Here is a 243793-nt window from a genome sequence, read left to right as displayed (position 1 = left end):
TGTGTTCACTGTACCCCCCCAAAGATTGTGTTCACTGCACCCCACAAAGATTGTGTTCACTGCACCCCAAAAAGATTGTGTTCACTGTACCCCCCAAAGATTGTGTTCACTGCACCCCAAAAAGATTGTGTTCACTGTACCCCTAAAAGATTGTGTTCACTGCACCCCACAAAGATTCTGTTCACTGTACCCCACAAAGATTGTGTTCACTGCACCCCAAAAAGATTGTGTTCACTGTACCCCCCCAAAGATTGTGTTCACTGCACCCCACAAAGATTCTGTTCACTGCACCCCACAAAGGATTTTGTTCACTGCACCCCAAAAAGATTGTGTTCACTGCACCCCAAAAAGGATTTTGATCACTGCACCCCAAAAAGGATGTTGTTCACTGCACCCCAAAAATGATTTTGTTCACTCCACCCCAAAAAGATTGTGTTCACTGCACCCCACAAAGATTGTGTTCACTGCACCCCAAAAAGATTGTGTTCACTGTACCCCCCAAAGATTGTGTTCACTGCACCCCACAAAGATTCTGTTCACTGTACCCCACAAAGATTGTGTTCACTGCACCCCAAAAAGATTGTGTTCACTGCACCCCAAAAAGGATGTTGTTCACTGCACCCCAAAAAGGATGTTGTTCACTCCACCCCAAAAAGATTGTGTTCACTGCACCCCACAAAGATTGTGTTCACTGCACCCCAAAAAGATTGTGTTCACTGCACCCCAAAAATGATTTTGTTCACTGCACCCCAAAAAGGATTTTGTTCACTGCACCCCAAAAAGGATGTTGTTCACTCCACCCCAAAAAGATTGTGTTCACTGCACCCCAAAAAGATTGTGTTCACTGCACCCCACAAAGGATTTTGTTCACTGCACCCCAAAAAGATTGTGTTCACTGCACCCCAAAAAGGATGTTGTTCACTGCACCCCAAAAAGGATTTTGTTCACTGCACCCCAAAAAGATTGTGTTCACTGCACCCCACAAAGGATTTTGTTCACTGCACCCCACAAAGATTGTGTTCACTGCACACCAAAAAGGATTGTGTTCACTGCACCCCAAAAAGATTTTGTTCACTGCACCCCAAAAAGATTGTGTTCACTGCAGCCCAAAAAGATTGTGTTCACTGCAGCCCAAAAAGATTGTGTTCACTGCAGCCCAAAAAGATTGTGTTCACTGCAGCCCAAAAAGATTGTGTTCACTGCAGCCCAAAAAGATTGTGTTCACTGCAGCTCACACACAGAAAAATGGATGTGGATCACTGACACCTGCCTATCTCCAATCCCACACCACACAGCAATATCGATTGTAGTTTGTAGAACACAGTTTCCCTAAAATTCAGCAGACTCTGTCCCTAACAGGATTGAGAAGAGATCGTAGATCAGGATTGAGTGCAGATTCACCCCACCCCCCACACAGCAATATCGATTGTAGTTTGTAGAAGACACTGACCCTATAATTCAGCAGACTCTATCCCTAAAATGCCTACAACTCGCCCTGCCTAAACACTCCGACCTGTCCCTCAATTCTATCCGGACACAAATGGTTTTTTCCTGCCTATCTTTCCCTAATCAGCAGCCAGCACATTGATGTGTGCTCTGTCCCTTAGCTAAGCAGCAGAATGACGCTGCTGCGGCGGCTGCCTCGAACTTATAAAGACTTGGTCACATGCTTCAGACGGCCAATCACAGCTACTAAGACATTTGCAGGCATGGCTGGGATGGCTTAAGGCACACCAGTTAAACGATTGTTGATTGGCTGTTGAAAGCCCGCCATGAAAAGAGCGCCAAAGCATGCAAAACCCGGAAATAAAACGACCGAACACGGATTTTTACCCGAACATACAGTAAAGTGTCCGTGTCCGTGTTCGGGTAAAAAAAATCCAATTATTCGGTACGAACACGAATAATACAGTCCGTGTTCGCTCAACACTATTCGTATCGTTCTAAAAGATTGTGTTCACTGCACCCCACAAAGATTCTGTTCACTGTACCCCACAAAGATTGTGTTCACTGCACCCCAAAAAGATTGTGTTCACTGTACCCCCCCAAAGATTGTGTTCACTGCACCCCACAAAGATTCTGTTCACTGCACCCCACAAAGGATTTTGTTCACTGCACCCCAAAAAGATTGTGTTCACTGCACCCCAAAAAGGATTTTGATCACTGCACCCCAAAAAGGATGTTGTTCACTGCACCCCAAAAATGATTTTGTTCACTCCACCCCAAAAAGATTGTGTTCACTGCACCCCACAAAGATTGTGTTCACTGCACCCCAAAAAGATTGTGTTCACTGTACCCCCCAAAGATTGTGTTCACTGCACCCCACAAAGATTCTGTTCACTGTACCCCACAAAGATTGTGTTCACTGCACCCCAAAAAGATTGTGTTCACTGCACCCCAAAAAGGATGTTGTTCACTGCACCCCAAAAAGGATGTTGTTCACTCCACCCCAAAAAGATTGTGTTCACTGCACCCCACAAAGATTGTGTTCACTGCACCCCAAAAAGATTGTGTTCACTGCACCCCAAAAATGATTTTGTTCACTGCACCCCAAAAAGGATTTTGTTCACTGCACCCCAAAAAGGATGTTGTTCACTCCACCCCAAAAAGATTGTGTTCACTGCACCCCAAAAAGATTGTGTTCACTGCACCCCACAAAGGATTTTGTTCACTGCACCCCAAAAAGATTGTGTTCACTGCACCCCAAAAAGGATGTTGTTCACTGCACCCCAAAAAGGATTTTGTTCACTGCACCCCAAAAAGATTGTGTTCACTGCACCCCACAAAGGATTTTGTTCACTGCACCCCACAAAGATTGTGTTCACTGCACACCAAAAAGGATTGTGTTCACTGCACCCCAAAAAGATTTTGTTCACTGCAGCCCAAAAAGATTGTGTTCACTGCAGCCCAAAAAGATTGTGTTCACTGCAGCCCAAAAAGATTGTGTTCACTGCAGCCCAAAAAGATTGTGTTCACTGCAGCTCACACACAGAAAAATGGATGTGGATCACTGACACCTGCCTATCTCCAATCCCACACCACACAGCAATATCGATTGTAGTTTGTAGAACACAGTTTCCCTAAAATTCAGCAGACTCTGTCCCTAACAGGATTGAGAAGAGATCGTAGATCAGGATTGAGTGCAGATTCACCCCACCCCCCACACAGCAATATCGATTGTAGTTTGTAGAAGACACTGACCCTATAATTCAGCAGACTCTATCCCTAAAATGCCTACAACTCGCCCTGCCTAAACACTCCGACCTGTCCCTCAATTCTATCCGGACACAAATGGTTTTTTCCTGCCTATCTTTCCCTAATCAGCAGCCAGCACATTGATGTGTGCTCTGTCCCTTAGCTAAGCAGCAGAATGACGCTGCTGCGGCGGCTGCCTCGAACTTATAAAGACTTGGTCACATGCTTCAGACGGCCAATCACAGCTACTAAGACATTTGCAGGCATGGCTGGGATGGCTTAAGGCACACCAGTTAAACGATTGTTGATTGGCTGTTGAAAGCCCGCCATGAAAAGAGCGCCAAAGCATGCAAAACCCGGAAATAAAACGACCGAACACGGATTTTTACCCGAACATACAGTAAAGTGTCCGTGTCCGTGTTCGGGTAAAAAAAATCCAATTATTCGGTACGAACACGAATAATACAGTCCGTGTTCGCTCAACACTATTCGTATCGTTCTAAAAATGTGGAATTCGTTAGAAAAAAAAATAGTAAATAAAACGCAATTTCATAAAAATATAAAAACAATTTTTTCAGTTCTGCACATATCTAATTAGGGGTGGAGAGCTGCTGTTTGAGCTGAAAATGAGCGGAAAACGCTTGTAAACCGCTCAAGTGACTTGTTTTCAGGCGTTTCTATTGCAATCTACGGGGCCAAAAATGCTTGTAATCTGCCAAAAAAGGTCATGTACTTTTTTGAGTGACAGGCATTTTGCTTCAGATGACAGATCTCCTATGTGAACAGGGGCCATTGAAATTAATGAGCGTTTTAGAGCTACAAGCTTCAAGCAGAAAATCGCTCAGGTGTGAACGGAGCCTAAGAGACATAGCCATGCACTGGAACGATTGTGGCATAACACCAATTCCCAGCCAGCATTCACCCTATATAAATCTGCCTTATTAAAATACATTTCCTCCCTCCATGCTGCCAAACAAGCCTACTTTGTCACTCTCATTAATACTCATTCAGTCCTCGTTGTCTCTTCTCTACTTTTAACTCTTTACTTTCTCCATGGCCACCTCCACTCAGTAAGTTGCTCACTATTCATGAGATTGCCAATCACTTCAAAAACAAGATTGATGCAATTTGTGGGGACATATCCACTGCACAGACATCTAGCCCACTTAACATACCCTGTACAAAACCACCCTAAACACTTTTGTCTTTTAGCCTTGCTATTACCGAAGAAATCCCTAAACTTTTCTCAGAAGCCTGCCTTACCACCTGTCCATTGGAACCTGTTCCCGCACAACTACTTTGGTTACCCTCTTTTTCTATCCGATGTTCCCTAACCCACATCCTCAATCTCTCCCCCTCTACTAGCACCTTTCCTTTCCATTTAAAACACGCGCTGATCACCCCCATATTTAAAAAGCCCTCACTGGACCCCACCAGTCTGAACAACGTAAGACCCATCTCCTTGCTCCCGTTTACCTGTAAACCTTTAGAACGCTTAGTCTTCAACCTTCTGAGCTCTTACCTCACTGACGACAAACTACTTGTCACTGACGACAAACTCCTTGACCCCTTACAGTCTGGCTTTCGCCTACTACACTCCCCTGAAACTGCCCTACTAAAACTCATTAATGTTTTACTAACTGCTAAATCAATGGCTACTACTCCATACTCATACTACTAGATCTCTTTGCAGCCTTTGATACTGTTGACCATCCCCTGCCCCTGCTCTCTCCTGGTTCTCCTCTTACCTATCAAAGCACTCCTTCAGTGTTACCTATAACTTTGTCTCCTCCTATCCACTTCCTCTTTCTATAGGGGCCCCCCAAGGTTCTGTTCTTGGACCCCTCCTCTTCTCCATCTACACCTCCTCCCTTGGTCACTTGAAAAACTCCAGTGTCTTCCAGTATCATCTGTATGCTGATGAAACACAAACCTATCCCTCTAATTTTCACCTCAGTCCATCAGTCTCCTCCTGCATTACTAACTTACTAACTGACATATCAGCATGGATGCCACACCACTTCCTCAAACTCAATCTTTCTAAAACTAAGCTCATAAAATTCAATCCTGAATAAAATTCAAAACACTAACAATAACATACAAGGCCATTTACAAATCTGTCCCAAGCTACATCACCTATCTTGTCTCCATATATTATCCTAACTGTCCTCTCCACTCCTCCCAAGACCACCTGCTCTCTAGCTCCCTTGTATACTCCTCCCATGCTCAACTCCAGGACTTTTCCAGAGACTTCCCTATCCTCTGGAACTCCCTATCCCAATCTGTCTGGCTATTCCCCACTCTGTCCACTTTGAGGCAATCCCTAAAAACGCATATCTTCAGGGAAGCTTATCTTGCCTTCAGCTAATAATTTATTCTTCAATTTTTCTCCCATTAGTTCATCCTTTACAGTTATTACCCTTTGTTCCAGCAGCCCCTCCTTTTAGATTGTAAGCTTGCAGTAGCAGGGCCCTCCTAACCCTCTTGTATTGAATTGTATTGTCTCCCTTTATATTGTAAAGCGCTGCACAAACTGTTGGTGCTATATAAATCCTGTATAATAATAATTAAAATTACAGTTCAGTATAGTACATGAACACATAATCTGTTGAGAAAATATGTTACAGAAATAAATGCATTGGTACACAAAGTGGCATGTAACTTTTCCACTGAGGGGCCCACAATTTGGCTCCATTGTAAATAGCTAGGATTTCTGTGTTGTGAGTATGTTAGCATAGAGACAGACTTATTAATTACTATAACAAATAAAAAAAACAGGGACATTTAGTTCACATATATTGCAATACATGTTTAAGCTGACCGACAGCTTAACCACTTAAGCCCCGGAGGATTTGGCTGCTAAAGGACCAGGGGTTTTTTTGCGATTTTTTACTGCGTGACTTTAACGGACAATTGCGCGGTCGTGCGACGCTGTACCTAAACGAATTTGACGTCCTTTTTTTCCCACAAACAGAGCTTTCTTTTGGTGGTATTTGATCACCTGTGCGATTTTTTGATCACGCGCTATAAACAAAAAAAGAGCGTAAATTTTGCAAAAATAACAATATTTTTCACATTTTTTTATATGAAATTCCCCAAAAAAAAAAGTAAAAATCAAAATTTTTTAACATTTTTCGGCCAATTTGTTTTATGCTACCTATGTTTGGTAAAAAAAATCGCAAAAAGCGTATTTTGATTGGTTTGCGCAAAAGTTATCGCGTTTACTAACAAAGAGAAAGATTTTTGTCATTTTTGGTGTTTTTTTTTTTAACGCGTAATGGCGGCGATCTGCGATTTTTTTTTCGGTACTGCGACATTGCGGCGGACAGATCGGACCCTTGACTGACATTTTTGACACTTTTGGGGTTACCAGTGACATTACTGCAGTAATCAGTGCTATACATATGCACTGTTACTGCAAAAATGACACTGGCAGGGAAGGGGTTAACTTTATTGGACAGGGAGGGGTTAAGTGTGTCCTAGGGGCGTGCTTTCTACTGTGTAGGGACATTGCTATTGGTGTAAAAGCAAAGATCAACCGTTCTACATAGTAGAACGGTCAGATCTTTACTTTTACACAGGGAGAACTGACAGGCAGCTTGTTTACACAAGCTGCTCTGTCTTTCTCCCTTCACAGGAGCGATCGCAGTGTGACTGGCGGACATCGAGTCCGCCGGTCACACGCACTGACTTGCCTGTGAACGAGCCGCGGCGGGCGCGCGCCTCGGCGGGCGCGCGCCCGCTCGCTATAGGCTCGCAAGTCAGTGACAGGCGAGTGATGTACCGATACGTCACTCTGCCTGGCCGGGGCTGACCGCCGCAGTATATAGTCGTGCGGCGGTCGGCAACCGGTTAAACACGTATTGCAATATACAGTATGTGAACTAAATATCCCTGTTTTTCATTCAATAGTTTGCTGGAAAGGGTGTAGCAGTGTGCAGAGAGTCCATCCAGAATTTGTAATGTTAATATGAGGTCATATCCCATTAGCACCTGATAGTTTATATACATGCACAAGTTATTGGCATTTGAGCACAGGTATATCTTTTATCTAATTAATTAATATAAGACAGCAACCAATAAGAAATCAACTTTCAGCTGCTAAGTGTGAGCTTAATAAACAAAGCTACTAGAAGTTGCTAAACGTTAATGCTCTTTACATTGTTGTATTAAATACTAGTTACAATTTTTTTTGCACCATTTACATTGCTGTGTCATTATGTCACTTCTGTTGTGTTCTGTTCTTCTGGTGTAAGCTGATATTGGGCCCGATAATGAGATCTAAAATGTCAGTCCTCTCTCTGGAGCCTTTTTATTCATGCTAACCAATGATTTACTTAAAATATACCAGGCTAGGAAAATAATGCAGCTTTTCCCAGGAGTGGAAAAGGCTGCATACGTGGGTACTGCTCCTTCAGCATTTTCAGACACTGCAGCCCATATTTATTTTAACACAACCCAACCTAAAACTGGTTCTTAACGCCCAGCCAAACCCTCCCTATTTATTACTGTAATGCAGCCGGGCTGTATTAATACATTCTCTTCTTTATGTGTATTTTTCCATATTAAGTGATGAAGCATGGAGTAAAAACTCCAAGTTAGCAGCCCGCTGGAGGGTCAAATTGCTGTACTTAAGTACAAGCAGTGGCCCAGGTCCCTACTGGTCCAATACTCCCAGATACACACACCAAACAACAGCATTCTAGCTATCTGAGTAGCAATGTGCACGAGTGGGGTAGGGAGGTGTCAGACCACTGGAAACTTGAATTGCTGGTTACGTGTAGGAGCAGCAGTCCAAATCCCCAGTGTGCTGCTAGCACAAGGTTTTTTAAACTTTGCTGTAGTGTGACAAAATGCACAGAAAGAATAGCATATGTATTATGCTTAAGTTATGCTTTAATTGAGCTATCATTGAATCATTTGGCTTGATGCACCATTTTTTTTTTTTAACCCTGAGCGGGTCAGGAATGTGCTGTAAACATACCTTTATAATATTAATACATACAGCACGAAGTGAAAGGAGAAATGAACAAATATTGATATTTCCACCTAGCTTCACGTGGGCACAGCATAGCACATGACTCTATACACATTTTTATTCATAGAACTTCAACAATTGAAATCCTGGGGTCAGAATTTATTTATCGAAATACAGAGCTCATCATTTTTCCTCCCGCCACGTGCCTCTTCCCTGATTTCTCTGTCAAAATCAATCACACTACTTTTACCCCGTCCCCACATGCCAAGGTTCTGGATGTAATCCAGGACTCTGAACTCTCCTGTCAGCCCCACATTCAATCACTGTCCAAATCTTGCCTCCTCAACCTCTGCAACATCTTCACCAACCTCCGCAACATCTCCAGCATATGCACCTTTCTAACCAATGACACCACAAAGCTCCTAGTTCACTTCCTGGTCATCTCACGCCTCGACTACTACAACTCCCTCCTCATGGGATTACCTTTACATAGGCTATTCCCCCTTCAGTCCATCATTAATGCTGCTGCCAAGCTCATCCACCTTATCAACCGCTTAGTGTCTGCTACTCCTTTCTGTCAATCCCTCCACTGGCTTCCATTTAAACAACAAATTAAATTCAAAATACTAACAACAACTTACAAAGCCATCTACCAGTCGGCCTTCAGTTACACCACTAACCTAGTCTCAAAATAGCAACCAAATATTTCTCTACATTCCTCCCAAGACCTCCTGCTCTCTAGTTCCCTTGTCACCTCCCCCCTTGCCTCCAGGGCTTTTCCTGAGCCTCTCCCATCCTCTGGAACTCCCTACCCCAATCTGTTTGACTATCTCCTACTCTGTTTGCCTTTAAACGATCCCTGAAAACACTTCTCTTCAGAGAAGCCTATCCTGCCCACACCTAACAACTGTACTTTTATTTTCTCCATCAGATCATCCCCCACAGTTATTACCCTTTGTATCACTTGACCCCCCCCCCTCTCTAGATTGTAAATTCTAATGAGAAGGGCCCTCTGATTTCTCCTGTATTGTGCACAAATTGTTAATGCTATATAAATCATTTATGATAATAATAATAATTAGAATAATAATAATAATCATTTTGTTTTGTTGTGTTTTGTTGAATGTTGCCTAAAACATGTGTGTGATCCTCATAAAATATATAGTGAATAAATAAAATAAAAATGACAATAAATTAATAAAGGTGCTATCTCCTTGAAACAATTCATGCATAAAAACATGATATACAAGTGAAGTCATGTTATATATACAAGTGATATATTACCTACATAATCCAATGATGATCAAATATAACAAGGTCCAACACACTATGTCATATGAATCTAATAATGGAAAAAGTGCTCTCAGTGCAAAAATGTGCAAAAAATGCAATACACAAATTATCACATAAATATCATAATCCAAAAAAAATTCATGAGTCCTTGTAGGATAATAAAGTGATCAGTGCAAAAAAGTGCAATAACAGTCTCTGGTGGTGAAATACAAAGGTGAATCCACTTGTGCTCCCCCTTCTCAGGCTCGCACCCACCAGAGGTATTAACCCCTACAGGGGTCACAGACACCAACAGGTAACTGGAAAATGCTCCTGATGATGTCATTCTGATAAAACGCGTAGAGCGTCATCGTGTCACTTCTGGCCTAGTATTTCAGGTCCGTGGAACGCATCGCATTCCGGATACAGCATACAGATGGATGGATTTTCACATACTGCTTTTATTCATTGCTTTATTGTAATTGCATTTACTTTCTTTAATACATTGATAATATACGGAGTTACACTATGAGATGCCTCGTTTTATCCATATACCCTGTGATGGGAGCCCCCAGTGACCTAACATACTGTTGGAGAAGGATATATACCATTTTCCAGTTACCTGTTGGTGTCTGTGACCCCTGTAGGGATTTAATCCTCTGATTAATCCTGAGTGCAGACCTGAGAGGGGGGGAGTTCGAGTGGATTCACCTTTGTATTTCACCACCAGAGGCTGTTATTGCACTTTTTTGCACTGATCACTTTATTATCCTACAAGGATTTTTTTTTGGATTCTGATATTTATGTGATCATTTGTGTATTGCATTTTTTTACACATTTTTGCACTGAGAGTACTTTTTGCATTATTAGATTCATATGACATTGTGTGTCGGGGCTTGTTATATTTGATCACCATTGGATTATGTACAGTGCCTTGCGAAAGTATTCGGCCCCCTTGAACTTTGCGACCTTTTGCCACATTTCAGGCTTCAAACATAAAGATATAAAACTGTCATTTTTTGTGAAGAATCAACAACAAGTGTGACACAATCATGAAGTGGAACAAAATTTATTGGATATTTCAAACTTTGTTAACAAATAAAAAAACTGAAAAATTGGGCGTGCAAAATTATTCAGCCCCTTTACTTTCAGTGCAGCAAACTCTCTCCAGAAGTTCAGTGAGGATCTCTGAATGATCCAATGTTGACCTAAATGACTAATAATGATAAATAGAATCCACCTGTGTGTAATCAAGTCTCCGTATAAATGCACCTGCACTGTGATAGTCCGTTTAAAGCGCAGAGAGCATCATGAAGAACAAGGAACACACCAGGCATGTCCGAGATACTGTTGTGGAGAAGTTTAAAGCCGGATTTGGATACAAAAAGATTTCCCAAGCTTTAAACATCCCAAAGAGCACTTTGCAAGTGATAATATTGAAATGGAAGGAGTATCAGACCACTGCAAATCTACGAAGACCTGGCCGTCCCTCTAAACTTTCAGCTCATACAAGGAGAAGACTGATCAGAGATGCAGCCAAGAGGCCTATGATCACTCTGGATGAACTGCAGAGATCTACAGCTGAGGTGGGAGACTCTGTCCATAGGACAACAATCAGTCGTATACTGCACAAATCTGGCCTTTATGGAAGAGTGACAAGAAGAAAGCCATTTCTTAAAGATATCCATAAAAAGTGTTGTTTAAAGTTTGCCACAAGCCACCTGGGAGACACACCAAACATGTGGAAGAAGGTGCTCTGGTCAGATGAAACCAAAATCAAACTTTTTGGCAACAATGCAAAACGTTATGTTTGGCGTAAAAGCAACACAGCTCATTACCCTGAACACACCATCCCCACTGTCAAACATGGTGGTGGCAGCATCATGGTTTGGGCCTGCTTTTTTTCAGCAGGGACAGGGAAGATGGTTAAAATTGATGGGAAGATGGATGGAGTCAAATACAGGACCATTCTGGAAGAAAACCTGATGGAGTCTGCAAAAGACTTTAGACTGGGACGGAGATTTGTCTTTCAACAAGACAATGATCCAAAACATAAAGCAAAATCTACAATGGAATGGTTCACAAATAAACATATCCAGGTGTTAGAATGGCCAAGTCAAAGTCCCGACCAGAATCCAATTGAGAATCTGTGGAAAGAACTGAAAACTGCTGTTCACAAACGCTCTCCATCCAACCTCACTGAGCTCAAGCTGTTTTGCAAGGAGAAATGGGCAAAAATGTCAGTCTCTCGATGTGCAAAACTGATAGAGACATACCCCAAGCGACTTATAGCTGTAATCGCAGCAAAAGGTGGCGCTATACAAAGTATAAACTTAAGAGGGCTGAATAATTTTGCACGCCCAATTTTTCAGTTTTTTATTTGTTAACAAAGTTTGAAATATCCAATAAATTTCGTTCCACTTCATGATTGTGTCCCACTTGTTGTTGATTCTTCACAAAAAATGACAGTTTTATATCTTTATGTTTGAAGCCTGAAATGTGGCAAAAGGTTGCAAAGTTCAAGGGGGCCGAATACTTTTGCAAGGCACTTTATATAATATATCACTTACATTCTTATGTATGAATTGTTTCAAGGAGATAGCACCTTTATTAATTTATTTACATTTTTTATTCTATTTATTCACTATATGTTTTTATGAGGATCACACAAATGTTTTAGGCAGTGCCACCTATACCTCTGTCCTATATTTAGCTATTGTCAGATTGCCCACAACATCACAGTCCCCAGTCTTAAACACTGCTATTACTAAAGAAAATAAAATAAAAATTCCAGTATGTATGCCATACTTTGCAGATGCTATAATTTTCACACAAACCAATCAATATACACGTATTGGGTTTTTTTTCCCCAAAGATGTAGCAGAATACATTTTGGCCTACATTTATGAAGAAATTCAATTTTTTTTTATTTTTTATAGCAGAAAATAAAAAAATATTGTTTTATTTTTTTCAAAATGTTCAGTTTTTTTGGGTTAGATAATACAAAATAAAAAAAATTGTGGTGATCAAATATCACAAAAGAAATCTCTGGTTTCGTGAAAAAAGGTAAAGTAGCGCAGTGCTAAATAGCAAAAAATGGCCTGGTCATGAAGGGGGTAAAACCTTCATGAGCCCAAGTGTTTAGTTTGTGCATGATTGAGTATTCAATGTTTTTTCAAAATGTTCAGTTTTTTTGGGGCTAGATAATACAAAATAAAAAAAATTGTGGTGATCAAATATCACAAAAGAAATCTCTGTTTTCGTGAAAAAAGGTAAAGTAGCGCAGTGCTAAATAGCAAAAAATGGCCTGGTCATGAAGGGGGTAAAACCTTCCTGAGCCCAAATGGTTAATTTGTGCATGATTGAGTATTCAATGTGTACACAATAACAGTTTATTCAAAGACAATTCTTGGTCCTTTAGTAATCAACCCCAGATCAGAGACTTTTGGCATTGACACACCTTTGCCAAGATGCATTGTCAGGAGGGTGAAAGAAGTTTATTTTTATAGTAAGAACTCATTCAGATGGATGTACCAATTCTTACACCCATGCAAAGGGCTGTCTTCACCCACAAGGGATGCACATGTGTTCTGTGCAGCCACTTGCAGGCAACCTGTTCAAACCAATGACAGGCAGGTGACTGCATGGACCTGCACAAATCTCCAAGCCATGGGTGTCTGCATAACTTTTTCCAGGGGGGGGGGGGCATCATTTTAAGGTCACCCATGCCCCACCCCTTTTCAACAATTTAATGAAGGGGAGGGGCTTAATCATTATACTTATTTTGAGTATTTATTTTTAAAGAGCAAACAGCAGCATTTATTTTTAAAGCATTTCTTGACCTAAAAAAAAAAAAACTGACCCTGTTAAAGCATGTTATACAGCACAGTGCTTTGCTGTGTAATTTGTCCTCTTCTATCACCTAAAAGACCTGGCTGATCCTGCCTGGCTATGTCCTCTCCTCTGTAAACTGACCACGGTGTACTATGGCTGCTGTGCCCTGACACTGTGGTAAGTCATCCGCAGCCCTCCTGTCCTCCTCTATCCTCCATCCCTGCCTATCTGCTCCTGTGTCAGTGCCCCCCTCTCCTGCTACTGTAGTTTCATTTAAAGTTTCATATCCGGTCTACAGTCTGTTTAATAACCCTGTGTGCCCCTGTGTCTGTGTTTTAGAAAAATAAGCCATTCTTTACAAGTTTTCAGAGCGCCACTCGCCGCTCACATGACCCGCTATCCTCTTCTCCCCCTCCCCTCCCGACTGACATCAGTGAGGAATCCTCTGCCCTGCCCACTGCAAGCAGCTGTCAGACAGGGAGAGAAGAGAGCCTGACGGGTTACGTGAGCGGTAATCAGCCCTCTGAAAACTGATAAAGAACGGCATATTTTTTTAAAACACAGACACACAGGATTATTAAACAGAACAGACAGGATGATATAAAGTGGCTTAACAACCACTTGAAAGGGATAATTGAGATTCCAGGGGGGGCATTCACCCCCCCCTTGCCCCTACCTGCGGACACCCATGCTCCAAGCACACCCTAAGGTGTACATCTGTGTACAGTCAGGGATGTATTTAGAGATCCATGCAGGTCCATGCGGTCACTTGCTCATACTTAATTTCAACAGGCTGATGACACGAGGCTTCACGGAACACCTTTGCATCCCGCACAGTTGAAGCCGGCCTTATGCATGGGTGTATGAATTGTTATATCAGTGTGAATGAGGCATTAAGGAATGTTGTAGTTATCCCTTCAGCCCAAGCCTGCTTAGTGGTGTTTCCTATTATAGTATGGATGCAGGCAGCTGCCTCCATGGGAGGAAATAGAAGAAAGCGGGGCTACAAGTTCCATTATCATATGATGGCTGATATATACATAATGTGAAAGAAGTTGATAAGCTGTTACTTCCCAGCCAGTCTGCTTTTCTTCATGTTTGTAATATGTACAAAAAATATTTTCTATGTCATGTTTCTTTTTTAGGGCTCCATTGTAAAAACATGTTCTCTGTGAACTTCAATAGGAAACCAAGGCCAACTTCCAAGTGACAAGCCACTTTTCTGCTTATGAACACACAATAGATCTATACATTTATATATTTATTTGTAATATTGCAACATATTTACTCCCCCCAAACTATCCCACATATCATAAACAATGTCTTTGAAACCTTTAACATGAAAAGTGCACAAAGTATGGTTTGTAAGTAGGTTCAGTAGATGATGGAAGTGTGAAATGTCCTCTTTGGTTAGACAATGGCTCGAATGTTTCAGAAATGTCTCCCATCACAACATCTGGACATATAAACCATCAATGTCAATCTGTAACTATGATGAAACGAAAGCACAAACTGTGGTATTCTTCCAGTCCTCCAAACTCAACTGTGTCCCATCCGTGTTTTCTGAGTTTAAATAATTACTTCTCCGCTGTGTTTAGAGCAATGGCATCATGCTACAAAAAGGTGCATCTCTAAACAAGTCCACATGTATTTATTGTCATATATATGTGGGCAAGAAAAATGTAACTGAGCCTTTACTTTGGTATTAAATAACATTTTTTCTTTACAAAAAGTATTTAGAAATAAAGCTATGTATAGATGATGGGACTGAAAAGGTTAAGTCCCCTTGTCCTTTAAAATATGTTTCACCCCCACTCATAAATAAATAATGTCTTTCTTGGTCTCTCTTCCATGCCAAGATCAATATCTCTTAACATCTTACTTATTTTATTACTGCTTTTGGTTTTCTGGGCCTGATTGAAAGTTGTTCAGAGGAAATCTTTGGTTTTGCTTAAGTGTCCGTGACATTTAATCATGACTTTCCTTGCAGTTTAATTCCAACCAGTCAATCAGTTAATCCACTTCAATTGATTCTGTGCTCTCCGTTATCGGCTTGCACTCATTGGGCATCCTCTGATGTCGACTCAGCTGTGTAGCTTGTGTGAAGCTCCTCTCGCACCTCTCACACCTACAGAAGACAAGAGAGAAAAAATAAGACCATGGATCTTGGCTTTTGGGTGTCAGAAGTTTTCTCACCATGTCTAATAAGAACAGACACTCAAAAGTGGCTTCAGCTTTCACTATCCCTAAAGGTTTAATTGGTGGCTACTAGCAGTGTCTTAGTGACTATGATAGGGCATGGCCCATCTGATTCAGATCAGAAGAATCTGTCAATAGAAAGGGGGAAGGTGATTTCTCTAGAGAGGCCTGTCTTGTCCCTGCACTGATCACTGTCACATCAAATAGATAAAGAACAAAAAGAGATTTTTAGGAGAGAGCCATCAAAGAAGCAGTCTGTCTGTGGTTTTCTGCTCTGTAACCTCCAGAAAGAAATTGATGACAAATAGAATTTCACCTACTGCTAATTTAAAATCTGGAATTCAATATCTGAGGTCCTCAAGGGCAGAAAAGTTAAAAATAAAGTAAAAAAAAAGGAATAATATATAATGAAAAAGAACTTTGATGTGATTGTTCTTTAAGTATGTCTAATGATCAAATTATATACAGCATTTGCTGTGATGGACAATTCACTGAAAGACTATTTTCTATTTTACAAGCAAAAACAACAATTCCACAATGAGCTTGAACAAAGATAACAAGGAAAAGCCATCATTAATTAGCATTTGAAAAGGATTATTTGACCTCTAAACTTTTTTTAACCATTATTATTACCATTTTTATATTATTATTACTACTACATATACAGTATGTCACAAAAGTGAGTACACCCCTCACATTTTTGTAAATATTTTATTATATCTTTTCATGTGACAACACTGAAGAAATTACACTTTGCTACAATGTAAAGTAGTGAGTGTACAGCTTGTATAACAGTGTATAACATTTGGTGTCCCCCTCAAAATAACATAACACACAGCCATTAATGTCTAAATCGCAGGCAACAAAAGTGAGTACACCTCTAATTTAAAATGTTCAAATTGGGCCCAATTAGCCATTTTTCCTCCCCGTTGTCATGTGACTGGTTAGTGTGACAAGGTCTCAGGTGTGAATGGGAAGCAGGTGTTGGTTAATTTGGTGTTATCGCTCTCACTCTCTCATACTGGTCACTGGAAGTTCAACATGGCACCTCATGGCAAAGAACTCTCTGAGAATCTGAAAAAAAAAAGAATTGTTGCTCTACATAAAGATGGCCTAGGCTACAAGAAGGTTGCCAAGACCCTGAAACTGAGCTTCAGCACAGTGGCCAAGACCATACAGCAGTTTAACACGACAGGTTGCACTCAGAACAAGCCTCGCCATAGTTGACCAAAGAAGTTGAGTGCACGTGCTCAGCGTCCTATCCAGAGGTTGTCTTTGGGAAATAGATATATGAGTGCTGCCAGCATTGCTGCAGAGGCTGAAGGGGTGGGGTCAGCCTGTCAGTGCTCAGACCATACGCCACACACTGCATCAAATTGGTCTGCATGGCTGTCTTCCCAGAAGGAAGCCTCTTCTAAAGATGATGCACAAGAAAGCCCGCAAACAGTTTGCTGAAGAAAAGCAGACTAATGACATGGATTACAGGAACCATGTCCTACAGTCTGATGAGACCAAGAAAAACTTATTCGGTTTAGAGGGTGTCAAGCGTGTGTGGTGGCAACCAGGTGAGGAGTACAAAGACAAGTGTGTCTTGCCTACAGTCAAGCATGGTGGTGGGAGTGTCATGGTCTGGAGCTGCATGAAGGCTGCCGACACTGGGGAGCTACAAATCAGTGTGGGAACCATGAATGCCAACATGTACTGTGACATACTGAAGAAGAGCATGATCCCCTCCCTTCAGAGACTGAGCCACAGAGCAGTATTCCAACATAATAACAACCCCAAGCACACTAAACCCTATTGAGCATCTGTTGGGGATCCTCAAACAGAAGGTGGAGGATTGCAAGGTCTCTAACATCCACCAGCTCTGTGATGTTGTCATGGAGGAGGTAAGAGGACTCCAGTGGCAACCTGTGAAGCTTTGGTGAACTCCATGCCCAAGGGGGTTAGGGCAGTGCTGGAAAATAATGGTAGCTACACAAAATATTGAGACTTTGGGCCAAATTTGAACATTTACACTTAGGGGTGTACTCACTTTTGTTGCCAGTAGTTTAGACATTAATGGCTGTGTGTTGGATTATTTTCAGGGGACAGCAAATTTACACTGTTATGCAAGCTGTACACCCACTATTTTACATTGTAGTAAAGTGTCATTTCTTCAGTGTTGTTGCATGAAAAGATATATTAAATTTTTACAAAAATGTGAGGGGTGTACTCACTTTTGTGAGATACTGTAATTGCTTATTTTCAAGGCACCAACATCCTCTATAACACTGAAGAAAGTGAGAACAAAGTAGAATTATATGCAGGACATTTAACGTACACAAACGTACAAATGAGAACCCTTCCCTAAAAGTTTGGAATTGAAAAGGAAAAGGGATGGATAAAAAGGCAAGAGCACTAGATGTATTGAAAATTGACAATGCGGTGATGAGAAACATTAGTGTATAGCAGAGGGTAGTTACAATTCTAAAATGAAAAGACAGGTAAAGCTGCTAAATGCCTATTGGTATATGGAAGGGAGTTCAAGAGACTGGGAATGCTTATTGGTATGTGGAAGGGAGTTCAAGAGACTGGGATAAACACAAGTTTACCTCTGTAGATGTTAGTTGGAAAAGATGACTCTTGAAGAAGAAAGAAATTTGTGAATGGAATGTAAGCTCCAGTTGGGTGTATACATGAGATTGAAGACTGTGCACATTGCTAGCATATTGGGATATGTTTGGCAAAATAAAAATAGCAATGTTAATAACTCAATCCTAAATGACTGATGGGACCAGTTCTCTAGGCTGTTTACCAGCAGATGAGTAACACCCAATTAATTTCCTGCATCTGATATTGTACATGCATGGAGGGGAGAGAAAGAGAGAGCAAACTTTGTTTCAGATGGTAGTTAGGACACCTATGGCCTTAGTATTCCCTGCTGCCAATCATTTCTGATAAAAGGCAAAATGAAATATGAGTGCACTATTGTCAGAACAGGGTCGGAGCAAAATTAAAAAATAAAGGCAATTATTGGCATCTGAGAACAATTTCCCTGCTGTGTTCAAGTTACTGGGCTTCTTTTAACCACTTTACCACTGGAGCATTTTGCTGTCTTACGTCTGGGCCACTTTTTGCGATTCGGCGCTGTGCGACTTTAACTGACAATTGCGCGGTCGTGCGACGCCGTACCCAAACGAAATTTACGTCCTTTTTTTCACACAAACAGAGCTTTCTCTTGGTGGTATTTGATCACCTGTGCGATTTTTACTTTTTGCGCTATAAAAAAAAAGTGCGTTTATTTTGAAAAAATAACAATATTTTTAACATTTTTTATATGAAATTCCCCCCAAAAAAGATGTAAAAACCAATTTTTTTAAAAAATGTTGGCCAATTTGTTTTCTGCTACCCATGTTTGGTAAAAAAAAAAATCACAATAAGCGTATTTTGATTGGTTTGCGCAAAAGTTATTGCGTTTACTAACAAAGGGAAAGATTTCTGTCATTTTTTTTCTAACGCGTAATGGCGGCGATCTGCGATTTCTTTTGCGGGACTGCGACATTGAGGCGGACAGATCGGACCCTTGACTGACATTTTTGACACTTTTGGGGGTACCAGTGACATTACTGCAGTAATCAGTGCTATATATATGCACTGTTACTGTAAAAATGAAACTGGCAGGGAAGGGGTTAATTTTATTGGAGAGGGAGGGGTTAATGTATGCCTGGTGCTTACTGACGTGTGTGGAGGTGACTGAGTGACACAAGGACAGATCCAGGGTTCAGCTATACTGAACCCTGCAATCTGACCCTGCCTGTCACTTAGGAGATCCGCCCGCTTGTGTTTACACAAGCAGGCGGATCTCCACACTAGATCCCCGACGATCGGGGAAGAGCGACGGCGATTGCCGCCTCTCCTCCCCTGGCCCGACTCCCGCTGTGACTGAAAACAGCGGGAGCGAGCCTCTGGCGGCACGTGTGCGCCGCCGAGAAAGGGGAGTGTCTGACGACGTAGTACTACGTCGTCAGACGATAACGAGCCACTCTGCCGCAGTAATATCACTGTGGGCAGAGGTAAAGTGGTTAAAAAAGCCTGCGTAAAAGACAAGGGAAAAAAAAGTAAATTCTGCCAAAGCGTTCTAAGTCCCGCATAAACTTATCCAATCTGCTTCTCCGAATAACAAACAAAGAAACTTAAAAATAAAACAGCACATTTTATGTGGGACTTTGATGGTGCACGTTATGTATTTTGGAAATCAATTGTTTTATCTGAACGTTTCTAGAATCAGATTAGGCAGAATTATTTTCTGGATGTAACAGTATTATGTTAATCATAAACTACAGGTCATTCTGAATTTAGAGTTCAAACAAAAATACAGACATTTAGACGAAAGCTCCTTTCAAGAGTGTGGGTGAGCTTGAAGAAACTGTCAGGGATTGAGCTATAAATTCAGTTGGTTCCAGACCACAGCTATTATATCGTTCTGAGGAAATGTAAGTCATTTTTGTGTTCTTAAAATTGTCTCATGTTTCCAGCGCAGAAGGCTACTTTGTACTGTAGGTCAGTGCAACCTGGCCAATGCATGTCAATGGCAATAAATTGTTTACAAGATCCAGCAAGTATGTGAAAGTTATAACAACATTAAAAATTGTCGTGCATGCGATCAGTTTTACACTATATTGAAATGATTTTAAAGGGAATTGACAGAGATATGCAAACGCATATGTCGTGCATGCGATCAGTTTTACACTATATTCAAATGATTTTAAAGGGAATTGACAGATTGTCAATTCCCTTTAAAATCATTTGAATATAGTGTAAAACTGATCGCATGCACGACAATTTTTAATGTTGTTATAACTTTCACATACTTGCTGGATCCTGTAAACAATTTATTGCCATTGACATGCATTGGCCAGGTGAGAGATGATAGATATATACACATGAAAGATATATACACACACACAGGGGGAGCACTAAGAATCCGTTGCAGCCGTACATGGTAACTAATCAGCTTCTAATGTCAGCTTGTTCAATTAAGCTTTGACAATAAAACCTGGAAGCTGATTGGTTTCTTTACGGAGTTTCGTGAGATTTTGCACTCTCCAGTTTTAGTATATCTCCCCCAAAGTCTTCAAAATAAAGTCAAACTGAAGGTTGAGTAGTTTTTTGGACTGATAAAATGTTTGCATACATCACAGCAAGAATTCACTGTAACAATGGCATTATAAAAGACAAGCCATGGCCAATCACACAAAAAGCATGGCTAAACGCAAACACTAAAATGTAATATATTGCAGCTTTCCAGTCCTTAGGTGTGATGCTGCTTTTTTTTTTTTCTTTATTCAAAACTGACTTTCCTTTATTTTTACTTGGTGATTCTGGGAATAGCACACTTCCTTTCCCTGGCTACATTCACCCCTCCACTGTATCTTTGGAAGATGCCATGATTACCACCTAGCCTGGATTATGGGATTTGTAGTTGTTGGCACTTTTCCAAGTTGCCTACAAGTAGGACTATAAATGACTCTGCCAATGCCATTTTGCCAGCTTGTTCACTGCAGTCACTACTGGAAAACCTTTCCACCTTGCAGCGCAAAGCCTTCTGTAAACCTACTCCCCTTAACCTCCTCCCTACCTTAGGTTGACTGACAGGGGCCTGGGGAGAGAGAACTTCCTTTAACGTGTCCATTTTTTATTGTGACTGGATTTTTTTATTGCCTGAACATTGATTAAACTTATCAAATTTACCTAAAACAAAAGGATAAATATCTCTAATCCACAATCCATAAGTACCATGAAGAGTAAGTATTGTCTTTGTAAAATAAAGTACAGAACATTAAAGAGTGGAATAAAGCATACACAAATGTACTATAAAGAAAAAAAATGTTCTTATACATAGAGCAATGTCCAGTCAGTAACTTTTTTAATATTATAATATTGCTGTTGGTCACATGGAATGACCATTCTGTTGTATCACTTCTAGTGCTGTTTCTACTTATTAAGCACTACCTTCCACTGAGAGGTTAGCCCCTCCTTGCTGTCACCATACAGACCAAAAACTCCTACTGGATATTGATCCCTTACGTTTGTGGGGCTCCTTGTGAGCGTTATCGGGTGCCACCGTCTGGAGGTGAATGTTGGCGCATAGAGGCCCTGGTGTTTCTCAAACTTCCTCTTTTTTCCCCCGAGTTTGCTATACTCCTAAGGGGGTTTGTTTTTTCAAGAATACCTTTTGACAAACTGTTTGAAAACCTGGCTCACAAAAAGTCCTTTGGGCGCATTTTTATTCAGTGGCTATCTGGCGTGTATTAACAAACATCTTGATCTGTGATACATTGTGATACATATATGTTCAGCTCATAATTCGCTGAAAAAGGAATCATAAGTAGATTCCGAAACATGTTGGATGTTTTCATCGCATGAAGAGCTAGTGATTATACTCACATACACTGGTTCGCATGTCCTTGAATTGAACACAGTCTCTCAATTGTATTGTGTTTTTATGTAAATGTATTCTATGATTATTTTGGTTATTCTGTACATTCCTTTGTGCATTTTTTAAAATTAATAAATACTACTTTTTATTTACTTTTGTACTCTTCTATTTACTATACTAATTACAGCTCTACCCAATTTAAATTCCCCTGGGACATTTCTCTTTGTTTTTTCTGTATATACGTTGGGGAAGGGGTAGTTGCTGTTTCAAATACACCCGCAGTATCCAAACTCCATTTTCAGCTTCTACTTATTTAGGCCCAGTTCACACTAAGGGTTTTAGCGTGCAGGCCACTGTCAGTTTGCTATGCAGTTTGCCAGGCAGTGCGTTGCACTGTTTTAGCCCATTGCACTCTTATAATATTTTATGTTTTTTAATTTTTTTTTGGAAGTGTACAAAGTGTACACTGTATTTGAGGTCTCCACACAGCAGCATGGTGTGTTGCGCTACAGAAAAGTGCAGTGCTGCTGCATTTTACCATACTGCACATCACACCACTGTTGAAGTGTGAATGAGGCTCATAGAAAGCAATAGTTTCTATGAGCCTTTGCACTGACTGGCATTGATGCAGTGTGGAAAAAACATCAGTCACCACACATAGTGTGAACAACTCCTTAGCATTTTTTAAAACAATGCTTCTATCTTATGTCATGTGCACTGTTCTGACAGATAGTTATCATGTGACAATCATTTACCTATCCTATACTTTCACACAGACACCATATGGCCAAATGTATGAGGGCACCTTACCATATACACCTATATGAGATCCAGTCCAGTCCAAAGCCATGGGCATTGCTATGGGTTTGGCCCTCTCCTCTGTGACTAAAACAGCCTCCACTCCTCTGGGATGACTTTAACAAGAGTTTGGGGAGTTGCTGTGAAAATTTGTGCCTATTCAGTCAAAAGAGAATTTATGAGGACAGGTACCGATGTAGGATGAGAAGACCTGCCTTACCACTATTAATCAAAAGATGTTAAAAAGGATTCAGGTCAGGGTTCTATGCAGGTTGCTCGAGTTTCTAAACACTAAACATATGGAACCATATCTATATGGGCATAGCTTGCACAGAGAACCAATCATTCTGGAAAGAAGTTGACTTTTCCCAAGCTATTTCCACAATGTTGAATGTGAAAAATGATCTAAAATATATTTTTATACTGTAGCACAAAATAATGATGTCCTCACATCCTCACATGATTGTAATGTGGACAACAAACAAATGCACTATGGCATGTTATATGTATAAAAAGTTTTTAATTATGCCTACAAAGTCCATTCCTTCTTTTTTTCAGATTTTTCTTTGTATACTGTAGCATTAACGGCACCCTTCAGTAGAAACACATTTTGGAGGAGTCTCCACACAATTTTGACATATCTGCAAGTCTGCAAACTTTTGGCCATATAATGTACTGTACATAAAATCTCATCCAATGATAATCAGCTTTGTTTTTTCATTTAAGAAGAACTCTAATTTACATTTTTCCCAGGGGACAAAGTAAAATAGTACTTTGTGTCATTTTTCTAGATGCCTTATAAGCCTTGCTACTTGATTGTACAGGGTGCCCCCTGCCTCTCCCTTGGCATTCCAACAACATAGCTAGCAAGGATATAGGTACATTGGTAGCTGGCCCTTGTTTTGGCTCCAAGACAAGTGGTGGCAAGTGGAATGCAGGTTGAGGACGTTCTGAATTCCCCTTGTTGGTGCTTGTCTTGAGCAGGTGCTGAAAGCTGGAGACAAACATTGGTTATGAAGCAGCTGTCTCCTTGCTAGCTATGTTGTTGGAGCTGGTGGCCTCTCCAACCTCTTCACTATGCTTACAAAGCACATGGGACTAAATACTACATGTACTGGGGACAGAACACTGCATACAATTCAAGTAAGAGTTCTTCTTTAGGTTCTCCTTTACCAGTTTGCAGACATTTACTGCTTGTGAGCAACTGTTTGTGTCTTGTGACTTCTATTTAAATGGCTGCTATATTCCATGAAGTGGACAGGTTCGCTTTAAGGTTTTACTTTATTTGTGTTTATCTGTGTTCAAACCTGCACAAAATATATTGTATTTATAATGCATTAGAGCATTCTCTGGAATATATAGCTCTAGATTTTTGACTATATATATATATCCAGCTAGATTTCAGAAGCAGTTAAGTATACTGCATATAAATAAGTTGTATTTTCCTTGATTGTCTCTGGGAATATTCTTAGCAGCCAACTCTACTGTTAAAAACTGCACTGTGATCTTGACGAATGTAAAATGTCAGCATTAATGTATCAGACCTATCAGCTCAATGAAAATAACTCAGAAGTATTGATTGTCTAATGATTTTTGGTGTATTCATTAACGTCTATGGGCAGATCATCCCCTCTGAACGCCTGGAGTGCTGATGACACATTAGTGTATTGCTGATTGTTTATTAGAAAACTGATTAGTTAGTGGATTGGTGTACCAAAATATACTACCTTTTACTGCATGATAAACTTGGAATAGAGGCATTTACTACATTTACAACTTTCTTAGTGCTTAAATGCCATTACACAGTTCAGTATTCCCCTTCCCCTAACTCCTACTGCACATGCTAAATTATGAATAGGATTTACGATCTCTGTGACCCTCAAGATTGCACATATTTTTTCTTGTGTATCAATCTGTAAAGTGCTGCGTAATATGGGGCTATATTTGGTGCTATATAATTACTGAAAATAAATATGAGTGTAGTTTAGGAACAGGTTAAGGAACCTGTAAGCTCTTTTGCAGCACAGGGTGATTCCAGGAGGAAGTACATTACCTAATTGCTGGTATCAGCAATGCAAGAAGGATAGAACTGGAATATTGGGAAGGAGGTCATTTATGAATTTCCATCAATTATAAGAAGCAGTTAGTTTAATCAGAGCTTCAGAATCCATCCAGAACCATTCTAGGTTTGCTGACATCCTAGGCAGTATCTCTACACTTGTAATAACCCACACCCTGCTGATAAGCCCCATTCCTTCAAACTAAATCACGACTGTATTGTATTGTCCATCTAATTTTACAAATGCTAATTTGACTCTCAGAATGTCACAAAACATACCTGTCCCATGTCCCACACTCTCTTCCCTCTGTAAGCTGGACCTGAAAGTGGTCAGGTCTTTTCAACCCCTGAACGTCATCACTGAATAGAAGTAAACTCCCATGACTGCTTGTATCTCTTGCGAATTTTGGGGTGTGTGTGGTGAGAACAAACAATGCTGTAAATTGGGGTGCATGCTGCTATATGTATTATGGTGTATTTGCTGTATGTATAGAGATGCATGGTGTATATCAGTGATGACAACACTATTAGTCAGGACTGCCACTGTGTTGGTATGTCTCTATGTAGCCCTTTACAGGGAAGGTGAGGGTGACAACATTGCCTAATTTTCAGTAGAGGTGGTCTAGCTTTTTCGCCCCTTCACAGGAAGTAGAAAAGCCTGCACTGGTCTGGTGGGATGAATGGGTACGTTTTTGGGTTTTTGGGGGAGCCATAGGAAACAAAGAACAGACAACACTTAAAAAGCTTCCCAACAATATTTTTTTCTTTTATTTTGACCAGAGTTTTACTTTAAATCAAAGATATAATTGTTTTTTTTTTTTTGTCATGTTTGCTAAATGATTTTCAAAGTCTATAAACTTTTAACATATTTTTATTTGTTTCACTTTTTAAATGAATGCTTTGTTTTACAAGTACATTTTTAATACAGGGTGCTATCATGGCACAGATAGGACATTTTAAATATTATAAAAACAAATAGTATCTGTTTGATTTATATCTGTCTTTCTAAATGAAAGGTTGTATAGAACTGTACAAGGTAATACAAGGCAAGGAGGGAGAGAGGATGAATGACTCCTGTGAATCATTCAATGTTGTGTAATTTAAGCATAAGCTATTGAGTTCTATAAACAACACTTTTTTTCACCAGAGCTAATTATCCTGCTAGGCATACGAAAAAAAGCTACGAGCCTAACATGAACCTAATGAATGGACTAAAATTATATAGACTATTTTAATGTTCTTAAAAAAATATATATAAAATGGTTTAAAAAGTCTAAGTTCACCTTTTTAGGCAGGAATATTACTTTTCTGTTTCAATATTTTTTATATTTTGAAAGGACACAAATTGTAGGCGAAGAATGATATAAAAAAATAGGGTCCACAATGCAGGTGGAACATATCAAAACATTCGGGAACAAGTATAAAAAAGGGAATCAAAATTATACCACCAGTTATTTCTGACATAAAGTTTGCCCTATAAAGTATAAATTCAACCTAAAGAAAAAGGTTTTTGTAAAGCATATAGCAATCTCACTCAGAAACCCCCCCAAGGGGAAGCACTAGAACCAATACTTTGCCACCACTCACCAGCATGCCTGCATGGGCCGTGAGTATACATAATGCACTAAAAAAAGTGTAAGCCACACAACTAAATAAAAAATTAAATGCAAGTTCGACAAAGAAAAAAGGGGGAGGGGGGAAATTGTACAGAGATTGTACAATCTGAGTGCATAGTGTATGGGCAGCTTTATACAAGTACATAGGAGGTAGTCCTAGGCCCTGTTCACATCTCTCTGTAGCAGGAACTCACATTCCCACATGCGTTTTTTTGGGTGTTTTGGAGCATTTTTGCACGTCATGCAGAGGGAACCCGTTTTATTTGAATAGGCTGCCCTATGCACAACAACCGCTGCAAAGAAGCTCCAGAACCTTTTTGTAGAGCTGAGTGTGGTGCATTTTTTACCATGCTTTTTGGTATGTTTGCTGTGCATTTACTAAAACGTAAGGCAAAGCGTGCCTTTTCTGTGCAGTTTGCCTTGCATTCAGAAACAGATGGGAATGGAGCTTTATTGTTCTTGTGTAAACACACCAATCTCTGTACAATCTCCTGTAGATTTCCCAAAGTTATATAATAGGGGGACACATCATCTATCCAATCACTCTATATCCAATCAGGCAGGCCCTTGAACTACATAGTTGTTGGTAGATCTAAAGGAGATTGCACAATCAGATTGTATAGTGTATGGTGAGCTTTACAGAACCCATTACATACTGTACTTCTCCTGTTTTCAATACTACAGCTCTGATCCACATAGGTTGTTATCTGATCGCTCAGCTACTGCACACTCTGCCAAATGAACGATCTATGCAAGATAACGGTAAGGTAGGAAAAAAAAAGTAATCACTGGCTGTGTGTTTAGTGATAACAGTGATCACCGATTGCATTGGAAAAATGTGCACCTGCAAGGGAGGGCAGATGCAGGTTGTGAGCTAATGAGGTTCACTGGTGAACTCTTTCCTGTGTCTTAAAATGTTTTCATGTCCCAAGGTCCATACAGGAAGTAATGACTTTTTTTTTTTTTTTTTATACAAGCACTGACACTGAGGTGAAGGCTGTGTTTGATAAATAGAAAGCTTTTTATTTCTGCAAAAGAAGTACATTAATGCCATATTTGTACATAGAGAAGCTGGAATTTAGAACAAAAAAAAAGGGGAACTTTGCCTTTAAAATATATAGAAAAAATGTATGTAAACCCAACATTTCATATTCCTGATATGTGCTTGCTGTACCATGTACTTGTATGAAAAGGTATCCTGTTTTCTTAGTATTGCTTCATTTATGTTAAGTCCCTAGTATCCCTGTCAGTCCCTCTGCTTTCCTTCTAAAAATTGATCACACCAGGCATTAGACCATAGCGTGGTCAGTTTCTAGCTATTCTAGGAACTCAGTGTACTCTCCTCCAATGTTCAGACTTGTCCTGACACTGCCCCCACCCTTTTACTGGGAAGATCAGTGTGCTGCAATTTCTCCTCCCCCAGCTCTTATGCAGCTGAGAACAGAGGAAATGTGATCACTTATAACAAAGGGCATTTATAACGTTTTTTTTTATATCTATGCACAAATGTTTTGCCTTTCTTTTCTATTTTAAACTGAATGGGTTGTTTTACAAGGTGAGAGTTTACAATCACTTTACCTTATAGAAAAACAGCTCTGTATTTTTCCAAAAATATGATCAGTTGTGATCAACATTTGTTTTATAGATGATTCCTTTACAGCTGAGACTTAGTTGTATTCTTGTGTGAATGATCACTGACTTTGTAACACGTAGAAAAAAATTGTGCTTATTATGAAGATTACAGGAAATTGCTATAGTTTGGAATATTCACATAAAGCTGCAACAGAATATGAATATTTCAAGTACCTTTGATTTGTGTAGCCAGTTGCATTTACTTTTCTTGTTACAAGGCCTGTGATCAATACACGGAGAGCAGGGAAGACTATTGACTGTACTGTAAAATGACTTAGAAACTATTCTTATACAATTTGGCCATCAGATAATGCAACACCCAGCAGCAAAACAAATATGTCTGTTGCAAGATTGTGGTATGTTTTTCCATTAGGCAAACGTGCATACTTGTGCTTATGGAGGGAGAAGGAGGAGCACATAGGAAACATCTCCGATGCCAGCCTCTCCTGAAGGGAAACAATAGTGATAGGATAGGAACAGGTCAGGCAGTACCTTCACAAATATAAACAACCAGATCCAGTGACCTTTTCCAGAAGTCTGTAGGCACCATTATGTGCTCTTGTACACTATTTATGTGCCAACATTATTTACCTGAACCTTAAATCCACTTGCTAGAAAATCAGTTTTATTTTACAGAACACTTTGTCGAGCTTTTATATAACATGTTCCAGTCAAAAAAAGGCAGGCTGAGTTCTTTTCTGTTCTGTTCCAAAGAGTTTGAATTTTTGTTCAAAGCTACACTGAGTTTGATTTACTAAAACTGGAGAGTGCAAAATCTTGAGCAGTTCTTCATAGAAACCAATTAGCTGCCATAATTTTTGTCAAAGCTTACATCCCCTTTCACACATACAGTATAGATTGTTCATTTCATCAGTTCAGTCACATTTTTTCAAAGAAAAATACGGATGAAGTTTACAACCGTTTTTCATCCATTTTTACATCCTCCAGCCGGGGTGCTTATCCAGTTGAGTCCAGGAGACATTTTTTCCATGCAAAAATGGATTGTTTGTCCATTTACATCTGTTTTTTGTCCGATCAGTTTTTCTAAAGGAAGAAAAATAGGACTTTGATCCATTCCAAAAAACGGATGTTGACGGAAGCAAATGTAAATGGATGATCATCCATTTATATCCGTTTTTCCATAGAGATACATTGACCATCAAGAGGTGGATGGAAAACGGACAAACGGTCTACATGTGTGAAAGGGGCTTAACTGAACAAGGTGAAATTAGAAGCAAATTGGCTACCATGCAGAGCTTTACCAGATTTTACACTCTCTTTTAGTAAATCAACCCCCTGTCTCCTAAACTAAAATCTAAAAGAAAGTTGCCCCTGCAAAGGAGAACTTTGATTTATGTTTCAGGTGGGGCAAATGCATTCAAAACTAGAATATTAGTTACTCAGTCATGGGGAGTTCAATTAGTCCCTTCAGCAGCAGGAGGAGTCTCTTTCTCCGTAATATAAAATAATTTTTAAAGAATTCATCAAGGAATTTTTTTTTTAAAAGTTGCACAGGTTGATGGAGCTGGGAATTCTTTCATTGGATACAGAGTTTTATGAAACTGCTGTTTCATCCCACAGGCATCTACCTAATACTGAGCTTTAATATATAGACATGTGATTCTCAAATTTTGCACTAATCTTCAGCTCAGTTCAGCTACCGAACCTGTATACCCCTTATGGACCACAGCACCTTTTCTCATTTGGGCTGTGGGTCTATTGATTTGGCGATAATTTTCTGTAAAAATAGGCTTTTTTTTTTTTTTTTTACTTTGGCAATATATATATTTAAAAATTACTTTATTTTCTAGGTACTCTAAAGACAAATATACTTTCATCAATGGTAATTTTAAAACAGCCTGTCCTGCAAAAAACGAAATAAAAAAAAGTACAAATTAAATTCCGTGACCTATACTATTTATGGTATAATGACACACTATGTGAATTCAGATGCGACTTGGGTTGCACAATTGCATGTCAATGGAAATCACATGGATTTCAACAGTGCCCCTTTACATCAATGCAACACATCTGTGATGCGACTTTGGGGAAGTTACACGTGCTACTTTGGTGTTATGCAGCAAAATTTTGTGTCCCATAGACTTCCATGGAAACACACCAAAAATGCATTTACATGTGTGTTTGGTGTGTTTTTGCCCAGGTTTTGTGATGGTTATTAGGAGGGGGCACTTGCCAGCATCCTTACAACCAGTGGCTCTGACAGAAGAGATAAGTAATTTGTTGTTAGGAAGCTGGCACCCGCTCATCCCCCACCTTTCCCGGCCTGCCAGGCTGCATGTTTGGATAAGAGTCTGGTATGAATTTTTTTTGGGGGGGAACCCACGCCATTTTTTTTATTGGTGTTGGGTCCTTCTTAAAACCTATACCAGACCCAAGGGACCTGGTATGGATTTTGGGGGAGAATTCAACACCGTTTTTTTTTGGCATGGTGTTCCACCGTAAAATCCATACCAAACCCATAATGCCTGTTATGAATTGTGGGGGTGGGGACCCTATGCTGTTTTTAAAAATGTTTAATGACAGCTCCTTTTGTTTACATTCTGTTGTCAGATGGGAATTCCCAGCTGACGGTGGGGATGAGTCACTGGTTGTTAGGACACCGGTGGGTAGTGGATCCTTAACAAATAGCATCTGTCAATGGACCAGTCTACTTCCCCTACAAAAAAAAAAATAGGCATGAAAATGTTATCAAAAATGCATTAAAACGTATCAAACGGCACCGATGTCACACTACAAAATCGCACTCAAAATCTGAAATGTTTTTATTAAAAATTAAAAACTTTTATTATTTTGGATGCTCTGAAGTGTATGTAAATCCTACTATTGAACTTCTTTTGTTTGGTCCCCTTTTATCTTTTTAATATACCATTAAAATAGTTATTTTATATCTGTTTGACAAGTTAAAAAAAACACCTGTTGATCTTGTCAGAAGTCTTTTGAGCCAATAACTTCCTGTGCTCTCTGCCTGTGCTGACTGTTATTGAACACATTGTTCCCATGTATCACTAAGGACTACAAAACCACATCCTTCTTTTTTATTGAGAATATGAAATGGGCAGTGGTACAATCTGGTTTTTGTTGTTCTGATACAGAAGGGTGAGCATTGTCATTCTAGAACTGTATGTGTGTTACTGGCAGAACCACCTGGTGAAAATAAGGGACAAAATGGGTAAAACAGAAAATGTATGCAGCCACCACATCAAAAGAAAGGTAAGCTGCAATGTGTTATATTATTGTTGGTGAGTTTATATACTCTTTCACTGTGTAGATCAAAGGACACACTTTTGATTTGCACATAAAATAAATACATTGCACCAATATTTAAAGGATGACTTCACCTTTCATAACATGTTACACGTTGCACCCATTTTCAGGGTGTAACATGTAACACGTTATTGTAGAACCTGCCCCCGCACCCACTGATTGTGTCAGCAAGTGTTGGATATTTGCCTAATTTGCCACATCATTCATTTACAGTGTAAAGTACCGACGGCCTTTGTGGCTGTTGGGTTGTAGTTCCCAATGAGCTACCAGGGTGCTGTTGAGCGCTATAGTAGTTCATGGATTCTTCCGTCGGTGTTAAACTGCATTTCTGTATGAAGTATAGGCAGACAACTTACACTGACAGTCTATAGGAGACCCGCGATCTGATCACTGGTACAATGTTTTCCAGGCTCTTACAAACAAAGTAGTAAATGCGCATAAATGTGCATTTATTTTATTTATTTTTTTTAAATGAACTTATCCTTTAATTTATTTATTACAAAAAATGCAAACACATTACAGGAATCACTGTTTGCTGTTTAGCAAAGCAACATAGGACATGGTTGTCAAAATGCTGGCCAGTGATAGTGTGTAAGGTAGAGAGGGTGGTCATCCATGAACAAGGATTTCTTAAGGTACTTAGGTTTAGTGTTTGTGGGTGTATGAGGTTTGCTCAAGATCTTCAACTACTTAAAATGTTCCTATGCACTCAAAAAATATATTAATGTACCACTTGGCTGCGAAAAAAGATTTAAATGCTTCTAATTTGAATAGAAGGCATTTCACGGAGCTTGCACATCCTTTCTGATTTCCTATAGATCACTACCTGAGCCTGGAAAACCAGTACACCCTAGTATGCAAACAGCTTCAAGCTCCTGGGATCAGCCGATCTGTCCCAAGCTCTCTCTAAGTCTCAGTACTGGTCCACTACTGGGATGAACAGCCTTGCTCCTTGGATTCTTGAAAAAATACAACAAGCCAAAAATTACATTCAAACCAGAGATTTGCTTTATTAGGGCATTTTAACACGAGCTAACCTATAACAGCTTATAAGAATGCATCTTTTACTGCAAAGTCAATGAACACATAGCCTTTGCAGTTTACACTCTTTTTTTAATAAGCCTGAAAGTAGGGTTGACCTCTACCATATTTATGGTGGGTTGACTGTTTAAAAATGACAGGTCCTACTAAACACCTACTATGCTTTTTTTTTTTATTTTAGTAATAGATTTTAATATGTATCCTGGGGTGACAATGACAAATTAGTGCACAAGCCCACTAATAATTTTATATTTCAATAACATAAGAGGCCTTCCAAGTCATCTGTTAATGTATATGATTAATATGAAAAGTTGCTGTATTAATTTGTATTTCATATTTTGAACAAAGTGCATGAAAAATGATAAAACAGAAAAGAATCGTTGAGTCAACCTGGGTAACAGATATGTAAAACCTAAACATTAAAATAAATCTATTTTCCATTTTGACCTCAGAACCTCTTCAATTAATTACTAAAATCTATATACACAGCAGTCAGGGGAAATCAATTATGTATCTAGCAGGATTTTAGCATTGCTTTTTCCATTTCTCCCAACAACAAACACTAATGGGGGCTATTCATCACAGTCTCCTACCTGTAAATACAGTAAAAAGAAACTTGTAAATGGTAATAACCCTACTAGTCACAGAAAATAAGAGAATGAAACCACTAAAATCAACTGGCATTTGTTTTTATATCATGAATGGAAGGTCATTAAATAGTATCATGTTTACCTGACAAGCAAGTGGGGTAACTGATTTGGATTATTATATACTCAGTTCACTACTGCCTTGAGGACTGTGTTGGAGAATTGATCTTGTCTTATGCTAAGCTCTGTATTTAGTGGTAACATTTTACCAATCATATTAAATGCTTTCAAGCAAACCTTTCATTAGTAAAATGGGCAACCATTGTCACATTCTGAAAATGCTAGTTGCCTGGCTGTTATGCTGAGCCTCTTTCTTTCCAATATTCTGTCTCACTAACTCGCAATAACCATGCAACTTGGGAAAATTGAAAATCATTACCTGCATACTTTTTTTACAAGTCATTCAAAGTATTGAAGCAAGAGGATCAGCATAACAGTCAGGCTACTATTTGCAAAACGGACAATCAGCAAAGCATAGGATTGCCAGGCTTGAAGCCTTGCAACTATGGTTATGATTGTAACTATGGTGCCTCCCCTCCCGCCACTTCCCGGTCATCTTCCCCACTTACCGGAGCCGTGGCTAGCAGGGAAAACAATTCGGTCTGCTCTCCTCTCAGGCAGGAATTTGAGTGACGACAAGATGGCCCCCACTCGACTCTATGGCCTTAGAGGACCAGAGCAACGTTATACGTCGCTTCCTCCTAACAGCCTTAAAGGGCCCATTTTTTTCATCTTGAAAAAAAAAATGACTTTTTAAATTTTTTGATTTTTAATGTAGATGTGAGATCTGAGGTCTTCTTGACCCGAGATCTCACATTAAAGGGACAGTGTAAAAATAAAAAAATAAAATAATTAAATTGTCCCTGTTAGCTCGCACGCAGAAGCGAACACATACACAAGTCACGCCCACATATGTAAACGGTGTTCAAACCACACATGTGAGGTATCACCACGATCATTAGAGTGAGAGCAACAATTGTAGCCCTAGACATCCTCTATAACTCTAAACTGGTAACCTGTAGAAATTTTTCAAATGTCACCTATGGAGATTTTCAAGTACCAATGTTTGTCGCCATTCCACAAGCATGTGCAATTTTAAAGCATGACATGTTGGGTATCTATTTACTCAGTGTAACATTATTTTTCACATTATAGAAAAAAAAAATTGGGCTAACTTTACTGTTTTTTTATTTTTATTTAAAAAAAAGTGTATTTTCTCAAAAATAAATTGCATTTGTAAGAACGCTGCGCAAATACAGTGTGATAAAAAATATTGCAATGATCTCCATTTTATTCTCTAGGGTCTCTGCTTAAAAAAATATATAATGTTTGGGGATTCTAAGTAATTTTCAAGCAAAAAAAAAAATGATATTTATTTGTAAACAACAAGTGTCAGAAATAGGCCCAGACTTTAAGTGGTTAAATTACTGTATATCTGAGGTCATAACCTTTGATTTTAGAAGAGTGTTCTCGATTCGGATCGCTCAGACACTAAAGAAACTCCTTCCTTGGTGATTAAACAGTTATGTCTCTATAAGTCCATGGAGATGTCGCCTTGTAACATCATTAGGGCAGATAGCTAATCAGACCGTTCTTTTCAAATATCTATATTTAAAATGATTAAAGCTCATCAAAAGCAACTATTTCTACAATACATGAATTTCAATCCTTGTGAAGTGTCCACTAAATCTATATTACTGATAGCCTGTCAGTTCCCATCCCAGATAGGTTGGGAAGTTATAGATCTATCAGTAACTGTGTATTTGTATATTGACATCAATATTCTAAGCAGCAAATCTACTTACTTAAAAGGCTTTTCCCCTGTATGAGTTCGGATGTGGTTGTTTAATGTAGTAGCACCAGCAAACGCCCTGCCACAGTATCCACACTTGAAAGGTCGATCGCTGGAGTGGGTGACGACATGATTCCTTAATTCTGATGGTTGGGAAAAGGATTGGGAACAGTGCCCACACTGGTAAGGCCTAAAAGATAGAAATACACAGTAAGCCTGCATGTTCAATGTGCGACTTCAATCCCCTCCATGTAATCTATATAAAATGCAAGGATTTCACAAATAATTGCTGCTTGAGTCAATGTATCTTTTCTAATACTGATTTCTAATTGGGAGAGTCAACTGTTATTATGATCTGCTGAAATTTCAGCATTGTAACAAGGAAATCTGCAGCATCTTCATGCCTTTAGAAGTGGTCAAGCCTAAGACAATCTCACCAAAAATTAAAGTGGAAGTTCAATCAAACACTAACTATATCTATATCTACTCCCACTCTCATTGTAAGCCTATTTTGTCTACCCTGTAAAGGAATGATCTGTATACTTAATTATTCTAAGGGCGCTTCAGTCCGGTCACATGATCTCTCCAGCGGCTGGCTTCCTTGAAGAGGAGAGATCACCGACAACAGCTGCAGAGCATGGTAGATGAAATCAACAATACACTTACTATGGGGCATCCATTGCCTGCTGTCCCTACTCTGAACTAAAACCGGTGCTGGGATCAGATCATGTGATCCGACTAGAATGCCTTCAGCATATGTGAGATCTTTCCTTTCACAGGGAAGAAATGGGAAGGGAGTAGATTTAAATAAAGTTAATGTTTGAGTGAACTTCAACTTTAAATTTCCTTTTGTAGGGGAAGGAACATCTCAGTACAGACTTCTGAGGAAAACTATAAGCTAATCACAAAATCAGGACATTTCTGGGGATGTGCAACCAGGTTGCCACATTGAAAAGAACTCAAGTTAAAAATGACTTGTTAATTTAAAAAAACTGTGTTTGGAGATTGAAAAGGTAATTTTTTAGAACATTAAATTACAAAATGCTTTGTGTGCCATTTTATAACTGAAGCTCTATTTAAAATAAACTAATGAAAAATGCATTAATAACTGTAGACATTTGATAGAAAATGATTATATTGTAAAAAAATAAATTGTTCTTAATAAAACGTATGGTAGTCCGAAATCTTAAATCATGTCATTGGAGAGTATGAGTCAAAGGTCAAGTGTTTTTTGTGTTTTATCTAAATGTGTGTAGGTATAAGGCTCCATTTAAAAAGTTGAACGAAATGTAGCGCTCAACAATTAAATAAATCACAATAATATATATCACAATATTAAATTACAAAAAGTTGTGTTTAAATGTGCAACAAATAGTGCAAAATAAAGTCTCTGGTGCTCAAATCATCAAAGGGTTAAACAAATAACAGCAGTTGATGGAAACACAGACTTGATAGGAGTGTAAATCTCAAAGCCTCCACCTCCACACGTTCACCCAGTGCTAGTATAAGTACTGCTTACCAGAAGTACAGGACCCCTTGATTATAGGGGGTCACAAACGCATATTGATCCACACTTGATCCGACCATACACATCGCACTCTCTCACCATTGAGAGTGTGTAGCCAAACCGAGGGATAAATTCAGGTACAAGCCATAAGTAGGGAGAAACGACAAAAAGACTCTCATGGTGCAGCATTTTGTATCAAAGGAACATTTATTTCTTTAAAATGCACTTACTACAATCCAAATGGTTAAAAGCCTTGAAATTCAAAAGTTGCGGTTTCAGGGAGTAGGAAACGCCACTCCACGCCTGCGTTCCACCAAACCGGAATTTTGCGGTCTCACATTCCCGACGCACGTTTCGTCAGTCCGCGCTGACATCATCAGGGGATCATCAGCGCGGACTGACGAAACGTGCGTCGGAAACGTGAGACCGTAAACTTCCGGTTTGGTGGAAGGGGGGTCCTGTACTTCTGGTAAGCAGTACTTATACTAGCACTGGGTGAACGTGTGGAGGTGGAGGCTTTGAGATTTACACTCCTATCAAGTCTGTGTTTCCATCAACTGCTGTTATTCGTTTTACCCCGTTGATGATTTGAGCACAAGAGACTTTATTTTGCACTATTTGTTGCACATTTAAACACAACTTTTTGTAATTTAATATTGTGATATATATTATTGTGATTTATTTAATTGTTGAGCGCTACATTTCTTTCAATTTTTTATCTGTCATGTTATTACGTTGATGTTGCAGCTCACAGAGTGAAAGTAATTTCACCCCATTCACATATTCACGCAATTCAATTGATTTTTTGTGTTTATTTACCACATTCATTTGCGCAGTTTTGTTGGTGGCTCACACCAATTACTTTCCTATAAGGCTCCATTTGCCCCTGGCTGTTCCATGCATTGTTACATTATTGTGTATATTTCACGCATTAATATGCAAAATATGCTTGTTAATGCATGTTCCATTAAGGCAGTCAATTCATTTTGAATGGGATTCCAATGCATGGCAATATGTTGTAGAACAATAAACAGCCTTATTTTTGCTTTTTTCTTAACAGTGCACCCCAATGCACATCCCGTACTATACTTGTGCATTGGGAAGCCAGATCAAATTGGTGACACCCTAGCACGCTACACATAGGTCAATGCATTACTGTGCATTGTTATAACACACTGTACCACAATGCACAGGTGTGAAGCCAGCCTAACACTAGATCTGAATATAAGGAACATGTCAGATAGGAAATCCATCCAAAACAAATTTTCTCTTTTAGGTTCAGTAGGACAGGGCTCGATCATTAGTCACACGTACCATTGTCCAGGAAACTGGACAAGAGGTCTCTTTATACAGTGAAATACTATGCTCAACAGTTTATGCAACAAACCGTGGTTTTAAGTGAAGTTGTATAAGTTGTAACACAATTTTTGTCTTGTACATGTACATATGTGTACATATATTTAAACTCTAGAAACTGTTTTTTTTTTTCATTTTAGGGCTCTTAACGAGAGTCTCATTAGTAGCTGGCTTTTAGCAGGCTTCCGCCATACAGTCACCAGCAAGTTGGATAAAATAAATGATTGAAAAGGCAACAACGTTCTGCCCTGCTGAATACTTGCTACCTTAGGCTGCAGCCTGTATAGTCCAACAAATAAAGACCTAATTTCAATCAAGTTGTTTTTTTTTTTTTTTGTTTTTTTTTTTGTTTTATGTTTTTTAAGCATATTAGGTAATTTATCATTGTACTTTTTTATAAGGCAAAGGGCTCAATTCACAGAGAATAATATTCTAAATAAAAAAAAAATGTAAAATAAATTCACATGCTGGTGTTTGTGAAATAAGACTTAAGTATGTAACATTTTTCAAAGATTCCTAGTTCTTATTTACTCTTGCAGTTTTCTTGGTGGTTAAAATAAATAAATATTATGTACACACAGGGTTTTAAGTATTTTATTTAATAGCCCTTCTGCTAAGATTTGATTCCTTAAGGTTGATGATTTTAATCACCTAGTTGATTAAAAGCCTTTTACTAATGGCCAAGACTCACGTTATTTCTCATTTAGGATTCTGTAATGTCTGTCTTCTGTTCTTAATTCTATTAAGGTAATGTTCTCATTTTAATAAATAGAGCATGTTGCTAATATTGAGCAGATTGTTTATAATTGCATTTAGGTGCCCACAATGGAAAATAACTTAGCTGCACACTGAGATAAAGAGGTGGTGCTGGCAGCAGCACAGGGATTGAGGCCAAGAATTAACCTTCCATCTGGATGTGCTAAGGTTTTTTTTCTATATCACAAAACTTTCATTTCACAGATTTTTTAAAAAACTCAATTAACATATTTATAAAAACTTCAAACATCAGACTATCAGTTCTGTACAGCATATAGTACTCTTTGTTTTATTCACCACAGTTTGTACCATAGACGTATAACCTCATCAGCCGGATTTTATTAACCAAAAGTGGTGAATATGAATGTGTCAATATAGCAAACCTTCCTCTAACAGGTTCACTTTTTTTTACTATCAGTGACCTTAAGACATAATGACTATGGAAACTGATCTTCATTAAAAATACAGAAAGTGTTCATTAAAGTATACGTAAACCATTATCTTACCTAACTGAAATGAAAGGCAAAACATTTGTGTATGTGTGTATTTACTGTAACTATATACTGTATATATACTGTGTATATATATAGAAAATGTCTGTTCTTGAATGAAAATAAATTCCTCTTCTTATGAAGTGAGCCCATAATCTCTGTTCTCAGCTGCATACACAGCTTAGAGAGCTGGGGATGGAGAGAAACAGCAGTACACTAATCTTCCCAGTGAATGGTGGGGGGGGCTGATAAGTCATTGGAGTATAGACAGGCTGTGCTGGGATGGATATGCTCTAATGCCTATCATAGTCAGTTTAAAACAGGAAAGCAAGGGGACTGGCAGGAACACTAGGTACTTCACACAAAGGAAGCAATACAAAGAAAACATGATACTTAATAACACAAGTACGTGGCACAAATCAAGAAAATGAAATGTTGGGGTAGGACATCTTTAAATACTGTTTCTTCATAATGGTATGTGATAGACTTCACATTAAAGGAGTGCAAAGAGTAAAGTTAGCATATAAAGTGCTGGAACCCACAGGTAATACTAGATTTCAGTTCATTAACGTGCAACAGTATTTTCACATTATCTCTTTAACACAAATGTGTAACATATACAGTATAATATTATGTAATGTATATATGCTATATATATAAATATATATAGATATGCTATATATATATATATATATATATATATATATATATATAATATAGTATCTCACAAAAGTGAGTACACCCCTCACATTTTTGTAAATATTTTATTATATCTTTTCATGTGATAACACTGAAGAAATTACACTTTGCTACAATGTAAAGTAGTGAGTGTACAGCTTGTATAACAGTGTCAATTTGCTGTCCCCTCAAAATAACTCAACACACAGCCATTAATGTCTAAACCGCTGGCAACAAAAGTGAGTACACCCCTAAGTGGAAATGTGCAAATTGGGGCCAAAGTGTCAATATTTTGTGTGGCCACCATTGTTTTCCAGCACTGCCTTAACCCTCTTGGGCATGGAGTTCACCAGAGCTTCACAGGTTGCCACTGGAGTCCTCTTCCACTCCTCCATCACGACATCATGCAGCTGGTGGATGTTAGAGACCTTGCTCTCCTCCACCTTCCATTTGAAGATGCCCCACAGATGCTCAATAGGGTTTAGATCTGGAGATATGCTTGGTCAGCCCATCGCCTTTACCCTCAGCTTCTTTAGCAAGGTAGTGGTTGTCTTGGTGGTGTGTTTGGGGTCATTATCATGTTGGAATACTGCCCTGCGGCCCTGTCTCAAAAGGCAGGGGATCATGATCTGCTTCAGTATGTCACAGTACATGTTGGCATTCATGGTTCCCTCAATGAACTGTAGCTCCCCAGTCCCGGCAGCACTTATGCAGCCCCAGACCATGACACTCCCACCAACATTCTTGACTGTAGACAGGACACACTTGTCTTTGCACTCCTCACCTGGTTGCTGCCACACATGCTTGACACCATCTGAAACAAATACGTTTATCTTGGTCTCATCAACGGGACATTGTTCCAGTAATCCATGTCCTTAGTCTGCTTGCCTTCAGCAAACTGACTGTGGGCTTTCTTGTGCATCATCTTTAGAAAAGGTCTCCTTCTGGGATGACAGCCATGCAGACCAATTTGATGCAGTGTGCGGCGTATATGGTCTGAGCACTGGCAGGCTGACCCCCACCCCTTAAACCCCTGCAGCAATGCTGGCAGCACTCGTACGTCTATTTCCCAAAGACAACCTCTGGATATGACACTAAGCACGTGCACTCAACTTCTTTGGTCGACCATGGCGAGGCCTTTTCTGAGTGAAACCTGTCATGTTAAACCACTGTATGGTCTTGGCCACCGTGCTGCAGCTCAGTTTCATGGTCTTGGCAATCTTTTTATAGCCTAGGCCATCTTTATGTAGAGCAACAATTCATTTTTTCATATCCTCAGAGAGTTCTTTGCCATGAGGTGCCATGTTGAACTTCCAGTGACCAGTATGAGAGAGTGAGAATGATAACACCAAATTTAACACAACTGCTCCCCATTCACACCTGAGACCTTCTAACACTAACAAGTCACATGGCATTGGGGAGGGAAAATGGTTTATTGGGCCCAATTTGGACATTTAAATTTAGGGGTGTACTCACTTTTGTTGCCAGCAGTTTAGACATTAATGGCTGTGTTGAGTAATTTTGAGGGGACAGCAAATGTACACTTTTATACAAGCTGTGCACTCACTACTTTACATTGTAGCAAAGTCATTTCTTTGGTGATGTCAAATGAAAAGATATAATAAAATATTTACAAAAATGTGAGGGGTGTACTCACTTTTGTGAGATACTGTATCTATCTATCTATCTATCTATCTATCTATCTATCTATCTATCTATCTATCTATCTATCTATCTATCTATCTATCTATCTATCTATCTATCTATCTATCTATCTATCTATCTATCTATCTATCTATCTATCTATCTATCTATCTATCTATCTACCTACCTACCTATCTATCTATCTATCTATCTATCTATCTATCTATCTATCTATCTATCTATCTATCTATCTATCTATCTATCTATCTATCTATCTATCTATCTATCTATCTATCTATCTATCTATCTACCTACCTACCTACCTACCTACCTACCTATCTATCTATCTATCTATCTATCTATCTATCTATCTATCTATCTATCTATCTACCAACTACCTACCTACCTATCTATCTATCTATCTATCTATCTATCTATCTATCTATCTATCTATCTATCTATCTATCTACCTACCTACCTACCTACCTACCTATCTATCTATCTATCTATCTATCTATCTATCTATCTATCTATCTATCTATCTATCTATCTATCTATCTATCTATCTATCTATCTATCTATCTATCTATCTATCTATCTATCTATCTATCTACCTACCTACCTATCTATCTATCTATCTATCTATCTATCTATCTATCTATCTATCTATCTATCTATCTATCTATCTATCTATCTATCTATCTATCTATCTATCTATCTATCTACCTATCTATCTACCTACCTACCTACCTATCTATCTATCTATCTATCTATCTATCTATCTATCTATCTATCTATCTATCTATCTATCTATCTATCTATCTATCTATCTATCTATCTATCTATCTACCTACCTACCTACCTACCTACCTATCTATCTATCTATCTATCTATCTATCTATCTATCTATCTATCTATCTATCTATCTATCTATCTATCTATCTATCTATCTATCTATCTATCTATCTATCTATCTATCTATCTACCTACCTACCTATCTATCTATCTATCTATCTATCTATCTATCTATCTATCTATCTATCTATCTATCTATCTATCTATCTATCTATCTATCTATCTATCTATCTATCTATCTATCTATCTATCTATCTATCTATCTACCTACCTACCTACCTACCTATCTATCTATCTATCTATCTATCTATCTATCTATCTATCTATCTATCTATCTATCTATCTATCTATCTATCTATCTATCTATCTATCTATTTATCTATCTATCTATCTATCTATTTATCTATCTATCTATCTATCTATCTATCTATCTATCTATCTATCTATCTATCTATCTATCTATCTATCTATCTATCTATCTATCTATCTATCTATCTATAAAATAAAGTTTTCTTTTTTAATTAAATGTTAGTAAAAATGAACTTGCCACTTGAGCCTGCAGTCATTTGATTTTCTAAAAAATGGCAAAAAAACCAAACTCAATTGTTTATTCCTGGTAACCATGGCAGCAGTGGAGGGGTTTGGCACATTGTTCTGTACAATCAAAAAAATATCATCCTATACTTATGTGGATGGCGCACTGCTTTTCCTGCAGTTTATCTCTTTTTACAAGATTGGGACTGATCATTTGACTATAGCAGGCAGTCCCTCCCATCCAGATAGTAGAAAATTACATTTTCCAAATAATAGCAAGAAATACAACTCTGCAATTAAAATAAAAAAAGAAAAATTCATGAATATATCTGATTAGTCTAAATCATTTCTCAAACATGGAGTGACACCTTACAGCTGAGATCCAGGCAAACAAACTTGCTACATATGCAGTACTGTTTTAGCTGCCAAAGGGTGTGAAATAGCATTCAACCAATCTTGAATTCTGGACTGATAGTATTGCCAAGTTAGCAACCTGAGCTCTTTCAACTTTGTTTAGTAATACAGCTTGGTAATCAAGCTGCCGCAAGCCTTTAGAGTGAGTGTGCTGTTGTGAAGGGAATCATCAGGACAACTGTTAAGTTTTTTATTTTATTTTAGTGGCTTAGTAGTTATCAATTGCACCTTGCAGCCATGGGGTCCACAGTTTGAATTCTAACCAGCACACTACCTGCATGGTGTTTGCATGTTCTCCGTGTGCTTGTATAGGTTTCCTTCAGGTACTCCAGTTTATTCTCACACCGCAAAAGACATGCTGGTAGGTTAAATGCTTCCTGTCTGAACTGCCTATAGTTTGTGTATGCATCTGAGATATGGTCCTCATATTGTAAATTCCTCGAGGACAGAGATTTAAGTTAATGTACAACATGTAAAGTGTTGTGTAAATTGTCAGGGCTAAGACCTATAACTAAAATAAATAAATAATTAAAAAAGCTGAACTTCAGTCTCTGTCCATCCACTCCTGAGACTTACACAGTTCGACCCACAGCACAGCCCTGCCTATCAGGGGAGGGGACCTGACCTTTCTCTGCTGCAGTTTCACTTTCAGTTGCAGATCTAATCCCACCCCAAACTGTGACTGAACAGTCAGAAGCAGCACACTAAACCTTGTACACACCATTATTTTTATTTTTTTGTTCAACCAACCTCGGTCGGAGTCTCTGTACTAACAATCCAACAATAACAACAATCTCCCCCGCTGAGCTATTGTGTCCTGACAGGGGAGCGGCTCCCGCACCATAACACTCTGGTCAGCGCTCTCAGCCATTGGCTCAGGGCACAGAATGGGAGATGGTCAGCTGCTGGTTTTCAAGCATGTATGTCTGACAGAAGCCAAACAGCTTCTATCGGACCAGCTGCCGCACACACAGGCTAAATGTCAGATGGTTTTTATTGAACCGGCTGATGTCGCCCAACATTCAGCCCATGTGTACTAGGCTTAATAAGCTCACCTTTCTGCCAATCATGATCTTGCCACTGAAGCAAATCTTAACAATTAATTTTGCTTCTTTCTCAACCTCTCTGAACTATACAGGGGATGAACGAGGCTGATGCCAAGTCATATTTAGGTACTTACACTGATTGTATTTAATACTGAACTTTAGCGTTTAGTGAAGTTTAAATGATTTGTTTGGTTCAAGCTGGTCCAAGCAAGTGATTTACTTCCCTAAGAGATGCAGAGTCTCTCAGAGCTGTATAAACTGTATGTAGCCTCAGCTACATAGAATATAAAGCACTGTGTTCTGGCAGTGGGTTGGGAACTTCCTGTTCCACACCCAGAATAACATCAAGTCAGGCTGAGTGCTGCTCACCAATTCACAGGAAGCTTTGTATTTTCTGAATGAATACAAATCTTCCTCTTATTGGCTGAGGCGGAAAAGCAGACAGATGATGTCACGTGAATGACAAGGCTCAGCCTGATTTAATTTTGTTCCGGGGAAGGAACGGGCAGTTTCCATTCCACTGGCAGAACACAGCACTGTATGTTGTGTGTAGCTAAGGGTACTGTACATACAGTTCATACCCTGCCGTCAGCTGCTGTATCTCTTAGTTAAGTAAATAGTTTGTTTGGATCCGCTTGATCCAAACAAACTATTCAAACTTCCCTAAAAGTTAGAGATCAGTTTTAAAAATAGATTTTAGGTTGTATTAATAAATGCAAAGCTGCATTAGTTTGTGTCATTTATACCTGTCCAGAGTTTAGCCTAAAGGATAAAAAAAATAGGTATTTTATTTACACAAATGCATTTTGGCTGACATTAAAGGAAACATATTCATAGTTTCTATACACTTCCCATTCAAGCATATGTTTTCTTAACCACACTAAATCAGTCATAATGTAATATTTAACTGAAGGTAATTTTTAAATGTTTTTTCCTTATTGTTATTTATTTGATATTTTAAATCTTCATTTTTGTATTTTATACACAGTTTTGTAAATCAATTCCTCTCCTTCTAGTGTTTATATGTATATTTTTACCTTATAATTGTTGGGATAAACACCTTCTTATTAAAAAAATGTTGCTTTGCAGTCCGGACAGACCTTGCACTAAAGCAGAAGAGCTGGGTTCATTGCACTAAGCAGTAAGGAGAACATGCATATGTAATGCAGATATGTGTCTGCTGCCATATACATATGTAATTATAAACTATATACAAATATAAAGTTCTTTTTTTAACTATTTACAATTAATTTATTATTTAGGATGCTAAATATTAGTGTGATTACATTTTTCATATATATTAAAAAAAAGTTTTAAAAACTATAATTTCTCCCTAATGAATAACATATGCTAATTAACTAAATGCCAATATGTACTTGTTGGAAAACTTGGTTAAGGTGGACAGTAATGAATGTTCTAGTTAATGGAATGCCTTTTGGCTTAATTTGTGCTGCACATTGCCATCTAATGTATCTCAGCCCTTATTGCACAAGTCTTATAGATACTTTGCAAAGGAAACCAAGCGTATAATAAGAGGCATTATAAATTAACCTTTTTGACCTTGCTGTCGGCTATGGACACACATTTAATTATTCCAACTTTACGGGCAGCTCAACAATTTCTTCTACCTGAAGCTTTAGAAAAGTGCCACTTAAGGACACTTCCTATGGATAAAACATAAGCTTCCATACTGACAGTGAAGTCTACCATTCTATATTCTGTGATAAATAAAATTTCGAGTACAGCATTTATTGTGTGACATGATTGTGAAGCTTAATGTCCTGAACTACATCAGTTATACATGAATCACATCAAGTAGTCTTTTTTTTACATTATAAAATATCCCTGTATTGATTCTAAGGTTATATGACATCATTGCAAATTGTTGATGTTATGATTGTTTGAAGTTGTATTATCTGAATGTGAAATATATTATTATTATATTATTAATAATATACAGGATGTATATAGCTAGTTTGCAATTGATGACCAACATATCAGTAAAGTTATGGTAAGGTCAGCTGCATTAATGCATTATACAACAGCTCCAGGAAACAAATACGTGGAAATCTGGCCTAACTTTTTTTCATGGATTGGGTAATGGTTAAGATTTCTGTGTATGAGACCATTGTGATTTCCTAACTTCACATCAAAAAATGCTTTTAATACAGCGTGTCTCAAAATTCCCAGTTTTTCTCCATCTTAAAGGAAGTTTGAAAGTTGCAATATTATAGTGCAATGAAATGCTAAAAGTTGCAATATTAAAGTGTAAAGAAAAAAAAAGTGGTAAAAGCCTGAAAGATTACTAAATGCATCAGTGAAAAACTGGTAAAATTATTCCTGCCCCAATCCTCGTATTTAAAATAACAGATATAAACTAGCATTAAGCAAAATAGGGGAAAACACCGCAAATAGGGAAAAAAGTAAAGAAGAAGAAAGCAGCCAGCACTTAAAGTCAAAATACAAACTCCAAACAAATCATATAAAATAGTGCAGCTCTAGAGTTGATTGTCAAATATATAAATAAATATAAACTCAGCTCATAAATTACATTAATAATCACAAACATAAAACATTCATTGGAATATCAGTGCAAAATTGTAAAATCATGTCATAAAAAAAGATGAATCAGTGTCCATAAAAAGTGGATAAATAGAATAAAGTCCTCATCCGAATCCCATGTGATAGCAAGTGAAGGGAAGGTACGTATAAACCAATTTATTGGTAGTATAAATGATTGCACTTATGAAAAATCCAGATAAAATTAGCATAGTAAACAATTCAAAAGGCAAACAATGGTGAAGCCCAGAGTGACGCCGAAACCATTGTTTGCGTTTTGGATTATTTACTATGCTAATTTTATCTGGATTTTTTGTAAGTGCTTCTTTTATTCTTTTATACTAACAATAAATTGGTTTATAGGTACTGCACTATGGAAGTGTTCATTTGTCTTTATATATGAGATTGGTTGGAGCAGTGTGAGCAGAAAGTCACATATGGTTTGAGGGAGACCTTATTTCCTCACGCCCAGTCTGACCACCTATAACTTAGTGGTCATTTCTATCCGGTAAGCAGTTTGTATTAAACACTATGGGTGTGAAGCTGGATCTTCCTTATTTTGTTTTAACCATTACTACCTTCCCTTCACTTGATGCCACATGGGATTCGGATGAGGACTTTATTCCATTTTATCCACTTTTTATGGACACTCATTCATCTTTTTTTATAGCATGATTTTACAATTTTGCACTGATATTTCAATGAATGTTTTTTGTTTGTGATCATTAATGGAATCTATGAGCTGAGTTTTTTTTTTTATTTATATATTTGGCAATCAACTCTAGTGCTGCACTATTTTATATGATAATTTATCTAAAAGAATTTGGGAAAGAAAATGCATTTTTTATAGAGTTTATAACACTAGATTTGTGGAATTATGGCAAAAAACATTTGAGGAAATTGCTTACAGCAGCTTTTGTAAAGAGACAAAACTACTGAAAATGATACTTTCCAAAAAAAAAAAAGGCAATAAATTATAATTTTGCTTTTCTATAAATAAGCCCCTTGTTTTTTTAGTGAAATGGTGAAATCTTCTATTTTAGGCAAGACATTGGTTCTCAGTCTTGGGAGCCTGGAGGAGGTAGTTTTTGGGTTTGGAGATCCTAATAGTTTCATTAAAATGTTCCCCTACACTAAGCATTACCCTACCAATCTTGCCCTAATTGAACATATAACACGTAATCTGAAGAGCCAAACCATCCCTACACACAAAGAATATCTGTAATTAAAAAAAAAAAACTACTGTCAAGTATAGATATGTTAGGCAGGTATGTGTCGCAGCCTCCAAGTTTCTGCTACTACACCCTAAGTTATGTGTCATTCTGGTGAGCAAAGTTTCTACACTTCCTGGAAGCGTAACCTTTAACAGTTTTCATAACATTTTGTCCCTTTAACCCCAACTAACCCTAAAGTCCTAAATATCTAAGCCCAATGCATATTTAAAGTGGAAAAATGGCTATGTAGAAGAGACTTTGTACAAACTCGTTTCCCCTTTCTGTAGGATTTTGTTTGTAGTCTGTGTACACTGCTTGCAGCACATGCTCCATACATCACATCAGTAAGATGAAGAATGGAGCTGAGTGTCAGAATAATGTAACTCAAGTGCACACCCAGGAGATTGGCTGACCACCCAATGGCTAACTAGGAAAGATGTTGAATGTAAAAGAAACCGTAGCTATGATGGCAGCATTGGCAATACATAGTGCAGAAGGAAGGAAACTGAGATATAAGTCTGTCATAATGTGAAAGTATTGTGTGTATACTTGCACACCATGGCAAGAGCTGCTGATGCTCTACATGCTACAGTTTGACTTGTATATAACCTCTAAAATAAGTCACTAATTCCCCATCTTCAGCATGCAGCACTCCGACTTCAACACTAGAAGAAGCTGCATTAACAGTTTTAGGTTCATATATTTCATTCTATTTCACTTGAAGATGTTTATACATGGTCTACATGGTGTACTGTAAGTACCACAATGGTGGTAATATAGGGTTTAAAAACTAGAAATTGTGAGCTAGCTCTGGGAATATGCATAAGGCGAAAAAGTCAAAGTTGAACTCCAGCTAAATAGATTTTTCTTTCAGAATGAAATATGGAATGTTAGAACGTCTATCAGGTGGTTTCTATTTATTGATCAGGGGAAAAAAGCTTTTTTTGGAGTTCCACTTTAAGAAGTGAATATTTAGAAACAGTCTAAATACAATTACATTCCTGTTTGTTTAATGCAAATATCCCTCACTGGCTGCGATTTACCCATTTTTAGCCTGAACAATTTTTTTTTTATGCTTATTGTCAAGTCCTGAGTTTCTGCTGTGCAAGACTCTAAAACTCATGTTTAATATTACCAAATAAGTTGGCTCAGATCAGAACTAAAATATGCTGTCTTGAAAATATGTCATAATGAAGATTTTGATGTCCTGGTATTTAGCAAAGTAGATCCTATCCATATCGATTGTAACTCTACATGAAAATGCTGTCTTCGTAAACAGAGAATAAGCAACCATAAGTCAATTTTATTTATAGGATTTTACATCCCATTCCATGGAGAGGTTTTTTTTTTTTTGCACAGTCTGCAGTTTAAGTCTGGGGTCCCACTGCTCTTTTACTTTAATCTTTATTGAAGAAAAATACTTCTCAAATATTTTCTTCCATATTATGTTACTCTATGGGAAATCGTGTTCCCTCACATCTGAGTAATACATTCAGCACATACAATTAGCTCCTAACAGTGGTTGTTTTAATGTGTGCATAAATCTCTTATTGAAATACTGTCAAATCAATAAGCCTTTTTTGGTGTTATGGAACTAGAGTGCGCGGTAAAGAAACATTAGTCATCAGAAGAAATATGAAGTGCTATGTACATTCTGTACAATTATACTAGCCGTACTCTGTTTATCTGTGGCCATCCAGTGACTAGCAGCTTATTAGAGTAATCAAGACGTGATCTACTTTGTAAAACATCACAGAGTTGTGTTACTGCAAAACCGTAATACAAAACCATTTAACTAGATGCTCGGCAAAGATATTGAACTTCATACCACAGAGGACTAAGGCAGAATGAGGCATAGAAATAATCACATTTCATACTATATTTTCATTCCCTCTTAAAGCTCTCCTATAGTGCCACTGCCTTATTGTATTTCCTTGAAAGCCCATGTGTGGTGATCAGCCCATACAAGCCAAGGTAAAACTGGCCAGTAAGTCAAATGCCAATTCAGAAAATGCTTTTTGCTAGTGTTTTAAGATCAGGAATTGCAGATGGGGCCATAGCACATCAGAACATCCAGAGCTTGATAGTCAATGACCATATTCACAGTGTTGTCATGCTAGCTTGTTGGGACTTGGTTTCTGCTTTATTCTTTCTGAGAAGATATTGTAAAAGTAAAGTGGCATTGTGACTGAGCACAAAGCCCAGGTAAGTATGTACTGGCCCCATGGGTGCAGGGTGATGTTACCTCGCCAGAGTATGGGAAGTGTTTAAAGCTTATTGGGGGATTTAATTCTGAGAGCAACTTGTCCTTTCTTCAAAGGCTTGTGCAATCGAGATATAGGCAAGCATGATAAGATCTAGTTATATTCATGAAAAATAAGTACATAATCCTATGATAGGACTTATAGGGTACCTAATTAGGTGGGTTTGTCAGTGTAGTGAGCAAATTACTCTCTCATCAATTCCTCTGATTGTCTGATATTGTGTTCCAGAGCACAGTGATTAGCTTTTCTGTATGACACTCTACTCTCTCTTTGTATAAGCAGGCTGCTTGATAGCAAAGGAACTGATTTCCTTTTTATGCTGCTTCTTCCTTTCACACTCTAGCCCTGCTGTACATGGACATGCAAGATTCCAGATCAAATTTCAAAGTTTAACTTTACAGTCATATCACAAATAAGCAGAGGCACAGATATAAATGCAGTCTCCAATGACTAATTAACCCTTGTTGTTGGAGTGGGGGCAGTAAAAATAAACAGTTAAGCTGCAGCAAAAATGATCTCACCTGGTGTGTTCATCCTAACGTGACCTATTATAAAGCTAGTGGTATTCCCACAGCCCATTTGGCTGTCAAAAAAGCAGGCATTCAGGAGGCAGCAGTATCACCTCCTGAACCCCTGCCAGTTAACCCTTGCTGCCCTGTGAAAAAAAAAAGCTACGATATGCGTAGCCGTAAAAAAAAAAAAAAAGCCCTAAATTTTAGGCTGACCATGCATGAGTCATTTTTTTTTAGCTCAGCCAGTGAGTTGAACGAAAGAAAATTGATTTCCCCATCCACACATTCGATGTATATGGTGGAATCCTCCCCGCTGAGCTATTGAACACAGGGAAACTTATCCCGCTGTCAGAATACACTGATCAGCATCGCCAGCTATAGCCAGTGGTGCTGATAGAGGGACTGATAGATCAAATTGTGTACAACCAACCTGCCCATACATGGATGGAAATTAGACCGGTCCCTGCTGAGCTGATTGAATTTTGATCCCTGCATGGTCGGCATTAACTCATACACCACTCCTTGCTCCCTAAAGTTATGTAGAGTTGACCTTTTAGTGCATGCACAACTACTTTCAAAGACCAATTTAGGTTAAGATAAACTCAGATCTCCACCTACCCAGTTGGGTCTGTAATGCAAATGCTTGATATTTGGGCTGTGAAAAAATGTATTTTACTTTAAGTAAATCAGAATCACGTATGTAGCCACATTTGTATGTAGGTATGTATGTGCACATATACATATTCTGTGTGCCTTGTATAAATTAAAATAAAAAACAGGATCATTATTATTATACTAATCAAAAAGCCGATGGAAATTCAAGTTTCATTTCACCTTGTTAGAATTTACTTGCAGTGGTTATGTAAATATCTGCCTTATCTTAAAACAGCATATAAGACAAATTTTAGTGTTTAATTAATTGGATATCTTCCCTTCTTGCTGGCTCTCAAGATTGTCAGATAAATGAGCTTTGATGCATAAATAATGACTGTATTACATGCACTGTGCCACTGGCCAAAGTACCAGAAATTTTAATTCACTTGTTCAGCTAAATTTCATCTTCACTTCACAGCCATAAAATTCCATATTGACAAACGCTCAAACCAACTTTGACTCTAAGGTATCTGGTCAACATTTTTCTTCTGTATGGATATTAGTTTATTGAATAAATGGCATCTGTTTTCCTCCACATCACCACTAGAGCAGGTATATCTTTTTGACAGCTCCTCACGATTTATAGCTGTGCATGCTCTGAAGAAAAATAGTGCTAAGCAAAAAATTCCAATTCATTGCCTCTTAGTACTTAATTAAGTTCCAACACACTGTACACCGCAGGTGAACCCAGCAATGACTGTCACATCAGCTCTAAGATGCAAGGCGTTCTCTCTCTAAGAGACATAAAGGCATTTATAGAATCTTGGCCTGATGTTTTCTACCTATGATGATCATTAATCTAACCCTGCATGATGGCCATAAGAAAACACTGCATAAATCCTGAAATGGAGACACAGTCAACTTGCTTTTAAAATGTCATGTTTAGCTCAATGCAGCTTATGAAAGTAACCCTTGTGTGAACTAGAGATCTTTTAGAATTTGGGTCTCAAGCAAAGATAAAATGAGTTTTCCCATCTTCCTATGTAGAAAAATAAAAATTAAAGTGTTATGTATGTAATTGTTGGTAAAAATATTTTCTGTGAGGTTTCCTGTACAAATATTTTTAAAGAAAGATTAAATGTTGAAAAGATGATTCAACCTATAGTGAAGGTTCACACTATAGCGATGTAAGACATTGCATGTGATTTGCACCGCACTTCTCTGCCAATCACATGCAATGTCAGTGCGATGCAAATTCAGCCATATAGATTGTATGGCTGAATTTGCATCTCATTCGGACCAAAGTCATGCAGGACCCTTTTTTTGGACCAGAATCGGATCACATGGGTGTTCCCACCTATGTAATCAGATTTCTGTTCGAATTGACGGTTCGCACTGCGATATGCAAACTAATCTGGGGGTGTCGTTAACTTTGTATTGACACTCCCAGCAGTTGGCATATGCCAGGGTGAACTGCCTGCGAGTCAGGTGTGATGCGGGAACCCGCAGTGGATTCGCAGGGTTCCCGCATCGCACCAATGTGAACCAGCACTAAAAAAAAATGTTTTTAAAGGAGAGAAGCTAGTTTGATTACCCACTAGATTTTTATTATTCTGCTCACTATCAGAATAAGAATCTATCAAAGACATAACAATCATCAACTGTGATGGGAGACTTATTAGTCAACCAGTCAGATTCAAACCTGCACCCCATAAATGAGTGATAGATGGAAACTGATTGATTGCTATGAGTTGTCTGAGAAATCGTCCCTCAGACAGTTTTAAGGCTGTGTGTTTAGGATTATTATGTGCAAGATGGGAGGCATAAAGCTGAAATCCTGACCAAATGCTAAAAATGTAATTGTGTGTTCCAATCAAATGCTATCACCCTAAAAACTGTCTCAAGTGCTTTTTTTCTAAAGGTAGAACTAGTGCTTAGGTCAGGAGTAATGTTGATAGGAATCTATGATGGCTTTTGGCTCTATAAAACAGAAAGCCCAGCACTGCCTGCTTGGTCACTCTAAAATGAATTATGATATCCTTGCCTTTGTAAGAAGGACAGGGGGTGTTGGCTGACTCGTTCAAAGCTATTTAGCATAAAACCTGATGAAGCTTCTGTTCTTGCATAGATCTCTCCTTGCTGGCTGTAAGTGGTAAATAGAAATATTAACATGCACTATTTAACGTGTATCTGGTTTAAAACAAATTTATATATTTTTTTTTCGATTCAGAACATAATAAAGAAAAAGTAAAATAACACATTCTGTTAAAAAGGTGGTATGATTTTTCTTTCTTTCTTTTTTTTTTTTTACTTTTGCTGTATTTGAGTAAGAAAATCAGAAGATTCAATTTAAATTGGGTGTCTTCTTTAAAAATATTTTTAAATGGAGATTTTTTATCAGTTGATTTGACTAGGTTCAAATTCCAGCACCTTATACCACCCAACCCAAAATCACTGTAAAGAAAAATCTAAATATAAAATATCACTAATGTCTGCAACGTCATCATCAACATCAACATTAGCTTGCTCGTGTTATGCTAATAGGTAAAACTGTAACCTAGTTGCCAACTCACATAGCATATAAAATATATATAAAGCCAAAAACTTATTAGGTTGTTTTGACTATGGAGTTGGTAAAATCTCTATCAGTTTTTTGATATTCCTCACCAACTGCCTTAGAGGGGCTAATCCTTCACTTTGGAAAGTTTTTTTTTTTACCTGCTTCCAATTGTGACCCTGGGAGGGTTAAAGAAAATGTGCCACCAAAGAGACAAAGACAGTAAAACACAAAATGCACAGGGTATTTAGCTTTTAACTGCTCTATTTAAAAAAGTTTTGGCTTTACCTACACTTCAAGAATCATTTGTAAATTGCAAAATGCCCATGTGAAAAAACAATCTGTAAAAGGATTTTGTCAAGTAAACCCTGCAGCTAAATACAAAACTATATATAGTATTTTTAAAAATATTTATGACACTTTTATCTTCTGTCACTTTTATAAAAGAAGCTCCACATTCCCATATCAGCTGCTATTTGTCTACTTCCCTTTATTAATATGTAACTAATAACCTTCAGGTACACCCATACCGTCTTGTTTTACCTGTCTGGATTCTGGGTGCACACATGCATCTGTAGTAGAATCCGTTGGGTAAAAGTCTTAAAGCATTGTCCACATTTCCAAAGATGCCAGTCACTGAATTCTGAGTTGAGTTGGCTTGTTGAGGTTGGACTGGCAAGCACTCGATGGTTTTTAGCATTAATCTGGTTAAATCCTGTATCCAGAGGCCCAGATTTATACATGAGAGAATAGTTTCTGTTGCATGGAGTCTGTGGAAAAACAATGGACCTTTGCAATGTGGAAGAAGGCAACTTGCCATTTTTGTTGAAGGGTTGCAGCGCGTCTTGCCTGGTCATGGCTTCCATAACTGGTGAAGGGACATTCACTGCAAGACAAACATAGTGAGCAAATAAATATCTTAGTCATACACAAGATGTGAATCTCAACAAAATGATGGCAGTGTATTGTAAATACCAACAAATCTATTACTGTTATGTTACCAATGTTCATTTAATATTCATAAATGTGTCTACATTGTAAGCCAATTATTTTCTCTTTCTCTGCTTCATGTATAACCAAAATAGTCAAAAATTCAAAGTAGGTGGATTGTGATTTGTAGGTGGAAGAATATTCTTAGTAAGGACACTTTGATACATTATATTTTATGTGAGAGACATATTGAGCCTAAAAGGAATATGTTTGGGAATGCCCATGCTGCATTACAAAGTGATAAACATAAAGGGGTTACCAGTCCCAGATCACTTGATTACCATAAAAAGATAGTGGGGTAGACTGGTGCTATGGTTGGTGAAAAACGAAAGTCCTCAACAAATAGGTTGCACTACTGCTATGAATTTTAAAGCTGAGTTTTCAATTGTACATGAAATGTGCTTTAATAATAACATGTGTTACATTTGATTTTTTTTATTTAAAATATTAATACCATCAGAAGAGACAACATTTATTTTATATCGGTGATTGCTATACAGATGTACACATGTCCCCTTCTTGATGTACTCTTACTTTGGTTTAATATTGGTCCACCCAAAGTTCTATTTAAGTTGTGATTGGAGCCTGGTGGTCAAAATCAACCTGTATCTCTTCAGGAGTCCAGCAACAAGCTCTACCTTCTAAAATTCTAGCCTCTATTAATGTCTGCCTTGATATTTTTGTGAATGTTCCCTCCCAAGATGATATAGAGTTCCCATTCCTTCTGTTGCGTTCTCAGTTAATGAATAAACCAAAAGTACAACACAGAGAGTAGAAAAGCAATGCGCAATGACCAGACCAGTGTGGACCCAGGAACTCAACTGTAAAAATCTCACCAATGGCTCTCCAAAAGATATAAACCAGCATACTATATAGCTCACCAACATCTACATAAAATTAAAATATCAGGTTTGTGTATACTGACTCTTTAATTTGCTGTATTGTTAACATGTATTTTAATAACATAGCAGTTGGTATAAACAGAAAGGAGTATGAACTCATCTGAATGTAATTGTTACTTATCCCTTTTTTCTTCCAAGCTCTAATGTACCTGTAATATCCTTATACGCTTGTGACCTTGTTTTGCTATTTATGTAAGGAATGAACCTAAAATATCTGAGGTTAATTCTTCACTATTACATTGTTTTTGAATATGTTGATTCTTCAATCAGTTGATGTCTTCTAAATGTGTCTTGTGAGATTTTATTGAATCTGGATACAAATGTTGATTTGCACCCAGACATATACATCCTAATATTTAATTTGAGTTAAGTTCTTCATTAATGCTTCCCAACCACATATTACATCTCTCCCTTCATAATGCATATGGTAACAATCCTGTCTTCCTGTAAGTACAGGTAACATGTAGTTGGGTTTAATAGATGCAACTGTCCATACGTCTTACTAAGGGAATGCTCTCATGTAGCTCTGATAATCTCTGGAACCTCCATATAGTGACATTGACTGGTGTCTGCTATGGAAATTGAAGCTTTCTCCTGTATAGCAAAAACATGAGGTGGAGTACATATTCAGTAAGTGATGCTTCCTCACAGGCATAGTTACATAGTTACATAGTTACATAGTTAGTGAGGCTGAAAAAAGACAACAGTCCATCCAGTTCAACCTATGATGTGTGTGTGTGTGTTTGCTTTTAACCGTACATTGTATACCCCTGTATGTTGTGGTCTCTAAGGTGACCATCTAAAAGTTTTTTGAAACTATCAATGCTCCCTGCTGATACTACTGCTTGTGGAAGAGAATTCCACATCCTTACCGCTCTTACAGTGAAGAACCCCTTACGCATTTTAAGGTTAAACCGCCTTTCCTCTAGTTTTAGTGAGTGGCCACGCATCTTATTGTATTCCCTTACTCTGAATAGTTTGTTCCTTATGCCAGGGTCGCCAGTACAGTATTTGTACATTGATATCATATCCCCCCTCAATCTTCTCTTCTCCAGAGAGAATAGGTTCAGTGCTGGTAGCCTTTCCTCATAGCTGATGTCCTCCACTCCCCTAATTATTTTTGTTGCCCTTCTCTGGACTCTTTCCAATTCAAGCACATCCTTCCTGAGGATCGGTGCCCAGAACTGGACAGCATACTCCAGATGTGGCCGGACCAGAGTCTTGTAGAGTGGAAGAATAATCTCTTTATTTCTGGAGTGAATTCCCTTTTTTATACATCCCAGTATTCTGTTGGCTTTACTTACAGCGGCTTGGCATTGCATGCCACTGCCAAGCCTGTTGTCTACCAGTACCCCCAAGTCCTTTTCCATCCTAGACTCACCCAGAGGTTCCCCCCTAGTGAGTAGCTTGCTTTCCGGTTTTTGGCCCCCAAGTGCATTACTTTACATTTTTCAACATTAAACCTCATCTGCCATGTAGTTGCCCACCCCGTTATTTTGTTCAGGTCTGCTTGCAAGGTTTCCACATCCTGCATAGAAGATATTGGCATGCCTAGTTTAGTATCATCTGCAAATACCGAGATTGTACTAGATTTTGTACTGCATTTTGCAGACAGTCATTAATAGATGTGCAATGCCCAAAATAATAATCTATAGGAAGACAAGAAGAACCATGGGAAAGATCCTGGTTTTGATATGCATTTATTTTTTAACCCTTACATAATCTGATATAACACTGAAAAACCCACATGCAAAAAAAATAAATAAATAAATTGGAGTCCTAATACACCTGGATTGGGACACTTACCCACGGTTGTCAAAAATGAAAATATGGCTTAACACTTGATTGTCAATGGCATCTTACATGGCAAATAAGCAATTGGTACACTCTAAAGATAATCAAGGAAAAACATAATGATATCGGTAATGCCAGCTCCTTACAGTTTTCATCCTGAGCAATGCACTGCAATGGAATCCCAAAGAACGACGTGTAGCTGTCATTGTACCACACCAGCAGTTCTGTGCCACGGGGAATGTCAATACAAGCTCTGTAGAATATGCTGGATCTGGTAAGAGAACAGAAAATCAATCATTGTTAAACTATTTACTCCCGACAATCTCACTTATAACACTGAAATAAAATGACGTTCTGTGTGAAAAAACCAATGAAAAGTTTAAATAAAAATATCTTTTGATTGTCAAACTAGTTTGTAAGGGCAAGACAATAAAAATGGAATATTACAGATAGCTATACACTACAAATGTAAAGCAAAATCTGTTTCTCTCTCTTTGCAAATACAGCAGCTATTACAGCTCATTGTGATGCAAAAAAGTTCTGTTACTAGAACCATTGCATACTATTAAGGGGGAGGAGTGGCTAGTGCTGACCCGGGTTGGTAGCGGCTTTGTATGTAAGACATAATTGTTTTTTTACATGCTTTTATTGTTACATAGATTTACATTAAATGCTTCACTATCAAAGCATCTCTTTGGTTCCCGGTGAGCTTTATTCACTCCAGCTTACATCGATCGAGGAGGTTTTGTGAGGTGGATATCGGGAGAGATTTGTCTACTCGCAGTGGATATTTGTCCTAAAGACACAAACGTGCATGGTGCTGTAAGGGCAGCTTTTGCATCTGGTGAGTGTTTATCTGACGGGGAGGTGATAGCTGACCTCTGAACACTGCTTTAGGGAATGCTTCTTCACGCGGGGAGGTTTTCTGATCTTCTTATTCATTTTTTTTTTTTTGCACTGGACTTTTGTATTTGATTCTTTGGACTATTGATAAGACACTCAGCAACATTTATTGAACAATTGCACATATTGTTATATGGAGTAAAACTTTATTATTTCACTGATTATATTGGTGCTGCACACTTCTTTATAATCCAAAAATATGCATTGAGGTACTGTAGAAAACCCTCTGTTGTAGAGGAATTCTTACCTCACTGCCCCACCCTCCTCCTTATACTTACCTGAGCCCAATCTCGATCCAGCCTTGTGCACGAGAGCAGGGGCTCTTCTGGCTCTCTCCCTCCCCACTAGGCACATTGATAGTGGCGGAACCATTGGCTCCTGCTTCTGTCAATAAAATCCGGTGACAAGGGAGAGGGGGGGGCTGAGCCCTGCTGTCTGTGTCTATAGACTCAGGCAGCAGGACTCAGGAGCGAGCCTGCACGAGTGCCCTCATAGAAAGAGGCTGTGTATGGGGACACTCACCAAACAGGAAGAGCCAGAAGCTCTGGTGGGGGACCCCAAAAAAAGCCGATTGGGGCTGCTCTGTGCATCCATTGCACAAAGCAGATACTGTAAGTAGGACATGTTTATTTTTTCCAAATAAAAATAATGGAAGCTTTAAAAGCTTTTTAAGCTGAAGACTTTTTGTTCTTTATTTCCTCTCCAGATATCACCATGCCAACTCTTCCCCAGAGTTTCCCCTAACCATAAATCTTTCCTTATGCTCAGCCACCTTTACTAGCATTCAACAAAACTTTCTATTTAGGTGGTCTTCTCATTCCTTATGATCAACATTTTCAAGGACCTCTCCCAAGCTTTTGCTCTGAATTTTCTTCTGCTTTTGCATAGGACATGACAGGACCTGCATACCTGGTCTCACTGAACTTAAAGCATTTAACATAAAATTGAACGTACTACAACAACTCCTATACCCCTTACAGTTGCTTCCAATACATATTCTACATTTCTTTCTAAAACTGGTGCAATTACTCACAAATTAATTTTTTTGGGCCAACATTTCCACTAGATTAATAAACACTGTTCTTTGTAGATCTAAATATATTAGAGGGCTGGCTCTAACACATATCTGTTTTTACTAAACGGCAGTATATCTTTCAAGTGTTGGACTGATGTATGAACAAGGGCTCCAACCTTTTGGTGCCCACTGAACAAGCAATGTTCCTCTCTCTGCTCTTCCCTGGTGCAGTGCACTGAAATTGCACCCTAAGATTGGCCTCATCTGGGGTGTTGCACAAAGGACTTTCCTGGACAGACTCCTTTCTCCCCATCATTCCCCTTCATTTCCAATTCTTGGAATTCCACAGTTTCTACCTAGATTGTTAGATCAAGCCTGCAAAGCATTGTACAAGGACGGTACATTCAGAGTACTTTATTGCACATTTTTTTGCCCTACATATTCAGACGCCCACAAATATCATCTTTAGGTCATTGGTGCTAGAGGAAGTTGATACATTTCTGCTGGAATTCTCATACCAATCAATACATTTTCTGGTGCTACCCTATGGGTTTTTTACATCTTTCTCTTCCCCCTCTTCTCCTTTACCCCTTTCCCTTTGTCCCCCTCCACTCCATTCCTACCTTCACACCCTTCACACTCCCAATGTACAGGTTTAGGCTTCTTCTGCTACCCTTTTCTACCTCCTTTCCTCACTTTTCCCTTTTCCTGTGCCCTTTCCTTATCTTCCCTACCTCTTTTAAAACCTGCTACACTCATTTCTTTGGTCCCCATAGAGCGCCTTGGGTCAGGGGAGCACTGATCTCATGCCTTTGCAGTGTGTTTTCCCCGAATACTGTATGTATTTTGCACTCATGTATTGGTAATTTGTGTTACCTACATTGTGCTTTTGTCATGATGTGCAGTCATATCTGTGACACTGTGCATTGTCTTACAGTTTTTGATTTATGTATGCTTCTACCCTGTCTGATTAACTGCATTTTATTGTACACTGGTATATATGTGCTTTAATTCCCTACATGAAGTATTTATATAAAAAATAAAAATAAAAGCAAAGTTTTCCTATGAAACCCCTTTTAACCCCTTTTTTCCCCTAAACAGCCCTAAATAATTAATTCCCCCCCCCCTACTCTTCAAAGTAATTATTTTGCTGCATATTTTTTTCTTTATTTATGTTATTCTAGACAATATTTCTTGTGTTTTATTTAGTTTGTTTGCTATTTTGTGTTACATTAAATAATTATAATTGAATAAAAAACAATGTATAAATAATTTTACAATGCTTTGTATGAGAATTATTTTTGTGTAATTCTAAAGAAGAAAAATTATAGTTTAAAATGTATACTTTTTATTTACAGTAACACTATTTTTTCTTTAAACTAACACTGATCAGATAGAAAAAAGTGTGTTTTTTAATCGTATGCTTTTTTGTCTATAGATTGCATAAAAAAAAAAAAATATATATATATATATATTTTTTTTTTACACAATATTACGAAAAGAACGCTTTTCCTAAAATAATAATACATGTATTACTTTGTTGTCTTTAGTAGTGACAATGTTTTTGTTGAATAAACAACATTTTGGCTTGATCATATGCTTTGGAGGCAAGAGGGGAGATGTGGGCTCTAATAGACCCCAGATCTCTCTATAAAGAGGGCCATGTTGTTCATCCCTTGTCATAACATAAAGTGAAAGGGATAGTGTAAAAAAAATTAAATTAAAAACAAAATACATTTAAAAAAAAAAAGTAAAGCACCCCCGACCTTTTGCTTTTGTGCAAAGACAAACATGCACATAGATCCTGCAGCAATATGCAAACGATGATTGCTCTAATCATGAGTTATTACCACAAACATCAGAGTGGATGCAATAATTCTAGGGCCAGACATCCTGTGTACCTCTAAACTGGTAACCTACAAAGGCTGTTATAGCATTGCCTATGGATAATTTAACGTACCATTCCGCAGGTAAAGGCAATTTTGAAGCGAGATATGTTTGGTATTTCTTTACTCTGCATAATATTCTCTTTTATATTTTATCAAAAAATTAGGTATTATATTGTGTTTGGGTTCACTAAAATTAATTAAAATGTATTTTTTCCAAAAACTTTGCATTTAAAAAATTGCTACACAAATATCGTGACGTGAGCCAAAAAAATTGCAACACCCACCATTTTATTCTTCAGGGCCTCTGCTTAAAAAAATTATCATGTTTGGGGGTTTTAAGTAATTTTCTTGAAACAAAAATGCTCAGTCCTACATGTATCTGAGAAACGTTAGAATTGGCCTGACAAAAAAGTGCTTAAAATAACTTTGACTTAGCAAATACAGTTTCTGTTTAAAACTCAATTGAATCCTCCTAATGTATTATTGTATTGCACTCAGGCTGCTTTTAAAGTAATTTCTAGGCTTATTTTTCCCTTTTTAATGTCAATTAAGTAGTGCATCAAGAGTTAAAAACCTTGTGCTGTCAGCGCATAGGACAGTTGGATTGCAGCTCTCACACACATGCAGCCATCTGACTTTTCTGTGGTCTGGCATGCCTTGCTGAAAACTGCTCTAATCACCATCACTCTTGCTCCATGAGCTGCACTACTATGGAGAGCAGTGTTCAGGGGGTCATGCCAGTGATCTGGGCTGCTGCTTGTGTGCAAGAACAGCAGTTCCACTAACCTCACCTCGGCAGAGTGCTGGGACCTAACTTAAAGACTTAACTGCTTGTGAACTTTGAGGATCCACAGTGGTTTCAAAGTGGGTAAAACTTGAGAGGCAGTTGAGGGAATGTTTTAAAGTTTATTTACTGCTTAACAATATGAAAATATTGAAATGTCCAAGGCCCGGCCACATTTCTCCTTTAAAATGAAACTAAAGCCCTTCTTCGAAAAATTGCAAGAAGCAATTATTCACCTTCTATGTACACTATACAGTGCATGCGCAGGAGGTACATAATCTGGGGCCATCCAATGGCCAAAGAGAAACACTTAGGCAACTGAAAGAGAAGGTGAGGGAGAAGGTGTTGGAGAGTTGGATGAAGCAGCAATCTGAGCCCTAATGAAGGTCCCACTGACAGGTACTGTACTAAGTGTACCATAAGATGCAAGTGTACTAGTTGCAAATATAGGTAAAAGCCCACCCACCACAATGTGAATTTCTTTCTACTTCAACCCAAAAAAAAAACAACAATTATGGAAAAAAATATATATATTTTACTTTCTGTTATAAAACACATCCAATAAAAAAATTTAAAAAAATCTAATTTCTTTATTAATTTAGAACAATTTGTATTCTGCTATGTATTTTTGGTAAAAAGAAAATCCCAAAAAGTGTATATTGATTGGTTTATGCAAAAGTTATTGCATCTACAAACTATGGGATAGATTTATGCACTTTTTTTATTGTTTTTACTGGTAATGACGGCGATCAGTGATTTTTAGTGGGACTGTGACCTTGTGGTGGACATATCTTACACTAAGTGACACTTTTTGGGGACCAGTGACACAAATACAGTGTGTGATCTGTGCTAAAAAAAATGCATTGCTACTGTAAAAATGACACTGGCAGGGAAGGGATTAACATCAGGGACAATCAAAGGGTTAACTGTGTTCCCTGGGTCTGCTTTCTTACTGTGTGGGGGATGGACTGACTGGAGGAAAAGAGAAATCTGAGTTCCTGATTAGCAGGAACACAAGATCTCTCTTTGCCTCTGTGACAGAATGGCGGTCTGCCTTGTTTACATAGGCAGACCGTCGTTCTGTCTCTCCTACGAACGATCGGCGGGTCCCTCTGATTGGCTCCCACGCACACCCCAGAGCCGACGACGAGAATCACGTACAGGTAAGTGATTCTGTGCTTAAGGGCCGTCCTGCTGCAGTAAATGTATGTGGGGCGATCCTTAAGTAGTTAAAATCTAAGTTCACCTTTGTTCCCCCTTTTTTTTTTTTCCCCAAAACTCCAGCTCCCCTATGTACCAATATAGCATTAATGTACTTATTTTGAAAAAATAAAACAGATTTCCATTAATTCTATACCGGCTTACCTAAGTCTCTTAATAGCTGTTTAAACACGCTTTCGATTACTTTTGCCTTACTTCCTGGTCAGACTTTACGTCATGACACAGGAAGGGGTTGAGGGTAGATAATGAGGGTAGATAATGAAGGGTGTGTGCTAATGAGATCATCTGGTCAACTCCTTCCTGTGTCTGACGTAAAGTCTGACCAGGAAGTAAGGTACATAGTTAGTCAGGTTGAAAAAAGACACAAGTCCATCTGGTTCAACCAACAAAAAGAAAAAAAAAACAGTATTGAAAACCCAACCATACAATCCCATATACACAATCCTATACCCGCAGTTGATCCAGAGGAAGGCGAAAAAACCCAGCAAAGCATGATCCAATTTGCTACAGCAGGGGGAAAAAATTCCTTCCTGATAGGTAGAAGTAATCGAGCAGTGTGTTTAACCACTTTACCACTAGAGGATTTTGCTGTCTTACGTCTGGGCCACTTTTTGCGATTCTGCGCTGTGCGACTTTAACTGACAATTGCGCGGTTGTGCGACGCCATACCCAAACGAAATTTATGTCCTTTTTTTCCCACAAACAGAGCTTTCTTTTGGTGCTATTTGATCACCTGTGCGATTTTTACTTTTTGCGCTATAAACAAAAAAAAGGCGTAAATTTTGAAAAAACAACAATATTTTTCACATTTTTTTATATGAAATTCCCCCCAAAAAAATGTAAAAATCAAAATTTTTTTAAATTTTTGGCCAATTTGTTTTCTGCTACCTATGTTTGGTAAAAAAATTCACAATAAGCGTATTTTGATTGGTTTGCGCAAAAGTTATTTCGTTTACTAACAAAGGGAAAGATTTCTGTCATTTTTGGTGTTTTTTTAACGCGTAATGGCGGCGATCTGCGTTTTTTTGCGGGACTGCGACATTGCGGCGGACAGATCGGACCCTTGACTGACATTTTTGACACTTTTGGGGTTACCAGTGACATTACTGCAGTAATCAGTGCTATATATATGCACTGTTACTGTAAAAATGACACTGGCAGGGAAGGGGTTAATTTTATTGGAGATGGAGGGGTTAATGTTTGCCTGGTGCTTACTGACGTGTGTGGGGGGAGGTGACTGTGTGACACAAGGACAGATCCAGGGTTCAGCTATGCTGAACCCTGCAATCTGACCCTGCCTGTCACTTGGGAGATCCGCCTGCTTGTGTTTACACAAGCAGGCGGATCTCCACACTAGATCCCCCGACGATCGGGGAAGAGCAGCGGCGATTGCCGCTGCTCCTCCCCTGGCCCGACTCCCGCTGTGACTGAATACAGCGGGAGCGAGCCTCCGGCGGCGCGCGTGCGCCCCCGAGAAAGGGGAGTGTCTGACGACGTAGTACTACGTCGTCAGACGATAACGAGCCACTTTGCCGCAGTAGTACTACGGTACTCAGACGGCAAGTGGTTAAACAGCTATGAAGAGAGTGAGGTAAGCCTGTGTAGAATTAATGGAAAGCTGTTTTATTTTTGCAAAATAAGTACATTAATGCTGCATTTTTGGTACATAGGGTAGCTGGAATTTATAAAAAAATAAAAAAAAACAGTAAACAAAGGTGAACTTAGCCTTTAAATTCAAAATTATTTGTAATGTATATAACTGTAATAAGATTTCGTTTTTATCTTCAGCTTCAAAATGTTAAATAATCTCAGTGTATTCTATCTTGAAAAGTGATTTTGATGTTATTTCCTATTCTGGTATAGCTACAAGGCCTCTCAAGAAGTTGTTTCCTAATCCATCTTTTGAAAAAATACTACAGACTTGTATAGCAGAAAAACATCATATTTATCTGGAGAAAGTTTCCCAATCACAACTGAAAATATTAGCTTGAAGTTTTTGGCGAAAAATAGAACTACTTTATATAACTTAACCGTCTTTCCATAAAGAATTATCCGTAACAGGACAATTTGTCTGTAGTGTAACAGTGCGGACATATGGGAGTCCGATTCGACATTTTTCACCCGCGTGAGATATGCAGTTGTCAACATATTTTGTCACCACAAACTGCCTCTTGGCAACGGGATCATAAAGATCAATAGAAAAGTGCAGATTCTCAATATTTTACTTGCAGCTGCAAAACTTTCATTTATCTTGTTATTCTCTCTATTTACAGCCATTTTTTTTCTCACGAGGGCTCTGCTGGCTAAGCAGAACTACCGCTTTCTATGAATATCTGACAGAAACTCTCAGTTTGGACTGTTTTTGTTTTCCCTCCATAAACTTCCACCCGTCGACTGCCGCAATGAAAATTCTCTCACTGCAGATTAAAAAAAAAAAAAAATCAATAGTAAATTCTCAAAGCTAAGAAAAATCAAGTCGACTTTGTACTTCACCATTGCAAACATTTCATCTTTCACTTTGGCTCTCTCTAACATAAACAAAGCGGAGTAGCAAGCGAATGTACTAAAACCAAATGACACAGTTTGCTGCTGAAAGAGCAGAACTGTTTTCAAGCAATGGGTGGTCCCGGAGGGTTGGGGTAGGCTAAAAAATAGTGTAAGCATTCACCATTTCTTCCAAGCAGATAATGCGTCCAAAACTCGCACAACTCTCTGCATGGTGAAGTACATCAAAGGGATTTTTCTCATTTCGGATAATATTTCCTTTGCTGACATGTATTTAGTATTGTGGTTGGATGACTCATAAAGATAGCTTCATGGCGTCCTAACGCTGTTGAAGTAGAACACATGCCAACGGACATTATTGTCAGCCTCAAAATAAAAACAAAACGTTCAACCGAGGGTCAATCAATCACACAGCTCTTTGAAGAAAATTCCATTTAGATATTAGACATCATAACACAGGGAATTCAAACCAGCTGACTTTTTGTGAAAAGGACAACTTTGGACAATGTAAAAATAGGCCCATGCCTTAAGTGTTCCCTACCCAGAGAGCTACGCTCTTTGGTGACTGAAAAGAGTTTATTTAATTTTCATGGTTCATTGCATTGAAAGCTGAAACATCTGAAACTGTGCTATACAGAGTTGTTAACATCTCATCAGGATTTAAAAAGTGCTGTAAAAATGTCCGACCCATGTAAATGATTTCATTTTTAACGCTCATTTTTTTAAGGATCATTTTGCTATTTAAAAATGTCTTTCATTATACTTACTATAATATTGCCAACAGATTAATGTTATTATATTGGTCCTTGGAGACGTGCTTATAGTGTGTATATTAGGTTGTTTTTCAATATGGCCTTCTCATCTTCCCTCCAATCACCCAGATGTTTAAAAAGAAGGTATATACCAGGGGTCTCCAAACTATGGCCCTCCAGTTGTTCGGGAACTACAATTCCCATCATGCCTACTCTTGTCTGTGAATGTTAAGAGTTTTACAATGTCTCATGGGATGTGTAGTTCTCTAACAGCTGGAGGGCCATAGCTTGGAGATCCCTGATATATACTATGCATTTGCTTCTATTATCCAACTGGGTTATGGTAGAATTATACATAGCAATAGCATATGTATGTAGCTTGCTGTAACTGATTTTGCCTGATGGAAACATGTTTTTACTGGCCCAGTTATTGCTTTTTGTAATTAAGGATGAAGATCCAGGAGAATCTTGCAGGTATGCACTGCATAGCCTTTTGCCTAAAAGCTTATGAGGGCCAATAAAGCGGGTTTTGATTTGATAAGACACTTCACTGTTAAAGGGAGTGGTACAAATCTGCAAAATTATCCATAAATTTGAAGACATTGTAAGTAAAGCCAACAAACTGCATATGGAGAGATTATGGTCAGTTCGGAAACAGAACTTTAATTTTGATTGCTAGCTCTTTGAGCAATCAACTCCTTCGCTGCCTTTTTTGTTGTTAATATTACTGGGGGCTTTTTTCTCTTTCACTTTGTTTTGTAGTTTACTTGAGGCCAGCGGTCACTTTTAACTACTGTTCTGTCCATAGAAAACTCTTTCTCTGCTGCTCTCCAGTTAAGAAAAAAAAAAAAATAGCTTTTGTTTCAGAGGTTGGCATTTTGGGTTTTCATTTATTTTGTCATTGTTTTTTTTTTTTTTTTTTTTTTTTGGTGATAGGAACTTTTCTTTAGGATAAATTACTCCTTTTCCTTTTAACAAAAATGTTTTTTTTTTCAATTTTCTAGGGTTTTCATTTCTTTTTTGGGTTTTTATGTTTTCATTTTTTTTATATGGCATTTTTTAAGTTTAGGGTGCTCAAAGCAGAGCATTTACTTGTTACATTGTATGAAAGTGAAAAACAAAAAAGGAGCAAGAACAGTAAGCACCCAAACCAACTCACATTACACCATCCACATTCACTGCACCCTCTTTACCTATAGATAAAATAAAAGTCATGGCATATAGAACTTATTAGTAAGTTCTAGCCTATTATCCCTCAATAAAATTTTCCTGCTACTGGCCATTTTTACATTTCTGTAGCCTATGTAATATGTTATCTCTTGTAATTAAAGGGATGGTAAAGGAAGAAGGTTTTTTTTTTATCTTAATGCATTCTATGCTTTAGGATAAAAAAACCTTCTGTGTGCAGAAGCCCCCTTAAGCCCCCCTAATACTTACCTGAGCCTGTTTTTAACCAGTGATGTTGCTGGACTGTCTCAGTTGCCCGGGACTCCCCTCTTCATTGGCTAAAAAAGCAGCGCATGGCGATTGGCTCCCGCTGCTGTCAAAATCAGTCAGCCAATCAGGAGAGAGAGGGGGTAGGGGCGGGTTGCGGCTCCACGTTTGAATGGACACAGGGAGCTGTGGCTCAGCTTGGGTGCCCCCATAGCAAGCTGCTCACTATGGTGGCACTCAACAGAAGGGAGGGGCCAGAGCCCAGAAGAGGGACCCTAAAAGAGGAGGATCTGGGCTGCTCTGTGCAAAACAAACCGCACACAGCAGGCAAGTATAAGATGTTTGTTATTGAAGAAAAAAAAAAAACAACAGACTTTACAATCAATTTAAACCACTGTGTATGCTCTTTGTTTCTTGTAAATTTGGGCCTAGCCTTGCTATGTACAATTGTCTTGCTGTTGGTCAATTTTAAATTTCTTTGTATTCTGAAATCTCTTAATTCTTGTAGTAAAACTCCCTGCCTCTACTCTATTTCCTTAGTTATTTTGGTAAATGTTCCCTCATTGAAAATGACCTGTTGCCGGCCAATTTCACACTGCTGTATCATCTGAGGTCTCTTAATTCCTAATTATAGCTCGATAGAAACAGGCCAATGTGCAGGACAGTTTTGTATCAGGGAGAACAGGGACAGCCGCAGCCAGCCACTATCCTTTTTCTATTTGACAGTGAAATCAGATCTATTACTGTTGGATGAAAAATGTTGCTGCTGTTAGAACTACCAAAAAAGCTTTTTTTTTTTTTAAACTGAAATTACCCAGACTGAGATGCTGCCTCTGTATGTAGGCCAAACTACTTGAAAATGGAAAAAAAATCCACAGCCAAATATGAGCTGCTAGTGTACTCTGAGACTGTGAAAATCAAACTGTTCTGTAACACAACATACAGCTTTAAGACATTGCCAACCATGTTATTTAAAGTTATTGTGTATTGAATATTGCCCTTGAAACCACATAAAAAGACTCTTTCCCAACAGTATTATATATTTTTAGTTTTTGCATAGATGCATGTCCCTCATGACTTTTTGGCAGCAGTTTGCCTATTGTCCCTACAAATGGCCCAAATCTCAAGAATATGTTACCCCAACATTTCATAATCCTGATATGTTCCTGCTGTACTATGTAATTGTGTTAAAATGTATCCTGCTCCCTTTGTATTGCTTCATTTGGTTGAAATACCTGCTGTTTCTGAAAGTGCCCCAGCATTCCTATTTCAAACTGACTACACTAGGCATGAGAGCACATCCTTCATAATGTAGTCAGTTTTCTGGTTGTGCTGGGAAAGCTGCCTGCCTGTCCTTCAATGGCCAAGACTTGTGATGACATGCCCCCCTACACAGCCATTCAATGGGAAGATTAGTGTTCTGATGTTTCTCCATCCCTAGTTCTCTAAGCTCCTTATGGAGCTGAGAACAAAAATCAAAGATCAAAAAAAGAAAAAAGTTATTTATAATGTGTTGTACATATTGTACAGGGCGCCAGGTTTGGGCCCTAAATGGGAGGTATATATTTCCACTATTTGTGTTGTTGTCCATTTCAGGGGGATGATTTGAAGATATGTTGAGTACTCATCCATAAGGAGTTCTGGCTGGAGAGGAGAGGACTGATTTACAGTACTTCCTGGATTCCTAAGCCCTCATTAAGAACATGAAATTTCAGAGTTTTGAAGAGTTTTGGGTGGGAAGAACTTTCAAACCCTGATTACGGGAACTCTGTTCCTGAAGGGGTTAGGCCACATGGAAGGGGTTTCTTGAAAAGGTATAGGGAGCATTTGGAACCTGGTTGTGAGAGAGAAAGCTGGAGACACCTGAGTTAGCAGGGTGAACTAATGTTGGGATTGAGCCACGGTTGCTAAACTGTGGAAACCTCTTCTTTAGGGCCCCAAATCTGACTGAAACCCTCGAAACCCGAGTGTGAGACCAGTAGAGCGGCAGTGAGCCTTGCTTTCCATTTGAACTAGAGTTATGGACTATTTTTTGTCTTTTGTTGAAGTAAGCTATTTAGATTTCCTGGACTGTTTACCTGTTTTGGGTAGGCCAGTAAAGACTACTTACTTTTACAAGGGGCTTGCTGGTGACAATATACACAAATGTTTTGCCTTTCATTTTGTGTTGTTTTACATGTAAGGGTTGACACTTACTTTAACACCAACATATGCTCCCCATAGCATAAACTTCAGTGGAATTTTTTTTTTAAGCTTGGGTTTGCCAAATTTCAAATAATATTCACCCAAACCTGGATAGATTCACCCATCACTTTTTGCAATTATTCATTTCTATAGTGCAATTTGGGTGGGTGGTGCGCTTCAGAAGTGAAAATGTAACTTATAAGGGTGTGGCTTAAAACATGGCTTAAAATGGTGAATATATAAAATAAAGACGTGTTCCTGTGATAAAATTGTGTTGTCGTTAAATTATGCCGTGGTGATCAAACAAATAAAATGTAAATAAAACATTACAATATATCTTCTATACGAAAAAAGTGCTGAGTACTTCAATTTCATAAAAAATCAGTAAATAAATAATCCGTTAATAAAGTATAAATATATAGATGGAACTACAAAACCAATTAAAGGTGCTTTGTGCTTTCTGAAATAGATAAATAAAGTGCACTGTTCAAGGTGTCCATTCATAAAAATCCGAAAATCAGGTACAATTCCCTTCAATAACTTCAAAGATTAGAAAACGTGCTCTCATGCAAGAAGTAAGGGTGTTGTGACTTGCTGCCTCCACCAGGTGTCACATCTAGGTGTTCTATATTCTCACCTCAATAAGGTGTATATTGCGCCTGTATGTAAAGCTTAGCCTCCGGGTAACATGTAGGCTTTTGCTAATTCCAATCTCCTGTTTCGACCTCCGGGTGTTTTCCTGTCCTGTCCTTTCAGCTTTTGGGGTGTTAAGCTTTCTGACGTCCTTAAACTCCTTATCGTAACCTCGGGCTCAGTTAAAATAGAGGGCAATCATGGTGCAGTATATCAAATCAGGTTTATTGTTAAAAACATAGTTGCACTTACAATTTGTAGATCATTCATTCGCAAATAATATAAGAATGCAGCGTGGGGAGCGATATCGCTCCGATCTCCAACGTCACTTCCGGTAGTCTGGCGGCTCCTCCTACGCGTTACGTCACATCACGTGACTTCCTCAGGGAAGCGCTCCCCACGCTGCATTCTTATATTATTTGCGAATGAATGATCTACAAATTGTAAGTGCAACTATGTTTTTAACAATAAACCTGATTTGATATACTGCACCATGATTGCCCTCTATTTTAACTGAGCCCGAGGTTACGATAAGGAGTTTAAGGACGTCAGAAAGCTTAACACCCCAAAAGCTGAAAGGACAGGACAGGAAAACACCCGGAGGTCGAAACAGGAGATTGGAATTAGCAAAAGCCTACATGTTACCCGGAGGCTAAGCTTTACATACAGGCGCAATATACACCTTATTGAGGTGAGAATATAGAACACCTAGATGTGACACCTGGTGGAGGCAGCAAGTCACAACACCCTTACTTCTTGCATGAGAGCACGTTTTCTAATCTTTGAAGTTATTGAAGGGAATTGTACCTGATTTTCGGATTTTTATGAATGGACACCTTGAACAGTGCACTTTATTTATCTATTTCAGAAAGCACAAAGCACCTTTAATTGGTTTTGTAGTTCCATCTATATATTTATACTTTATTAACGGATTATTTATTTACTGATTTTTTATGAAATTGAAGTACTCAGCACTTTTTTCGTATAGAAGATATATTGTAATGTTTTATTTACATTTTATTTGTTTGATCACCACGGCATAATTTAACGACAACACAATTTTATCACAGGAACACGTCTTTATTTTATATATTCACCATTTTAAGCCATGTTTTAAGCCACACCCTTATAAGTTACATTTTCACTTCTGAAGCGCACCACCCACCCAAATTGCACTATTGTATTGACTGGTTCCTGGTACCAGTACTGTGGTGCAGCAGCAGGAAGGGAAACATATACGACCTCGGATAGCGCAGGAACCACCCATACATATAAGACTATTCATTTCTATAATTAAGGGTAATGGAGTTATTTTAGCTTGTTCTTTATAATTTGTAATTTGATCCATGTTTTTTTTAATGTCCCTTTAAAAAATTTTCTTTTCCTTTTTTTGCCGTTGTTTGTTCTTTCTGTGAAAAAATGTACAGTAATGAGGATAATAAAGGTCTGTTTTCTGGAAGAAACATGGCCACGTTAGTTGAATTGTACTTCCGTAACCCTCAGGAGCCCCACGTACCCTTTAAAATTAAAATAAAATTAAAAAAAACGTAATTTGACCTTCTACATTGATTTCATTGGATTTTGTCAAAATAGTGAAATTACACTAAACACTCACGATAAGCGAAATACAGAATTTTGACTTCCAAAACTTTTTGGGGAAAAGAAAACTCTCATATTCAATTTTGCTCATTCTTGCTTATAATATACACCTTTGATACACCACACCTACAGAAGTGCCACTTTAATTAGATTTAGTTAATCATTTTTCTGGCTTAGCTTTATTTCTTCATGGATCCCATCTCTTATTGGACAGGGGTTATGATAACAAACTGTCCAATATGTAGCCTAGAGGTGCAGAGTTGGCATAAGAAGCTACATTGCTGATGCAGAAAATAAAGTGTCACCTGCATAACTATGAGGTGTGCAAATCAGAAGAGTAATCAGAATATAAATACAAATCCTGTGGATTATAAAACAGCACACACACAGTATATGAATTTAAACTATGCATTTAGCTGGTTTGCCAAAAGGTCAATTGAATTTTCTTATAGAATATCATAATCAGAAGTACAGATAGAAATTGATGAACTTTTCACCAGACTTTTGTGGTACTACCGCCCCCACATGCCCAACAATTTATTGGTCTATACCATATTTTTACTTTTATGAAGCTATAAAACTTTCTAAATGGCACATTATGGTGTGGAATTACTAAATATTTTTGAGAGCCACAAAAGTTGTAAAAATCAATATGTGTTGTTCATGGTGGTCTGCTTTGTGTCTATCCTGGTATTCTGGAAGGTGGATTTACTGCATCATGGATGCATTATTTTTTGTACTTACCATGAATGCTCCACTCAGTACATAGTGTTGTTCTCAAGTGTACCCCATGAAAAAGAAGATTCTCAGATTACATACGCACTCGGGAAGAACAAATCTTTCCTCCTCTCCAAGTAAAAAGTATATTATCTAGTTTTTTAGTCTCCAGGAGCAGTCAACAAGTACAGAGCTAGAAACATATTAATAAGGCCTCCCCGGCGAGGGGGCTTGGGTAATAAGAAAAAAGAAAGATCGGGGGCAGAAAAGGAAGGAAAAAAGAAGAGAAAAAGTGAGGACATCAAGGGCACCAAAGCCAGAGCCCTAGGACCTCGGGACCTACACCAATGAGTAACTTGCTTGACTAAAAAACTACATAATATACTTTTTACTTGGAGAGGAGGAAAGATTTGTTCTTCCCGAGACTAAGACTCTTGTCTTAGTCTTGTCTCCATCTTTTGTGTGTAGGGAGGATCAACGCTGTAAAAATGACAATTCTTTCCAGGCTTCCATATCTATTTTGCACTCTCCCCCCAATTCCTTCCTACACTCTCAAACTCTTCCAGAATCATGTCTTGTGATTTGTCTGGACCAACAAAAACCACAAGTCTCAAAGCATACTATGTTTATACAAAAGAAACAAGGAGGCTTGGGTTTTCCAAGCTGCACAGATCACTTCATTGACCTCTCAATATACTGCACAATATGCCCCCAGGTCTGTTTCTATAAGCCCCCTAGTGAGCCATACACTGTAAACCTGGGACTCTAGTAATCTAATCTCGCAACACCTACCCCTTCTTCCTCTATTGGGTAATCCACTATGCCCTCTGGCCTAGAATTCCCCAGTGTATTTCATGACTTTCTCAGAAATTCCAATGGTCACTCTGTTTAAACCTGGGTGGAAAACAAGTCAGAGATAAGTATCAGGCCCCATCCTCCTAACTTTTTCGTTTTTTACAAATTAAGCACAGGCTAACCCCTATACCCTCCTATACATATCTAACATCCCGATTCTCAATATTTGAGCGTATTTGTCACCATAAATACAGCTCTTTCCTAGATTTATTTCCATTATCTTCTCACGGTTTAAAAATCTCTAAAGCTCCACCAGTCATGCCTACATTTCCAAGTGGGAACAGGACCTCAAAGGCACCCAAGAGAGGAAGGACTGAAAAAAATCTGGTCTACATTAGCTTCATGCTCTATCAATATACTCACAATAGAATCAGCCTTAAAGACCATGTCGAGATGGTATATGGCCCCTTTTTGTTTAGCACACCTCTACCCATCTTTATCCAGAACTTACTTTTGTCCCAGGGGGCGTGCTCCACACGTGGGGGATGTGCCCTATGCTTTCCAGGTTCTGGATGAAAGTATGTAAATTCTTTGAAACCCTGCTGACATGTCCCTTCCCTGGAGACCATTGGCATGTCCTACTACACTTAAACTAATTCAAATGTTAACTGGCGGCCAAAAAAACTATTGCAAGAGCTTGGAAAAAGAAGTTTATTCCCTTCACGGAAGTTTGTTGCCACATACAGTAGACACTTTCTTCATCAATGAAAAGCTTACCAGCATTTTCCTTGATACACAGGAAAAAATATTAACAACATGTGCCCCATGGATACAACATGCCCTCGCCTCCATGTCTGGAGCAAGTTACTCATTGGTGTAGGTCCCAAGGTCCTAGGGCTCTGGCTTTGGTGCCCTTGATGTTCTCACTTTTTCTCTTCTTTTTTCCTTCCCTTTCTGCCCCCGATCTTTCTTTTTTTCTTATTACCCAAGCCCCCTCACCGGGGAGGCCTTATTAATATGTTTCTTGCCTTTTCCTTTTGTAAGATGGACTTGACGACTGCATTATATCTATGAGTGTCTTTTAGCTTATCGCTGATGCTCAATTCACATTTCTCTATGCAACAATGACCTTTACTGCTTTGCTTATACTTATTACTCATATTTCCAGTTATCTCCTCCTTCCTTGATGTTTGCTAGATATCATCCTGGAATCTTTCTGATACATTGGATGTATTTATACTTGTAGGGATAATGCTTTATATTTTGGAAAAAAACTCAATAACAGCTTATTGAAAGTGAAAGCGCCCTATATTAAATGTTTGTTTCAATAAAAACTTTATACAAATCATAAAAATGGTATAAAATAGCAGCAATATAAATAAAATAACAAAAAATTTAATTTGTCAAAAAATACAACAGTTTTCCTGTAAATTAACATCAAGGCAGGGGAAATATAACATGACTTATACAATATACAATTGTACCACATATGGGCAGCACTTGACCATTCTTACATTTGGTGCAAACAAAGCAGAGATAACCCAACTGCTCTGAGTTATAGAGAAAATCTTCAGCAATTGTAGGATTTATTAGAGCAAAATTAAATTACAAATGTTACTTTCAAATCTTATTATGATTTTTCACCAGGTACAAAGGGCTGTATATATATATATATATATATATATATATATATATATATATATATATATATATATATGTATGTATATATATATATATATGAAAGGCCTCCAAAACTCAGTGGGGTTGATTTACTAAAACTAGAGAGCACAAAATCTGGTGCAGCTCTGCAAAGAAACCAATCAGCTTCCAGTTTTTTTTTTTTTTTTTGGTTAAAGCTTTTTTGAACAGGGTGAAGTAAGAAGTTGATTGGCTACCATGCACACCTGCAGTTGCACTCTTCAGTTCTAATAAATCAACCCCAGTGTTTCCTATGTAATTTGTGTGATAAATGTGGAAAGTATTTTAAGGAATTGGAAAACATTACCTGTACTGAACAACAGTGAGATTCTGCTCCCCACAGTGCCTGGCACATCGGACGTACCTCATCCAACTTGACTTACTAGGCTCTCCTCCATCAATGAAATGCTGTAATGTCCCATCTTGGTCATATATCTGCAAGGGAAGGGGGTTACAAGTTCAGTAGGAAGAAGAAGTCATCAATCGTACATTACTTTGTGGCTTATGTCTCATATATCTTTGGTAGGGATTTATTAAGCCTACATTTGTCACTAGTTTATGGAATCATGAGACCTGCTTGACATGAAAGAGAGAAACATACTGTGATGCACTATAAATTGAACCTGTCTTATCAACCTGATCCTTTACATTAAATATATTTACAGAAAGTACAAGACATCAGTAGGCTTCCTACACAATCATTTGGCTCACTAACTGTGTAATAAAGTGCCAGACAAGCATAAGCGGAAAGCTACAAAGTGTGTGGTGAATGTCTTACTATTGGTATATTGCTGACAAAATGAGTGTAGCAAATAGCTGCAACATGTCATTATAAAATAATAAGAACAATTTGGGCTGCCCCTGCTGATTACCCTCTGAAAATGCTACTCGCATGATCTTTTTTTTTAAGCATCCCTAACTCTGAATCAGTCTGTATATTAGACCTCTATCTAGTACTTCACTTGCTGCATACTTGTTCTAGGGCAGTGTCTGTTGTAATGCATTGATACAAAGGATTATCATGACTGTAAGAACACTTTTTTTTTCTTAAGGAAGTCAGCACTGGCCAAACCTGTCCCACCTGTTCTCATGAAACTCTTCTCCTTGTGTATTGAGACTTCAGGCCGATAAGGAAACAGATTTCATTACTATCCTGGATAAGACCCTATAGTAAGGAAGGACCCCGGAAATGTCACTGATGGATATGCATTGCATTTGAGATCGCTTTACATATTATACATATGGGATAAGAGGATCCAGGATCTGGCACTGGAAAGATTGGCATATTGGAGCATTATTTATTATTATTATTATTATTATACAGGATTTATAAAGCGCCAACAGTTTGCGCAGCGCTTAACAAAATGAGGGCAGACATTACAGTTACACTACAATTTGGAACAAAAGGAATCAGAGGGCCCTGCTCGTTAGAGCTTACAATCTAAAAGGGAGGGTCAATTGATACAAAAGGCAATAGCTGTGGGGGATGCGCTGATGGAGCAAGAGAAACAGCGTTATTAGTTAGTAGCCGGGTAGGCTTCTTTAAAGAGAAGGGTTTTCAGGGATCGTCTAAAGATGGATAGATTAGGAGACAGTCGGACAGATTGGGGTAGAGAGTTCCAAAGAATGGGAGAAGCTCTGGAGAAATCCTGGAGGCGAGCATGGGAAGAGGTGACAAGGGAGCTAGAGAGCAGGAGGTCTTGGGAGGACCGAAGAGAGCGGCTAGGTTGATATTTTGAGATCAGGTTAGTGATGTAGCTGGGGGCAGAGTTGTGGATGGCTTTGTAAACTGTTGTTAGCACTTTGAATTTTATTCGTTGGGTGAGTGGAAGCCAATGAAGGGATTGGCAGAGAGGGTTGGAGGACACTGAACGGTTGGTAAGGTGGATAAGCATCACCTATTTGAGGGCATACCTTGCCACCTACACACGGGTTACCCCTGCAGGGGTGCCGATTTCCGGTGAGTGCGGGAGAGATAGGAAAGGGGGAGCACTGTTTCCTCACCCGGCACTGAGATACCTGGATCACCGCAAGAATCACCCACTGAATTTTGCACTTCCAACTCTCATGAACTTTATGGACTCTTTCACTTTATTTTTTGTAGAGCTTGGATGCAGATAATAACTTTTTGGCCAGATTTTTTGTATTAATATGGCTTACGGGTCCTGATGATTGATCACTGCTAATTAGGACCTATCGCACTTTATAACTTTTTGCTGCTACTATTTCACCACTATTACCTATATTGTGGCCAGTATTCATTTCACTGGTCCAATATAGGACCTCTTTGCACTCTATCACTTTTTTGTGGCCATTTATTCAATTTTTTCACTTGAATCACTTATATCTCTATTCTCTATATTCCATATTCACCCATATTAGAATCACTTACACTTTCAAACCTTTTATCAGCCTTGGCTGATACACTTGGTTTTGTTTCAATTTAACTCTTTTTTGGTGAACAAAACATAGCCCATAGACCAGCACCTTCATCTTACCTGGTCACCTTTACACAGAGCACTTTATATACACGTTTCTTTGATATATATTTCTTTGACCATTTTATTCATCCACTATTTACACTGTTGCACTTTATATTTCTATTGTTGATGAGTTTTTATCTATAGTAACCATATATGTTTTTATCTTTGCGTATGAGTAAGGCTCCTTTCACACGGCCGCTCCGTGTGAAAGGTCCGCTGCGGGACTTTTTTTTTTTTTTTTCCCACGGAGCGGATGACATTTCTGTCATCCGCTCCGTGTGCTCGCATATCATCCCATCCGTTTGCGGATGATATGCGGACCTAATGTAAGTATATGGCACTGCGGATGTCAGCGGATGACACCGCTGACATCCGATTTTCCTTCCTTTCCGTTTTTTACAAGGATGGAAAAATGGGGTTCTGTTCCGTTCCAAAAAACGGAACAGAACTGAAAGGAGGAAAATCGGATGTCAGCGGATGGTATTCTGCTGACATCCGCAGTGCCATTCACTTACATTGATGTCCGCAAATCATCCGCAAAAAAATAGGATGATTTGCGGACACACGGAAAGCAGCGGAGCGGCCGTGTGAAAGGACCCTTACTGCAATTGATTGTCCACTTTATATTTATATTATTTATATTATCTATGAGGTTTTTTATGTATAGCAGCCCACATTTCTGCATATGAGTTACTGCAAACGATTGTGATATTCACACTTCACACATTATACACATCCATAGGCAGTGCCAGTTACCTCACCACCCTTCACATATTAGAATATTGACCTCACAGTCTATATTTCTGAGGTAGGCAGCAGCCGTTCCGCTCATTTCTCCATAGCGCGGATACTCCCACTTATATACATCTCATACTAGCACATTCTTAAAGACTTACCTTAGAATGAAGCCCTCCAGCAGTGTGCTATCACAGCTGACAGGACTTCCATCTTCACCTTGCCTCCCTTCTGGCTTCGCAGGCTTAGGCTGTTTGACTGGGCGAGCCGCGATGACGTCACCGCGTGCATGCACGCGATAGTCATGGCCATGGAACGGCTCTGTCAATGGACGGCATACCATCCATTGAGAATAGAGTATGCATGTGACGGAGACATCACCAACTGCTACTATATTAAATATCTCCTAAACGGTGCACATTTAGGAGAAATTTACTATACCTACAGGTGAGCCTTATTTTAGGCTTACCTGTGGGTACAAGTAAACAATGGGGTTTACTACCACTTAAAGACATTAATAAAACTACCCTCCAAATATACTTTTCCTTATACCCAAAGTATTTTAGAGGATGCTTGCTGGTACAATTTCTGTAACATTTGTCACCAGAAAAGTTGATCTGTAGATGCACTATGTTTTCACATAATAACTTTTTAATCACAGGATAATCAAATCACCATGCACGCATTACACAAGTACATTTTTACATGGCAGCATAACTTTGATATCATGAGGCCTTTTTGCACATGTATTTTATGAGACGAACATATTTTGGATTGATGTTTGATACTGTTTATGGAAAGCTTGTTCATACATAAGGTCTTTAATGCCTTTCCATTTATAAACATCTCCTCTTTGAGACCCAGCAGCTGACACTTTGGTAGCTGCTGGCTTTGAATTCTAGCAGTCCATTTGATGACTATATCATCTAGGATCAGATTAAGGGTAACTCGTGCCCTAAGCAAAGCCCAACAATGGTCCCCCCTTGTCCCCTCCATTGCCTAACTCACAGGACACTTAGGCCTCTGGCACATGGGAGTAAAAAACACCATGTTTCTTACTAATCTGGATGTAGATGCATTATTGTCTATGGAACCATACACACAGCTGCGTAAAGATCAGTAATACAGAGATGAGTAGAGAAGCGTAAAGCAAAAATAAAAAATTTTGCGTTTGCAGTAATTCACACTCATATGTGTGTGCGCAGCTAACCTGCATGAAAACCAGGGGTTAGCTGCGCTTTAGCAAAAGCTCAGCAGGATAATGTGAAGCTGCCGTAAACATCAGTAAATGTCCGTGTGCAACTGGTCTATGACTCAATAAGTGCTGAAAGTGAAATAAAAGTTTAAAAATGTATAAACCGTCTTCAGTTTTCTTCCAGGCCAGACCTCACAACTGTATTAAATATAAAAAAAAGTAATAATTCTGTTTATTTTTATATTGAGCATGGATAGTAATCAAGCAAGTGACTAAAACCTTTTATTTAGAAATGCTGAGGGAAATGACTTCTCTGATAAATGATAAAAGAATCATTTTCCATTTAGAAAGAGAAAGGTAGACAAACCTCAATAGAAGTCTAGAAGGCTGTAATGCACCTGCACAACAGATAGAGAAGGTTTATTGTGCAGGATGAAAATAAGCAATGGATACCAGGCAATTGGATCTCAGTAATCATAAATATGTGGAGGGGGAGTTTGGGATCGGTTAGCTCAGGGCAAAGGGGCAAAAAGGATAAGTTGCACTTTGGTTTAAAAAGCACTCATTCTTATTATCTTATTTAGCTTTTAAAGGTTAACCCAGCCCTGATGTCACCTATGATACAGAGATCACATGCAGGCTGAAGGCTTCACTTAAAAAATAAAATATTTCAGTCTGCAGATATACTCTGCTACCTTCAGGCTGCAGTGGTAGTGAAGTTTCTTCAGTTTTATATTGTAATTGTCCACTAATAAAAATAATGATAAATTGACTATATATATATATATATATATATATATATATATACACATATATATTTACATATATATTTACAGTGGGGATCGAAAGTTTGGGCACCCCAGGTAAAAATTTGTATTAATGTGCATAAAGAAGCAAAGGAAAGATGGAAAAATCTCCAAAAGGCATCAAATTACAGATTAGACATTCTTATAATATGTCAACAAAAGTTAGATTTTATTTCCATCATTGACACTTTCAAAATTACAGAAAACAAAAAAATGACGTATGCAAAAGTTTGGGCACCCTGCAGAGTTAATATCTTTTACTGCCCCCTTTGGCAAGTATCACAGCTTGTAAACGCTTTTTGTAGCCAGACAAGAGTCTTTCAATTCTTGTTTGAGGTATCTTTGCCCATTCTTCCTTACAAAAGTCTTCCAGTTCTTTGAGATTTTTGGGCTCTCTGTCACGCACTGCTCTTTTAAGGTCTATCCATAGATTTTCAATTAGGTTGAGGTCAGGAGATTGTGAAGGCCATGGCAAAACATTCAGTTTATGCCTCTTGATGTAATCCCCCGTGGATTTCGAGGTGTGTTTAGGATCATTATCCATTTGTAGAAGCCATCCTCTCTTTAACTTTTGTAAGGAAGAATGGGCAAAGATACCTCAAACAAGAATTGAAAGACTCTTGGCTGGCTACAAAAAACGTTTACAAGCTGTGATACTTGCCAAAGGGGGCAGTACAAGATATTAACTCTGCAGGGTGCCCAAACTTTTTCAGATGCCATTTTTTTGTTTTCTGTTATTTTTAAACTTTGCAAATGATGGAAATAAAATCTAACTTTTGTTGACATATTATAAGAATGTCTAATCTGTAATTTGATGCCTTTTGGAGATTTTTCCATCTTTCCTTGGCTTCTTTATGCACATTAATACAAATTTTTACCTGGTGTGCCCAACTTTCGATCCCCACTGTACATATATATATATATATATATATATATATATATATATATATATATATATATATACACTTTTTTTTTTTTTTCATTTTTGCACATTTTTCAAACTTTATTAAAAATACTGAGCAGGGTTTTCAATCAAACAGTGTAGCAAATAAAAAGGAATGAATCCTTAAAAAGAAAACAAAAAAAATATTTTGATATGCTAATTAGTGATAGAGTTATTGTCAAGTTAATTGATAGATGCTGGTGTTTATAAATTTGGCCTGTGCATCTATAAATCAGTGAAAGGTTAGCAAAACTGATATGCACTGTCTTTTGTCAATAGGTAGAGTTTTGTTTAAGGTATTTTTAGGCTTAACCTACATATATTCTAAAATGTATAAAATGTAATGTTTTTACTTACCAAGTAGGTTGTACGGGCAGGGTTACTAAAGATCTACCTGGCCTGGTAAACTTGTGCTTACAAACGGATCCAGATGTATTTTCAATGTTTTATTTCTCCTTTGATTGGAAGTTTAAAATTACTCTTTGTTACTTTAGTAATGCAGCAGTGGTAAGAGCAATATAAATGTGGAACCATTCAATAGCATACTACAGTCTAATGGGATTCTATGGGTTAATACATGTTGCACTTCATCAGTGCCCTTTGCATTTAGTAAATTACAGCATCACTGTCCAAAAATCATGGGTAGTCTTTCTTACTAATATTGCGAAATAAATAATATGCAATAAATATGATTCATAAATGACCTCTCCACTTTGATATTGGTACCCTCTGTTTAAATATGATAATTGAAATACATTTCCAAGCATATTTTAGAATCATGTTTTATTTTGTTAGTTTTTATGTAAATTGTAAACTTGCCAGGGTGAGGCTCTCCATCCCTATATATCTTTTCTTTGTTATGTAGATTTTGCTATGCAGCTGTTGGAACTGGTTTAAAAAGGTTTCCGTGGAACTGTATTATTTACCCCAAATTGGTTGTTGCTATTGTTATAATTATTGTAGTTGTTAAAAATATTAATATTTTTAGATCATTACTAATATTTTTAGGAACATCTCTTTTTTTTAATTAATAATGTGTAATGGACATTATTACATACACCTCAGTTATCTTACAGGGTTCTGTCTATCAGTCTGGTGGTTTGGGAGGATTTCCAGAGAAGAAAATTTGTGCAGATGTTTCAGTCATGTAGTAAACAATAATGTAGCATTTTACAGATAAACTAACATGTGACAGATAAACCTAAGGTCATGCTGAAATTTGATTCACTGCTATAATCGGACAGCGTAGATATGAAAAGATCAGGATACATTCTTAGCTGTCTATTACCCCATGATAAGCCATGAAAATCCCATGTATAAACATACTGTAGGCTTCCATAACATTTTTGCTGATCATATACAGCCCAAATAGGTGTCATAAAGCTCCTACATTTCAAGTTGGACATTTTTAGAAATTTGTTAATTTGGTACTTGGTGTTTTGTTTGCACAGTTGTGTGTTAGCCAGTAGTTTAGTGGCACCAGTCATCGTCAGTATCTTCATCATTGCAATTACAGGAAGAAATGTGTTTGTAGAGCTCCCAAGTCATATCTGATAAAGGAAATAAACACATTTTATTTATAATTGTATGTTTCTATATTTTTTGTTCTTTTCTACATCTGCCTATTTACAAGGCTAGTATAATCCTTTTGTTGTAACTCTAATAAACTACTGAAGATTTATATTTTACCAATTTAGGACAAGCAAACATTACCATAAATGGGTATACCAATTATATCTTGCATTGCATGGGGGCGGAGGGTTAAAGAGAATGCCTCTATGTGGTGAAACAATTTTTTCTAGCAGGAGACCTGCAGCTTTGGATTTTATCTGCATTGCTGCCTACTGATGAAATGGTTTATTGCAGTTTGACGAAACTGTCCGGAAAGTTTCCAGCCTTTGTTAATATAACAAAAGTAGTTTGTATGACATTGATGGAACCCAGCAGCCAAGGAGAGTAGACTGGAATGCACATGTGTGAACAATGTCAACTTCACTGTAGTAGTTAGTGGGGGCATTAGACGCCTTTGAGTGAGCATGTGTATTGCATGGCCATCACATTCAGAGTGAGTAGAGCAACAAATCCGCATCAAATGTTGCATTGAGCTTGAACATTCCTCTGCTGAACTATTCAAATGATTGAGAAGGCTTTCAGGCATGATGCAATGAGGGCAGCACAAATAAAGGCGTGGCACAAACTCTTCAAAGATGGTTGAGATCTGTTGAAAGTGGTCCAGGTTCTGGAAGGCCTGCAACAAGCAGAACACCTGAGAATGTTAAACTTATACGGACTGCAATCAACAAAGATCGGGGACTGACAGTGCGAGAACAAGAAGCTGATCTGGGGATTCCAGAAATGACTGTGACTGAGATTTTGGCGCAGGATCTTGCCATGAAATGTGTCTTAGCAACATTAGTTCCACAGCTTCTGCTACCTATGTCCTGTGTTCAATGTTTCTCGTATCTTGTATCTTCTTCAATAAATGTCTGTATTTTTCATTATACATGGCTGGATACTTTCTGGGCATACCTCGTATTACAATAACATCTAGATGCAGGGGCCCCAAAGTATGATCATGATGCTGCATCCGTCTTAGTGCTGAAGACCTGAAGAGAGGATCAGTGATGATGGGGAGCTTCTCCAACTAGCCTGGGATGCAGATTCTCTCCAGCAAAAACCTTGGTGTGACATTGGAACTCAGGATCAGCCTATCTCATCTGCACTTTGATCTATAGTATTTTCTAATCTTGCCTGAAACTGGACCTCTAACTACCATAAATGGTCATGGGATGCCTAACATGGCTAAAGCCTATGCTGGTTATCGAGCCCTGAGCTAAAAGCTATTGAATTCCAGACCAGGAGGGAAAGGGTTAACTAAAAAAACAAAAGCAGCCTATAAACTCTATTGCAATAAACAGGTTCACCTACTAATATACAGTAGCACAGACCTAGCTATCTAGCATTGTGCATATGAGATAATAACAATTGGACAGAAATACTCTCTCTGTCACAAGGATTCAGTTACACACCCAAGAAGCTATGGGCAGCTGCAATTAAAATATTAGAATATAGGAATACTTGCATAATAGTTCCTTCTGGCCTAGAGTTAGCAGCATGACCAGGACATGTGGCAGAGAAAATTTCTCTCTCTCCACTTCCTCCTTCTGGGGTTTTCAAGACAGACTAGCAGGGACAGGAAATGCTAATACATAATTATTCATGATTGATAATGTAATATTAGCATCTAGCAATGGAGGGCAGCAGATCCCCCACACTCTTTTACTGTATTTCACTCAGTGGATCATTTCTCTTTCTTTGGAAAATCATTTAAAATAGAACTGAATATAACATGGCTTTTTTATAAAATCATATTTCTAGACCTAAACAATGCTGTGAAATACTTTTCTTAAGGTAATAGGGCAATGGTAAGTTTTCACACGTCTAAAAAGCCAGCACTAGTCTCTGTTGGAAAGAAGGACCACTATTTAGGCAGTGTCACTGACTTGTTGACTATTCTTGAACCGGCAGAGATCACCAACCTATATCTCTGGTCATATAACGGATAGCCCTTGGTCTGAATGTGAGTTTCCAAGGCCCTTAGGCAGAAATCACAAAACCTATGCATTGGCCATACGACTGACAACTAGAGACTTCAAAGCTGCTTCACAACTAAAAACTTTTTAAATATTAGGAACAAAGTACACATTGATGTATTTATGAAATGAACATTCTAAAGGAGGCCATATTTTGCCATATTATATTTCTTCACTGCCTATGGTATAAAAGATGAACAAAAGGGTGTTGTTACTAGTGGCCCATCTATCCACAGACAGTTGGAAGGTAGGGGAATTGTGCTGTTGTTACATGTGTCCTTTGATTGTTTTCTTAATTACAGTAAGTTGCAATCAGGTTGCTTTACTAAAAGCAAATAGGCTGTTCACTTTGCAAGGGAAATTTAATTTTGCAGGGGAATTTTACCTTTATTTAGTGTATAGGGGTGAAGATTTGCAGACTTCCACCATCCAATAATGTGCAAGCAAAAATGCTGTTTTTTTTGTTTTTGTTTTTTTATTTATTTATTTTCCTTGCCCATGGTTGAATATTCTTTTAAAGTAAATTGTCGCCACAATCAGTAAACTAAGAAAAAATCCTCTTGCCTTTGTAATTCAACCTCATTATGTCACAAAGGAATGTAATAAACAGAGAGTCTTATTGCTGAATATTTCAACTCATTCTGCTTCTTGTAATGAAGATCTTCCCAGTAAAAACATTCTATTAAGAGCAAATCAAACACATTTGCCATACCAGTTATGTAACCCATATGTACTTTTTTTCAGTTTTCCTTTTGTCAATGTTTAAAAGCAGCCATGGAGGTTTAGACGTCTGCTGTGGTACTTCAGTTTTATTAATATTCAATGTAAGTCATGCATCTTTTGTGCTCTTATAGAAAGATTACATTGCATTCAAAAGTTCTATATATTAAACATGAAAATTAAGATTTCAGGGGTTGATTTACTAAAACTGATGCAGCTCTGCATAGAAACCAATCAGCTTCCAGGTGTTATTGTCAAAGCTTAAAGCCTAGTTCACACGGGCTGAATGTTGGATGGCATCGTCCGGTTTAATTGAAACCAGCTTAAATTTGGCTCGCGTGTATAACAGCCAGTCCAACAGAAGCCGGCCGATAGGGCATGACCGAAAAAGGTCTGCCAATTGGATCCTGAGCAGTGTTCTCATCTATTGACCAAAGTGTTCTGGCTGGGGGGCCACCCCCCTATCAGAACACACTAGCCCAGCAGGGGAGATTGCGGTACTAACATCAGATAGTTAATCCAGCTGTTCCTTCTGAGCTGTAAGGGGTTTTTTTTGTTCAGCCCTGCTTGGTTGAACAAAAAAAACTACCAGTGTGTACTGGGCTTTATTGACCAAGCTGAAGTTAGAAACTGCTTAGCTTCCACGCACAGCTGCACCTAACTGTGCACTTCCCAGTTTTAGTAAATTAACCCCACAGTTGCATCTGACAATTAAGTTGTGGATCTTCAGTTTGACAGTATAAATAAATCTCATTGTTCATTACATTTTAATGCACTTCTTTCAACATTTAAAGCGCTCAGTGACGTCGCAAGCAAACTCCTCTTGTATCTATAATTTTTGGTACCTGAAAAATCCAGCCTAATAGTCCCCCACCCCCTTCCCCTTTCCCTCTGGACCTACATGGGAAGCATAGGCCCAATATTTTCCCTTTGTCCCCATTTTTTTATATACAATTTGGATGTTGGTACCTCCTTCAAATTTTGTTAGACATCAGGCTTCCATACTGATAAAAAAAATAGTGTAGCATGTCCAGCCTTTCATGACTATAAATCACCACTATCTTCAGATAGGAGGATGAGCAGTCTATTGATGTCAGAGTCAAGCTCCGACTCTGTTGAAGAGTCACCAGTTTTCTACAAATGTGAACTAATGACTCAGTAGACAACTTCATCTTTTTTTTCAGCATCTTAGTCAATGAAGGGGCTGGTGAGTAAAGAACCTTCCATTCTTAATCCTTGCTCCTCTAGACAGAATGCCATATGTATGAATTTTTTGGGCTTGGAAATAGTATGGAATGAAAACCCCTGTATTTTTGCCATCTGTATTTCATAGAGATTTCCCTTCAAGTGGACCTTTCACAGCAAATGGAAGTAGCTGAACTGCCCTGTCATCAAATTACCAGCTCTGCTGAGAGCCAGAGTGTTACTGCCCCACCTCCTGGAAACTTGAAAATCTGGGCTTGAGGTATGTTTTTTTGGTTGGCGTGGCAATAAAGCAGATCTTCTATTTACATTTGAAGATCTGCTTTTGTTTCCTGCCCTGAGAGAAGAAATCTTATGAATTGAGTGAATTCCTCTCTTAAGCCTGGTACATGCACCCAGCAGACTGAATGAAAAAAAAACTGCCTTTGTACTCTGACAGTGGCATTCACCCCCCCCCCCCCCAAGAACATCCTGATCATCAGTGCTCACAGCCATTGGCTGCCAGCACTGAGCGGACGCTGATTCCAGTATGTCTCTTTGACAAAAGCCAGTCATTAGCCCGGTGTAACATTAAAAACCCCTATCTCGTGAAAATTCCCTACCCTCGAAACTTCCTGTTCACATACGTCATGGAACAGCTGAGCAGCTTACCACTGCGCATGCTCACAGCTCCAGAGGGTAGCGCCTACGTCATTGAACAGCTGAGCAGCTTACCAGTGCGCATGCTCACAGCTCCAAAGGTAGGGAATTTTCACGGGGTAGGGTTTTTTAACGTTACACCGCATCAGCTGTTGCTGCGGGTACATTAAATAATCTCCGCTGCAACATGAAATCATCTCCGTTCCTACCCCTGTGACTTCCCTGATCTCGGCTACTAAATGTAAAAGCGGTGGGTGTATGAAAATATAAATCACGGAGATCTCGGCTCCGTGATTTATATTTGCAAAGACCCGCCGCCGCTTTTACATTTAGTAGACAAGATGAGGGAAGTGACAGGGGTAGGAGCGGAGATGATTTAATGTTGCAGCGGAGATGATGTAATGTACCCACAGCAACAGCTGATGCGTTGTAACGTTAAAAAACTCTACCCCGTGAGAATTCCCTACTCTCCGGAGCTGTGAGCATGCGCACTGGTAAACTGCTCAGCTGTTCCATGACGTAGGTGCACCGGAAGTGACGAGGGTAGGAAATTTTCACGGGTAGGGTTTTTTCACGGAACACCGGCTTCTGTCAGACAAGCTGCTGTACACACTGATGTGTGTGTACAGTTTCTGTTCAATCAACAATACCAGCCGATATTCAGCCCATGTGTACCCAGCCTTAGACAGCTGCCATCAGAGCAAGTGTTCCCACTAAAATATTACCCTGTTATTCATGTTCTGGGAAAAAATGAAAAAGAAAAATATTATTTTTCCTAACTTTCAGTCCTGGTAACAATGGTCACCAACACAAATGGACAGGGTGAATCTCCTCAGGGGCACACAGCCATCATTTGATGCAAAACAGGGGTTCTAAACCTTCCTAAATGTATTCAAACTAAATAAAGTTTGTGATTTAGAAGGACATAACAGTTTTACTCCCACTTTGTGTAAATACTAGGTGGCTAATACCTTTTTTTTTTTAATCAAAACAGTGTCTGTAAGTAAAATGCTTTATTATCTAAGATTTGTCTGAACTGCTATAAAGAACAGCAAAGTCCAGTGAACAAAATAATGTAAATTCTCCAATCTTATCATCTGCATTCCTTCTGGTCTATCTCCTGCTTGTAGTGCTCATACACAAAGTATAATCCACTTACTGATTATAAAGAAGCCTCCTTTTTTTCTGTCACGTACTGAATCTTACTTATCTTTTAGCTTGTCACACACCATCAGTACAAAGTAGGTCAATCAGTCAACCTGGTGGTCTCCATTCGACAGGGGTAAATGTCCTGGGGATTAACTTTCTATTATCTGGCTTCAGCCTGTGATCAGAAATGGTTTCCTTAGCTTTCACTTTTTACTCTTGAAAAATGTGTATAAAAAAAAAAAAAAACGTTGTAATGGATCAGCCATCGAGCAGTTCTCTGGAGCCATATGAAGTTTGATTGGAGAGACTACTCCTCTTTCATGTTACGCTCTCTCAAGAATGCCCTGTGGGTAAGAACGTTTTATTCTTCCAAATAAAAGTGAAATATTTCTACTTCCAGCTGTTAGGTGGGATGTGACTGCCATTTTTCAAGATATTGGATAGGCGCCATCTTCCACACGGAGATGTACCCCTATCTGCACTGCATCAGCATATTGGAACCATAATTATGACTTCATCATTCAGGATCATGCAGAAAAATAGCAATGATAACTAGTCAAATGGCTCAGAGAGTGTTTGTATTGTTTACCCAGAAATATCAGCTTGAATTAGGTCATGGAAAGTGTCATCTGAATTATATAAGTATAACTCATAAAAGTTCAATACAAAGTTCCTGGCAAGTGTAAGTAAATGTCACTGATTGATGTCTGTAAGTTGGTGTTAGCGATGTCTTTAAAAAAGTGAATTCCCTGAGAGGCATTCAGTATTAAATAAAATTAAACAAAGCACAAAAGTGGTTTTAACAGACCATTAGCTCATAGCACATGCCAGCATCTCAGCATAAGATGGGTTTTCACCTGTGGAGAAAAGCATTTCCGCTATGAAATATCAAAACCTACAATCCTTCTGACACGGCTTTGGATAAATTAATCAGTCGGTGAAAAAGCCTGCAGGCTGCACATGCTTATCATATTATATTAGTTCACTATTAAATATTGGCTTGGTGACTCTTTTGGATCCCAGTTCTCTGGTTGCAAGGTTTTATTGAATAAAAGTCTAAGAGTCTATGCTACAGTCATATGAACTTTATAGGTATAGAGTATATTTTACATAGTAAACACAAACTGTTAAACTAAATGTTATATACAGTATATAACAATTCTGTAGGACCAAAGAATTATTCCCTAGGTTGGTCCAAGTCATAAATCATTTTAAAAAGCTTCTAAAAGGATAAATGTGCTGCATACCTTTGTTGACTTTCTCCAGTACTTTCTGAATCCCTGACATGGAGCAAGCATGCAACCAGTAAAGGAAAAATGTGCCATGCACATGCATGCTCTTTAAGAATTTCGCTGTCTTAAATTTTCATTTAAGATATATAGAGTATTTCACAAAAGTGAGTACACCCCTCACATTTTTGTAAATATTTTATTATATCTTTTCATGTGACAACACTGAAGAAATTACACCTTGCTACAATGTAAAGTAATGAATGTGCGGCTTGTATAACAGTGTAAATTTGCTGTTTCCTCAAAATAAATTGACACAGCCATTAATGTCTAAGCCGCTGGCAACAAAAGTGAGTACAACCCTAAGTGGAAATGTCCAAATTGGGCCCAAAGTGTCAATACTTTGTGTGGCCACCATTATTTTCCACTTCACAGGTTGCCACTGGAGTCCTCTTCCACTCCTCCATGATGACATCACGGAGCTGGTGGATATTAGAGACCTTGCGCTCCTCCACCTTTTGTTTGAGGATGCCCCACAGATGCTCAATCGGGTCTAAGTCTGGAGACATGCTTGGCCAGTCCATCACCTTTACCCTCATCTTCTTTAGCAAGGCAGTGGTCATCTTGGAGGTGTGTTTGGGGTCGTTATCATGTTGGAATACTGCCCTGTGGCCCATTCTCCAAAGGGAGGGGATCATGCTCTGCTTCAGTATGTCACAGTACATGTTGGCATTCATGGTTCCCTCAATAAACTGTAGCTCCCCAGTGCCGGAAGAACTCATGCAGCCCCAGACCATGACACTCCCACCATCATTCTTGACTGTAGGCAAGACACACTTGTCTTTGTACTCCTCACCTGGTTGCCGCAGCAGAAACACCATCTGAACCAAATAAGTTTATCTTGGTCTCATCAGACCACAGGACATGGTTCCAGTAATCCATGTCCTTAGTCTGCTTGTCTTCAGCAAACTGTTTGTGGGTTTTCTTGTGCATCATCTTTATAAGAGGCTTCCTTCTGGGATGACAGCCATGCAGACCAATTTTATGCAGTATGCGGTGTATGGTCTGAGCACTGACAGGCTGCTCCCCCACCCCTTCAACTTCAGTCTGCAGCAATACTGGCAGCACTCATATGTCTATTTCCCAAAGGTAACCTCTGGATATGATGCTGAGCATGTGCACTCAACTTCTTTGGTCGACCATAGGGAGGCCTGTTCTGAGAGGAACCTGTCCTGCTAAACTGTTGTATGGTCTTGGCCATCATTCTGCAGCTCAGTTTAAGGGTCTTGGCAATCTTCTTATAGCCTAGGCTGTCTTTATGTAGAGCAACAATTCTTTTTTTTAGATCCTCAGAGAGTTCTTTGCCATGAGGTGCCAAGTTGAACTTCCAGTAACCAGTATGAGAGAGTGAGATCGATAACAGCAAATTTAACACACCTGCTCCCCATTCACACCTGAGAACTTGTAATACCGGGGAGGGAAAATGTCTAATTGGGCCAAATTTGGACATTTTCACTTAGGGGTGTACTCACTTTTGTTGCCAGCGGTTTAGACATTAATGGCTGTGTGTTGAGTTATTTTGAGCAGACAGCAAATTTACACTGTTATACAAGCTGTACGCTCATTACTTTATATTGCAGTGAAGTATAATTTCTTTAGTGCTGTCACATGAAAAGATATAATAAAATATTTACAAAAAGGTGAGGGGTGTACTCAAATTTGTGAGATACTATATATATATATATATATATATATATATATATATATATATATAATGGCAATATGTAATGTAAGGTCTACATTTCAATGATCTTTTTCTCATTAAAATTACTTTGATCATATTTTCCATGTATAAGGATCCAAGAGAACCTTACAAGTGCAGTAACCAAATATCATATATCTCTATATTCCCTTGATTTACTAAAACTGGAGAGTGCAAAGCCTGGTGCAGCTGTGCATGGTAGCCAAGCAGCTGCTAACTTCAGTTTGTTCAATTAAGCTTTGACAAAAAAACCTGGAAGCGGATTGGTTTCTATTTAAAGCTGCACCAGATTGTGTACCCCTTAGAGTTAAGTGGATGGATGCACCCCTAGAAAGAAATCCTAAGGCCAAAGACTGTACAGTTACTTAAGATTAGCCAATTCTTAAAGTATAAAGAGAAGTTAAACTGGTTGATTTACTAAAGAAATTGACAGTCTTCATTTAGAAAATTGTGTGGATATTCAATTTTATGATTAAATAACATGAAAAGCATCTGCACATGATTGGGTATTCAGATTGAACAGGAATTTGATTTTACCAGATTGGTTAATTGAAGTAAACATTCACACAGTTTTTGAGCAAAGATGCTCAACTCCCTCAGTAACTCAGCCCAATTTTGTATGTAATCTCTACCAATAAACCTCTCCTATTTGTTCTTTTTCAATCTGTTAAACATGTAAATGTTTAGTTATTCTGTGCAAAAAAAATATATGTTGATCTGCCAGAAATCAGAGAGCTGTCAACTTCCTGTGCTCTCTGCCTCTTCTAACTGTTACATCTTTCCCGCTTCTCCCTATGAACCACAGAACACCTTCCCCCTATATTATGTGTGTGTGGGGGGTATTCAGTTGTCCTATCCTAGTGTCACCCTAGAACAGGGAGTGTGTTACAGACAAGAACACCAGGTAACAAAAAAGAAAACTCTTGCAGCCACCACATCTAAGGACTGGTAAGCTGCAATATATTACTTTACTGTTCTTAGGTTTGAACTCACACTGTGATGGCTGAACATTATACTGTGGAGATATTTTTTTTCTATGTTACCTATAGAAACATGTGCAACAATTCCTTTGTGTATTGAAGTAAAATGTAAGTCTAATGTGAGAGAAAAGTAGTGGTGTGTTCAGTGATGATTTTGATGACAACACACAGATGTCTACTATAGGGATGTTATCAGTAAAGAAGACACAGTGGTGTGTGGGCTCCAGCCATAATCAGTAATGATAAGATGAAACACTACATTAATTAAAGCCCAACTTTCAGATGGAGAAAAAACCCTTACATGTGTAGCCCCACACATTGCAAGGGTTAAATACTTAGTAGGACTTAACCCCTCCTCTAACAGTCGCTGGGACTCTTCCCTTCTACCTGATGCTCTGAGTTGTGGACGGTCAACCTGCATCATCATGTACAATGAGTGGCTATTATTCCCACATTGTACATGGAGGAGGCAAGCATGCAACCGCAATCTTAGGGGTTGATTAACTAAAATTGGAGAGTGCATATTCTGTTGCAGTTCTGTATAGAAACCAATCAGCTTCTAGGTTGTTTTGCCAATGCTTAATTGAACAAGCTGAAGATAGAAGCTCATTGGCTACCATGCACAGCTGCACCAGATTTTTCACTCTCAAGTATTAGTAAAACAAACCCTTAGGCCCCTTTTACACTTGTCCATTTTTTTGGCGGATTTGAACGGATGCCCCATGTATCTCTATGGGGCATCGGATGTCAGTGTAGACATGCCCGCTGACATCCGATCTGATCCATCAAATCTGGACGGATGGAAACCCTATTTTCCATCCGTCCAGTGGATCGGATTGGATGGGATCGGATGAGAACGGACAGACAGTCCGTTCTCATCCGATTCCCCCAGAGAGAACAGCGGGGACCTGACAGCTCTCTCTCCGCACACAGTGCGGAGAGACAGAGCTGCCATCCGCCTGCTCAGCGGGGGATTGGCGGATCGATCCCCCGCTGAGAAAAATGGAGTCCACCGACAGACTCTATAGTGTGAAAAGGGCATTAGAGAGAAAATGTATGGGGCATACTGAAGCAAGGAATAAGGTATGTATTACTCCCTAACCCTGTACCCCCAGACTTAACAAACAGTTCACTTTTGCAGTGAGAATGGGGCAAGGGGGGGGGGGTGCTGCAATTTTTTTCTTGTGCCTCAAGTTGAGCTATAAATAGAGTCTATATTGGTTTGGGGTCAATCTTCTTTTTGTATTTGTTTTAAAATGCAATTTTATATCTTTTATTTTACTAATTATGTAAATATTTATTTTACAAATACCTATTATGCCGAGTGCACCCATGCCATCGGTGTTACAGAGCACTATGGGCTCTCTTAAGAGCACAGCATTTGATGTTTCTTTCCTACATTTTCTCTTTCTTTCTCTCTCTAACTCCTTGTTTGAACAAATCAGACTAATATAAAAAATATATAAATAAAAATTCTGAATAAAGTAATAAAAGAAAACCACAAGTGCTTGGGTCATTACCATCAGGCGGCTATCTCCAGTTTATCACAACTAAACAAAGAACATTTAGAGTAATCTGTCCACAGAAGTATTATTTGTTAGCAGGGCTAGCTATGTTTAATGTAGAACTTCTCATGAGACTTACATAAACAAATCATTTTAAGTAACAAAGAAAATCTCTATCAGCTGATCTTTATGAAGTGTAATTTTTCCAAGCAGTAAAATTCCTGAAATAATATTCCCATACATTTATAAACCAACATTAGTGTTCCAATTTGTCTTTAACATAATGCCTATGACATGGTATTATATGTTTCCTTTTAAATGAAGCCTAAAAAGCTTTCTGAAAGACAATTTGGCTTTTAGTAAAGTTGTCCTTTAAATTTCCCCTGCCCTGTCCTATGGGGGGGCATTTACAGACCCAAATATTTGCCTTCAGTCTCTATACTAGGATCTTTTCCTCGATCTCACTCCTCTGGATCACCATCACGATAATGGACTAGCCATAGGAGAGAATAGGGTAAGTGGTGGGCATGCGCAGTAGAAACTGGATGTGGCACAGAGTTTTTTCTGCAGAGATTGGGGAGGGTCACACAATGAGAACCTCAGGAGCAGTGCTGAATGATCATGTGCTTTGGGCCCCAATCACACAGCAGTACTCCTAATTTACTACTGTCCTGACTATGTAGAAGGAGTATTGTATTCTCTGTTGAGGTTAACAGAGTAATTTACTGTTAATGACAAGGGATATAACTTTCGATGTTATATCTTCACAGTGACATCCCCATTTTATTTACTTGGCTCCAATTACTTTAAGTGTAGTGGTCTAACTTTTTAGCTTGCTTTTGTTTTATATAGTACATGGGTTTAATTGTGAAAGGTGGAGTAATCACTTGTGTTAGGGTGATATTATGTGGGCCCAGCACCTGTGGCAGCATAGAAATGTAGAAGCTCAGGTACCAGTTTCCAAACTATAGTCATAGTCCTTGTGACTGTTATCAGACTAAACACATGCATCAAAAATCGGCAGGGAATTTTCGTCCAATGACCGATCTGCCGATTTTCGGCTTGTTAGTATGATGCTTCCGACAACCAACTCCGACTTTTCGGCCGAAAAAAATCTGGTGTGCTGGCTATAAAATTTTTGTCCGCCGTCAAAACACGGCCGATTTTCGTGCAGTCAGTACAGATTTCGACAGGGAAAAATCTAATGAGCAAGTCTGGGCATGATCAGAGAAGAAAGAACACAAAGAAAGCAAACCAACACATGACATCACTTCTGAAGTAGAATTTTGTTGGCCGAGAAAATTTGTGTGCAGTCTAGGCACATTCCAACCAACAAAACACCACTCTGGACAAAAGACGGATGATCGGTCGGCCGATAATCGTTTCGTGTGTACGGGGCTTTAATGTGAATGGGGGAGCCCCATTAAGATGGCCGTTAAGGAACAAACATTCCCCTCTGGGTGATCTATGTACAATGCAAGGATTATAACAACCTTTGTTGCAGATTCCTACCTTTTGTTATTCTGAAGAAATCATTTTTTGTTCCTTTGTTCCCCGCTGCTAAGGGAGTTTAATGGGAGTGGTTTCATAATTATCTATCAGCTGTGCAGGTACAGAGCACTAATGAGGAAATCTGCTGGGCCTGCATCCCTTTGGACGTTTCCTATCGGGAGTATCTGACCAAAAATGAAATTTTTGTTCCAGGGGATGCCTGAAATCTGACTTGTATCTTAGGCAGACTTCAGGGAAAATTGGTGAGCCAATCACACAAGCAGGAAATGATGTTTCTGGGGTGTGGTCAGTGCATATTCTGTGTACAGAACAACTCCAGGTAGCCATATTGCATTGCATTTTCAGAAAATTACAGAGCTGCAGATTGAAAAGGAAAGGTAATTTTTAATAACATTCAATCACAATATGACTTGTGTCGCAATTGTATACGCTATATTATTTTTTCTTTGTTTTCTATTTTTTTTCCCCACGAAAGTGGAGTTACCCTTTACCTGTCCTAAGCCAGCTTCATATGTATCTGTGTTGGCTTTTGTTCCTTTTTTATTGTATTCAATAATGTTCCTTGTATTGCGTTGGCACACATTTTAATTATGCATTGTGCTGCAATGCAGTGTGGCCTTTTTAAGCATTAATTAGTGTTTTTTCATGTGTTTTTGAAATGTCAAATAAGGATTGATTTCCTGCAGTGACGTCCTTGTTGTGAACTTTGGAAAGATCTTCTTCCAGGGGCTAGCAAAATACATTAAAACACACTGTATGTGTGTTTTAATGCAGTGCCATAGACTTTTATGGGCCTTGCAGTAAAGAAAAATGCCCCCCCCCCCAAAAAATGTAAATGTTTTTTTTCCAAAATGTAGTGCAGCACAGAGCATAGATGTGAATACCATCATTGCTTAATGCGTTTCTTTGTTCTTTTGTGTTCCAACATGCATACTAAAACACAACGGTGTGAACCGAACTTAGCAGTTTGAATTTATTGCTCTCAGAACTTCTGCTACAGCCCATATGGTTGAAATTAACATCTAAGGCAGTCAATCTCTGTCTTAAAGTGGCCAACTCCTCCATCTATAACTGGTCTTGATAGTAAGGAGCACTGGAAGGGCAAACGCAGATCAAAAACGAAGGGATTTCCAGTCACTACTTACCAACCAGCCAGCAACCAGCCAAATTAACCTGTCTAACAGTATGCGTTAAAAACAGGGGTTTAGTTGCACACATTTGCAAATACATGCGTAAGCTGCAGGCCGCGCCAAGGCACCCTGATATCTGCAGTCCCTAACTCTACCTTTAAAGAGTCTTCACAATGGAAGCACATGCATTCTGATGAGATAGATGGAGGACAGGTGACTGGAGGGAGCCCACCCCTCCTTAAAGGCGCAGGGTCACACTGAACACCCAGCACATAACACAATGGCAGCCAAGGTGTCAGTGCGTTTGCCCTTCCAGTGCTCCTTACTATCAAGACCAGTTACAGATGGAGGAGGTGGCCACTTTTTGCAATATCGTATAACGTTTATATTGGTCAGGCAACGCACTGACACCTTGGCTGCCATTGTGCTATGTGCTGGGTGTTCAGTGTGACCCTGCGCCTTTAAGGAGGGGTGGGCTCCCTCCAGTCCCCTTTCCTCCATCTATCTCATCAGAATGCATGTGCTCCCATTGTGGAGACTCTTTAAAGGTAGAGTTAGGAACTGCAGATATCAGGGTGCCTTGGCGCGGCCTCCACTTTACGCATGTATTTGCAAATGTGTGCAACTAAACCCCTGTTTTTAACGCATACTGTTAGACAGGTTAATTTGGCTGGTTGCTGGCTGGTTGGTAAGTAGTGACTGGAAATCCCTTCGTTTTTACACCTTGCTATACTAGTACAGGGTTGGGCCCCTTTTGACCTTCAGAACTGCCTTAATTATTTGTGGCATGGACTCAACAAGGTGTTAGCAACATTCCTCAGAGATTTTGGTCCATATTGACATGATAGCATCACGCAGTTGCTGCAGATTTGTTGGCTGCACATCCATGATGTGAATATCTCATTCAACCACATCTCAAGTTTGCTCTGCCATTGGAGTACAGTGAACTCATTGTCATGTTTAAGAAACCAGTTTGAGATGATTTGAGTTTTGTGACATGGTGCATTATCCTGCTGGAAGGAGCCATCAAAAGATGGGCACACTGTAGTAGGGATGGACATGGTCAGCAACAATACTCAGGTAAGCCATGGTGTTTAAAAAATGCTCAATTGGTACTAAGGGGCCCAAAGGGTACCAAGAAAATATTCCCCACACCACTACACCACCAGCCTAAACCATTGGTACAAGGCAGGATGGATTCATGCTTCCATGTTGTTTACACCAAATTCTGACCCTACCATCTGAATGTCTCAGCTTAAATCAAGACTCATTAGACCAGGTAAAGTTTTTCCAATCTTCTATTGTCCAATTTTGGTGAGCCTGTGCGAATTGCAGCCTCAGTTTCCTGTTCTTAGCTCACAGGAATGGCACCCGGTGTGGTCTTCTGCTGCTTGGACGTTCAGAGATGGTATTCTGTGTACCTTGGTTGTAATGAGTGGTTATTTGAGTTACTGTTGCCTTTCTATCATCTTGAACCAGTCTGCCCATTCTCCTCTGACATCAGCAAGATATTTTCCTCCACACAACTGTTGCTCAATGGATATTTTCTCTTTTCAGACCATTCTCTGTAAACCCTAGAGATGGTTTTGCATGAAAACCCCAGTAATTTAGCAGTTTTTGAAATGCTCAGACCGGCCCGTCTGGCAACACAAACCATGCCACGTTCAAAGTCACTTAAATCCCTTTTCTTTCCTCTTCTGATGCTCAGTTTGAACTTCAGCAAGTCGTTTTCACCACCTCTAGATGCCTAAATGCATTGAGTTGCTGCCATGTGATTGGCTGATTCAATTTGTGTTACCAAGCAATTGAACAGGTGTACCTAATAGTAGTGGCCGATGAGTGTAAAGTGACTGTGTGCAGGAAACCTTAACAATCATGCCATATTATGATAGTATTGATATTTTTTATTATTATTTTTGCTAACTCAGCTCTTGTTTGCTTTTTTGTCTTTCAGCACTTTCTGGCCAAGGTGGTGGAAAGGTAGTAACATCTAAAATGCTAAACAAAAAGACTTATTTTCTATTGATTACAGAGCAATCAGATTGAAAATTTACTTTAAAAGTAAATTCCCTGCACTGCTGAAACCCTTTTTCCTGATAACTTACAGTATATCTACAGTACATCGCTGGTGCTTTGACTATATTGATTAATCTCCACCTGACTGGCTATGATTTAGGCATAATTTATGTTAAGATCCATTACACATATTGTTACCGTTGACACTACCATATGCCACAGAGAGTGGTGGCCCATAAAAATGTTGCCATAGAGCCCCATGGTCTGTAGTTACAACCCTTTTTGGTACTTTTTTTTCTGTAATCTTAAATCCAATTTGGCCCCACTGGTCATTCACCGTGCCCTTAGGGGCCATTTGGTGGCCTATGTATTTTAGAGTCATATAAACATCTTTAGACCAACCTTGAACAGTTTGTATCTAAAGTGAAGATCACTTTGTGGTAGGAATATTGGATGAGCCGTTTTCAACCAGGGAGCCCAGGCACCCTGAGTTGCCTTGAGGTTTATTCAGGGGTGCCTTAGCAAAATGCCTAAAATTTGAATTGCATACAAGCCAGCAGGTGGACCAAGCCTTCCTTTTAATTACATAGAGCCACGGTTTTCATTATGCACCATTACGACTTTCTAGACACTGGCATCCTAACAACCAATGACGTCATCAGTTGATAAGGATGATGCCTGTTGCCTCCACAGCATCCTTGTTTGACCCTCAGCAGTGGGGTTACATTAGCTGAGAGAATTCAAGGAGAAGAGAAACATATGAAAACTAGTCAGTTCCAGTGTGCAAAAGGTATTTGTGAAAGAATAAAATGGAATCCACGGAATCCAATGAAGAAAAGTTCTTTATTCACATAAGTCATACAAGGTACAGCAGGGTAGGACAGTACTGCTGTACCTTGTAACACTTATGTGAATAAAGAACTTTTCTTCATTGGATTCCGTGGTGGTGTGCGACCATCTTCTTCTTTTATGCTTCTCCTGGTGGCGAGCCGAGGTTCAGCACCCACTTTGAATCATGGATTTTGACTAGCCTGAGTGGTGTTATCTCTCTTCATTGCAAAAGGTATTTGCTTTGAAGGAATAAATCACCGCAAACTTTGGGTATCCTACGTGTGGATGCTGCTGCATTCTGTAAAACGATTAGAATAGTTTTTTTACTTTTTTCGAATTGGGTGCCTCGAGACTGTCCATAATTTTAAAGGGTGCCTTGACTGAAAAAAAAGGTTAAGAAACACTGTATTAGACTATAACTGGTCCTGGATTATTTATGTGTTCCTCTATGACTGTGGCTTGGACATTAGACCGTAACCTCCTTTAGAAGCAGACGTCGACATAGGTACTCTATAAAGTGATGTAAAATATGCAGAGCAGCAAATAATAAATATAACCCATGTGAATTGTGTAAGAAAATTACAGTTTGATAAATATGGGATCGTTAAACAAACATAGTCCATTGTGAAGTTTCTAGAAGTGATGGCAGAGTAACTATTTCCTGCCTCATGTCTGCAGGCTCTATAATCAGACAGCACAGAACGACTCGGACTAACTGCTCTTACATGCATGAATAAAAGTTGCAGAAAATGTTTATTTTATTGAAGTAATGGTCTCCTGTGGTTTTACTTCTTTCGACAATTGCTTACAGTTTTATATCTGCTATGGAGCACCACTCTCAAAATTATTATGTTTTTCTAAGTGCATGGCATTCTTTCCTTCACCCGTATTAAAAAGCGCTATTCTTAGACCTTCCATACTTTGGCAAAGGGACCTCTTGCGTACAGAGTTTTAGATGACATACAATTTCAATATTTAAAAGTATTAGTCAAAACATTCCTTATGATCAGAGAGTGTAATCAGCCATGAGAGTTACAAATGAGCTGATATGTTAAACTTATTTGCTTCTGAAGTACTAGATGAAACTAAAAGACCTCATACCAAATGATGAGAGCTAGAAGAATTCTTTATCAAAAGCAGCAATAAGTCTTATGCTGTCATAAGTAACTAAATATGACTGTGATAGTTGATGGATCTGGTCTTAGATAACGGTATTAGAGATTGCATTGTTATATAAAGTGTAAATTTGGTCTTTGCTTAACGTTTTAGTGATCCATGCAGGTGACACACAATTTGGTTTTCTTTTTCAACCCAGATATTTTCTTGTTTTTTTTTTTTTTTTAGCTGTTAGCATTTCTGACTTGCATCCTGGCCAGGACATTATCTGCATGGAGTTTGCATGTTCTCTCTGTGCTTGCATAGGTTTCCTGGGGGGTGTTCTGGTTTCCTACCACACTCCAAAGACACGCTTGTAGGATGATTGGCTTCTGTCAAAAATTGGCCCTAGTATGTGTATGAGAATATGTTTGTATGTATGTATCAGTGGCGGCCCGTCCATTGGGGTCGCAGGGGCCCCGCCCCCCCATCCATGCATCCGACCCCCTTATCTACATGCAGGGCGCTGGATGCATGGATTCCAATAGGGTCTTTTTTTTTTTAAGCACCTGATTAGAGCTAGAGGCTCTAATAGGCTTCAAAAAAGGGTGGGTTCGGGGCACAGAGCACCGCACCCTGAGCCCACCCAGTTGTATGGCAATAGTGAATGAATATTCATTATTATCACACTGATTCTCCTCCCAGCCAATCATGAAGCGGGTCGTGAGTCCCCTTTCCCGATTGGCTGAAAAGAGAAGCGATTTTACTGGCCATTGGCCAGAAAGAGGGAGGAGACGCACGGCCGGAGGAGACTCACGGACACTAAGGGAAGGAGGAGGTAAGGATGCTGGCTGGCTGGCAGCCATCCATCTGTCTGTCCCGGGGGGGGGGTTTGGATTTGACGGGCAGGGACTGATGTGAATGTACAGTATGCAAAAAGCTGCATAAATTGTATTCATTATATTAATACCTGTAAAAAATAAATAGATATTTTAATTTACCTACCCTTGTTCTTTATTATGTTCGCTTTCAGTTTGTTTTCTGCCTTTGTATTTTTGAATCAATTGCAAATTTATTTATTTTTTAACTTTAATCATTTTCATTTTCAAATTGTGCAGTGAAATATTGTTCCCCTTACTTTAGTGAAAATTAAATCATCATTTAACATAGACATAAAAGTTACAGTTGCCCAGTCTGGCTATATTTGACCCATCTGGATGACCATTAGGCGGCTCTATGTGAGAACAGGCAAACTAGTCTGCTTGCCCTGCTTATCTTTCCCTCCCTGCTCTTTTTGACCAGTGTTTGCACCTGCAATTTGTTTAGATTTTTTATCGGCAGTTGGATAATGCATCTATGTACTAAACACATTGTACAAATGAGGAAAGTCTGGACAGCCGCACTACAATGCAATCACCTTTATTCATAAAAAAGAGAGTCCATACAGCAAATGGAGGTAGAAAACAGCTTCACCTAATGCATTTCAAACCTAAAAACCTCTTCTTTAAAGCAGAACCTAACTGTATCTGAGCACCACAAACGAAAAACTCAATTTAATTTATTTTTAATATACAAAGCAAAATCTTCCATCCGTCCACATCTTCTTACTTTAATTTGTTAAAAAAATCACTCTGAAAAATACCCCCCTAGCATTTGTAGCTGCGGCCATCATGAGTAAGGACAGTTAATTCATAGCATTTACTTTCTGAGTAAGGTGAAAACACCGCTCCTCCAGATAAATAAAGAAAAATCTATAATGACTCTAACGACTCCTTGGATGTATGACATATTTTTGGCCTAGGCCAGAAACCAGGAAACAACTAAAGAAATATAAAAAAAAAAAGGTTTAAGACAAGTAAATATAATATACCATCCCTCCTATTTACTAAGGCTAGTGGCATAATGATTAAAAATAGCTAATGCTGACTGAGAAAGTTTAGTTGCTTTTACTGTCCATATACTGGGAAGTTGATCATATATACAGTCACAGCCCAGCCCACTCTGGTCAAAAGACTACCCTGTATTGCATATCACAGTTGCTTTTTGTACATTTACTGCAGATTGCCAAGGAGCCAAAAGACCAGTGTAGTGTACTGCAAAGGAACTCGAGGGACACCCAGTGTTATATTCGTCAATAAAATCATTTTCATCAAAATTTTTGTCAGTGCCCTTTTTACAGTGACGAAAACGAAACAAAAAGTACACCATGTTTTTATCCACTGACGAAAACTATCACGAAAATCAATTCCGTTTTCATTAATGAACGAAAACGAAATGAAACGAAAATGTGAGGGAGGGACTATAGTATTTCCTTGTGAACTTCCGGTTTCCACAGAGCTCCATGCTTAGCAGTTAGCACTGTGCAGTATCAGAGGCCTCCTCAAATGACTGTCTAGATCAGCCCTGTGCAGTACAGACCTCCCTAAAAGAGTCCCGACTAATGACCTTCCAGAGCAGAGCACTGGGTGTGTGTGCATTACAGGCCTCCCCTCAGACCACCGTCCAGAGCACTGTGTGCATTACAGGCCTCCTCTTACCACCGGCATCCAGAGCACTGTACAATACAGGCCTCCCCTCAGACCACCATGCAGCACTGTGCAGCATTACAGGTAGGGCTGCTGTTAGAAATGACGGGGCCCCGTACAGCCTACCTAACAGGGTAGGAGGCACAGTGAAAGGGGGACACACGGAAAGGGGTGTCAAAAGCAGGCAGAACAGGGAGGGGGATTTGTGTCAGAGAAGCAATTACAGGAATGATGCCTTGTGTCTGTGTCTCTCCCTGCAGCAGGTGAAAGCTGGTAGGAGGGGGAGAAACTGGCTTTCAGTTGCTGCAGAAAGCCGCACAGGGCTTCCTTCTGTAATTTCCCCTCTGCCCGACTGCACCAATTCCCGTGCTGTTGGGGCCCCCCTGTGTGCCCGGGCCCCCTAAAGGAGGACAGGTGGTCCCCCCCCTATCAGCGACCCTGATTAAAGGACTTTCAGACCACCATCCCAGAACACTGTGCATTACAGGCCTCCCCTCAGACCACCATCCAGAGTACTTTGCAGCATTAAAGGCCTCTCATATCACCATCAAGAGCACTGTGCATTACAGGCCTTCTGAGACCACTGTCCAGAACACTGTGCAGCATTTCAGCCCTCTCAAACCACCATCCAGAGCACTGTGTGCATTACAGGCCTCCTCAGACCATCATCCAAAGTACTGTGCAGCATTACCATCCAGAGACAAAAAGAGAGAGAAGACCAAGCGCCAATCTAAGTGTAGCAATGCAGTTGATTTATTGGCAATTTAAAAGAGTATTACTCACAAACGTGCGTTAAAAACAGGCATCTCAGATAGTCCAGGGCATCTGGGCGCTATTAATCCAGGGTGTCATTCCGGATCCCTTGTGGAGCTGACGCTGTGGGGGATGAGCGGCGATCTCCTGTTGTGAGGCAGGGGACGTGCAGATCCTTCGGCGGTGGTGTAGCAGCGTGGGTCCTTGGGTCGGAGGGCTATGACATCACTTCCTGGGGATGCTGGTGCGTAGAACGGCGACGCGTTGCGGAGCATGCGCTCCTTCTTCAGGCCGTACGGGGGCCATTTTGGATGTGGGTATTTATGCCCATAGATCATGGGCTAAGTTACAGAGGCTCAGCAGGGACAATTTTAGACAAAGCGGAGCGGCAGAAAGACATGGGGAAAACGAAAGACAGACAGTGATGCACAGCTGGGGATGGAATGATACTGCTTAAGGGAAGGAAGAAGGGGGGGGGGGGGCGGAATAAACAAAATATGGGAAACCAGGAGGGGGAGGGGGGGGGGAAAGGAAGGGGGAAAAAGGAGGGAAGGAATATCCTAGGGACAATATATTGGGAGTATATACTGAAGCATTTATAATATTTGGATTGCGGTAATAATTATGGTAATAATTATGATACTATAATTGTAAAAATTATAAAAAATTATTATAAAAAAATATTTTTTAAAAAATATATTTCAAAAATTATATTAAGAATATACTTTAAAATATATATATATATACATATATCTGAACAATTTAATAGAAAAGGTTTGTTAAAAAGTTTATTAAAAAGTTTATTAAAAATTATTGATTAATAGATCAAGGATTTGGAATAATGGATAGAAATGTAAAAGAAGGATCCTTGGATCAGAGGATTAGGTGTCTAACGGCCCATTTACTAATGGGTATGTGTATAATGTAGAGATCCAATGATGGATACAACAATATTAGTAGTAGTAAAAGTAAAAGTAAAAAATGCATATACATATATGCACATACGCATATAAACGTGCACGCACGTATACATACGTACGCACATGCAAATACATACACACGCACAAAAAAACGGTGGGTGTGTACGGTAAAGGCCAAATGACTATGTGGGCATATTAGGATGTTTGTAGTGATTACTTACTTTTGGAGTTATATAGGATGGGGAGGTATGTCGAGGAAGATGAGAAGGACCACTGGAGGATGAGATGGAAAACCTGGGCAAAAAATGATCAAGTTAATAACTGAGGTCAATAATATGTGAACGTTAAAAAGGAGATGGGAGATGGGCTACAGCAGCACATTAATTTCGATTTCTTCGTTCAGAGCCCCAGGAGAGAGCGTTCCAAGGGAATATATCCAAAAGGTCTCTCTCTGGCAAAGTCGCTTGAAACGCTCTGTCCTGGGCAGTGTGTCTGGGATGGACTCTATTACCCACACCTTGAGTCCTGACGAAGATTTATTATGGAATTCTGCGAAGTGCCTTGGGACGCTGTGTTTATCCTTGCCTTTTTCAACAAGGCGGCGGTGTTCACCAAATCGCTTTCTGAGTGGCCTGATGGTTCGTCCCACATAGAAGAGTCCACACGGACAGGTCAAACAGTATATGACATATTCGGATGAGCAGTTGTAGAAATGTTTGATAGGGTATGTTTTACCTTTGATGGTGAATTGTGTTTGTCCGTGTTGTACATGGGAACAGGTTAAGCACAGAATTTTCCGACACTGGAACATCCCTATGAGGGGGATGAGACAGAGGGTGTTGGTGGGGTGGGTAGGGGCGGATTTGAGTTTGCTTGGGGCAATCAGATTTTTAATGTTAGTGGATTTTCTGTAAGAAACTTTGGGTATGGAAGGAATGGCAGATTTTAAGTGTGGGTCCTCCAACAAGATGGACCAGTGTTTTTGAAGGATTTTTTCCATACTTCTGTATTTTGTATGAAACTGTGTGGTGAACCGTAGGGGTTGGGGCGGTGGACTCTGTGGGTGAGACGGAACATGGGGAACATTGGAGTTGTATTGTTGGAGGTAGTGTGAGTGGGCTTGTTTGACCAAAGGTGAGGGGTAATCTTTGTCCAAGAATTTTTGGGCCAAAAGAGCACTTTGCTCACAGTAGTCGTCTTGTTTGGTGCAATTCCGTTTTAGGCGGCAAAACTGGCTTTTAGGAATGTTTGAGATCCACCTGGGGTGATGGCAGCTCTGGTAGTGCAAGAAAGAATTTCCAGCAGTGGGTTTTGTGTAGTTCTTTGCTAGAATATTGTGGTCTTGATGATATAGGGTGAGGTCCAAGAATGCCAATTCGGCCGAATCGCATACTGAGGTGAAGGATAAGTTGAAGGGGTTTTGGTTGCAATGGTGTACGAATTGAGTGAAAGTGGATTGAGGACCATCCCATATGACTATGATGTCATCAATATAGCGGGCATAAAATATGATGTGTTGGGTGAAGGGGTTATTGTGCCAGATGTACTGGGCTTCCCAATACCCCATGGTGAGGTTGGCATAGCTGGGGGCAAAATTAGCCCCCATAGCTGTGCCGGTGACTTGGAGATAAAAATCTCCATTGAATTCAAAGTAGTTCCGGGTGAGGCAAAATTGGGTGGCATCCAGAATGAATTGGGCTTGTTGGGGATTGATCGTGGGGTCTGCAGATAGGAAATGTGTGACTGCCCTAAGACCAACCTGATGGGGAATGGAAGTGTATAGGGAATTGACATCCAGTGAGGCCCACATGTAGGTAGGCTCCCAGGAATAGTGACTGAGTAGATCGAGCAAATACACGCCATCTCTGATATATGAGGGGAGGTTTTGTGCTAGGGGTTGTAGAAATTGGTCGATGTATTGGGAAAATGGACTGGTAATGCTATCCATGGCGGCTACGATGGGGCGGCCTGGTGGATGGAACCATCCACCAGGCCGCCCCATCGTAGCCGCCATGGATAGCATTACCAGTCCATTTTCCCAATACATCGACCAATTTCTACAACCCCTAGCACAAAACCTCCCCTCATATATCAGAGATGGCGTGTATTTGCTCGATCTACTCAGTCACTATTCCTGGGAGCCTACCTACATGTGGGCCTCACTGGATGTCAATTCCCTATACACTTCCATTCCCCATCAGGTTGGTCTTAGGGCAGTCACACATTTCCTATCTGCAGACCCCACGATCAATCCCCAACAAGCCCAATTCATTCTGGATGCCACCCAATTTTGCCTCACCCGGAACTACTTTGAATTCAATGGAGATTTTTATCTCCAAGTCACAGGCACAGCTATGGGGGCTAATTTTGCCCCCAGCTATGCCAACCTCACCATGGGGTATTGGGAAGCCCAGTACATCTGGCACAATAACCCCTTCACCCAACACATCATATTTTATGCCCGCTATATTGATGACATCATAGTCATATGGGATGGTCCTCAATCCACTTTCACTCAATTCGTACACCATTGCAACCAAAACCCCTTCAACTTATCCTTCACCTCAGTATGCGATTCGGCCGAATTGGCATTCTTGGACCTCACCCTATATCATCAAGACCACAATATTCTAGCAAAGAACTACACAAAACCCACTGCTGGAAATTCTTTCTTGCACTACCAGAGCTGCCATCACCCCAGGTGGATCTCAAACATTCCTAAAAGCCAGTTTTGCCGCCTAAAACGGAATTGCACCAAACAAGACGACTACTGTGAGCAAAGTGCTCTTTTGGCCCAAAAATTCTTGGACAAAGATTACCCCTCACCTTTGGTCAAACAAGCCCACTCACACTACCTCCAACAATACAACTCCAATGTTCCCCATGTTCGGTCTCACCCACAGAGTCCACCGCCCCAACCCCTACGGTTCACCACACAGTTTCATACAAAATACAGAAGTATGGAAAAAATCCTTCAAAAACACTGGTCCATCTTGTTGGAGGACCCACACTTAAAATCTGCCATTCCTTCCATACCCAAAGTTTCTTACAGAAAATCCACTAACATTAAAAATCTGATTGCCCCAAGCAAACTCAAATCCGCCCCTACCCACCCCACCAACACCCTCTGTCTCATCCCCCTCATAGGGATGTTCCAGTGTCGGAAAATTCTGTGCTTAACCTGTTCCCATGTACAACACGGACAAACACAATTCACCATCAAAGGTAAAACATACCCTATCAAACATTTCTACAACTGCTCATCCGAATATGTCATATACTGTTTGACCTGTCCGTGTGGACTCTTCTATGTGGGACGAACCATCAGGCCACTCAGAAAGCGATTTGGTGAACACCGCCGCCTTGTTGAAAAAGGCAAGGATAAACACAGCGTCCCAAGGCACTTCGCAGAATTCCATAATAAATCTTCGTCAGGACTCAAGGTGTGGGTAATAGAGTCCATCCCAGACACACTGCCCAGGACAGAGCGTTTCAAGCGACTTTGCCAGAGAGAGACCTTTTGGATATATTCCCTTGGAACGCTCTCTCCTGGGGGTCTGAACGAAGAAATCGAAATTAATGTGCTGCTGTAGCCCATCTCCCATCTCCTTTTTAACGTTCACATATTATTGACCTCAGTTATTAACTTGATAATTTTTTGCCCAGGTTTTCCATCTCATCCTCCAGTGGTCCTTCTCATCTTCCTCGACATACCTCCCCATCCTATATAACTCCAAAAGTAAGTAATCACTACAAACATCCTAATATGCCCACATAGTCATTTGGCCTTTACCGTACACACCCACCGTTTTTTTGTGCGTGTGTATGTATTTGCATGTGCGTACGTATGTATACGTGCGTGCACGTTTATATGCGTATGTGCATATATGTATATGCATTTTTTACTTTTACTTTTACTACTACTAATATTGTTGTATCCATCATTGGATCTCTACATTATACACATACCCATTAGTAAATGGGCCGTTAGACACCTAATCCTCTGATCCAAGGATCCTTCTTTTACATTTCTATCCATTATTCCAAATCCTTGATCTATTAATCAATAATTTTTAATAAACTTTTTAATAAACTTTTTAACAAACCTTTTCTATTAAATTGTTCAGATATATGTATATATATATATATTTTAAAGTATATTCTTAATATAATTTTTGAAATATATTTTTTAAAAAATATTTTTTTATAATAATTTTTTATAATTTTTACAATTATAGTATCATAATTATTACCATAATTATTACCGCAATCCAAATATTATAAATGCTTCAGTATATACTCCCAATATATTGTCCCTAGGATATTCCTTCCCTCCTTTTTCCCCCTTCCTTTCCCCCCCCCTCCCCCTCCTGGTTTCCCATATTTTGTTTATTCCGCCCCCCCCCTTCTTCCTTCCCTTAAGCAGTATCATTCCATCCCCAGCTGTGCATCACTGTCTGTCTTTCGTTTTCCCCATGTCTTTCTGCCGCTCCGCTTTGTCTAAAATTGTCCCTGCTGAGCCTCTGTAACTTAGCCCATGATCTATGGGCATAAATACCCACATCCAAAATGGCCCCCGTACGGCCTGAAGAAGGAGCGCATGCTCCGCAACGCGTCGCCGTTCTACGCACCAGCATCCCCAGGAAGTGATGTCATAGCCCTCCGACCCAAGGACCCACGCTGCTACACCACCGCCGAAGGATCTGCACGTCCCCTGCCTCACAACAGGAGATCGCCGCTCATCCCCCACAGCGTCAGCTCCACAAGGGATCCGGAATGACACCCTGGATTAATAGCGCCCAGATGCCCTGGACTATCTGAGATGCCTGTTTTTAACGCACGTTTGTGAGTAATACTCTTTTAAATTGCCAATAAATCAACTGCATTGCTACACTTAGATTGGCGCTTGGTCTTCTCTCTCTTTTTGTCTTGGATTTATACAGGGTTGCTTCACCCTACAAAGCCTGCAGCCATCAAAGTGTCTAGCAATTCCACTGGACTCTATCATCTGCATTTTTGCCCATATCTAGATTATCGCAGCAGCTCGTGCAATCCGATTGCGCCAATCTCCCCCCCCCCTTTTTTTTTACCATCCAGAGAGGCTACATTTTTTTTATAAGTTTGGAAATTCTAGAGAAATGCTCAGATAATGCAGTACAATTTAGCTAAACCCGTTTGAATTTAGCCGACTAAAATTATTTTAGTAGACAAAATACGACTAAAACTAAAAAATTGCAGATGACTAAAATGGGACTAAAACTACAATGGCATTTTAGTCAAAAGACTAAAACTAAATTGAATATTGCTGCCAAAAGTACCACTGGGGACTCCTATGGTACATTATGCAGCCAAGTACATTTGCCCATATTGCCTCTGTTACTTGCCACATCTCAATACTCCATAAGTTATACATTTGAGCTTCTTAAGATATTCAGTCCAGCTATAGATACCACCTTTTTTTTTCCATACTCCCTACCCCCTGATCCCATACTCAAAGTATGAGCACCATTGGGACACTTAGGCAGCCATGCCTACAACAGTTTTTCACCATCAACTCCATTAAGCTACATTGATCCTAGCCCATATAACTGACCAAGTAATTTCTGTTTTTTAATAAAGTGAGATAAGGTAACATTGTAACCTCTGAGCCAACTCTCCATATTCATGGTATGTAAATATTCATTTGATTTATAATCTTTTTTCAAGGCTTAGAAAAATGAGTTCTCCAATGTTTCATCTGGAACACATGGGGACTACGAGATGAAGAGGTCTAACAAGAATAACATTTATCTACTCCAAACTATTGGTAATTCTATTAGCTGTTTTTCTAAAGCAAATTTAGGGAGTGCATGCACTTTAGGCAAATACCTGTACAAAGAAAATATGATTTTGATAACACATTTTTCAAACTGTGTGGTCTAAATGATAATTTATTATACGAATTAAGGGGGAATTAAGGGGAATAATTATTATTCCCAAAGGCAAAACATACAGTATGTTGTATGCAGAAACACATACAGTAAAGCCCTGTTTTGAAGCAATCTACCGAGTTAGCTGCCACCAGCTCCTGTAGAAGTCTATGCCACAGCTTCACAGTCCTTACAGTAAAGAACTGTTTCAGTGTGCAGTTGTTAACCTCCCTGGTGGTATGATTCTTTTGGATTTTAGGTGCTGAAAGCGGTACCATTATTTTGCATGTAATTCTTGTGAATGAGCAGCCCAAACCAACTGTATACATTTATTATATATATTATATATATATATATGTATGTATACATATATTATATATATATATATATGTGTGTATATACAGTGGGTACGGAAAGTATTCAGACCCCCTTAAATTTTTCACTCTTTGTTATATTGCAGCCATTTGCTAAAATCATTTAAGTTCATTCTTCTTCCTCATGAATGTACACATAGCACCCCATACTGACAGAAAAACACAGAATTGTTGACATTGTTGCAGATTTATCAAAAAAGAAAAACTGAAATATCACATGGTCCTAAGTATTCAGACCCTTTGCTGTGACACTCATATATTTAACTCAGGTGCTTTCCATTTCTTCTGATCATCCTTGAGATGGTTCTACACCTTCATTTGAGTCCAGCTGTGTTTGATTATACTGATTGGACTTGATTTGGACTTGATTAGGAAAGCCACACACCTGTCTATATAAGACCTTCCAGATCACAATGCATGTCAGAGCAAATGAGAATCATGAGGTCAAAGGAACTGCCTGAAGAGTTCAGAGACAGAATTGTGGCAAGGCACAGATCTGGCCAAGGTTACAAAAAGATTTCTGCTGCACTTAAGGTTCCTAAGAGCACAGTGGCCTCCATAATCCTTAAATGGAAGACGTTTGGGACGACCAGAACCCTTCCTAGAGCTGGCCATCTGGCCAAACTGAGCTATCGGGGGAGAAGAGCCTTGGTGAGAGAGGTAAAATAGAACCCAAAGATCACTGTGGCTGAGCTCCAGAGATGCAGTCAGGAGATGGGAGAAAGTTGTAGAAAGTCAACCATCACTGCAGCCCTCCACCAGTCGGGGCTTTATGGCAGAGTGGCCCGATGGAAGCCTCTCCTCAGTGTAAGACACATGAAAGCCCGCATGGAGTTTGCTAAAAAACACCTCCAAGATGGTGAGAAATAAGATTCTCTGGTCTGATGAGACCAAAATAGAACTTTTTGGCCTTAATTCTAAGCGGTATGTGTGGAGAAAACCAGGCACTGCTCATCACCTGTCCAATACAGTCCCAACAGTGAAGCATGGTGGTGGCAGCATCATGCTGTGGGGGTGTTTTTCAGCTGCAGGGACAGGACGTCTGGTTGCAATTGAGGGAAAGATGAATGCGGCCAAGTACAGGGATATCCTGGACAAAAACCTTCTCCAGAGTGCTCTGGACCTCAGACTGGGCTGAAGGTTTACCTTCCAACAAGACAATGACCCTAAGCACACAGCTAAAATAACGAAGGAGTGGCTTCACAACAACTCCATGACTGTTCTTGAATGGCCCAGCCAGAGCCCTGACTTAAACCCAATTGAGCATCTCTGGAGAGACCTAAAAATGGCTGTCCACCAACGTTTACCATCCAACCTGACAGAACTGGAGAGGATCTGCAAGGAGGAATGGCAGAGGATCCCCAAATCCAGGTGTGAAAGACTTGTTTCATCTTTCCCAAAAAGACTCCTGGCTGTATTAGATCAAAAGGGGGCTTCTACTAAATACTGAGCAAAGGGTCTGAATACTTAGGACCATGTGATATTTCAGTTTTTCTTTTTTAATAAATCTGCAACAATGTCAACAATTCTGTGTTTTTCTGTCAGTATGGGGTGCTATGTGTACATTCATGAGGAAGAAGAATGAACTTAAATTATTTTAGCAAATGGCTGCAATATAACAAAGAGTGAAAAATTTAAGGGGGTCTGAATACTTTCCGTACCCACTGTATGTATATATATATATATATATATATATATATATATATATATATATATATATAATGTATACAGTTGGTTTGGGCTGCTCATTCACAAGAATTACATATATATATATATATATATATATATATATATATTTACGTGTATATATATATATATATATATATATATATATATATATATATATAATTACGTGTATATATACGTATATATATATATATATATATATATATAAATATATATATATATATATATATATATATATAAATATATATATATATATATATATACATATATATATATATATATATATATATATATATATATATATATATATATATATATATATATATATATATATATATATATATATATATATATATATATATACTGTATATATATATATTTACATAAAATGTACAGTAAAACTGCACGAAAGGGCACTGGGGGGCAATCTAATGTGATTTTTTTTATTTTGAATGGTATCAGTGTGTTTGGTGTGTTTTTACATTTGAATTTGCCGCCGGTTCCACCCCCCTGCGAACGTCACGTCGCAGGAGACAGAAGCCGGGGCACGGAGACGATCGGGAGGAAGAACCGCCGCTAGACACCGCCGAGACACATCGCTGGATCCCGGTGACAAGGTAAGAAACCTCTTTTACAGGATCCAGCGATGCTTCTGGCGGTACCCCGAGTGTGGCTTAGGGTTACCGCTTTTGGCTCTGAAATGTAACCCCGAGCCACGCTCGGGAATACCGCTAGGAATGTTAAACCTCTTTTCCTCTAGTCACAAAGAATGGTGTTTTTTCTTTTTTGACTACTTCAAATTGAACAACTTCTGAATTCACTATTAGGATCCTAGTGATCACATCCTCCACTGATCTTCAGGTAAAGTGTAAACTCACCTCTTCAAAAAACACCTAATCTCCATCCCCCTACCCTCCCCCTTCCAGTCCTTTCCAGTCCTCTGTGGGTGAGAAGCCGGTGCAGCAATACAGGGATTTCAAATATACCAGCCTTCTCCATTTTGTTTTTTCAGTGCTTCCGGGATGGATCAGAGAGATTTTGATTGGTCAGCGCTCTGATCTGTCCCAAAAGCGCTGCAAAAAGAAGAGGGAGAAGGGTGGGGATTTCAAATCCCTGACCGCTTAACTAGCTGCGTGAGCACTGACGGCTCATCCCCCACAAATGTAAGTACAGCGGGGACCAGGGGGTGGGGAGGGTGTTAGTTCACAATTTCCTTTCTTCTGAAAAGGCTAACTAACCCCAAAAGCACTGTTCATAGCTGTGGTCCTCCGTGTCCTTTGTTAATGAATTACTCTTCTACTTTCAAGTTCTACAACATTGTTTTTGTGCACTGGTACCGAATAATGAACTGCATATTCAAGAAGATGCCAATACATATTCAAAATGCGAATTCTACAATGTAATATCCAAGATTATGTATCTTACTGTCTTTCTCTTGAGTCTATGCCTCATTTAATACAAGAAAATATCTTGCATAATCAAAATCTACCTTATCAACAAATATGTGTTAGTATGCACACATTGCACATTTCTTTGGCCCAACACAGCTGCTAAAAATCTCTGTTTTTTTTGGGTAGTACATATTTTCATGTAACATTTTCTGAATATGAAATTTGCAGAGATCAAAGTCTGTCTTCAAGCAAAGTTTTTATGCGTCCACATGTGTTTCAAATCTGGTACCAGCATCAAGTGTATTGTAGAAGCAAAACCACAATGTTCGGATCATATTTCTAAACAAATAACTGTATTTCACCATGTCATGTTGAACTTTGTGTGATCTTTCTATGGATAAAAGCCTCACATGAGAAAATAATATTGTGAATTTAGAATGCTGGTGAAGTTTATTATGGGAAACATAATAAAGTAACAGTTACCGTTCATGACAGGTATTATGTATTTTTCTGTCAAGATATTTAATGTTCATTAGTAGTAGCAATGCCTATTAATATTTCATTATACTGAACATACTGTACAGCGGTTCATCGCCAGTTCATCTTGATATCACATTGTACACAAAGTTTGAACTTAGAAATGATTTCATAGACTTTTATGGCCTACAATACAGATATATAAGAGTACAAATGTATATATACAAAGTGATGACATGACGTTGAAGTCCAAATCCAGGTTTGGCCAAAAATCTGACCATTCCTCCCTGCATATGCAGGATATAATGTTCATTTTGTCTTGGAGGATCTAATAGAGAAGAATTCACAGTCCTGTAGGCTTCCATCCCACCAGTTCTGATAGTGAAGACTGGTCCCCCTGAAGTTGCTTTTCTTCTCCGGTTGAGTTGCAGCCCCTCTTTCAGACCCCATCTCATACATTGCAGGACTAGTGGGCACTATTGGTCTTCCATTGTATGTGATGATTTGGATTGCCAAATTCCAAAATGAGAAGAAGACCTAATGCCAGTCAATACAGGACCAATGATTAAGGCTTTTTTACTTCTATAAAATTGTCCCGAGACAAAATTAGCATTATATTCTGCATATTCAGGGCCAGACAGATTTTGTTTTGGGCCAGCCTAGAGTTCAGTTATGCATTTCTATATGACTGATAGTTGCTCATTTTACCCCATAAAATTGTTAAAGTGTAACTCAACTTTTACAGAACTGGCATAGAATTTCATTTTTTATTTTAAGAAAGGAAATATTCTTTTGTTTACTGTTCCTGGAATGCTCCTGAGCTTTTCAGTATCGCATTTCTGCTGCCCAAAACAGTTATTTTAAAGTGGACCCATGCTGAAAATTAGCACGGAGTATTTTAAAATGCAATGTAAGAAAAAACATTAGTAAAAAGTAAAAAAAATGTGCCCATTGCAAGTATAACAGGGGCCTGTTCTCTATCTTGTAATGTTAGCTATGTATTCTAACAATACAAAGAGTTTGGCTCTGCCTGAATATCAGTCCCCCAAAATCCTATGGTACAGACTTTGCGACCAATGACACTAGCTGAGGTTATTATAACTACATGTACATTTGTTATACTTTGCTTGCTGAAATTTAAAATTATGTATTTCTTTTTTATATCTATTTTGAAAAAAGTGCTTTTTCTTTCTATTAGAAACTGCCTCTGTATTTATTTAGTTCCTATTATCTCCTACCCTACCTATGTAAGACGGCTGAGTGATTAGTGAGACTGCTATACTGAAAATCAAGCTCTGTACTGCTAGCTCTAGGAAGTGAGAATTCAAAACAAACAATGTATAGCCCGTAACATATGTAAACCCAGCCACAGATGGTTCGAATCAGTTTAGCAGGGACCGGCCGAGATTTGAAATATATATGGGCAGGCTGAATGTACCCAATTTGATCAACTTGGGTAAAATCAGCCTGCCGGTTTTTTTTATGCGATTATTGCTAGCTAGCTATTATAGCCCTAGCAGTATTCACTGTATTCTCCTGGAGGGGATGGCTCCTCTCGCCCACAATGGTTCTGTGGGAGGGATTCCCCCATCAATACTACCTGTATTTATGAAGGAATCAAATGATTTTCTTTCTTTGCAGGAAAGAAAATTGCTCCGTCTATGGCCGGCTTTATTCGATTATTACATTTGGCTTTTTAGAATTTGTATACAGAAGTAGCAGCTGTTGAATTGATCCTTCTTGCAGTACCTCCGATTTTGATTTGCTTCTTAACAACTTTAGCAGTCCAATGAAAGGGTGACTGCAATATCTGCTGAAAAAAAGAAGGTAGGATTCTGCAGCAAATTTTGCTAAAATTGTTTCAATATATTTGCAGAAAAGTGAGGGTAAGCAAAGATGGGAAATGTAGTTCAAATTCAGGGATAATGGTAAAAGGGAACATGAAACTGAGTTGACAGTGCCAGTGGCTGTAGCATAATATATAATTCCAGGGCTTTATTTAGGAATTTAAAATGGTAATAAACCACATACATAAAAAAATTAACAAATGACATCCCATTATATTGTGTACTAGCCTCAATCCAAAGCATTGAGTGTGGTTCCTTTCTGATCTCTCCTCTCTCTGCTATTGCATGACTCACTCCTAAGGGCTCTTTCACACGGGCTTTCCGTGTGAGAGCTCCGCTGCGGTCCTTTTTTTTTTTTTTTTTCACGGAGCGGATGACATATCTGTCATCCGCTCCGTAGGTCCGCATATCATCCCATCCGTTTGCGGATGATATGCGGACCTAATGTAAGTCTATGGGGATTGCGGATGTCAGCGGATGACACCGCTGACATCCGATTTTCCTTCCATTCCGTTTTTTGAACGGAGGAAAAATAGGGTTCTGTTCCGTTCGAAAAAACGGAACAGAACTGAAAGGAAGGAAATCGGATGTCAGCGGATGGTATTCCGCTGACTTCCGCAATGCCATAGACTTACATTATGTCCGCAAATCATCTGCAAAAAAATAGGATGATTTGCGGACATACGGAAAGCCCGTGTGAAAGAGCCCTAATACATTTAGCCAACACCACAGCCTCCTGGGAGATTCCCCCCCCCCCCCCCAGCACACAGCAGAGGACTCATACCCTCAGCTTAATGTTTCTCTGAGCCTGTAAAAGATGTCACTTTCCTCCAATCAGCTCAGAGATTCTCTGTTCTGTGTTCTAGCTCTGCAGTGTATGTGAACGCTAATTCCCACTCCCCACTTTCTGCTGCTGAAAAATCCTTTCATCTGTGTGTTGTAAAAGGCTGTACAGGACAGATGGCTGCAGATAAACAGGTACAATTCATGTAAGACGATTTGTTTCAACTTTGTATATCATCTAAGGCTAGTCACTTCACTGGGTATATGTAAGGGTTTAAAACCACTTTAAGGCAGATGGAAATAATTGCATTTTTTCAGGAAAGGGCCTAGGTAGAGGCAGGAGATGCCCGCACCTCGGGTGCTGTAGTAGAGGGTAGCAGCTGGGCAGGGTGGCTGTTAACTGCAGGATGCACAGGGAAAGCATCTTTTCCATTGTAATTAGTATGGCTCTAATCTTAGAATTACAGCAGCCATCTTCTGTATCAAGAATGCTCCTGTTAAACGGAGTACAGTGGAACAACTTTCAAATTAAAAGAGATTAAAGAAAATTAATGCAATCAATTTATACATAATAAATGTGTAAACATGATCCAACCTAACTATTCTAGTTACACAACTTATTTTTACCATAGGTTTAGTTAGCTGTTATTCTATAGGTAAACTACCCTGAGTGGTGTGTATTCTGATAATGCCATTTTAGAAAAAAAGAAAATAATAAATTAAAAACTTTCATGATTAATAGATTTTAAATGTTCTCTATCTGTACAGACAGCCCAAAAACATTTGTGTGAGTGTTTCACTTTCACCATGTCTATTATTACATTCATTGTATGAATGTGACTGGTCACCTAGGTAAATTGACAAGAACACAATAACATTTCCACTCCCCCTTGACCCAAGAGGTGTACATCACTCTGACAACATATAAACAAATGTATGATGGGTTGTGTTTTAACAGATCTACAAGATACCATGCTAAAATTAATCACACAGTTCACTGCAGTGATGGCTAAGCAGGGCTCTGCACAATACTGACAAATTTCGTTTAATGTGCAGATAACAAGATGGAATCTTTATATAGCCCTCATAGAGATTATAAAGAAATCTGAAAAAAAAAAAATATGCTGGAATGGTGAGCTAACTGTTTAACCTTTAATCACTTCAGTAGTGGACATTTTCACCTCCTTCCTGCCCAGGCCAATTTTTAGATTTCATTGCTGTCACACTTTAAATGACAATTTGCTCAGTACAGTGCTGCATACTGTACCAAAATGAAATTTCTTTTTTTTTTTTTTTTTTTTTTTTTAGACATATAGCGATGTGGACTGGTGACAATATGTAAAAATACTTTTTAAAAAATGTTTAATTTTTTTAACTTTTTTCTCTTTTTACATTTATTTCTTTTTTTTTACTATTATTTTTTTCTTTTTTTTTAAATATTTTTTTTCTTTACATTTTTTTTAACATACTGTGACCAGAGCAGTTACTATAGTAACAATATACTACTCTGGGGAGGAGATCAGTATTTTCTTTTACACTATGATTGCTTATAACAGTGATGGTCACTGTAAAAGTCAATCATTTATATGAATGGCATCCATTCATTGCCAGTGCATACTGTTGTGATAGCTATGATTGGACACAGCTATCACATGGTACATGTTCACTGTGATTATCACTGTCTGTAGCATGTGATCACCGTGACCAATCGCAGAGGTCATCATAATAGTACACAATGAATGGCTATGAATGAAAGCCATTTTTTGGCTACAGTTGACATGTGATCGCTTTGAGATACTGGAGTTGGTCCGGTACGACAATCTGTCCAGTGGACACAGAGGGAGACAGATCAAGCCTCAGTGCAGCCACTAGAGCGTTCAGGAGGCACGGAGCTGGGAGAACGTCAGCTGACATCCACCAGAGATGGGAAAGCTCCCACTCGGCCATCATTTTGCTGTAAGCTGGTGTCAAGCAATTATATCATTTTAACTGCTTGGAACTATATTTTTTTTATTCCTGTGACCTAAAAATTACCTTTAATTGCAGTATATTTCAACTACAATGCATCTGTTAACATAAAGACGGATAAAGGTACAAACATCAGTCATAAAGTAGAAGAAAAGCCTAACTCTATTCTTAAAAATGTTCCCTCCGCCTACACCTCCTACCTATTCTGCATACCCTTTTTTAAAAATACCTGTGTATTTACTTTTAGGCTGCTCATGTGATGTGATCCCGCAGCTCTGACTCCCCAATGTCAGGGAGTGGCTACAGCAAGGGAGAGGAAGGAGGCGCCAACAACAGCTGAGCCATGGGAGCCTATGGGTGACATCATGGCTTCCGAAATTACCAGCTATTGTTAATCGCTCCCTTCCATAGAGGTGCAGGATCACATGACTGGACCAGAGTGGATTAGAAGTAGGTAAGTACACAGGTCTTTTTACACAGCTTAGGCAGGATAGGTAGGAGAATGGAACCGTTTTAAAAGAATAGTTATAGTTGGGGTTTTTATGCCACTCTAAATGAAACACACTCAAACAGAAAAAGAGACACATCTGCTACATATACTTTTTTTCCCATTTACTCACAGGCACTTTTATCACCTCTGTGATAAATGGCTTTGTCATAATGAAACATCCTGGGGGGAATTTACTAAAACTGGAGCAGACAGAATCTGGAACGGATGGCATGGTAACCAAACAGCTTTTATTTTCAGCTTGCTCAGTTCAGCTTTAAACTTAATAGCTAGAAGCTGATTGGTTGTAAAGCATGGCTGCTCCAGATTCTGGCTGCTCCAGTCTTAGGAAATTCCCCTCCCTGTCTTTAAAGGTGCTGTAATGAGGGTTAATGATCAGCATTGCATGCCAGGCCAATATATTCTGATTGGGGCTCAAACAATCTAGACCTCACATCAGCAGATTCAATGAATACATGGCAAGCAAGGCACTTACACTGTTAATATTGTTATCTGTACAGATCTAAGCAGTCTGTTCATTGGGAACTGTAAAAAAAAAAAACATTTATGTAGCCTGGAGCACTACACATGCCCTAAATAAATATATATTCAGTTTATTTTTTTATAGAGATGCAAGTGCAATAACACATATCATTAATAATCACTCAGAAAGTAAACAATCAGCTGTAAGTTGTGATAGAATTAACTTTGCACATTCATATGTTATTTGGACTGACCACATAAAAAAACACTGGGATTCATTTACTAAAGAAAATACATTTTATGCTAGCTTAGTGAATGTCATAAAAATTTGGAAATAATACCCATTAATGTGACTGTAAAGTCAGAAGGTTTTTAATCTAAATGCATTCTATGCATTATGATAAAAATCCTTCCGTGTGTAGCAGCCCTCCTCAGACCCCCCTAATACTTACCTGAGCCCTTTTCTCTATCCAGCGATGTTGAAGGAGTGTGGGGGCACTCAACAGGAGGGAGGAGCCAGGAGCTCCAGCCAGGGACACAAGAAGAGGAGGATCTGGGCCACTCTGTGCAAAATCACTGCTCAGGGCAGGTAAGTATAACATGTTTGTTTTTTTATCCAAAAAAAAGGAGACTTTACAATTACTTTAACTACTTCCGGACCGCCCGCCGCAGTTTTACGTTGGTACTTTCATGTTAAATACCAGGGTTATGGCAGCAGATAGCTGGTATTTTTTTAAACGGCGGGAGGTCCTCTTTCACATTTTCAGGCACGCAGGCTCCGCCTCCCTATACGCGTTACGCCTGGAGCGTGGGCCCCTACCGAAGAAGCCAAACGGAGCCCACGCTCCAGGCGTAACGCGTATAGGGAGGCGGAGCCTGCGTGCCTGACGCCGATCGCTCGGGTGCTACTCTCCAACACTGAATGCCATAATAGCAGGCACAGCTGAGTGCCCAACAAATGTGAGTTACCCCTTTATGCTCAATAAAAGCTCATTATTTACATTCAGAGAGCACTAGATCTTTGCTTTATCTTTATTTTATGTCCTGGCGACCCCCGGAGGTGAAGGCTGGAGAGGTTACCTGTGATAGTCTGTTTATCCCCTGATATGCTCATGCTGGCCCATTTGGGTCTGGTATCAAGGTGAGAGGCCAATCTTACTGGTGGAGGGAGTTCACACACTGGTGGTTCCTGCTTGATTCACAAAGGATTGAGGCTGTCCTGTCATCACCTGGATATACTAATCATTACTTTGGAGCACTTTATATGAACATTTATGTTTCATCAGAGCACATATGATGGACACCATATTTTGTTGATAACACTTGTTGATTCATGTAATCACTAATTATTTTTGTGCACTTCTGGCGCAGCACGTTTTTTGATTTTTATTGTGGCGGACAGATCAGACCCCTAACTGGACCCCCATTTTTGACACTTTTGGGGGGACCAGTGACATTACTATAGTAATCAGTGCTAAAAATATGCAATGTTACTGTAATAATGACACTGGCAGGGAAAGGGTTGGTGATCAAGGGGTTAAATGTATGCCTCATGGTTACTGACGTGTGTGGGGGGAGGGAGTTCTGTGACAGAGACAGAGATCACAGGTTCACCTATGCTGAATCCTGTGATCGCCTCCTGTTTGTCACAGAGAAGATCTGCCTGCTTTGTTTAAAAAAATGGGCGGATTTTCTCAGTCTTTCCCCGACAATCGGGGAACAGAGACGGTGATTGCCGCCTCTCCTCCTGCCCGACTCCCCCTGTGTCTAAACAGCCGAAGAGACAGCTAGGAGTCCAGCGACGTAGGTCTACGTCTCTGGACCCAGGGCTGTCACTGTGCTGCAGTAGCAGCACAGTGAGCGGTCCTAAAGTGGCTAACTTGTAAACAAGTGTCAGAAAAAGGCCTGGTCCAGAAGTGGTTAATGTGTAGCAAATGGAGCAAATTTGACCATGATCCATTGTTTTTTTGCCTTCCTCTGGATCAACTAAGGTTGTAGGATTGTGTATAAAGAGGTTTCTGTTTGTTTATTTTTTCTATAGGTTGACTTGTGTCTTTTTTCAACTTGGCTAACCATGTAACCATGTAACATGACTGAACAATGAAAGTCAGCAGAGCTTCACTTCATTCAATAAACAAAGGGAAAATTTCCTCGCAAAGTGAAAATTCTCTTGTAAAGTGAAGTATTCGGCTTTAGTAAATCGACCCTACTGTGCAATCATCTAACAGATTTTATGCTTGTCATCTTTATATACACTATTATTAAGGAACATATCTGACATTTAATCAGGAATCCATTCATGTGAAAGTCATTAATCAATAGTCTGAAAAAAGAGAGCATTTATCATGTAATTCAATATAAAAGATCATCAAATTTTTTTATTTTAGCTGATGTTGGTGAGCATTGCTTTTTGTATGTTTGCAATGCAGCACATACTGTGTATTATATCCAATGAGCACACTAGAACCACGCTAATATTAGTGTCTATTTTTTGACAGAATCATTTATACCCATGGACCGACTCATATGTAGGACACCTAAATAGAGTTCTGGACACATCTACACACATTTATCTTCATACAAGTACATAAGCGCTGTTATATATTTTTTTGGAATTCCTGTAGCATTTCTCAGGCCTGTCCACTTATTGCTGTCACTATAGAATTATTCAATATCAAGACAAGGGCATTATAAATAAATACATGTTTAACACTCTAATGACATATACTGTTGAAAAAACAAAATATTATGATGTTTTATATTCACAGTAAATCATTTTTTAGGAAAAAAATGAACCCTGGTTCAGTGCATCTTTCTAACTTTTTTGTATTTTGGCCTTTGCTGTAATGATTTCTGAATGACATGCAGCATCTAGATTTATAGATTGGAAGACACATTGATGTTGGGAAAGGGGACATTAGGCTCTTGTTATGGACCTGTAAAATAAACTACTTCCAGCAGCTTGACATGTTCTCACTTGCCATGTTTAGAAAATGATTTCCAAAATAAATTGAAATATTGCAATTAGGTTAAAGCGGAATTTCAGGCTAAAATTCTTCTAGGTCTTGAACATTAGAACATCCCCCCCCCCCCTCGTTTTTGGATATCATTTTTTTTTTTTTTGTTGTTGATTTGTACCTTTTTTTTGTTCTCTCCAGGTGGACTTCTGTTCTACCACGCCACAGTGAGGTATGTCATTTTGGCCCCTCCCCCCCTGTTGCCTTCTGGGACCTGTGTGTGTCCCAGAAGACGACGGAACCATTAAGAAAGTGCAGCATGACTTGCACATGCGCAGTAGGAAACTGGCTGTGATGCCTGAAGACTTCACTGCCATTTTCCCTCAGTTGCAATGCCGGCGCCTGCACTGGAGCCAATGGACGAATTGGCTTTGAGGGGCTTACATCGCAGGATCCCTGGAAAGGGTGGTGTCCTTATATTAAATGTTAACAGCTACATTTTTTGTAGCTGCTGATTTTAACGTTTTTTTTTTTAAATGTAATTTAAGTCACAGAATATAAGGAAGAATAAAAAGCAACAGCTAATAACTTAGGATTGATTTTACTTGAAATATAACTAAAGGCAAAACTTTTTTTTTTTAGTTGGATAGAACGGAGAAAAATCAGTACACCTGTAAAGTTTTTTATTGCTGTCTGTGCCCCTGTTAGAGAGAGTCACCCTTTCTATTTGTCCCGTTTACCATTATCATTGACAGTGAAAGAAAAAAATCCCATATTTTGGGCTGTCCTCAGAACAGTAAAAGATGGGACATTTTTCAATGGGGGCACTAGATCTGGTGACCCTGATGACAACCAGGGATTTCCTCACTTTGAAGAGATAAAGGATTTATTCCTACTTCCTGTTTTGGTTATTGGATTGGAAGTGAAGGGAATCTCCATTGGGGGAGATGGCAAAAAACAAACTTGACAGTTACTTTATCCAAAATGAAAAAAAAAAGTTTCTACTTTAGTTTTACATTATATGGAACATACTCTTTGGGATTGATAAATCAGTAAAAAGTATTCAGTTATAAAGTTTATACCCACTTAGCTAAAAGATACGTTGAAACTGTGCTCATTCACCCAACCATGGGCAAAAAAAATGAAAAACATTTCTTTTTTGCACATTACAATGTACCAAGTAGAATTTTGTCTAATGTGTCACAATAATTTGCAGATGTGTATATGCAGCCATACTTGTGAATGCTAATTACCAAGAATTTCCAGAATTAGGTTTTTTTAAAAAGAAAAAAGTCAGCAAAACTAAATTATTTTCCTCCATTTTATGATCGAAAAAACATTGTTACAAAAATAATTGCATATATGGTATTATTGATTTGTACATTTACTAAAAGTATATTCAATCAGTGGTTCACGGTTCTCTGAACAAACCAGACCCAATTGCCCAGTTTGCCCATCCAAATGCCCAGGTGTTAGAGTATCTAGCTGGTTGTTTACATTCTAACAGGTGCACATCTGTCTTTTAGTGATGGAAGTGTGCAGGGAGAGGAACATCATCTGATGGTGGGTCATTGTGGAGGATGGGGAAACATCGTTGGATGGTGGGTTGTCATGAATGACCAGTATTAACAGTGCTAGATACATTGATAGATGACGCAAGTTACCTCTCCAATTATGAAAGGCGTGGCCTGGTCTGGTTCAGAAATGGGGGGTCTCCCTTTTCTGGCCAGCCAGGCTGATCATAAGAGAGTGTGGAAGGTGACTACACTGACAGTTGAAATGCAATGTACAAGATGATTTTAAATGTGAGTGGTTTACTTAATAATCGTTTACTTTAATAAATATTTTATGGGATTAATGCACTATTGGAGGCTTTTTGGTTTTCTCTCACACACATGCTATCAGATGAGACCTACTGATTGTGGAGTGATACTAACAGGTGGATATTGACTTAAAAGCTTATTTGCCTTTTCATGAGAGTGAAAGGCAATTAAATCTGGTGAGTGCATTGCCATAGGGGAGGCGGCTCTATTTATTTGCACTGGTGGTGGATATAAGGTTTATTATTCCTGTCTCTACTCCCATAGAGAGTTGACTGTTAATCACAAACTTTCCTGAATTGAATCACTTTAAAGATTTATTTTTTATTTATACACCATTATTATGACAGTTGTAAGGACTTATTTGTATGGTTTTGAAATGTTTTAATATTTTGTATTATTTTCACGTTTGATTATATCACTTGCAGATATATGATTGTTCACTGCATAGTAGCAGTGGTTGCACTACTGTGGAATTGATTATTGGTTGGTACACTAATATTAATGTCATTGAGGCTGCAGGCCTGGATTAGATGAATGCAAATCTGAACCAGACACTTTAAGTGAGTAAAAGTTTCGGGCAACAGGCAAGTGCTGTAACCATAATTACTGCTTGCGCACATACTCATTTGAATACTATGAGGTAACAAACACATAACTTTACTGGAGTGCCTGCCCCAAAAATGTGTTGTCATAGCAACCAGCACCGCCATTCTCTTCCCTTGTGTGTCAACTACATGTGGCTTTGTTTTCCGACACCTTGGATCCTCCCACTGGATTCCTTGCCAGGTCCCAGACATAATTTCTGGTCCCCGGGTGGCTTCATCTCCTGAGTTTCGTCAGCCACTAGAACCAACAATACATCATAACCCCTGTCGGGGACACCGGCATGATACTGCTTGATTCCCTGGGACCATGGTAATGAGTCGTCCAAAACCTCAGCTCGCTCAATTTTTTTTTTTAATATTTAAAAATCTATAAATACACATTTAATACAGGGTGCCTCCATGATACCGTATTTTGAGAGAGTACTGGAGTTTCTAAAAGAAGCTCAGCAGTGGGTCACTTTTTGTCTATCTTTGTCTAACTGAGAATTCTTATGACGTGTTCCTCCTCTAACTTCATTCAGCTGTGTGTTCTTTAAAAAAAAAAATAATAATAATTTTGAAAGAAAGAAAGAAACTTTATGCACAAATATTAGTCATTCAGGTAAACAAAAATAAATATACACAAAAATACTAGTCATGGGAAAACATTATTAAATGAATTACCTTAACCTCACTGTAATTCATTTTTTTTCCTTTTCGGCCGAGCCGACCTATAAACTTTGCTCACATTAAACCAGATGCACAACAAGAAGAACTACTGTGTATTAATTTACATTTACCATCCTAAATCTTTGCACTGAAATCAAGTTTACTAGGCTTGATAAATGTGCCAATTAATTAGAGCCTAATTGCAAGGATGAAACCGTAAAGGGAATTCCTATTCTTAGGTTAAATTCTAGTTAAAGACAGATAGTCAATAAACACAGAGTGGCTCACCCATGTACAGCAGGATCTTTGGATTACATATTAAAAAAATCTTTTGGGTCTTTGAAGTGAACACAGGTTCACTGATTTGGCATTAAACTCCCTTTAGTAAATCATCCCCTAAGTGGGAGTAGTATTTGGCAGAGTAATACTGTTTTCTTGTAAAGTTTTATTCATTTCAGTGTAAACTTCAAATCATTTTTTCTTTTACACCAATTGGAATTGGTGTCTTTTAACGATGGAAAATTCTCCTGAAAAAGCAAATATATAATTATGTTATTGCAAGGAAGTGTGTCCTCATAAATATTGAAATGTATCACATTAAAGAGCACACATATAACTCAGGTCATATTTTTTCCAAGGCATTTGCTTATGAAGCTTGACCTCCCTGGTAGCAGTTCCATCTGATCCCTAAATGTCACAGTGGAGTGTGTACGCCGCGATGATATATGTGCTTTCTTTGGACTAATGTAGAGATATGTGATAGCCACACATGTATATTAATAAACCAAGCGTGGTGATTTTGGGTGTGCCTCTGGAAGCTTGGCAATAAAATGGGAAAATTAAGCAAAGGAGAACATCATACTGCATACCATAAGCTTTAATGTCATACTTTTTCTAAACTCTACAAACATAAAGTAAAAAAAAATGGTTTTGATAATGTTCTAATGTTGCCTCAAACAAAAATGTTATTATATATATTGTTATCCTAATCACTTTTCAGTTATTTAAAGGTATCATACTGTACTCATGGAAATCAATTCCCTTTTTACTCCTTCCAAGAGCCATTTATTTTTACTATCATGTTACAATTGGTTTAGCCATTGTTAACCTAAAGTTAACTAAAGCTTTTATTTGTGATGGAAATCGAGAGTTTCAATGGTCATCCTCAGTTTCAGTTGCATATAACAAGTTTAAAGTGATTCTGTCACTTTAAAAAAAAAAGCTGCTAGCAGGTTTAAAGTGCTTTAAGAGTCGCTTTAAGTATAAATCAAAAGGACTAAGTAGATTTTTAGTTCATCTACTTATTGCCAAGCAGGTTTTTTTTTTTTTTTTTTTAAAAAGCACAGTGCTAACAGACTGCCAATCTCAATACTGATTTTTGGAAGTTAGATTCTTATTTTCCTATTTTTCCTTCTTTTAATACATTTTTGAAAATTTCCTCCATCCTGAAAAATCCCAGGATGTCATACCAGACCCATATGCTTGCTGAGGCTTGGAGGGTAGTAATGCAGCTTCGAATGAAGTGAACTCACTTAAAAAGTGTGCATGCTGCACTACACAATACCAGCTTGCGTTATGTGCAGTCACTGGCATTCTACTTGTTCATGTAAGAATTTGCAGATACTGGTCTAATCATAGCACAAGCTGGTATTGTGTAGTGCAGCAAATGCACTTTTTAAATGTGAGTTCACTTTATCTGTTTGTTTTAGTGTGATTTATTAAAAATAAACTATGTGGTTTCTGCTTCATTTGATATCTTAGGTTATGCGAGATGCAGTTCTGGGAAAGAAGTGCCTTCATTCTGCTGATTCAGGATTATATAAGGAAGAATGACCTACCTATATTCTAGAGGTCAAAGCTTTTGGAAGGTTTTATTCCTAGGGGTAGAGGGTCACACCGGTGATATGTGGATGCACATTGGATGCATAATTCAGAATTTTAAATCGTTTCAAATTTAATCAAATTCAGCTGAGCTGTGGGGCTGTTTTTATTTACCACGTTTTTAAATTATGGACAATTATGGATTTTCTTTAAGATATTATTTTATGTATAGTATTTTATATATCAGTGTGATATTTTTTTGGAAAGAAGTGCTACCTTTGGTTGTATACAAATTTGAGACCTTATAAGTTCCACAAAAAACCCCCACATACTTTTCTGTACATGCTTCAATGGGATTGCAAAAGTCTGAGGTCCATGATCACCAGGATGGTGTTTTAAAAATTTGTTAAAGACCCACTCTTCAAATATCTGTGTTAGGACAAAACGCAGCTCATATAGACTGCATTGGTATCTCCCATTAAAAATGCGTATGGTGTGATGGTGTATGTAGGGAGCAATGCAATAAAAAGAAAAACTTGACCCATCATGTTTAGTGAACCGGCTGATATATTTAGATATCCCCTAGTCATAAATCAATCTGGACAGGGTATGAGCTACCTTGGACTAGATAATTAATCTTTATCTAAAATACAAATTAAATTCAAATTATTCTCCATGCCAGAAGGAAAATGGTAGCATTGTCTTTTACACCACTATTCTGATAACTCTCAATAATCCTTTTTTGTGGGAACTGCTCCAGGTAAAATAATATATATACTAAGATTTAAAGAACTCTTTCACAATGCAGCCTACCTATGTCAGAAAAGTCTTCAATTTATTTATTGATGGCATCTACTTTTTAAGTTCTGAACTGAATGCTGTAGACCAGGGGTGTCAAATTCAATTTAATAGCGGGCCGCATCAGCATTGAGGCTGTCCTCAAAGGACCAATTGTATCTGTAAGACTATATACATTTACCAAGGGCTTTTTTCTCAGAGAATAGGTGTTGGAATGCAACCATGCCCCCCCCCCCCTCCCACACACACACACACACACACACACACACACACCGAATGGTGGGTATGGCCAAATTGCAGTGGGAGGATCTTAAAGAAACTTAAAGGGGCCATATATACCAGGAGTGCTTTATGTGTGTAATAGTGCAGAGTTCAGGGGTGCGCTATGTACAGAGTGCAGAGTTCAGGGGTTTGCTGTAAATAGAGTGCAGGGTTGAGGAGTGCACTATCCACAGTGTGCAAAGTTCAGCTCTCTCTCACAGGCTGTGCACCTGGACACAGATGGATATCATAGTGCAGCTTACCATGTGATGCCCCATCCAACACTGCACCTCCATCTCCCTTGTCCCCGCCGTAAATACAGGGCAGGCAGAGATCTGTGAGACCTGCTGAGAGAAAAAGCTGTCCTTGTAAACACAGAACGTTTCCGTGTTTACAAGTGACAGTAGTGAGCTGGGAGCCAAGGGTGTGAGCCAAAGGTGGGGCAGCTGAAAAGAAGCTCCGGGTGCGAGAGCCACACAAAATGGCCTGGCGGGCCAGTTGCCTAAAATGTTTGCTAAAGACAATTACATCACAATCAGGCTGATCAGCTTTACTGCCTGGAAACTATTATGTGGCAGAACACTTTGAGTGACCACTGGATGGTATTGTGGAAACCCATGCTGAATATAATGCGCCACATCCTATTCATAGAGTATTAACCACTTTAAGAACGGAAGGATTTGCCCCCTTCCTGACCAGGCCCTATTTTGCGATTCGGCACTGCGTTATTTTAATGGACAATTGCGCGGTCATGCCAAACTGTACCCAAATAAAATTGATGTTCTTTTTGTCCCCACAAATAGAGCTTTCTTTTGGCAGTATTTGATCATTTGTGTGATTTTTATTTTTTGCGCTATAAACAAAAAAAGAGTGCCAATTTTGAAAAAAAAAAACAAAATTTTTCACATTCTGCTATATGACATTCTCAAAAAAAAAATTGAAATCAAAATGTTTTAACATTTTAGGCCAATTTGTTTTCTGCTACATATTTTTGGTAAAAAAAAATCGCAATAAGCGTATTTTGATATGTTTGCACAAAAGTTATTGCATCTACTAACTACGGGAAAGATTTATGTCATTTTTATTGTTTTTGTTTTTTTTTACTAGTAATGTCGGCAATCTGCGATTTTTAGCGTGACGGCGACATTGCGGCGGACAGATAGGACCCCTAACTGACATTTTTGACACTTTTGGGGGGACCAGTGACATTACTACAGTAATCGGTGCTAAAAATATGCACTGTTACTGTAATAATGACACTGGCAGGGAAGGGGTTAACATTATGGGTGATCAATGGCTTAAATGTGAGCCTAGGGGAGTGATTCTAACTGTGGGGGGTGTGGCTTCTGATATGACCATAGAGACATGTGATCCTATATAGCAGGATCACAGGGGCTCTATGATCATTCCAGGGAGAAGAACGGTCAGCTGTGTTTACAACAGCTGATCGTTCTTCTCTCTCAGCGGGGAACAATTGTGGGTGTCAGGTGGCAATCTGAGCCGCCTGCCCCCTGCATCGGCTTCCCCGCTGACAAGCCCCCGCGCCCTTGCCCCCTAGCCTCCTGAGAGCGAGTGGTGTACATGTACGGCGATTCGCCTGGGAGCGGCTGCCTGCTGCAGTATATCTGCGGCGGGCAGTCGTAAAGAGGTTAAGGAATAATTGTTGTACAACACATATGGACTTTTTAGACATAAAATTTGTAAAAGTCCACCAATTGTTATTTGTACAAAAATTTTTAAAACAAATATTAATAAAAAAGAAGAATCCTTCATATTACATCAAGATGAATAAAACAGCATCCCTCATATGTAAGAGCACCACCTCTCATAATAGTCTTATATTATTACAATCCTAGATTACGTAGGGCTTCCATATTGTAAGGCTCAATATTTTTTGTGGGAGCCAAACAGTGGGAGGCACTAAACAGGGGGAGGACTCCCTTGTTTGATAGATTCATTCATATGCCAAAGTCTCTTTTAATGAGGCACATTTCAGGCGCATCTAGCTTGGTTAGAGACCTAGTAGTAACACTTATAAATTAGATATTGGCAAACAGTTCAAGCAAACACCTGAATTTGCACTGCACAGTGCATTCTAAGCCCTGTTTGGGCAAAGCTTTGCCCAATCAGGGCACAGTGAATAGCTGGTTGTTAAGGAGTGGGCCAGGAATGGCGGCCACAACGTCCTTAACAATGGATTAGTCATCAGCTGTCAGTGGGGGTCCCCCCTAATCCATACCAGGCCCTTGGGGTCTGGAATTAATTTTAAGGGGAACCCCATGGCATTTTATTTTTAAAAAACTTATACCAGACCCTTATCAGAGCATGTAGCCTGGCAGGCCAGGAATGGGGGGGAAACAAGCGAGCAGCCCCTCTCCTGAACCATACCAGGCCCCATGCCCTCAACATTGGGGGGGCCTTTGGGGTGGGGGAGTTAGCAAAATCTCGACTCGCGACAAAGGCTAACCGCCCACCGCAGGCACCGCCATTTGAAAGTTCTTATATAGGTAAGGGGTGGGGCCACCTGGCAATGTCACCTGGTCACACCGCACCCTTGTGATGTCACTGATCCAGCATGCACCAGTCGGTGATGTCACAAGGGGAGGTGCCATCAGGTGAAGTCATGAGGTGGCCCCGCCCCTTACCTATTTGAAAAATGTCAAATGCCAGAGCAGGCACTCAGCGGTTAGCCTTCGTTGCGGGTGGAGAGATTTTTTTTCTTTTTTATGGTTCAGGAGAGGCGACCCCACACAGTTTTTTTTTTAATTTTGGCGTAGGGTTCCCCTTAAAATCCATATCAGACCCAAAGGGCCTAGTATATATTGGGTGGGGACCCATGCCCTTTTTTTGACATTTTTGTATTGCAGGCAATGGTATTGTATTACCGACAATTTAAATGTTATTTTTTTTTCTTTATAAATGTGAGTTATGCTGCAGCAGGTTCTATACATGGTACAGATGTGCCACTTTACAGACAGACTAAGGGGACCCCCCCCTCCCCCTACATTTAAAGATATTTTTCATTTTTATTGTTTCACTTTAGGCATAATTAAAATCACTGCTCCTTTAAAAATAATCTTATTTAAACGTTTTTTTTGCATTGATACATGTCCCCCGGGGCAGTACCCAGACCCCCATACCCTTTTTATGGCCAATAACTTGCATATAGGCCTTTAAAATGGGGACTTAAAATTCGGATCCCATAGACTTCAATGAGGTTCAGAGTTCGGGTCTGGTGCAAAACCAAACCGGAGGGGGATGGGGGGTTCGGCCCACCTCTACTTATAAATAAGGGTGTCTCTCCTCCAAGGTATTGTGTTAACACTCAGAGCTTAACTCCCCTATCCTGCTCAGGGCCACCGTGAGGTACTTGGTGTACCTCCCAATAATTGGCAATTTCCAATAAATGAATCATTTGGTTAACTTTGTTAAAGTGTATCTGAACCCAAAAAAAACATTAATATATTGCAGATATCTAATCCTTAGATATAGTGAATGCATTGATTTTCTGTTTTCAGACTAAGAACATTTTAGGTATAAAAAAAGAATACCTGTTGTTCTTGACAAAAATCTAGTGTCCTTGTCACTTCTTGTTAGATGACAGCATAAACAATGTTATCTCTGTTTTTTAAACTACTAATCCCATCAGCCAACCATGTAATGAAGATGACCAAAACAGCCACGTTTGAATTTCCAACCATGTTGCCCCCATAGATACAATGGAGGTGAAAGTATAGCCAAGAGGCACAGGAAGTATGTTATTCATAGGATTACCACTTGAAAATAAAATGATAAAGACCCGAAAAAAGAAAACTATTGCAACTACCACATCTAAGGACCAGTAAGCTGCAATATGTTACATTATTTTTTGGGGGGTTTGAAATTCCTTTTTTTGCCAATATAACTGTTTAAATGGCTATTTTTAGTATTTTCAAAATAATAATGTGTTGCCTGATACTCATATCTCTTACACAATCCTGCAAGACTGCAACTGTTTCATTCAACTTGTATGACAGCTCTAAGTATTAAATAAGCAATACTTAGCAGCTCTTAAGTCTCTTGAACGAGACTCTTAACCCAGGGTCAGCAATACATGCAAACAACAGGAACTAATTTGTATGACTGTGTATTTCCAATTTTAAAGCATTTTGCATTCAATACTAGATGAAATAATGTAATCAGGTTCAAAGCCTCAGTGGAACACATAGGAGAGATGCAAAATGGAAGCATCATCAAAGTTTTGCTATACTGTAAAAAACCTAGCTTTATTGGTGCATTTTACATACTGGAAATAAATAAAATAATAGGAATCTTAGTTTTAAAATGAACCATCAGATATGATTTAGAAAAGTGAAATGGAAAATGCTAAAATTAACATATAAAACAAATCAGCCACTTTAACTATCTGGGTGATACAACAAGCACATCAGAAAGCTTGGAAAGCCTATTGTCCACTAGGGAGGACTTACATACCCATTCCTTACTTGATTATTGCAGGCAATGTTTGGATCAGACTGGGGTGGTGTGATGTATGGTATTTGCCACCACCATAACATATACTGTACTGGGCATGGCCTTGGTGGATGATTATAGACTTTTACCGTCTAAAGAAAACATCAGTCATAAACATTACAAACAAAATCATACACTTCCAAAATAAGTGCTCCACAGCTTCTTTCCACTTTTTACTCTTTGTGGAGTAATATGATTGTGCAAATCTAAAGTGCTGTTTTATATTAACTATTTAAAACCACCATTTTCCACTGCCTATTGCTAAACAATGTCAGTAGGAATATAAAGTGTAAAAGTAACATGATGGTAAATGATGGGCTTTCCTACCTTTCCCAGTGAAGATCCACCTTGTAACTGAAACAACAGTACACTGATATGTAAAAGGGATGTGGCTAACTATGAGGTCTGTCTGCATTAAAATTATCATCTTATAAGCACTGGCCAGTGGGTAAATCTGCATAAAGCCTGACAGTAGTGGGGCCCTTTAACAATCATGATGCAAGAACTCAACCTTCAAGTGAACGTATTTTAACCCACAGGGGTAAAAGGGTATATTAACAAAGTGTGCCAATAACAGACAGTAAAGGGATGGTGTGTTCCCCTTTTAATAAAGCTCCCCCAACAGTAATAAAGTACAGTATCTTAAAAAGTGAGTACACCCCTCACATTTTTGTAAATATTTTATTATATCTTTTCATGTGACAACACTGAACAAATTACACTTTGCTACAATGTAAAGTAGTGCGTGTAAAGCTCGTATAACAGTGCAAATTTGCTGTCCCCTCGAAATAACTCAACACACAGCTATTAATGTCTAAACCACTGGCAACAAAAGTGAGTACACCCCTAAGTTTGGGCCCAAAGTGTCAATATTTTGTGTGGAAACCATTATTTTCCAGCACTGCCTTAACCTTCTTTGGCATGGAGTTCACCAGAGCTTCACAGGTTGCCACTGGAATCCTCTTCCACTCCTCCATGATGACATCACAGAGCTGGTGGATGTTAGAGACCTTGCGCTCCTCCACCTTCAGTTTAAGGATGCCCCACAGATGCTTAATAGGGTTTAGGTCTGGAGACACGCTTGGCCAGTCCATCACCTTTACCTTCAGCTTCTTTAGCAATGCAGTGGTTGTCTTGGAGGTGTGTTTAGGGCCGTTATCATGTTGGAATACTGCCCTGTGGCCCAGTCTCCGAAAAAGACTTTGCTTCAGTATGTCACAGTACATGTTGGCATTTATGGTCCCCTCAATGAACTGTAGCTCCCCAGTGCTGGCAACACTCATGCAGCCCCAGACCATGACACTGCCACCACCATGCTTGACTCTAGGCAAGACACACTTGTCTTTGTACTCCTCATCTGGTTGCCGCCACACATGCTTGACACCATCTGAAACAAATACGTTTATCTTGGTCTCATCAGACCACAGGACATGGTTCCAGTAATCCATGTCCTTCATCTGCTTGTCTTCAGCAAACTGTTTGCAGGATTTCTTGTGCATCATCTTTAGAAAAGGCTTTCTTCTGGGACGACAGCCATGCAATCCAATTTGATGCACTGCAGTGTATGGTCTGAGCACCGACAGGCTGACCCCCCCACCCCTTCAACCTTTGCAGGAATGCTGGCAGCACTCATACGTCTATTTCCAAAAGACAACCTCTGGATATGACACTGAGCACGTGCATTCAACTTCTTTGGTCGACCATGGCGAGGCCTGTTCTGAGTGGAACCTGTCCTGTTAAACCGCTGTATGGTCTTGGCCACCGCGCTGCAGCTCAGTTTTAGGGTCTTTGGCAATCTTCTAATAGCCTAGGTCATCTTTATGTAGAGCAACAATTTTTTTCAGATCCTCAGAGAGTTCTTTGCCATGAGGTGCCATGTTGAACTTCCAGTGACCAGTAAGAGAGAGTGAGAGCGATAACATCAAATTTAACTCACCTGCTCCCCATTCACACCTGAGACCTTGTAACACTAACGAGTCACAAGACACCGGGGAGGGAAAATGACTAATTGGGCCCAATTTGGACCATTTCACTTAGGGGTGTACTCACTTTTGTTGCAAGCGGCTTAGACGTTAATGGCTGTGTGTTGAGTTATTTTGAGGGGACAGCAAATTTACACTGTTATACAAGCTGTACACTCACCTCTTTATATTGTAGCAAAGTGTAATTTGTTCAGTGTTGTCACATAAAAAGGTATAATAAAATCTTTACAAACATGTGAGGGGTGTACTCACTTTTGTGAGATACTGTATATCTAAAGCCACATTTTTTGAAGGAATAATGAAAAAGGGATTTTAATGGTGCCACAACACATAGATTATCGTAAAAACATTTTTATTTGGATTAAAATTTAAAAAAAATATGGGGCATACAATTACTCCCCAATAAGACATTTCATAAAATTGTTTTTTTCCTATACAAACATGCATACATATAGATACTGTCAATCGCAATGCTTGTTGTTTGACATGTTTCGCTTTTCTGCTTCTTCAGGAGCCTTAAAGCATGTGTAACATATGTATATATCGCAATCACTCATTTAAGCCCTGATATAAGAAGAAGGGCCAGCACCTAAGGCGGCTATAGATCATAGGGAGAGCACACCAGGCCAGTGTAGCTTGAACTGCCGTCAGATATTCCACCCAAATGTAGGGACCAAAGTAGAAAAGCACTAGGATAACCATCCAGAGGTAAACAAATTCTTATGAAAATAATAGGTAAAAGCAAGGTGGTCAGCAAAGCACACCCAGGTAATCAAAGGTGCCCCATCAATACAACAGGCATGGAGACATGACAGCATCCTCCGGCTCCAAGCAGACACTTATATCTAAAGCCAAACTTTTTTTTTTTTTTCAGAGTAGGAAACTGTTTTAGGATGTCCCTAATGGAAAATTTCCTCTCTATTACTGTTTTGGTAACAACTCTAATTTCGCATTTTCAGTCCCAGTGACAGTGGTCACTGGGAGCAGTAGTAAGGATTCAATACTTAAAAAAAAAAAAAATTGGATTTACATTAATGTAATTTCATTTTAGTGATGCATTAAATAAATTTGTTTTGAATGGAATCAAGCTAAATCAGTTGTTGAAATACCACTGACATTTTTCTATACATCTTATTTACAAAAAGAGTACTTACTTTTAAGTGCTGCCATTTAAGTGCAGTAGCCAATAGCAGCCAGTTAGAATTCATCAATGATTGCAAGTCTAATACTTTGGCAATAGATGGCAGCAGATGATCTAACTTTCACAATTTTACTTCTAGTGTTAAACAAGAGCTAAAAAGGAATTTTTAGCAATAAAAGTCAACCTAACTAATTTAATAAAATAATAAAAGAAATAAATAAAACCTAACTAATGTTTTTTTTTTTTTTTTAAGGCTTATCAACAAAATATAATTCTCTATATAGGTTTAGGCTTGTTGATGGAAAGGAAGTCTGTCAACAAAATTGCACCTGAGTAGTCATGATTCTATCTAACAATCACACACTGATTCACTCTTCACAATATTCACCCATCCACATGAGGTCAGTAACAAGTGTAGGATAGAGAGGGGAAGGCGTAGAACTTTAGGTCAGGCTTTTATTACTGTGCCATACTTGGCCAGATTCTGTTAACTAAATTTGATCATCAATACTTAGAGTAAGAGGAATCTCAAACGGCAATAAAAAATGTAATTAACCCTTTCCTACTCTGCTCTCTGTTACCGTGCTGGAGACTTTATTTTCACTTCCTGTGCCAGTGTCCACCCAGAAAGTGAAAGGACATCTCTCCCGTGCAAGCACAGACAGCAAATAATATCGAACACTACCACATTCAATCCTAAACAAAATACTAATTTTAGTTCTTCTTTAAAGCCAGCCTATATCCTCCTTAGACTATACAGCAATAACCATGGTGTGCAAGCTACTACCTGCACAGTGCTGCCTGCTATTTGAACATTTTGCCACATGTACACTACCAGCACCTCCTATACTACAGTATGGTGTTTGATGCCTAAGCTACCTACTGATTGGCCTTAGAAATGCCACCTGGGGATATGCCTAGCCCTATGCAAATAGCAGCTTCAATACATTTTAAACGTATACACTATACAGGATTGTTAAAGGGGTTGTAAACTCCCGGTTTTTTTTTTTGTTTATAAAAATAACAAACATGCCTATACTTACCTGCTCTGTGCAATCATTTTACACAGAGCAGCCCCAATTCTCTTCTTCTGGGGTCCCCGCCGGTGTCCTCACGAAAAGCTGCTTTTCTTGGGGGCACCTGTGCTTTAGCAGTGGAATAGGGTGGGAGGGGGTATTGTTGAATTAGAGCAAGGTATCTTTTTTATGCCTGTTGTACATCGTCTGTATAACTTAGCTAGCCCTTATGATATTACAGGTTCCCTTTAACAACACAGAATTTTGTTTGACGTTGATCCCAGCTTCTGTCATTCATTTCTGAGAGGACTATCTGTATCTCTCTTTTCTTTTGAAGATCCAAACTGATAAAAGATCAAATGAATTACTTGTCTCCCACTATTGACTGCAGAAAAAAAAATGAATCACATTAAACACAATAGATTTTTAGCTTATGTAGAAATTATAAAAATGAAGCCCTTATGTTCTGTGCTGTCATTACATTGTTTGAGAATTTCATCACAATATGGAAGGAGTTAGCTGCAGATTGAGACTTTAGATATATTAAATTTTTTTTTTCAATTATGTCACTAGTGATTTTTTTTTTTTTTAACTGTTCTCTCAGCAAGAAGATGTTTTCTTCTGTAAAAGAGCTTGTTTTTGTCCTACTTTTGTCTCACTAACATCCTAGGATATTAGTACTTCCAATTTTTATGTATGTGTGTGGATAGGAAAAGCTCTTACATTTATTATTTAATATGCAGATAGAATGCCAGATGATGGTCTGACTGCATTAAAATATAATATTGTTTGAAACTGCAGTTTGAAACCTTTTTTTTTATTCACCAGGGCATCTCCTCTAATGCTAGAGTGACCTAACTTACCTGTAGTGAAGTATGTCCCATGTCATGCAGGTAGCTAGATTCTGTATAAATCTTCCATGCAGGGTGCCTGGTTTTCTTCCTGTCTCTGAACTTCTGGCACTGGAAGAGTTATTAGCTCTGAGTTTTTTGTGAAGCATCAATGAATGAAAATGTTTTTAATGGGGACTCATTCCTTCTCCCTCTTCCCTTGTCTCATAGTATACACTGCATTAAACATTATCTATGAATGGGGAGAGGATCCTGTGACTTATCAGACTCTCCCCTTTTCAGAGATAGTGTTATATGTACACTATGCAACAACTTTCCCCAATGGAGGAGAATAGAGGAGGAGACAGGCCCCCCCTGGGAGCTTGTTTACTGCAGCTTCACAGAAGACCTGGAGCTTCTAACTTCCTCAGTGCTGGTTCAAGTTCAGAGACAAGATGAGGACTGGGCATCCCTGAAGATTTCTATTGGGTGTGCCTGCACAACATGGGACATCCTTTATTACATGTACATTAGGTCACTAAAGGTCCAGAGAATTGTTTAACCAGTTGCCCCCACTGGCCACAGATTTACTGTGGCAAGATGGCTTTGCTACAGGGACTGATATACCTGTACGTCGGTCGCGCGTGGGGCTAAAAGGCGTGCGCATCCGCAGTTCCCGCAATGTGCTGATTCGGTTCAGAACCGATCAGTCATCAGGTTCAGGCCAATGATTTTTGGCCTGGACCTGGTGATTGGTTCTGACCAATTGCAGAATATCCTGTGCCTGTGTAATGTAAACACAGACACAGGAAATTATGCAATCTTCCCTGCTGGAACCCTTTTTGGGTCCAGCGTGAAAGAAAAGAGCATCGGACAGTGAGTACATAAGCACTACACTGACACCAGTACACTTAGGGACACATTTAAACCCCTGATCACCTCACAGTTAACCCTTTCACTCCCTGTCACAGTGTCACTATATACAGTATACAGATAATTTACTGATCACAGTATTAGTGTGACTTATGATTTCAGTTAGTGTGAGAGACAGTAAGTGGTAGTTAGTGTCTGCCCCAGATAGGCTTAGGGTACCCACCATACAACCTCTAATAAAGATTTACCCCCGATCACCCCCAGTTAACCTCTTCATTGCCCTGTCACAGTGTCACTATTACAGTGTACAGATCTTTTTTTCTGATCACTGTATTAGTGTCACAGGTGACATCAGTTAGCATTAACGTTAGTTAGCTTCAATACAGGATAGCATCAGCGTGCCTGCTGCATATTTAGTAATACATTTTAACCCTTTGATTGCCAGTGACACACACACACAGTAAACACCTCCATTACCAATATAGTGTCTGAACAGATCAATCTCTTTGATCTGATCAGAACTATACTAGCATCCCCAAAAGTTTAGTATAGTGTTCCCAAAATGCAGCATTACCAGGATCAGCCCTGACATCTGCCAGCACCTGCATTTTGCCCTTCTGCCCATCCCCCAAGAAGTGCAGTATCAGCAGATTACTGTCACTGCTGTTACACAGCACACTAAAATGCAGTGATAGCAGAGTCAGGCCTGATCTCTGCTAGCACTAGCAGTTACATTTTTTGGTAGCTGTTCAAACAGTCCTTGACAACCAGGTGCTTTTTTACCTGTGAGTCACAGTAGGTACCTATAAATTTATTGGCCAAAATGTCCAAACAAAGGTACTCTAGTGAAGAGGCCTACATGATACTGAGCATGACAGATGAGAGAGATGGGGAAGCCCCACTGTCAGAATCAGGCTCAGTATTCAAAACTGTAGAGAGCAGCAGCACCCTAACAGATAGCTCAGAAGACAGAGTAGCTGTCCCTGCTAAAATCAGGCGTACCCAACCCTGTTTTTCTGTTGCTGAGGTGCAACAATCGCAGGGTCCTTTTATGCAGCAGAGTGTCAGTACTAGAGCCGCTCAACCTTCTGGTGAACTGGCAAGCACCAGTGGCCTAGTACACCCTGGTCATAGTCAAACCAGCACTGCAGTAACACTTGGTGACGTGCACGAGTCCCATAAGTACAATTAAAGCTGGTGCGGTGGCTAGCACAAGTAGTGTCCCTCAGCTACCAATTATTCGAAGACAGGCCCGTAGATCCCATAGTGTCCTTCTTGATGCACTTGCAAATTCTGATTTGGAGCCCACCACTTTTGCAGCGCCTGTACTTCCTCCATTCACTGGCCAACCTGGAATTCAGATGGAAACAGCCTATTTTTCTCCCCTTGGGTTTTATGAGCTGTCTTTCACGGAAGATCTGTACAGATCTATTTTGGACCAAAGAAATGTATATGCCAATCAATTTATCACCGCAAATTCAAATTTGACCCTTGCCAGAGAATTTGCACGGAAACGTATCACTGTTTCTGAATTTAAAACCTTTCTGGGCCTATCCCTCCTCATGGGCATTACTAAAAAGAGTGAGTTGCGGTCATATTGGTCCACTGACCCAATTCATCATATGCCTGTGTTCTCTGCTGCCATGGCCAGGACTAGATACAAGCAAATCTTGCAGTTCATGCACTTCAGTGACACTGAACTCTGTCGTCCTTGGAGTGACCCTGGATATGACCGACTCCACAAAATTTGGCCCCTTTGTAAATCACTTCAACCAAAAGTTTGCATCCTTGTATATGCCCAACAAGCTGTCTTCGTTGATGAGTCCCTGATTACATTTTCTGGCCGCCTTGTTTTCAAACAGTTTCTCCCCAGCAAGCGTGCCATATATGGAGTCAAGATGTATAAGCTCTGTGGCAGGGCAACAGGTTATACATGTAGTTTCCATATTTATGAGGGAAAAAATTGCAATGTGGAGCACCCCAACTGCCCAGACTACATAGAGAACAGTGGCAAGATTGTTTGGGACTTGGTGTCACCATTATTTGGAAAGGGGTACCATTAATACGTTGGACAATTATTACACAAGCTTGCCCCTTTTTAGTCACCTTTTTGATTCTGGTATTGGCGCATGTGGCATTGTGTGACCTAATCACCAGGGCTTCCCCCATTGCTTGTAGATTCCTGACTTAGACAGGTGGAGAGAGCCTGCTTTAAGTGTAATAAATAGCTTGCAGTGAAGTGGAGGGACACACAGAGTGTTTTCATTCTGCCCTCCATTCACGCAGATACGACAGTCCAAATTGCAACAGTGACTGGTGTTGTTGAGAAACCCCTCTGTGTCCATGAATACAACCTTAACATGGGAGGGATGGACTTCATCAACCAGATGATGGCGCCGTACTTAACTGCCCGTAAGGCCAGATGCTGGTACAAAAAAGTGCCTGTATACTTATTCCAATTTGCTCTGCTGAATGCCTTATGTGCTATACAAAGCATCAGGAAGAAGTGGATCCCTTTTAAAATTCCAGGAAGAGATCATCACAGCCCTTCTGTATCCAGATGGTTCTGTGACCCAAATTCACAATCCAGATGCAGTGAGCCGGCTGCATGAGAGGCATTTTCCGGATGTCCTCCCTGGTACCCCTACCCAAAGAGCACTCCAAAGAAGATGTTGTGTCTGTAGAAAACGCGGATATAGACATGACACCTGCTATTTTTGTCCCTCCTGTCCTGGCCAACCTGGTCTCTGCTTCCGCGACTGTTTCCATCGCTACCACACACTAGTAGAGAATTAGTATAGGGTACAGCATGGCACAGTCTAGGGCACACTTTCCAACAGGGTCTCGAAAGATGTTAAATTGCTATCGCATTTTGAGAGACTCTAGCCTGGAACGTTTAAAGTTTTTTTACAGTTACAAAAAAAGTGTAAAGAGAAGTTACAAAAAAATTTTAACAAAAAAAAATGTCAAAATAAATGAGCCAAAAATAGTTGTCGTTTTATTGAATTAGTTTTCCGTTCTTACTCTTTTACTGTACGTTCTAATATGCTGTTATACTGTAATGTTTTATTGTTACTGTTTTTCATTGTTAACCATAGTTTGCATTGCAGATACCACCATTCTACTGTATTGTATGCTATTATAATGTAATGTTTTATTGTTGCTGTGTTTTTCATTGTTAACCGTAGTTTTCTTTGCAGATCCTACCATTCTACTGTTTTACTGCACTGTATACTATTATATTGTAATGTTTTATTGTTAACCATTGTTTGCTTTGCAGGTACGCCCATCAGCTGCAGCATTGATTTGTTTATTATGACAGCAACAGTGTTTGCTCTCAGATTATACGTAAATCAATGATTGCAGCGCTGTAGGAGGTGACTTCACCACCACAGTAAAAAAAAGAGCATATATGGATGGGGTGGACACAGAGGGTGGATTTCCCATATGCTTCGCCAGGTTTTTTTAACACTTGTCTTGGCAAAGATTTCTTCATCCATATCGATCAATGCGAAAGGAGGAATCCGTTATGTTTTTTTCTTTTTTCGTTCAGCCCATGGGCTGAATGAAAAAAAAAGAACTTTGCATGAATGCCTATCATTAGAAGTGGGTGGATGCTGGGAGGTCTAGTGGTGGGCATACTACACACTTTCTGGCAGAGATTTCTTCATCCACATCAATCAATGTGAATGGAGGAATCTGTTAGGTTCTCTTTTTTCAGTCAGCCCACAGGCTGCATGAAAAAAAAGAACCTTACAATATATGCCCAACAAGGACCAGCAATGTACTGGTATGTCCCTGGACTTTGAGTGGTCATACCAGGATGATGCCTGCAGATTTAGGTATCATCTTGGAATCTTTTTTTACAGCCAGCAGTCGGAATTCATGTAAGAGCAATTGTATCAGATAATTAGATGCTAGACTGCTTTTACAAGCAGTGGGAGGGGACTCCCCACCAGCCTTCCACGGTTTTCTTGGGCTCTTCTGTCCCACTGAGTAACCTGAAACTGCAGCCGGAGGTTCTGTCAGCTGACCATAGAGCTGATTGGAGACTAGAATGACACCAATCATCTCTATGACCTAAGATACTGGAAGCTACGAACATTTCATGACTTAGGTTTCAACATTAGTCTATTAGACCCCATTTTTTTTAAATAATACCTGTCACTACTTATTGCTCTCATAGGGGATATTTAAATTCCCTGTGATAACAATAAAATGATTAAAAAAAATGAAAAAATGAAAGGGAAGGTGTCAAAATAAAATAAAAAACCAAAATAAATAATAAAAAAAATTCATAAATTCAAGCACCCCTGTCCCCCAGTGTTTGCGCACAAAGATGAAAGCAAGCATCGGTCTGGTGTCATATGTAAACGGCATGTGCAGCATACATGTGATGTATTATGGTAAACATCAGATCAAGAGCAGTAATTCTTGTAGTAGATTTCCTCTGTAAATCTAAAATGGTAACCTGTAAAAGCTTTTAAAGCTTTTAAAGTTTTTTAAAAATGCACGTAGTTTGTTGCCGCTGCATGGGTGTGCGCAATTTTAAAGCATATTATGTTTGGTATCTATGTACTCGGCATAAGATCATCTTTTATACATTACTAAAACACTGGGCAGTATATAGTGTATTTGTGCATTAAATTAAAAAAATCGCGTTTGGAAAATCTCTGCGCAAATACCATGTGACGAAAAAAATTTAAACACCCACCATTTTGTTCTGTAGGACCTCTGCTTTAAAAAATATATATATAAGGTTTGGGGTTCAAAGTAAGTTTCCAGTAAAAGAAAAATAATTTTTACATATACACATAGTGAATGTGTTAGTGATCTTGCCATAGAAGCCACAATCGCAAGAACTTATGTTTGCTGGAAATTGCGATTTGATTTTCTGATTTATTTATGTCCATAACACATTTTAATAAATTGTGAGGAGCACACAAATATATGCACTAATCTATTTTTTTCATTTATCACATGATTTTATATGGGGGAAAATGGAATAGAACATTTTATTATAATGGCATAACAGCACCTCACTTTATTTGAGTATTAATTGTTTGTTATGCTTATCACATTTAAAGGGGCTGCGGTTATTAAGTGATTGCACTTTATACTATGATTGGCGCTGTCTCAAGGTGTGTATGTTCTAGCCAGCTAACATTTTTATCTCTTTTCTTTATAAAACTACCGCTTATAATGGGATTAGGAGAATTAAAACAGGTGTTGATCAAGGAATAGTAAAGAAATGTATATTGGGAATGAAAATCTGCTAAAGCTTACACTGTATAAAAATGTAATCTCATTATGGATATTTAGCCTATGCAAAGTCCCAGTAGCAAAGGGCAAGCATTCAACAGGTCGGACATGTAACTCAACCACAACCCTTAACAAACCACCAATTAGAGACCAACAAAACAAATATTTTCTTGATAGTTTTAGAATTAAGATATAATGCATCAAGTTGCTAGATGATTTGGAGATAAACTATAGCAAAGGGTCTCAGGTGGCATTAAGTAAAAGGCTACATCACAGATTTGGTGGTTAGTGAAGGAGTAAAAGTGAGACAAACTGGGGGCATGTTGCTGAACTGAATAACATCACAAGAAACCTGATAGTTTCACCAGGTCACGCCAGTTTCCTCGGGGAGATATGGTAAGGAGAGGCAAGATGGATACAACCTGTAGTTAAAGCCTAACTTCAGCCAAAAGCTTATAGAAGTATTTAAATATCTCTTATATTTTTAATGGTCTATGTGTCCCTATTCAGAAGATTTATCTTGACTGGTCCCCTGCCAATAGCACAAGAAGTTGGGGGGTAAATGTCTCCAACAGAGGCACAGACCTCAACAAAAACCTCTGTACAGTTTTTAATGCTGTTGGTGTCCATGGTTCCATTCAACCTGCTATGAGGTCTTTCCCCTAAGAAACACCTAAAAGGTAAGAAATATTTCAAAAAATGTATTTTAGGTATTCTGTGAGAAGGCTAACACATAAGAGACCAAAAGAGGGGTTTTCTTAAATTTGACTCCAAAAGTGGAAACACACTTTCAGCTTTGCTTTTTAAGATAGCCAGGTGTTCTGATGTAGAATGAGAAGAAGTGTGACATTTTAGTTATTGCTGCTTCTAGAAATATTTTTTTGGGGAGAGGTTAATTTCAAGCAGCAAGAGAAATACTGTGACCAACATACAGTACAAACAATAGCTTCTCAATTATAAATCATAAAAAAATATGAAGCTACTTGTAGCAGAAACTTTACAACATGCCTAGTAGGCATTCTATATATGAATGTTTACACACAAAACTCACAAAAACGTTCACCCAAGATTATCAAAATTTCCACCTAAAATTACATTGGAAAATGTGCGAATCTTGGGTGAAAGTTGTGTAACTCTTGGGTGAAAACATTGATAAATAGACCATCACAGTGTATAACAATCTGATTGTCATACTAGGTAATAAATATCAACATGTATGGGCATTTAGGGTCTTTTATTTAAATGATTCACACAAGCCAAGGATGACAGTTTTTTAATACACTCAAACCCCATCAAACACAGGGGTCTATCTTTTTAAATGTTTCCTAGGCACATTTGCAGACTGCATATATGCTAGTATGTAGGATCATAAAATATGGTGTTAATTTACTTTTTTTTTCCTTTACCTCTAATAGACCAACAGACCCAACCCCAAAGGGAGAGTGTACATCTTTTTTTTCCCCCACTTAATCCTGAGATGACAAAGCTTAACACTTGTCTTTAAAGCCTCAGAATAAATTTGACGTTCTCTTGCATATAGGTTCCAGACTAGTACAGTGGTGTGTGACTGAGCCTATTTTGATTCAGTTACTACCCTAGTAAGTAGACTGAAAGAAAGAACTCCATTGGAATTCTTCTTCAGGATAATTTTTTCTTCCTTATTTAATCAATCTAGAAATGTAGAAAGCATTGCTGTTCAAGTGCTTCATATATCTCCTTGCCTATTGGTGTCCATTGATACCTGATAAGGCACATATTGCCATTTGTAGGTGTAATTTTTTCTTTCCTCAAAGACCCTATAAAGAACTCAGCATGTCAATCAAATGATTCTTTGTACTTTTATCCCATCCAAAAGCACTTCTCCCATACAAGTTGCCTCTCCACACTCGCAGTGAAAGTAGACAACGTGCAGAAGTGGATTAGTGGACGGAAGCCAAGCTTGAGTTTGCCTTAATTGATAACATGATGAGCCTGTTATGTTGTTAACTGATTATTATTCCATTACTGCTGTCACAGAAAGATTAACAAAATCACAGGAGCTTAAAGCAAGTATGTCATGAAAACTAAACCCCTCCCCCATTGCTCCAATCCAGAGGGTACATTTCTATGCATAGGGTGTGGTTGGGTTTTGTTCTTATTTTTATGACTGATTTGTTTTAGAGGGTAGTCAAGCCAAAGCTGTTACATAGCTACATAGTTACATTCTTAATCTGGTTGAAAAAAGTAAATCCAGTCCAACCAACAACCTGTTATCTTAGTGTTTGGCAGATTCAAATTAAACCACACCATGACTGCTTGGGGATCAAAAGGTAGAAGGAAATGCCTTATACTGGCTGCCTTACATATGTAAGCCCGGATATTGTAAATTAATATAAATCCCCAGCATGCAAGCATAGCATTTATGCTCAAATAAAGATCTTCTATAGCAGTTCATATATTGATAGGAGGGACATTTAGCTTACTTTGATGTTCTACAAAGTACTGCTTCTTGTTGTGGAAAAATGTGACTATGTACCTGTGAGGGATCGGGACAGGAAATCATTTTGTATAGAGCAGGGTCTGGCCAGTGGTTCTGGAAGAAGCTTATGCTGTGTTTCTGGTGAATGGAACCTGTGAGAAGAATGCAGACAGCTGAGGTGTGGCTGTCAAGTGAGCGGAGCATCTTCTCAGATGTCCACTGTAAGGCTCCATTCACACCTGGGCTTTTTTGAGTGTTTTTCAGCTCCAAAAACGCTAAAAAAAAAACATTCCAAAACGCCCAACAAGTAAAACCCCATTCATTTAAATGGCCCCTGTTCACATCTGAGCGTTTTGCAAAACTCCTGTAGCTGAAAAAAGTACATGAGCTTCTTTTTGGGCTGATTACCAGCGTTTTTGATAGATGTTAATGCCTGCCTCCAAAAATGCCTGAAAATCGCGGTAAATCGCGGTAAAACGCTACGCTCAAGTGTGAATGCAGCCTAAATGACTCACCAGGGCTTGGATAGTACCATGGCCCCTGGTTGCTGCTCACTCAGGTGCTGAGGACAGGAACCTATGGCAGCTTGGTGCAAAAATGATGGATAGCTCTGTATAACACATGTCACATTTCAACACTTTCTAAATTCAGCATTTTTCTGAACACCGCTTGTGTGTGCAATTCAAGGTATCATGTGCCTAAGGTAAGATGGCAGGTGTTAAACTGACACTAAACAATATCCTTGTTTTTTCAAAAATATTCCCAATACATCTACAGCCTAATGGCCTTGTAATCTATTGGTTATGAAATCGTTCTTACTTTGTTTTTATGCCTTCTTGTAACATCCTTCATGAGCTCTCGAAGCTCCCCTTTACACCCTTACTTCCATTTGTTTGGAATGAGCAGTGCGGGTTAGTTTAGGGTCATGGTTGTCCTGCTCTATGCACACCACAAATCCTGTAGACCATAATCCCTAGACCATCTCACAAATGAAAAATAGAGTGGCTATGCTCCTACATACAGTAGGACTATGGTGAACGAATGTAGCCACCCTCTAACAGAAGGGCAGATTACAGCAGCAAAAACAAAATTTGGAGATTTGGAGGAGGTTCAAAAGCAATAAACGGTGTTTTTGAGTAAAGAACACACACTTGAATAGAATGTATTTTTTTACACATTATGTCCACATGAAAAGTGAGAGGCCTAATTGCCACCATCCTGTTTTACACTTTATCAGAGATGTATCTGTGAACATGACATCTTTATCGCAATAAACAGTCAAAGTGCAGTGATTTTTTTTTTTCAATTATTTACATTTGGCACCCATTAGCATTTAATGCTGCCCTGCAAAATAAATGATCTCTAACCTTCTGTTAAAAGATTTAAATCAACTACATGAAAAAAGACAAGATTAAACCATTTCAGAGAAACAGGTTTTGTGACTTTAAGTAATAGATTTGAGTGACTGGTGCTCTGTCAGTGTGCTTGCTTTAATGCTCAATCTCTAACCTGACATTTATAGTGCGCTGATTGGCCTCTGTCAGTGCTAAGGGTTGTAAATTCCCTGTGAAAAGCTCTGTGTTAACAGCCTTCAAACAGGCAGCGTGAAGACTGCTGCAGACTGGCTGACAATTGTTTGACCCTCTGCCCTTATTATAGTAAGTAAATCAGGCTTTAAAATGTTAGGCAGTGGACTGAGGCCTACAAAGACATAACTCTAGATCATTCCCTGTCATGGGAATACTTTGGAGAAAAACAAAAACTAGGCTGATAAGCTTGCTTCGTGCATGTAATAAAGCACCCACTTTCACAGTTTAGCATTTATTTTGATAAAAAGATGACATAATTAAAGGCTAAATGTGCACCATGTGTTTATTGTGCTTAATTTACTGGCACGGCCATAGTGGATCTTCAGTATATATGAAATTTCATTACTTGTGGGTTCTGTTGCTTGAAAAGTTCCATCATCAATTTGATGGTAGTTTGGCCAAACAGAAAGGAAATCTGAAAAAAAAAAATCTGAGCCAAAATCTAAACACCATAAAGTCAATATAACAGAATTCGGATGAACACTTTGGCAGTCTGGAAGACTGTCACAGCCCTATATGGAGCTCTCTGAGGGCACTGCAGGAATCTGAATGATCTCAGCAATTCCCTATGTCCAGCTGCCATTTTGGATATGGCCATAATGGCACTTTTGATGCTTTCATAATACAAACCTAATTCCAAAAAAAGTTGGGACACTGTACAAATTGTGAGTAAAAAAGGAATGGACTAATTTACAAATCTCATAAACTTATATTTTATTCACAATATAATATAGATAACATATCAAATGTTGAAAGTGAGACATTTTGAAATGTCATGCCAAATATTGGCTCATTTTGGATTTCATGAGAGCTACACATTCCAAAAAAGTTGGGACAGGTAGCAATAAGAGGCCGGAAAAGTTAAATGTACATATAAGGAACAGCTGGAGGACCAATTTGCAACTTATTAGGTCAATTGGCAACATGATTGGGTATAAAAAGGCCCTCTCAGAGTGGCAGTGTCTCTAGGAAGTCAAGATGGGCAGCGGATCACCAATTCCCGCAATGCTGCGGCGAAAAATAGTGGCGCAATATCAGAAAGGAGTTTCTCAGAGAAAAATTTCAAAGAGTTTGAAGTTATCATCATCTACAGTGCATAATATCATCCAAAGATTCAAAGAATCTGGAACAATCTCTGTGCGAAAGGGTCAAGGCCGGAAAACCATACTGGATGCCCGTGATCTTCGGGCCCTTAGATGGCACTGCATCACATACAGGAATGCTACTGTAATGGAAATCACAACATGGGCTCAAAAATACTTCCAGAAAACATTGTCGATGGACACAATCCACCGTGCCATACGCCTTTGCCGGCTAAAACTCTATAGGCCAAAAAAGAAGCTATATCTAAATATGATCCAGATGCGCAGGCGTTTTCTCTGGGCCAAGGCTCATTTAAAATAGACTGTGGTAAAGTGGAAAACTGTTCTGTGGTCAGACGAATCAAAATTTGAAGTTCTTTTTGGAAAACTGGGAAGCCATGTCATCCGGACTAAAGAGGACAAGGCTCAGTTAAGCCTGCATCTCTGATGGTATGGGGTTGCATGAGTGCGTGTGGCATGGGCAGCTTACACATCTGGAAAGGCACCATCAATGCTGAAAGGTATATCCAAGTTCTAGAACAACATATGCTCCCATCCTCCCATCGTTCTCTCTTTCAGGGAACACTTTGCATTTTCCAACATGACAATGCCAGACCACATACTGCATCAATTACAACATCATGGCTGCTTAGAAGAAGGATCCAGGTACTGAAATGGCCAGCCTGTAGTCCAGATCTTTCACCCATAGAAAACATTTGGCACATCATAAAGAGGAAGATGTGACAAAGAAGAACTAAGGCAATTGAGCAACTAGAAGCCTGTATTAGACAAGAATGGGACAACATTCCTATTCCTAAACTTAAGCAACTTGTCTCCTCAGTCCCCAGACGTTTGCAGGCTGTTATAAAAAGAAGATGGGATGCCACACAGTGGTAAACATGGCCTTGTCCCAACTTTTTTTGAGATGTGTTGATGCCATGAAATTTAAAATCAACTTATTTTTCCCTTAAAATGATACATTTTCTCAGTTTAAACATTTGATATGTCATCTATGTTGTATTCTGAATAAAATATTGAAATTTGAAACTTCCACATCATTCCATTCTGTTTTTCTGTTTCAAGTATTTTATTTTATTAAAGAATGCAATGAGTAACAACCTTTGACATACAGAACAATGAGAAGAAGTGCAAAGATTGGTAACAGAGTAAAATAAACAACTGTAACTACAGATAAATCGCGAGGGTCGGTAGACAAGGGGCGGTAAGATGGGTGTTTATGAGAGAGTGATGACTGGCGCTGACAACCCACAGGCACCCCGGAAAGGGAGCACACTGTGCCAAGGCGGGGAGGCGCAACCAATCAACTGTTGTACTTAAAGGGAACAGTTTCCAAGTTTACAGTGTGAGAAGAGGCAGGGGGGTGAGAGGGACCTCACGGGTATCCAACCAAATGCATTCTGTTTTTATTCACAATTTGTACAAGTGTCCCAACTTTTTTGGACTCGGGTTTGTATTTCTAACCCTAGGTGTGGGCCTTCAGAAGAAAACAACACCTCTGAATGGCCATCTTGTTGTTGTGAATGAGGCAGCTGATCAGAGGCTTTATTCACCTGCAGGGATAGTAGTGTATAGAAGAAGTTCCTTGGCTCCATTATGGCAACTACCATACCTGCCATGCAGTGAATGGAGATTGCTGCTTTCCAGAAATTTGTTGCTGACCCCACTACTGCCAAATGCTGCTAGGCCCAGGGCTGGAATTTGGCTAAACATGGGGTTTTAACAACAATGGGTCGTCCAGTGGGCTAGGACAGGGCAGAGGAGCCCCATCCTGTTATTTTTTTTTTTTTAAATCTCCCCCCAGGTTATCTACAGCTGCAAGAAAAAGTATGTGAACCCTTTGGAATGATATGGATTTCTGCATAAATTGGTCATAAAATGTGATCTGATCATCATCTAAGTCACAACAATAGACAATCACAGTCTGCTTAAACTAATAACACACAAAGAATGAAATGTTGCCATGTTTTTATTGAACACACAATGTAAACATTCGCAGTGCAGGTGGAAAAAGTATGTGAACCCTTGGATTTAATAACTGGTTGAACCTCCTTTGGCAGCAATAACTTCAACAAAACGTTTCCTGTAGTTGCAATTTGTGCAGAAATCCATATCATTCCAAAGGGTTCACATACTTTTTCTTGCAGCTGTAAATTCTAAATCTAGCTCAGGTTGCCAGGCTCCAAAAAGGCCCCAAAGAGGGGGTTTACAAATTCCCCCATTTTTCTTTTCTATTTTACTATTGACTCCACCTTCTTTTTGGGGCACGTGGAGGTAGAAAAGAGGCCATTGTCCCACCTCATTGGGTACCGGGTGCTTTTCAAAGGAGGGGAGGTTTTGCCATCATCTCCATTGCACAGTACCCCCCATGTTAAAAGGAATATGGTCTGTTACAGTACAGAAGGGGTGGTGGCATGCTTACGATCCTTCCTTTCCTTGCCACCCAGGTTGTATGCATGGATAAGGGTCTGGTTGTAATATTAAGGGGAATTCCATTCTTACTTTTTGATTTTTCATTCTCTTTATGCAGGAATATTGGTGCGCTTTCAGAAAGTACACCAAAACCACATGACAAAGTAGAACTCTATGGGAAAGCGTAACCAACCCGCAACAAACCGACAGGTACACTGTGTTGTCAAACTGCACCCCATCAGTGTGAAAGGGGCCCTAAAGAACCATACATGAAGTTATATGCACATAATTAGCACATTGCACATATGATTATGCAGGCTGTGTGGCTTTTAATGCAGTTTTTGCACCTAAGTGCACTCTACCAATGCAGATGTTTGGTTCTGGCTTCTGAGAACAAAATCTGTGATTTTGGGACCACATTTTTCTCAAACACAAAGAGCACCCCTATTTGTGAGCAAGATGTTTAACTCTTTTTTGAACATTTTCAAGACAGTATAACCAGACAGGTTATGATGAAGCGGGCCACAAAAGTTCTCTGTTTAACCAGTACAAGGCACAATAAAGCCTTCCTCGATGGATTTACAGCTTCCCAAGGGGCAAAAAGAATTGATTTTGTATTGTTCTGTTTCCACCCCCTATCCTAAGATCCAAGTCATTGTATAGCTAATAGCAATTCATTGCATTCAGCTGGACTTGCTCTGTAATGTAAAAAACATTTGCTGCTTATTCAAACAGCATTTTTAGTTCCAATGAGTGTCAGGAGCATACAGGAGTATTGGCCTGATAAGTTTTGGCCCAATAAGGTAAATATCAGCCTAAAATATCAAGATACTAACCTTTTATGAGTAACTAAATTAACACTTAGATGACCACAATGTAGCTTAATATTATCAGGCACAATTTCCTGTCCCAGGAGAACTTTCATCTACCCTCTATGTTAAGATGGGTAACTTGCAGCAATGCATGCTTTCAGTTCTAAAACTATGCTTGTCACTGATAGCCATCACTGCACTAACCGTCAGCAACCTGATCATGTGATCACCAAAATGACCAACCACGGTGATCACATTGGATTGTCTATAAACATTTCTGCTGGCTTCAGCTGCCATCGTGACTCCCACAAAGAGAGGCACAATAACAGCTAAAGGAGACAGTACAACAGATTGTTTTAAAAAAGCTAAATATATACTGTAAACATAAAAACAAAAATGTAATACATTGCAGTGTGCCAGTTCCTTTTTTTAATATTAGGTTTAGTTATTGTTTCATTAATGTAAAACATTTTTTATAGATTCTTGTATAAAAACTGTTCTGGAAAAATGAAATGTGCATTTTTAACCACCTGCCAAAGGGGCCAATTCTGATATTTCTCTCATATATGTAAAAATAAGTGTTTTTTTTTGCTAGAAAATTACTTAGAATCCCCAAATATTATATATATATTTTTTTTTTATCAGAGGCCCTAAGGAATAAAATGGTGGTTGTTAAAAAATTTTATGTTACACGGTATTTGCGCAGTGATTTTCAAACGCTTTTAAAAAAAAAAAAAAAAAACCCCACAATATTGACCCCAATTTTTTTGTATAATGTCAAAGATAATGTTACGCTGAGTAAAAAGATACCTAACATGTCACGCTTTAAAATTGCACACACTTGTGAAATGCCGACAAACTACAATACTTAAAAATCTCCATAGGCAGCGCTTAAAATTTTTTACAGGTTACCAGTTTAGAGTTACAGAGAAGGACTTGGGCTAGATTTATTGCTCTCACTCTAATGTTCATGGTGATACATGCGTTCACTTATGCATGCGAGTATGAGGGGATGGGGTGCTTTAAAAGTTTTTTGCATTGTTTATTTTATCTTTATTTTTTATTTTTACACTTTCCCTTACATTTTTTTCATTTTTGATCACGTTTATTCCTATTACGAGGAATGTAAACATCCTTTGTAATCGGAATAGGGAATGATATGTCCTCTTTACAGAGCGATCTGGGGTCTGTAAGTCCCCACATCTTTCCTTCATGCTGGAAAGCCTGAGATAAAAAAAATTTTCAGGCTTTCCAGAAAAAAAAACGGCAGTGTTTACATGTGCCAGCGCCGAAAGTGACGGCCTCCGAGAGTCATAGAGATGGCCAGGGACCATCTGGTCCACAGCGAGCTCTATGATAAACCACCACCACCAGCGGTTTCATTCTCCGGCTCCCCAATTGCATGGGAGAGACCGGAGAAACACCGGAGGATGGCGGGAGGGCGGGCATCCCCTGCCGCTGCCTGTAAAAGCAATCAAGCAGCTAAACAGCCGCTATGATGGCTTTTACATTGCAGGGAATTGCTGAATAAAAAAACTAGATATCTGAATGATGATCATTCAGATATCACCTCTTGCCCAGGACGTCATATGATGGCTTACTGTGGGCAAGTGGTTAAAACACCTTTGTCCATGTGCCAGTTTATATTAAAACATGAATACTGTATTTATTTCCATGGTGTATCAAAAAAAGTATTTCAATTATGCTGATGTATAGTGAAGATGCTAAATTTGGTCTGAGCATCTAGGCTTCAGTTATCGCTAGTCATGAAAAATATTAAAGTGTAACCCCTCTTTTGTTGAGAAAAAAAACATTCCACTCTGGGTGATCTCTGTACATTGCAAGGATTATAACAGCCTTTGTTGCAGATTTCTACCTTTTGTTATTCTGAAGAAATCCCTGCTTGTTCCTCTGTGCTGAGTGGGTCTAATTGGAGTGGTTTCATAACTATCAATCAGCTGTGCAGCTGAAGAGCACTAATGAGGAAATCCATACATCCCTTTAGATGTGTTCCTATTGGGAGTATCTCACCAAAAATGACATTTTTGTTGCAGGGGATGCCAAAAATCTGACTTGTATCTTAGGCAGATTTCTGGGAAAATTGGTGGGCCAATTACACAAGCAGGAAATGATGTTTCTGGGGTGTGGTCAGTACACGATATGTGTACAGAACAACTCCAGGTAGCCATATTGCATAGCATTTTTAGAAAATTACAGTGCTGCAGATTGAAAAGGAAAGGTAATTTCTATCAACATTCAATTACAATATGACTTGTGTTGCAATTGTATACGCCAGTGATGGCAAACCTTGGCACCCCAGATGTTTTGGAACAACATTTTCCATGATGCTCATGCAATCTGCAGTGCAGTTGAGCATCATGGGAAATGTAGTTCCAAAACATCTGGGGTGCCAAGGTTTGCCATCAGTGGTATATGCTATAATATTTTTTCTTTATTTGCTATTTTATCCCCACGAAAGTGGAGTTACCCTTTAAGGCTTGTTAAAGAAGTGTTAGGCCTAAATTAAGTTTTACATGGGAGGACAAGTTAGGTGTTATGGTTAGGTTAAGGTTCAAGTGTAGGAACCCTGCTCTGTGTAGTGATATTTCTAGCCTAAATTTAGTGTTGTTGGGCTGTAGTCAGCCAGAGTTTCAATTGATAGTTCTGGTGTCTTCAGGATTTCAATCAGTTCAGTGTTATTGTTAGCTTCTGTCTGCTGTTGGGGTTGGTCCCAGGTAACAGTGTAAGGTGATCTAATACCTTGAGTTTAGAATATTTATGTTTCTCTTGGGGGGTTTATTGTCAGTAGTTCATACTGGGAGAAGATATAAATATTTAGGAGTGACCTTTGAAAAGCTCTCTTGTGTCCCGGGCTTTGCCTGGGTGGGTAGGGTATGTGTTGCTGATGGAGTTTCTTTTGCCTCCCAGTCTGAATAGTACAGAGAGCTGGTCCTTTTTTCTGCATTGACTATGAGTGGTTATACAGAGTTTGCATTTTACTCTTTTTGAAATCCTGTGGCCTAACCTCTCTCTCCCTTGTTTTATTGGCCTTAAGTGCCCAATTTACTCTACCCTATATACCAGGATTCAGGGAGGTAAAACCTTAGCCCACTTAGCCACCTGGGGACCCCTCACCACCTTGAGAGGTTACTACAAAAAGTAGTAGGTTATTGGTTGGACGTTAAATGAATGGGCTAGGTTAAGGGTTTAGAGTTGGGGTAAATACATTTTAGGGTTTTGTTAGGGATTATGTTTCAGTATTAGAAGGAGATGCAGAAGTTAAAGTAGTCCTAAAGTCACATTTTTTACATTAAGTAATGATACAAAGCATTCTTTACTGATGCAAAATGCTGTATTAGTATTGTTGAATTATTTTTTTCTTACTTTGAAAGTAATCCACATATCCTCAGTCCATCCCTCTAGCTGCAATTGCTGCTTTTAGTATTTCTTGCTCTTCATAACAGCAAGCATGGGGTCTGATACATCAGCTTCCTTCCTTGCAAAACTACATCTCAAATAGTTCCCTGTAGTGCCTCCAGTCACTGTACTGCTGTTTCATCTGAGCTCAAGTGAAAGAACATATACCCAGGCACCCTATAGATGTGCATTTCAAGAGAGTTAGCTGGCCACTGGATGATACAGATTTTAGCTTTGAAGTCTGCCTGTCAGTTGCTTGATTATATTCTTTAGACCTGCTTCTGAAACAGTAATCAAGCAACTATTTATCACATCACAGCTAAAGTCTACACCATCCAGGGGTCAGCAGGGATGAATATTCTCATCTAAAGACATGCTGGGAATGTATTCTTTCACTTGAGCTCATAATTTGTCATCACTTACACTTGTAGTCTCTTCTCTCAGTGCATCTGAATGAGTGGCTACGATAGGAGATATTGAGAGAGCAGTCTTTTTTTTTTTTAACTTTAGCTACATTTTAAAAGTAGCGGTCAGGATAAGTTTAAGGCAATAGGGGGGCATGGATGCTTACCATGAAAATCATGCTTGTTTGTGGCCAAATGTACTCCAGCGTGTTTCTACTGCCTATGACTACATATGATATAGATACTGTTCTAAGATTCTAAATTGTAAGATGCTACTGTAGAAAAATCTTTTATTCTCTGCTTAATCAGCAAAAAACACCATGCAAGGAAATAAAATCAATAGGATTCTGTGTCCCAAGATGTGGTTTGTTGTAATTTATATATTTCTTTTTTTTTTTTTGTAAGATGTGTGTTTGTCTTTGTATAAAAACTAAAATTGACTTGCACAATTAAATGCTTTTTACTGGTTAACGAGGAGGGTGTAGTTCAATTAAATTGACTGATAACTATGCTGGCTGAGCAAAAGTTTAAGTTCATTGATCAAAACATTTTATCTTACCTAAACACTAAAAAAAAAGTGAATAAGCTAAAACTGCTCTCACTAAACATTTTACTAAGAAGAAAAAAAAAGACAACAAAAAATGTATACAGTACATATTTGTCTCATATAATTTTGCCTAACAAATACATAACTAACATACACATAAATAGAAAGAAAAAGTGTACACTTACAAATCTATCTCACATTGCTGCCAACTTCAGGTCTCAGCATGTGTGTGCCTCCCCAAATTTCTGGGTAGGGGGGCACATGCCCTGATTATCTTCTACATACTATTCAGAAGGAACAGTGCAGGCACAGTGAAGAGAGAGGAGCTGTAGAGTGTCTTGCCACCCAACTATCTCTTTCTATGGATGCTATCTCTTTCTCATGCAGTGCCTATAGGTGTCAACCAGAAGAGTGCACACAAGAGTGGCTCCATGGATCCCTACCAAGAAAAGGGTTGATAGGAGTAGGAAATGTTCATCATGTCAATTGTCCATCATGAGCATGGCAAGCTTCTGTTTGTTTTGTTTTTTTTAATTCCTCTGCACATGATTGGGTATTTATAGTAAACGCTGCTTAGCGTTGTAAAGAGAATTTTCTCTACTTCTTTAGTAAATCACCCTGCTTCACTGTACTCCCTTAATGTTTTGTGAAATGTGCTTTTGTATCTAATTGCATGAATCAGTACATTGTCAAAAAATTAAGAATTAAAGGAGTCTTGACAGAAATCAAAAACAATTGTTGGTAGAGTAGACACAATATAATAAAAAAGGGGCTTTCCAAGACTGAATGTTTTCTCAACCCAGAGCATTCTACTACAGCTCACCCAATATTGGCTGGTCCCTGTGCATTGATTCATCCCTGTGCATTGTTCCTCTTCTCTCCCCTTTGATTCTGCTACATCCTAGTATGACCACAGCTAATAGGACATCTAATGAAAACAGATGGACCAATGAATAAAATAAACATCTCTACCTATAACGTTGAGCCTAACAAAATCTACTGAGAGTTGCCCATATGGTAAAACAATAATGTTTACCCAATATTGTGTTTCAAATAAGTATCTAGTCAGGTTTAGGGAGAATTCTGTATTTAACTGGTTCCAGACCGGCCACCGCCGATTTACTTCTGCGCTCCCCGCGGGGGGAGAAGAACGGTCAGCTGTTGTAAACACAGCTGACTGTTCTTCTCTCTGGAATGCTCACAGAGCTCCTGTGATCCTTCTATATAGGATCACAGGTCTCTATGATCATTTCACAAGCCATGCCCCCCCACAGTTAGAATCACTCCCCTAGGCTCACATTTAACCCCTTGACCACCCACAGTGTTAACCCCTTCACTGCCAGTGTCATTATTACAGTAACAGTGCATATTTTTAGCACTGATTACTGTAGTAATGTCACTGGTCCCCCCAAAAGTGTCAAAAATGTCAGTTAGGGGTCCAATCTGTCCGCTGCAATGTCGCAGTCCCGCTAAAAATGTCAGATCGCCGCCATTATTGGTAAAAAAAAACCTATAAAAATTACATAACTCTTTACCATAGTTAGAAGACGCGATAACTTTTGCACAAACCAATCAAAACACGCTTATTGCAATTTTTTTTACCAAGAATATGTAGCAGAAAAAAAATTGGCCTAAAATGTTAAAAAGTTTTGATTTTTAATTTTTTTGAGAATGTTATATAGCAGAAAGTGAAAAATACTGTTTTTTTTTTCAGAATTGTCGCTCTTTTTTTGTTTATAGCGCAAAAAAAAAAAAAAATATCTCAGAGGTGATCAAATACCACCAAAAGAAAGCTCAATTTCTGGGAAAAAAAGGACATCAATATTATTTCGGTACAGCGTCGCACGACCACGCAATTGTCCTTTAAAGTAATGCAGTGCCGAATCGCAAAATATGGCCTGGTCATTAAGGGGGAAAAACTTCCGGTCCAGAAGTGGTTAAAATTTCTCTGAAGCTGATTAGGTATAAGGAGTGAACACAGTTAGGGTGCTAACTGCTCTGTTAGTAAAACAGAGTTTTAAGATTTTTTTCATTACTGCTTTAAAAATGTTCTTATACAAATATCTCAAAATGCATGTACTATCTCAAAATATTCTAGAATTTATGTTTATGCAGAGGTTTTTCTTTTTTCGTACTTTTGTACTAGCTACAATATCACAAGGCTGGATTTATTTCAGCTATCTCTAGTATAAGATTTTTTGAATATTTTATGTTAAACAGTTATCGCTCCTTGGGTCAAGATGGAAAAAATTATTCAATGGTAGCCAACACTTTGGGGATCTCCTTATTAACGTCTGTTGCAAAATCGTGCCAACCCACCATCAAGTTTGAATTTTCACATGCTATTTGAAAAGCTTTAAAAAGCAGGAACAAGTAATTGTACGGCTAATGTCTGTGAACATTTTAAGTAAATAAAGTGATCATTTAAATTGAAAACACAACCTTTACGAAGTTGAAAATCCTAGATGACAGATTACTCAAGAACATAATTATAACTTTTACAAATGTTTGGCAAAGTCCCTGAGTGCATTGTAAGAATATTAAAATGAGATTTGTATACTCCATTTTCAACTAATATCCCAATTCCATGAGATTCTGCAGACTACATACTTTTAATTTGATTTCACTGTACTAAAAAATGAATTCCTCCACACTTAAAGATACACAGTCATTTTGTTCCCTTCTGAAGCATGCTGCTTTTCATTTGGCCACTCTGACCCAAGCATTATGACTATGGCAGGCCACCTAGGTGACATCCACACCATCCAACACCAGAGCTTACCCAGGTCATACAGAAGGATGAGTACTTTGCTGTTTGTGCAGACCTGCTTGGTGATGGATGTGCTCAATATTACCCTTTAGGACATCTGACATGGTCCTATATTTTTAAACAATGCTGGAAATTGGGAGTATTGCTTTTAATTATGGGGCAATCTGAAAGTCAACATAGCCATCTTTAAATTAAATATGCCTCTACCAATAGACAATTGTATGGAGAACCAGTCATCTACAAACCAATGCATATGCATCAGGGTGTCTATCATATGAACTAGCATGTTTTCATCAAGTTTGTCAGTGCACAGATAATTTCACTATGGGTGCAACCATGTTAAATGATTATTTGCAGGATCCAAGCACACAGTATAGTTTATAGGTAAAAGGAGAGGTATATGGCGCCATAATGGCGCCATATACCTCTCCTTTTACCTATTGATTACCTATTGATTATTATATATCCCATTGGAATATATATTAGAGGTAGGCTGCAGCTCAGAATTTTCTATATATTATCCTAGCGCGGGTTTTCTCCCCTTTTTTACACAGTATAGTTTAACTGCGTGACTTTTTTCAGCTGTTTTGTAGTTGATAGGCTGCTCTATGTAAACAGCCAAATTTTCAATTGCTCACTTCTATGACAGCATTCATTTTCAAAAGCAAACTTGATTTCTGAAATCGTTCTCTTTTCCTGCCTTTGTCAACTTTTTATCATGTCAAAACAATCTTTTGCAACATGGGTAACATTGAATATGAATAATATGAAAACAAAATATCATAAAGGTGCATTGGGCTCATTGGGAACAGACCAAGTCATTACCAGGTCCTCTTCTCTGCAGAAAATAAAAATTGCCCACCCCCATGGGAAGAAGAGAAAAAAGATGACCAGTGACATCCCATGACCAAACCAAAGGCCCTTGGTAAACTGTATGTAAATAAAAAAAAAAAAAAAACAGAAAAACTATGGTGGTGAAGAATACGCCAAGGGGAGTGTTTGCAGGACACTGGGAAAGGAGGGAAGTCAACCTGGAATTGGACTTTAGCTTGACCAGAGTGGTAAACCATTAACAATGTAAAGAAACACAAAATATGTACTGTATTGCAATCTGTAATTATTTCAGTAATAATTTAAACCTCAATTACTCCAATGTGTGTAGATTGTCATTTTTTTAAAATAAATAAATTGTTGTAGTTTTTTTAATGTTCTTTGTAAATCTATTCCATCAGTGCACACAGTTTTACTTTTGAAACTTCCGAGTTTTTCCTCCTTAGAAATGTCATCGTACAGTGCAAGCATTCCTCCAGTCTAGTTCTATAAAACTGTGATGTTAACCAGAAAGGGGAAACCATATGCAAGTAGATTAATTTATCTCCTGGGAATAAAGACACATTAATAACTGAGATAATGTTTTCCTACATGTTGGAATCAAATGCGCCTTTTCAATTCTTTATTAGCAAACACATGAGGGGAAAATTATCTCACACTCATCCATAATACCTAATTGCTGAGAAAGTTTCTGACTTCCCATTGCACAAACATTATAGAGGAATCTTTGCCATTACTTCAAAATGAAAAGGACCAGGAATGTTTATAAGGCATGAAATGTATTGTTGGCATACATGATATGTAATGCTATGTACCCAGAGAGAATGTTTGTTTAATACGCCTCACACTGTTTTTCCTTGAAACAAATCAAAGTTGCATTGTGCGAGTGAGTAGCTCAGTCATGAATCTTTGAATCAGCTAGAAATGGAACATTAACAAATGTGAGTAATATTTTTGGCCTAGTATATAGCATTAATATCACATGTCCCAGACTCACTTTCTGCTTTTTTTTTTTTACTTCGGGGTCCTCATTTTACACCCTTCCTGCCTTAGCTATTGTCACTTAACTATTTGTTATCTTTCATAATTTTCATGAAAATAATATTTATTAAAAAGAATGAATAATTAATTTAAGTATAATTGGAATTAAACATAATATTTCTAAGTGCACTTCAGAAATAGTAAAATATTTTATATTTTATATAAATATATATATATATTATATATTTAGATAGAAAGATAGATAGATAGATAGATAGATAGATAGATAGATAGATAGATAGATAGATAGATAGATAGATAGATAGATAGATAGATAGATAGATAGATAGATAGATAGATAGATAGATAGATAGATAGATAGATAGACAGATAGACAGATAGACAGATAGACAGATAGACAGATAGATAGATAGATAGATAGATAGATAGATAGATAGATAGATAGATAGATAGATAGATAGATAGATAGATAGATAGATAGATAGATAGATAGATAGATAGATAGATAGATAGATAGATAGATAGATAGATAGATAGATAGATATCTGTATGTGTGTATTAATACTGTATATTATATAGATAGACAATATATAAACATATATAATAAATATCTATATATAATAGATAAATACATAAAGGCTTTTGTTTCTTATAAGACACGTGCAAGTGTCCTTGGCAGACTCCTTTTGATCTACAGCCTCAAGGAAAGAGGGGAATATTATTGAAACATTTAAATAGATGAAGGGTGTGAATAAGGTTCAAGAAGGTGGTATTTTGAATATAATGGTAGAATGTAGAACACAGGAGTATGACCTCAAATGAGCAGGAGGAAAGTTAAAGAGTTAAGTTAAAAAGTAAATTTTTTACGAAAGTGTATTGGATGCTTGAAAGAAACTTCCAGCAGTAGTAATGAGTCAATCATCAGTAAGTGAATATAAACATGTGAAGTGAATATAAACATGCTTAAGATAAATATATGTCTATCCCTAGACAAAAATGTAAAAAAGAGTTAAAAAAAAGAGGCAGACTTGATAGGACCAGTTTGTCTGCCATCGGTCTATGTTTCTACCCCAAAATACATTTACTGGTACTAATAACCTTTTATTAGATATATTATGGAGGGTTTGCTATCTGTAAAACTTTAAACATTTTTTTGAGTTTGACAGATATTCCTCTGCATCTGTCAGAGGTGCCCTGGTCGTCAGAGTGTGAACTATGCTCTTTTGAATTTTAGACATTTCATTGCTCTGCGCCTGTACTTAACACAAAAGTAAAGTACTAGATGTTTTTTTTCTGATCATAAAAATCTTTGTTGTTCTTTCAGTTCAATATGTCCTGCAAATCACATTAAAGTATACACTTAGAAAGTGTTGACTTTGGCTCATAAAAGCAAAATAGTAATAATGGCTTCCACAATTTAGAGAAAGAGTTAGGGAGGATATGCTAAGGTGTATAGACTTATAAATCCCTGTACAGTTTTCACACACTGTTAGTTTTTTTTTTTAAGGTTTTCTTTACAGTTGGGATTTTTCAGATAATAGGCTCATCAAACTGTGGTACACGACCTATAAATGACTGTATTCTTCAATAGTTGTTTTTCTTGCTTATGGCTACATACAGATACGTTTCACATCACTTCGGTGTTTGATGTAGGTTTTATGTTTTCAGTTTGTGTAAACTAATATGTTTGTTCTGATTATGTGAATCATTGGATTAATTTTTTTGTATAATATTTATTTAGACATGCACATAAAAAGCGATAAGCCTTGAATCATACATCATACCATGTGTACAATTACAGTTTTGGTTTCATTTGCAGACTTAGTCTAATGCAAAAAGTAAAAAATAAACATCATCCCATTCCCTTTTTTTTTTTCTTACAAGCTAATGTTTAGTTTTCTAGGGAACTATTTCTGTGACCTAAAGCAGCATCTTTTTCTTCAGTTATTTGAAATTACAACATTATAATAAATAAATTCTGGAATGGCATTAATGACTCCAGCTTCAGTGTAAAGAGTTCTGTTTAGGGGTGTGACTTAATACAGCTCCTAGATAGTGGATATACGGATCTTTGCATATATAAGACTTACATAAAAGGCAACAAATCCCCTAATATTTCACCTCCTATTACACAACAATGACAGGATGATTTAAACAAGAGCTATGTCACAATATCTCAGCCTGCTCTGCAATATCATAATTGTGTTTCACATGTGACAAGGTCCCTTAAGGTGTATAAAAATACATTTAAATAAACATCATGTAGTCAGCATGTGTCAAACTTAATAGTATTCTTTTTAAAACAAAAATCGCTATAAAGGAATCAGTGACCGAATTTCACAGATGTTTAAAAGATTGATAGTTTAATTTAATTTATAATATACTTTTCATGTCAATTATTTTAAGAATATGCTGTTAAAATACTTGCTAAAACACCTAGCTAAAGATTATCTTTTTTTTTGCAGGGCAATCCTAAAAATGTAAAGAAATCTCAAAAGGAAATATTTCTCATATCTCGAGACCTGAAACAAGAGATGGTAAGTTTGTAAGTCTAAAAAATATATAATTAGGTGACAAATACACGCACCTTATGCGTCAAAAAGATTTCAAAATCTGTCTCTTCTATTGCTGCTTTAGTTCTACAAGAAAATGATGGCGAGTGTTTAAAAAAAGCTTTGATGTCACTGCTGTTTTTATGCATAAGCCACATTTATTTCAATGTAAGTGTAATAACTTGAAGAATGGCCTCTTGGGTGCTTGTATGAGTTGTATAAATCAGAGTGTGGAATTATTAGCTCATGCTGCCTAATAGTCACTCCCACTAATGTTACTGTAACTATTGGGAATACGGGGCGGCTATATATTTCAACAATTGCAGCATTCATTTGTAAAACAAACAGAAAAGTGTAACAGCCTAAATATTACCCCTTTCTGTGAACATACACATTATTCTAAACATGGTATAACTGAAAATGATTTAAAAAACATGCATTAGACAGTTTATACTGTAACGCATGATTTTGAATATTAATTGTAAAGCATTTTCCCTTTTTGAAACAAATGATAAAGTCTGTATGTCAAAGTAATAAATATATTTTTTTCTTTCCATGGTAGTTTTTAACTTTCACTTTTTAAAAGCTGTTCAAATGCTTCATTAAAATCCCACTGCATAGATATATGGTTCATAGATGTATGTATGTTTACTTAGCAAAATACATTTAGGTGAATAGGTTGAAGCTGTGCTTACTAATTATAAGCTGGTAAAATATGTTTTTTACAAGCTTATAATAATCTGGTGGACCCAGAAGCACATGCAGGTGCCATTACATATGTGCTGGACTAATTTCTTAGGTCCATTTTTTTATGTTTTCCATCAAAACTCTTAGCTGACTGTCCTAGCCAGCCCTATATTTGCATATGACCTCTGTTTGGTGAATAGCCACCTGTTTTTTGTCTATTCTGCATTCTTCCTATTTTAAGTATCTTTCTTTGTTTTTGAAAGTTGGTACATTATCCTCTTTCTTCTCCCTCCAGTCCACCAATGACCTCCTTTGGGTTCTAGTAATGACCATTCATCGTTTGTGACCAGAGAGTTCTCTTGGCATGCCTAGATTGGGTGCAATACATCTATATTATGCAGTACATCTTCCTGATGAAGCTCATCGCGACACGTGTTGGAGAACTACAGATCAGTTATATTAAATCATCATTTTTGTTTATCAAAGATTCCCAACTTGTCATTGATATGTAACGTATTCACATAGTCGTAATTTGTAGTAAAGCAGTTTCTAAAAGATGTTTTGGTGGTGTCTACCACTTAATTTCCCTACATTGATGAATTTTAACTAAAGATACATTTTGTAATAAAGTATCTTTTAATTAATCCTTGACGCTATTTATGGCAAATTTAAATTCCCATTTTGTATGTTGATTTGTTCTGTATGTACGTATGCAATATGTAGACTATATGCAATTTGCTGACTTTCAAGCTGTGCAAGGGAAAAAAAACAGAACAAAAACAAAACAGTAACTTGAATAAATAGTAATCTCTTTTTTTACATGTGTACACATATTATCAACATTTTCTTTAATGTCGGCAGTCTTTACTGCCGTGGCTATGGTAAAAGTCCTTTATGCCACACTCTACTCTTTTTTATGATTTTTTCACTTTTTTTTACTAGGGTAAATACAAAGTTAGCTAACATCGGAACGTACATGTGCATCAATAATAATTTAGAAATACACGTTTACCATCAGGGAGTCGTTTTTGAAAAGTGAAATAAATGGTACTATGAGATAGCCCTGTGTATAAATTTACTAGTTGAGAATTGTGACTGAGCACTAGGAAGCTACCATATGTGAAATAAATTGAATCCTCAGTTGGTCTGCATCATAAGGTCACTTTAATTTTCTTCAAACAAATGTAAAATAACAGTTATAGTGAAAGCAAACAATTTAAACAAAAACAATACTATGCTACTATATAAATAGCATAGTAGCTTTAATGACATTTTGATATTACAATAATTATATTGATCTACTGTATATACATATATGTAATATACTGTATAAACTCTATATATTACATGTATTACATGTGAGGTAGTGATCAAAGGTTAAATATTAATTCCATCCAATTGGTTGAAGTAGGATGAAGACAATAATTATCTATACTGATTGTCTCCTGGACAAATGGACTATTGTTACAATTGTGCAAAAGACAAATATTATACTGCATGCAAACATTTAAGCAAATATTTCATATCTAGTCAAACACACAGATTCATCAAATTGCAAAAGGCCATATAAACCAATAAAGCAAATGTTAGCATGTCTGATAAGAAGATAGATTTCCACTGAGAGGCCTCAGAGTTCAATGTTAGGCTCAAGGGATCTAAGAATTTAGCTGTCTCTTCAAGTCTGTAATTGAGCTCAGTTCCCTGTTTTAGGATTGGAAATAAGTTTGAATATCATTGTCACTCAATAAATAAAACCGCCCACCACAATTGAATAAATGTGGAACGTTTCATTTTAAATGCATCATAAGCCTAGGGGTGTAGTAGCAAAGGTCAGATAGTGGGGGTTTACCTAACGATGACATAGCTCTAATGTTATGGCCCTTAGTGAAAAATGTGAAAGAGAATTTCAGACATTTTGTTAATAGTAATATCTGCCATATGCACAAACAACTTACATGCTTTAACAAATTTGTCAGCATAGAACCATAGGGGTAGATTTACTAAAACTGTAGAGTGCAAAATCTGGTGCAGCTCTGCATAGAAACTAATCAGCTTCCAAGTTTTTTTTGTCAAAGCCTATTTGAACAAGCTGAAGTTAGAAGCTGAGTGACTACCATACACAGCTGCATCAGATTTTGCACTCTCCGGTTTTAGTAAATCAACCCCATTGACTCACTCAAATGTGTTTAGTAGATGGATATACAGTATGTCCAATTGGGCTCCTTGAGATTTATTTTAGAGTAACCTGGTGGTCAGGTTTGTTATAAAATAAAATGGCATAGCCATGATTGGGGGACCTGAACAATGGCACAAAAGACATTCGGTAAATCTTAGAGTCCCAAATATCCAAAGGGCCTCCAAATCTGTTCTAACAATAAAACCATAATTTTGCCACAAATGCAGTGAGTGAGAACAAAATATTTCTAAACCAGCATCAGTGCTGAGGTCTGGGAGTCATGGGCCTATTTTTGGTCATTTATTTTGAAACACTTATTAGCACTCAACGTTTGTGAAATTAAATTCTTACCACTTCACGATAATAATAGTAGAAGCAGTAAGACTGTATATAATGGTGAGATCTACTATGGGTTCCTGCTGGAAAAACTTGGCACAGGAATTTGCCTTATTACTGTTCTATTGACTTTCATTTTCCACATCTGAATCAACTTCTCTTTAACCACTTGCTGACCAGTCACTGGGACTGTACTGCGGCAAAGTGGCTCGATTCCGTCCAGCGACGTAGACCTACGTCGCTGGACTCCTCCCCTTGTGGGCGGCGCTCGCACGTTGCCGGAGGCACGCTCCCGCTGCTTTCAGTCACAGCGGGAGTCGGGCAAGGGGAGGAGCAGCGGTGATAGCCGCCGCTCTTCCCCGATCGTCGGGGAATCGAGTCTAGAGATCCGCCCGCTTGTGTAAACAAAGCGGGCGGATCTCCTAAGTGACAAACAGTGACAGATTGCAGGGTTCAGCATAGCTGAACATGCGATCTGTCCCTGTGTCACTCAGTCACCTCCCCCCACACACGTCAGTAAGCACCAGGCATACATTAACCCCTCCCTCTCCAATAAAATTAACCCCTTCCCTGCCAGTGTCATTTTTAAAGTAACAGTGCATATTTATAGCACTGATTACTGTAGTAATGTCACTGGTACCCCCAAAAGTGTCAAAAATGTCAGTCAAGGGTCCGATCTGTCCGCCGCAATGTCACAGTCCCGCAAAAAAAATCGCAGATCGCCGCCATTACTCGTTTAAAAGAAAACACCAAAAATGACAGAAATCTTTCCCTTAGTTAGTAAACGCAATAACTTTTGCGCAAACCAATCAAAATACGCTTATTGTGATTTTTTTTACCAAACATAGGTAGCAGAAAACAAATTGGCCAAAAATTTAAAAAAATTTTGATTTTTACATTTTTTTGGGGGGGGGGGAATTTCATATAAAAAAATGTGAAAAATATTGTTATTTTTTCAAAATTTATGCTCTTTTTTTGTTTATAGCGCAAAAAGTAAAAATCACACAGGTGATAAAATACCACCAAAAGAAAGCTCTATTTGTGGGAAAAAAAGGACGTAAATTTCGTTTGGGTACGGTGTTGCACGACCACGCAATTGTCAGTTAAATTCGCACAGTGCCGAATCGCAAAAAGTGGCCTGGACGTAAGACAGCAAAATCCTCCGGTGGTAAAGTGGTTAAAAGCAATGTAAGAAAAACTCCAAAAGTAGTTAAAGCATATGAGCATAAAGTGTTTATTCTACCCATTCTTCTTTTTACAATTAAATCATATCAAATTTAAATAAGAGTTGTGAAGCAGCATTTATGACCTGTGCATAACTTGATGAGCAAATGTTGAAATAAGCTGGATCCAACAGTATAAATGTTAATGCATATAGCCTTATGGGCCAAGAGAGAAAAACTGTGTTGACCAGCATACCTAGATAATGGCCACATCTCACTGCCTAGTAGTCAAGCAACTTGACTTGCCTTGGCCAGTTCTTTTATATTTATCATCTGCTGTGCAAAGCAAAATATAGCAGCAAACCAATAGCTGAACTTCCCAATATATGACAAATTTACCTAAAGATCACTAAATCATGAGATTGTTGGGCAGAACAACAAGTAAATAATGATAATGATTCCAGGATTTCAATGATTTCTTCACATCCTACCTTATTCTTATAACCGAATGTGTTAAAAATGTTAGACTGCCTGTTTAGAGCAACAAAGACCCTGTTAGCCCAGAGTGCCGACCCCCCCTTTCCATAGTCCAAGTGCTGCTGTAAAGTGGATTACAGGAAGCTAATGTGAAGATATATTCAGGCATACATACTAGCTGTATTTAACATTATATATATATATATATATATATATATATATATATATATATATATATATATATATATATATATATATATATATATATATATATATATATATATATATATATTTAATGTAAGGAATATGTTGAGTCATTGTTATTATTTGTCTTGAGTTTCCTTCTTAGGATCTGAATCAATAATTATTTCAATTTGAAAACTTCAGTTTCTTTCACTGATAAAGAGAAAAAACTGTTCTCCATGGACTACAGCTAGCACCTCATTGGTTGCTAGGACAACATCTTTCCTTTCCCACCATTGTGAATCCAGCCCTTGGGCTTAATAACAGCCAGTAAATTACAATATAATAGTATTAGCTTGAGACTCGCTGTAGTTAGATACATTTATCAATGAACTTTTATCATTATAAAACTTACAGTATACTGTAATGTGTTGTTTTGTAAGGTCCGACATATACATTGAAATGTGTGCTAACATGTGTGCACAACTTTGCCATTGTTTTTAATTGTACTGGTACACATCTGTTGATGTGTGTTGGGAAAACAAAAAAATGCAGCATTATAGGCCCTATTGTTGGCAATGGCAACTCATGAATACAGATTTTCTATGCATTTTAGCAAGCTTCAAGTGCATGATAACCAGCTCTTTTCATAGCAACCTCAACTTTACTTAACATTTCATTGGCTAACAGAACCCAACAAAGTAGCGCACAACATAAAAAACCCACATCAATGCACATAAAAAAAAAATATCAATGTACACAGAAAGGTGTGTACCTAGCCTTAGAGTCTAGAGAGTTAAATCAACAAGTTATTTGGTGGGCAGTTTATTTCATCAACCAGAAAGAATACGGGGGCCATTTTGTTAGAACTAACTTGTATTGACTTGACAATTCTGATAAACAATGTTTAGTAAATTTTATCAATCTCAGTTGGTATCATTTACTAATAGAGTAGAAAGTGTTTTTTAAGCAATGTGCTCACTTTAAATAACCAGTTGTGTGAGGGGAATTTCGAATAACCAACAGGATGTTGATGTGCCCATAATTAGATGATTGTAGTGGATATTCTCTACTTGTTTAGCAAATCACCCCAATGTGGGCTACCAAAATAAACACATAGTTCATACAACTGGCAACGTTTCATATAGGAAAAGCTAGTGAAATATAAATGTTACTTACTTCCCAAAGGTGTTGTGTATTCCGTAAAGCTCCTGACTGAACCTTGTCTGGAGACACAAGAACCCCTTGGAATGGCCCAATCCATGTGCCCTGCTGGATTCTTTGAGCTGCACAGATGCCATATGCCAGGCCTGGTACAGTACTGGTACAAAGACAAACCTCTCGTGGTAGGTCACGCAACCATTCAGGGATTTCAGGAGGAGGTGCCACAGATGCAGTGCTGCTTGTACCCACTAAGCGTCGTAGTGAATGCAAAGGTCCATGCATGGGGCATTCTCCATTCCGATTATCTGCGCACATATCACACCCTGTGATAGAAAGATAAAGAAAGCATGTCTATACACTCTTAACCAAAACTAAAGACGTTATTTTATAAAAGGTATGTAACACACCACAAAGAAAATATGGCAACTAAACTCTGTACTGCCCAGGACACCGATGTGAAGGGTGGTTTCATTTTCTGATCATAAGTATTGTATTTTAGAATGTACAGTATCAGTATTTTCTGAATTATCTGTATTAATTTACAAACTGACTGCTTTTTGATAAACAATTAATGTTGGTTACCAGTAAACTGAATGATAACATAAAATATAATATATAATACTAATAAGATTTATTAGGGAATACAAGGACTTATATATGTAATGATTTGATGTCATTATTTGATTAAGCCATGTGAATGCATTTATCTCCATATGCACACAGAGACATACATCAAATGAAACAGTAAACTTTGAGCTGTTGCACTATTTGTAAGAATAATAGAAGTTACTTAAACCCCTTGCCCTTCATGACCAGGCAATTTTTTGTGGTACGGCACTGCGTTATTTTAACTGACAATTGTGCAGTTGTGCAATGATGTACCCAAACAAATGTGTATCCTTTTTTTCCCCACAAATAGAGTTTTCTTTTGGTGGTATTTGATCACCTCTGTGGTTTTTATTTTTTGCGCTATAAAAAAAAAAATAACTGACAATATTGAAAAAAAAAAAAACAATATTTCTTACATTCTGCTATAAAACATATCCAATAAAAGTATGGGGAAAAAATGATATTTCTTCATCAGTTAAGGCTAATATGTATTCTGCTATGTTTTTTGGTATAAAAAAAATTTCAATAGACATATATTGATTGGTTTGCGTAAAAAAATTATAGTGCCTACAAACAATGGGATAGAATTATGGAATTCTTTTTTTTTTTTTTTACTAATAATGGTGGCGATCAGGGGCTTTTAATGGGACTGTGAAATTGCGATGGACAAATTGGACACTAAGTGACACTTTTTGGGGACCAGCGACACTAATACAGAGATCAGTACTAAAGATATACACTGTCACTGTACTAGAGACACTGGCAGAGAAGGGGTCTGCATCCTCCGGACCTGCTGAATGGCTCCCGCTGTGATTGGAGTGGGTCACTGGTGTTACACGCCCCAAAACTGGTAGTGCAGGATCCCATATATTTACAGTATATGGTCGGCAAGCAGTTAAAGAATCAATCCACTAAGAAATGACATTTAGGTTTTTAAAGTTTTTTTGAAGCTTTAGAGTTAAACCACTTGACAATGTCCTATTTTTGTGTGGACTCCTTAGCTAAAATGTCTATTGTTCTCAAGTTTGAGTGATCACAGATCTCAGTAGGGAGCAAGTAGATATATACAGTTGAATGCAATAAATCCTTACCGACACTATTCTGGTCCTTTAAAATTGCCTGTGCCAGATTCAGAAATCCCTGCCACCCCTTATAAGAACTTTATTGACACATGCAGCAGATTTATTACAAAGAAGCATTATTAAGAACCACTTTGCTATTGCCATTAAGTCACCAAATTTAAAAATAATTACCTTCAAGTCGTAGATAATGAAACTGGAGGTAATTAAGACTTACTGTAAGTTGGTGTACAAAGACAGGCAGAGTGCCTGTCCTTGTACACAGTGTAGCAGAGCAGTGTAATTACTGTTGTTACCCCTTCCCTGTCACTGGTTATTTAGGAGACAATAGTTCCCCATTAGGTCTGCTTTCTCTCTGTGACTGGCAGTAGTCAGTGAGCGGATTCTATAGCCAATGGCAGACTATTTATTGGCTAAGGATTCACCCACTATCCTGTTGTCAATCACAGTGGACCTGATGGGGAATGTGTGTCTGTGAATCCCCATCAGGTTATGTCAACCCTGATACAAATCTCCCCACTGCTGCGCTGTGACAGCTGCAGTGGCAGGAGTAAGCTTAGCTGCATGGAAGGTGGGGTGTCTGTATGGACACTCTAGTCTTAGTACACCTCCACAATTGCTCTGTGCCCCAGATTCATGTACCTGTTTACAACAATCTGTCACCTGTTCCAACATTTGTTGTGTGGAGGCATGTCAGAATTCTAAAGTTTAGTAGACACTATTTTTGAATTCCCCATATAATGTCTACCATGTGTCACCCAGGCCCCCTTCACATGGGCATTGTCAGTGTGATAAAAGGAGGTGTATGAAGCACGTTTTTTAATGTGCCTCAGCCGCCTGTCAAAACCCCTCCCCTGCCTTTCAATTCAGTCCATATACTGGGGATAAATACATTGAGAAGGTAATTGTGTAGCTGAAAGAAGCATGTATAATAGGATTTGGTAAAAAACACTTGCCAACCAGCCGCTGTACTTCTACCGCGGCAGGTCAGCTCTGTCCCGCGAAACCACATACCTGTATGTAGTTTCGTAGGATAGCTACTGAGGGCACGCGCATGCCGCCAGAGATGCTCAAACGTGCTGATTGGCCACTGGGGGAGCCAATCAGCAGGTCCGGCGGCTGCGATGTCTTCTGGGCACCTGCAATCGCTCCCGATGGAGACAGAACTGTGGTTCGCCGATGGAAACACGGCAGACCTCTGTTCTGTCAGTAATGAACACAGGGATCCTGTGTTCCTCTTATTTAGGAAAACAGGTCTCTGTGTTCATAAAGCAAGCCTATCCCCCAACAGTTAAAAAGAACCCCCTAGGGACACATTTAACCCTTTGATTGCCCCTGGTGTTATCCCCTTCCCTGCCAGTGTCATTAGTACAGCAACAGTGCATATTTTTAGTACTGCTTACTGTAGTAATGTCACTGGTCCCCCCCAAAAGTGTCAAAAATGTCAGTTAGGCTGCCCGATCTGTCTGCTGCATTACTAGTGAAAAAATAAATAAATAAATAAAAATGGCATAAATCTTTCCCCTAGTTTGTAGATGTGATAACGTTTGGGTAAACCAATCAATATACACTTATTGGGATTTTTGTTTACCAAAAATATGTAGGACAGGGGTTTCCAAACTATGGCCCTCCAGTTGTTTCAAGAACTACAATTCCCATCATGCCTAGTCATGTCTGTGAATGTCAGAGATTTACAATGCCTCCTGGGATGTGTAGTTCCACAAAAGCTGGAGGACCGTAGTTTGGACACTCCTGATGTAGCAGAATACAAATTGGCCTAAAATGATGAAAACATTTGATTTTTAATTTTTTTTTATTGGGAATGTTATAAAAATTGCAGGAAAAAAAATATTGTTTTTTCTTTCAGAATTGTTGCTATTTTTTTTTTTGTTCATAGGGCAAAAAAAAAAAATCGCACAGGTGATCAAATCCACCAAAAGAAAGCTCTATTTGTAAGAAAAAAAGGACATCAATTTTGTTTGGGTACAGCGTAGCATGTTCGCTCAACTGTCAGCTAAAATAACGCGTGCCGTATCGCAAAAAATGGCCTGGTCATTAAGGGGAAAAGTCTTCCGCTCCAGAAGTGGTTAAAGTATGTTTTAGAGCTGACATAAGAACACTGGCAACTGTTACAATTAACAACAGAGGCATGTCATGCATGTAAGTGTTTTACTAACCCAGAAGTTAAAGCTTCTGAAACTGCTATTCTGATGTAAGAGGACATGGACATTCTTCCTACATTTACAGCATGTATATAGTATTAGTAATACTTGGCAGCAATCAAATGTTTTTATTTATCCAAGAAACCATCTTTAGTTGCTTATTGCACCATCATTTTTCTCTGTAACACTCCAGACAAGATATATGTCCACAGAAAGCATTCACAACGTCAGACACTATACCATCTACACTTCTAATATTTAATTTTGAGCTGCAGAAGTTACTGTGCTAAGTGTAAAGGTCGTATTCATGGAGTGCGCAGCCATTCGCAGTCATGACACATGGCCATTGTTGGATCATAATTTGCAATGGTTAGCATCACAGGTTGACTTATGATTCTGCTGTAATTTTTTTTTTCCCACTTTCTTTTTTCTACACAACTTTCTTGTGCAAATAGTATTTCCAGAAATTAAATAGTCATACACTATATTTCTTGTCCAATTTTGAATACATAGAAATCCAAAATTAAAAATACTATTGTATAATTGTAAAACAACATGTATATTTATCTACTGAAACGTCTCTTTATTTTAAATCTTTATCCTGCTTATAATGAGACCAACAGTTTTACTTACATGTTGTACTTTGCATTTATTTTACTTTTAAAGTCATTATTAAATACTCTGAGATCAAGGATCTGCTCAAAACATGTCTAATTTTTCTAAAGCGTACCAAAGTCAGTGCAATTCACATTAAGCAGGGTATTAACAGTGATGAAGTTCAAATATAATAGTATATTAATCAAAGGAGCATGTGCATAACACTGATAATATTTGTCAAATAGTTTCCAATTTCCCTTTAATCAAGTGCATTTGATGTGTCTAAATTAATCCCAGACTAAATATTTAATAGTTTATATGCGATGCATTCAGGAAAACAGAGAATGCGTAACATAGTGGCATGATATTATGTAACATAATAAATCTGATACCGAAAAGTAATCTTAGATTTCATTCTACAGTTTACAGACACAAAGCAGTATATTTGTGTAAAGAATGAGGTTCTATTGAATTTAATTAGGTTCCTACTGTATAAATTCTTAGTTATTGATGGTTTTCCTGGAGACATGTTGTCTACACATGTAATATAAAAGCCATCCATCCCACGATCCTTTGCAGACACTGATTTTGTATTTGAGAAGTCTCGTTTCTGTCATTGCTGTCCTCTCTGAGCTCATATTCATTTTTAGAAGAATGTAGTAGGAGGTTAATCAAGTGATGGATGGATGAATAAATAAAGCTAGTATCGACTAGTAAACTATTGTAGAAGAAGCTCTTGGAAAACTGAGCTGTACTGCCTCAAATCAATGCCAACATTAGGTTTCCTGAAAACAATAAGATTTGTTGATTTCCTTAGTCGTTAGACTGGACTTATTAAAAAGCTTACACTCGCTGCTCTAGTTTGCTTGCTTTCTTGCTCTAATGTCCCTGTATATGCTCATGTGCATGGCGATCATGGCTGTTATCAGAAAGTGGAATGGAATGTACATACAAGGTGTGTTTAATTAACACAAAATACAAATTAAACTTGAAACTGTAGTGCATTCAGAACAAATCTTAGCTAAAAAGAGTTTCCTAAAAAAGACATTAATGGGCAGTCCACACTATAAATTACAATACCGCACACTTTACCACTCTAAGGTGCATTGGTACGAGGCAGTACCATTTATTTTAAATGGTACCTCAATGTACCCCCCAACAGACATGCGTTGCAGCACAGCTCAGCACACAGCAATGCGATAATGTGCACTGCTCATGTGTTACCTAAAGCACATCATGGAGTTGATTTACTAAAGGCAAATAGACTGTTCACTTTGCAAAGTGCAGTTCCACTCCTCAACAGCAGTTGCTCCAGAGCTTAGTAAATGAGCAGAAGCTCTACTGACTTCCATCATTCAATCATGTGCAAGCAAAAATTTTGTTTTTTTTATTTTCCTTGCACGTGATTGGGTATTCTTTGCAAAGTGAAGCTTTACCTCAGTTTTTTTGCCTTTAGTAAATCAACCCCAGTATAATTAGACAAGCAGGTATACAACTCCCAAACTAAAAAAAAACAGTATTTTAGATATATAAATCATAAAATAAAATTATTGATAACATTTTTTAAATGCTATGATTTAAAAAAAATAATAATTTATAATCAAGGTATTTATTGTGTTATTCTGAGGCAGATCTAAACTTCTGGATTTACTTATCATTTAGGCCCCTTTCACACATGCTGTCCATTTGTCCGTTTTTCATCCATCTGTTCACAGATGAAAAACAGACATCAATGTATCTCTATGTAAAAACGGATGACAACGGATGATCATCAGTTAACATCTGTTTTTATCCGCTTCCGTAAATGTCAGTTTTTTTGAATGGATGAATGCTCTATTTTTCATTCGTCAAAAAAACGGATTGGACGAAAAACGGATGACGACAGATGAAAATGGATGACAACGGATGAAAAACAGATGACAACGGATGAAAACGGATGACAACCGATGAAAACGGATGACAACGGATGAAAAACAGATAACAACTGACGAAAAACGGATGACAACGGATGAAAAACGGATGACAACGGATGAAAACGGATGATAACAGATGAAAACGGATGAAAAACAGATAACAACTGACGAAAAACAGATGACAACGGATGAAAAACGGATGACAACGGATGAAAAACGGATGACAACGGATGAAAAACAGATAACAACTGATGAAAAACGGATGAAAAAATGGATAACAACTGCCGAAAAACTGATGACAACTGACGGAAAACGGATGAAAAACTGATGAAAAATGGATGAAAAACGGATGGAAAACTGATACATTTTGACGTGACTGAACTGATGAACTATTCCAATGGTGTGTGTGGGTTCACAGGCAACTTTCTTACAGTAACCTCTAGAGTGGTCCATATATGAACATAAGGAAAGAGTGAAAGATCAGTTTTTATGCACTGCTGTGTGTCCAGAATAAATATTATGTGTTACTGTATTATGCAAAAAGTATCATAGTTACATAGTTGGTAAGGTTGAAAAAAGACACCAGTTCATTCAGTTAAACCTATGGTGTGTGTGTTTATGTCATTAGTACATTGTATACTCCTGTATGTTGTGATCATTAAGGTGCCTATCTAATCGTTTTTTTAAAGTATCGACACTCCCTGCTGATACTACTGCTTGTGGAAGAGAATTCCACATCCTTACCGCTCTGATTGTAAAGAACCCCTTACGCAGTTTAAGGTTAAACCGCTTCTCTTCTAATTTCATTGAATGGCCGCATGTCTTTTTATATTCCCTTTCACTGAATAGTTTGTTCCCTATGCTAGGGTCGCCAATACATTGCTATCATAACCCCTCTCAAGCGTCTCCTTTCCAGAGAGAAAAGGGTCAGTGCTTGCAGTCTTTCCCCATATCTGAGACCCTTCAGTCCCTTTATTAGCTTTGTTGCCCTTTTCTGGACTCTCTCCAGTTCCGGCATCCTTCTTGAGGGCCGGTGCCCAGAACTGGATGGCATACTCACTTATTTCTGGAGTGGATCCCCTTTTTAATGCATGGCAGTGTTCTGTTGGCTTTGCTTGCAGCAGCTTTGCATTGCATGCCATTGCTGAGCTTGTCATCTGCTAGGACCCCAGGTCCTTTTCCATCCTAGATTCCCCAAGAGGTTTTCCTCTTAGTGAGTACCTTGCATTCACATTTTTAGCATTACAATGCATTACTTTATATTTTTCAACGTTATATTATTTAGGTCTTCTTGTAAGGTTTCCACACCCTGCGCAAAAGTTTTTGTCCTACTTAACTTTGTATCATTATGCATCATTTTTTTTATTAACACGCCAAAATAGTGAGCGGGTGATGCTTGATTGCCGGGTTGCTATGTGATGTAGATATATTAAAATTATGACATACCCATGAATGGTTAACATCTGGGGGCAGGAGTATTTTACTGCTCCTTGCTCGGCCAAGGAGGAGGTGTTAAGGTCCTTGGAAACATGGGAAAACCCACGGATATAGTGGGGGGCTCTCATTCTTTATTATGTGTCTCTGTTCTGCAGAGGTTCTGTTTTATTGCTGTACTGCTGGGCTCTGTGGGGCTCGTGGTTGGTGCGTTAATGGCAGATGTGGGATTTTGGCCGAAGGATACTGGTGCCAATGGGGTGTGGGAGCATCTATGTTGGCATTTACCTCTGTCACTGATACTGGTTGGCTGTTGTGTGTTTTAGCAGCCCCGGTGTATGATGGGGATCGTGGTTGCTGGTTTCTACACATGTGCAGACAGTCTGTCTTCTTGCGTCAGTGTGATCTTGGATGTCTTGCGCATGCGTGACTTCAACTGCAGCCATTGGCGTAGCGGAACTGGCCTGCTATTGGTGGTGGATCGAACCAGGGGCGGATGTAAATAAATTAGGTGGCAGGTGACGCTGCATGAGGACACATAAGTTACTAATCAGGAGCATTGAAAACTGAGGAGCCAGTTTGGCACCAAAAGCAGCTTTAATGGGAAGTCAATTCTGAGGAGTAATGGTGTATGGTGCTATGTATCTGTCACAGGCTTTTCGGGTAAGTGTACCCTGAGTGGTTACTATGATATACAGTTTATCTGCCTATATGGATTGGTTGTTTAGAATGTAATATTTAGACATATTCACTACCTTCCCTAGATGCCTTTTGCTGTGGGCCAAGTGAATAGATGAGGAGGCATGTATACATTAGTCTTGGGATATCTATTGATATGCCTTTACTGTTAAGTCCCTATTGTTAGCATAGGATTGGTAACTCCCATATTCATCAAATTGTTTGGCCCTCATACACCACTATCCTATTGCTCTAAATGGAAATATTTTTTTCGTATCCCTAGATGTGGTTCCAATGTTAAATGCAGGTCACATGAGTTTTAATGGATCGAGTCAGTGGATTGCAATTGGGATTTTAGTTTTGGGCTGATCCATGTATTCTGGGGACAAAGTGCTAAGTAAGTTTCATACTTTTAACAACTTTTGTTTGAATATAGCCTGTAGCCCTGCTGATAGGGCATTCACCTAACTATCCGTGCTCCTTTATATAGGACAATACTAACTGATTGCATTGTGTATATTGGGTCTCAATGTTCTACGCCACACTGCATACCACATCTTTGCAACCACATGGCACACCATTGGCGTCTTTTGGGCTCAAATTGGTGCATGTAAGTTGTCAAAGATGGATGCAGTTTGTTTGCTATATATGATGTTACATTTCCTTATAATTGATTTGTTGTGCTTTTTTTCTTTGGATAGTCTACCATGTCATGGTTTTATAAATATAACTTATCTTGACTTTTTTAACTTTTTGTAATAAAGATATTTTTTTTTGTATGAAATTTTGTTTCACTGTCCTTCTCTGGTACCAGTAAAGTCTGCAAGGTTTAAATATTTGGTTTTTTAACTTTGTATCATCCGCAAATATTGAGATTGAGCTGTTTATCCTACCCTCTCTATCGTTTATGAATAAATTAAACAGAATAGGTCCCAAGACAGATCCTTGGGAAACCCACTTACCACACTGGACCATTCCGAGTATTCGCTATTTATCACCACCCTTTGGACCTGCCCCTGTAGCCAGTTTTCAATCCATGTACTCCCCCTATGGTCCACGCCGACAGATATCCAACGAGCTCCAGGGCTATCAGAGTCCCCCCTTCATCAGGTCTGGAATATGAAAGAATTCTGGTCTGGACTGGAGTATTTGAAAAATACACTCTTTATATATATATATATATATATGTGTATTAAAAAAATATATATACATTGGGACTGAGAGGCTTTTGAACTGTAATATGGAATAGATGCTTCTTATCCCCAATCTATAATTGTTTTTTTAGTAGACTTGGGAATAATAAATATGTGTCCCAATATATGTCCCATTTTTATTGACCACACTGAAGAGAGTTCCCCCCACTTCCTTTCCCTCATACAGCAGAACAGGAAACACAGGGAGCGATTGTCACCAAGACAGGAGGATAGAGACAGCATTATTTACCTGACAGAGGTGGTAATCCTCCCTTTTCTTACTGAAAAAAGAAACTTGTTTTGTTGGGAACAGACAAAATAGAAGAATCTTACAGCAGTTTAATCTCTACCCTGCTCCACCTCAGTAAAAGTTGGGTTTTAATTATTTATATATTGATCCCTAATTGAGCATAGCTGAGTTTTTTTCTATTATGTATTATTATAGTACAGGGTTTATATAGCGCCAACAGTTTACGCATCGCTTTACAACATAAGGGTAGACAGTACGATGACACTACAATTTAAAGAGATTGTGAAGTCTTTTTTTTTTTTAAATAACAAACATGTTATACTTACCTGCCCTGTGCAGTTGGTTTTGCACAGAGCAGCCTGGATCCTCCTCTTCTCGGGTCCCTCTTCAGCGCTCCTGGCCCCTCCCTCCTGACGAGTGCCCCACAAGAAGCAGCTTGCTATGGGGCACCCAAGCCAAGCTGCCCCACCATGTGTCCATTCAGCCATGGAGCTGTGGTTCAGCCCTCCCCCTCTCTCTCCTGATTGGCTAACTGACATTAATTGACAGCCGTGGTAGCCAATGGCACCACTGCTGTGCCTCAGTTAATAAGGAGGGAGAGTCCCAGGAGGCCGAGGGACTCGTGGACAGATGAGGCTCAGGTAAGAATTAGGGGGTGCTGAGGAGACTGCTGCACATAGAAGGCTTTTTATCTTAATGCATAGAATGCATTAAGATAAAAAAACCTTCTGCCTTTACCACTCCTTTAAGTAATATTACTGCGGCAGGTTGGCTCCCCTGGGTCCAGCGACATAGACCATTACTAGTAAAAAAAACACAAAACAATAAAAATGACATAAATCTTTCCCGGAGTTAGTAAACGCAATAACTTTTGCGCAAACCAGTCAAAATACGTAGCAGAAAACAAATTGGCCTAAAATGTTAAAAAATCTAGATTTTTAAATTTTTTTGTGGGAATGTTATATATCGGAATGTGAAAAATATAGTTTTTTTTTCAGAATTGTCGCTCTTTTTTTCAAAAATTAAAAATCGTGCAGGTGATCAAACACCATAAAAAGCTCTATTTGTGGGTAAAAAAGGACGTAAATTTTGTTTGGGTACAGTGCCGCACGAGCGCGCAATTGTACGTTAAAATTACGCAGTGCCGAATCGCAAAATATGGCTTGGTCAGGAAGGGGGTAAAATCTTCTGGTCTTAAAGTGGATAAAAATACGCTCATTGAGAATTTTTTTGTCAAAGACAAGTAGCTAAATACATTTTGTCCTAAATATATGACAAAAATTTAATAAATTGGATATTTTTTAACAGTCAAAGTAGAAAATGTAAATTTTTCATAACATTTTTGCTCTGTTTTTATTAATATCGCAAAAAGAAAAAAGCACAGAAGTGATCAAATACCACCAAAAAAAAGTCCTGTTTGTGGGGAAAACAAAGACATAAATTTCGTTTTGGTACAGCATTGCATGACAGCGCAATTATCAGTTAAAGTCACGCAGTGCCAAGTTGAAAAAAGCGGCCTGGTCATTAAGCAGCAAAATCCTCTGGGGCTAAAGTGGTTAATACAGTAGGAATCAGAGGGCCTTGCTTGTTAGCCCTTACAATCTAAGGAATTTTTGATAATTTATATAATTTTTTGAACATTATAAAATAGTCTAATAACTATTCTTATGAGCATAAAAATTTGTTGCATGCATAAAATGATTATATTAATTCAATTCAAATTTAGAAACATTACTTTCTTATCTCTCTGGGGGTACGTTTTTCATTTTTAACACCTAATAAAGTGAGAAATCAACCCTGTTGTATTGACACATTTGTAAGGCTAAACATTTACATCTATTAGAAAAAATAGCAAATAAGAAATGTAATATATATATTACATACAGTGTACAGTGTGTGTGTTTTTATTACCTGTTAGGCAAGCAAATTAATCAATAAATATAAATTATTAGTTTACATTTACTTACACACAACAGGAAGTGAAATCAAGTCTATTTTCCACTCATTTTGTTGAGTCATATACTACAAAGTTTTAGGTGCATTTGCAAAGCAGAGCAATCACAGCATTTTCTTGTTCATTCAAATGCAGTGGCTTTCATTCTAATGGAAAACACAACACCATTGACAAGAACCCCAAGATATCCATGCAGCGTTGTCTGAGATCAATAGATTTTCAAGTAGTTCTGTACCTATAAAGCAGAGCTTCATGCAAATAGCACGATACACAGCCGGAATATACTGTACATGTGTTTACTGCAGATTTATATACCACCTCTCTGCCTAGAGCCTGCTAATTTAGCATCATCTTTATCCAATTAGGAGGACATTGATGCAAGAAATGGTAGAGTTATTTTCCTGGCTGTTCTGTCTGGTAGAGGTGTGAAAATTACAAGACTAGCTGAAAAGAAAATAGGTGGTTTAACCCCTTCAGTCCCAGAAGGTTGTACCCCCTTAATGACCAATCCATTTTTTGCGATACGGCACTGCGTTGCTTTAACTGACAATTGCGCGGTCGTGCGACGCTGTACACAAATAAAACTGATTTCCTTTTTTTTTCCTCAAATAGAGCTTTCTTTTGATGGTATTTGATCACCTCTGCAGTTTTTATTTTTTGTGCTTTAAACAAAAAAAATACCGACAATTTTGAAAAAAAAAAAACAATATAATTTACTTTTTGCTATAAAACATTCCCAATGAAAAAAAAATAGAAAAATCGAATTTCTTTATCAGTTTAGACCAAGTTGTATTCTGCTACATATTTGTACTAAAAAAAATCCTAAAAAGGATATATTAATTGGTTTTCGCAAAAGTGATAGCGTTTACAAACTATGTGATAGATTTATGGACTTTTTTTTTATTAATTGTTTTTATTAGTAATGGCGGCGATCAGCAATTTTTAGCGGGACTGCGACATTGCGCCGGACAAATATGAAGATTTATGGACTTTTTTTTTTTATTAATTGTTTTTATTAGTAATGCAGGGGATCAGCAATTTTTAGCTGGACTGCGACATTGCGCTGGACAAATATGACACTTTTTGGGGGACCAGTGACACCAATACAGTGATCAGTGCTAAATAATATGCACTGTTACTGTATAAATGACACTGGCAGGGAAGAGATTAACCTCAGGGGCGATCACAGGACAATCGCGGGAGGCCGGCAGCGATCGCAGCTGCTGGTTCAGCGGACTGGCTCCCGCTGTGTCTATTTACAGCGGGAGCGTGGCTCCGGTAGCACGTGCACGCCCTAGAGCCTTAAAGCAAAATCATGTAAATATATGTGATTTTGTGCTTGAGGGCCGCCCTGCCTCAGTATATGTACAGTGGGTGGTTAATAAAGATTTATTTATTTTAACTCTGTAAATACCTACTTTTTGGGTGGTTTTAATTGGCTGAAATCACACTGCATCACATGAAAAGTAGTGCATGCACTACTGTTAAAAACGCACTGTGTTTGCTATCTGCTTTTAGGTATGGTTAACTTTACACTGACACCCGCTGTAGATTATGGATTATGTATATTTATCATGAGTCAACCAATAATTGTGTCATATTCTAATATACTAACCAAAGGGTATCAAAACACGTGTGTTTTGAAACATATTTTAGAAAAAAATGCAGTTTTAGGTGGCTGCAAGATTTCATGCGCATATGTGGGGGGAGAATATTGTATAATGGTGTTCAGGAACAATCCACTGTAATTGTTCGATGGTTTAAACTATTAATACATCATGCAAAATAGCTTGTAAAATATCTATCTACCCAAACAAATAAGTATATTATAATATATAATAACCATAGCTGAAATACCATAATTCTAATATGTACAATTAAAAATATGCACATGCAGAACTGATAATATCTTTATTGTGGCAATGGGTGATGGAGGTTGTGTATCAGCATCTTTGTTAACCAAATTAAGGGCAGCTGTGCAACATTGCCTCAAATTAGTGGACAGTGAAGTGTATTGTTAACTTTAGTAAATCAGGCCCTGTATGTGTGAGAATCTGTCTGACATGTACATATATTGCAATTTAACCTAAGAATAATAATTTAGTTCATTAAGCACAGTGAAGCAGTGCTCGCTTTGAATACCCAATCATGGAAGATGATTTAAAAAACTTTTTTTTACATAGCCCTGAATTGCTAAATGAACTTTTATTTTACTAAGTAAACATTCTCTACCTTTTTAGCAAACCAATGGATAGAATATGTTTCCTGTGTATGACTGATTTGCATGGTTTTGTCTTATGCTTCACAGCATAAAAATATAATTTAACAATGTAATTTTCATTTATAAGGTATATTTATGGCACGTGTGTGGACTCAGGCTAACACGCATGTGTATAAGTGTGCCCCATATGCAGACCTTCCATTGTAATGACTTAAAATAATGGTTTCTCTTGACAACTTGTATGGCAAATGAAAGCACTTTTGTTCAATCCAGCTCGGGTCAATAGTGATCAAATGTCATTGTCCATCCCTTGAGGCCTCTTGAGCGGTCTTGTTGAAATCCATTGCTCTTCTCAATGTACTTGTTAGTGACAGGTGTCCACACACAAAAACTGCTATAATTGGGGACTCAATGGCAGTCGGTGTAAAAGGCCAACAGCGAGATTTAGGAATGGATTGTTCATTTAAGCATAGAAGTCATTGCTTTCTGTTATTTTGGATGGACACTATACCTTTAAGTGACATCTTTGTCAACAAATGCTTACTGGGATTATCTAATACTGTACTAACACAGATTATATTTAGAGCTAATTTTTTTTCTAGTATACAATGTCAATATCAAACAGGATTATATAGAGAAGCAAAGCATTGCTGATGTGTAAGGATGACCATAGACAGCCTGATCCCATTCCTATCTGTCAGAGCCCACTACAACGCTCACTCAAGTATAAGGTAATTCCGGGGCATCACTATTAGACAATTGTATAATTCATTGGAAAATCTCTGAGCAGTCTGACAGATCCTCTTCTCAATGAGAAATCAGAATGAAGATACCAGTGCGTCTTCAAGTCACACAAAAACAGAACCTGGTCCTGGCACTTGGCAAACTGGACAAGTGTTTCCCTGTCCACCATATTTAATAAGACATCTGCCTGTCTCTGGCTATTGTAAACCATACCGTCTAATCTAGCTGAATTTACTACACTTCGATGTGCAACTCGTCTGATGTACTAAAGCGGTGTATACACAGATAGCACTTTCGTTTTCTCTTGCAATTGAAAAGAAGGAGGGTTGTCCAGGATGCACAGAGATATGCGCATTTTACAAAAATTATTTTTAATTTATGATTCATGTGCAAAGCAAATTCATGTTCACTTTAAATACCCAATCAGGTATGGATAAAATAAGATAAAAGGAATTTGCTTTTCACACGAATGAATAATTGAAGTGAATATTTGTGCATTTTACTGTATGAAGATTCTCACCTCATTCAAAAAAAGCAACTTCATAATGTCCAACTAGTTGGAAAAACTCTATGGTAATGATTTGCTAAAACTGGAGGATGCAAAATTTTGGTGCAGCTCTGCACAGAAACCAATCAGCTTCCAGGTTTTAATGTCAAAGCTTAATTAAACAAGCGGAATTTAGAAGCAGATTGGATACCATGCACAGATGCACCAAATTTTACAATCTCCAGTTTTAAAAAAATCAACCCCTATGTGTTATAAAAAAAAATGTTCCTGACATCTAGAATACTTATCATTGCCTTATTGGGTACCCTAAAGCCTGGTACACACTTTTTTTTTTTTTTTTTTTTTCAACCCAGCAGGCAGAACGATAAAAAACGGAGGAGCTTGCTGTAATAACTAAGCAATGTTAGTACAGCACTCTCCCCATTGAGCCATTGTGTTCTGACAGGGGGACTGCCCCCTCACCAGAATGCAATGGTCATTTCTCGCAGCTATTGGCTGCCAGTGCTGATCGGATGTCGACCAGACGCTTGTTTTCCAACATGCCCGTTCGACAGGCTGATGGTCACACGAATCGAATGTCGGCTGGTTTATGTTGAACTGGATGACCCATGTGTACCAGTCCATGTGTACCAGGCCCAAAACGACTTGATCCTTGCCTACATGTTATACTAGGAGTTTAGATGGGGCAGAAGTGGGTTGTTTTTAGCCAGCTTTTTAGAAAACATGCTAGATTTAATCATTAAAAGATTGCGATCTCGATTCAACTTCCCCCACGATCTTAATCCAGCATTTCTATGATTCAGCCAATTATATTTTCAAGGATAGGGGAGAAGCATGTGATAAATAAATTTGGTGCAGCGCTTAAAAATGAAAAAAAAAAAGTCCATGTGTTAGATAAATAAACAAAGTCCTACGTGTAACCAACTGCTGTGAACTGACGATCCTTTCTTGATTCAAAAGCCTACTGTAACAGTGCGATGTGTCAAAACACTCACCAGAGAGCGAATAATATCCAGCATTCAATTATAAACACTTGCGCCCAAAGTGTTGCACAGTGCTCTTTATCCAGATTCAGAATTGTGAGAGAATCGTGATCTTTCTTCTAAGCAAAACAATTGTGATTCTCATTTTATCCAGAATCGTGCAGCTCTACTAAATGCTACAAGTCAAAGTGAAGATTAATAAAATGAGATCAAACGCTTGCATTCTATTATTGGGGTTACAGCCATCAATTTAACTGTTTCCCAAAACAATTCCATTTAAGGCGTGCAATGAATGATAACTGTCACATTTGCTTGTGCTCTTAACTGAACTGTCAAACCATCAAATAGCTGGTATCATAATGATCACATGTGCTGCATCATGGCAACTGCAGATCAAACAGAGGCCAAGATGGCAGCTTCTTTGGCTGCAACGAATAGGAGGATTGGTGAATAAAGTGATGATGTATTTACATGACATAACCTATCGTGTGCAAGAGTACATACTAGATCATTGCTTTATCTTATTCACTAAACTCTGCAAACATTTACTTTACAAAGCAGAAAAGGTGCAGGATTGTTCACTTCAACCATTCAGTTATGCAGATTTAAATTATCCAATCGAGCATCCACATTGTTCATGGAATAATATTCATACATTGGTCATTAGGGTGCGAAAAATGTTAACAGTTTTTCACAGACTCAACAGACAGAGCAGCCCATGTGCCTGGAATTTCCTTATTTAGATTAGCACAATGTATATGGCAACCGTCTAGGTTAGGATTATGGAATACATTTCAGTTTTACATTATTCTGCCCTGGCTGAGTAAAGAACAGTGGAAAAACAGTGGACCTGGTGCCTTTTATCTATCCCTGATTCTATAATATCTGAAAGCTGCAAAGGGTTAGTATCTCTTCACCCTGTCCTGTAACTGGACATTGCTGACAGTTATTGAAAATTACTGCTCCCAGAGTGCCTTCAGCATTGAATTATAATGTTAACTTGCCCACTGACAGGCCTCGGCAGAAACATGTTACTTTATCTTGTTAGTGAACTGCTACATATTGAAGTATTTTTTCTTGTAGACAGATTCCCTGTAAGAACATTGGGTGTGAATTACTAGTTTGTACTCCACTCACTTCAGATATGGTTTAGGGGATTTTTTTTTCCTGCTGAACCTTATTAGTAGAGATGATTATACTTCTATAATTAGTTACACCCCATATTTACACTGCAATTAATGAATTTCCCTATCCCACACTCCGCACACATGCTGGTAGGTTAATTGGACCATGTCTATATTGGCACCTTGCATGTGTATGTATGAATGTGAGGTAGGGACCTTAGATTGCAAGCTCCTTGAGGGAAGGGACTGATGTGAATGTATTATATATATGTAAAGTGCTACATAAATGTTTGGCACTTTAAATACCTGTCATAAATAAATGAAAAATAAATACTATCGGCTATACATGATGTTGTATGTGCTGCAGAAATTAGGAGTCAATTAGTATTTTTTATAATTAGTATTATTAATTAGTATGTAATAGTATTATATACTGTATATATTAGTATATTAGTATACTAGTACTAGTGTACTAGTATATTAGTATTAATATTAGTATATTATATTAGTATATTAGTATTATAATTTGTATTATTAATTAGTATATAATAGTATTATATACTATATATATTAGTATATTAGTATACTAGTACTAGTGTACTAGTATATTAGTATATTAGTATATTATATTAGTAAAGTATATTAGTATTATAATTAGTATTTGTGATTTGCCAATAACATACAAGCAGTGTTTGAATGTTGAACTAGACCAGGGGTCTCCAAACTATGGCCCTCCAGTTGTTCAGGAACTACAATTCCCATTATGCCTAGTCATTTTTGTGAATGTCAAAGTTTTAAAATGCCTCATGGGACATGTAGTTCCGCAACAGCTGGAGGGCCGTAGTTTGAAGATCCCCGAACTACACCAATGGGGCAGTGTTTATTTTTTAGTTATTGCTACTTTTGGCATATTAAACTAGATCAAATGATCAGCTAATGTTTAGGTTTGTTGTTACTTTAGCCTTAAATTAGATTAAATCCTTCAGTCAGTGGAAATGAGATGTAAGTGCATGTCAGACAAGGTAAATGCATGCAGTGCAAACATCCCTCTAAGGCATCTTAAAGCTGAACTCCAGACAAGCAGATGAGTATGCAGATGAAATACATATACATGAAATGTTTTACCTGCCAAAGCAATTGCAATTGCATTCAACCAGTCTTCGGACCCAGGCATCCTTGCCAGCCAAAACAGCCAGAACAACGACCTTACTTTTCTCTGTTATAGTTAGGCAATATATGCTGGTCAGTCACTAAACTACACTCAGTCTGTTAATTGGACAATAAAGGAAAAGCAGCAGACCAATGAGATTACCACTCTTGTCTCTACTGCAATAGAGCTATGATTGGTCCCTCCCTCTCCCAGTCTGAGCGCTATTGTGCAATGGGAAAAGGAAGCTGACATCAAGAAAAAATTAAGAATGAATGCTAAATAATTTTTTTTAAAACTACTTTCAATGAATACATAACTCGATTTGTGTTATATATGTTATAGCTTCTTGGAGTTCAGCTTTCCATTAAATCTACTTTCCAGGAAAACACTAGACTAGCTTGTTTTTATTATTTTGACATTCAGGTGATCTAATCTAAAAAGGAAAAACAGAGGAGGAAACCGTAAAACAACATTTTCTATGAAGCAGCACTTTTTAACGTGTAAAGTGTAGAGAACCAATGCGCTACCAATAAAAATAGTAAAGCTAAAAATAAAGTGTGTGTGTGATAACAAATAAAGAAAAAGTTGCCAATCTGTGTAGTGTTACCACATACCAATAAAAAATCGAAAAATAATATAAACCGGCACTATTTCTAATGTGTAATACAATAAAACAATCTCAGAGCATATAACATTTTTTTTTTTTTTGGGGGGGGGGGGTTGGTTAAAGTGGGATAGGATTAAAATTGTTGCTAGGTTTTTGTTGCTGTCTATATCTATTCAAGGTAGAATTTCCCTTCACTTCCTGTCCTAAAGGCAAAGCAAGAAATGTAAAAAATGTGTTTCAAATTTGGGTAATATCTTTTAGATAGTTGTCACTGAAATAGTATCCCTACTGGAAGATTTTCCCTTACTTAAGGGATGATTTACTAAAACTGTAGAGTGCAAAATCGGGTGTAGCTGTGCATGGTAGCCAATCAGCTTCTACTTCAGATTGTTCAATTAAGCCTTGAAAAACAAACCTGGAAGCTGATTGGTTTCTATGCAGAGCTGGAGCAGATTTTGCACTTTCCAGTTTTAATAAATCAAGCCCTTAGTGTTGTAGTAACAAATGTAAAATTCCCTATCTCTTTCTGATACTGTAGCAATGATCACCAATGATCACCCTACAGAGGGGGTGAATCTCCCAGACCAGTGGGGACACAAACAGAAAACCTTGAAGGGGATTCAAAACTTCCCTACTCTAGCCAAAAAGTTATTTCTTTAGCTATAATTTAACCTAATTTAACCAAAGCAGTAGAGTAAACCTGGGAATACATTAGTAGGATTTCATTTTAAGAACATTCAGTTGATTTTCTAATTGTTAGTGGGGGTCAAATTGATGTTTGTTTTTGACCGCAGTAATGGGAAAATTCAAAGGAACAATGTACTAACAGTGTATGTGGGTTTTCTTTCAGTTAAGCCCATTTGCTCCAAAATCAAACTTTTGAGCTACTTTCGGACTACATTTGTCAAGCCTTCAAATGCACTGAGAATTTAAATTCAAAAATCTACTAGAGTATACCCATCTTAGGTGGAAGGTTGCCTGAAACCAATGATTTGTAAAGCCAGCATTGGCTGATGATCAATGCCTTTGTGTGGCACTATGGCTCTCATGTTTGGTAGGGTGTTGCTTTTTCTCAATCATTACTAGAGGCCAACACAATCTGGGTAGCTGCAGCTGATTATAACAATAAGAAAGTTAGTTTGGGATTTTGAATGATATCTGTGCTGATGAAGATGAGGAGGATGTGCTTGATTGTGACCACTGTGCTTGTCCTACAGAAAAATGTAATGACATCTCATATATTGCTGTATATGGCAGCAGTTTCCAATGTGGCTTGGTCTTTGTTTACATACACACTGCATGCAGCAATAGATACAATATCCAATCATGAACAGAATGGACAAAGGTTCCCATGCAATTTCCCCAATGTCCCCTAAACTCATACCAATTGAATCCATCTTGACATCTTAAGAAGGAGCAGAAAAACAGCATCTACAGTAACAAAGCTTGCCACTTTAAGAAAAGCCGTACAACCAGATAACTTTATTTTTTTGGTAATATGTTACGGCAAGTCACCTTCTTCAACACCACCTTCCTTTACTGATATCTCCTTATGAGCACCCTAAGGCCCCTTTCACACGGGCGGTGCGCCAGACGGAGTCCTGCTCAGCGGTGGATCAATCCGCCGATCCCCGCTGAGCAGGTGGAGGACAGTTCCGTCTCCGCTCTGTGTGCAGAGACGGAGCTGTCAGATCCCCGCTGTCCTCTATGGGAAAATCGGATGAGAACGGACCGCCTGTCCATTCTCATCCAATCTGATCCGATCCTCCAGACGGATGGAAAAGAGGGTTTCTATCCATCCGGATTTCATGGAAAGGATCGGAATCGGATAGCAGCGGGTGTCAGCGCTGACACCCGCTGCCCCATAGGGATGCATGGAGCATCCGATCCGGTCCGCCTGAAAAACTGACCGGCGGATTGGATCGACCGTGTGAAAGGGGCCTAAGGCTCCATGCACACTGGCTTAAAAATTGCTGCTACTACAGGAGTTTTGTGTTCTGCCTGTAGAAACAGCTCAATGTTTTCCTATGTGTCCATGCACATTAGAATGATTAGAGACATATTTTGGGCTAAGCATTTAGCGGCAGGAAAAAAAAACCTTCTCATTTGCGTTTTTGATTGGAGCTTTCTGGCAGAACAAAAACGCTATATATGAATGGTTTTTTTTTTCTGCCAGGGGAACTGTCATTTTTTTTTAAGCTCAGTGTGCATGGAGCCTGAATCAGTTTCCACATCTCATCTGTTATAATACCACAATGTTTCTCAACTCCGGTCCTCAAGTACCCCCAACTAGTCATGTTTTTAGTATTCCCCTCATATGAAACGGCTGTAGTAATTACTAAGGCAGTGAAACTGATCAAATCACCTGTGCAAAATAATGGAGATCCTGAAAACATGACATGTTGGGATTACTTGAGGTATGGAGTTGAGAAACATTGCAATACCACATCAATGTCATCATAACCTGACTCAACAATAATAATGAAAATAGTGCGAGCCCCAACATTTGTCAAGGGTGCCCTGATCGCTGCCACTAGTTTAAAGTCTAAATGTTTAGCACATTCAAAATGTTGGGAGTTTTCATACAGCTCTTCTTTCTCCATAACTTTGTCTTGCTTAGACTTTTTTTTTTTGCAAAGCCACAAGACAGCGCTATTCTAGATGAGACTGAGATGAGGACATACCTGTACTAAGAGTGGCTTGAAAAAAGAACATAAGGAGTGAGTGTTAACTTCATCATTCTGTTTTAACTGGGATGTTCATCAAGTTTTCAAATTTTCTATATCATTTGCTTTGCCGGGATCACTGTTTGGAAACAGAAGCATTCTTGCTGCTACTGGCACTATCCTCCCAGCTCCAAATGGGCGGAATAAATTATTTAGTACAGCTTCTTTTACCACCACCATTCTTTCTATAGAACAAATACCACGACCAGACCTCTGTTTTTCTACACTGATTGCCCAATTTGACACAAAAAACAATCACCCACTCCAGCAACCCTCAAGACTGCAGAATTGTGTAACCCCTAAAACGCATTGGTTATTGACTTTAGAAAACAAAAAAAGTTAACCCAGACCTTATCCTTTAACTAATCCATTTTTTTGTTGCTCTGTTGTTTCCTAAACAACCTGACCTGTTTTTTAGGAGTAGCCTGAGTTCAGCTTGCAAACCAACCACCTATTTACCATAATATCAAGAATAAAAAAGAATTCAGAGCAACGTAATATAACTGTATACTAATATTTTTAGGTAAAGTTGATCCAGGGAAGATTTGATTGCCTGTTGGGGATCGGGAAGGAATTTTTTTTCCTCCCACTGGAGCAAATGGGATCATGCTTTATTGGGTTTTTTTGTTTTGCCTTCCTCTGGATCAACTGTGGAACTGTGGGTATAGGACAGTGTATATGGAGGTTTTGTGTGTGTGCGTGTTTTTCTGTGTTTGTTGAACTTGATGGTCTTGTGTCTTCAACCAGATAACTATATAACTATGTAACCTTCATCCCATGTACTCTACAGACAAACTTCTTTCACATTTCATTTTTTTCTATAGCATTTTATCCCAAATGGCCCCTTGTTTCCGATGGCCACTTTTTTAAAAATCTTACACGGCAGAGAGTGTGAAAATGTTTGCTAGCTAACTGTCAAGCCAAAACTGTCAGAGACATATTGTTAAGTGTTGCAGTCCAAAAGAGTGGACACAATAGGTGGTTTATGTTAATATAAAAAATTAGGAAAAAAACATACAAAACAGATGTTATTTGTTGCAAAGCCAAACCAGCGCATTAAGCCATGGTGTTACTTCAGAGAAACTGTTATTGTTCTTTTGTTTAACTGTTAAAACCAGTCCAGGGTCCCCTTCCAGTTTTTCTCCCTAATCCTTTTGCACTGAGGCAGGGCTTACATTATATGAGTATACAAATATGCATGTTCCGCGTTGCACTTTACTACACGTTAGCATGCTTTTCGTTACTTTTTTTGCCAAAATCGTAACACAGTCAGCAGAGCCAGACGAGTGCTAAAATGTAATAAAGTACAGCAAAAGCTTTATAAAAGCTTTATAAGAAGAGCTTTATAAAAAGAGACCAAGCAATGCTCAGCGTGGAGTCCTGGTCAAAAGAAACGAGCGAAAACAGGATTTTCTTTTCTTGCACATGATTGGATGATTGCAGTACAAACATCTTTACCTAATTTATGTAGCTCAGTGAACATTTACTTTGCAAGGTGAGCAGTCTCTATTCGCTTAGTAATACAACCCAAATGCATACATATAGCACACCTAGAGATTGATGTACTAAAACTAGAGAGTGTGAAATCTTGTGCAGCTCTGCATAGAAACGAATAAGCTTCCAGATTTTTTTTTTGTATCAAAGCTTATTTGTACAAGTTGAATTTAGAAGCTGATTGGCTACCATGCACAGCTGTACTAGATTTTGCACTCTCCAGTTTTAGTAAATCAACCCCCTAGTGAGAAGAAGCTAGTAGTAAACACTGACTATAAAGAAATGCACTGTCTGTGCCTATGGTTGTAATAAATGGAGATGTACTGTGGCTGCATTTGATTAGAGTACTAAGAAACGTTAGGACAAAAGTGTTGATTTGCAGTAGAAAATGTCTATCTATCGTATTAAATAATATGAGTCTATGATGACTATAGGGCCATACACACTATAAGATTTTCTGAAGACTTTTTCCTTTAGACTTACCAAAACCATATAATATGAGGTCAAACCTAAACACTTTCAATTTGTATGAAATCTGGCAGGCCCTTGCACTACATAGAAAAGGTAAATCTGAAGGAAATCTAACCACAAAAGTTGGATAGTGTGTATCCAGCTTTAGATTGTCACGTACAAGTGAAGATTCAACATTGGATTTTGGCTTGCACATGATTGATTGACATGACCCCAGCTTTTGAATCTCTTTTTAATAAGTGAACATTATCTCCTTTAGTAAATCAGCCCCAGACAAAAGTGCTGGCTGTAGTAAGTACCGGTGGTTGGCCACAAGGGATGATGGAAGGGTAGCAAAAAACATCAAATAAAGCATACAAGATCACCAGAAATATTCAGTGTTACCTAAAGCTAGAAGCATCAGATAGGTTAGTGTAATCTGTATTGAATTCTGGCTTACATGAACCAGTGTATTTATACTTAGTAATCAACAGTGGAAAAATCAATAAATGGTTTGGAAGTTTCTGTTTGAATTTCCAACTTTTAGAATGAGAAGCTGTTGACTGTGTATGTATTGGTAATATTTACTCAAAATTGAAGAATTCATAGAAAGGCTAGGAGCAAATTGAGTGCTAGGATATAACTGAATATGCGACTGAATATATGACTGGGCACTAGTGGTAGTAGTGGAAAAAAATGTACTTTAATGGTAAACTTCTGGGGCAATTTAACTTTCGCATACACAAACAAAAGCACGCACGCACGCACGCACACACACACACACAATACTCCCATTATAATAATCTATCCCCAGTTCAGTTGGCTAAATGTGTCATATAATAAGATTCAGGCAGAATGAAAAACTAGAATTACAACTGACGAAATGGCTGATATATTAAATTAAGGATATATACTCCAACCTATGTTCACTTGAAGTACCCGTACAGGATCAGGGCAGGGCAATCTCTGCCCTTTGTGAATTTTCCTGAAAATTAATGGACGGGAAGGACTTGCTCACACCATACATGTGTGGTGGTGTGCAGAAAAATGCATTTCAGCCGACATGCTGTGAACAAGTCCTTAAAGTTACCATACACCAGTGACATGTATAGATTTTTTGAATTATAATGACTGTCAATGTCTATGGTAAGGTGAATGAGCAGTCTGTATCTGTCCATCATCCCTGCATGCTATGGTTATCCTCACAGGCCACGTCTAGCACTTTTAACACAAAGGACATATTGGTATTAGTTGGGCTATACACATATAGTGAAAGGATAAAACAAAAAAAATAAATGAACAGCTTTTGGGCCATCTGATTACTTCTGATGAGACTCTGTCTAGAATCTGTCTTTTAGGACTTTGAAGGCTGAGGTGACTTATAAAGAAACTTGGCACTTCTGGTATAGGATGTATAATTACCTTTACAAGTACATTGTCCAATATGTATAAAGAATTACTGATGGTAAAGCAGGGACTCTGCACATTATTGTCAGCCCAATAAACAATGTTCTAAGTGTGTTGCTGGCAATGTGGGTGATGTGTAGAAAAAAAATGTATTTCCCAACAGATATAGGCTCACAAGCATCATACTATCAGGGAAGGATAACATGGTGTAATATACTGGATGAGTGTATTGTTATTCAGCTCTAAACAGTTTGGATCACTTTTCATTGCCTCGTTGTATGTTTGATACAAATAGAGCTATATATGGTATCCTATGATGATGATGATGATGATGATGATGATGATGATGATGATTAAAAGATCTGTACTCACTTGTAACAAGAGTGGGAGAAGTTACTTTTTTGCCTTATCTGCTTAAGCATTGGAAGTGAAAACCTAAAATTCCTCTAAACAATTACTTTAGTAAATCACCTTATATGCCTGCAGACAGTATAGGTATTGGCGCCTAACTACAGTACATTTGGAGCCATGTCACATATGAACCATACATAGCCCATGACCATGGAGTAATTAATTTACAGCATTTATATAGTGCCAAAATGTTTGTGCAGCACTTTACAAAATAAAGGCAGACAGAACATTTACAATAAAATTTAAATATATGAGGTTTAGGGGGCCCTGTTCACGGGAACTTGCAATCTAAAAGAATAAGTGCAACTACCCAGTTATGTATGAAACAATGATTACCTGCTAGCCTGAAGATCTGGGAAGTTGTCAGATGTAGATTGATTTATGTTTAACACATACACATTTCAGAGCCTCTACAAATATATTGTATATAACAAGGCCACTTGTTCGTTTACTACTCCTAAATGGTTTACCTATACCTATTATCCATAACAATATTTATATTACTTTTTATCCTATGTATTACCTGTAACCTATGATCCGGAATACCCATAACCAGCTACTTATATTACCTATCACATTGTAGATATTTTATAGTTAATTTTATCCTCACAAACTAGCCTCTAAACTATCAAGGATGATATAAGATAACTTAATAGATACATAAAATGTTATATTACTTTACAAAGAGAGTGATTGAATAAAAGAAGAAATTTTCACTCATGTACAGGGTAAAAAAAAATGACAGGAACGTTTTCTGCACATGAATGGATATTTGATGCACACACACAGGTGCACTATGCTGACAGTGAAAATCACTCCTTTAGTAAATCACACCTAACTGTCCAATAGCATAATGGTCTGACAATAATTTAATATGCAAGTGAATGAACAATTCCACACTTTTACAATCTTAGGCATTAAGCTTGCTAAATACAAATGTAGACAATGATATATTAAGGTATGTAACATAAAAGAAAATAAATTATCTAAATGTTCTAACCCCATAAAGTTTTAAGGATACAACATTTTTATGATGCCCTTTAAGGTAATTTAAGTCTCTTTTTGCTCTAAATTATAATTACTAATTAGACTGAGAATAACAAATTGAAAATAGCATTGCTAGATAATAATAAACCTGTAAGGTTGAAGAATTGTATCAGTAATCCTTTTTAGAACCTTGCAGAAACCTTTCTGAGCCTAAAGTGGCTGAAAATAGTGGGTTCCTTCTAACTGTGTATAGGACAATAAAACTGTATACAATGTAAGGTACATTAGCTACCTGTCAGGGTATAATTTTTACCAACTGGCTGTGATTTTATCTATGTAACTATTCCTATTTTAGTCCTATTGAGTCTGTAAAAATCCTATATGAAGTCTTTCTGTCCCTTTTATTTCCACTGTATGGGCAAATAAATATATTTTCAAGGCAAGTGTGGTTGCATTTCCATGGATTGATTAGATGAGTGAATGAAATGTTTGTTGTCAGTAGGAGAAGGTTGAAACAAGAATATTGTCTGTATAAAGCCAGCACCCCTGGCCCTGAGAGACCCCCATATACAATGTACAGATGATGAATAGGAGCTGGGAGCTGAGATCGATGCTGTCTCTGTGCTGGCTCCACTCTCTCCTACAAAACTATAGAGCAATTAATTGTGGCTTGTCCCCTCATCCTTCATCTCCTTGTGGCACATATCGATGGAGATTACTGCTGATGGACCATTTTATCACCTTAAATAAACAGCCAGCACCTTTTTCTAACCTCACTCTAATATATGACTGCATACCCTGTGTACAAGGGAGGGCCATGGGAGAAGCCATGCCAATAGCTCAGTGTTATGCCACAAACACCAGGCCAACCACTACCACGTTGAAGCTGATTTACTAAAGGAGTTACGAGTCTTCACATCATAAATTGTGTGAATATTTACTTTAATTATCCCATTATGTGAAAAGCATATTTCTGTTTTTTTTTTTATTATTATTATTTTTATTATTATTATTATTTTATTATTATTATTATTATTATTATTATTATTTAATCTACACATAACTGGATATCTAAAGTCAATAGTCAAACAATTTATTTTCTAAAGATTTGTCAACTACTTTAGCAAAGCAGCACAATGACCTCATAGTATGTATTAGTGTATAACTGTCAGTTACTTGAGTCTAGAAGATAGTCAGTGCACTAACAAGCTGGTGCCATTGAAGCTTCCAGGCATTGTGTAGCTGCCCTGCTATTGTTATGGGTGTTCAGTAACTTGGACAGTACAGTCCTTCCCTGGTGGCTGGTCCTTCTCTGTGTTTGGAATGACCTATGCACCCAGCATGAGATGGATCACAGGGACAAGTCATTATGATGACCTCTGTCTTTTAGGAATATTTCCTGTGATACAGAAAAGATTGCTGGTAGCCACTAACATGAATGAGCACCACTCTGACAGCATTAGATCACTGCAAGTTTAGTAGAAGTTTCAGAAAAGACCTCTCTGGCAGCATCATCCAATGGTTACTAATCAGTTTATGATTGTCATGGACCAAATTCTAATAACTAAGCAGCTGCCAGCATGATAGATAGATAGATAGATAGATAGATAGATAGATAGATAGATAGATAGATAGATAGATAGATAGATAGATAGATAGATAGATAGATAGATAGATAGATAGATAGATAGATAGATAGATATTGATCTAGCTTCACTTCTTACCTATATACTATGCATTATAATTATTTAGCAACTACCAGTTAGCAGATTAGAACCAATACCCCAGACTGTTTTTGCATCCATGTGCTCTTTACCATGCTATGGTCCTCTGAAGTCACTCTGAAGTTTCTATGTAATTAGCTGATATAATCACAATCCTAGTGTCCTATTCCAATAGTTTACCCTGACCGCAGATAGACGCAAGTGACTGCACACTGAATGCCACACACCCAATACATGCCCAGCGCTTCACTATCCACCCAATGTATGCTCAGTGCTTCACTATCCACCCCATACATGCCCAGCGTTTCACTATCCACCCCATATATGCCCAGCACTTCATTATCCACCCCATAAATGCCCAGCGCTTCACTATCCACCCCATACATGCCCAGCGCTTCACTATCCACCCCATACATGCCCAGCGCTTCATTATCCACCCCATAAATGCCCAGCGCTTCACTATCCACCCCATACATGCCCAGCGCTTCACTATCCACCCCATACATGCCCAGCGCTTCACTAACCACCCTATACATGCCCAGTGATTCACTATTCATACCATACATGCCCAGGGATTTACTATCCACCCCAGACATGCCCAGCGATTCACTATCCACCCCATACATGCCCAGCGATTCACTACCCCCATACATGCCCAGCTATTCACTATCCACCCCATACATGCCCAACAATTTACTATCCATCCCATATATGCCCAGCGATTCACTATCCATCCCATATATGCCCAGCGATTCACTATCCACCCCATACATGCCCAGCGCTTCACTATCCACCCCATACATGCCCAGCGCTTCACTATCCACCCACATACATGCCCAGCGATTCACTATCCACCCCATACATGCCCAGCGATTCACTATCCACCCCATACATGCCCAGCGATTTACTATCCACCCCATACATGCCCAGCGATTTACTATCCACCCCATACATGCACAGCGATTTACTATCCACCCTATAGACAAGTAGCAAAGCTGAGCCTGGATTTCTTTATGATAAACTATACGTGAGACAAAAAAAAAATATATATATATTAATAATATTGTGGTCCTTACTAAGATTATTGTGATTAAAAGAGGCTAATTATTGAACATTCAAACAAGTATATTTAAAAACTCTGTTGGTCCTCATATACACATTACTTGCAATAGCGTAAAAACTTTAGAGTTTAAAATATATATATATATATATATATATATATATATATATATATATATATATATATATATATATATATATATAATATAGATCTATCTATCTATCTATCTATCTATCTATTATATAATATATATATATATATGTGTGTGTGTGTGTGTGTTATATTTTAATAATAAAAGAGAGCTCGAAATTTGTAGCAAAAGTACAGAACCTCTAACAGAATTTATTCGTTAAATATATTTTTGTACACATATACAGCGAGGTCTAATTGCCGGTATATGTAGGCGCCATAACTGTAAAGAAAAACCCTGTTATTTATTGATTATAGGTCCTATAAATATTTGGTATTATAATTATTTTCTAGCCTCAAGCGCAGGTAATTCATTAGAATCCTCCAAACTACCTAAAGTTTCTGATACTTGCTGTAGTAGGAAAATTCCAGTGTATTATTTTTTATTTAGTAAAAAATGTTACAACCAATGAATAGTGAAACATTTAAAATATTTCATTTTCCTCGGTGAAAGCAGTAATGGCATTATGCCGTTATTAGGCTAATATTGAAAACACTTTACTAATACATGGAAATATGGATGAGACAAATGAATGACAAATAGAAAATATGTTATGTGTTTAATGTAAGAATGAAAAGGAAATTACCGCTTACTGGATAACTTTGCTGAGAGCGATTATATATATATATATATATATATATATATATATATATATATATATATATATATATTCTTTGCATAATTAAAAGTTATTGCACTGTCTATTGATTTGCAACATATTATGTTTAACAGAAAAAAGGTAATATATAGCTTCTTAGGAGTACAGTTGTCATTCAGTGATTTTTATTTAATTCTTTGTATAATTTGTATTGGCATACAGCAGGAAATGTCGGGTTTCTGGAAAGTGGATGCTCAAATACTGAAATAATTTATTTAATCCTAGCAGCACCACTCTCATATCAGCGATAAGAGCATGCACATATGGCTGTTGTTGGATATGTGATGATAAGTACTGATGTGACTTTTTGTGGTTTGGAATGTGAAGATCAGTGTACGGTGACACCATGTAGTCAGGTGCCCTCCTTCCTCCCAGATGACACTGCCACCCTCCCCTCCCCACCACCAACACTCTGCACAGGGCAGTAGGTGTGCTAGGCTCTAGGTATTTCTTGCAGGGGTACTTACTGTTGTTGGGGTCACTGGTGGGGTTGCTCAGAGGGATGATCTCCATCCTTTGTTGGCCATATAGATAATAGTCCAACTCCTCGGGGGTACACTGGATGCGGCTAGAGGCTCCCTCCTGACAGCTGGGGAGCACCAGGTCTTTCCTTGGTGGGCCTGGCAGTTCCAGGCTGGATGCTGGTCCTATGACTGTAGGTATTGGAGTGATTCCGGCCAGTGATGAGGGGGCAGAGGGTGCTGATGTCGGGGTAGAGGAGGTAGAGGAGGTGGAGGACAGGGAGGCTGGTCTCAGGCGGAGGTTGTCAGTTGGAGGCTCAGGGAGAGGAACGTGGCTCAGGACTCCAGCCTTGACATGTGTCTGGGGGAAGAGCTGCTGCCAGTGTTGGAGGTACACCGGGTCCACCTTCAGGAAGGCAGATCCAGTAGCCTCCCCGGGCTTCAGCATGGCCAGGACCTGCACACAAGAAAGCCATCAGACAGGGTTCATCCTCATAATACAAAGTGCAATATACAATTCTCCATCCTGTCTTATTCTATTCTACTCCCTTTCCTATTCTATTCTATTCTATTCTATTCCATTCCCTGTCCTATTTCCTTCTATAGTTATCTATACTGTACTGATTGCCATACAATGGATACAATGGATACAACTTAGATCTCATTCTATATTGACTTCCCTGCAATGGACACAATGTATATACTCTACATAGCATTCTTTACTAGCTGCCCTGCAATGGGCACAATGTTTTACTCTACATATCATTCTTTACTAACTGACCTGCAATGGGCACAATGTATTACTCTACATATCATTCTTTACTAACTGACCTGCAGTGGGCTCAATGTATTACTCTACATGTCGTTCCACTGACCTGCAATGGGCACAATGTATTACTCTACATATCGTTCTTTACTAACTGACCTGCAATGGGCACAATGTATTACTCTACATATCATTCTTTACTAACTGACCTGCAGTGGGCACAATGTATTACTCTACATGTCGTTCTTTACTAACTGACCTGCAATGGGCACAATGTATTACTCTACATATCATTCTTTACTAACTGACCTGCAGTGGGCAGAATGCAAATATCCTTCATCCAATTCTATACTAACTACCCTGCAATGGGTACCATGCATATACCCTGAACTCTGTCCGGTTCTTTACTAACTGCCCTGCAGTGTGTACAATATATATATATATATATATATATATATATATATATATATATATATATATATATATACATATATATATATATATATATATATATATATGCAGATATATATTATATATATATATATATATATATATAGATACAGCTTAAATCCGACTTATTTTATACTGGCTGCCCTGCAATGGGTACATAGTATAGATCTTAGTCTATATTGAATGTCCTGCAATGGGCATAAGCAACATAGTCTAGACTTCCTTCTATATTGACTAGGCACAATGTATATATCCCAGAACTCATTTTATACTGACTAGGTACAATGTATATACCCCAGAACGCATTCTATAACGACTAGGCACAATGATTATACCCCCGAACCCATTCTATACTGACTGACACAATCTATATACCCTAGAACTCATTCTATACCGACTAGGTACAATGTATATACCCCAGAACTCATTTTATACTGACTGGGCATAATGTATATACCCCAGAACTCATTCTATACTGACTAGGCACAATGTATATACCCCAGAACTCATTATTTACCAACTAGGCACAATGTATATACCCCGAACCCATTCTATACTGACTGACACAATCTATATACCCCCGAACCCATACTATACTGACTAGACACAATGTATATACCCCAGAACTCATTCTATATTGACTAGGCACAACGCAAAGCCTAGATCTCGTCCTATATTGGCATCCATGCAATTGGCACAATGTAAAACCTATACAATGATATGTGCATGGAATACCAATCTGTTGCATACTGTACCTGCCACTGCCCAGTGTAGCTCACTACTCAGAAGCTGCTGTCTAACACTCTTGTGCAGGTAAACTTTCCTAAGGAATGACCTGCAATGGGCAAATATCCTTCATGTGCAGGTAAACTTTCCTAAGGAATGTAGCCCACCCTGCACACCAGCTGCTGTCAGTGGTAATGCCAAGTGCCCAGTGTGATATTACAGATATAGGAATCTTACCTGTGTGTGATCCCTCCAAGCGATGTCTCCGAGGAGGGGGAAGAAGTCCAGCTCTGTGCCGGGGATATCCAGGACTAGGAGAGCTAAGTGCTGTGAACAGTCTCTGGTCACACTGTATCTCTGCTGGGCTCAGCTTCCCTCTGATCACCTTGTGCTGGGCTCTGCTTCCCTCTGATCACCCTGTGCTGGGATCAGCTCCCCTCTGATCACCTTGTGCTGGGCTCTGCTTCCCTCTGATCACCCTGTGCTGGGATCAGCTCCCCTCTGATCACCCTGTGCTGGGATCAGCTCCCCTCTGATCACCCTGTGCTGGGATCAGCTCCCCTCTGATCACCCTTTGCTGGGCTCTGCTTCCCTCTGATCACTCTGTGTCTGTGCTGGACTGAGTTCCTCTGTGATCACTCTGTGTTGTGTCTGTGCTGGGCTCAGCTCCTCTCTGGCACACTCCTGCTGCACACGTGGGCTGCACCAAACACGAGTGTCTACTCCACTCAGGGGGGAGATTAACCCTTCCGCCTGACACTGAGCCCCAGATAGGTAATGCCTGCAGATTGCAAGCTCCACAGCTCAGTGGATGTCTTATTTCAGAGTGACGTGCCTATATTATGCACCACTGAGGGCTGTGCTTTCCTATGATCACATGTATACTGTACAACATGTCATCTTTCTACAAGCAGCACATGGACTGGAGGTAAATGGCTTATTCAAATCTGACACCTGCAGACCTCGATACAGCCTGCGATTTGTTGCATTTTTATGTCAAGTGTACATTTTATATTCTCTATCATTGGGTACTTTATTGCAGTACCTCATTGTATAGAAACTAATGTTTAGTAGCCGTTGGTCCCATATGAGTTTCATGAAATGAAATTGTGTTTATTCATTTCTATCTGAATTTTACATTTATATTAAAAACTATTTATTCATAGTTTCCCATTTGTTTTATAAATGTAGATCTGTCTGTGCGTTCTTCCCAGCATGATTGGAATTAGAATACAGCTAAGTAATGCAGTCATTAGGGTATGTCATTTTTACGTGTTTTGAATTAGAACACAGCTAATTAATGCACACGATAGATTATATAATTTTTGTCTTGAATTAGAATATATCTAAGCAATTCACTTATTAGGGTATGCCATTTTTTTTTGTCTTCTATTAGATTACAACTAAATCATGCATTTATTAGAGAATGTAATAATTATAACTTGTCCATAATTGCAAAACAGCTAAGCCTTTTAGGGTAAATCATTATTATTTGTCTTTGATTAGAATACAAGTAAATAATGCACTTATTAGGTTATATAAATATTAAGTGTTTTGGATTGGAATACATCTAAGCCGTGCACATAGAGGATAAAACTTTGAATTGTCTGGAATTAGAATATATCTAACCCATGCTCTTTAGAATATGTAATTATTATTATTATTGGCATTTAATTATACAGCTAATTAATGCACTTTTTAAAGTATATAATTATTATTTATCTTGGATTAGATAGAATATAGCTAATTAATGCATTTATTTAGGTACATAAATTTTCTTGAATTACAATATATTTAAGCAATGCATTTATTAGAGCATATAATTATGAATTGCCTTGATTTACAATATATCTAAACCATGCACTTATAAGGGTATGTAATTATTATTTGTCTTGAATGAATGTGTAAATAGCTATTGTGCTTGCTGTCAGCGCCCTGGTAATTTGTGTGACCCCCCTTCCAGAAGTCTAGTGATTTCTCATTAGGTTACAGTATAACATAACCTTTGATCACAGGTCTGGTAACTACACGATCGTCTATCACTAATATGTGCTCAGTGAATTAGTATATGGGCTGATCACATCACAAGGGTGTCCATTCTGACATCAAGCTTATGAGTTCCTCCGAATTTCTTACGAAATTTTTCCTCATATTCCAAGATTGGTTTAGGGAATTTGAGATACTTAGAAATGTAGTTCCTGTGTAGTCCATGTATAGTCCATAGTAAAAAAAAAAAATAAACAGTAAAAAAGGAGGGCAGTATATAGGCGCCTTCTAAAATTCAAGCTAAAATAGTATTTTCTTATAGCTAGCTGCTGTAGGGCTATAGATTTTACTTAAGTCGATTTAGGTAAATTATATTAAACAAAACAAAATAAAAAAAACAGCTTTTATCGACACAAAATAAAATAAATAAAAAAAAATCATCATATAAAAATGGCATGACGACTTGAAATTCTCAGAGCAAGTTTTACTTAATTCTTGTTATAAATTAGCTCATCGGCATTTGAGCCACCCTGCTGGGAATTGTGGTTCTTCAGCTGCTCGTCAGTCCCTGGTTGTCACATAAGAATAGTCCTGAAATCCATCTGAGATTTTTGTTTGATGCTTTAATCCTGAATTTTCCTTTTTTTTTTTTACAATGTGTCTTCTTTTTTTTTTTTTTTTGCTCTATATCAACCAATGAAATTCAAATATCCAACGTTCATTTTGCGCATTGCAGGTTTGATTGGTGTCTTTTGGGGCAATACAGTTTGTATTTGAGCCACTTCGGTAAACAAAGCCATCAGCCTTCATATGGTGCCAGTGTGTAATGTATCTAGCCTGGAGCACATAAGTGCAGGAGGATGACACCTTTATTAGGTTGGCTGGCTTTTCAGGTATTTAGGCACACCGACCCCTTGTAGCAGAAAAACCTTGGCTGTGTTGATGTGACCCTAACAGTAGAGAGGTTTGGAATAGCTTCATGGTGACAGGGACATCAGTCATCTTCAGTGAACAGTGATAGCACCTATGACCAAAGAACTCCTGACAGCCAGGAATAGATGGATCTGAGACAGTACAGCCAAACTAATAACTTTTCTTCTTGCTACATTTAAATACCATTAGTTACAACTTTCCCTTTGAGTCCTTTCAAACAGCAAGCCAACACAATCCATGATGGCCAATAAAATAATGGGCATATCATTATTATGGAAATCATTTTTATACAGCAGTATGTCTTAAAATACTAGACACCCCATATTGTATATAAAAATCTGTATACAAGTGAATTTATATATGTTAGACTATTAACCTGATTTCTTATTTTTATGGTATGTGTTGACTTTTTACCAGTCCTTGTCATGTGTGTGTAAAAGAGGTAATGTCTTTCTTTTTTATTTGGTTGTATTTTTATTTTACTTAAAATGCTGTTATTACGAATAAACAAAAAAGTTTTTTATTTAATATTCTATTTTTATTTTTACAATATACTTGATTGGATTCGTTTTACAAAAAGCAGTGAAATGACAATCTGTACTTTCTTATACAACCGACGTTAGTTGCATATACAATACAGATCTCATGGATGGAATACAATAAAATGGTAATGGTGCGGAAATAAAATAACAATGAAATATTAATATTATTAATAATAATAATAATAATAATAATAACAACAACCATTATTTGTAATAATAATATTAATAATAGTCATTATTATTAAAATGTTATTATTTAGAGCACTAAGGGCCTCTGCACTGGTTTATACCTGTTTTCTAAAGCACTTTTTGGTCTTGTTAGGACCCCTATACTAGATCATTACACCTCTTTGATATCATATTTATTTTGTCATTTTAATGTGGATCCAGTGATTGTGGTATCAATAGATCAGTCAGTAGCCCATAGTAATGAAATCGATAGTGTAACTATGTAATGCCTGCTCGGTTGCCAGGGGATATTGGACCACCATGTCATTCTATAAGCTCACATAGACGATCAGCCCTTTTAAGAAATAATTATCGCCGGCCAATCGATTAGGGAAACAAGGCGGAAATCTGGTTGTGCAGAAACAAGGAGTGGAAGTGTATTAAAGGTAGCAATAAAAGGGGAGACCTGGGGACGTTTTTTCTCCTTTGATTAATGACCTATAAAATAAATCCAGCGAGCAGAGGAGCCCCGATCAATAAATTAAGTATCCGAATTTATCATTTTCCAGTGAGAGATGAGATGCTGGAGGAGAGACTCTGCTCCATCCACACAGGGTCCCGTCTCATCTGATTCCGTTTGACACTCAATTAAAAAGTTTGCATTTCATATTAATTAATTCTCTGCATCCCACCGAAAGACAAATGGTTTGCTGCCTCCTGACAGGAGACCGATAAAGGGCTCTATAGAGTCTCCTGCTTGTAGTTTTAAGGTCATGAACAGCTGAGTTAATAATTCATTAATTCAGACTAGTATTCTTATGGGAGAAGGTGGACACCCCTGTTCCTTGGGGTCCTCTGATCCCACTGTTGGAGCTGGTATTAACTCTGTACATGGGCACTCTACTGACACCTCTTCTGATCTCAGTGTCACCAATTTAAATCAATCATAGATACCAATCATAAGTAGAGTCATATGCATCTCATGGACTAGGGTTTCGGTACATGGGCACACTACTGTCACCTCTTCTGATCTGAGTATCATAAACCTCAATCAATCATAGATACCAATCATAAGTAGTTGTCAGATGCATCGCATGGACTGTGCTAGGGTTTCTATACATGGGTACACTACTGTCACCTCTTCTGATCTGAGTGTCACCAACTTCAATCAATAACAGATACCAATCATGAGTAGTTATCATATGCATTTCATGGACTGTGCTAGGGTTTCTGTACATGAGCACACTGCTGTCACTTCTTCGGAACTGAATGTCACAGAATTCAATCAAACACACCATCATGAGTAGGTCCCAAATGAACTTCATATACTGTGCTTGACATTCTGCACATGGGCACTCTACTGTCACCTCATCTGATTTGAGTGTCACCAACTTCAATTGGTGATAGATACCAATCATGTACGACTGTGATTTGCATCTCATGGACTGTACTTAGGTTTCTGTACATGGACATACTACTGTCACCTTTTCTGATCTCAGTGTCACCAATTTAAATTAATCATAGATACCAATCATAAACAGTGTCATATGCATCTCATGGACTTGGGTTTCTGTACATGGAAACACTAATGTCACCTCTTCTGATCTCAGTGTCACTAATTTAAATCAATCATAGATACCAATTATAAGCAGTGTCATATGCATGTCATGGACTTGGGTTTCTGTACATGGACACACTACTGTCCCCTTTTCTGATCTCAGTGTCACTGATTTAAATCAATCATAGATACCAATCATAAGTAGTGTTATATGCATTTCATGGACTAGGGCTTCTGTACATGGGCACACTACTGTCACCTCTTCTGATCTGAGTATCATAAACCTCAATCAATCATAGATACGAATCAGTTGTCAGATGCATCTCATGGACTGTGCTAGGGTTTCTATACAAGGGTACACTACTGTCACCTCTTCTGATCTGAGTGTCACCAACATCAATCAACAACACACACCAATCATGAGTAGTTATCATATGTATTGCATGGACTGTGATAGGACTTCTGTGTATGGGCACACTACTGTCACCCCTTGTGAACTGAGTGTCACAAATCTCAATCAATAGGTACAAGTCATGAGTAGGTGTCATATGCACCTCATAGACTGTGCTGGAGCTTCTGTACTTGGCCACTCTAATGTCACCTCATCTGATCTGAGTGTCACAATCCTCAATCAATCATTATTTGCAATCAGGAGTAATGTCATATGCATCTCATTGACTGTGATAGGGAATTGTACATTTGTAGATACTACTGTCACCTCTTGAGTTTTACAAACTTTAATTACCTGTAGATACCAATCATCAGCTGTCATATACAGTACATCCCATGCTCTGTGCCAGGGCTGTATATGGAGGGCTGCTGAGACAAACCCACCTGTGGCATATATGAAAAGCCTGAATGTGCTCCATCATTATCCTATCCTGTACAAATAAATGCGACTTGTTGTTTGTAGCGCAGAGAGGTGATGGAAACTGTCCACACTGGTGACAGTCATTTCATTTTCATCACCCTATTCATCAAGATTATTTTAATCGTGCAAAGAGCAATTTCCAATTGTGATGAAATTATGAACCGATTTCACCTAACTGCTTATCGCTGCAATAAAGAGTGCTGATGATTATGTCTAAAAATGGTTTACTATGACATACTATAGTTTAATTTTTTTACATTGTTACTTAGGAAGATCTCTAGATTTGTACCCTGCATGTTACTTTCTATAAATCTTATACAGGGGGCTGCTGCTTTCTGTTTAAAAAGCAAAACGATCCTATCAACAATGCACGACCCTAAAATAAAGTACTGATATTTAATTGCAGTATAGTGGCATCTATCCGTTTCATTTATTTTAACCGCCCCCTTTTTTTTTCTTGAATATTATGTAATTCATGTAGTTTAATTTTGGTGAAGCGGCAATTACAGCAATTAACCACTAGAGGGCATCCCTTTCTATACTCAGCTATGTCCCAGAAGAGTTAACAGTAGTACAGTATACAGACAAACATACCAAAGGTCATTTAAACTTTACATGGGATTTTAAAAACCTCTACCAGTTATGACTTTCCGAAAACAGTAATATAGTAGGGAGGATTTACTAAAGGTGCAAACACTGTTAGTGTAGTAAATAAAGTTGTAGTCACTTCAATCACTTGCAAGAAAAAAAAAATGTCCTTTTCCTTGCACATGATTGGGTATTGAATGTGAACACAGTTACTCCTTATACACTACTTAGTAAAAGTTCACTGCACAAAGTGAATATGTGTAATAAACAGTTTCAATGTGTTTAGTAGATTAGCCTTTCCATCTATAAATTACGACCACAACTGTGGCCACTCCTGACCCTATGGGACACTAGGCATAACTGCATTGGTCCAGTCTCTAAGATGTCAGGTCAAGCAGAATAGTTTATTGTAAGCTTGTCTTGAGAAATTATTACAAAGAAAACAAGTATCAATGAATATAACTATCAGTATTTAACTTTATTAGTAATATTTTTTGTACTTGGTGAAGGTTTATTAGAAAGACAATGGTGTCTTTGTAAGTATATATACAGTGGGTACGGAAAGTATTCAGACCCCCTTAAATTTTTCACTCTTTGTTATATTGCAGCCATTTGCTAAAATCATTTAAGTTCATTCTTCTTCCTCATGAATGTACACATAGCACCCCATACTGACAGAAAAACACAGAATTGTTGACATTGTTGCAGATTTATTAAAAAAGAAAAACTGAAATATCACATGTTCCTAAGTATTCAGACCCTTTGCTGTGACACTCATATATTTAACTCAGGTGCTTTCCATTTCTTCTGATCATCCTTGAGATGGTTCTACACCTTCATTTGAGTCCAGCTGTGTTTGATTATACTGATTGGACATGATTAGGAAAGCCACACACCTGTCTATATAATGCATGTCAGAGCAAATGAGAATCATGAGGTCAAAGGAACTGCCTGAAGAGCTCAGAGACAGAATTGTGGCAAAGCACAGATCTGGCCAAGGTTACAAAAAGATTTCTGCTGCACTTAAGGTTCCTAAGAGCACAGTGGCCTCCATAATCCTCAAATGGAAGACGTTTGGGACGACCAGAACCCTTCCTAGAGCTGGCCGTCCGGCCAAACTGAGCTATCGGGGGAGAAGAGCCTTGGTGAGAGAGGTAAAGAAGAACCCAAAGATCACTGTGGCTGAGCTCCAGAAATGCAGTCAGGAGATGGGAGAAAGTTGTAGAAAGTCAACCATCACTGCAGCCCTCCACCAGTCGGGGCTTTATGGCAGAGTGGCCCGACTGAAGCCTCTCCTCAGTGTAAGACACATGAAAGCCCGCATGGAGTTTGCTAAAAAACACCTGAAGGACTCCAAGATGGTGAGAAATAAGATTCTCTGGTCTGATGAGACCAAAATAGAACTTTTTGGCCTTAATTCTAAGCGGTATGTGTGGAGAAAACCAGGCACTGCTCATCACCTGTCCAATACAGTCGCAACAGTGAAGCATGGTGGTGGCAGCATCATGCTGTGGGGTGTTTTTCAGCTGCAGGGACAGGACGACTGGTTGCAATTGAGGGAAAGATGAATGCGGCCAAGTACAGGGATATCCTGGACAAAAACCTTCTCCAGAGTGCTCTGGACCTCAGACTGGGCCAAAGGTTTACCTTCCAACAAGACAATGACCCTAAGCACACAGCTAAAATAACGAAGGAGTGGCTTCACAACAACTCAGTGACTGTTCTTGAATGGCCCAGCCAGAGCCCTGACTTAAACCCAATTGAGCATCTCTGGAGAGACCTAAAAATGGCTGTCCACCAACGTTTACCATCCAACCTGACAGAAATGGAGAGGATCTGCAAGGAGGAATGGCAGAGGATCCCCAAATCCAGGTGTGAAAGACTTGTTGCATCTTTCCCAAAAAGACTCCTGGCTGTATTAGATCAAAAGGGGGCTTCTACTAAATACTGAGCAAAGGGTCTGAATACTTAGGACCATGTGATATTTCAGTTTTTCTTCTTTAATAAATCTGCAACAATGTCAACAATTCTGTGTTTTTCTGTCAGTATGGGGTTCTATGTGTACATTCATGAGGAAGAAGAATGAACCTAATTGATTTTAGCAAATGGCTGCAATATAACAAAGAGTGAAAAATTTAAGGGGGTCTGAATACTTTCCGTACCCACTGTATATATATATATATATATATATATATATATATATATACACACACTGTATATATATATATATATATATATATATATATAGTGAGGGGAAAAAGTATTTGATACCCTGCTGATTTTGTAAGTTTGCCCACTGACAAAGAAATGATCAGTCAGTCATTTTAATTGTAGGTTTATTTTAACAGTAAGAGATAGAATAATGACAAAAAAATCCAGAAAGACGCATTTCAAAAAAGTTATAAATTGATTTGCATTTTAATGAGTGAAATAAGTATTTGATCCCTTTGCAAAACATGACTTAGTACCACTTCAGGACCTAAATGTGCTTCTTCTTGAGCCACACCTTGGTTGCCTTGGCTGTGTGTTTTGGATCATTGTCATGCTGAAATACCCATCCACAACCCATTTTCAATGCCCTGGCTGAGGGAAGGAGGTTCTCACCCAAGATCTGATGGTACATGGCTCCATCCATCGTCCCTTTGATGCGGTGAAGTTGTCCTGCCCCTTTAGCAAAAAACACCCCCAAAGCATAATGTTTCCACCTCCATGTTTGATGGTGGGGATGGTGTTCTTGGGGTCATAGGCAACATTCCTCCTCCTCCAAACACAACAAGTTGAGTTGATGGCAAAGAGCTTGATTTTGGTCTCATCTGACCACAACACTTTCACCCATTTCTCCTCTGAAACATTCAGATATTCATTAGCAAACTTCAGACGGACCTGTACATGTGCTTCTTAGAGCAGGGGGACCCTGCAGGATTTCTGTCCTTCATAGCGTAGTGTGTTACCAATTGTTTTCTTGGTGACTATGGCCCCAGCTGCCTTGAGATCATTGACAAGATTTTCCATGGTAGTTCTGGGCTGATTCCTCACCATTCTCATTATTATTGAAACTCCACGAGGTGCGATCTTGCATGGAGCCCCAGACCGAGGGAAATTGAGAGTTGTTTTGTGTTTCTTCCATTTTACAATAGTTGCACCAACTGTTGTCACCATCTCACCAAACTGCTTGACGATTGTCTTGTAGCCCATTCCAGCCTTGTGTATGTCTAAAATCTTGTCCATGACATCCTCTGACAGCTCTTTGGTCTTGGCCATGGATGAGAGATTGGAATCTGATTGATTGCTTCTGTGGACAGGTGTCTTTTATATAGGTAACAAGCTGAGATTAGGAGCATTCCCTTTAACCACTAGACAACCGTCCGCCGCAGATTTACTGCGACAGGCAGTCACTCCTGGGCAAACCAACGTAGCTTTACGTCGGCCGTGCGCAGGCAACTAGCCAGCGGCGCACTCCCTCCCCCGCTTGTCAGCAGGGAAGATGGCGCATGTGTCAGGCGGCTCCGATTGCCGCCTTACTCCGCCGATCGTTCCCCGCTTAGAGAGAAGGACGGTGGGCTGTTGTAAACACAGCCGTCTGTCCTTCTCTCTGGGATGATCACAGAGACCATAAAATCCTGCTATATAGGATCACAGGTCTCTATGGTCATCTCACAAGCCCCGCCCCCCCACCAGTTAGAATCACTCCCCTAGGCTTACATTTAACCCTTTGATCACCAACAGTATTAACCTCTTCCCTGCCATTTCCCTGGCATTATTACAGTAACAGTGCATAATTTTAGCACTGATTACTGTATTAATGTCACTGGTCCCCCCAAAAGTGTCAAAAATGTCAGTTAGGGGTTCGATCTGTCCACTGCAATATCGCAATCCTGCAAAAAAACACAGATCGCCGCCATTACTAGTAAAAAAAACAATAAAAGTGAAATATATATTTTCCGTAGTTAGTAGATGCGATAACAAATTGGCCTAAAATGTTAAAAAATTGTGATTTTTAAAAATTTTTTTGGGAATGTCATATGGCAGAATGTGAAAAATATTGTTTTTTTTTTTTTTTTTTTTTTCAAAATCGTTGCTCTTTTTTTGTTTATAGCGCAAAAAATACAACCAAAAGAAAGCTCTATTTGTGGGGAAAAAAAGGACATAAATTTAGTTTGGGTACAGCATCGCACGACCGCGCAATTGTCCGTTAAAGTAACGCAGTAATCACAAAATAGGGCCTGGTCAGGAAGGAGGTAAAACCTTCCAGGGCTGAAGTGGTTAAGAGAGTGCTCCTAATCTCAGCTCATTACCTGTATAGAAGACACCTGGGAGCCAGAAATCTCGCTGATTGATGGGGGATCAAATACTTTTTTTCACTCATTAAAATGCAAATCAAATTATAACTTTTTTGAAATGCATTTTTCTGTATATTTTTGTTGTTATTCTGTCTGTTACTGTTAAAATTATACACTGATCATTTCTTTGTCAGTGGGCAAATGTACAACATCAGCAGGGGATCAAATACTTTTTCCCCCTCACTGAATATATATAAATAATAGATAGCTAAATATAGATATATATTATTTGTATGGGGGGACTTTAACTTTATTATTTTATTAATATTCACGGTAGTGTGAGGTACTGAGGAGAGCGGTCTCCTGTGAGAATACCCGCAAACTCAGCAGTGGTAAAGTGCTAATTCACCGCTGCTTAATAAACAGACACCTCTGTGTTTCACTGATTTTCTGGTACTGCAATCTCACTATGCCTCTCGAGATTACAGTATCAGGAGGCATTATCTACAGTTCCAAGCATTTATAGATCGCTTCACTCCTCAAAAGGAGAAGCGATCTACACTGCTTCATAAACAGGCACTCAGGGGAGAGAGATCTCCTCTGAGAATGCCGGAGAACTCAGCAGCAGATATTTTCCGCTGCTTGATAAACGGACACTAAATTACAGGGAATTCAGATGTACAATGGGCAGAGGTGGCTCTCTAATTAGGCAAATTAGGCGGTTGCCTAAGGCCTCGTGCTCACAGGGGCCTCGTGGCCACCTAATTTGCAGAGTTAAAGAGCCGCCTCTGAGGCTGGCAGCAAGGATCTCCCTGCCATCAGCACAGTCCCGACTCCGAGTCCCGGCCAGTCTGTAAGCAGGAGAATCGGGGCTGTGATCAGGAGCAGCTCACAGAGAAATGGGCGCTCACTGACATCTCCGGATCACAGCCAAATACTGGAGCTGCGGCGCTGACACTTCCCCCTCCCTCACAGACCACAGATGGGGGGGGGGAGAGAGAGCTGCTTCTGCTCCTCCTCCCGCCCTTTCCACCTGTGCTTGCCCACACTCCCTGACAGTTTTCTCCTCAGAAGATGATGTGTGGGTGGGAAGATTGAACACCAGGAACAAGAAGAGGAAAGATGGCACCTGATCCCTTCATCCATCCATCCCTTCCAGTGTGTAATCTGATCTAAAGGGCACCCTTCCTCCATCTCTTTCCATTCCTTTCTTTCTCCCTCCCCTTCTTTCTTTCTTTCTTTCTTTCTTTCTTTCTTTCTTTCTTTCTTTCTTTCTTTCTTTCTTTCTTTCTTTCTTTCTTTCTTTCCTGTCTGTCCCCCTGTCTGTCTGTTCCCCTGTCTGTCCCCCTGTCTGTCTCCCTGTCTGTCTCCCTGTCTGTCTCCCTGTCTTTCTCCCTGTCTGTCCCCCTGTCTGTCCCCCTGTCTATCTCCCTGTCTGTCCCCCTGTCTCCCTGTCTGTCTGTCCCCCTGTCTCCCTGTCTGTCCCCCTGTCTGTCTGTCCCCCTGTCTCCCTGTCTGTTCCCTGTCCGTTCCCCTGTCTCCCTGTCTGTCCCCCTGTCTCCCTGTCTGCCCCCCCTGTCCCCCTGTCTGTCTCCCTGTCTGTCCCTCTGTCTGTCGGTTCCCCTGTCTGTCTGCCTGTCTGTCCCCCTGCCTGTCTGGCTGTCTGTCCCCCTGCCTGTCCGGCTGTCTGTCCCCCTGTCTGTCTGTCTGTCCCCCTGTCTGTCCCCCTGTCTGTCTGTCCGTCCCCCTGTCTGTCTGTCTGTCCCCCTGTCTGTCTGTATGTCCCCCTGTCCCCCTGTCTCCCTGTCTGTCCTCCTGTCTGTCCCTCTGTCTCCCTGTCTGTCCCTTTGTCTGTCTCCCTGTCTGCCCCCATGTCTGTCCCCCTGTCTGTCCCTCTGTCTGTCTGTCCCCCTGTCTGTTCGTCCCCCTGTCTGTCTGTCCCCCTCATGCGAGCACAAATCCCTCTCCTTTTTTTTTTATTTCTATACAGACCAGGATCCCCCAGTTTCACTCCAGTTCTCCTCTATCCATCCCTCATCTGTCCCCCTGTCTGTCTGTTCCCCTGTCTGTCCCCCTGTCTGTCTCCCTGTCTGTCTCCCTGTCTGTCTCCCTGTCTTTCTCCCTGTCTGTCCCCCTGTCTGTCCCCCTGTCTATCTCCCTGTCTGTCCCCCTGTCTCCCTGTCTGTCTGTCCCCCTGTCTCCCTGTCTGTCCCCCTGTCTGTCTGTCCCCCTGTCTCCCTGTCTGTTCCATGTCCGTTCCCCTGTCTCCCTGTCTGTCCCCCTGTCTCCCTGTCTGCCCCCCCTGTCCCCCTGTCTGTCTCCCTGTCTGTCCCTCTGTCTGTCGGTTCCCCTGTCTGTCTGCCTGTCTGTCCCCCTGCCTGTCTGGCTGTCTGTCCCCCTGCCTGTCCGGCTGTCTGTCCCCCTGTCTGTCTGTCTGTCCCCCTGTCTGTCCCCCTGTCTGTCTGTCCGTCCCCCTGTCTGTCTGTCTGTCCCCCTGTCTGTCTGTATGTCCCCCTGTCCCCCTGTCTCCCTGTCTGTCCTCCTGTCTGTCCCTCTGTCTCCCTGTCTGTCCCTTTGTCTGTCTCCCTGTCTGCCCCCATGTCTGTCCCCCTGTCTGTCCCTCTGTCTGTCTGTCCCCCTGTCTGTTCGTCCCCCTGTCTGTCTGTCCCCCTCATGCGAGCACAAATCCCTCTCCTTTTTTTTTTATTTCTATACAGACCAGGATCCCCCAGTTTCACTCCAGTTCTCCTCTATCCATCCCTCATCATCTACCCACTCCCCCCCTTTTTACCCCCTCCTCCTTCTCCCCAACTCCATGGTTCTCAGTCCCTTCACTCTCCTATTTATCCCATGTGATTGCCACAGTACACATCCTACCCACACAAGCAGCAGTAATCAGATGCTCGGTCTCCGGGTACTTCCTTAACCTCTGCAAATCGGGTTAGTGGGGCCTCATGTCTAAATTCTGCCTAAGGCCTCACAAAGCCTAGAGCCACCTCTGACAATGGGATACAACTCCACAAAACCCAGAAACTGTTCAATAGCAAGACGAAGGCAGGCCTTGTGGGGGGGGGGGGGGGGCATGTAGGCCTTTGTGGTAAGACTGGATTTAAGCCGTGTTTACATACGTGCGGCCGCGGGTTCCTTCCTGGGGCCCTGTCTGCTCACTGGTCCAGGTGCGATTCAGGTCTGAATTTTTCCTGAATTCACACCTAAACTGGACCCAAAAACGCACAGGACCCTTTTGCAGTTCACTATGTGGCAGTCCCAGACCTGTATAAATGGGCTCCATTGAGAGCGGGTCACACTCGCATGTCATGTGAATTAGATGTGGGGAAAATCCGCATCCAATTCGCATATATATGAACCCAGCCTTAGACGTCTGCTACTCCTCTGAGGAGTGAGCTGTGTTCAGATTACTTTTCAGAGGCAATTGACAGATGGTGAAGAGGCAATGTGATGTCTCCTCACCACCTGTTTTAAACAATTGCAAGTAGGTGGGTGTCAAGGCTGATGGCGGCACAATTGCCACATCCCAAAATAACACAATACAAAAAGCACCCACAGGTCCCACAGGGATTTTTAGGGCATAGGCCGGTCAAAGAAGTAGGTAAAGTAAAAGTAGTAGACAGTATATAAAAATTCGACAATTTTTATTCAAAATTACACAAGGGTAAAAGAGTGGGGGATAGCCCCACCCAAATGTTAAAACAAAATAGACACAATGCCAAACATAAGAACATATGCTTGTGGTCTAGACCATATAGTTGGTCTCATATAGTAGGAGATCAAACTAATCGTAGTTCATATAGACATGCCGACATGTTTCGAAATCTGAGATGATTTCTTCTTCAGGGGAAGATCAGAGCAAAAATATTCTTAACATGGAAGTGTGTCAGTATTTTAATATGGAAGGTCGCCTAGTGCTCTTGAAGGTGTCCTCTCTGAAAGAGGAGGGAGGAAGGGATTGGGGTGGAAGGAGAATGAAGACAGTGAAGAATCTAGAGTATAATATACCCCAAACAACATTTGGTGGTTGGCGTCAGGCCTGTAGCAGTTTGCTACAGTTGCTGCATGTTCGCTGGTATGTCTATCAGAATTGCTCACATAAACCGTCCCAAAAGGGGGAAAAGGAAGCTGATAGGTATGTCTGGATCAGCAGTCATGTATCATACCGTTTCTACAGGGAGACATCAGGGAACTGACCAGGAGCGCTCCTGCCGCAGTATATCTGCGGCGGGCAGTCAGCAAGTGGTTAAAGTGTTACTAAACCCACAACAGTAAAATCAGCCTGTATATGCAGTAAAGCTAGCTTCTTATACTCACTGGAGAACTTAAGGGGTTAATCTTCTGCATTGTGTAAAAAGGCTGTTTGATCCTGTTCTCTTTGATTCTCTCCTCCTTCCACTGTCCCTGCTAAATTTCCTGATAATACAGAGCTAGGGCACAGGCTGCACATGCTCAGTTTGGTGCGTATTGCTAGAGAGATTTTTTTTCTTGGGAGGGTGCATGTGATCAGCACATGGCCAATCAGCACTGTCCAGATAGAGGGTCATGGGTCCTGCATCCTGATAGGACAGTCCGTTCAGAATGAAAACTCCTCCTACAAGCTTTAACCAGACACTGATAGAAATCACAAGACTGCTACAGTGGTGATCGAAAGTTTGGGCACCCCAGGTAAAAATTTGTATAAATGTGCATAAAGAAGCCAAGGAAAGATGGAAAAATCTCCAAAAGGCATCAAATTACAGATTAGACATTCTTATAATATGTCAACAAAAGTTAGATTTTATTTCCATCATTTACTCTTTCAAAATAACAGAAAACAAAAAAATGGCATCTGCAAAAGTTTGGGCACCCTGCAGGGTTAATATCTTGTACTGCCCCCTTTGGCAAGTATCACAGCTTGTAAACGCTTTTTGTAGCCAGCCAAGAGTCTTTCAATTCTTGTTTGAGGTATCTTTGCCCATTCTTCCTTACAAAAGTCTTCCAGTTCTTTGAGATTTCTGGGCTGTCTGTCACGCACTGCTCTTTTAAGGTCTATCCATAGATTTTCAATTATGTTGAGGTCAGGAGATTGTGAAGGCCATGATAAAAACCTTCAGTTTACGCCTCTTGATGTAATCCCCCGTGGATTTCGAGGTGTGTTTAGGATCATTATCCATTTGTAGAAGCCATCCTCTCTTTAACTTCAGCTTTTTCACAGATGGCATCAAGTTACCATCCAAAATTTGCTGAAATTTTATTGAATCCATTTTTCCTTCTACTCGTGAGATGTTCCCTGTGCCACTGGCTGCAATACAACCCCAAAGCATGATTGATCCACCCCCATGCTTAACAGTTGGACAGAGGTTCTTTTCATTAAATTCTGTGCCCCTTCTTCTCCAAATGTACCTTTTGCTCAAAAAGTTAAATTTTAACCTCATCGGTCCACAGAACTTGTTTCCAAAATGCATCAGGCTTGTCTATATGTTCATTTGCAAAGTTCAAACGCTGATTTTTGTGGTGAGGACGTAGAAGAGGTTTTCTTCTGATGACTCTTCCATGAAGACCATATTTGTACAAGTATCTCTTTATATTGGAATAGTGTACCACAACTCCAGTGTCTGCCAGATCTTTCATCAAACGTGGGCTTTGAATTGTTTTTCTCGCAATCCTGCGAGCTGTTCTGTCTGATATATTTCTTGGTCTTCCAGATCTTGCTTTAACTTCCACTGTTCCTGATGACTGCCATTTCTTAATTACATTCTAAACAGAGGATATTGACATCTGAAAACACTTTGCTATCTTCGTATAGCCTTCTCCAGCTTTGTGAGTGTCAACTATTTTCAGTTTCAGTTTTCTAGACAACTGCTTAGAAGATCCCATGGTGCTGATTGTTGGGGCAAGGTCAGATGAGTCTGGGCATTTAAAACCTTTGAGATTGACATCACCTGGTCTTCCCAGACGATGATTGAGAACAATCCATGACACTGGCAGGTCTCAGCCTTGCAAAGGGGGCAGTTCATGCTATAAATTCTGCAGGGTGCCCAAACTTTTGCAGACACCATTTTATTGTTTTCTGTAATTTTGAAAGTGTCAATGATGGAAATAAAATCTAACTTTTGTTGACATATTATAAGAATATCTAATCTGTAATTTGATGCCTTTTGGAGATTTTTCCATCTTTCCTTGGCTTCTTTATGCACAAAAATACAAATTTTTACCTGAGGTGCCCAAACTTTCGATCAACACTGTATATACTGCTGATGAGAAAAGGTATTTAGCAGTTTATAATTACTAAAATAATTGCATTTCTATGGTCTATGTACTGTGGAAGACCAGAAATAGTGAATGCAGGGTCCTGGGTTTAATAAAACTTTACATTTTTCTCCTGGGCTGCAGACACAATGCTGGAGTTGTGAAGTGACCATTGTATAGAGATCGTCTTCAGTAAATTGATGATTTTAGCCTCTTTCCCAGGAAGAGATATAATGGGATGGAAACATACTCCTAGTTCAGGAGGAAAGCGTAGAGCTGGGAGATTAGCTGAGTAGGGGCTTGGGATTGGAAACAGAGAGTTTTAATGGTCAAAAGTTTCCTAAAAAAGTGCTTGTTTAAGTCCTTCAGCAGAAAATAATGGAGCCAGCAGCCAGAAGAATGAGGCTGATGTGCAGTGCTTCATGGAGAGAAACTCTCACGTGACCAGCACAAGACTGTGGGTGCATAGAGGCCTAGGGAAAACTCTGGATTTTATTTTACAATATTTTATAGAAAAAAAAAACCAACAGATTCAGAATACTTCAAGTCCATCTTCAACTGTGGGGTCAATAGGTGGGACCACAACAGCAGTGAGATGCTCATACAGGTAACCACTTACCCACTGGGCACTTAAACCCCCTTCCTAACCAGACCAATTTTCAGCTTTCAGTGCTCTCACATTTTGAATGACAATTACTCAGTCATGCAACACTGTACCCATATGAAATTTTCATCCTTTATTTTACACAAACAGAGATTTCTTTTAGTGGTATTTAATCATCATTGTTTTTTTTATTTTTGCGTTTCAAACGGAAAAGTCCAAAAATTTTGTAAAAAAAATGCATTTTTCTTCGTTTCGGTTTTAAAACTTTGCAAATTTAGTAATTATTCTTCATAAAATTTGGCCAAAATTTATACTGCTACATATCTTTAGTAAAAATAATACAAATAAATATACATTTTTTGGTCTTTGTGAAGGTTATATAAGCCCCGTACACACGTAGCGATTGTCGGCCGTAAATATTCGGCCGATTGTCGGCTTGTTAGTATGATGCTTCCGACCACCAACTGCGACTTTTCTGCCAAACAGAATCTGGTGTGCAGGCATTAAAATTTTTGTTGGCCAACAGCAGATGAGCAAGACTGGGCATGCTCAGAGAAGAAAAAACACACGGAAAGTTAACCATCACATGACATCACTTCTGCAGTCGGCTGTTGTTGGCCGACAAAATTCGTGTGCAGTTTTCAACACTTTTCAACCGACAGGACAGCACCAGACAAAAGACGGCCGATCGTTCGGCCGACATTCGATACGTGTGTACGGGGCTTTAGTCTACAAGCTATGGTGCCAATCATTGATAATTGATCACACCTGATGTACTGACGGCCTATGTCAATTCTTGAGACCCTAACAAGCCAGTAAAGTACAAATACCCCCCAAATGACCCCTTTTTTTGGAAAGCAGACATTCCAAGGTATTTAGAAATAGGCATGGTGAATTTTTTTAAGTTGTAATTTTTTTCCACAATTCTTTGCAAAATGAAGATTTTTTTTTTCCTAGAACACCTGGATGTGCTACTTGGATGTTGGGCATCTGTATGTGGTCAGGCTGTGGAAAAGTCTCACACATGTGGTATAACCATACTCAGGAGGAGTAGCAGAATGTATTTTGGGGTGTAGTTGAAAGTATGCCATTAAAGTTATTTCTAACACACTTTAATGGCATACTTTCAAGTACACCCCAAAATACATTCTGCTACTCCTCCTGAGTAATGGTTATACCACATGTGTGAGACTTTTCCACAGCCTGACCACATACAGAGGCCCAACATCCAAGTAGCACCTCCAGGTGTTCTAGGACAAAAAATGACACACATAATTTCCTGACAACCTATCACACTTTTGAAGGCCCTAGAGCACCAGGCCAATGGAAACGCCCACAAAATGACCCCATTTTGGAAAGCAAACACCCCAACACATAATCTAGGAGGCATAATGTGTCTTTTGAACATGTCATTTTTTTCCACAAGTTTTTGGAAAATGTGGAAAGAAAATGAAAATGCATTTTTTTTTTTACACAAAGTTGTCACTATATAAGATATTTCTAACACATAGCATGTACATAGCAAAAATGACACCCCAAAATACATTCTGCCACTCCTCCTGAGTATGGCGATACCACATGTGTGGCAACATGCAGGGAGCACCGTAATTTCCTGACTTCCCATTACAATTTTGTGAGGCACTGTAGGGCACTGATGTGGCACGGATGAGCACTGATGTGGCATGGATGTGTCACGGATGAGCAATGATGTGCCATGGATGTGGCACAGATGAGTTCTGATGTGGCACGGATGAGCACTGATGTGGCACGAATGTGGCATGGATGAGCACTGACATGCCATGGATGTGGCACAGATGAGCACTGACGTTGCATGGATGTGGCATGGATGAGCACTGACGTTGCATGGATTAGCACTGACGTTGCACGGATGTAGCACGGATGAGCACGGACGTGGCATGCATGTGGCACGGATGAGCACTGACATGGTATGGATGTGGCACGGATGAGCACTGGCATGGCATGGATGTGGCACGGATGAGCACTGATGTGGCAGTGATGAGCACTGACGTGGCATGGATGAGCATTGAGGTTGCATGGATGTGGCACGGATGAGCGCTGGCGTGGCATGATTGAGCACTGATGTGGAATGGATTAGCATGGATGGGGCATGGATGAGCACTGAGGTGGTATGGGTGGGCACAGATATGGCATGGATGTGGCATGGATGGGCATGGATGTGGCACGGATGCGTATGGATGTGGCATGGATGAGGCATGGATCTGGCATGGACGAGGCATGGACGAGGCGCGGATGGGCATAACTGAGGTATGAAGGAGGCAGAGGATGGGTGCAGCTGAAGTTTTTTCTCCTTGCACACTGTACCAATCGCTGTGTACAGTGTGCGAGGAGAGGAGAGAAATGAACCGGACATGCGCCGGTTTGATGACAAGTTATCGCTCCATCATTGGACGGAGCGATCATGTGGTAAAGGGCCACTGTCATTTGCCCTTTACCACGATACGTGATGCACCGGGTCCCCGAGACTCGGCGAGCACAGACACTTCTGTGTGCATGCCCCAGGGGGCGCGCGGGAAACGCGATTCTGGGAGGACATCATAGTACGCCCTCCCAGAATATGCCAACCGCGCTGTAGCCTCCAGTCGGCAAGTGGTTAAGGGTCTTAAAGATTATTAGGAAGGGAAATTAGGAGGGGGGGATTTGAGCTACAGTGGATATATGGGGGGGAGAGTGGATTTTATTTGAGGGGGGATGATGGGAGGAGCAAAGATTTGTGTTGGGGGGGAATTTATGGTTAGGGGGTTAAACATGCAGACTAGTGCTGGATTTATTTTTTGAGGAGGAAGGAGAGGATTTTTGCTGAAGCATGATGGTCACACATTGTGGAGTGGGGAAGGGGGCACATGTTATTTTGAAGATCATATTTTAAATCTGTGTAGTGCACCTTATAAAGAGGTATGCAACTGAGATAAGAGAGTATGGAAAGATTTGCAGATATGTGGACTTCCAAGTATTAAATTGAACCAGCTACTCATTTGTATAGAAAAGATGTGGAGAGGAAATGTTGTTCAGCTGTAGGAAGAGTCACATTTATTGCCACTGATATGTGGATGCTCATATTTTGAATTCTTTCAGTATGGAGGTGAAAGCTAATCTTAGGTTCGAGACATAGAGCAACATTTTATTTGCATAGAAACCTGTTTTGGATAGTGTCTCTCCTCCGGGAGGTCCTCTATTATAGGGTTTGCTCAGAATGCCCTTGTGAAGTGTTCCATTGCTAGTATATAAAGAAACAGGGATAGAGTGCAGCATTCTCCCATCCCATCATGAATGTAGATATGGTTTGACAATAGACCTTTCATACGAATGCACGCTCAGGGGTTGTGCAATTTATTATAGGTACCTTTCTAGCACTGTCAATTTACATAACGCTTTACATAAAGTATATTGTACATTCACATCATTCCTTAGCCCTCACAGAGCTTAAAATCTAAGGTATAAGGTTTCATTTGTTGGACGGTAGTAAACAGAATTTCCCAGGGATGGTGATCAAACCCCTTCTTAGCATTACCAGATAGAAGGCAAAAAGGCTGATTATGTTCTATTGCATGAGCCATATAGGGAGATTGTGCAAATTGTAATATTGCTTGCTTCTCAAAAAAGGAACAAAGCCTACCTTCTACACGTGATTCAGGGAGGGCATGTAGGGCTGTAGTCTATTAGCAATAGGTCTAACAAATACTTCCAGGTCTATTATCATAGATAACTAGCACATGAGGTGTAGTTTCCCTCCTTCAGAATTAGGTAGATGTGGGAGTAGGGAAGTGATATGTGTTGGATGTATCACTGAATGTGGTTTGGAGTAAAGGCAAAAGGGCGCCCTTAAATGTTTTTTTAAGAGTGCCCATAAAGCTGTCCAAGCCAGTGCTTCTGCAAGAGGGCAAGGAGGATATTGAGTTTTGAAATTCTAGAATGGTGAACGGGCCTGAGAAAGCCCTTTATGTCTTTCTGTGGGAGAGGACAAGTTTAGCTGTATCAATGTAGGCTTAAAGATGAGATTAAACGGAGGATGTGGTTGGTCTTATGGTTTTTTAGATCAGTTTAGTATTTGTGGAAAGTTGAGGCAATGTCAGAGAACCCATGTATTGAAAATGTTGAGGATTTTCCATTTTGGAGATGTAGGATCCTGACTGGTTTAAACTAATGGACTGGGCTAGAAGCTTGCCACATTTATTTTCTGAGAGTATTCTAAGGAATCAATCTTTGTGTTTTAGGTAAAATTGGTCTAAAAAAGTCAGTGATTCTGTCTTCTTGAGAAGAAGAGATTGATACATGGAAACATCTTGTTTGAGTTTGTGAGTCATATCAAGGGATTGGATTTCTGCAGAAAAGGAGATGATTCTAGGACCCGGTGGGATGTTAGGAATTAATCAATCCTGCTGTATGGGTTGTAGACAGCTAATTGAAAGGTATAGTCCTTTTTGCTAGGGTATAGCATTTGCCAGATATCAATTCAGATGCAGGGAGTTATTTGGATTTGAGTCTTTTACGCTGGAAAACGAACCCTGAGTTTTCCCAAATATGGTATCAAGAGCAGGGTTAAGGACCATGTCAAAGTCTCCATCTAATATGATGGTCCTCTTAGCAGAGTCAGAGAGCAGACGCAAGAGTCGGAAATCAAGGACAATGGCCTTCGTTGGGTAGATATACTTTCAGTGGTGTGAGGGTTTGACTGTATAACTGGCATATTTGGTATATATTTACAAAAAAGCATCTGCCTCTGGGTTAAAAATCTCTTGTAGTAATTGAAACAGTAAAAACACCAAGGATACCCATGAAAACTCCTCTCCTTTTTCTTTAACAGGTTATTGCTCATAAACCATGTTCATGATTAGTAGGCATGGAAAGGACAAAGGAGGCTTTGAGTTTCTTGTAAGATAAATAATTTAGCATGGTGTTTATGTAGTATAAGACCTGAGATCACCTACAGTTATTAAACCCTGTACATTCAAAGATCTGATTTGATAATACACCATGGTAGGTCAGAAGCTAAGGAGAGGAGGCAGGCCACGGGACCTCCCGCCACCCTTCCCCAATGGGCAATGAAAGAGTAGGAGGGGGGAGAGAGTTGGGTGGGGAGTGTTGTGTGGGGAAAAATAGAAAAGAGAAGGAGCAAATATAAAGGGCATCTTCTGTGACCAGGCATGGTGAAGTACTGCTTAGCAGCATGTGTGTTGTGAATAGAAGGCGGAATTTCATCCCAAGTTCAGCCTGTGGACCCAAGGGGACCTATAGGACCGCAGTACACAGAAGAGCCTTGACAATGGCACTGCAGCTTCCACATATATTTGGATATGTGTGCAACCAGGGCTGCTGATAGAAATCCTGGGGCCCTGTGCAGCTTACCTGATAGGGCCCCCTTCAGCCCCACTCTCAACCCCACTCCTAGCCCCTCCCCAGATCCCGCCTTGAAACAAAGTGCAGGTTTGTCTTTGTGTTGTTATTGGCTACAGCTGATAAGCATATCTCAGACATAAATCATTGGCCAGGGCCTGCTGACAAAATCCCGCTGTAGACAGTTACAGAGTGGGTTAGCAGCAGGCATGCACATGCGCGTCCTTAACCCAGAACAGGCTGGATGATGTACATGTATGTGACCATGCCTGCCCATGCCAATCCGTGGCAGTAAATGTACTGAGGGCAGGCAGCAAGCATTTAAAGGGGAAAGGTCAGGGCTAGTTAAAATTCAGTGTAAGATAGCATCCCACTGTGTCTTATGATCATTAGCATTAGGCTCCTTCACAGGACAGGTCTGATCAGGTCCGCCTGTCCATTTTTCAGGCAGACCCTCCATTTACTTCTGCCAATCTCCAATCTGATCTGCTAAACAAAACAGAAAGGGATTCGTTCCCCTCTGTCTAGAGGATCGGATTGGAGGGCAGTCAGGTGTAAACGGACAGCCAGTTTGTTTACACCAGCCAGCGTTAGACCAGAGCGGGCTGTGTCTGTGTCCCCTCTGCATTAGCTGAGTGGACACTGACCTGTCATCTGTCCATCTCGCTCAGCAGAGGATCAGCAGACAGATCCCCCACTGAACAAGCCGATTCTGCCCCACTACTTGATAACAAAGCCTTGATAACAAAAAGCACAGGTTTAGATCATCAGCATTATGATAACACACAGGGGGCTGGCAGCAGTCAGCGGGTGCTCTGTCATGGCTGGCTCTGTCACAGTGTTACATGACAAGGCTGTTGGGTGCTGACCTTGATAACTTGTGACCAATAAGTTAACAAAATCAGCACCCAACAGCCATGTCATGTGATACACTGTGACAGAGCTATTACAGAGAATCTACAGACTGACTGCCTGTGTGTTATATCACCATAGTAATGTGCAGTATATCTTCATATTCACCCCAGGCACCCCTGTGATGCAGCCAGCATGAAGTCTGGCTCCTTCTGCTCCGTCAGCTGCCTGCCCCTGTTTCCACCCACCCACCCGCCTGCCTCATATAAGCCTCTAGCTCTCGGTCTTTGCTACTTAATGTAGAGTTGAGTGGAGAGGGATCACTCCGCCAGGGAAGGCAATGGATAGTCGCAGTGGCAGACAACCGGGGGCTTGAGCAGAGCAGCCGGAAAAATGAAGAGCGAGCACGGAATTAACATGGGCCTGAAATTGAAAACAAAGTTCCTTGACTCGTCCACCATCACATCATCAGAGAGTGGCCCAGGAAATAGCAGTAATACACTCTCCTAAGCTAGTAGGAGCAAGAGACCAGGGGTGTAATTTAGAAAGCTCTTTTTTCTTCACTGAACTGTCTGTGCAGCTGCCCGGGGCCATCTGCTGAGCTGATGACCCCTGGCCCAATACAACAGGGCAGGTTGTACTGGCTTATCAGCAGCCCTGTGTGCAACTAACATCTCTATTTTAATGTGATTTGTAAGATAGGGTCAATTTTATTTATTTTTTTTTGCATGCCAGCTGGTAAGTGTGCTGGGGAATTTTTGTCTGTTAGGGCTTGTTCACACTTGACTAAATTTCTAACGCATAACAAACACTCCTATAGCGTTTGTATGGCATTAATATGGGCATCAGACTGGCGGCAATGAGCTTTAGTATGGGGCATTTTACAAGCGTTAAAAACGCTCCCTAAAAGTCCTTTGCACGGTTTTAAAGCCGTTGAAGAGCGTTTAGGCACGTTAAAACTGCTCCACGATGGAAAGTGACAGAAAAAAACAAATTTTAATGCCCCACAATCGCACTGCAACCGTTCTGCAAACGTCTACCAGAGCATTTGCTGAGCATTACCATAGACTTAAATAGTAGGTGTTGATGGGCTTCAAACACCTCCTGACTCGACATGAGGCTTCAGTTTTGAAGTGATGCGACGCTAACGCTACATGTTTTTAAAATGTGAACAGCACTATGTGCTGTCCATTTTATCATTTGCATAGGCATTTGAGGGCATTTTTACCGCTCCTTAAAAGCCTTCTTTTAATGCCAGTGTGAACTCCACCATCGTGTTGCACATTGCCCTTCCACATGCACTTTACTGCAAAGGCTAGTTATATATTGGGGTACTTGCCATCTTTTTGTATAACTCATTTTCAATTTGTATCTTATTAGTTGTAAGGATGTCCCTATTCTAGAAAAACAACCACAGGCAGGCATGGCAACACAACCTGGGAATGTCCTTAAGAAAAAGAAAAAACCCTTGGCATATAAACCACCTTGTCCCTATGCAACAATAAAAAAAGACTGCCAAACCTTTCTTCAACATATAAGGAAGGGCAGGCACCAGCAAAAGAAGGGGAGAAATTCCACAGCCACGAGAAAATGCAGACATCAGCAAGTTAGGCATTGAATCCTATAACTATAGGCTACCTGCCCTTCCCCAAGTGTTGCTTTTTTTTCGGTTGCAAATAACAGAAAGGCGTTGTGGAGAGGCTCAGGTGAACTATATTTTTTTCACAATACCAGTTCTGTATAGCGCAGGAGGTAATAAAGTGGCTAGCAAACCATTTATCCTTTAACCCTCCCAGGCACACAGCATGCAGTGCACTTGCCTGCAAATGCTGCTACTGCACCCTCTCCTTTTCCCTTTTTTATAAACCTTTATCTGGACCAGAAAGTCAAGAGCCAGTGCAATTATTTTGCACAGGAAGCCATCCATGCTCTCTACCTGCATGTGTAATGCAAAGAGGCCGCAGAAGGCAAAGAAGGAATACAAGTAGGGGGCATGTTAAAATTCTGGTTAGGAGGAGGAATTTTTTTGGGGAGGCTTCAAGAGGAGCAGTTCACATGTCTCCAATGCAAGTGGAAAAATCTGGAGGATCCACTGCCACCATGCAAGAGAAGCCCAAAATGACTCACTCTAAAAATTAGGTGCAAAGAAAATTTCCTGATGGTGGCGGGACTGTAGAATAAAGAGGAGCCGCCCTTCCACACGGTGACTTTGGTTTGACAATTGTAAGGCAAGTGTAAAATGAGCAGCAGATGTTCTGAGGTAGCAGGTTTTTTAATGTTTTTGTTAAAACAGTGTTTTGTACCGTATTTCATAATTTTTTGTTGATTTTTTGTAAGGCTGTCTCTGCCCTTTTGAAGCAAGCACAAATAACTAAAAAATGCGGTCCTTGCAGAAAAAGGTCACCAACTCAGACAGTGGCCTCGCCAATGTTTCAAAATAGTGTGAAGACTCACTCAAGGAGCCCAATGAAAGAGAAGAGAAAATAATATTCTCACACAACGGGGTTGTAAAGAAGATCAGAGAAGTCTTGTTTTTTTTTTTTTTTTTTGCATATTAACATTTTATTCGGTTTTTCTATACCATATAAACACAATACACATTGTTATACAGAAAAAAAAGCATTCCTATATAACTATTACATTTGAGCTTCTATACTGATATCCCCCCCCCCCCAAAAAAAGAAAAAAAAGGAAACCCCCCCAAAAAAAAAAAAAAATGATAATATCTCCTCCCTCTTTTCTATTATAACCTTATTCTATATCATACTTTTTCTCTCTTGTACATAATAGTTCCCAGCCTTGATGCTAACCTCCCTCTTAAGCCAAGTTTCTTTGTTCCCTGAGCTATCACCAATATTAGTCTCCTACACCCAGCATTTTCACATAGTCCTCAGTTTTTTTTAACTCCAGCCAGTCTCCCCATATATCTAGACATTTTGCGCAGGAGTCCTCCACTGTATACATCATTTTCTCCATGGACCTTACCCAATGCACCCTTGTGACCTAGTCTCTAATACTCTGGGCTTCTAGCAAATGCCAAAATACCAGTATCAAACTTTTAGCTGCGTTCAATAAGTGAGGCACGAGCGTATTCTTATCAACTGTCGCCTTTTTCTCTGTGTTGTGAAACAGGCAACTCCAAGGTCCCGTTTGGATACCATCTCCTGTAATCTGGCGGATTGACCTAATAATTCCTTCCCAAAAAACTTGTATCTTTGGACACTCCCACTACAGATGCGCAAAGTTCCCAGGAAACCCACATCTCCTCCAACATGTTGGGGATATCTCTGCACTGAACCTCTGAGCCCTCTGCGGGGTGACATACCATCTGGCAAGAAGCTTGTAACAAATTAACTGATGAGCAGCAAGCTATTCTAAAAATGTTCTTTCTTCCTCATCACGAAGGGGTCCTAGGGGAAGGGGTCCTAATTTCCCTAGGTATGATTGGTATGAAAGGTCTGTTTCCCCAAGAAAATCTTATATATTGTTGATATGCTATGTTTAATACATGCAGGCGAACCAAACAACCTCTCCATTGGTCTCATGTTATCCCCTCCCCGCAGAGGCTGTGGGAGAGAGTGCACAAAGTGTTGCAACTGTGTATATCTCCATTTATCAAGTGGCATATTTCCCCGTTTCTGTGTTAACTCAAAGAAAGTACACATTCTTTTTCTTACCATTACGTCTTTTAACTGAATCACCTAATTTTTTGCACATCTAACAAAATATAAACAATCCTCTTTCCCTGGTTTAAAATAATTTGCATCTATTAAAGAAATCAAAGGAGCATTATATTCCCAGTGAAGAAATCTACATAAAATATCCCAAATTCTTAACGACTTCCTAGTCAATATGTTCATGTTATTAGCCTGGTCTCGGTGCACTTGTGGCACCCAAACCATCTTCCCCAAATCTACCCCACTTTATGCACACTCAATTTCCACCCAGCTCTTACCCTTCTTTTTGAGTATCCAATCTGTTATTTGTGCAATAAAAATTGCCTGGTAATATTTTTTAAAATCAGGCACTTTTTTTATATCTGTATTTAAAAGGGAAATTGGTCTGTAGCTCATCAGTGCAGCAGGGTCCTTCCCCTCCTTCAAGATTGGAGTTATATAGGCAAGCAAAGACTCCTTTCTTAAATTCTCCCCTTCTCCCACCATATTGAAATATTTGTATAACTTGGGTAATAGGGTTTTTTGGAACCTTTTATAAGACAGGATCGAGTAGCCATCAGGACCCGGGCTCTTCCCCAAGGCCATATTCTTTATTGCCCTCTAGATCTCTAGATCCTCTAGTCTCTCTCTGGGTAGCCTTGGAAGATCAAGCTCCAGTAGGTATCCAGTTCCTCCTTACCTTTATCCCTGTCTTCCTCTTTCTGTCTAACATTATAAAGTTGACTAGAATAGGAGTGGAACACCCGAGCATTATCTTGGGACCCGTGCACTATTTCCCCTTTCTCCTTTTTAATTTTAGTAATGTGGGTTGCGTTTTTTTCTCTCTCACTGCTTTTGCTAGCCATTTCCCAGGTTTATTTCCCATTGATCTTTATCTTTAATGACTATGTGAAATACATTTTTTGCTTCCTGCTCCATAAATGCCGCCAATTTTCCTCTCTTCTCAATTAACACCCACTGCTCTGGGTGCCTTTGGGTCTAGTTTGTTGCTCCAATGTATGGATCTCCCCAAGTAGTTGGTTCATCCTCTCCTTCTTTTCCTTTTTCCTTTGTGAACCAATGCCTATTAGTATCCCCCCTATATAAGCCTTGTGCGATTCCCACAGGGTGGATCGTGAAATCTCTAGTGAGTCATTGATAGCAAAGAAATTCTCCAATTCTTGTTCTACTCTCTCCACTATCTTAGGATCCTGGATGAGTGAGTCATTCAATTTCCATATCCTTTCTCTAGGTACTGCAGCAAGCAAATCTAACTGGACTATCACCGATGCCTGGTCAGAGAGTGGGATGGGGTTAATTGTCGCTTCCTTAAAGGAGACTAAAAGTTGGTGCTCTATTAGAATGTAGTCGATCATTGAATAGGAATAACAAGTGTAATCTCTAAAGTCTGAATGTCTAACCCTCCAGGTGTCCACCAGCTGATATTCTCCCAATAGTCTCCTTGTTTCGTTCTGCCTTTGCAGTGCGAGACGGGAAGTGCCCACTGATGAATTCAAACACGGGTCCAACCCCATATTTAAGTCTCCCACTACAATAAGCATCCCCTCTTTGAATGTCATCACTCTTTTCAAAACTTCCCTCAGAAACTTGTTTGGAGCCCTATTCAGGGAGTAAATATTTGCCACAGTACACTCCATATCGAATAGTCTTCCCTTACTAAACAGGTACCTCCCCTCAGAATCTGCGTAAACACAGTGCTCCAATCCAATCGCTACTCCCTGTGAGTGACCAGAAGTCGAGTCACAGTAAAACCACGTAGGGAAAAGCCGAGAGGACAATTTAATCCCTGAAGCATGTGTAATATGTGTTTCTTGTAGGCAGGCCACTCCCACCCCATAGTGATACAACTCTTTAATTACCTTATGTCTTTTGCTAGGTGTATTCATGCCTCTAACGTTATATGACACTAAAATTACCAGAGCCGTGGGCAACCAAAGGAGCAGCTAGCAAATCTTTTCTTGGAGAGAAATCCTGCAAAACAAAAGAGAAAAAAAGGAAAAAAAGAGGAAAAAGAAACCTCTTCCCCTATACCACCACCCTTCCCCCAAAGGTTATCCCCACGGAGGGTTGAACAAATATCCAGGTCTTGTTCAATGTACGGAGCTGGTGGCACACAACCATGTGCTACCTCCTGTCCATACCTTTCAAGAGGGCAACCACCCTTAAGCTCTGACCCGACCCTACCCACTGGACCAGCAAACTCGCCAAGCCTACCCCCCTCACCACCCCCAGAAGGAAGGAGAGGGGGGCGCAAAGGAGAAAGAACACAAGAGGCCCCCACACCCGTTTCTTAACACTTAATCCTATGTTCTCTCCTCTGGCTCCCCACTCCCCTCCCCCATCCAACTACTCTCCCTTTCTGGCTCCCCCTCCCACCAAAGACCACCGCTCCTCCCTCAACACTACTGATGAACCCACAGGCTCTTCCCACCCTGGAAGGGGTGGAGATGCTTGGTTTAATTTGCTACACAAATTCACTCAAGTCTTTTGTGAATCTCAAAACCGCTGTGCGGCCATCTTTTCTCCCTTTAAGACAGGCCGGGAAACCCCAGTGGTATGAAATATTAGAGGCCCGCATTTGCTCTGTCAGGGGTTTGAGGAGTCTCCTTCTCACCAGGGTCTTAACCGACAAATCAGCATATAGCTTTAAGTTTACTCCTTCAAAAGTAATCCCAGAAGAGTTCCGGGCATTTTCCTTAATTATCGACTTTTCTTCTACATAATGGAACCTCACGATCACATCTCTTGGGCTTCCCCCAGCCTGGCGTCGATATCCTCCTACCCTATGTACTCTATCAATTTTTAACGTTTCTGGGGGTTCCTTTCCCAGCAATGGGTTAAAGAGGCATCAAGAAAATTGTAGGGGATTTCTGCGCTAAACAATGCATGAAATAAAGTGATACAAAGTGAAAAGCTGCTGACACTAGATCAACAGACAGTGATCCAATAAACATAAAATACAAAAATAGTGTAGCGCTAATCAATAGATATATAAAACATCATTGTGGATGACCACCAATAATAAATAAGAAGTCCAAAATATGAGGTGAAGAAGGTGTGCATAGGCAAGTCCCAAATGCAGGTGAATTCAGGGATTCCAAGACACAAAGGTAGTCCAAATAATAGAAAGTGTAAACTTTTCTTATGACACCACAGGGAAGCTGCAAGTAGGGGACACCACAAAGTGCAGGTAATGGGAGGCAGCTTACCAAGACACCATGGTCACTCAATTTAATGAGATGACCTCGCCAAGTATGTAGATAAATGTGATGGACTCCAGCCAAATAGAGAGGGCAGGCAATGATTAGGGAAGACCAGTCTCCACATCAGGTGTATACAGTAGATAACGGGTATATGTAAAATATATATAATGGAAACCATTATCAGGTCCTCCTTTCCCTGATTCTCTGGTAAGCCCTTTATTCTGATGTTTTTCCTTTGATTCTCCTGATCTTCTAACTTGTAACCTAAAGACCCGTCAGCTTTCTGTAATAATTTTGTCTGTTTGCTCAAATCCTCCAGCAGGCGGTCATCGTCGTCAAGTCTCCCCTCCATTTCCTCCACCCAGCCAAGAACTTGTCCAATGTCTGTTCTGACTGCTGCTATGTCGAATTTCAAAGATGTTTCCAGTTTTAACAGCAGCCCCGCCAAGGCTTCGTTAATTAAAGGTAAGCCATCCTCGGGTTCTTCCAAGACCATGTCCCCTTCTGCAATCCTGACTGGGCTTTCCCCTTTAGAGCCTCCACTTTGTGCTTTAGGTCCCCCCTGAGGGATCCCTCCAGAACTTCTTGGTCTAGTTGCTCCTAAGGTGCTGGTCTTCCCCACAGGGGGTTCCTCTGCTAAAGGTCCTCGCTTCCTCATCCCTTGGCTATCAGACCCTTCTTCTGCCAAGCTGGACTCATGCTGACATGTAGCGCTGTATCTCTCCTGGGCTGGGGGTGGGTTGGTTTACTATGTTAGCCTTTGCTTTGCCTCTCATCTTTAATCCCAGGTGGTCTCGGATATAGGGTGGGTGGTAATAATAGAAAGGTGTGTCTAAACAGACATAGAAAAATGTCACTAGGAGGTGTAGCAGCATTGAAAAATTCACTGCTGCAAGCAGTGTTAGCACAATCTCTGCAGGCCAAGGAGAGCTCAGACCTGTTTAATCAGGGAAGATGTACCTGAGGATGTAGAGGGGGAGCCTTCAGGGTATACAATAAACAGCTAGAAAGTATAGCAGCAGTAGTCCCTTTAGAAGTTATGCTTATATGAAGTCATATGTCCCTGTTGGGATTTTTCCCCCATAGTTCCAGTAAATAGTCTGTCACCTATCTCTCCTTGGGTCCCCTAAGAGATGGAGTCAGCAGGGAAGTTGTAAATAAAGCTTGATCAGCAGGGTATCCCCGTCATACACTTCAGTTAAGGACCTCCTTAAAGCAAGCTTACCACTCTCAGGAGGTGATTCAGGGAGAGCAGGACATCGCAGTGCACTGCTTCCAATTCAGTACACGGAGGACCAGCGGTGGTGCAGCAGCATAGCGATCCATAGCCAGGGTCGTGGCGGCCGCAGAAAAGGGAGACGGGAGGACCGGGGGGAAGCAGCACGGAGCTCCCAATTGAGCCATCAGGAGGCCGGGTGATGACCTCCCGCTGCCTGTGCCGATGCGAGTGACCCCTCCCGCTCCTTGTAATGACAGCAGAGCGGCTTCTCAGCCACATCAGTTGTCATTACAAGTCAGCCAACCGTCGGCTATGGACACCGGTACCGGGTCGATGTCTCTAGCTGCAGGCATTGCTCCGGTACATGCACTTTCCCTTAATATCGGCAGTATCGGTAACCTCAGGGGCTGATTCCGATATATCAGGGAAAGTGCATATCGGCCCCCCGATATATCGGTCGATCCCTAGTACATAGTCTGTGAGTTATTGTTCTATTGAATTTTTATATTCTTTTATTTTATTTATTATTCCATTTATTCTCCAGGGTCCTCTGGTTTTCAATTTGTGATGTGCACAAATTTTTATAAAGTGTTTTTATTTGACTCCAATGTTTGCCTGAACAGTACACATCAATATTGAAAATGGCTATATTCAGACCGTAGGTTCAGGTTTGAGTTATAGAATTAATCTAAGCAATGGCTCATTTGGCAGAGCACTTAAAAGCTCTTAAAGTGGTTGTAAGGCTTACCTATAGGTGCTATAAATATCTCCTAAACATGCACCGTTTAGGAGATATTTACCGTGCATACAGCCGATGATGTCATCAGCGCATGCACTCTGAAGGAACGGCCACCCGTGCCGTTCCTTCAGAGCCCTATGCCGTGAACGGCGGCTCCTGCGCGAATGCGTGGGTGTGATGTAACCGCGCCTCCAGCCAATCAGATCGCCGATGGACGAGAACAAGGAAGCAGGACGTCCGAACATGTCGGCTGTCCTGTCGCTGAGCGGATGACACTGCGGGGGCTTCGTTTTAAGGTAAGAATTTCATAATGAGCTAGTATGCGATGAATACTAGCTCATTATGCCTTTGTCTTTACAGGGTTTTTTTTTTCTAATTTTTTTTATGAGGGTTTACTTCCTCTTTAAAAGAAACCATTACTGAGAGAATATAGAGGCTTCCATTGCTGTCCTTCTCTGGAAATGCTAGCTGCCTGGTTGTCATTCTGAGCTAACTGCTTTAGTCCTTTTTATGACACTAACCAGGAAAAAGTATCATACTTTCTATGAGCTTTTTTTGGGTAAGTGACTCCCTAAACCGGCAGATAACTTTCACTTTATATATTAAATCTTCACTTAGATTAATTCATATGTTGATGCTATATTTGTTTTTATCATCTAATTATATTCAAGCAAAAACCTTTTTTTTTTTATTCCTCTTGCATATGATTCAACATTTTCACACTAAGCTAAGTGTACATTTTGTGCTCCTTTAGAAAATCAACCCAAAAATGTATAAAATCTTTAGACATCCAAGCAACCAGCATTCTCAGAAAAATAAGTTAAAAATCATATTTCTGTCAATACTGATTCTTATTTAAAAGCTGAAAGTGAAACTGTGCCATTTATATATGCAGCGTAGCCAATATATGTCATAGCTGTATTAAATTTAGGAAAAAACGTTGAAAAAGAAAAAAGAAATAGATACTAATTCTTTGAAGTGTCAGAGGATTTGCCCTTAATTAATAAATGGTAAAGGTTACATCTGCAGAGCTCCAAAGCCAGATCACCAGGATCCCTACAACACATGGTCATATATTTCCATATAAAAGTCTAGTCTATGAAGTATATAAACAGAATTCTAGACTAGAAAAAGTTATGATGTAAGAGCATTGAATTTCAGTAAGGGAGGAAAAAAAGCAGCCATTTATACCAAGATTTTACTTTTAGAAAAATGATCACCACCTACTAGACTGGCAAGTAATATTTAGGCAGGGAATCTGTAAGAGCAATAAGAGCTGATACAGTGGGGATCGAAAGTTTGGGCACCCCAGGTAAAAATTTGTATTAATGTGCATAAAGAAGCCAAGGAAAGATGGAAAAATCTCCAAAAGGCATCAAATTACAGATTAGACATTCTTATAATATGTCAACAAAAGTTAGATTTTATTTCCATCATTTACACTTTCAAAATAACAGAAAACAAAAAAATGGCGCCTGCAAAAGTTTGGGCACCCTGCAGAGGTAATATATTGTACTGCCCCCTTTGGCAAGTATCACAGCGCTTGTAAACGCTTTTTGTAGCCAGCCAAGAGTCTTTCAATTCTTGTTTGAGGTATCTTTGCCTATTCTTCCTTACAAAAGTCTTCCAGCTCTTTGAGATCTCTGGGCTGTCTTTCACGCACTGCTCTTTTAAGGTCTATCCATAGATTTTCAATTATGTTGAGGTCAGGAGATTGTGAAGGCCATGGCAAAACCTTTAGTTTACTCCTCTTGATGTAATCCCCCGTGGATTTTGAGGTGTGTTTAGGATCATTATCCATTTGTAGAAGCCATCCTCTCTTTAGCTTCAGCTTTTTCACAGATGGCATCAAGTTACCATCCAAAATTTGCTGAAATTTTATTGAATTCATTTTTCCTTCTACTCGTGAGATGTGTCCCTGTGCCACTGGCTGCAATACAACCCCAGAGCATGATTGATCCACCCCCATGCTTAACAGTTGGACAGAGGTTCTTTTCATTAAATTCTGTGCCCCTTCTCCAAACGTACCTTTGCTCATTCCGGCCAAAAAGTTCAATTTTAACCTCATCAGTCCACAGAACTTGTTTCCAAAATGCATCAGGCTTGTCTATATGTTCATTTGCAAAGTTTAAACGCTGATTTTTGTGGTGAGGACGTAGAAGAGGTTTTCTTCTGATGACTCTTCCATGAAGACCATATTTGTACAAGTATCTCTTTATAGTGGAATAGTGTACCACAACTCCAGTGTCTGCCAGATCTTTCTGGAGGGATCGTGCAGTCAAACGTGGGTTTTGAATTGTTTTTCTCACAATCCTGCGAGCTGTTCTGTCTGATATTTTTCTTGGCTTTCCAGATCTTGCTTTAACTTACACTGTTCCTGATGACTGCCATTTCTTAATTACATCCCGAACAGAGGATATTGACATCTGAAAACGCTTTGCTATCTTCTTATAGCCTTCTCCAGCTTTGTGAGCGTCAACTATTTTCAGTTTCAGTTTTCTAGACAACTACTTAGAAGATCCCATGGTGCTGATTGTTGGAGCAAGGTCAGATGAGTCTGGGCATTTAAAACCTTTGAGATTGACATCACCTGGTCTTCCCAGACGATGATTGAGAACAATCCATGACACTGGCAGGTCTCAGTCTTGCAAAGGGGGCAGTGCATGCTATAAATTCTGCAATGATGGAAATAAAATCTTACTTTTGTTGACATATTATAAGAATGTCTAATCTGTAATTTGATGCCTTTTGGAGATTTTTTCCATCTTTCCTTGGCTTCTTTATGCACATTAATACAAATGTTTACCTGGGGTGCCCAAACTTTCGATCCCCACTGTAAACACCTGAGTGCAGTGCACTGCAGCTCATGTATATTTTGAAGGTATGCTTATAGAAGACCTGCCTGCTGCTGGAATTTGACATTACTAGCCAAAGATATTGTATGATGGCTGAAAGTCTGCTACAAAATAATCACTTCCAGGAGTGTCGGATCCAGAGACTACTAAACAATGAATATAGTATGTGCCAGACCACAGAACATAATGATAGCACAGAAAATAATTAAGGCGCACGGCGCACGCAGTATGTGAAGAAATGGATACAGATCTGTTAGTGACATAGCAGGAGAAAGGGACACTTTTTTGAACTAATAAATCTATATTTCCCTTTTTTTAACTGCATGGACCTTATTACCTTTCCATTTCTTGTTTGGCCAAACTTTATATTTACCAGAATAATTAAAAAATAAAATCAAACATTAAAGTTAACCTTTGAGGCAAAGATAAGAAACACAGACGTTTTGAATAGATCAAATTTTTTAAATGCAAGCAGTGTACTGTAAGTACCTGAATTAAAACTGGTTTTAGCCTCTTGCAATCTCTATACAGCAGAGTTTAGACTGGAAAAAGAAAAAGTAGCAAAGGGAACGGCTCAGTTGTACGGCAATGCAAGACGCTTGGTGATAGGGGAGAGAGCAGAGTGACAGCCACCTAAGCTTATCAGTGTTCTGATTCCCCTTTCCAGTAAGTATTACTTTAATTGGAAGTTTAGGCTACATATAAGTCTGCTTAAAAACACTGATGGGAGCGCAGACAATTAGAGCTTCCTTCCAAAGTTCCGTCTACACCCCACCCACCCCCTAGGGTGCTGCAAAACAGCAACACTGACTTTATCCCCCTACACCCCAAAAAATGAAAAAAAAGGTCCCACCTCCTGGGCCCCTCTGTTGACCTGATAGGGCCCAGGGAAATGTAATTTAAGCTCTGGTGAGCAAGTAGGAGCAGTGGTGTGTTATAATAAAATCCATTTATTCATTTAACTATGTTACGAACCTCAGCGTAAAAAGGGTTAAAACCGTTTAGGAGATCTTCCCCTTCCAGAGCTACAGGCACAGCTACTGCAGAACACCAAACTCCCGAACTGGATACAAAATAGCACTCCAACCTGGAACCTCACGAATAGCTGCTAGCAGACGAACAGGAAAAGCATACATCAGCTTACACTCCTAGCAATCAGTCTCCAACAGCATACAGTGAATCCCCCCAAGAACGAGACAAAGCTCCGAGTTGAGGGTAAAACAGGAACAACATTTATTGGAAGAACACAGCACACCTTTATACAGAATTTGTAACATCCTTCCCCCAACAACCGCTTTCCCATTGGTCAATTTCACAGTACCTGCAGTCCCCCATAAGGTCCTCTCCAGACATGCAAATGAGGGCTCGAAAATGAGTCAGTAGTGATTGGTCAGATAGCTTGACCAGGAGGGCTGCTATGCAAATGAGGACTTGAAAATGAGTCAACAGGGATTGGTCAGATAGCTTTGACCAATGCAAGGAGACAGAAGCCCCAGGGGGCAATCAATGTAAACTATAGTCAGACACAGAACAATGGTTCCCTAACGAGCCCTCAATACACATTACTCTGAGTGTCAATACCTCCCTTAGCAGACAACAGGTGAGGTCATTAGCACACCTGACAAAAGGTGAATGGGGAGCCACCTTAGACAGTCCGTCTCCTCAGAACTTCCTGGAATGACCATATTAGGAGTTGACTTCCTGTTCCTTACAGTTTACAGGAATAAGTTTTAGCTTCCAGGATAGAGGCAAGACTCCAGTAGCCACATGATTAAAGAAACACAAAAAGACACAAAAATGCATAACTCCCAGTCTACTGAACAGAACCCCCACATTCAACCCATCCCCAGATAGCCTGGATCTGAGCGCTCAACATATCCAAACAGCGCTCAGATGCCACAAACACAGTCAAATTGCCATGGGGTTTACGTTTAGCATGGGCTGATGAGAGAGGGTCCATAGTCACCTTGCAGGAGGCGAGCAACCAGGCTTCTCCAATGCCCAGTGGCGAGATTGGTCTCGTCACAAACTACTTCAGCCACGGAAGGATTTGCCCCTTAATGACCAGGCCATTTTTTGTGATTCAGCACTGCTTTATTTTAACGGAAAATTGCACGGTCGTGCGACGCTGTACCCAAATAAAATTGATGTCCTTTTTTTCCCCACAAATAGAGCTTTCTTTTGGTGGTATTTGATCACCTCTGTGGTTTTTAGATTTTGCACTATAAGCAAAAAAAGAGCGACAATTTCGAAAAAAACTTCATATTTTTTACTTTCTGCTATAAAACATTCCCAATAAAAAAATATTAAAAATTTCATTTTTTTATCAGTTTGGGCCAATTTGTATTCTGCTACATATTTTTGGTAAAAAGAAATCCCAAAAAGCGTATTTTAATTGGTTTGCACAAAAGTTATAGCGTTTACAAACTATAGGATAGATTTTTGGAATTTTTATTTATTTATTTTTCGTTTTTTATTAGTAATGGCGGTGATCTGCGATTTTTAGCGGGACTTTGACATTGCAGCGGACAGATCGGACTCCTAACTGATATTTTTGACACTCTTTGGGGACCAGTGACACTAATAGTAATCAGTGCTAAATAATATGCACTGTTACTGTAATCATGACACTGGCAGGGAAGGGGTTAATACTGGGGGTGATCAAAGGGGTTAAATTTATGCCTACATGCTTACTTACTGTGTGGGGGGTTCTGTGACAGGCACAGACAGATCGCAGTTTCAGCTTAGCTCCGCCTGCCGCCTGCTCCGCCTCTCCGTTTCCTGGACGATCGCGGGAGGAAGGCGGCAATCGCCGCCTCTCCTCCCGCGGCCCGCCTCCCACTGTGTCTAAACACAGTGGGAGTGCGGCTTCGGCGTCGCGCGCGCACCGCCAAAACTACATGCACTCTAGTCACTACGTGACTGGACACAGCCGAGCCGCCCTGCCGCAGTAAAAAGCCGCGGGTGGTCGGCAAGTGGTTAAGTAGAAATTAACAATAAAGTTGCCCTGGGACCCTCTGTTTAGCTGATGATGTCTGGGCCCAGTACAACAGGACTAGTTGGTACTGCCTTATCCGCAGTCCTGCTAACAATAGTGGGACAATAGAAGTTGATGGGTGAAGTCACAGCTTCAGCATTTTAGCTCCAATGTCAAGACCTCCCTGATACAGGGGAGCCGAAGTATGATGTGTTTAGAACTATGGAAACTGTTTTGTGGCATCATTTATTTTTTCTGTTACTTTATAAGTAGTGATGGGCCGACTGCCCTCCTGTTCGGTTCGCACCAGAACATCTAAAACTGGGAAAAAGTTCTAGCAAATATGCAAACTCTATTAAAGTCTATGGCACATGATCATGAAAAATCATAAGTTCTCATCTTAAAGGCTTATAAGCAAGTTATTGCCATAAAAATTGTATGAGGACCCGGGTACTGCCCTGGGGGACATGCATCAATGCAAAAAAAAGTTTTTTTTAAAACAATAGTTTTTACAGGAGCAGTGAATTTATTAATGCTTCAAGTGAAACAATAAAAATGAAAAATTCCTTTAACCACTTAAGCCCCGGAAGATTTTACCCCCTTCCTGACCAGGGGGTATTTTGCGATTCGGCACTGCGTGACTTTAACGCACAATTTCACAGTCGTACGATGCTGTACCTAAACGAATTTGACGTCCTTTTTTTCCCACAAACAGAGCTTTCTTTTGCTGGTATTTGATCACCTGTGCGATTTTTTGATCATGCGCTATAAACAAAAAAAGAGCGTCAATTTTGCAAAAATAACAATATTTTTCACATTTTTTTTATATGAAATTCCCCAAAAATAAAATGTAAAAATCAAAATGTTTTAACATTTTAGGCCAATTTGTTTTATGCTACATATTTTTGGTAAAAAAAATCGCAAAAAGCGTATTTTGATTCGTTTGCGCAAAAGTTATTGCGTTTACTAACTAAGGGAAAGATTTTTGTCATTTTTGTTGTTTTTTTTTAACGCGTAATGGCGGCGATCTGCAATTTTATTTGCGGGACTGCGACATTGTGGTGGACAGATCGGACCCTTGACTGACATTTTTGACACTTTTGGGGCTA

General features: G+C 39.2%; 1 protein-coding gene across 1 annotated transcript; it reads right to left on the bottom strand.

Annotated features, from left to right (window-relative positions):
• Positions 1 to 14527: 14527 nt before the first annotated feature.
• Positions 14528 to 204794, bottom strand: PRDM6 (PR/SET domain 6). Its single transcript, XM_082260864.1, has 9 exons — positions 204498 to 204794; positions 204257 to 204404; positions 202084 to 202534; positions 171319 to 171626; positions 75873 to 76000; positions 57583 to 57707; positions 54294 to 54636; positions 34783 to 34959; positions 14528 to 15407 (listed from the first exon to the last, which is right to left on the bottom strand). Exons 3-9 carry the CDS (start codon positions 202523 to 202525, stop codon positions 15293 to 15295), a joined length of 1638 nt encoding a protein of 545 aa, XP_082116990.1. The 5' UTR covers positions 202526 to 202534; positions 204257 to 204404; positions 204498 to 204794; the 3' UTR covers positions 14528 to 15292.
• Between the last annotated feature and the right edge of the window lie 38999 nt (positions 204795 to 243793).

Source organism: Pelophylax lessonae, assembly GCF_965119305.1.
Source record: "Pelophylax lessonae genome assembly, chromosome: 1".
Lineage (NCBI taxonomy): Eukaryota > Metazoa > Chordata > Amphibia > Anura > Ranidae > Pelophylax > Pelophylax lessonae.
Note: the sequence above shows the minus strand (reverse complement) of the source record. Positions and strands in the feature narration are given on the sequence as shown.

Coding starts and splice junctions, on each gene's coding strand:
- PRDM6 (XM_082260864.1), bottom strand. CDS start 202,525: ATGCTGAAGCCCGGGGAGGCTACTGGATCTGCCTTCCTGAAGGTGGAC. Junction 76,001..171,318: donor ATACACAACACCTTTGGGAA/GTAAGTAACATT, acceptor CTTCCCTTGCAG/ATATATGACCAAGATGGGAC. Junction 15,408..34,782: donor ACAGGGGAAAAGCCTTTTAA/GTAAGTAGATTT, acceptor TGTCTTCTGTAG/GTGTGAGAGGTGCGAGAGGA.